This window comes from Sebastes fasciatus, chromosome 24 (genome assembly GCF_043250625.1).
Source record: "Sebastes fasciatus isolate fSebFas1 chromosome 24, fSebFas1.pri, whole genome shotgun sequence".
NCBI classification, from domain to species: domain Eukaryota; kingdom Metazoa; phylum Chordata; class Actinopteri; order Perciformes; family Sebastidae; genus Sebastes; species Sebastes fasciatus.
Window position 1 is genome coordinate 17,866,353 of NC_133818.1, and position 287,500 is coordinate 18,153,852.

The window sequence follows — 287,500 nt, forward strand, 5'->3', positions numbered from 1 at the left end:
TATAAAGGGTGATGTTGTAAAGGGTGATGTTGTAAAGGTTGATGTTATAAAGGGTGATGTTATAAAGGGTGATGATATAAAGGGTGATGTTCTAAAGGGAGTCAAAGTCATGTCCTCTCTGTTCCAGTGTGCAGCAGTGAGAAAGTCACCTTGACTCCCTGCAGTAGCAGCACCCAGGGGTCCAGTCCTGTCACAGCGTGGCCCCTGCTGGCCCCCATCAGACGCCCTTGTTCCCAACCCCCCTCCCAAAATAAGCTTGGCGACATCCAGGCAGCGGAGCCTCATCTGCTGTGATGTGATTGTGGCTGACATCGCTCCACAGACATATAACAGATAATTCCATTTCATGAGTCCGGATCTAATTTATTATCACGTTGTGAAGCTGAGGTTACACTGACACGGTAACCCTGCTTTTCTCAGGCTCCACTCCAAAACACAAGAAGATGCTCGAGAAGCGTCAGGAGCAGCTTTTATTCTCTCTCTTTAACAGGGGAATGCATCGTGTCTGATTCACAGCATTTCATCCGTTAAAAAAGTGAAAGAAAAGCTCCAGAACAATGAATCAGTAAGCCAGACTTCATGTTCAGTAGGTAAATCCTCAAACTGCTTTGATTCAGGTGGACCGACGGCTCCTATTAGTCCACACGGTGACAACATCACCACATTGCTCTCAACTGCACTCGTTTGTTGTCAGAACTGATTAGACCTTCAGTCTGCAGCGGTTGCGTAAGCAGCTTGTGGCAGTGTCCCGAGTTAACCTCGTCCTCGCTGCGCTATCGGACTCCAGCATCACCATCTGCAGCCCTTTAAATCCACCTGCAGGCTCTCACTGCTATCACAGTGGAGCAGGCCCAGGATCAGGGGACCAATCAGGGATTCTTTGCTTGACGTCTGACAACCTCACGATGATGCAGACGGATTCATCTCAAAATACATAAGATCCACCGACGCCACGGGACGCTGTGACCTCAGTGATGGTGAAAGAGGCAGAATTGAACTGAAGCGACCGACTGTCTGCTGAACACAAGAACACGACACAAACTACTGCAGACTGCTGGTCAATGGAAGATCAATACTAACTCACCATTTAACACCAGCTGTTATTAAAAGGACTTCTTTCAGATCAGACCCATTAGACTATTTCACACGGCGCCACACAACTTTAGAATTTCTTCTTACATCCAGCCGGCTAATGATTCTTTTATTTTTTTCCCTAGTCTGTTATTTTAATAATCATTTAATTTTCTAACAGCACGGAGAAATCAGAGCGGAAAAGTTGACTTTATGTACGACAACATTTATTCCCGGAGTCTGTTTCTTTTTTTTTTTTAGATCAATATTATATTTTATATCATACACTACGGCTACATATGAGGAAAATATGCGATAACATTGTTGGATATCGAGATAATATTACTGGCGATAAATAAACCGATATTAAAGTCTACTCAGTTCTGCTGCTTAAAAAAATGAAAAGAAATTTCAACACTCTTTTCTTGAACAAATTGAATACTGAACACAAAACACAATGATAGTTGATAATAATAATAATAATAATAATAATAATAATAAGTTACATTTTAAAGTGCAGTTTTCTACTGATACTCTCTTTTAACTAACTCAAAAATCCCTGAGAGCAACATCACTGTTTTTTGCGATGTGTTTATCGCACAAATTGACATTGTGATGACGATAAAAAAAACAATATATTGTAGGGGTGTAACGATTCATCTACTACATCGATATATCGATTTATTTTCCTACGATCCAACTAAATCGATGGGTACTCGGTGAAGTTGTCCTTCACGGGAGTCGTATATCGATATAAAATCGATTGTATGGATACTAAGGATTTGCACCTTTAATTTAAGGACGACGAACGTTATATGAAAGTGTTTTTTAGCACTTTTATTAGTAAAGAAATGTTTAACGTTACTCCGGTTCACTCCCCAGACATGCACCAGCTTGCCAGCTGCGCCCTCTGTAGCGCGAGCACGCATCCATGGCGTGCATGCAGACGAACGGCGCACTGGACTCCTTGCTCTCCCACGTGACAGGTAGAGGCGTGGAAGGAGACGGCGCTGCGGTGCCGAGGAGCCGGTCGGCAGAGTTTCAGACACTATCAATCCACTTGACAAGGGCGGCTTCACCCACAGGAGCTTTCCCCGTGCGCTGTCGTTTTTTCATTCAGAGAAAATGACTTTCCTTTCCCCGCCATGATATCTACGTGAACGCAGCATCAGCCTCACATATCCAGCCGGAGAGCAGACGGTCCGCGAGGCAAATTATCACGAGTAAAGTAAAAAACAAGGTGTATGTATTTGCCATTAATCATTGTTTACTTGTTTATATCCATAATTAATTTATCCCTGATTCCCTCACAAGAAAAACTTTGAGGAATCCTGACCTGCTCTGTCCAGGATCAGATATTTATTTCCAAGTCACACTGACTGAATTTTTGGCAAAAAAAGTTACTGTTTCGATTTCAAATCATTGTATCGTATCGTACAGTATCGTACCGTATCGTATCGTATCGTATCGCTCTAGATGAGCCAAATATTGTCCTTGAATCGTATCGGAACCATGGAAATCGTATCATATCGTAAAAACGTATCGTTACACCCCCTAATATATTGTGCATTCCTACTATACACAAGCGATGAGGTCACGGCAGTTTGACGCGGCGGCGCTACGGCGATCAGCTGAGAATCCCGCCTACACTGAGGGGGTACTATCTGCAGAGGAAAGGACCAGGTAGCAAAAGTGAACCGAGTCAAGTCGAACCATGCAGTGGAAATGCGGCAAAAGTGAGCTTTGAAAGCATCAAATCTCATCAAGTAATGGTCCAGTCACTGGTATTGATCTACAATTCCCAGCAGATATATTCTGATATTATAATCATTTTCTGCAGTGAGGGAGTAAACGTGTGCTTTTATTGGTCAGTCAGTGTTTCGGCTTTAGGACTCTCAGCAGCCTCCCGATCACTACTGAGGAGGTGTTTACACTTCAACAGTGATTCATGGCGTGCAGCTGAAGGTAGCGCTCGGCTGGCTTTGTGTTGTATTGTAGCTAATGAAATCATCAACACCTCCAAATATCTCACCACAGATCATAAAGTGTCGATGCAGCGCGGCGCTGCTATTACATGCTCACTTTACATCTGCTGCAGTCTGCACACTAACTCTCTCCGACACACATAACTGAGGTAAACTGCGAGCGTGCAGCCCGTCTTGGTGTATCTGCGGTAAGCCGGCGCCTGAATGCATTAAAGTGCAGGTGACTGATAAATGATGGTGCATCTAAGCACCGACTCCCATTAATGAGGGCCGGCGTTCTCTCTGCTTCATCAAAGTGGCGACCTATGAAATATTAAAGTGAGCTTGACAGCACCACAACGCGGAGCAACAGAGGGCTGGGCCTGACCTCCCACAACAAGAGAGAGAGAGGAAGGAATGAAGAGGGAGAGGGGAGAAGCAGCAGTGCTGACTGGAGGAAGGATTCTGGGAATACGCACATCAGCGTCTCAGAAACTGAGGCAGCAAAACGAGTATCGACACAAACGGCTGCAAAGACGGAGACGAGGAGAGGAGTCTGATAGATTTAGAGATATGGATCAACACGTTCAACGATGTCACTGAGCACTGAGCATTTCATATTACACATCAACACCCTCACGATGAACTCTAAGAACTTTGGTGATCCTTTACATGAGTTTACATTTAGCGCCATCATCAGGTCAACATCTTCATTTCTGCAATCCTCTGCTTTAAGACCCAATACCTGCAGAACTACTGACATCTACTAGTAGTACCGGGAAGGGCAGGAGCGCGTGGCGGCTGCGTTACCTGTTGTTTTTTATTTCGGCGTCCTTGTTAACAGGTTAGAGCAGCTACACTGCCCGCGTCCCACGGGCAACAACAGACAGTGAAGGTGATCTATTAACTGCATATTGACATCATATCAGCAACATTACTACACTTTCAATATCTGTATCTGTAGAATATGTTACGGAGATGAAAAAAGTAAAAAAAACTTTTTTTAAATCAACACTTCCTGCTTTCATTTCAAAATAAAAGCCCTCAAGCGTTTTTTCTGTTGACAGAATTCCTTCATTTGTTAACACGAAGCTTTTATTCTGAAATATGTGCCGGACAGTGTTGTAGAACATGCAGTGGCTTGCAGAGCTCCATGAATGAATAAAGTACGGAGTTTTAATGGTGGATTATTACTATAATTTATAATTACCACATGTTTCTTAACCTTTCTCGGTCTAAAATAAATATGAATTACATTTATAATGAAATGAAATGGCCATTATGAAAGGCAAACTATGTAGAAAGAAAGGGCTGACAGCAGCAGAAACGCAGCTGGTGTGAACACCCGATGCGTGAATAAGGAGCCGCGACACGCCGCAGTCGTTCCCAGTGTGGACGAAGTGTTATAGAAGATCAATATCTATCACTTTATTCCCATCTCTCCTTATCTTCTTAGAATAATCACACAGCCTCAGTCCCAGTCTCCAGGGGTCTCTAGCCTCCAACATCTCCTCTCCTGCTGCTGATGCATCCGTTCACAGTGGCTCAACAGCACATTCCCACCTGTGACGGTGTGATTTTAAGCCATCTGCCGTGCCGTCAGCACCCTGCTCCTCCCTCTGACTTACAGCGCAGATCTAATATTAGCTCCGACTCTAAGCAGGGCTCTATCACTCTGCTGTATGATGAGGAAAATAATGAGGTCTGGAGGACTGATGGAGTCGGATCATAATGAATGATGAACAAATACAAACACTATGCCTCATTCCTGTAGAGTGTTCTCTCTGCAGTAACCAGTCTACCTGGCAGTCACCTCGCTGCACTTTGATCATGAACGCCCTTCAGGATCACAGACACATCTCTAACCTCTTGTCCTCCGTCTAGGCCACTCAGAGATAAGGACACTTCGTCTTTGTCCAGGCGTGGCCCCGGGACGAGGCTGTCTTTAAGATAAAAGAGGAGTGCTTCCTCGACACTCTGCTCTCACAGTGTGTCGGGTTCAAAGGTGCATTGTTGAGGCGGAGAGGGAAATAGTTTGGTTAAGGATGGCGGGGGTGTTGGACAGGGAACAAGAGCAGAGGTGGATTCAAGCCCATATTTTAGTACTTGTTCTTAATGTCTCAATTACTGTTAGACTAGAAAGCAGTGAAGAAGTCACGGTCCACACGTCAACCAGCTTCACTCCCATTCGCTTTATCTCCATCTGCTGATTTAAACCCAACACAATGTCCAACCCTTCAACTTGATTTCAGCCTTTCACAATGAGTTCAACTGACGCTTCAAACTCATTACAGCAAGATGTACAGTTAGAGCTTAAATCAACATGACAGCATTGATTAACTAGAAGGGCCCTCATATCAACATGACAGCATTGATTAACTAGAAGGGCCCTCATAGAGCACAGACCTCCGCCAAGACCAACCCGCTCCAACATGTAATAGGTTCCTCCTTGGCCCACGCTACACCACCAATACCATGACCTCAGTGGTGGAGGTGATAATTAAGTTGATCCACAAGATCCCGACCCAGTCACACTAGACCTTCAGTCCAATTTGGTCCACAACCCACCAGTTGGGAACCACTGCCTTTAACCATTATGTGATAAAACACACTGGGCTACACTGGGCTACACTGGGCTACAGTTACACTGGGCTATAAAGCATCATGTCATTAAGCGCTGCCTGAATGTCTCACAGTGGGATTCAAAAGGACATCAGTGAAGAGTCACAGTGAATGTTGTCAAGCCTGACATCAGCAGACAGTCCCTGATGTAGATTTGTCTGTGAGGTTGCTCCCTCTTCAGTCCACGTCCTCATGAATCTGTCTGAGTCATGTAAGACACAGGGTTAAGCTGAAGGAACATTAATTGTCTAAAAGAGGATTCAGCCGTCTAGGAAGTGGTCCGACCACCCAGTCTGCCCCGCTAATCCCCGGGAGTGGAGCCGCTCGGCCGGGATTCAGTCCAACATAACACAGAGAGACTACCAGTAGAGAGTGACGTCCAGAGACAAAACTTAAATCACTTTCTATCCCTGTTCTACCTCCAGTACACTCACTGAGTGGAAATACCACAAGGACAGATTCATCACAATGACCATCACCAGTAGAGGCAGCCCTCCGTTGTTATGTAGAGGGTGCAATCTACCTTTAAGCACAGACCCAGGGTCAGTAGATAAATGAATACACCAGATGAATATTGTAAAAGGATTAGTGTAAGCAGACGTACATCAGAACACCACGGACCTCCTGCTGGTAGTGTTCCTCTATAAACTACACAAAGGACACAGCAATGGATCCAATATGAACTTCATTTCTACGGGTTCTAGTGTCTCTCTTCCACAGCTCCTGTCTCAGCCTGATGAAGACACTCAGTGTTACAGTCTGCCTTTAAGGACAGAAGTAGGAGCTGGGAGAATAAAGGTTCACACCTCTTCTTCTTTCACACCTCCACACACTTGACCAATCACTGCGTGATGCACAGAATTAAAAAAGAAAAAAAATTCTGATAATCAACTCTGACAGTGAAAAGAAGAGACGGTTCAGATGCTGTTTCAGACCAGCGCTGCCATTGAATCAGACTTCAACATTTAGAAGCAGCTGTGTGTTGGACCCTGGGTGGACCTCAGACCCTCTAGGGGGATCTGGGTCAAGCTTTCTGTCCATTTTAAAGTTGAATGCATCAATCTGGTTCACTAGTGCTAGATCTATGGAGAACTATGGGCTTTAATTAGGGATGCACTGATACCGATACCAGTATCAGGTATCGGGTCCGATACTGTGCTCATGTACTCCTACTCGCAAAACGGCTCCGATACAACGGCACCGATACCACTTTACGGCAGCGTGACGTTAACCTCTCGTCAGCATCTTTCAGGTCCTATCGCACGGGCTCACGCTCCACCTCTCGGACGGTGCGGGCGAGACGTGCCGGTGGTTCCCACCTCAGCCTGCGTGCGCCGGCCCTCAATTTCATTGCGCTACAGAGTTTTGCTTGCACCCTGACTCGCGCGTGCGTTAGACTCCTTGGTCCGTGTTTCATGACGAGTCGGGTGGGTTGCAGACATCGCCGCAGACCCCTGGTGCCTTTTACGTGGGCCGAGCCCCGACCTGGGGGCACGACGTGGTTGGCTGTCGACAGTCGCACCGGGAGCCCCGTCCCTCCCTGGCGGGGAGAGAGGGCGCAGTGGGCACTTCAGCCACGGCCCCGGGAAGCAACTTCGCCCCGAGCCTTTCCAAGCCGACCTAGAGCCGGTGGCGGCGCACCGCCTCGTATGCGGGACTCCCCAGCCTGTCGTATGTCGCTCACACCCTCCAGCTGGCTGTTAACGAGGGTCTTTTGGCACAGAGAAGTACTCGTATCGGTACTCTGTATCGGAGAGTACCCAAATCTAAGTATTTGTACTCGGTCTGAAAAAAAAGTGGTATCGGTGCATCCCTAGTAGTGAACAATTTATTCATAAACACATTATCTGTATAGATATGAACGGTGATGACACGGCGTGGTGAACGCGACAGGCTCCGTGTCTCAAGACGGGTGGGGGGGTCGGGGGTTGCCGACATCGCCGCAGACCCCTGACGCCCTGAGGACAGTCTGCCCCAATGGCCCCATCCATCCCCACAGGGAGAGAGGACACAGCAAGTCCACGGCCCCGGGAAGCGACGTGGCCCCGGGCGAGGGGGTGCTAGACTTGGCCCGCCACAGTCTAGGTCAGGGGTCTGCAGCTTCGGAGCCACATGCAGCTCTTTAGTCCCTCTCCAGTGGCTCCACATGGATTTTTTTTTTTTAAATAATGGAAATGAAAAAGGGTTATTTTTTGTATCATTCTTGTAGGTGATTCTTACATTCTCCAGCTGTAAAAATCTGTAGCCTATACACCGATATTTTTTTTTTTTTATCATTTCAGTCAACCAAAATGTGCGTCATCCACGGCCTGGCGCCTTATCCTCTAATTTTGCCGAACCTCAATAGCTCAATAGGCTAGTTATGGATTCTAAATCCCCAAAAAGAAAAGTCTCGGAGGAAAATAAAGAATATAATAGTTCGTGGACAGATTCGACAACAAAAAAAGTAATTGAAAGACATTTCCAGAACTAGCACACTGGATTTGCTGAAAAACCAGCAGCAGCAGCTTCCAGCCACATGTCCTGAGATGTTTCTTGCCTCTCATTTGCACCTGGGTCCTCACTGCATTAGACTTAACAGGCTGTGTTACCTTCATCACAATGCTGAAATGTTTTGCGGCTCCAGGCAGATATTTTTTTTTGACCTAAAATGGCTCTTTTGAGAGTAAAGGTTGCTGACCCCTGGTCTAGGTAATTAACACTAGAACCTCAACCACAATGTGTTTGTAGCACTGAGCAGCTAAACTGTCCAGAAGTCAAAGCGGACAGTTTTAGACTGTACTTGTTGTTGAACGGCTGCATTTGAGATCTTCTCAGAGATATCCACCAACATATTTCAATATGTTCAATATTTCAAACGAAGCATTGGAAGGACCCCTGATTTGTCTTTGTGTTCAACTCTTGTTATGCATGTTAGTGCCCTAGATGATAGGGTGTATTGTTCTAGACTTCTAACAATTTATCATTATTTTTTTTTTTTATTTCTTTATTTTTTTTATTTATTATTTTTTTATTATAATTTTTTTTAACTATGACTATTTTATTTTATTTGTATAGTTGTGTGTATTTATTTAGTTTTTATGTATTTAGTTTGTAGTTGAGTGCCCTCTGGGTATTGTCAGTCCAAACATGTTTGTGCAGTGGATTGTCAAGGTTGTATTAACAAAATTCAGAAATAAACTCTGTTAAAAAAAAGAGATATCCACCACCAGACTGTGTTGCTTGTTGTACCGGCACTAGCGTTCTTATGCTGGATTTGTAGTAAACACAACGAGATGCCCACTGATTGAGTCACACTGCACCAACTCTCAACACACATGCATGGAAGTGAACATGCATTCTGTCATCCGCCTTTTTAGTTCTATTTTAGTACATGTAGGCTAAGTGGAAGACAAGAGCAGAAAAACAGCCTGGGGCGAGCTGAGCCGAGCCACGCGGAGGCCAGAAGTAATCGCAGCACAAATGAATTTGCCAAATAGGCGTTCTGTTGCAGCCGAAGGCAGTTCCCCCCCCTCACAGGGGAACAACACGGGATGATCCGTCTTCATACAGTCTAACTTAATGTGTGATGCATAATTGATGCCTGTTTCCAAGGAAATGGATGTTTAACACACCCATTCTTAAAGATACCAGGCGTGAATTTACAACTTTAATGTTGAATCACAGCGACGGGGCTTTTATTTAACGTTGGCTCTCTCTGCATCCGTAAAACGGGGAAAACATGTCTGCATTAGGTCGGATCTGAAACGATGACAACCTCCTAAATGACTAATATCATGTTGATTTTAAACACTCATTATCCATTAGGATCACAGGCTACCACAGCTTGTCATTAGGGCCAGCAGCACGGCGCTGAGGATGCACACAGATGAACAACATGTGGGCTGTGACATCCCCACCAGAACCAGGAAGCAGAGGACAGAGCCGGGAACCTGTGATAATAGATAAATGATGGTGTGGAACGACGAGGTGGGAGATCAGGGTACCCTGGAGGCCTGTTTAAAGGGGGTTAAGGCCCGATCGTGGTTCAGTCCAGCTGGGAACTGTGTTGTATCTTCCCAATGGGTCTGATCTAGAGGAGGCAGTAAATGTTGCTTCTATAAAATTCTACTTTCATGAACGTTTCTCCTTTAATCCAACACAGACACACGGCCTGTGTTCCTGATAGAGTAATTTACTGTAAGGCTCGGTAGGCTATGAGCACACCTCATCCTGGTCCACAACAGTTTCTGAAAGTTTTTATAATTTCCTGTCAGCTAGTTTTGATTAAATGTTGAGCTTTTCATAGACTTTAGTGTGATAAAGGATAGAATACAGACATTTGGTTTTATAGGCTGGAATATGACGCGTCTTGTGTGACAGTTTTCTAATAATATAATATAATTTATCATTCTTCAAATATTGCGATATACAGTAGGTTATATATTTGTTTGTGCTTTCCCTCATCAACAGAAAGACGCGCCAAACTTAATAGAATAAGCCATTGATTTACGGAAAACTTGATAATCGGCCCAATCGTATGTGACATAAATGAAGTGAAGAGCCTGTGTTCTTCAGTCGGACTGACCCTTCGATTCGGCGTACAGATACAACACACTGCAGCAGCGGATCCAATAATACAACCGTTTTTCCTGTTTGCATCACCTGTTTAATTCCGCCTGATTCACCGGGCTGCGCTGCGGTAAGTCGACCTCTTAACGAGGTTGTAATTTCATACAGATAACTGCTTCTCACCTCACACACATGCCGAGTTAATCAGAGAGATGTGTGTGTTTCAATAACACTGTCTGGTGTTCCGTGAGCCGTCTGCTCGCGACGTTACGGTGAAGAAGGCTTAAATTGACTCATTTTGCAACGGAGTTTTGAACTGGTGAAGATGGACATCGCTATACGTGTGGAAAGCAAAGAAGATAGGACGTGAGAGCGAGCCGTTAACGGGGAACTTACGGTGTAAAGGAGGTTCCGGTCAGAGGGGGGTGGAGGTCTAGGTACAGGTGGCACAGCTCCAGCTCCAGCTCCAGCTCCTGGTCCAGCTCCTGGTCCTGGTCCTGGTCCTGATGGAGTGGAGGAGGAATCACTGGGCGAGGTGTTTCCTGGCTGCTCCACGAGCTGCCTCTTCTCATTGGACAGGAGCGGAGAGGTGGGCGCACACTAATGAGGCCACATGGGCGCATCCAGTGTGTCCTCATTTATAGAATAAATCCCGGAGACCAGACACACATCTCCTACATACACATTTCATAAGACTAATATGTTATGATGTATTATTAGGGGAGATTCTACAGGTGAGTTGAGTCCAAACTAGGACACTTCCCCAGCTGATTACTGACAATAAGACAGTTCTTTTTTTGTATTACAAGTTTTTCTGAAATGTTATGTTTAAATATGCAAATGAGGCAATATCTTATTAAATATGTGCTAATTTGCATACATTTCCAGAACAGATTGTCTTTGCATCACTCCATAAATCCGAAAATTGCCTGCTGCCCACAGCCATAAAAAAATTAATTCTCAATTTTTAGGGATGAAATGTATTAATCAGGCTCTGAATTATTATTATTATATATATATATTGTGTAGAAACCTTCAGGAATGAAACTGGAGAGTTTGGTGGATGGAAGTGCTGCTGAAGATTTCTGGCTCAGAGTCTGTAAGAAAAGGGCCAATAAACATATGGATTATACACCGATCAGCCGTAACATTATGACATATAGTGGAGCGGCTAACATCCATTTTTCAGTCAAATCGTGCAAATAGTGATACAAGCACCAAATTTGGCACGATGATTCCCGAGGGGTCACTTAGCAAATATAAACGATCAGCCACTTGAAAATCCAAGACGGCGGCCATTTTTCAAGATGGCCGCCAAATTGACCTGCCGTTAATGGTTTCTCTCATAGAAATTCATCTACTTGGTCAATTTGAGTGATCTTGGTGTCAAATTATGTGATTTCTAGCATGCTGGATCTTATTTTGATAGTTTTAATAATTTTTAACTGCAATATGGCGGACATTTTTAAGATGGCTGTCAAATTTACTCGCAGAGAATGTTTTTCTTAAAGAAATGCATGTACTTGGTCAACTTGAATGATTGTGATGTAGAATTATATGTTTTCTGGTATGCTATCTAATTTTACAGCTTTAACATCCTCCGATACGTTTTTTTTTTACTTTTGGCTGTCCGGTGAGTCTTTGCTTTGTGGTGTTTGCATGGCTCAATTGGCTTGTAGGTCTACTGTTGTAGATATCAATAGCTGCTGTTGCCATAGGTGTAGGGGCTTAGTGGTAGGGGTAGTACCTTTGTTTCAGAAGTCAGCCACATCCTCCAGGATGGACTACTGGCACTGGTCCTCACTACTTGCCCAACTCTCACCTGTGGCTCCATGAAGTTGCTAGTGCACGGCAATGACCACACCCCGGGACACCATGTTGGCTCACGGGCTGAACTAGGTGAGGGTAGCACACAGAGAGTATCTCTGTGATGGAGTATGTCTAGCTCTAAATGTCAAAGTGCATAGAGTCAACGAACCAGCCATCTTTATCCATGAGGTTCCAACCCAACTGCCAGAATTGGAAAAACGCAAAGAACTGTAAAGGAGTGATTGTCGGGCACTACCAGGGCACACTGGTGACAATCGCTGCTGTGTAACTCAGAATGGGGTTTAACGTCAGCTAAGTAGGATTCAGCATTATACTTAGTGTCCAAAATGCTGCTTACTACCAACCCCTGATCAGTTTAAGGCAGCAAAACCTGAATCGACAGGATGTGCAAGCGCGGGAGAGCCGAGCCAAGGATAATGGGGTTTCAGTTATCCAGATAGTGTACAGATTGCGTAAAATAATGCATGAACCTAGCTGTATCCCATGCAAGCAAGTGCCCGTTCAGTGATGGAAAGCTCCTTCCCAATCTGAGTGCTGGAGATGTCAGCCTGCTTGCTTGGCTGCTCTGTACAAACGAGAATGAGCCTATCTGAATGCCCAACAGCTGCAGAAGAAAGAAGAGCTGTCCCAGAAGAAGGAAGCAAATATGGAGAAGCAGTCCACCTGGCAAAGGCTGCTCAGATGATACGTCGTGACATGTTTCAGCATAAATCAGAATTCGACAGCACGTCTCATGATGGGTACCTTGAAGATACCGTCCCACCATCACTGCTTCAGTTTGTATGTATGATTGAACATGGGGCTGATATCAAGTCACAACTCCAAAATGGCACATCAAAATCTGACCTTGCAACTGTTACAGTAGAGCTGTTTTGCCAAATACAGGGAAGGATCGCAGGTCCACAGGCACTCCAAGGACAGGAAGACACCTTTTGCTATGTATGTTGGCCTGTCTGTGTTTTCCAAGACCAGAAAGAGGCAACTGATAGATATGTTGGTGTGGGAACCTCATGGATAAAGATGGCTGGTTCGTTGACTCTATGCACTTTGAAATTTGGAGCTAGAAATACTCCATCACACAGAGACTCTCTGTGTTTTACCCTCACCTAGTTCAGCCCATGAGCCAACATGGTGTCCGAGGTGTGGTCATTGCCGTGCACTGGCAACTTCATGGAGCCATAGATGAGAGTTGGGCAAGTAGTGTGAACCAGTGCGAGTAGTCCATCCTGGAGGATGTGGCTGACTTCTGAAACAAAGGTGCTACCTCTACCACTAAGCCCCTACACCTATGGCAACAGCAGCTATTGATATCTACAACAGTAGGCCTACAAGCCAATTGAGCCTTGCAAACACCACAAAGCAAAGACTCACCGGACAGCCAAAAGTAAAAAAAAAACGTATCGGAGGATGTTAAAGCTGTAAAATTAGATAGCATACCAGAAAACATATAATTCTACATCACAATCATTCAAGTTCATCAAAATCATGCATTTTTTTAAGAAAAACATTCTCCGCGACTAAATTTATATTGAAGTTAAAAATTATTTAACTATCAAAATAAGATCCAGCATGCTAGAAATCACATACTTTGACACCAAGATCACTCAAATTGACCAAGTAGATGAATTTCTATGAGAGAAACCATTAACGGCAGGTCAATTTGGCGGCCATCTTGAAAAATGGCCGCCGTCTTGGATTTTCAAGTGGCCGATCGTTTATATTTGCTAAGTGACCCCTCGGGAATCATCATGCCAAATTTGGTGCTTGTATCACTATTTGCACGATTTTTCCACTATCCGCTCCACTAATATGGACATTTTCAGACTTTTTTCTGACATTTTCTTGGAAAATTTTCCAGACTTTTTTTTTCTACCTTTTTCAAACTTTTTTCTGACATTTTTTTTCGACATTTTTCCGCCTTTTTTTCGAATATTTTTTAGACTTTTTTTCGAAATCTTTTTAGACTTTTTTTTGTCAGACTTTTTTTCGCACATTTTTTTGAAAATTTTGAAGACTTTTTTTCTGACATTTTTCTGACTTGTTTTTTGACATTTTTCGAACTTTGTTTTCCACTTTTTTCAGACATTTTCTGACTTTTTTCTTTTACATTTTTCCGACTTTTTTCTGACTTTTTTTTCCAAACATCGATCAGCCATAACATTATGACCACCTGTCTAATATTGAGTAGGTCCCCCTCTTGACCCGTGGAGGCATGGACTCCACTAGACCTCTGAAGGTCTGCTGTGGTATCTGGCACCAAGCTGTGAGCAGCAGATCCTTTAAGTCCTGGAAGTTGCGAGGTGGGGCCTCCGTGGATCGGACTTGTTTGTCCAGCACATCCCACAGGTGTTCCACAGCCTTCGCTCCCCACGTGCATCAATGAGCCTCGGGTCTGACCCTGTCGCCGGTTCACCGGTTTTCCTTCCTTGGACCACTTTTGGTGGGTCCTGACCGCTGCAGACCGGGAACATCCCACAAGAGCTGCAGTTCTGGAGATGCTCTGACCCGGTCGTCTAGACAGCACTATCTGGCCCATTTTCATCATGAAACTTCCCCATGATTACTTATGAAAAAACGCTTGGTGGACAAAACAATACAATATGATGATGGTCGGGTTCCACTGTGTGTGTGATGATGCTCATTTCAGTCTGGTTGGTTATTCTAGTTGTTTATTTCTATCATCACATTTTGACTAGTCACAATTTAAACTTCAGATATCTGTAATTACATTCTGACCAGTAAGAATGAAGCGTTGATTTGTGAGGAGAATGTTATCAGATGTATTACTAGTCTGAATCCAACAGTATGTGAAACTAGAGTTATACTATAGTATAGTCGATAGTAAACAGGTGATCATTTCATTGTGCACGGAGAGGATATTCATGTATTTTATTAAGCATCACAGTGTGTTTTACATCCTCGTTATGTTACAGCATCCACTCCTCATGTGTCTGTGTTCACTATCAGGCAGTGATGGCTCACATATCATCTAGTGTCACTTTATCACATCTGATGACAAACTAACACTCTTATATTTCCTCTGAATTATCCAGGAAACAGCAGTTGAATGAACTTACTTGTTAAACTACAAACCAAACAGCAATCAGAGGTTGTGATTTACTGTACGTTGTCGTGCTGGGAGAGCGTTGCCCCGTGAAAACTGTGAACCAACACATCTCTCTCTCCACATCTGGATTTACTAGCTCTTATTAACATTCCTCCGTCTCCTGGAGCCGTCGATTTGGACCTTTGAGGAAACTCGTTAGAATTTAAGTTTCAGACGTTCCACATTAACATCATTTAGGAGGGCTGAGGTTGTGATAATCAGAGCTACACATGACACCCCCGTCACCTTCTCGCCTCTTATCTTTAACAACAGCTAGGACTTTTATTAATATTAATATGAATGGGATTAATACACAAAAGCTGTAAATGAAGCGCATCATAAATCTTTTAAACTCCAAGTTTCACAGCGATGGAGGAAAGAATAAACTATTCAAAATGTAACTGAATGTGGTTAACATCTGTGCTTATTGTGTCATATTTCAGCACCGAGGCACCCTTTAGCGTCCGTATGAGACACACCGGGCTTTCAACTAACTCCAGTGTAAACCCATCTACAGCAGGGAGGACGGGGTGGACGGACGGGTCAAACAAACACAGGACTGTCACCCAAGAGACCGCTGTTCATGTCCCGTGTGATACCAACAGTCAACGCTGACTTATTTTCAGTTACCTACGTTAAAGTACTGAAGTTACGTACGTTAAAGTACTGAAGTTACGTACGTTAAAGTACTGAGGTCACGTACGTTAAAGTACTGAACTTACGTACGTTAAAGTACTGAACTTACGTAAAGTACTGAAGTTACGTATTTACGTAAAGTACTGAATTTTCACACTTACGTAAAGTACTGAAGTTACGTACGTTAAAGTACCGAACTTACGTACGTTAAAGTACCGAACTTACGTACGTTAAAGTACTGAACTTATATGTTAAAGTAATTGACTTACGTACGTTAAAGTACTGAACTTACATACGTTAAAGTACTGAACTTACGTACGTTAAAGTACTTGACTTACGTACGTTAAAGTACTGAATTTACGAACGTTAAAATACTTACGTACGTTAAAGTACCGAACTTACGTACGTTAAAGTACTTAACTTACGTACGTTAAAGTACCGAACTTACGTACGTTAAAGTACTTGACTTACGTACGTTAAAGTACTGAACTTATGTATGTTAAAGTACTTGACTTACGTACGTTAAAGTACTGAACTTACGTACGTTAAGGTACTGAACTTACGTACGTTAAAGTACTTGACTTACGTACGTTAAAGTACTGAACTTATGTATGTTAAAGTACTTGACTTACGTACGTTAAAGTACTGAACTTACGTATGTTAAAGTACTTGACTTACGTACGTTAAAGTACTGAACTTACGAACGTTAAAGTACTGAACTTACGTACGTTAAAGTACTTAACTTGCCGGGCCATACAGCAATGAGAGCAATATAGCAAGATATATACAGTACATATATATTTTATGGCATGTCGTTTAGGAAATTATTATATATATAATGTGAAATTTGAGAATATTGCATGAAATCCTGAATATATGGAATGAAATGTGAGAATATGGAAGGAAATCCTGAATATATAGAATGAACCCTGAGAATATGGAATGAAATCCTGAATGAATATATATATATATATACATGCTGTAACACGCTTTGGGGCTGAATACGTCCCAGACTGATAGAACACAGAAGCAGCTGCTGAACTATTTCTGAGTATACCTGTGGAACATGTGGGACCTTTACTCCGCTTCCTGTCAGATGTTACCTCTACTGGGACGTGCTCAGGTTCATTCTGGTTCCCAGTGACTCATTTACTGTGCACGGTGTGTGTTTTAAAGGAGGCAGCAGGCGAGAGAGAGAGAAAAAGAGAGAGAGAGAGACAGGAAGCCCTGCAGCAAACTTTCATCTGCTTAATCAACAGCAGCACTCAGCAGGCCTGGGATCAGTACCTATCATCAGGAATGTTCCATTATTCACCCAGCAGGTGTTGATCTGAGGATAGAGTCCCAGCATTGTTGGTTTTGTTCCCAGCATCCCGCAGCACATAGCAATGAGTCATATTATGAATGAGAAATATGTGACTGAGCTGATCTGGAGTCAGACAACAAGTGTACACAGCGGAGGAAGAAACACACTGAGGTGGTCCTTCACTCCACTCCTGCTCCTCTGCAGCAGCTCAAAGGGACATTTAATAAATACTAGTCATGTCCTCGGAAGGGTGACCAGAGGGGCCAGCACAGAAAAACAACTCATCATAGTACGCTCCATTTACAACAGGAAAATATTCATTTTAGTCAGACATGTTGTCTTCAAAATAACAGACAGAAAGCTGTGAACGGTCATCATTTAGAAACGATATGATTCCTTTCTTAAATATGATACATTACTACTGAACTCTATCCAGTAACGCTATAATCTATAATCTAACTCCATGTACTCCCACCCACAGTCGCGATAACATTGCATTAAAGAGCGGCTAGTTCAGCTCAGACTGTCCTTGCTGTGACAGCTGTCACTGTTTATTTAGGATGTGTTCACACTGTAGTGCACGTGCAGCTGATAGCAGCCAAACAACGTCTGTGAATCTATTATCTTGTTGATCCTAACAAGTTTAGTGTATGCATTAAATAATGTGGATTAATCCGCCGCTGAAAATAGTCCCCAATAAACGCACTAATTCCTCCCGTTTGCTGTTTAATGTCGGATGAAACCACAGCTGTTTTTAAATAATGAAAGTGTATATTTGTGAGGTCTTCAGTCGGAACCAATGAGCTGAGAGCCTCAGAGAGAGGAGGGAAGTATTGCGGGACGGACCAACACATTAGTGGTTAATAGTTTTTAGTGTTTTAGTGACGAGAACAAATACTAGAGAATAACAGCAGCTTCATCCTATATTAATATTCATTATGTGAGTTTATAATGTGCTCACGTGGTGCGAGTGCAACATGAATAAATTATATTAATTATGATTTCTTCCCACTGATTCTCACAGCTCAGTGAGATGAACTAAAAGCAGCGTGGAAGAGGGAATCTTATGTCAAAACTCGGAGGAGATGAAAGCATGTATAATAATGTATAAAGCTGCTCCAGCAGCCTCATTAGACACTAAACAAGGTGTGGATCCACAGGGGAGGGGGTGGGGGGGAGGCAGGTCTTCATCAGGTCCTGTTTGATCTGACAGAGACCCCCCACGTGGACTGAAACACTGTTTGATGCTCTAATAAATGTGCTGCTGCAGGTTGTAATAAATAGGGGGAAAGATATGTCAATTTAAATGTATACGTTGAGAAATAAAACCCTATAACAGAAATATTCAGATTCATAGTTTGCGACTGGTGAATACTCAATAATATAATGTTTGTGTTATTAAATGTAGTCCAGCAGATGGATTCAGGGTGTCTCAGTCACCCAGTACAGACTCCCAGTCCTCCAGTCTCTGTCATCAACGCTGGCACTGGAACCATTGATCCGATAACAAACACAGATCCATCATTTACAGCGACCAAAAACGCCTTTTTGTATAAATCCGTTGAAGACGCTGTTAGCGTTGGAGCTATCTGAGCAACTCACACATTGACTTAGCTCTGTTCGTCACTCATTACCTCCGCCAAGGCCTAGGAAGGAGGTTATGTTTTCACCGGTGTTGGTTTGTTTGTTGGTTGGTTTGTTTGTCCGTTAGCAGGATTACTCCAAAAGTCCGAGAGGGTGGCGATCCGGATCATGATTTGGATTCATGAATTTTTTTAGGGATTCCGATCAGCCAGAACATTAAGACCTCTGGGTATAACACATGCGCAGTTTAACTGATGACGCGTTGATGACCGTTGATGACCGTTGATGACGCGTTGATGACGCGTTGATGACCGTTGACGACCGTCGATGACCGTTGATGACCATTAATGACCGTTAATGACCGTTGATGATGCGTTGATGACCGTTGATGACCATTAATGACAGTTGATGACCGTTGATGACCGTTGATGACCATTAATGACCGGTGATGACCGTTAATGACCGTTGATGATGCGTTGATGACCGTTGATGACCATTAATGACCGTTGATGACAGTTGATGACCATTAATGACCGTTGATGACCGTCGATGACCGTAGATGACCGTTAATGACCGTTGATGACCGTTGATGATGCGTTGACGATGCGTTGATGACCGTTGATGATCGTTGATGACGCGTTGATGACGCGTTGATGAACGTTGATGACCGTTGATGACAGTTAATGACCGTAGATGACCGTTGATGACGCGTGACCCCGCCTCTTTCCTTCCGAGAGATTGACAGAGAGAGAGTGGGGGGGGGGGACAACAACTGTTGATTCTGCGTTTTTTCACATTAAACTCGGTGAAATTACAATTGAGTTGGACCAAAGCACACTTGGTGATTGTTGGAAAGAGTAACGACGACGGTTTAAGTGAGTTTTATTTTGTTCCTATCCAGTTTGAATGGAGTGTTTTATGCTGCTCCGCTACGTACAGCTGATGTCAACATAAACAAAAATACACATGGATGATGGCACAAGCTGCACGGAGAGGAGGGGGAGAATTGTACTCGGCCACCTTGGAGGAGGTCTGCGCTCTCCGTGTGCCATTCTAGTATTGTGTTATGGTTTGCGTGTAGCCAGCGATAGACAGATATTTTGGGAAAAGTGTCAACCAGTAAAGTCTATTATAGCCTTTTTCTTAACAAAAGTGCCTTTAATTGTATTTAGTGTGACTGTTCCTGTCTGTAACCTGCTAAATCAGTATTCATTTAGAACAGGGGTCAGCAACCTTTACTATCAAAAGAGCCATTTTAAACAAAAAAAATATAAAAAATCTGTCTAGAGCCGCAAAACATTTGAGCATTGTGATGAAGGTAACACAGTTTATAGTCTAAGTATATGGTCTATAAGTCTAATGCAGTGAGGGACAAAGAGACAATGTACAATGGAGTATTAGGACCACATTGAGGGGAAAAACATCTGAGATTTACAGAATAAAGTCAGATTATTAAGAGAATAACGTCATAACTTTAGGAGAAAAAAAGTCGTAATATTACGAGAATAAAGTCGTAACTTAAAGGGACTGTTTGTAACTTTTTAAGCGTATAAATGTACCGGGTCGGGACCAATGCGCGCTCGCATATGCGTGTTCGCGTGTGGCCGCTGCCTCTCCTCCTCTGCCTGTTTGCCTTCACTCAGACAGCGCGCGCGTCCTCGCTGTCTCGCTCCACCTCTAGACGTGAACGCGCGCTCACTCCACACTGCAGAAGAGTTAGTTTAGCTCTGAGAATTTTTAGTGAATGCACAGTGGACATTTTGGAAGAAATAAATGCTGCAGCTCCTCCAGACCAACAGAGGTTTCCCGTGTCTTGTGAAGTGACGGAGCTCATCAGCGAGTAATGTTACCGTCTCGTTACCTACCGGGTGCCGGTGTCTCCTCTGCTCTCTCCGGCTGCGGGCGGAGAGAGCAGGGAGACACGCTGCAGAGCCCTGCTGCATCAGCCTGCGCTGAGGCAGGAAAAGCCAACACTAAGATCAGATCTAAATCATGTTCATGGAGAGACCTTCGTCTGGTCAGCTAACATTACTGCCAAGCAGCTGAAATATAGAGTGATATTGTGGGTTTTAGCTGACGTGTGTCGCTTCACTGTTTTGAGCGATGCTCGTTCAGGTGTATTTAGAGTGAGCAAGCGCTCGTTGACTTTCGTTGATTTCACGGCCACAGGTGTCGCTGTTAATAAGCAATTCTGAAAGTTACAAATAGTCCCTTTAATGAGAAAAAAAGTCGTAATATTACGAGAATAAAGTCATTACTTAACGAGAAAAAAAAGTCGCAACCTGACGAGAATAAAGTCATAATTTTACGAGAATTAAAGTCGTAATATTACGAGAATAAAGTCATAACTTTACGAGAAAAAAATTCATAATATTATGAGGCCCTAATACTCTGTTGTACCGTTGTACCATAGACCTACAACGATGACAAATAAAAATGAAAATGGAAACAAAAAACAGTTATTCATTTCCATTTTTATAAATCCACAGGGAGCCACTGGAGAGGAGCTGAAGAGACGCAGGTTGCTGACCCCTGGGTTAGGCAAAAAGGTTTATTAAAATATAAGTAAAAAATACAACCTAAATAGTGCATTAAAACAAATCAGTAAGTAAAAGAATGTAAAAGAAAGGGGAAAACCAGCTACATACTGTATCTTTTAACAGTAAATTAACTGTAAAATACTGTGAAATTTAACAAAAAGTGTATTTTTCATTAACAGTACAAAGCTGTAAATTGTAGTGACGGTATAATAATGTTAATTTTACAGTAACAGTGAAAACCCTGCTGCCTGGGACATTCTTAACAATCTACCTCATTCATGGGAGATTAGCTTTAATATCTAACTTACTGTTTTGTAATTCACCAACAATGTGTACGTTCTTTGTACGTGTTATTTTAGTTTTAAGTGCAGAAGAATGTGTTGATATAAAGACGATATCTCTGGTTCTGCTGCATCAGTTTGGTCCTTTTTAATAACGTTCCATCGTGAGTCTGACGATGAGAAAGACAACAAGAGAAAAACATTTCCCCGTCGATGGACTTCCCACAACCTTGTTCAAATGTTGTTATTTCTGTTGACAAATGTTCCTGTAATCCATTTAAAGCTGACATATTTAGTGATGTCATGTGGTGGACCTGTGCAGCTGTCCACGATTATGATTTCTATGTTTGGAATTCTTTGTCAGATGTTGAGAGTTCCAGCAGAGAGACTTGTTGCAGCCTGGTCCTTTAATCCTCTTCCTTCCTTCCTGTCTGCGTCTGCTGTTGACTTAAGGTCGTCCTCAGCTGTTGACGAGACACGCGCAGTGTCTCTGTCATGTCTCTGTCCAACGCCAGCTTCTGTCTGGCAGAGCAGGAATGTAGGACGGCCGACATGTCCGTTAACACACTCAGAATACGTCTGCACCTGTCTGAGAGACAGTCTGAGGACGACCTAAACCTTGTCCACTGCTCCATATACTTAGTATACACCAACGAGCTCTGATTACGTCTCATTTGACACTGTGCTCTGCTCATAGTCTCCATTATTAATGAGTCCTAATGGCAGCACTGAAGCCGCCGGTATTGATTAGGTTTTTCTTACCTCTGATCTAATCATAGCCAAGGCTTCGTCTCTTCCACACCTTCTTCTATCCACGGAGCAGCTTCATCTCTTCCACATCTTCTTCTACCCACGGAGCAGCTTCATCTCTTCCACATCTTCTTCTATCCACGGAGCAGCTTCGTCTCTTCCACACCTTCTTCTATCCACGGAGCAGCTTCATCTCTTCCACATCTTCTTCTATCCATGGAGCAGCTTCGTCTCTTCCACATCTTCTTCTATCCATGGAGCAGCTTCGTCTCTTCCACATCTTCTATCCATGGAGCAGCTTCGTCTCTTCCACATCTTCTATCCACGGAGCAGCTTCGTCTCTTCCACGTCTTCTACAATCCACGCATCAGCTTAGTCTGTTCCACATCTTCTTCTATCCACGGAGCAGCTTCGTCTCTTCCACATCTTCTTCTATCCAAGGAGCAGCTTCGTCTCTTCCACGTCTTCTATCCACGGAGCAGCTTAGTCTCTTCCACACCTTCTTCTATCCATGGAGCAGCTTCGTCTCTTCCACATCTTCTTCTATCCATGGAGCAGCTTCGTCTGTTCCACATCTTCTATCCATGGAGCAGCTTCGTCTCTTCCACATCTTCTATCCACGGAGCAGCTTCGTCTCTTCCACATCTTCTACAATCCACGGAGCAGCTTAGTCTCTTCCACAACTTCTTCTATCCACGGAGCAGCTTAGTCTCTTCCACATCTTCTTCTATCCACGGAGCAGCTTCGTCTCTTCCACATTTTCTTCTATCCACGGAGCAGCTTAGTCTCTTCCACATCTTCTTCTATCCAAGGAGCAGCTTCGTCTCTTCCACATCTTCTACAATCCACGCAGCAGCTTAGGCTCTTCCACATCTTCTTCTATCCACGGAGCAGCTTCGTCTCTTCCACATCTTCTTCTATCCACGCAGCAACTTCGTCTCTTCCACACCTTCTTCTATCCACGGAGCAACTTCGTCTCTTCCACATCTTCTATCCACGGAGCAGCTTTGTCTCTTCCACATCTTCTTCTATCCGCAGAGCAGCTTCGTCTCTTCCACATCTTCTACAATCCACGCAGGAGCTCAGTCTCTTCCACATCTACTTCTATCCATGGAGCAGCTTTGTCTCTTCCACATCTTCTTCCATCCATAGAGCAGCTTAGTCTCTTCCACATCTTCTTCTATCCACGAAGCAGCTTCGTCTCTTCCACATCTTCTTCTATCCACGGAGCAGCTTAGTCTCTTCCACAACTTCTTCTATCCACGGAGCAGCTTAGTCTCTTCCACATCTTCTTCTATCCACGGAGCAGCTTCGTCTCTTCCACATTTTCTTCTATCCACGGAGCAGCTTCGTCTCTTCCACATCTTCTATCCACGGAGCAACTTCGTCTCTTCCACATCTTCTTCTATCCGCAGAGCAGCTTCGTCTCTTCCACATCTTCTACAATCCACGCAGTAGCTTAGTCTCTTCCACATCTTCTTCTATCCATGGAGCAGCTTTGTCTCTTCCACATCTTCTTCCATCCATAGAGCAGCTTAGTCTCTTCCACATCTTTTTCTATCCACGGAGCAGCTTCGTCTCTTCCACATCTTCTTCTATGAACGGAGCAGACGGGTTCACGAGACCAGATCAACTGGATAACTTCATATTCTAGTCACTGAACATGTCGCTTTTATTTACACCTCCAATAATGACTCTACTGTACTTAAGTACTTTTACTCCACTACATTTCAGAGAGAAATATTCTACTTTTTACGCTATATTTAATAACACACAGTAATTTTGGTATTGATACTTTAAGTACATTTTCCGAATAATACTTACATACCTTTACATAAGCAGGACATTTACTTATAATGGAATATTTTTACAGCACGGCATTACTACTTTCACTTACAGTAATACTATGAGAAACTTCATAATTAAGTATCTCATAATTATAAGACATGATTACACAATTGTGAGACACTATTATGAAATTCAGAACATAATGAGAACGTTTATAGTATTATGAGAAAAGTCAAAGTGTGAGATAATGTCTTCTGTACCAACAGATATTGAACTATATGAAAATAGTCCATAACATGTTGATGTGCTGACTGACGAGAGTTTGACAATATTTTCATTCAGCTGGTGGATCAGCGGCGCCCCGACAAGATGTTCATTTACATGGATCAGTGCCGTTGCTATGGTTATTACTGCTGATGAGTCACGGCGTGTTGGAGCTGATCTTATTCTCAGTGCAGCACGACGAGAAGATCCTGAAAATAGACGAGTGGGGATGATGGTGGAGGTGTCGATAGAAACGAGGCACCAGTTGATTCTTATCACGTTATGAGCCGCAGTGGAAATGCAACATAAAGAAAATACACATAGAAGCTTTGTGTTATTCCATGATTTATCCCTATTTGAGTTATGGTAATATTGTTTGGGACATACTCCTCCAATCTTTATAAACATTATTTGTTGTAAAAACAATTTGTAAGATCAGCGACTGTGTCAAACTCTAAGGAGGCCTCTGCTCCACTTCTTTCAGTTTATGACATACATATGTGTGTTTATATCTAAATATATGTTCTTGCCTTCTTCTCTACCATCATCGTTTAGCAACTTCTTTAAATCTAATTCTCAAATTCATTCACATAATACTAAACAGGTTAATCATCTTCACCAAAACATGGCCGGTACTCTCTCAGATATCGGGGTGTATGAATATGGAACACATAAATACACGTTATCAAGAGCTTGTTATCCTTAGAACATTATCATCATAATTCATGATGTCTAATTATCTTTTGATGTGTTTTATTTAATTTTTTTCTCTGTACTGTTTTTTAATGTATTTCAGTGTTTTTATTGGATTGTTTTCCACTGGTTGGTTAGTTTTTCTGCTCATTTTGTGTGCTTCTTGTTGTTTTAAATGATGTGTTAGTATTAATTTACTTTTATTTTATTTGTGTTTTATTTATTTATTTTGCTTTTGCTCAATTACATTATTTATATATTTATACATATATATATATTTTTAAATCTTATTACTTAATTTTGAGCCATCATTCCCTGTGTAGATATGTTATTCTATGTTATTTTGTCTAGGCAGTGGGTGGGTGGGAGAAAAGTGAAAATGCTCTGTGTTAAATATCTGTGAATAATATTCTTTTCCTTAAATAAAAATATTACCAAAAAAAAGATACTGCTTTTGTATGTGTATGTATGTTTTATTTTATTAATTTAATGTTATTATCTATTTGATTAATTTTGTGTTTGCTGGCTTTTTTTTAATCTTTTATTTATTTAGTTTTAGTTTATCTTTGTTTTATTTATTTACTTAGCTTTTGGTTATTTACATAATTTTTTATTTAATTATTTTTTTTTAATTATTACTTAATTTTGAGCCATCATTCCCTGTGTAGATATGTTATTCTATGTTATTTTGTCTAGGCAGTGGGTGGGTGGGAGAAAAGTGAAAATGCTCTGTGTTAAATATCTGTGAATAATATTATTTTTCTTAAATAAAAATATTACCAATATTATTATCCTTTGTAAAAGCCTCTGGCTTCTGACCTCTCCTGACACATTTCTCGTTTGTTTTTTTCATTGACTGGATTTGGGCTGTTTTATGTGTGCAAATAAATGAAAGTGAAACTTTAGCTGATGGTTAAATGTTCTGTCATTTATTAGTGAGGAGGAGACATGGATAGTAAAACTGAGAGGAAACTGTTACAGTCAGTGGTTGAGAAGAGTGACGGGTACCGGGTATGTTCCCGGGTTGGGTTGACCGGGACGTCTGAGGAAGAGTTGAGCTGCTGCTGTTAGCTGGGACCTTGCTCTTCTTCCTGCCTCATCCTCTTCCTCAGCTGCTCACCGATATCAACCAGAGGGTTCATTTTAGCTGAGAGGGTCTTTACTGCGTCGCTGAACCGGCTGCTCTCTGTTTCCCTACGATAAGGACAAAACACACACGTTTGTGAAGGAGAGGCTGATACATGTAATATGAACAATAATAATACTATTCTTATAATAATATGAGAAGCAGCTTACAGGAGTTTGCGTTTCTGTGACTGTTTCATCTGACTGAAATCTGTCGGCTCGGGCCTCTTCACCGGCCTGGAGGGACGAGACAGAGACAAAGACGGGGACATTGTTAACATGCAGGACTAGGACATAATAATAGGACGTTCCATGGGAACCCTAACCCAACCTACAGGGATGGAGCTGGTCAGTGATGAGCTGTTGGACCCTATAAACATGATTTAATCTGTTTCCATAAACACTGGCCTCGTAACATGCTCCGAATGTTTGGTCAAATAAGAAATAATCCTGTGAACTAACTATATTTTATTATATTATATTCAATATTTATATTAAAATGCAATCATTTATTTCCTAATCATTTGAATTTTGTGTTTTTTTGTTGTTGCAAATAACAACTATAGATGACAATAACAAAGTGAAATGGTAATATTTAGAATATTTGTGATGGTATGAAACAGCTGGAGGCTCATCAGTCCGGCTGCTGTATGCGCTGCTCTAGGATCAGATTCACTCCTCTCAAGGACAGAAGAAACGGGATAATTACGGAGGACAACACTTGATGCCTACCAGAGGTCACCTCGGCACTTACACTTTGTTCTTCCTGCTCTTGCGGCGAGCGGCGGGGGCTGTGGCGGCGGCGGGGGCGACGAGCTGGCAGAGCTCCGGCAGGGCGTCGGCCAGCGGCCTCATGTCCCCCACCACGGGCGTGGCCTGCCTCCGCGCCTCGGCCGCCTGCTGCTCCTTGGCCTGTTTAATGGAGCTGATCTCTGAGGAGGCAGATTGGGGGGTGTCAGTCTGAAGCAATGACAGCCTGATGCTAGAGTTCATACAAAGCTGCTAAAACCATATTACTAATACAGTCTATATTCTAATGGACACTAATATGTACAGAATGCAGAGCTCATGGACGGACTAGTCTGAGACAGGAATGGTTAAGTTACTGCTTTTGTATGTGTATTCTGTATGCATGTTTTATTTTATTAATTTAATTTAATTATTTATGTTATTAATTATGTGTTTGCTTTTATTCATTTACTTTTATTTTATCTTTGTTTTATTTATTTATTTATTTTGCTTTCGGTTATTTAAATGATTTTTTATTTTATTTTATTAATTTAATTCTAGTATTTATTTTATAAATTATGTGTTTACTGGCTTTTTTTAATCTTTTATTTATTTACTTTTGTTTTATTTATTTATTTTGCTTTTGGTTATTTACATTATTTTCTATTTTTATTTATTTTTTATTTATTTATCTTAATTTTGAGCCATCATTCCCTGTCTAGATATGTTATTCTATGTTATTTTTTCTAGGCAGTGGGGGGTGGGAGAAAAGTGAAAATACTCTGTGTTAAATATCTGTGAATAATATAATTTTTCTTAAATAAAAATATTACCAAAATAAAAAAGTAACTGCTTTTGTATGTGTATTCTGTATGTATGTTTTATTTTATTAATTTAATTTAATTATTTATGTTATTAATTATGTGTTTGCTTTTATTCATTTACTTTTATTTTATTTTTGTTTTATTTATTTAGCTTTTGGTTATTTACATTATTTTATTTATTTTATTAATTATGTGTTTACTGGCTTTTTTAAAATCTTTTATTTATTTACTTTTGTTTTATCTTTGTTTTATTTATTTATTTTACTTTTGGTTATTTACATAATTTTTTATTTTATTTTATTAATTTAATTCTAGTATTTATTTTATTAAGTTTAAATAATGATGTGTTTGCTGGCTTTTTATCTTTTATTTATTTATTTTTGTGTTATTTATTTATTTTGCTTTTGGTTATTTACATTATTTTCTATTTTTATCTATCTCTGTTAAAGATCTGTGAATAATATTATTTTTCTTAAATAAAAATATTACCAAAATAAAAAAAGTTACTCCTTTTGTATGTGTATTCTGTATGTATGTTTTATTTTATTAATTACATTTTATTATTTATTTTATTCATTTTCATTAATTATGTGTTTAATCTTTTATTTATTTACTTTTATTTTATCTTTGTTTTATTTATTTAGCTTTTGGTTATTTACATTATTGTTTATTTTATTTTTTATTTATTGATCTTTTCTTTTTTTTTAATCTTATTACTTAATTTTGAACCATCATTCCCTGTGTAGTCATGTTATTCTATGTTATTTTGTCTAAGCAGTGTGGGGTGGGAGAAAAGTGAAAATGCTCTGTGTTATAATATTCTCTTTCTTAAATAAAAAACTGCTTTTGTCATCCTCTAATAAATTAGAAAACACTCGGTGGTATTCACTAATGGAGTAAACAAATAAGTAATATCTCAAAACTCAAACATTTCTTTGCTTTACTTGTTGAAATTCTCATTACATCCTGACAGCAATCAATAAATCAAATGCTATGACAATAACTACAATGACAAGACGTTGTAGAGCAACTATGTACCATCACATGACCTTTGATTACTGCTATTAGGCTGTAACCCCCCCCCCCCGGTCAAACTCTACCGTCCATCATCTGAAAACAGGTCAGATTTCTTTCTAATTTTTCTCTAATTCCTGAAAACTGTCGTCCGTGGAGCCGCTCTTGGGTTTCACACAGCCATTAGCACCTAATTATACGCCTGAACAGGATACGTGTTGTGTTACCCGGGAATTGATTGGCTCAGCAGCGGGGTACGGTTACAGGCCCGGTCGCAATTATGGGAGATGATGGCGGCGCGATGCTGCTGGTAGTCGACTTCTAATTACAGAGTGACCCAAAGATGGACCTTCAGCCAAAAAGCCCCAAACTCAAAGACCATTCTTCGTTTTCTTTATTTCGTTTCAGAGAAGATTTCAACCACAGACTGAAACTAAGGCTGCACAATTAATCAAATATTAATCGCAATCACGATTTTGGCTTCCCACACTTAAATGAACCTGATCACCTGCGATATCGACGATTAAAATGCGCGTTCTGCTCATAGAAAACGGTAGTTTTTGGTGAGGAACTTGAATAAATCCAGTCGTTTGAAGGAGATGTTTTCACAGCAATATGAAATAGATATTAGAGAGGGAATTATGACCTGTTTAACTTCCTAACAACAACCAGTATGACAACGGAGTGGATGTTGGGGTTTATTGCTCTACTTTTGGTTTTAACCGTGGTGTTGAATTTTTATGGAGAATGGTGGAATTTCACTGGTTTGTGGTATATGGGGACATCTCTACATCCAGTACATTCCTCCTAAAAGGTTGATATAAACTCACTGTTGAGCCATCTGTCCCTCCTCTCCTTCATCTTCTCTTTCTTTGACTGGACTTTCTTCTCTTCTGGGCCTGGGAAAAGAGAGAGAGAGAGAAAGAGAGAGAGCAAATTCATAAAAGTGTTAAGGACACATGAAAGCTGTGTGCTCAGCAGCCTTCTACTGGACTTTACTGCTCCTTAAGCCGGGGCCACACAGCGCGCATCATGCTCGCGTGACGGCAACGTCGCGTGTTGTTTTTTATTTCGGCGTCCATGTTAACAGGTTAGAGTGGACACACTGCCCGCATGAGACGCACGTCAGACGCGCGTCAGACGCACGTCAGACGTGCGTCTATTTTATAGAATAGAAGGCTCGCCTATTTTTCACGCTTGCCGCTTACCTCTCGGCTGCGTCTCCCAGCAGCAACAGACAGTGAAGGTGATCTATTGACAGTATATGAGCAAGATTACTACAGTTTCCATGTCTAGACATCTGTAGAATATGTCACTGACCATCAATATTTTACACTTCCTATCTAGATTTCAAAATAAAAGTCCTCTAGCGTTTTTAGTGCACAGAATCATTCATTCATTAACACAATGCTTTTATTCTGAAATACTCTAAATAAAGCAGTTGTCTGCTTGCAGGTTTCCATCAAGTTAATATAGTACAGGCTTTTAATTATGTAAACACTGTAGTAGTCATAGCAGAAACCCTACATATGCTATACATATAATAGACTGGGTTAATAGGTTATAAGAACATCAGGTGATGGGCAGTATTTTTCCGATGCGCTCTCTCTCGCTCTCTCTCTCTCTCTCTCTCAACAAACACCACGTAACTTTATTGTTCTTTCTTTTAGAGGTGTTATTTAATTTTTTTAAAGATATTTAATAATAATTTTCGTTTTCTAAAGGTTAACAAATAACGAAACTGTTTATTTTGCTTTGTTTTATAATAATAAAAAAAAACCACTTTACTTATATTTATCATTCTGAAATACTTCAGGTGTTTTTCTCCATCAAGGCGCAGTTCAGCAACAAGGTGGTGAAAAGCTCCAAGTTGCCTGAGATGTCGGAACATCAGCATTTATAATGTAAATTGCTGTCCCGCCCCAGATGTAAATTAAGTCGTTTTCGATAAAAGCCGCAACCTGGAATGCTGTAGAACAGGAACCCGAAACCCCCTGGAAATGTTGTTTAAAACTGTGCCAGTCAAAGTGAAGAGGGATTGCTGTAGGCTCTCTCTTACTACTAATGTATTTATTTATTTTTTTGTATTAATATATAGCCCACAGAAATCCCTCTTCACTGTCAATGAAGAGGGATTTATATATATATATATATATATATATATATAGCCCATAGAAATCCCTCCTCATTGTATATATATAAATCCCTCTTCACTGACAGAAAAGAGGGATTTATATGGGCTATATATTAATATTTATGTATGAATTTATTTGCTTGTTTTTAATAATATTTACAAATTACCACACAGTTCTTACCCTTTTTTGTCTTAAATAAATATAAATCACATTTATTATGAAGTTAAATGGCCATTAAAAGGCAAACTCTATGTAGAAAGAAAGGGCTGTCAGCAACAGCAAAAACACAGCTGACAGGTAGCTCCGGGACGCTCCCGAGACGTGGGTAACTCGCGTCTAGTGTGAACACCCTAGGTGGGCATGACGCGGCCACGACGTGACGCTGCCGTCACGCGAGCATGATGCGCGCTGTGTGGCCCCGGCGTTATTGTCCCACGAGCATGACATCACATTCGTTGGATTTTCCCGGAAAAGAACGGCCTGCATTCTTCAAATCAAAAGCAGTCTACAGGCTGAGAGAGGAAACCCAGAAAGCTGCGGGAGGTCTCATTTTTTAGATTAGGTTACAACCTGTTCACACTTTGGCAACAAAAAACACTTATATGTATAAAAATGTACATACAGTCCCTTTAAGGGAACCTGGAGTTGACCACCGATGTTGACTTGATGATGGTGCTAGACCAGGGGTCAGCAAGCTTTACTATCAAAAGAGCTATTTTAGGCAAAAAAAATAAAAAATCTGTCTGGAGCCGCAAAACATTTGATCATTGTGATGAAGGTAACACAGCTTATAGTCTAAGAATATAGTATATAAATCTAATGCAGTGAGGGCCAAAGAGACAATGTACTACAGAGTATTAGGGCCACATTGAGGGGAAAAACATCTGAGATTTACAGAATAAAGTCAGAATATTACGAGAATATAGTCATAACTTAACAAGAAAAAGTCGTAATATTACGAGAATAAAGCCATAACTTTACGAGGAAAAAAAAATAATATTACGGGAATAAAGTCATAACTTTACGAGAAAAAAAAAATATTACAAGAATAAAGTCATAACTTTACGAGAAACAAAGTCGTAATATTACGAGAATAAAGTCATAACTTTCCGAGAAAAAAAAAATAATATTACGAGAATAAAGTCATAACTTTACGAGAAACAAAGTCGTAATATTACGAGAATAAAGTCATAACTTAACGAGAAAAAAAGTAGTGATATTACGAGATAAAGTCAGAACTTAACGAGAAAAAAAGTCGTAATATTATGAGAATAAAGTCATAATATTATGTGACACGTAAAATTACTACTTTATAATATTATGACTTTATTCTCTAAATCTCAGATTTATTTTTTTTTCCTCAATGTGGCCCTAATACTCCGTCGTATCGTCGTACCATAGACCTACAACAATGATAAATAAAAATGAAAATGTAAACAAAAACAGTTATTCATTTCCATTTTGAAGAATCCACAGGGAGCCACTGGAGAGGAGCTACAGAGACACAGGTTGCTGACCTCTGGACTAGATGAAGAGTCGGAGGATCAGCAGATATTACACTTCACCATGAAGGTAGCATGAACATCTGTTGCCAGAGGAAAAGTCAGAGGATCATTTAACTCAGCAGGATTCATCCTCTGGGAAACATGAACGTCTGTACAACATTTCATAGAAATCCATCCAGTATTTGTTGAGATATTTCAGCCGCTGCCTTCTCTAGAGCCATACTCCTAGCATGGATACAAGAGTTAAACACATTCAGGGATGAACTAAGTTTCGTCTTGTTTTTAGAGCTTGTAGAGGTAAATGAGAATTGAGTTTTCCTTTAATGAGCTTCATCTTCCATGGTATAGATGCTGTGTGATTACAGTCCTCCCACTGAGACCGGTGTGTTCAGACAGGCCCGTTATCTACCGTTAGATCCTGGCAGGCCTTTATCTGCCACCGCAGCGCACTGCTTCTGCTGCTGTTTGCACTAAGAGAACAGGCAAAGATAGGCATCTGCTGCTGACTACAATGTGGGTAGAGGTGGGGAAATTGAGGGGGTGGGGGGTGCTTTACCACCACTCCGCTCCCACTGGGAGCATCGTCTTCCCGCTGTTAGATGAAATGGATAGCTGTGATTACGACTGACTGGCTGGAGGCCAACACCCCACACTGTACACCCTGATCAGACTCCTTCTGGGAGGGGGGGGCACACACAGTAGTGACACTTTAGAGAGGAGTAGGTAGGTAGTAGTTGCATAGCGCAAGTGTGGGTTAGCAGATGACGGAGAAGAGGGAAGAAGAAACCTACTGCAGGGCTTTAGGTTCCATTTATTGTTATTGTTTGAAATAAATAATATTAATGCATCTCTTTTGTAAACACTAGTCCAGGGGTTCATCAACCTTTACTATGAAAAGAGCCCAACATCTGTCTGGAGCCGCAACACATTTCAGCATAGTGATGAAGTCACATAATGTTATGACTTTATTCTCGTAATATTAAGACTTTTTTCTCGTTAAGTTATGACTTTATTCTGTAAATCTCAGATTTTTTCCCCTCAATCTGACCCTAATACTCCGTAGTACATTTGCACTTTGCAATTCAATATTACGATTTATTGTGATTTTTGTTAACTTCACTAAACCATGGGAAAAAGTTGAATCATACACTTCTAGGGACTTTTACTTTGGAAAACCTCTAAATGAGTCCAGTAAAAATGTTTGATTTTCAGCATGTATATAGTCAGAGACATCGTGAAGTCAAATAAATCAGTCATTATTTAAAACACTACATGAAAGCCAGGCTAAATAGATGAGTTTTTAGTTTATTCATATTTTCAGCAGCTCCTCTCAGATCCTCTGTGTCATAATGCAGGAATAAGGTGTAATGTGTTGACAGTGAAATATGACTGCAGAGGCCTCTTTTCCCACTGAGGCGTGAATGTCATGACTTATTTCAAGGAGGCGTGAAGTCATCCCACCGCTAGCCAATAACAAGCCTTCTGTCCTCGCGGTCAAATGAACACTTTAGCGAGCGCCAACAACACAGACAACATGACCGTTGGAGTTCATGCATACGCAGTTCAGCCCATGATACAGATCAATACATGATACAGATCAATACATGTGCATGGAATCAGTCTGACCTTTATAATCCTGGATTGATCAAACTAATGTGCTGTTACACTTCTGATGAGAACAACAGAAAAGGACGCGTTACTGTCACATTAGAAGGGTTCTCTGTAGCATCATACTCAACCGACACATGGTACCAGACATATTCTGTGCATTAAATATAGATATATGGCTATACTAATAAACCAGAGGTCAGCAACCTGTGTCTCTGTAGCTCCTCTCCAGTGGCTCCCTGTGGATTCTTCAAAATGGAAATGAATAACTGGTTTTTGTTTACATTTTCATTGTTATTCATCATTGTTGTAGGTCTATGGTACGACGGTACGACGGAGTATTAGGGTCACATTGAGGGAAATAAATAAATCTGAGATTTAGAAAATAAACTCATAATATTACGAGAAGAGTTATGACTTCATTCTTGTAATATTCCGACTTTTTCTCGTAAAGTTATTACTTTATTCTCATAATATTACAACTTTTTTTCTCGTAAAGTTATGACTTTATTCTCATAATATTATGACTTTATTCTCCTAAAGTTATGACTTTATTCTCATAATATTATGACTTTATTCTCCTAAAGTTATGACTTTATTCTCCTAAAGTTATGAGTTTATTCTCGTAATATTATGACTTTTTCCCTCGTAGTTATGACTTTATTCTCGCAATATTACGACTTGTTTTTCTTGTAAAGTAAGGACTTTATTCTCGTAATATTAGGACTTTTTTCCTCGTAAAGTTATGACTTTTTTCTCGTAATATTGTGACTTTATTCTGTAAATCTCAGATGTTTTTTCCCTCAATGTGGCCCTAATACTCTGTAGTACACTGTCTCTTTGGCCCTCACTGCATTAGACTTATATACTATATACTTAGACTATAAACTGTGTTACCTTCATCACAATACTCAAATGTTTTGCGGTTCCAGACAGATTATTTTTTATTTTATTTTGATAGGTTGCTGACCTTTCGGATAGACTCTTTTGATAATCACTCTGGGATGTTTCCTCGGGTTTGACGGCGTTTTTTTTAAACCAAAGAATGATCTTGTTTTCATCTCTACAGCATCACTGGAGTTCCACATGCACATAGCCGTTACTTCCATCGCACGCTCTGATGCTCGGACGCATGCGGCCGCGCTGTAATGATGCAAGTGAACGTGACAGTTGTGAACGGGGAGAACTGGCCCATCAGCCTTCACCAGTACCAAACAGTAGATGAGGAGAAACACTGAGAACATGGGTAAAATGACACAATCCAGTTGAAATGATGGAGATTTTTCTGTGTTAGGAGAGGAGAGAAGGAGAAAGAGGTGGAGGGTAGAGGAAGAGGAAGAGGAAGAGGAGGTCTGTAGGGAGCTGACCTCAGAATAAAGAGGAGCCGGGGTCTTCCCTCCAGGGTCCGCTAGTGATCCGATACCTCAAATTAGACTGCAGACAGAGCGCTTTGTCAAGAGGCCGTGGGGGGCTGTCTGATCAGCTTCCCCAGTCAGGACTATACTCGACAGGCTCAGGACAACAGACACGGACCTTTTATTCTAGACGTCATCATACACTTGGATGACTTAGTTTTCATCACTGGCCGTCTATGAGACCACCGAGCAAAGACACGTCCAAAAGACATCAATTTAACGTCTCAGTCGACCGTCCAAAAGACGTCCACTGAGGAGCCAGAATGAACGTTTTTGTCTTCTTTTTTTTTTTAAACGTCTTTTTAACGTTCAACTATTGATGTCAACCTGAGTTACACGTCCAAAGACGTCCAAAAGTGTGTCTGGACTGACGGAGCTGAACGTCTTCCTGACGTCACACGTTTGCTGGGAGAAACTGAGAGGTGGAACGGGGTTTTACATTTTCATTTTGATTTATCATTGTTGTAGGTCTATGGTACGACGGTACCACGGAGTATTAGGGCCACATTGAGGAAAAAAATAAATCGAATGTCGTAATATTACAAAATAAAGTCATAATATTACAAAATAAAGTCATAATATTACGAGAATAAAGTCATAATATTACAAAATAAAGTCATAATATTACGAGAATAAAGTCATAATATTACAAAATAAAGTCATAATATTATAAAGTAGTAATTTTAATTTCCTTTTTTCTCATAAAGTTATGACTTTATTCTCGTAATATTACGACTTGTTTTTCTTGTTAAGTTATGACTTTATTCTCGTAATATTATGACTATATTCTCGTAATATTATGACTTTATTCTCGTAATATTATGACTATATTCTCGTAATATTATGACTTTATTCTCGTAATATTATGACTATATTCTCGTATTATTATGACATTATTCTGTAAATCTCAGATGTTCTTTCCATCAATGTGGCCCTAATACTCCGTAGTACATTGTCTCCGTAGTACATTGTCTCTTTGGCCCTGCATTAGACTTATATACTATATACTTAGACTAGAAGCTGTGTTACCTTCATCACAATGCTCAAATGTTTTACTGCTCCAGACAGATAATTTTATTTTTTTTGCCTAAAATGGCTTAATTCATTCTCTCATACATCCTGTTGGTTCGGCTCTCATCAGAGTCAGAGCGTCCTTAAAGTGACACAGCAGCAGCATCAGTGTCTTCCACTTGAAGCCAGGGAACACTGATGCAGCTAAACCTTGATTTCATGCATGAGCTAAATTTATACGGTGCCTGGTCTATAAATAGCAGCGTGTGAGTCTGGTGAGGCTTCATGCAGCATGGCGTGCTTAGCAACTAGGCCCACATCCATCAGTCACAGAGAGATGCTGCTGTACCACTCTCCTCCTCCTCCTCTTTGATTATCTTATGGGTTTTCTTCCATTTCTGTGGCAGCCTTTTAAAGCTGCTGATCTAAAAGCAGGAAGGAAGGAGACGTTCCAGCAGCCTTAATTAGTGCCACAGGAACCCCAGAAAGCCTCTCCTGTAGAGAGCTGCGGTGCTGCTGCAGCACGACGACGACAAGCGTGAGTCTTATCCGCCATCTAGTGGCCAGAGAATGCATCGCTACAACACAGAGTCCCACTCTACATAGTCACTGGAAGCACAACTTCAGGATGTATGATCAGCACACGTATCGCATCATTTCCTGTGAGTACAAGTACAACAAAACAAAAAAGTGGTACACTTTGATTGGTCAACTCTTCAATACCACTTTGTTAATAACCTTTGACCCACTGCAAGTCCGGTCTTCACAGCGTCTCTGCAGCCGGGGACTCACTGTGTGCGTGTCGACTACAGAGTTTAGCGTCACTTCTATCGGTGACTGTGTAGTTGTGACATCACAGCGTTACAGAAGTGACGGTTCATTTAAAGGCTCAGTTTGTGTGCATTTCTACGTAGATTGAGCGTTTTGATACTTTCACAGTATTTATATAGAACCTTTATAATAAAAAGTCTCACTTTCTACAATATGGGACCTTTAAAGTCACAAGATCTCAATATTCAGAAACTATATAACACCAAAGCTCAGCTCATAAATGAGAAGATATGACAGATACTATGAAGATATACAGGACTTTGTGTCCTTCATCCGGGTTACTCTCAACTAGGGATCGGCCCATACAATAACCGATAACTGCTCAAACTGATAAGACATTTAATTTATCCTACTTTATTTTCATACAGATGTCAACAACATAAAGTAAATAGATTGTATTTAGGATCAAATATACCCTTGTTTAGTCTAGAAAACGGTAGATATGATCATTAGCTTGTATGTATGTATATATATATATATATATATATATATATATATATATTTTTACCCCTATCAGGAGCCATAGCCCCATAATTGATTATATCTCCAACTGTGCAATACTGATTTAACAGTACAATAAATTGGTGCAATAATCCAGCTGTGCAATAATCTGGTTTACTCCGGCTTTAACACTGCATGTATTTATATAGAACATTTAAACTAATATTCTTATTTTACACTATCCTTGCATTTTTATAAATACATGCATTTATATTATTATTTTTCAGCAGCATTATTTGTCGTTATATTTATATTTCTTATTTATATTTTTCTTTATGTTTTCTCTATTTTTATTTATATTCTAGAACCGGAGCAAAACAAAAAAATGATTTCCTTGCTGGAGAGAGGGAAGGCTGGCTTGTAACAGAAAGGCTGAAGGTGTGGAGCAGGGGTCAGCAACCTTTACTATCAAAAGAGACATTTTAGGCAAAAAAAAAAAAAAATCTGTCTGGAGCCGCAAAACATTTGATCATTGTGATGAAGGTAACACAGCTTATAGTCTAAGTATATAGTATATAAGTCTAATGTAGTGAGGGCCAAAGAGACAATGTACTACTGAGTATTAGGGCCACATTGAGGGAAAAAACATCTGAGATTTATAGAATAAAGTCAAAATATTACTAGAATAAAGTCATCACTTCACAAGAAAAAAAGAAAATAACACGTAAAATTACTGCTTTATAATATTATGACTTCATTCTCGTAATATTCTGACTTTATTCTCTAAATCTCAGATTGATTTATTTTTCCTCAATGTGTCCCTAATACTCCGTTGTACCGTCGTACCATAGTCCTACAACAATGATAAATAAAAATTAAAATATAACCAAAAAACAGTTATTAATTTCCATTTTTAAAAATCCACAGGGAGCCACTGGAGAGGGGCTACAGAGACGCAGGTTGCTGACCGCTGGTGTGGAGGATTAGAGACCCTGACCAGGCAGGTGGGGGGGAACCAAACACTATACTGGTTCTGTTATGGGAAATATAACATCCGGGGTTTTTGGAGCTCCACTTGACAAACTAAGGACTTCAAATCAGCATATGTTGATCATTGTCCAGTCTGTCTCTTGTGAGTACTTAGCAATACTACATTCCCAGAGTACCCCTTTAACTGTTGTATTATTGCATACCTGTACTGTACACTAACATACAGACTGACGTCACTCTGACAGTCTTACCTTTGTTAGCAGGTACCGTCAGGGTTCCGGGTCCATCCGGAGGTTCCTCTAGCTTCAGAGTCTGGACCAGGACTTCTGGGCTTATCTTAGTACCAGCAAAGATCCCAGAGGGGAGGCAGCTCACTGCCTGCGGAGCCTGACCCGGGTTAGAACAGAATGGACTTGGTAAATGGACTTACATTTATATACTTGCTTTTCTAGTCTTCTGACCACTCTTTACACTACATTCACCCAATCACATTCACACACTGATGTAGAGGCTGCTAAGGTGCCAACTTTGCCCATCAGGATCTGATCTAAATACTCATTCACACACCGATGCCTTCGGGAGCAATTTGGGGTTAAGTGTCTTGCTCAAGGACACATCGACATGTGACCCGGAGCAGCCACAGCCGGGGATCGAACCACCGACCTTCAGATTGGTGGACAACCTGCTCAATCCTCTGAGACACAGCAGCCCCAGAAGGAGGTAAGTCTACTAAAGCAACGACGCACCCTAGAAATAAGGGAGTAGTTATTACCTAAAATGTGTGAAAAAGACGGCTTTTGCTGGATCTATTTATTTGTTGACTACATTGATTGATGTGTAATTGCATTGTGAGCTTCACTGTGTCGTTGTTCAGTGATCAGACCTGTGTGCGGTGTCTGGAGGAGTCCCTGTTGTTGTTGTTGTTGTTCTCCAGCAGTGGGGGGCTAGTTGTTGGCTTGTCTAAGCCCGGGGGAGAGAGCACCGAGCCGGCGGGCCCGTCCAGCTTCACCGCCTCCTGGTGGAGCTTCTGACGGACATGTCTGATCTTTCCAACCATGTTGCCTTCAGCTCCAACTCGGTCCGAGCATGGGTCCGAGGTGATGGGTCCGAGGTGATGGGTCCGAGGTGTTCCACACGAGCAGTAATAACCGGTAGTAACCGGTAGTACCGCTGCTCCCTCCCCGGTGCCGTCCACGGCGTGGGACGTCGTCAAGTATGCGACACTACCACCAGAAGTCAATCTGTTTCACCTTCAAATTAAAATGTCAAAGCTCACTTTCACCGCTGTTTTTGGGCTTTAGCGACGGTCAAAGGTTTAATATATATATATATATATATTAATATACACATTAATATACACATTAATATATATATATATTAATATTAATATATATATATATATATTAATATACACATTAATATATATATTGATGTATATATTGATATATATATTAATATATATATTAATATACACATTAATATATATATTGATATATATATTAATATGTATATTAATATATATATATGAATATGTTCACACGACAGAAGTCACACAACGTTGTTTAGTGTTTTTTTCTTTGCTGACGTTAGCTATGCGGTTAGCTATATGGCTAGCTAACATTAGCTATATGGCTAGCTAATATGACTAGCTAACGATGAATATGACATTTGTGAGATTTGTGCTTAGTAATTTATTTGAAACATGTAATGATAATAATAATAATATAATAATAATTATTATCAAACATATCCAGTAGCACTCATGTCCCCGAGTTCCTCTCAGTTAGTTTCTTAAATCACATGAACACAACACATGAATGTCTTAATAAAGGTTTTAGTCTGAAAGTATATGCCGGAAGTAGAGCTCTTCTACTCCGGGTAGCTTGGTATTGTTGACATGACAAGCGTGACTGGTGTTCCGGGTTAGTGGATCGGTGGAAAACGGCGCCGAGAGAATAGTTCCGCATGCTATTAATCGCCTTATGATTCCTCTGTCCAACTAACTGAACATTGGATTCATTTACTATTATAAGATATATTATTTACCCACGGATAGGAATGTTAGGGAAAACTAAGGCAGTAATCAATGAGAAGAGCAGTGTCTTCAATACAGTATGAAAGATGAAATAGTACTACTAAATGCATCATTAAAATCCTATTTATTTGCAGGTAGATGTGGCAAATGAATACGAGGTCTTTTACAATAAAAAACAAGCCAATAAACACTACAGTGTGCTGTGCTGTACAGTACATATGAATGTTTCCATGGATACAAAAATAGACATATCAAAACACATTTACACAAATATACCACAAAAATAACATCAGCTGACACTCATGAGAACTACGTTGTGATGTCTTTAGCTTAACATTTATAATCATGTTATTGGAGCCACGTCACGTTTCTCTAAAACGACGACAAGAGCGGGAAAGCAGCGACAGGATGTGACTGGGAACACTGGGAGGGGTCATCATGCCCTGACCTTCAACCTCCAGTTGCTCCACTGCAGCTGCTCCGTGGACAGCAGAGAGCTGTGGTTGTGACGTTTTTATCTATTTGAATAGATCCCAATCAAAAAATAAATCCTCACTGACAGTGTTCTGTTAGTGGTGAGACGACAGGTTCTACTGGTTCAGCCGTTCCATGCTGTGAATGAACACTATAAGCTAAAGGACTATTAGATAGTAACCATGTTTGTAAATCAAAGGTGTGCATGTTGGCCCGGGTGAAAGCTGAGGACTGTAGCGGTCAGACAGAGTCCATGAAGTGCTGTTCATTAAAGGAAAATACTGACAGAATATATATATAGATCCTGATCTAAACACATTGGTGGCACATTCTTCTCTACAACACATAATATTTGTGCTACAGTACACCAAACACGAGCAGCGAAGTTCAAGTGGATCACAGGAACAAGTTTCACACGCTACAGTTAAAACATGCGTATCTCAGAACCACTAGAAGATTTGGCGTAGTATTTCTTCACATCAAATAAGAATAATATTCATAGGAGCTATATGTGTTTTCTATTGGAAGGAATAAGTAAATAATGTGCCGAGGATGCTCCGGTGTTGATGAAGGCTTATTCCAGCTCTGTGATCCTGATGTGTACGAATAAGGAGGAGGGAGGAATACTGGTTCCATCTTTGGATAAAAGGTGAATGTGACGATAACCTGAGAACACAAAACAAAACCACAGGGGTTAGGACATGGGTCAGCAACCTTTACTGTCAAAAGAGCCATTTTAGGCAAAAAATAATAATCTGTCTGGAGCCGCAAAATATTTGAGCATTGTGATGAAGGTAACACAGTTTATAGTCTAAGTATATAGTATATAAGTCTAATGCAGTGAGGGCCAAAGAGACAATGTACTAAGGAGTATTAGGGCCACATTGAGGGAAAAAACATCTGAGATTTACAGAATAAAGTCAGAATATACAAGAAAAAAGTCATAACTTTACGAGAAAAAAAAGACGTAATATTACGAAAAAAAGGCGTACGATTACAAGAATAAAGTCATAACTTTACGAGAAAAAAGTCATAATATTACGAGAATAAAGTCATAACTTTACGAGAAAAAAGTCATAATATTACGAGAATAAAGTCATAACTTTATGAGAAAGAAGTCGTAATATTACGAGAATAAAGCCATAATATTACGAGAAAAAAAGTCGTAATATTACGAGAATAAAGTCATAACTTTACGAGAGACAAAGAAAATAGCACATAACACTTTATAATATTATGACTTTATTCTCATAATATTACAACTTTTTTTCTTGTAAACCTTTATTATTTTTTTTTCCTCAATGTGGCCCTAATGCTCCGTCGTACCGTCGTACCATAGACCTACAACAATGCTAAATGAAAAATGAAAAATGTAAACGAAAAACAGTTATTCATTTCCATTTTTATAAATCCACAGGGAGCCACTGGAGAGGAGCTACAGAGACACAGGTTGCTGACCTCTGGGTTAGGAGAATAACACGCTGTCTTCATTTACAAGTTAAATGGAGTGTGTCACCTCTGCATCCTGAGGTAACGCTACAGTGCATAAAGTCAGACTTAGCCTGGTTCCAACATGATCATTAGACCTTCCAACTGCCAGGAGGAACTGTTAACTGAACCAACTGACAGAGCTAACATTAGCATGCTAATATCTGACATGTCCACACCTGTGTGTGTCGTTTGTCTGCGGTTTGTCTCACACTGCTTTCCGTTTATATTGTTAAGCGTCTTTGAGTTCCTGAAAAGTGCTATATAAGTCAAATTTATTATTATTATTATTATTATTATTATTATTATTATTATAGCAATCTCCTACAAAATGACCCTCCCATACACTAAACTGCATTCTCCATCCCGCTTCAAGAGAAACAGATTTTCTCCCAGATCACAGTCACAGATTTAATTCATGGTTTGGCTTAATAAATCTGTTTAAGTTATGGACATCAATTCAAATAAGTGACCGTAGTGTTTGGGTTTCATACGGGACACGGACAGCGGTCTCCTGCGTCAAAGTCCTGTGTCATGGTCCAAGCATGAGTAATGGACCATTAATGACATTATGCTGAGATCACAACAACTTTGTGATGCCTCTGTGGTTGCCGTAGAATGCAACAGCACTGTCAGAGCAAGAGAAAACTCCCAAACCTATCAGACACTTGCAATGCATTCTGGATGTTGGAGGCTATTCTTTATGGGGAAAGGTATACCTCTGCCTTTCATAACAGATTTCTCTCTGTAAGGTTCCAGCATAGGGAGTTTAGAAGACGTCTCTGCTCTTAACTAGTTGGACATTTGGACATTTTAAAGATTACTACAAGGAACCGCCGCTGCTTTATGTCGTAAAGATCTGCAGCTACCAGAGTCCCTTTAAAAAACCTCTCATTTTACTGCAGCAGGGTCTGAGAGTCTAACCCGAGCAGTCCTGGTTCTGGTTCTACCGTGCCTCCCTTCCCTCCAGCGGGCCAAGTAATACGGCCTGGGCCTCCAGCAGCGCGGTGTCTCTGCTCCTGGCCGGAGGAGGAGGAGCTGTTGCTGCTACCGGGCACAGAGCTCTCCACCTCCCGCTGGAGCTCCAACTGCAGGTCGAAGCCTGTTCTGGGTCAGTCCGGTTCCTGCTGGAGGCCCCGCTGGAGGAGCTGAAGGAGTTTCTGCATGCTGTAAATCGTGTCGTCTGATGACATGAGGAATCAGACCCGATGATGAGCATTAAGAATAAGTGTATAGAAATCTTCTTGTGTCCTACTGTAGGTCATATAGAGGCTTCAGTATTCAGAACCAGGTCAAAGTTCCTCACAGTGACTTTAAGCTATCTGACAGCAAATGTCGTGTGTATTAAAGCAGCCTTACCCTGCTGCATGCAGCTCAGAGGGAGCGTGTACTGCCCCACAAAGTCATTTTTAGAGGTCTTGTCGTAGTCTTCCACTATGAAGCGCACCATGGCCAGCTCAGGAGTGTGGAGGGTGAAGCGCAGAGTGTCGTACCACACGGGGTTAAACCCTGCAGAGAGGACAGATCGGTCAATGTCAGCGCCCATGATGCACACAGACTATCCTCATTCTTACCCATTCATCATCCATCCATCCATCCATCCATCCATCCATCCATCCATCCACCCACCCATCCATCCATCCATCATCCACCCACCCATCCATCCATCCATCCATCCATCCATCCATCATCCATCCATCCATCCACCCATCATCCATCCATCCATCCACCCATCCACCCATCCATCAATCCATCATCCATCCATCCATCCACCCATCAATCCACCGACCCATCATCCATCCATCCATCATCCATCCATCCATTCATCCATCCATCCATCCATCCACCCACCCACCCACCCAACCACCCATCCATCAATCCACCCACCCATCATCCATCCATCCATCCATCCATCCATCCATCCATCCATCCATCCATCCATCCATCCATCCATCCATCCATCCATCCATCCATCCTCTGGTGTACCGTTGTTCTCGATGTATCTGGTCTCCTGCTTGGCCTGGTCCATAGGAACCCCATGGATCTCCACTCTGACCAGAGGGTCCACTATAGAGTCCTCTTTGATGTTGACTTTGGGCAGCTGCTGACCACTGATCACCTGAAACCCATCAACACACTGTTGAAGTAGCTCATTAAGTGCAGGGATACATGTTGTCTTCCTGTCTCTGTGGCTCCTACCTGTATGGTGAGGACCACGGGTTGGTAGACGTCCCGTTTTTGGGGTGTCTCGGGGTCAAATTTTTTCTCGGCCTCTCTCATGAAAGCGGGCTTCAGGACGTAGCCACAGCCGCCGTTCTGACTAAACAGGCCGTCGTTCAGATCCATCCCCTCCCCGGCCGTCTGGAAATTCAACGCAACTGAACGAGAAGGAAAGGAAACCAGGTTTACTCTTTGGACTGGTGCTGTACTCGCCATGACATTTAGATTCACAACACACTATATTATTCAGGCGATGAATGAGAAGAGATATGTTATTAAAGCTGCACACTGATTTTGACTTCAATATAAAACAGTTGTTCTTGGTGTTGTAGACCGAACCATACCGGAGGGAACAGAGACACAAAGGTGCTACATTACATTCATTTGTCTTTTATCCAAAGCGACTAACCCAGCGGTCAGCAACCTGTAGCTCCTCTCCAGTGGCTCCCTGTGGATTCTTCAAAATGGAAACTGTTTTTTGTTTAAATTTTCATTTTTATTTATCATTGTTGTAGGTCTATGGTACAACGGTACGACGGAGTATTAGGGCCACATTGAGGAAAAAAAAATAATCTGATATTTAGAGAATAAAGTCATAATATTATAAAGGAGTAATTTTATGTGTTATTTTCTTTTTTTCTCTTAAAGTTATGACTTTATTCTTGTAATATTAAGACTTTTTTTCTCATCAAGTTATGACCTTATTCTCGTAATATTATGACTTTTTTTCTCGTTAAGTTATGACCTTATTCTCGTATTATTACGACTTTTTTTTCTCGTAAATTTATGACTTTATTCTCGTAAAATTACGACTTTTTGTTCTCGTTAAGTTATGACTTTATTCTCGTAATATTACGACTTTTTTCTCGTAAAGTTATGACTTTATTCTCGTTAAGTTATGACTTTATTTTCGTAATATTACGACTTTTTTCTCGTAAAGTTATGACTTCATTCTCGTATTATTAAAAACATTTTTCTCGTAAAATTATAACTTTATTATCATAATATTACGACTTTTTCTCGTAATATTCTGACTTTATACTGTAAATCTCAGATGTTTTTTCCCTCAATGTGGCCCTAATACTCCGTAGTACATTGTCTCTTTGGCCCTCACTGCATTAGACTTATATACTATAAACTTAGACTATAAACTGTGTTACCTTCATCACAATGATCAAATGTTTTGCGGCTCCAGACAGATTTCTTTTTTGCCTAAAATGGCTCTTTTGATAGTAAAGGTTGCTGACCCCTGGGTTAGGCAGTTTATTAGTTGTTATCTGGCTGTAGGTTTTAAGAGGGGGTACACTCATTAACCATGAACTTATGCCTTGTTATTACTGTCTTAGTTTGTGCCCATGTTATAATATATGCTACCTAGTGCTGTAGTGAGGTCCTATGAGTCCCTTTCTGGCATCCAAACATTTCCAAGGAACAGTGGGACATTTTGGGAACTCTAAAATGTATTGCCCTTTTCTGTGAAAGCAAACCTGCCTCTTTCCCCTTTATGCAAACTGTAGCCCAAATGCAGCATTCATATTAAAAACAATAAATAATTAAAGAAAGGAGCTTTTAGCCTGCTCGAGATCATGTCAATCACCGATTTGGCACCCAGCGTTCCACATTTCCTGAGGACTGAAGTTGGAGGAGTCGGTTCGGAAGCCGCTGGGATAAACCCTGGTCAGCTGCCGGGAGTTATGGTGCACAAACTCCGTCCCTGAAATGGAGATAATATCAGGAGTTTAGTGAAAGACTGAAGCCCCTGATACGTGCTGTAGTGTGTCGATCATAAACAACATTATTACAAGTAGTAATCGCTTCACCTTGACACAAAATGTATAACTGCTACTGAAAACTGCTGTCGTAGAACTAAAACCCCAGATTATAAATATGACTCACCAGCGTCTCTCAGGTGTTTGCGGGCCTTGGACTCGGTGAAAGAGGCCACCTCGTAGAACTTTGAGTGGATGCGGGAGTGTTTGAAGTTACTGAAGTGGACGCTCTTACAGTAAACCACACAGTCCGACAGCTCCTTGGACAGACGCTGCTTTGACCTCTATGAACATAAGAAGAGAGAGAGGTAAGGAAGGTCATAGATGTTCTTCACTGTTCTACAGTACGGAGCAAACCAAAACAGCTCCAGTCTTTCAGAGCTCAGCTATGAAACCAAAAGACGCTGGCAGAGCCGCTCCACTCTGGTTTTAGTATCATATGCACTCAATTCTTACTGATATATGCCACTGCTGTAGTAACGTATGCCTCATACACCACATACCATTTATGCTCCACTGACATATTGTCGCTGTTGGACGTTCATAAATAAGTGCTATCGTTTACATCCGTCTGTTGGTTTTACAAAGATTTATCAATGTGAAGGATTAAAAAGAGCTTGAGACTATCGGATCCTCAAACTGTCGGCAGAAGTTTCATAATGAACCCAAAATATTTGTACACTTCTCAACAGTCAACAACGTTCTCGTTGAATGTAGAACATGAGTGACATATCAGCCCGGTCTCACCAGATGGCGAATGAATGACACAGCCATTTTGCCATTTCATGAGTCATTCTGCATGCAGACGACGCCGTCATTTCCCGCCATGAAGTCTGTACTGACTGCAATGTAAACGCATCCGTGTGAAGAAGTTACGCTCAGTCTGAATTGGCAAACGACTCCAGACACAGTAGGGCAGGATTATGGGAGCAGGTAAGGAATAGGATACAACTGACTGGAGTAACCACACAAGTATATAATGTGGGGTTGTTGGGTTAAAGGAGGGGTCGCTGTGCAGAGATGAGCATTGTCAGGTGACCGGACACTTTATGAGGGCGACTGGTGGACAACAAGGTCTGGAAAGACCCTTCAAGATGTTTCATCACAGCAGTTCTGCTCACAACCCGACGAACACACGAGGCCTTTAAAACACCTCTGGGTCGTGAACACGTTGAAGTCACATGAGGCCCGTTGAGGTCTGACTCCCTACCACATGATAGGGTAAACCCTGGTGATGCAAAGGAATCCTGTCATGGATGGAGGAAACCTTGAGACAACTCCCCTGTTGAATTGTGTAAGTGATACTCGACCACGATGCCAAGCAGAAGCAGGTGTGCTGCCTGCCAGGGTAGCGAGATCAGAGGTGTGGCAGGCCCAGCAGCACAATGCACCTCTGCATGCACGCCTGCCTGCTTCCACATGAAAGCTGATCTGGCTGGTCTACCCCCCCTCACCTTCACCCGTCTACCAGACAGCAAAGACAGCCATCTCTCCAGACACCTACACCATCTGCAGGGGCACCGCCGAGCTCACATCTCTGCCAAACCCGCCGCTGGCCTCACCTCTGATGACCGTGTTGACAACAGTCCCAGTGTGGCGTTTCGTGCTTCTCAGATGCTTATCAATATACATGACTCTAAGTGGCCAATGATTCCTTTAGCACACTCAGTTAGCCGGGCACATCGATGCACATTATCCTCTAAAGCCCTAAACCAGGGGGTCAGCAACCTTTACTATCAAAAATAAATAATAATAAAAAATCTGTCTGGAGCCGCAAAACATTTGATCATTGTGATGAAGGTAACATAGTTTATAGTCTAAGTTTATAGTATATAAGTCTAATGCAGTGAGGGCCAAAGAGACAATGTACTACGGAGTATTAGGGCCACATTGAGGGAAAAACATCTGAGATTTACAGAATAAAGTCATAATATTACGAGAAAAAAAGTCATAATATTACGAGAATAAAGTCATAATTTAACGAGAAAAAAAGTCGCAATATTACAAGAATAAAGTCATAACTTTATGAGAAAAAAAGTCACAATATTACGGGAATAAAGTCATAACTTAACGAGAAAAATTCGCAATATTACAAGAATAAAGTCATAACTTTACGAGAAAAAAAGTCGCAATATTACAAGAATAAAGTCATAACTTTATGAGAAGAAAAGTCACAATATTACGGTAATAAAGTCATAACTTCACGAGAATAAAGTCATAACTTAATGAGAAAAAAATCGTAATATTACGACAATAAAGTCATAACTAAACGAGGAAAAAAAGTCTGAATATTACGAGAATAAAGTCATAACTTTACAAGAAAAAAAGTCACAATATTACAAGAATAAAGTCATAACTTTATGAGAAAAAAAGTCGCAATATTACGGGAATAAAGTCATAACTTTACGAGAAAAAAGAAAATAACACGTAAAATTACTACTTTATAATATTATAACTTTATTATCATAATATTACGACTTTATTCTCTAAATCTCAGATTAATTTTCTTTCCTCAATGTGGCCATAATACTCCGTCGTACCGTCGTACCATAGACCTACAACAATGATAAATAAAAATGAAATTTTTTTTATAAATCCACAGGGAGCCACTGGAGAGGAGCTAAAGAGACGCAGGTTTCTCACCCATGGTCTAAAGCCTGTACCATCAATACCACTCTTGAGTTCTCCCCAACTCTTTCAGAAGAGTTTCAAGATGAACTTTTAAATTAAAACCTAACTGACTGACTAAATACTGCTTAAATGATGACAGTATGCAACTTAAAACCCAGCCCAGTGTTACCAACTCTTCTCCGATGACATCAGCCAGCAGCACTAGCTCCAGACGTCCCTAAATCTAGAAAGAAAGTCGCCAAGTCGGCAACACTAATGGTACGTGTCCACAGGATCCGTCCTTTCCACGCCTCCCATTCCCACGTAATGCATTCTGGTAGCGTGGGGGCGCGATTCGAGACACGGAGTGTCACGACAGCCGTTCTTCATTTGCATAAAGTTAAGGTCTAGGCTACTTTATGTAAATCACGGGTGTCCGACGCGACTCGCCGCCTCTTGAAACTTCCGAGAAACTTTTAAAATAAACGATCCAAAATAAAGACAGATTCAGAAACTGCAGGATTATTTCTCAAATGTTTTCAGAAACACATTTCGGTGAACTATTTTCGTACTTTCATAGAGTCCCTTTAATGTGTCTTTTAAGTTGTATTTGAAAGTTTGATTTTGAATTTGTCTGCAGTATCAAACTACTAGGTCAAATGATTACATGCTTCGTATTAGTTATTAGTATTTTATTTATCATAGGAACTCCTGTTTAAGTTGAACTTCCCATTGAAATATTTGCAGAAGATGATGTTACATCCTAGCCCGACTTACACCTCCTTTTACCAACAGACGTGATTACTGACTGCAATTAGTGCTGTTCAGAGTATCAAATAACCCGTTTCAGAGGAGACTGTACAACCTTCACCTTGCTGAACTGAGCCCATGGTTTGGCCTAGCCTGGCATGGCATGGCTCGGTCTGGTTTGACAGCAACCACGAGATCCTCTTCTCCGTCCTTCTTCTCCATCTGTCTCGTCTACGTGTACATTTTGACATGCACGGTGTAAGAGTTTTAACAGTGGGTTTGACTAAGTTCCCTTCAGATGTGGATGGCTATGGGTAGAAGACACCAGTGTCTCTGTCTCTGACCCTGTCCCTGTGTCTTTCTATCAGACACACGGTGTAAACAGATCACCTTATCTAACACCCAGTGTCTGCTCCCTGCCCTTCAATCCTCTGGATTTTTCATGAGGGATGACAGAGGTTTATGCAATCCTTTTCCGCCAGATTTCTGGGTGTCTCTGAGCGGCTCACTAGAGAACACCGGCAAGGAGACACACGTCTTTGTCTTTTAGTTTAGTCTAAACCAGGGGTCAGCAACCTGTGTCTCTTCAGCTCCTCTCCAGTGGCTCCCTGTGGATTTTTTACAATGGAAATGAATAACTGTTTTTTGTTACATTTTCATTTTTATGTATCATTGTTGTAGGTCTATGGTACGACGGAACGACGGAGTATTAGGGCCACATTGAGGAAAAAAATAAATCAGAGATTTAGAGAATAAAGTCATAATATTACGAGAATGAAGTCATAATATTATAAGAATAAAGTCATAGGTTTATGAGAAAAAAAGTCGTAATATTATGAGACTAAAGTCATAGGTTTATGAGAAAAAAAGTTTTAATAATATGATAATAAAGTCATAACTTACCGAGAAAAAAAGTTGTAATATTAAGAGAATAAAGTCATAACTTAACGAGAAAAACAAGTCATAACTAAACAAGAAAAAAAAAGTCATAACTAAACGAGAAAAAAAGTCGTAATATTAAGAAAATAAAGTCATAACTTTACGAGAAAAAAGTCGTAATATTAAGAAAATAAAGTCATAACTTTACGAGAAAAAAGTCGTAATATTACTAGAAGATTGTTGTAGTATTATGAGAATAGATTCATAATATTATAAAGTAGTAATTTTACGTGTTATTTTCTTTTTTTCTCGTTAAGTTATGACTTTATTCTCGTAATATTACAATTTTTTTCTCGTTAAGTTCTGACTTTATTCTTGTGAAATTACGACTTTTTTTCTCGTGAAGTTATGACTTTATATCGTGATATTACAAAGTTTTTTCTCGTAAAGGTATGACTTTACTCTCGTAACATTACGACTTTTTTTCTCGTTAAACTATGACTTTATTCTCGTAATATTCTGACTTTATTCTGTAAATCTCAGATGTTTTTTCCCTCAATGTGGCCCTAATACTCCGTAGTACATTGTCTCTTTGGCCCTCACTGCATTAGACTTACAGTATATACTATATACCCAGACTATAAGCTGTGTTACCTTCATCACAATGCTCAAATGTTTTGCGGCTCCAGACAGATTTTATATTTGATTTATTTTGCCTAAAATGGCTCTTTTGATAGTAAAGGTTGCTGACCCCTGGTCTAGAGCGATGTGCTGTAAAACAAAGTCCTGAAGTAAATGCGTACTGTATGTTACAGCAAAACAAAAGTAACGTCAGACGGTCGTGTCAGACTGCTGCAGAGATTCAAACAGGTCCAGTCCATCCCACAGCTGTCTAAAGAGTTCAGTAAATAACCTGGACTGGAACTACCGACTGTGATTAACAAGATGCACTCAATCATTTAAACCTTCAGCTTAATCTATTAAGTGTTCCATTCATCATCATCCTAAAAAAGGACTGAACTAGAGCATCCTGCTTCTATATCTGGCCGGCTCATCAGACTGTGTGTAACAGGCTGTCTGCACCGACCCGACCTACCTTCACCCTGTGACAGACGCTCTCGCGGTGGAGGTTATCCTCGTTGATTTCAGCGACCTCGTCTTCGTCGCTGACCTCTCCGCTCTGAGAGTCCTCCACCATCCCGTTGAAACTCTCCTCCAGACCGCCGATTTTCTTCGCCTTCAGCAGAATCTTCCCCTTGAGGTCCTGACAGGAAATAAAACCCAGGGTTAGACCTCACATCCAGACGGTAGTTGTAGGAGTTATAAAAACTCTCTATTTCAGAGGGGGGCGGGGGGGAAAGCCTGTTATAGTGTCCAACAGTGCAAGAGGGGAAACATATTGTGGTGTTGAATAATTCAGGGTGCCGGTGTTGCATGTAGACACAGATCATATGGCCCAGGAGGCTCTGACAGGCTTTGGGGTGAAAGGGAAGGTGCTCTCTATCAGGCTGACTAACACCACCGCCATGCTGAGATCACTTCACTGTTGGTTTTATGACAGAACACTGATGGGACTTTAGACTGCTTTGTCATCACACCTCCACCAGGTAGTCTCTTTAAACAGATGTCTGCACATGAACATAGAATCTGGAGGCAACACGACAAGATGTTGCTATCTGAAGTTTCCGTTTGTAGTCCGAGTAGTAAAAAATAGGAGGAAAAAATAAATAAATCAGGGATTTCGAGAATAAAGTCGAAGGTTTACAAGAAAAAAAAAAAGTCGTAATACTACAAGAATAAAGTCATAACTTTACGAGAAAAAAGGTTGTAATATTATGATAATAAAGTCATAACTTTACGAGAAAAAAAGTTGTAATATTATGAAAATAAAGTCATAACTTTATGAGAAAAAAAGTTGTAATATTATGATAATAAAGTCATAACTTTACGAGAAAAAAAAGGTGTAATATTATGATAATAAAGTCATAACTTTATGAGAAAAAAAGTTGTAATATTATGATAATAAAGTCATAACTTTACAAGAAAAAAAAGTTGTAATACTATGGTAATAAAGTGATAACTTTATGAGAAAAAAAGGCTTAATATTAAGAGAATAAAGTCATAACTTTACGAGAAAAAAAGTTGTAATATTATGATAATAAAGTGATAACTTTACAAGAAAGAAAAGTTGTAATATTATGATAATAAAGTCATAACTTTATGAGGAAAAAAAGGCTTAATACTACAAGAATAAATTCATAACTTTACGAGAAAAAAAGTTGTAATATTACGAGAATAAAGTCATAACTTTACGAGAAAAAAAGAAAATAATACGTACAATTATTACTTTATGATATTATGACTTTATTCTCATAATACTACGACCTTATGCTTGTAATTTTACAACTTTTTTCTCGTAATATTATGACTTTATTCTATAAATCTCAGATGTGTTTCCCCTCAATGTGGCCCTAATACTCCGTAGTACATTGTCTCTTTGGCCCTCACTGCATTAGACCTATATTCTATATACTTAGACTATAAACTGTGTTACCTTCATCAAAATGATCAGATGTTTTGCAGCTCCAGACAGATTGTTTTTTTTGTTTTTTTGCCTGAAATGGCTCTTTTGACAGTAAAGGTTGCTAACCTCTGAATTAGATAAACAAGTGCAACATAACAGTGCATCACACAGTAAATCAGACTAAATGGATCTGTATAGATGCACCACGGGTGTGTAAGTTTACTGAAGTAGAGAGCTCAACTCAGACAGAGTGCGTTTCAGCCTTTTCTACTGGTTTCAATGAGTGAAGCGTTTTGTGTTGCTGAGCACCTCACGTTTTTACAGGAGCACTGAGCGCCAGTTCATGGTTTGTGTTAAGCTAGCACTCATGTGGTGGTTGCCTAGCAACATCATCAACAACAACAACAAAAGACGCAGCAAACTGCAAAAAACGCTCTGTCTGGGCATCTTCAACAGAAACAGGCGGCACGTAGAGCGGCGTGGGGTTCAGACCACGGACTCACTGCTCACCTCAGGAGATGGCAGTCCGACGGGGGCCTTGCCGTCCAGTGTGCTTTTCAGCAGCTTGTCGCCGAGGATGTGGTTGAGGTGTTGGGCCATGACTCTCTGTTGCTCCACGCTGCAGTGGTTCTCCACGGACAGGATGACTGGATATTCTGATACCTGGGTGGGGGGAGAGGAGGAGACGGAGGGAGGGAGTTTGTAATCTAACACTGGAGAGCATTATCATAGGGGAAAGCTAATACGCCCGCTGCCATATACCCGTGGGTTGTGGCTGGCTGGTTGGGAGACCAGCAGACGGATGGACGAGGGGTCACGAGGACACAACATTCAGCTGATGCAACTTCAACAGATGCTCAGGCTCTGTCATGCATGTTCACTCTGTGGCAGATCCCTGGCTAGATGACTTTATGGGGCTTTCACATTATGTCTTGGATATCCGTGCACGGTTGTTCTCCCTCTCATAAATGTACAATGAGATGCTGATACAGTTTTACTACGCAATAAAAGTAAAAAAAACAAGTGCAACGCACAGCATGAGGGGTTACAACAACATGCTTGGTCTACTTCAGGGGTTTGCAACCTCTTTAGCCGATCTCCAGTTACATTTTCATTTTTATTTATCATTGTTGTAGGTCTATGGTACGACGGTACGACGGAGTATTAGGGGAAATTGAGGAAAAAAAAAAAAACTTAGATTACGAGAATAAAATCAGAAGTTTACGAGAAAAAAAGTAATATTATAAAGTTGTAACTTGACGTGTTATTTTCTTTTTTTCTCGTAATATTATGACTTTATTCTCGTAATATTAAGCCTTTTTCTTTCATAAAGTTATGACTTTATTATCATAATATTACAACTTTTTTTCTCGTAAAGTTATGAATTTATTATCATTATATTACACCTTTTTTTCTTGTAAACCTTTGACTTTATTCTTGAAATCTCAGATTTATTAATTTTTTCATACTATTTTTTACTACTCGAACTACAAACGGAAACCAACGCTTCAGATAGCAACATCTTGTCGTGTTGCCTCCAGATTCTATATTATATAGAATATTCTATATTCTATATAATATTACAACTTTTTTTCTCGTAACGTTATGACTTTATTCTCGTAATATTAAACCTTTTTTTCTCGTTAAGTTATGACTTTTTTCTCGTAATATTCTGACTTTATTCTGTAAATCTCAGATGTTTTTTCCCTCAATGTGGCCCTAATACTCCGTAGTACATTGTCTCTTTGGCCCTCGCTGCATTAGACTTATATACTATATACTTAAGACTATAAACTGTGTTACCTTCATCACAATACTCAAATGTTTTGCCTAAAATGTCTCTTTTGATAGTAAAGGTTGCTGACCCCTGATCTACTTGAAAAGACACATTTGGACCAATGTGATCATGAGTGTGTGACCTGTGCAACGTAAAACTAATAGAGAACGTTGCTCCAAACACTACTGTCTTCAGAAACACATGAACAAGAAGTACATCGGAGAGTCACCGCACTCATTGTTTTTTAGTATAAAACTTACGACTAGTTGTTTTGCTCCGGCAAGGATAGATTAAAAAATTGAAAAGACTGATTCACTTCTACAAGCAGACAGGGGATGCTACCTTGAAGGCATAGTTGCCCACTGCATTGACCACGTCCTTGAAGAGGATCTTGGAGGTGAAGGTGTGTCCGTGATAGACGATGGGCTCTCCGTTGGCACCATCCCAGCAGTCCACCTCCACACAGCGACAGCCACGACTCAGAGCCCTGAGCACAACAACAACTTCATTCATCTTTTGGCTCAGGGTCACAGGAGGGTGATGAAATAGAACGAATCACTACAAAAGAATTTGACACACTTCATTCTATTAATGAATGTAAAACTAATGAGTGATGGAAGATTTATGCAGGTCACAGTGAAGCTCGATGGAGCATAGTTGAGAGCCCATTAGGTAAGGGATTTGTGCTGATGGACATCCTGACATCTATAAAATGGTTGGGAAGTGGATTTGGAAATGGTTACGTGATGTGTTGCAGTGGCGATCCCGGATGTGTGTCATAGGCAAACCTTAGTTGTCATTTAATCATTTATAATCCTAATTTTTTCTATGATTTCCCTGCAGATTTATGGACGTTCCTGTGTGACACCAAAGATACCAATAACAGGACTGTGTGTTCTAATTTGACTAGTTATGAATCTGAGAAGAAGGAGCGCTCGGGGTAACCTGACATGCCAGAACCATCTGAGCAGGTGATTGGATGAACCATCTGTCAATCAAACTCTTGCCGAAGCCAGTCGGGAGAAGAGCGGAAACATGTTTTCCATCTAGAAAACTAGAGATGCATCGATACCACTTTTTTTCAGACCTTACATTTGGGTACTTGCCGATACCGAGTACCAATACGAGTACTTCTCTGTGCCAAAAGACCCTCATTAACAGCCAGCTGGAGGGTGTGAGCGACACACGGCAGGTTGGGGAGTCCCGCATACGAGGCGGTGCGCCGCCACCGGCTCTAGGTCGGCTTGGAAAGGCTCAGGGCGAAGGTGCTTCCCGGGGCCATGGCCAAGGTGTCACCGGGGCGGACTGTCCTTACTGTGCCCCAACTGCGTCGTGCCCCCAGAGCGGGGCTCGGCCAACGTAAAAGGCGCCAGGGGTCTGCAGCGTTGTCGGCAACCCACTCGACCCGTCTTGAAGCACTGACCAAGGAGTCTAACGTGCGCGCCAGCTGAGCGGCCCTGCAGAATCGGGCGCACCACCAGGTGGAGCGTGAGAGCGTGCGATAGGACCCGAACAATTTTGATGAGAGGTTAACTTCAAGCCGCCGTAAAGTGGTATCGGTGCCGTTGTATCGGAGCCGTTTTGCGAGTACCAGTACAAGTACGTGAGCACAATATCGGACCCAAGACCCAATACTGGTATCGGTATCGGTGCATCCCTAATTTGAACATCACAAATACATTTCTAACCATAGAGAGTTACCCCAGCAGCATTACCTAATGTATCCCTCCACGCTGCTCTGTCCACGGAGCTGGTCCTCCATCAGGTAGGTGTTGTGGGAGGAGGAGATGAAGTAATGGCACAGCGGCTGGCTCATGTCCTGGAAGACGCACCGCCACCGTGGGTTGAAGATGGATCCCTCAGCCGAGCCCAGGTACATCAAGAAGCCGTCAAATGTCATAGCGTTCAGCAGCTTGGCTGGAAATACAGCAGGGTGGTATCAGAACCTTCTCACCCAACCTTTAATAGTACAACATCCAGTACCAAACACCAAGATATACAGTATACAGGATCCCATCCATGTACCTGTGTCAGAGGGCTCGTAGCGCTCAATGAGCTGCTTGGCTTGCTGCTGGATGTCAACCCCCTCCAGCTGCTCCTCTCTCAGGAAGTCCTCCAAGTCACTTTGGGATAACTTCTGGCCGTCACCGGAGTACTCCTGGAACACCCTGAGCACATCCTCCCGCTGCGTCAACATCTTGTAGAAGAGCACAAACTCGTCGTCCTCCAGCGTACCCGACTGTGACTTATCAGCCATCTGATGGAGGAGAAAGGAACATGCTTTAGCTCGGTGGATAGATGCATCACAACCCATGAGGTCTTACAGCAGCCATGGAAACCAAACACTCTATGTTGAATGTTTAAGAATGACCATAGTTTATGTCTTCCTCACTGTGAAGAGACGATGAGCGTGGTGCTCGTTCATGTCCACGTTCATCATCTTCAGTAAATCTTGCACCTCCTTGAAGTTCATCCTGCCGTCGTTGTTCTTGTCCGCCTTCTTGAACCAGTCACCAATCCATCTGGGTACGCCCCTTAAGGAGAGCGTCACATTCAATAGAGTCTCGTTGAGCCTCAGAAGAGATTGAGGACTGGTCAGGTGCACTGCACAATAAACTTCACTTCTAAAACTGGCACATTTCAACGTGCACGGTAAAGCTCTGACTGCTTTTTTTTTATGTTTTGCGGCTCCAGACAGATTATTTTTCTTTGCCTAAAATGGCCCTTTTGATAGTAAAGGTTGCTGACCCCTGCTTTAAACCAATCACAGTCGTCTTGGGCGGCGCTAAGCACAGGACGCAGCGACGGTGACCTCGCAAAACAGATAGTGGAAGGGGAGGAGAATGCTCCGGTGAGTCAGACCCCATCCCATCCTCTAGCACCACGGAGAAGTCAAAGTTTACCTTGACCTTTTGTCCTTGACCATAACTGATGTATTTCCATTGAATTTGCTGTGAATATTTCTGGTCCCCATTGGATGAATTATTCACTCTGGACACTTGAATAACCCTCTTGGGCCAGACTGTCAGATGATATTAAAATTGGATGGCTTTCCATTGAATTTTTCCGTGGATGTTATTCATGGTCCCCAGAGGAGGAATACTAATGGTTTGGTGACTCCCTCATGTTTCCTGTAGTGACACCATCAGGGCAAATGTCAACTTGTGGCCCATATAAGAAGTATTAAAACCTATGACCAGACAAACTCCAGGTTACATTTTTTTTTTTCTTACGTCCGTTGCTAAAGGTGCACCCCAAACCAGAAGCAACTTTCTAATCTAAATGTAAAACTTTGCTGTTCTATTGTGCAGTTGATGGATTAGTTTCTCTACTTCACTTTTATTTTCTTTGTTGCATTTGGGGCAACTTACACCTGCACTATTCTATTCTATTTGTATTTTAATTCATTTTCAAAATTTGATTTCATTTCATCAAATCTTTTAAATCTCATTTAATTTCATGTTAATTGTTGGTGTTTGACTGGAGGTGAGTACACTACACACCCATCCACCACCCTGACCCACAGAAGCCGTCTTTGGAAACTATTTGGAAAAGGGCAGGCACTTTAAAAAAAAAATAATACTTGGCACGTGATTGGATGAACCACCTGTCAATCAAACTCTTTCCGAAGCCAAACGGGAGAAGAGCGGAAACATGTTTTAAACCACGCTCGTAGCTGCCAGCACAGGATGCTGATTGGTCCAAGCTCTGGCTTGCTGGACGATGCATTACAGCCTGACATGTGGGATACGTGATCCTGCAATTTCCACGTGATCTTTTGACGTTGTGAGAATCCATCTGCCGTGCAAAGTAACTGAACATTGGACATAAATTATGAGGTGCAGAATCTTCCAATATGGACACATTTCTGAGGATATTACTGGGGTATCAATCCTGCCTGAAATCCTTCATACTGCCATAGGGATAAAATCTTTGATTTTAATGGTCTCACCATCCAACCATTCACCTTTAGTTATGCTAGATGATGGGATTTAATCATAAAGCACAACTCAAACCAAAGAGACATGAGAAATGAAAACGTGTAGCGTTTGGTTGGACTGCAAACAGCAAACATTGGACTGCAAACACTGAGTGAAGGATACTGGTCCAGTTTCTCCCTCTCCCCCATGTTCTCCAGGTTCTCTATCAGCTTCCTCGTGCCTCTGATCCAGGACTGTGCTTCCTCGGCCGACTCGGCCACCAGGTCCAGGTTGCCCCTGCGACCGCGGAAGACCAGCGTGAAGCATCGGTCGGCCGGGAACTCGTCGGCGATGCTGAGCAGCACCTCGGACTGGTGGCCCTCTCGTATCGCCTCCACATCGCTCACTGAAACTGGGCACGGGATGGAAAACTGATCAACTTCTGTCATATACAGTAAAAAAACTATCTGTGATGATCAGTTATTAATCAAAAACCTAGGTGACTGTATGATCTCTAGGTGGTCATCCACGATTAATTATGCAAAACTCTGAGGAACACTGCCATAATCAGCTTCTAAGAAAGAAAAATGCAAAAAAAAGCCTTGCCAGAATGAAAATAGCAAAATTAGGGAGCCCCCCTAGACCCCTAGGAGAACATTTTTATTAACCCGTTCCCTCCAGTTAGTATCTTGTTCTCTCAAGTTAGGTAACTCGTTCCCTCGAGTTTGTAACTCGTTCCCTCGAGTTAGGTATCTCGTTCCCTCGAGTAAGGTAATTCGTTCCTTCGAGTTAGTAACTCGTTCCCTTGAGTTAGTAACTCGTTCTCTCGAGTTAGTAACTCACTCCCTCGAGTTAGGTAACTTGTTTCCTCGAGTTAGGTAACTCGTTCCCTCAAGTTAGGTAACTCGTTCCCTCGAGTTAGTAACTCGTTCCTTTGAGTTAGGTATCTCGTTCCCTCAAGTAAGGTAACTCGTTCCCTCGAGTTAGTATCTCGTTCCTTCGAGTTAGTAACTCGTTCTTTCGAGTTAGGAACTCGTTCCATCGAGTTAGTAACTCGTTCCTTTGAGTTAGTAACTCGTTCCCTCGAGTAAGGTAACTCGTTCCCTCGAGTTAGGTATCTCCTTCCCTCGAGTTAGTAACTCGTTCCCTCGAGTTAGGTAAATCATTCCCTCGAGTTAGGTAACTCGTTCCCTCTAGTTAGTAACTCGTTCCCTCGAGTTAGTAACTCATTCCCTCGAGTTAGAAACTCGTTCCCTCGAGTTAGGTAAATCGTTCCCTCGAGTTAGGTAACTCGTTCCCTCGAGTTAGGTAACTCGTTCCCTCCAGTTAGGTAAATCGTTCCCTCGAGTTAGGTAACTCGTTCCCTCGAGTTAGGTAACTCGTTCCCTCCAGTTAGGTAAATCGTTCCCTCGAGTTAGGTAACTCGTTCCCTTTAGTTAGGTAACTCGTTCCCTCGAGTTAGAAACTCGTTCCCTCGAGTTAGGTAAATCGTTCCCTCGAGTTAGGTAAATCGTTCCCTCGAGTTAGGTAACTCGTTCCCTCCAGTTAGGTAACTCGTTCCCTCGAGTTAGAAACTCGTTCCCTCGAGTTAGGTAAATCGTTCCCTCGAGTTAGGTAAATCGTTCCCTCGAGTTAGTAACTCGTTCCCTCGAGTTAGGTAAATCGTTCCCTCGAGTTAGGTAACTCGTTCCCTCGAGTTAGGTAACTCGTTCCCTCCAGTTAGGTAAATCGTTCCCTCGAGTTAGGTAACTCGTTCCCTCGAGTTAGGTAACTCGTTCCCTCCAGTTAGGTAAATCGTTCCCTCCAGTTAGGTAAATCGTTCCCTCGAGTTAGGTAACTCGTTCCCTTTAGTTAGGTAACTCGTTCCCTCGAGTTAGAAACTCGTTCCCTCGAGTTAGGTAAATCGTTCCCTCGAGTTAGGTAAATCGTTCCCTCGAGTTAGGTAACTCGTTCCCTCCAGTTAGGTAACTCGTTCCCTCGAGTTAGAAACTCGTTCCCTCGAGTTAGGTAAATCGTTCCCTCGAGTTAGGTAAATCGTTCCCTCGAGTTAGTAACTCGTTCCCTCGAGTTAGGTAACTCGTTCCCTCCAGTTAGGTAAATCGTTCCCTCGAGTTAGGTAACTCGAGGGAACGATTTAATAAAAATGTTCTCCTAGGGGTCTAGGGGGGCTCCGTACAAAATAAAGAACTGTACATAAGTGAATCTTTGCAACAGGAAGACAAACTCGACCCTCGGTTTTCACACCATGGATGTATACTGTATATCAGATAGCAGAGTTCTACTATAATGAACGTGGTGACGTCTTGTGTCAGCTACATCACCACTGGGTTACCATCATGGTCATGTTGAGGACCTTCTCATCTGTGAATCATGTGTTCTTACATGTGGAGTGGGTGTTGCCAGCCTTCTTGGACTTGTACCAGATGGTCATGCAGTCATCCTGCAGTTTGAAGTAGCGCTGCTTCTTCCAGGTACGAGACTTGATTTTCCTCATTACCGTCCCCACCAGCATGGACTGGAGGTTGTCGTCCCCCTGGATGCCTGAGAAGAGAAGGACAGTTATACTGATAAAGACTATCATTACATGGTACTTTAGCTCTAATGAGAATAAAGTCATAATATTATAAAGAAGTAATTTCTCGTAATATTATGACGTTATTCTCGTAATATTACGACTTTCTTTCTCGTAAAGTTATGACTTTATTCTCATATTACAAAAAAAATTCTCATAAAGTTATGACTTTATTCTCGTAATATTACAACTTTTTTTCTCGTGAAGTTATGACTTTATTCTCGTAATATTATGACTTTTTTCTCGTTTAGTTATGACTTTATTCTCATAATATCACGACTTTTTTCTCGTTAAGTTATGACTTTATTCTCGTAATATTAAGACTTTTTCTCGTAAAGTTATGACTTTATTCTCATAATATTACAAAACAATTTCTCATAAAGTTATGACTTTATTCTCGTAATATTACAATTATTTTCTCGTAAAGTTATGACTTTATTCTCGTAATATAACAACTTTTTTCTCGTGAAGTTATGACTTTATTCTCGTAATATTATGACTTTTTTCTCGTTTAGTTATGACTTTATTCTCATAATATTACGACTTTTTTTCTCGTAAAGATATGACTTTATTCTCGTATTATTACGACTTTTTTCTCGTTTAGTTATGACTTTATTCTTGTAATATTACGACTTTTTTTCTCCTTAAGTTATGACTTTATTCTTGTAATATTACGACATATTTTTTTCGTAAAGTTATGACTTTATTCTCGTAATATTACAACTGTTTTTCTCGTAAAGTTATGAAATTTTTCTCGTAATATTATGACTTTATTCTCTAAATCTCAGATGTTTTTTCCCTCAATGTGGCCCTAAACATTGTCTCTTTGGCCCTCACTGCATTATAATTATATACTATATACTTAGACTATAAGCTGTGTTCATCACAATGCTCAAATGTTTTGCGGCTCCAGACAGATTTTTTTGCCTAAAAAGGCTCTTTTGATAGTAAAGGTTGCTGACCCCTGGCTTAAACTCACGTGTGTAATATGAAGATAAGATGTCTACTTTACCAGCTCTATAAATCATATACTATAATTAGTTAATTCAAGTTGTGACTCAATCTTTGAGCCAATATTAAAAGTCTTAATTAGCATGTTTTGTATGCTGGGATGCCCAGACTAGAGTAAGCTCTGCACAGAGGGAGACTCGATTTAAAGTGTTAACCAGCTGGCCAGTATCACTCAGGTATTGTTCTAACACAAATGTACATCCACACTATTCTATATGAATTCAGTGAACTAGTGACACATGTTGTCCTCATGCTAATATTCTGAAAAGTAAACCATAATCTCAGACTTACGGAGGCCACTCGCTGTGGAAGCCATTCCTTGTTGTCTCACACGTTGGCCATCTATACAAAAGAAGTCAGTTACTGATGTTCACAGTTCATGATGGGGATTTCATAAGCAAAACTAATTCATATTCATTTGTATTTGACAGTCCACAATAGAAAAAGTAAATAATTACTGCATGTGTTCCTTATTTAGATGATAAGCTACGTTCATAAATTCTTAAATAAAGCTTAGTATATCCCTACAGAACCTTTTGCTGCACCTTATAGAGGCTACAGGTCCATTTCCTCTATTTTCACGCTGTTCTACATCCACGGTAGGAATGAGTGAAGCGTTGAAGCAGCAGTAGGAACCACAGACAGACCCCTGCAGGGTGGAGCTGCATTAGGATGTGTGCTCCACATGGCACCAGCAACCTTCACCCAGCCCCGGTGCTGTTCACAGCTCACTAAGCTGATCTGGATGTTCTTTTGCTGCTGCTCGGTGATGTTTTCACTGCATTCTCTGCCGTCATGCACTTTTTGTTCTGTCTCTGTTGTCGCGCTCGCTAAGCCAACTAATCTCCCCAAATCCCCCGTAATGGTCCCAGCATTCCTTTCACTTATGGCCTGAACTAGGTCTCGCCGCTGATCTCAACTCATGCTCAAAACACACAATTTAGCTCATGAACGACGTACAGAATCTGGGCTTTAAACGCATTTCATCAAAACCACCTTTTTGTCAGGCTGCAGTGATGCTGTCAGGATCGGCTCACTGACTTCAAATAAAGACATTAAATACAATAATACATGACAAAGAGAAATACTTTTATATTGATTAAACAACAGAACAAAAAACACAAGATAAAATGGATCAGAAAGTCAAGGGAGTTTTGAATTGAAGTAATGGCTCATTGTAAAGGGACAACATCTCATATGCTGCTGAAACTGGAGAGCCTTATCTCTTTAAATGTCTCTTTAAAACATAGAATAAAGGAAGTGGTCACAGCCCTTTAAAAGTAAAGTAAAAGCAGCCAGAGGAAGAAGAAGAAGAAGAAGCAGTAGGGACAGAAAGGTGAGTCTGACCTGTTGCAGGATCATCCCTGAGTCCCGGTCTGTGCTGCTGGAACAGATCACACGGCCCGGGAGCTGCTGCTGCTGCTGTCCTACTGCATGCCACGCTGCAGTGATGAATGCCAGAGTCCCCTCTCTGTGACGCTCACCTGGCCCTCCTCTTCCTCCTCCTCCTCTCTCTCTCTCTGTCCTGACGCCTGGTCACCTGTTTGGCATTTCGTAAACTCTTCTGAGAGTTGGATCCCTGGATGAGGAGAGTAGTGCATGTCATGTAAACACACTGATGATGATGATGATGATGATGAGAGGGACTGCTGTGTGGGCTGTTTAGAGATAACCGAAGTATATGACACGACATGCAGACTACTAATCGTTGTGCTACGTAGCTGCAGCCTTCGAGCATCTATCACAGAGCCGTCATGGCCGTCATGTTTGCCGCTCTACACTGGTGTTTCCCTGTCTGCTGTCAGAGGATTACAATCAGCCCAGACCTGGTCCTGGACCACCTCCTGTATCCCACCATGCCAGCAGCAGGTGGAGGAGGACCAGCAGAGCTCCACCACAGAGATCCGCAGTGTTTTCTGTCCCGTGTCCTGTTACTAAGCCGCGCTCATCAAACTTTGATCAGGTTAGTTTAGCTGCAGGCCACGAGGACGAGGAGAGATTCCCCATCACCATCACCATCACCGTCACCGTCACCGTCACCATCAATCTAACAAACTGGCCCCAGATCACCTCTGAGGTCATCACATCACTACGCACCTCATAGCTCACACACACATACTGTACGTCTGGGAGTTTTGAATATTAATATTCTCTCCGTGCTCTTCTTGTGTGTTCCCTGCTCAGGTTCTGAGGCATTAATAATCCACAGCTTCAGATCAGATTCCCAGCTCAGATTACACAGACTGAGCCAGGACTAAAATGGAGGGGCTCCCTCACAATGACCTCCTGTCAGGAGAGAGAAGAACTACAGTACCCAGCAGCAGCGGCGGCTACAATAGGTGACGTTAAGTCATTTATACCAGACTTCACAGTGGGTTGCTTGTGGAACAGTTGATGTACTGGTCCAGAACAAAGACAAACTGAATACTGAAAGAACTGACAGAGAGCACATAAAGTCAGAACTTTATGAGAAAAAAAGTCGTAATATTACGAGAATAAAGTCATAACTTTACAAGAAAAAAAGTCGTAATATTACGAGAATAAAGTCCTAACTTTACGAGAAAACAAAAGTCGTAATATCACGAGAATAAAGTCATAACTTTACAGGAAAAAAAGTCGTGATATTACGAGAATAAAGTCATAACTCTAAGAGAAAAAAAGTTGTAATATTACGAGAATAAAGTCATAACTTTACGAGAAAAAGGTTGTAATATTATGAGAATAAAGTCGTAATATTACGAGAATAAAGTCATAACTTTACGAGAAAAAAGGTGTAATATTATGAGAAAAAAATTCATAATATTATGAGAATAAAGTCATAAATTAACGAGAAAAAAAAATTTAATATTACGAGAATGAAGTCATAAGTTTACAAAAAATGTCTTTTTAATATTACGAGAATAAAGTCACAAGTTTACGAGAAAAAAAGTCATTATATTACGAGAATAAAGTCATAACTTTACGAGAAAAAAAGTCGCAATATTACGAGAATAAAGTCATAACTTTACGAAAAAAAAAGTCGTAATATGGTTCCGATGGATTGATCTCCTCTGGAGCTGTCGGGCGTCCTCGAGTCCGCTCACCCCGACTGGGCTGAAGTGAAGCCGCCCAGTTTCTGTGGTTCCTGCATCTGAAACAGCCTGTTAAACCGGCTTCCTATTGGTACTATATACAGTATATCAGTTAATGGACACTGTAAACTCAGTTGCTTTTGTCCCAGTGCCGTGTGTGACGTCCTGGAATGCAGGCTATTGACCCTAGAAAGGGGCTCGGTACCAGAAATGGACCAGTCGTCCATCAGTGTCCTCCTCGAGTCTTTGCAGGACGTTTTCCTGACGCACTGTTCTCTGTGAGAATGGTACTGAATACGCTATCAAGTTGCATTATGGGAAATGTAGGATCCATTTCCACCTCGTACCAAGTAATAAAAGTAATTTAATGAATATCATTCTCCAGTCACTCATATCAAACATGTGGGACTAAACTACAGCGATAAGGTACATTTATATTTCCTGTCAGAGAAAATAAAGCATTTATTAACTATTAATCTGTCTGACAGCTTTAATAATAACACGCAGGCTTCTCGGACAAGTACACATATTACGATCAGGGAGGTGTTGTAGTGCTTTGGCTCCACCACATTCAAATAGAAGGAAAGCTACATAAAGCTTCATCACTAGCCTTACAATTCTGAAACCGACATGTTAAATGAGATACGTGGAATAAAGTGATTGATGGAATATCACTATTTGAAGCTTCCTGACAGAAGCGTTCGTCACACGATTCATTCAAGGACCATCGGAAATTTGTAAATCCAACGATATATCTATATACTGTAAGTCTAATGCAGTGAGGGCCAAAATGCAAATGTACTACGGAGTATTAGGGCCACATTGAGAGAAAAAACATCTGAGATTTACAACTTTTTTTCTCGTAAAGTTATGACTTTATTCTCGTTATATTACGTTTTTTCCCGTAAAGGTATGACTTTGTTCTCGTAATATTATGGCATTATTCTGATACTAAGACTTTTTTTTCTCATACACATGACTTTATTCCCGTAATATTATGACTTTATTCTTGTAATATTATGACTTTATTCTGATAATATTACGACTTTTTTTCTCATTAAGTTATGACTTTATTCTCGTTATATTACAACGTTTTTTCTCGTACACTTATGACTTTATTCTTGATATATTCTGACTTTATTCTGTAAATCTCAATGTTTTTTCCCTCAATGTAGCCCTAATAATCTGTAGTACATTTGCTCTTTGGCCCTCACTGCATTAGACCTACAGTATATACTATATACTTAGACTATAAGCTGTGTTACCTTCATCACAATGCTCAAATGTTTTGCGGCTCCAGACAGATTTTTTATTTTTTGATAGTAAAGGTTGCTGACCCCTGGATTAAACTAAACAATAAATTTAATTATTCATTACAAACTATTGCAGCAATAAACATCATTCACTTGCAGCTATGATTGTTATTTTTCAATATGATAGATAAGCTAATGTACCCAGTATGATAACCAGAATTTTTAATTTGGCGGTATAACGCAGCATAAGGAACATGGTCCCCTTTTGATTTGTCCCACATAAGGCTTCTTCTGCTGGAAGATGTGCTGCCGTTTCCCTCACACAGGAGTGAGAGATGGAGTGATCTTTCCAGTGATGACGTACCTGGAGTTGTCAGACAGGCGTAAGTAACAGCGTACTACATGCTTCAGCAGGCGGGCTGACGGCTCTTTGGACAGCTGGAGAACCATTTTGCCCTGAAACAGATGAGACGATGAGGCCAAAAAGAACACCAATAATGACATTTTAATCACTTCACTTTTGATCACTTCCTGCTCATCAGTTTTCACCAGAGCACCTGGACAGAGTTGACACGAGAAAGCAGTGAGACGAAACGTTGAACAGAACCATCATGTAATTTCTATATATAGATGTCATAATAATGTGTGTTTTTTGTTTACATTTTCATTTTTATTTATCATTGTTGTAGGTCTATGGTAAGTATTAGGGCCATATGAGGAAAATAAATAAATCTGAGATTTCGAGAATAAAGCCATAAAATTACGAGAATAAAGTCATAAGTATACGAGAAAACAAAGTCGTAATATTATGAGAATAAAGTCATAAGTATACGAGAAAACAAAGTCGTAATATTATGAGAATAAAGTCATAAGTTTACGAGAAAACAAAGTCGTAATATTATGAGAATAAAGTCATAAAATTACGAGAATAAAGTCATAATATTACGAGTATAAAGTCAGAACTTAACGAGAAAAAAGTTGTAATATTACGAGAATAAAGTCATAAGTTTACGAGAAAACAAAGTCGTAATATCATGGAAATAAAGTTGTAATATTGTTAAGTTGTATGTTGTAAGTTGTTGTTGTATCGTTAAGTTATGACTTTATTCTCGTAATACTACGACTTTTTTCTCGTAAAGTTATGACTTTATTCTCGTAATATTACAACTTTTTTCGTTAAGTTATGACTTTATTCTCGTAATATTACAACTTTTTTTCTCGTTAAGGTATGACTTTATTCTTGTAATATTACGACTTTTTTCATTAAGTTATGACTTTATTCTTGTAATATTACGACTTTTTTCATTAAGTTATGACTTTATTCTCGTAATATTACGACTTTTTTCATTAAGTTATGACTTTATTCTTGTAATATTACGACTTTTTTCATTAAGTTATGACTTTATTCTCGTAATATTACGACTTTTTTCTCGTTAAGTTATGACTTTATTCTCTTAATATTACAACTTTTTTTCTCGTTAAGTTATGACTTTATTCTCGTAATGTTACAACTTTTTTTCTCGTAGTTATGACTTTATTGTCATGGACTTGGTAAATGGACTTGGACTTATATAGCGCTTTTCTAGAATTCCGACCACTCAACCGACACAACACGCTTTGAGTCGCGCTCGCCGCACATCACGGCATGCAGCGCCCGAGTTGGGGCTTTGCTGGACGCAGTCAATGAAACTGGTGCAGCGAAAAGCCGTCGTGGCGTGGCGCAAACCGTTGGAAATAACGGGTTTCAGAGCGCAGTGGTGGCGTTGTTGCGTTGTGTCTGAAAGGACCTTCAGTGAGTGAGAGATGGGGAGAACTAAGAGAGAGAAATACTCTCTAGGAGCAAAGAATTAATAAAAACTGATGAATATTAGCCTCGTTTATACCACAAGTTCACACCAGAGGGGGGAATTATTCAGTGGGTCAATAAACTGGCCCCCTGGGAGGACCCCAGACACCCCCACTTTGGTTTTGAAACAATCCCTTTTTTTGAGGTCTCAAGGTTGACAAGTATGATCCTCCCTGGCCTGACTCCAGCACACCTGTGGAGAACACCGGCCCCAGACTCACCTGCAGCAGAAGTGCTACAGCATGGGGGCCAGGTCCGCCACGGACTCCCTCTTCTTGCTGAGCTCCAGCAGGGCATTCTCCCTCTCTCTCTGGACTGGACGGCTCGTTGATCCACTGGTAGATCTTCTCTCGGTCCACCTGGGCCAGTGCGGTGGTTAAGATGAGATAAGATGAACCTTTATTAATCCCCGGATGGAAAATCCAGGTGTCAAAGCAGCAACATCAGCAAACAGAGTGAAACACAGGAGAGGTAAAGGTATACACAAATGATGAAAACAATAACAGAGATATAAAAAATACAGAGTGAATGGGTGAACTTAGTGTGTGCAGTCCGTCAATAAATAAATGTAGTATGTGCAATAAATAAATGTAATATGTACATATGTGCAGTCTATAAAGTGGTATATATAGGATGTATAGTGTAAAGTAAGTTGTCTTCCCGTCGACCATGCAACTTTTATCTTCCCAGGTCAAAATTGACCCAATCCGGTTTGACTGTTTATAAATCATACACTATAAATTATCACCCAATTCTGTGTTACACCTTTTTGTCCGACTTCATTCCAACTCATTACCACAAGTTTTACACTTTTTGGGGGGGAATTTAAGGTTAATAAACCTCATTTTGGTGAAATTCTACCTAATTTTTTATTTTAAAAAAGCAGAAATTATGAATTATTTTAACTATCGGAGGAACATATTGTTGATGGATTATCACAGATGGGTAGATGTAAAAGTTTAGTTCGAATATTGTTTTGAAACCATTTTTTTAATGACACCTGTGGTCCTCAAAAATTGTCCACAGATGCTATCAATTAAAATAAAACACCCAGAATTCAACGAAAGTAGGGGTCATTAATTGTTTTTGCAAAGAACATATAGTAGGGAACCACCCATGTTATTTTGGGGCAATTAGATGAAAGAAATCCATATTTATGATATATTGAATTATGAAAACGGGTCAGATTTGACCTGAGGACAACAGGAAGGTTAAACCCACCTGTAGTCGGGGTGATGGACAAGGCCTATAGAAGGAGGCTGGGCACGCGTCATCAACACGTCATACCACCGGGGGGAAGCACATGCGCAGTAGAATCTGGTCTGCACTCGTTGAAATTGAGCCGATCGCAACGCAGGACCGCAGCTTGAGTTACACTGCGCATGAGTCATACACCGAACCCGTGTCCTAGCCTCCTTCTATAGGCCTTGAGCCTTGCTCACAACAGCAACCGTTAGCTTACGTTAGCGTTACGTTAGCGTTAGCTCACGTTGTAGGCTAACAGCGGTGTGTACTTACTGCTCTTGTAGCCAACATGCTGCACAGCGGTGGTATTCTATTCACTAATAAACCCTATTATATATATAACCAGCGAACAACCGAACACAGATGCTAGGCTACATTAGCCTCCATGTTCCGCTAGCTAGCATAGCCACAACACTTCCGGTTTAATGTCAAAGTAAAAGCACGATTAATGCAGTTAGTACCATGAACATTATTATGTTTATTAACATCTCTGTTTCTTCGGTTGTTGATGGTCCAATTAATAATAATAATAAGCCATTTGAGATGTAAAATATTATATTAATAAATATCTGAAATTAGACTAATATTGTGTGAACTCTGTGCACACAGTGTTTGAGTGATCTATTTGACTTCACTTAAAGGTCCCATATTGTAAAAAAGTGAGATTTTCATGTCTTTTACATTATAAAGCAAGTTTAAGTGCTATATAAATACTGTTAAACTATGAAAACGCTCAATATACGGAGAAATACACACGACCCGTATGCAGAAATTTTGCGTTTGAAACAAGCCGTTAGGATTTCTGTCCATTTGTGATGTCACAAATATACAATATTTAGACCATTAGAAGGTTTTAAACATTCTAAATGTGTCCCAGTTTATTTCCTGTATGCAGTGTATGTAAATAACATCAGCTGACAGGAAGTAAACATGGACCCAAGCTGTTGCCTAGCAATGCAATTCCGTTGCAATTCCATTTAAAATGCACTAAAACGGAGCGTTTCAGACAGAGGGTAAATACAGGTATATTTACTCAGACAGTATGAGGAGAACAATGTGTTTTTTGAACATCACAGCATGTAAACATGTTAGGATTGAAACACAAATTACAAGTATGAACCTGAAAATGAGCACGATATGGGACCTTTAAAAATTTCCATTAGATGAGTTGCTAGGTAACAGCTTGGGTCCATGTGTACTTCCTGTCAGCTGATGTTATTTACATACACTGCAACGAGAAATAAACTGGGACACATTTAGAATGTATAAAACCGTGTAATGGTGTAAATATTGTATATTTGTGACATCACAAATGGACAGAAATCCTAACGGCTTGTTTCAAACGCACAATTTCTGATTACGGGCTGTGTGTATTTCTCTATATATTGAGCGTTTTTGATAATTTAACAGTATTTACAAAGCACTTAAACCTGCTTTATAGTATAAAAGACATGAAAATCTCACTTTCTACACTATGGGACCGTTAATGAGTGATGGTGTGGTTGTACTGGTTGTACTGGTTGTACTGATTGTACTGGTTGTACTGGTTGTACTGGCGGCCCAGCAGAGGGCGCCAGAGCTCCATCAGTACCACAATCAGGTTCACTGCCAAGAAGGATTCCACATAGAAGGAATTTGCTTTGGTGTATTGGTTTATAGACATAAAAATATAAAATATAAAATACAATAAAAATATTTTTAAAATAATTCAGAGCCTGTAGGGTCAGTCACAGGTTTGTCACAAAGGTAAAATTGACAATTGCAAAGCTATAATTATAGTTCTCTGAACTCTAAAAAATGTTTTTCATCATTTTGTTCTGATGGAGTTCAACACATCAAACCACATACAGCATTTTATATTCTATAGATGTAAAGGTAGCAGCGCATGGCCGAGTAGTAATACTTCACAAGACTTCAATTTACTGTAACTACTGTTCTGTAATTCAGGCAAATAACACCTGGTTTACACTGTGTGCATTCAACAGGAAATGAATCCCATTAATCCAGTTTGTGAGGGGAACATTTTATTACAGCCAATGAATGATTTGCACAGAGAAAACTGCTGCTGGTATATGAAAGACTTGCATCTCATTACACATTCAAACATGTATGCTTGAATGTGTAATACAATGCACATCTTTCATAACATTGTGATTTCTGGGTATGAATACAGTATACACAGATACAACATCTGAAGATTATACTAAATAGATGTCACCTTTAAAAAAAAATTGTAAAGTCAACTTTGACTTTTTCTTTACATTCAGCACCAAACTGTATTAAAGGTCCCATATTGTAAAAAGTGACATTTTCATGGCTTTTATGTTATAAAGCAGGTTTAAGTGCTATATAAATACTGTGAAAGTATTGAAATGCTTAATCCACAGAGAAATACACACAGCCCATATTCAGAAACTGAGCGTTTGAAACAAGCTGTCAGGATTTCTGGCCATTTGTGATGTCACAAATCTACAATATTTAGACCATTTCAAAGTTTTAAACGTAAACATACTAAATGGGTCCCAGTTTATTTCCTGTTGCAGTGTATGTGAATGTCATCAGCTTACAGGAAGTACATGGACCCAAGCTGTTGCCTAGCAACGCAATTCCGTTGCAATTCAATTGAAATGCACTAAAACGGAGCATTTCAGACAGAGAGTGAATACAGGTATATTCAGGCAGACAGCATAAAGAAAATAACAGGTTTTTAAACATTAAAGCATGTAAACATGTTCTAGTAGAAACACAAAATACAAATATGAACCTGAAAATGAGCATGATATGGGACCTTTAAAGAACAACAAGTTGTGCTGAGTGGAGCTGTGACATCTGATGATTCCTTATGAGGTTCCTGAGATGAAAGAGACAGATGGTAAAAATAATAATAATCTTATGATATTTAACATTTTATGGAAGCTGGATTTTAATAGTAGTAAAATAAAAAATAAAAAAACTAATTGGATTTCTTTGTGCAAGATGCAGAGAATAGCTAAATGATCACAGATACAGCATCCACAGTGAAAATAGAATCAATCACATAACACACCATCCACACCTACGGGCCATTAGAGTCTTTATTCATCAATTAAAGATAAAGTAATTGCTCTGCCTCTGTCTGCATTATTATTATTATTATTATTATTATTATTAGTCTACAGCACGGGTGTCAAACATAGGGGGCCAGAACTGGCCCGACAAAGGGTCCCATCCGGCCGACTGGATGACTTTGCACAGTGTAAAAATTGCAGAGAAGTATGAGATTTTCATTTTTTAAGCTTCACTTTTGAGATACTTTGTCAAAATTTGAATAAAAAAAAAAATCTAAATTTTGACGTAATAAGTCATAGTTATTGATAATGAGTCAAATCTCTGACGTTTTAAGTCAGAATAATGACCTTTCAGATATTTTGTCACATTTAGGACTTTCTATAGGAGTTAAGTACAGATTTAGAAGTTAAAAAAGTCAAAATTTTGACATAGTAAGCCACCCCTGTTCTACAGTATTGGCGGCTCGCTGCTGCCCTCTTGTGGATCCTTCAGGAAGCTCTTATCTGCCTGCAGTATGGAAGATGTGCATGTTTTGATCACTCATTATTGTGCATGTGGGTTATGTTTACTAAGGTTTACCTCAGTTCTCCTGGAGGAGAGAGGCCTTCCTCCCTGGACCTCCATGTTCGCCTACGGTCCGGAGGTCTCTACCAAGTCGCCAACCTGCACACAGTCACAGTTTCACCATTTCACCTGTCATTGAAAGATTTCTTTTTATTTTATTGTACTTATTGCCCGACTGATCTGTACCACGTAAGAGTATTAGGGCCACATTGAGGGAAAAAAAATCTGAGATTTCAAGAATAAAGTCATAATATTACGAGAATTAAGTCATAATTTTACAAGAAAAAAAGTCGTATTATTACGAGAATAAAGTCAGAACTTTATGAGAAAAAAGTCGTAATATTACGAGAATAAAGTCATAACTTTACGAGAAAAAAAGTCGGAATATTACGAGAATAAAGTCAGAACTTTATGAGAAAAAAGTCATAATGTTACGAGAATAAAGTCATAACTTTACGAGAAAAAAAGTCGGAATATTACGAGAATAAAGTCAGAACTTTATGAGAAAAAAGTCATAATGTTACGAGAATAAAGTCATAACTTTACGAGAAAAAAAATCATAATATTACAAGAATAAAGTCATAACTTTACGAGAAAAAAAGTCGTAATATTACGAGAATAAAGTTGTAATTTTACGAGAAAAAAGTTGTATTATTACGAGAATAAAGTCATAACTTTACGAGAAAAAAAGTCGTAATATTACGAGAATAAAGTCATAAGTTTTACGTGTTATTTTAGAGGGGAAATAGTGTGAAAATGAGGAACGTGGAGCAGCTTGTGAAGTTCTACTTTAGTATAGTTTTTACAAATAACCAAATATTTCATCTTTTGGCTCATCAGCAGCACATTATCATCAGTATCAGGACCTGGAAGAGATTGTGAAAGAAACTGAGTTGTCCTCTCGCCCGTTTTGTTGGTTGCTGGTAATATGTTTTCCTAATATTACGACTTTTTTTCTCGTAGAGTAACGACTTTATTCTCATAATATTATGACTTTATTCTCAATTTTTTTTCCTCAATGTGGCCCTAATACTCCGTCGTAGATCTGAGTCCATAGGATCAGGTCAGACTTATTTAAACCTCCTTTATGAAAGAGACTTTACTGAAAATAAGACTTAATCAGGCTTTATGAAGCACCTTAATGGAAGCCCTGAGATGCACAACCTGTGTTTACAGGTGGGAAAAATAAGTTCTGACAAGATCATTTTTCTAAGTAACTGTGAAAAGATTTTGGCAGGTGAATTGTTTTTTTGTTTGTTTGTTGTTGTAATACTCATTTCAGCCACAAGAGGCTGAAGTGTATGGAGGACAGAACCTGCCAAAAATAATTAATTGATAAAATGTGACATAAATTGATATTTCTTTTTTAATTTGCTTCTTTATTTATTTGTTTGTCTTTGTATTAATTCACTTATTTATTTCTTTACTCTTCTGTATCATTTTCCTTTTTATTTATTTATTTCTTTCTATTAATTTATTTTTAAATTTATTTTATATTTATTTTTAAATGCATTTATTTATTTCTGCACAATTTTTCCTTTGCATTTCACCCCTTATTTATTTCCCCAAACTTATTTATTTCTGTATTCTTTTCTTTTTACATTTCTTTATGTATTTCTGCCTCATTACGCAAATGAGGGGGCCGTCACTCAACATGTGTCATCATGGGGTCAGAGCGCATACTAGATCGACTATATGCTAGCCAGCTAGCTGCACTCCATCGTCCTGCTGCTGCTGCCTCGTACCGGTACCGGTGTGCAGATCAACTCTTGAAGCTGAACGGTTTCGCGGACCCACCGTCAGTCTCCTTCCTGAGGTTTAGCTCGTTCAGAGTGGGAACCTCAAGGCCGATACCGCCGGGAAACGCGCCGCGCCTCTCTGCTCACCTGACGGAGACTCTGCTCGAGCCCGGATCGGTGGCACACGCCGGTTCGCTGGGCATCGCTCTGCACGGCAGCGAGTCCTACGATGGAGGGAACGGGCTCAGCGGCGTGTCCCATTTGAGGTTCCCACTCTGAACGAGCTCAACTTCGGGGAGGAGACTGGATGTGAGTTTCACCTGTTTTAACAAATGAAAAAACAAATTTAGAAAAATGATCTTGGCAAAACTTTCCCCAGCTGATAACACCTGAGAGAAAACAATACAGACGAGCCTCTCAGGGCCTCCATACAGCTCTCTGGTATTAAAGGTATAATCCAAAGGAAATCAAAGGGCTCAGTTCAATATAAAGCAGATTGCCCTGCATATTATACAGTATGTCACTGTGAAAATAATAGCATCTGGTTCTATTGTTCAATGTATGAGAAAGGAAAAAGGAGTAACCGGTAGAAAGGGTTCTTGAGGTCCAGGACGTTGCCAGATCTGAAGCCTGATTGCTCGACTGTGGCGGTGATGTGGATGTCATAGCTCTGCCTGTGAATGTGGAAAATGTTCATGATTTATTTCTTACACTCACAAGTTATAGACAGAAAACAAGCTTTCTGATTGATCTTGTCCCAGTCAAGGATTTCAGAGGAGACACAGTTGTACCTGTTGTTAGCGGCCAGCAGGACAGTCCCAGACAGAGTTTGTCCCAGCTTGGCGAAGAGCGGCGTCTGAAGCAAACATCTGACCTGATACCAGCGGGTCAGAGGCTCCGTGGGAGCTGTGGAGAGCCACACCGTTGACCTGCAGAGGCAGACAGAGACATTACAGCGTTCTCACACCGACTCCAAGTGAGATACATCAATTAATACCCCACTGGTGAATTTTGAAGCCTTTATGTGTGTTAAAGGTCCCATATCGTGCTCATTTTCAGGTTCATATTTGTATTTTGTGTTTCTACTAGAACATGTTTACATGCTTTAATGTTTAAAAACCTGTTATTTTCCTCATGCTGTCTGCCTGAATATGTCTGTATTCACTCTCTGTCTGAAATGCTCCGTTTTAGTGCATTTTAATTGAATTGCAACGGAATTGCGTTGCTAGGCAACAGCTTGGGTCCATGTACTTCCTGTCAGCTGATGTCATTCACATCTACTGCAACAGGAAACAAACTGGGACACATTTAGAATATTTACGTTTAAAACTGTGGAATGGTATAAATATTGTAGATTTGTGTAGATCACAAATGGACAGGCTTGTTTCAAAAGCTCAGTTTCTGAATACGGGGCTGTGTGTATTTCCCTGTGGATTAAGCGTTTCGATACTTTCACAGTATTTATATAGGACTTAAACCTGCTTTATAATATAAAAGCCATGAAAATGTCACTTTCTACAATATGGGACCTTTAAAAAAGGCGGTTTCTAACAATTGGCTGAGTGAGACTGCTAAACGTCATCACGCTGACTCATCCTCCTTTACAGCCTCGTTGAGTATATGTATTGTATATAGTATAACGTTGCATTCACACTTAAAAAATCATAAAGTGGTGTTTATTAATGGAGATTATCTTGATGAACAAAACGTGTAAATATCATAAACATGTGTTTGCCACAGAGCTTATTTTCTGGAACAATCCCATTGGCTGTTAGTGGAGGGAACCAGGGCGATGATCACTTCCTGATTGGCCTACAGAAATCCCTGCAGCGCTATATATGTCAAACTGTTTCAGGCTATTTCTTACTTGGATCCCAGATAGGCCACGTCGAACCAGAAGGCGAGTCCATGGACCAGACCAGACTGCAGCAGTGTGAACACAAAGGGTATCTCCATTCTGGAGGAACACAAACACAAGTTGGATCCTTAGTCTCGGGAAAGTTTTCTGCATTTTGTTGAATTATTTCCAACATGTATGTAAGCATTTAAATCACTGGTTGCATCAGTAAGACCAATCATTTCATACATTCTTTGTTTTTCTTTGCGGTGTCTTTTTACACCAGGGATCGTCGAGCTACATCCTCCAATCTTTGGTGTTCTGACTTCAAATACTGTAACGGCAGTAAGGCCATGTCCTTTTCTCTCCATGTGCTGCTGATTAATTCCTATTTATAGTGGTATAGGTTCCTAGTACAAGGATCTAAAGGTGCTTTGACATCACAGGCCCCGATCCGAGTACCCTTGTCCCCAAAGTCCAATTCGTTTGATAAGTGTGAACGCTCCACGGTTCGTCGATCCATACCCGGGTCCATTTGAAAAGGTGGTGTGGAGTATGGTTCATGTGGACTCGGGTACGGTTCGCATCAGGTGTGAAAGCCAACCGTACCAAAACACGGAATTGGACCGCTATTTAACGTGAGTTACGTTAGCAGTCAGCGAGTAGTTTTGAAAGGGCAGGCTGTTTTCAACGCCGATGGTCTCCCCCAAAATCTGTATAAAACTGATCTCAACATAAACGCAAGTGTACTCGGGTACGGACCAACTTTACTAATGTGAAGGCTGAATGGAGAGGGGGGAGCAATCGTTCTCGGGCACGATACGGATCAATCGTACCTAATGTAAAAACGCCCTTAAAGCTCCCTTCAACAACAACAACAAACAGGAAGTGTAGAAGTCAACTTTACTTTAACCCATAATGCATTTAGTTTTGGATTATGATGGTGGTGATTGGCTTTTTTTTTAGACCTTATATCTGCATTATAGTGTTTATTAAATGTTTATATAGCCTACTGCTTGTACAGTAAATGCACTCCTTAAAGGTCCCATATTATAAAAAAGTGTGATTTTCATGTTTTTTTATTATAAAGCAGACTTAGTAAGTGCTATATAAATACTGTGAAAGTATCGAAACACTCAATCCACAGGGAAAATTCACACAGCCTGTATTCAGAAACTCTGCATTTGAAACAAGCTGTCAGGACTTCTGTCCATTTCTGATGTTACAAATATACAATATTTACGCCCTTTACACAGATTTAAACGTAAACATTCTAAATGTGTCCCAGTTTATTCCTGGTTGCAGTGTATGTGAATGTCATCAGCTGACAGGAAGTACACATGGACCCAAACTGTTGCCTAGCAACGCAATTCTGTTGCAATTTCGTTGCAATTCTGTCGAAATGCGCTAAAACGGAGCGTTTCAGACAGAGTATATTCAGGCCGACAGTATGAGGAAAATAAAGGTTTTTTTGAACGTTACAGCATGTAAACATGTTCTAGTAGAAACACAAAATACAAGTATGATCCTGAAAATGAGCACGATATGGGACCTTTAAAGTACAGTTCTACCAGTGAAGCCTCAGTAATCAGCCTCGATGATGATGATGTTGATGATCTAACCTGTGTAAATCTTCTTCTTTAGCCTCCATGAAGTTGATGCGGTGCTTGACAGACCTGGCCATCAGGATCTGCACCTCAAATGTGTCCTGAAGAAGAAAAATAAATATATTAAAAATAGAATCTATGTATAATCTATAATTGTTTATTTTGGGCATTTTTTCTTCAGGGCAGATAAAGCCACAGGTCACGTATGTTGGAGAAGAGCTGGAATAATTGACCTGATAGAACTGATATTATTTTGTGTAACTAATATTGAATAGGGTTTTTGATCCCTGAGTAACAGCTGACAGGCAGCAGTGTTCTATGGCTTCCAATCACCAGTATGCGTCTTTCTGCAATCAGCCAATCAGCACTTGTGACTGCAACCAAATCCAACAGAGTGTTCTGGAAGTATTTGAGATGCCCTTTGCATTATTTTACACACATATGTTGTGTCTTTACAAACGTTGAGATCTCCACTAGAATATGAAATCATTAATGCAGGTTATTGTTCTGACACATACTTGTAGTGAATGGAGTTATGGTCCACGTACCACTATGGGCTGCCTGTAAAACTCATCTACTGCAGCACCGTGAAGAGCACTCAGGTTAACGCCGTGGAATCCTCTCTGCTGCCTGCAGAGAGAAAAGTGAACAGTGAAGTCATGTTTCCGTTATTCCACTAATTATGACATCATTCTGTTGTTCTTTGTTGTTCTTGTGGATACTGTTGCGTGCTGGGTGGATTTATTGAGGGAGGAAGTACCGAGTTGCCTCTTGTGCACAATTAACCAATCCTAAATCCCGCCCCCGCACCCTTAGTTACTGTTGCTAGGTCAGACAAGCTTGACAAAAAGAAACATGGCGACGCCGGCTGCTGCGGTGTGTACTAAACCGACAGCCGTCAGCAAGGACTACAGTCTGCGATGGAAGGATATATTCACGATGGGAGGCTAGTAGGGGTGTAACCATACGTTTTTACGATACGATACGATTTCTAGCGGACCGTCTGTTCTCCGTCTGGATACCTGAGGCTGATGCTGCGTGCACATACATATCATGCCGGGGAAAGGAAAGTCATTTTCTCTGAATGAAACAACGACAGTGCACGAGGAAAGCTCCTGTGGGTGAAGCGTTTTGCTAACATTAGCTACCTTAAGATGTGACTATAGCCTGTAATGTGTGTAATGTGACTTCCATAGTAATGTTACCTTTGAACAGACGTAGCACATTTAAGTAGAACAGGAAAGGTGTCCGAGGTTCTGACGGGAATGCTCGACTCTTATTGGAGCACAGAGCGAAAAAGGGGCGGGACCTAGGAAGGGGTCAATTGTGATATATCTTTTTATTGTAATGAAATCCTTTGATTTTGGGGCTCCTGCCTGAAATGAACTATGAAACAAGAAATTAGTCAAATATTTCATGATAGTTTCATATCAGAGGTAGAACTGTGAAGGGCATGTACTATTGGATTAAAAGGCGTAACGCCTCAGAACCTTATAGCGCACAGCTGTTGTTAGTAGACCTATAAAGTCTTTCTCACAGTGTCACTGCTAAAATATTATCAGTTTATAGTTAACCTTCATTCCTCAAGGCTGACTGAGCCTGACGTTCACATCTCTATGTGCAGCTGTGAAGGTATCAGTTATAGGGGTTGCATGTCTATCCCATCTGATAAACTTGTTTATGTTGGCTGCATCACTATAACCAGGTGTAGCACCTGCCTGTAATACTGATATACACTTTTACGCAGATGACACCATCTTGTGTTGTTAATCGGGTCCAGTAACAAATGAGTGAACTCTGCAAAATACTGTAAACATGAGTTTACGTTTTCCCAAAAACAGGAACAATCCTCTTTATTGTTGTCCCTATTTCAACAAAAATATTATTATCTTGAGAAGATTAGAACTTGTTTTTCTTATTTTAGAGACCGGTTTGTGATGCGTTCCTATGTTGATAGATTATGACAACATCCTGTATACCTGAAGATTCATAAATGGTCGTCCATTAAACATACATCTTTGTGATTTGTATGCTGCGGTTGGATGGTTAGCTTGCTAACTGCACACATCTGTCTGATCTTTACTTCTAAGGTCATTGTGTGAATATTGGTTTGTTCTGAGCTCTCAGCAGCTCTTTTTCCTGAACCCCAAAGTCAAACTGAAATAATGCCGCTGCTATCTATGTCGACGATTTCATACTAATATAACAGGAAAGTGATGATTTTTCTGTCATTTTCTGAGTCAATATTGCCATGTAGATGTCCTCAGGCATGGACTCTTATGAAGTATGTCAGGTTTGGGACAGATTGGACCATGTACAACAGTTTGTCTTTCAATGGCGAATCATGTAAATTCGAAGTCGATCAGGTTAAATCTGTAGGAGGAGTTAGTTAAAGTATAGTGCCTGGAAATGGCAAAAAAAGCCCTAAAGTTTTTTGTACATCTCAACATACCTGCCAAATTTCATACTTCTAGGTGAAACCACAATGAGGGGCTCAATTTAAGCGATATTTTAGGGCGCGCTATCCGAGCAAGAGGCCCAGAAAATATCTAAATTTTCACCAGTCCTGATACATGTGCCAAATTTTGGTCAGTTTCTGAGCACTTTTAGCCCCTCAAAAATGTGATTCATTTGCGTAAATAATAATAATAAACAAAGCAATTTCGATAGGGCCTCGCCGACCCCTGGTCAGTGCTCGGCCTCTAATAAAATAAAATATTATATAGTTGGGCAGAAAGGTTTTTGGAATCCTCCTGAAACTTATCTCAGCTGTTTTTTACCTCGTCTAAAAAAAACATCGTCCCACTGGCAGCTCAAAATAAAACATTCACTTTCACTACATATTAATTGTACATTTATTAAAAAATGTGTGGTTGTCAGTCTGAAAATAAGTCTATTTTAATAAACAAGGAGCCAGTGACAGTATACTTTTTATAATATGTATTGTCCCTTCTATGTTTGACCAATTATTTTACTGGGTTACTAAATTTAACTCTAATGTCCCGTCATGGACCAAATCCTCTTCAAAACATTGAATTCCCTGACAGGAAATGTTAAATATATTAACTTTTAGTAGGAAATACAACTTATCGGCCTAGAAAAGCTCATATCAGTCTGTATGAGTCAGGACTGGACTGAACCCGAGCGTTTTACACTCAACAGGAAACATGGCTGACTGAGGTCAAGCTCCAGGAACACACAGAGCCTGTGTGTTTGAGTCCTCATGCATGGATTTATGCCTGTGCATGCTTGTGTGTGTGTGTGTGTATGTGTGTGTGTGAGACCAGAAACTAGCTCGTGCGTAGTGTTCGAAGTAGAGCTGCTCGTCACTGAAGGGAGCCAGATGAATATCACCATAGGAGGGAAACATCAGACCTGGAGAGAGACAGACAGAGACAGACACAGAGACAGAGACAAAGACAGAGAGAGACAGTAAACATGAGAGATAGACATAAAGTCAGAGACATAAGCGGACATTTAGGCTGACAAGGTAAATGGCAGGACTAATCCCTTGGGGGGGGGGGATGAGCTGTCCCATGTCTCGAAAGGTAAGTCCCAAGTCAATACCAACATGTCCCATGTCTCGAAAGGTAAGTCCCAAGTCAATACCAACATGTCCCAAGTCAATACCAACATGTCCCATGTCTCGAAAAGGTAAGTCCCAAGTCAATACCAACATGTCCCAAGTCAATACCAACATGTCCCATGTCTCGAAAAGGTAAGTCCCAAGTCAATACCAACATGTCCCAAGTCAATACCAACATGTCCGATGTCTCGAAAGGTAGGTCCCAGGTCAATACCAACATGTCCCAAGTCAATACCAACATGTCCAATGTCTAGAAAGGTAAGTCTCAAGCCAATACCAACATGTCCCAAGTCAATACCAACATGTCCCATGTCTAGAAAGGTAAGCCCCAAGTCAATACCAACATGTCTAAAGTCAAGAAAGGTAAGTCCCAAGTCAATACCAACATGTCCCAAGTCTAGAAAGGTAAGTCCCAAGTCAATACCAACATGTCCCATGTCTAGAAAGGTAAGTCCCAAGTCAATACCAACATGTCTCATGTCTCGAAAGGTAAGTCCCAAGTCAATACCAACATGTCTCATGTCTCGAAAGGTAAGTCCCAAGTCAATACCAACATGTTGCCTGATTGGCTAATATTCCAAAATAAAAGAGAAGAATAAAACAATAAAATAAATTTCAGGGAAGATTTTGGAGGAGCTGGTATGAAGTAAATAATTATATGTAGTGATGGAATACCTTACATCAGCACTAACATATCAAATATCAGAGATTTGTCCTGGTTTGAGTTTTATTTACTGCATTATCAACACATTTTCTGAGGTCCTCCTCTGATGTTCTCTCTACTCCTACCATTGGGTTTGAGCCATTTTTTGGCACGCAAGAAGCTCTCCATGAGTCTCCCGTTAAGCAGCATGTATCCCATCGGCTCAGAGACGATGACGTCGACCATGTCAGGACAGCTGACCTCCTCCACCTCCCCTTCCAGGACCCTGATCCGCTCAGACAGACCGTTACTCTGGACCAGGATCTGCACAGGAGACACAAACACGTGCTGCATTAGATCATTAGATCATTTTCAGTTGCTGTTATTTGTGCCAAACACAAGAATGCATTTTTAAAGGGTAGTTTGGATTCACCAAGACCAGAAACTACCTTCTGAGAGGTAAAATGACTGTTTTAGTCAATGGAGTCTGGTGGCTTTAAAGAGAGCACAGATAACGGCTTCAGTTCCACGTCACAAAGGGCTGTCTGACGGCGAGGCAAAGCGGTAAAAATATTCCAAATATAATGTACACTTAAACTGATATAGATGTTTTTAGGTGTCTAAAATGTGGAGGTCCTTTATGATCGAAACATGGCATGACCGTCTGATTCAAAGCTCAAATCATCAGTTGTATGACAGGTTGTAAACGCTCTTTCTGATGAACATCTATGTTTGAGTTGAGTCAAAGAAGAAGATGCACCACTGCTCCTTCTGTTGGTGCTGCTGCTGCTATAGAGTTCTTTCAATGATATCCTCAATGGTAACAAACACTGATAATGTAGCACTCCTGTTCGTTTATACTGGGGCCACCGATTGTAATGATTTAAACTATACATTTCTTCTTCCTCTTGACCTTTGTCAAGAGTATGATGAGTATTGACGAAGGTCCAGGTCAGGCGTCAGCAACCTTTACTATCAAAAGAGCCATTTTAGGCAACAAAAAAAAAAGCATTGTGATGAAGGTAACACAGTTTATAGTCTAAGTATATATTATATACTGTATATAGTATATACTGTAAGTCTAATGCCCAAGTGCAAATGTACTACGGAGTATTAGGGCCACATTGAGGGAAAAAACATCTGAGATTTACAGAATAAAGTCGTAATATTACGCGAATAAAGTCATAACTTAATGAGAAAAAAAGTCGTAATATTACGAGAATAAAGTCATAACTTTACGAGAAAAAAAGTCGTAATATTGCGAGAATAAAGTCATATTATTATAAGAAAAAAGTCGTAACATTACTATACAAAAGTCATAACTTTACGAGAAAAAAGTCGTAACATTACTAGACAAGAGTCATAACTTTATGAGAAAATAAAGTCGTAATATTACGAGAATAAAGTCATAACTTTACGAGATAAAAAGTCGTAATATTACGAGAATAAAGTCATAACTTTATGAGAAAAAAAGTCTTAATATTACGAGAATAAAGGCATAACTTTACGAGAAAAAAAGAAAGTAACATGTAAAATTATTACTTTATAATATTATGACTTTATTCTCTAAATCGCAGATTTATTTTTTTCTTCAATGTTGCCCTAATACTCCGTCGTACCGTCGAACCATAGACCTACAACAATAATAAATAGAAATGAAAATGTAAACAAAGAACAATTATTCATTTCCATTTTGAAGAATCCACAGGGAGCCACTGGAGAGGAGCTACAGAGACGCAGGTTGCTGACCTCTGGACTAGAGGGATGGAAACATATGATGCTCCTGAGCAGGATCTTCTTTTCTCAAGACTCAGTCGATACGTTCCAACGCAGCTGAATCTGGGATAGTTGGTCTGTTGTTTTTAATGGGACTGTTTCTGCAGAAAGACTGTCCAATAAAAACTGGGGACAGTTCTGTTGATTATCCAGAATAACAGATTTTGGAACTGCTTTTGGAAAAAGACAAATATAACTAGAAGTATCAAATCTATAATACACCATCTCTTTGGACTTCCTTGTGATGAGCTGCTGTGGAGCAGGTAAACCTGACTCCATGCTTTAAGAGAAGCCAGATATAATCCCCAGATATCGGTGTGTAACCCAGCATCTCTCTGCAGCCCCTATCCTTCTGAACTCTGGGCCAGATGTTGCCGCAACCCATTAACTCCCCAGAATGCCACGCTCTGCATGTGATGTATGTACTCCGTGTGTGTGAGCGTGCTATCTAGTGCGTTGCTGTGGTTTCTCTTTAGGCTCTATCTAGGCCAACACACACAGAACATTACTCTCCAAACTCTTAGGTTGGTTCCAGAGACTCACTCTTTTCTGCAGAGAATAGGAGCAGTTTGAAAGAATCAGAGCTCACACATCCTAAAGACAGAGATGGACTGACCTGTGTAAACTTGGCCATAGGGCTGGACTCAACAGCATACACTCTGCTGGCTCCTGCCTGGACTGCAAAGAAAGACAGAATACCAGAACCGCAACACACATCCAGAACCACCTACAGAGACAGGAAGAGAAAGGGAGAGCTTGTTAGTCTGGGTCGTGACTACATGGTAACCCACAAATTGCAAAAACTTGCAAAAACTCTAGCGAGACTCGCTGCCTGACAGCCTATCCTTACCTTAACCATTCAATGCCGAACCTGAACCATGTTGCAGGAGTTACCATTTAGACACGACCGTCAGGCTGGTGTGAGCTTCTAATGACAATTAGAAACTTTTTAAATACATACATACACTCCTAGATTATATTATAATATCCTTAACTCCCAAACGTTCAGCTCACAGTTGACTTTTATATATGATCTTTATATCAAATGTGTGCCTTCTTTTCTTTTTTAAAGGTCCCATATCGTGCTCATTTTCAGGTTCATGCTTGTATTTTGGGTTTCTACTAGAACATGTTTACATGCTTTAATGTAAAAAAAAAGTCATTATTTTCCTCATACTGTCTGCTTGAATAAACCTGTATTTACCTTCTGTCTGAAACACTCCGTTTTAGTGCATTCTCCGTATATTGAGCATTTTGATAGTTTCACAGAATTTATAAAGCGCTTAAATGGGATAAGTGGTTGCAGATGATGATGATGGACAACATTGTTATATATCCAACAGGACAAGAAACACAAGCATTCATACAATCAGATGAAAACATGTTTCTACTTCAATGTAGATCATCTGTCCTTAAACAAAGCACTTTGATTTGTCTTGCAGTAGAAGCGTTTATTTGCTAATAACACAAGCTTCCTCTCTGGTTCCAATTTAACTGAAGTGTTTTTTCTCATTTTAATGGCAAAACTATAATAATATCTACCAATAAGTTGGTGGTTTGATCTATCTTATATCTATATCTATAGTATGCTGAACCCCAAATGACTCCCAATGTGTGCAGGGATAAAAGAAAGTAGCTTTGGACCACAGACTGTATGTAAGAAGTGGACGTAGTCACCGTGACATCACCACCCCCTGTTTTGAAGCCTTGAGTCTGGCATTTTTGGCTGTCGCCATCTTTTTTTTTTTTTTTTTGGAACCAGAAGTGGCCGCATTTGGACGAGAGGGTGGAGCTGGTGAAGAGCGAGGCCAAACAAACACAACGAACGCTAAGTTAGCAGCTAATGTTAGCTAGCTTGGTTATCAAGGTGCATCCGTAATTCACGTTAACTGTGATATTAATTGGGATGCTAATTTTGGTTCACGAAAAACAGGCTTGTTTGTAATACCGGAAAAAATTAACAGCTGACTCCTAGATTGTCTTTTAGTACAACCGAACGCTGAACAACGCTGTGGTAGCAACGTCGTGGTAGCGAGGCCGTGGTAATGACGCTGTGGTAGCGAGGTCATGGTAGCAACGGCGTGGTAGCGGCGCCATGGTAGCAACGCTGTGGTAGGCGAGGCTGTGGTAGCGATGCCGTGGTAGCGAGGTCGTGGTAGCGACGCCGTGGTAGCGAGGTCGTGGTTGCGACGCCGTGGTAGCGAGGCCGTGGTAGCGACGCCGTGGTAAGCGAGGCCGTGGTAGCGATGCCGTGGTAGCGAGGTTGTGGTAGCGACGCCGTGGTAGCGAGGTCGTGGTTGCGACGCCGTGGTAGCGAGGCCGTGGAAGCAACGCTGTGGTAGAACAAGGGAAACAAACGGGCCGTAGCATTCCTATATGTGAACTGATGGAAATAGATGTGTGTCGAGGGGAGCTTTGTCACCTTGTCTCTGAAGTCACTCTCGTTGAATAAAATGGCTCTCTGGTAGGTGGCGATCCTCAGGTAGTCCTGGAGCAGGCTCTGCTGCTGGGACAGACAGCTGTGGAACTACACACACAAACACAGAGACCATAGAAATAACAGGGCTGAATTTAGAAGATGGTCCTAGTTCCTCTTTAAGTTCTTTTTCAGGCATTTCTCTTCATCCCTGCACCTGTGAAGTCAGACTTATTGACTGTACCTGGAAGCCCTGTATAGGACCAGTTTCAGTCCTCGTTTCAAAGACAGCGGGACGTCTGCTAACAGGAGTCTGGCCACTCTCTGCATCCTTGTTTCCTCTCTCTGCATCCTTGTTTCCTCTCTCTGCCTCCTTGTTTCCTCTCTCATCTCCCTCTGTACAACCGGTCCTCGTCTCTCCATCATCCCCTCTCTTCAGTAACTGCTGGAAGTTCTTCATATCTGGAGAGTCAGAGAGAGGACAGGATGCTAAGATAACACTAAGCTAACCCCAGCATGATGATGAGCAGTATGAACTTTAAGTTCTTATACTGGACCAACCAGTTGGAGTTTTGAACTGCAGCAGAAGACTCAGCTTGCCGACGGTGACTAGGAAGGACTGTCCTCCGACCTGGCAGCAGTCCATCTCCGTGGAAACAGTGAAGTTGAAGACTGGGGCTCTGTTGGCTGAAAACATCTGGGATTAAATGACACAGGCTCAGACACCCTGAATGGGCTTCAGCTTGTTTCTGTGTGTGTGTGTGTGTTTGAGTGTGTGTGTGTGTGTGTGTGTGTGTGTGTGTGTGTGTGTGTGTGTGCGTGCTCACCATCGTGCACAGTGAGCTGCTGAGTCTCCAGTCCCGTGGTGAGGAGCACAGTGAGCTCCTGCTCTGCTCCCTGTCTGCACACACTGACCTGCTGCTCCCTGCTCACCTCCTGCTGCACTTGCTGCTCCCTGCTCACCTCCTGCTGGACCTGCTGCTCCCTGCTCACCTGCTCCTGGACCTCCTTCAGAGCACAACACACTGATCACATCACTGCACACCAGATCAGACCAGACTACACCACATCAGACCAGACTACACCACATCAGACCAGACTACACCGGATCAGACCAGACTACACCACATCAGACCAGACTACACCGGATCAGACCAGACTACACCGGATCAGACCAGACTACACCAGATCAGACCAGACTACACCAGATCAGACCAGACTACAGCAGATCAGACCAGACTACAGCAGATCAGACCAGACTACAGCAGATCAGACCCGACTACACCAGATCAGACCAGACTATAGCAGATCAGACCAGACTACAGCAGATCAGACCAGACTACAGCAGATCAGACCAGACTACACCAGATCAGACCAGACTAAACCGGATCAGACCAGACTACACCAGATCAGACTACACCAGATCAGATCAGACTACACCAGATCAGACCAGACTACACCAGATCAGACCAGACTACACCCGATCTGACTACACCAGATCAGACCAGACTACAGCAGATCAGATGTTATGAAAGTATTAACCCTGCAGACCATCTGAATGAGGAGGAAGCCTGAGGTATGATACTGAGGTAGGAGACTGTGATAGGCTGATGGTACGTGTCCATCGGGGTGCGAGGGGAGGCGCTGTTTCCCAGCATTGGACGCTTGGTGAGCTGCCACTAGACACAACACACTCGGCAACTGATTGGACGAACGCTTTCCCTCCGTGGGCTGCTGCTCCCAGCTTTCAAACCAGAAACAACATGGCGGCTTGTTTTGAAACTTACTCTTGATTACTTACTTAATTACTTAATTAGAAACTCTTAATTCATGAAAATAGTTAACACCGAGATGTGTTTCTGAGAACATTTGAAGAGAGAAATAAGCCATGCAGTTGATCTGTCTTTATTTTGGATCAACAATGTTTATTTTAAAAGATTCTCGGGAGTTTCGAGAGGTGGCAAGTCGCGTCGGATTTGCATAAAGTAGACTAGTCAAGTCTACCTCGGGGTCCTGTTTGTGAGTGAGGGGACAATGGAACGTGAGATTGGCCGGAGAATCGGATCAGCGGAGGGGGGGGGGGGGGCGGTATTGCATTCGCTTTACCGCACTGTTGTGACGAAAAGAAAGCAGAGCTGGAAGGCAAAGCTCTCGATCTACCGGTCAGTCTTCGTTCCTACTCTCACCTATGGTCATGAGGGCTGGGTCAGGACCCAGAGCTCTCGATCTACCGGTCAGTCTCCGTTCCTACTCTCACCTATGGTCATGAGGGCTGGGTCATGACCCAAAGAACTAGATCTACCGGTCAGTCTTCGTTCCTACTCTCACCTATGGTCATGAGGGCTGGGTCATGACCCAAAGAACTAGATCTACCGGTCAGTCTTCGTACCTACTCTCACCTATGGTCATGAGGACTGGGTCATGACCCAAAGCTCTCGATCTACCGGTCAGTCTCCGTTCCTACTCTCACCTATGGTCATGAGGGCTGGGTCATGACCCAAAGAACTAGATCTACCAGTCAGTCTTCGTTCCTACTCTCACCTATGGTCATGAGGACTGGGTCATGACCCAAAGAACTAGATCTACCGGTCAGTCTTCGTTCCTACTCTCACTTATGGTCATGAGGGCTGGGTCATGACCCAAAGAACGAGATCTACCGGTCAGTCTTCGTTCCTACTCTCACCTATGGTCATGAGGGCTGGGTCATGACCCAAAGAACTAGATCGCGGGTACAAGTGGCCAAAATGGGTTTCCTCAGGAGGGTGTCTGGCGTCTCCCTTAGAGATAGGGTGAGAAGCTCAGTCATCAGTGAGGGACTCGGAGTAGAGCCGCTATTCCTTTGCGTTGAAAGGAGCCAGCTGAGGTGGTTCGGGCATCTGGTAAGGATGCCCCCTGGGCGCCTCCCTAGGGAGGTGTTCCAGGCACGTCCAGCTGGGAGGAGACCACGGGGAAGACCCAAGACTAGGTGGAGAGATTATATCTCCACACTGGCCTGGGAACACCTCGGGATCCCCCAGTCAGAGCTGGTTAATGTGGCCCGGGAAAGGGAAGTTTGGGGTCCCCTGCTGGAGCTGTTGCCCCCACGACCCGACCCCGGATAAGCGGTTGAAGATGAGTCAGTGAGACTAGATCTCAACTTTATGCAAATGAGGAACGGCCGTCGTGATGCTCCGTCTCTCGGATTGCGCCGCCGCGCTACCAGAATGCATTGCACGGCTGCTTACATAGACAATGAATGGAAAGCGTGGAAAGGACTGTGGACATGTACCTTCAGACACCTGTCAGTCAAGCAAATCAACACGCTCAGACACGCCTCATTTTAAGCCTAAATATGATTAAACAACACTTTTACAAATCAGCACCAAATCAAACAATGGTGAAAGTAACTGGAATGGGTGCAATGGAAGTGTAAACCAGGTTTAGCTTCAGATCACAGCAGTATATATGAGTGCGCCCTGTGCAGCCTCCACTGTTACCTCCTCATGCGTCTCCATATGCTCCTCCTCAGGCCTCACCTCCTCCTGCAGAGTGAAGACCCGGACAGAGAAAGCCACTGACTCCTCGCTCCTCTCCTCCATTCTTCACTGTGAAAGGAAGAAAGAAGAGGAGGAGAGGAGAGCAGAGAGGGTGGAGGAGGAGGAAGAAAAGGGGAGGAGAGATGGATGGAGGAAGGGTTAGAGAGGAAAAGAGGGAGAAAAGTGGGGAGCAGAAGTTAACATGGGAAGAAAACCTTAAATATATATTCCGGGACTCTTACTGGAACCAACAAGTACTGTTGTTATTTTACATCTACAGCGTTACTTTAATGGAAGTTTCTTTGGGATGTGTTCAGATGATGCATCTACTTTATAAATGCCTTTAAAGCTATCAATCATACCCAACAGATCGTCAGGTATAATGTTTACATCATGTTAGCATGCTTGCATTTGTTAATCAGGAATAAACCTTCAGCTAAGGCTGATGGTTTTGCTGGTTGGACCTTTGAGCTGATAATGGCGCTAGATGAAAGTCATCAAGGATCACCAAAGTTATTAAGATTTATCCTTTAGCAGAGGTCAGCAACCTGTGTCTCTGTAGCTCCTCTCCAGTGGCTCCCTGTGGATTTTTAAAAATGGAAATGTATAACTGTTTTTTGTTTACATTTTCATTTTTATTTATCATTGTTGTAGGTATATGGTACGACGGAACGGCGGAGTATTAGGGCCACATTGAGGGAAAAAAATTAATCTGAGATTTAGAGAATAAAGTCATAATATTATAAAGTAGTAATTTTCCATGTTATTTTCTTTTTTTCTCGTAAAGTTATTACTTTATTCTCGTAATATTACGATTTTTTTCTCGTAAAGTTATGACTTTATCCTCATAATATTATGAATTGTTTTCTCGTAAAGTTATGACTTTATTCTCGTAATATTACAACTTTTTTTTCTAGTTAAGTTATGACCTTATTTTCATAATATTATGAATGTTTTTCTCGTAAAGTTATGAATTTATTCTCGTAATATTCCGACTTCTTTTCTCGTAGAGTTATGACTTTATTCTTGTAATATTACAATTTTTTTTCTCGTAGTTATAACTTTATTCTCGTAATATTACAACTTTTTTTTCTAGTTAAGTTATGACTTTATTCTCATATTATTATGAATTTTTTTCTCGTAAAGTTATGACTTTATTCTCGTAATATTATGACTTTTTTTTCTTGTAAAGTTATGACTTTATTCTCGTAATATTACAACTTTTTTTCTTGTAAAGTTATAACTTTATTCTCGTAATATTGTGACTTTTTTTCTTGGCCCTCACTGCATTAGACTTATATACTATATACTTAGACTATAAACTGTGTTACCTTCATCACAATGATCAAATGTTTTGCGGCTCCAGACAGATGTTTTTTTTTTGTTTAAAATGTCTCTTTTGATAGTAACGGTTGCTGACCCCTGGTCTAGACACACACACGAAGGGTTATGCCTTCGCTATATATGATTTGAAATATGGCAGCCAGGACGTGCAGGGTTGCCTCTATAAGTCAGGTGACGTGGTATAAAGAGCACCAAGGAGGTCGGGGTGGATGGACGGGTCAAACAAACACAGGACTTTCACCCTGATGCTGGACAATCATAGGACAACGCACAAAAACGAGAAATAACTTTTCATAAGATATCATATGAACCGTTGTATGAGGGTATGTTGTAATAAACACTTACATATAATAAAGGCTGGAACATTGAAGTGGTTTGGGGCAGATATGGAGATAGTTGATCCGGACAGGTTCCCTGCATATAGTTGGATAGAACGGTTAGCTCGCCATACAGCAGTGTCACCAAATGGACTACTAGTGAATGTGTTGTTACGTGATGTTGCTTAATTTATTCATACACAGCTGTATAAGAATATTTAGATTTATCTTCAGTTCACAAATAAAATCCAGATTGTCTAAAATTCAATCAGCTTCAATCAGCTTCACTGTGAATATACCTTTAATTGATATGGTCAACAAACACTGACATGACCATTAACATAATTCAGATCAGATAACATGAATCATATCAGCAGATGATTTATGAATATGTTTGACCTTTCCCCTCATGATTGTCCACCAGTGGTTCCAAATGCCACCATTGAGCTAAAGGTGGAGATAAAGCAGTGACACCTGTGTAATCTCAGAGTCTATTGGAATATGAACCGTACCGTGCCACAGTGTGATGGAGCCCATATGTGACGGTGACTAAGACAGTCATTTAGTCATTTAAACACACGTGTTCAATGGAACATGTTGACATTGAGTGGTGAGATATGTGTTTAAAGGAGAACATGTTGACATTGTGAAGAAGTACTGAAACATGACTACCATCTAGTGGTTACTAACGTCTAGTACACCAGCAGTGGTAGAGGGACCTGCTGTCTGCCTATTCAGGCAACGTTCATTTTCATTGAATGCATTAATACTTGTTATATCAAAATGAATGTGCTTTGCTTTCAGTATGGGTCAATATAGGGCTGAGTTCATGTCTTTTGTGTTATTATCCTTACGTATGAATTTACAGTATCACATTTTACATGTTAATCACATGTACTATACTTACATACTTTTACTAAAGTAACATTTTCAATGCAAGGCTTTCACTTGTAACAGAGTATTTTTACGGTGTGGTATTAGTACATTTATTTAGGATCTGAATACTTCCTCCAACACTGCACAGTTGTCAACTCAATACGTTTTTATTAATAATCACAAACTTGCTTTGTAAGTAACCTGAGGTAGTTTGTAACAACAAAAGTATGATTTTAGCTGTCATTCATATGATATTACATTAGTGGTTTACTTCATAAATCAAAGATATTCCGTGTTTAAAGTAATCAGCTTGTTTAAGGTGAGACAGCTCAGTCTGTGTTCAACTTTAATGGTAGATTTAGTTGTAACAGTTTGACTCTGATGAATAGATGTCAGGTTGTCCTGTATAATGTTAATAATGAATATCAGTGAGGTGTTTCTTCAGCTGATAATCATAATTCAGATTGATACTTGGAGCAGTTGCTTCATGGTGTGAATAGTTGACCTCATATCAGTCACACTGATGTGAATACAGACAGTAGAAAGTGGTTTATCAAGAAAATCACATTGAACAAATGTTAAATCTAATGTGTGTTGGTTCACTTTCCTCTGTGACAGGACTACATATCTGTAGAGACTGTGATCAGTACAGGTTGTAATATTCATATTTTACACTAGTGGCCAGTTTGGTCAGGATTTGCACAATTCTTTTTTAAATGTTTGACTGATTTAATTTGAGGTGTTTAAACTGTGTTTTCTTGTCAGCAGCTCAGATGTGGAGGAAGAGGAGCTGCAGGTGGAAACACTCGAGGCTGTTCTTATCAGACAGTTTTCACTAACATAGTTCCTTTTTGAATGAGATATAAACATTTCAACTTTTAAATTTATATATATATATATATAAATATTACTCATTAACGATAAGCTTCTATTAATTCTGAAATACTGACATGTGAAATTCAATAAATTAGTAACTTAAACATTTGACTAGAAGATAATTTGGGATTCATTTCTAAATCCAGGTTGCTGGATATTACTTATGTCCTTTCTCTTTTTGTAAAAATAAAAAAAAGCTGAAACATGAAATAGTGGAAGAAACATACAAATATAACTAATAAGATAATAATATAATACATTTCAAAATGTAGGTTCTTGTTGTACTAATTGAGCAAGGAAGATGTGTCATTTCTGGCTACTTTGTTTAGATCATGAAAAAGACTTGCAACTCCGAAATGTTTTTATGGTGCAACAGAAATTATATTTTTTTTCCACATGTTCAGAAAAATCTTAATTACATAATTCTGAAAAACAAACTATAAAAGCACATTAGTATTTAACTAAACTGATTTATTGACATGATTTAAACATAAAAAAGAGATAACATTGGACCAAAACTCATTTTAATTCAACCTGTTCAAGCCAAAAGAGATTCTCATAAACACACCGTGTTAAAAAGCTGATGTGTGTGAGCAACACACACAAACACTCGTAGATAAACTCTGAGGTCAAAGATTTCCTGTAAATAGAGAAATGTAGAATTGTTTTAACCAGCTGCCCTTACTGACGACCTGCAGCACCGTTTAGTGTTCATCACGGAACACACTCCGATGTCAGTTCCGTGTGACTACCGGTACAAACATTTACTGTAAACTGCTCAAACTGATAGACATTTCATTTATTCTACTGTATCGTCATACAAACGTCAACAACATAACATAAATAGATTGTATTTAGGATCAAATATACCCTTGTTTAGTCTAGAATATATATATATACAACATATATTTATATTGTTTACCCTATCAGGAGTTATAACCCCATCATTTATTATATCTTCAACTGTACAATACTGACTTAACAGTACAATAATTTAGTGCATTCATCCAGCTGTGCAGTAATCTGGTTTACTCCGGCATTAACACTGTATTTATCTATACAGAACATTTAAACTAATATTCTTATTTTAAATTATTCTTGAATTTTTATAAATGCGTGCAGTTATATCATTTGCATTGATCCTATTTTTCTGCATTATTATTTGCACTGCTGTTATATATGTTTCTTATTTATATTTTCTCTTTTATCTATATTTCTCTATTTTTATATATTTATATTCTAGAACAGGAGCAAAACGGACCTCAATCCTGTTATTTCACTGTTAAAGTCTCTGAGTCAGTTTCCTCCCTGTGGACTGTAGAGGAGAGAAATGTTAGAATGAACTCAACAGTTTGATTCATCTGTGAACACAAAGTCGTGACTGGCTGAATAATCCTCATTAAACCTGCTGTAAGCCAAGAAAACAAGCAGAGAGTTAAAGAGAACTGACCAGGTGGAGTGCTGGCTGCTCTTATTATACTGTATACTGTGTGTGTGTGTGTGTGTGTTTGTGTGTTTGTGTGTTTGTGTGTGTGTGCGTGTGTGCGTGTCCGTGCGCGCGCGCGCGTGTGTGTGTGTGTGTGTGTGTGTGTGTGTGTGTGTGTGTGAGATAGAGAGAGAGAGGTTGTGTGTTACTTCCTGTTCTCTCAGTCTGTGACTCTTGTACAAACTTGTTTCCTGTACATGTTCACAGACAGTGTTAATGTTTAACCTCTCAGACTGACTTCAGATCAGAAGATGATTGACTGTGTGGAGGAAGAGGAGGACAGAGCAGCACCTCCATGGTTCAGTAATGAACCTGGACCCTCTGAGTCAAAGTAAGAGAGCTGCTACTAACTCATTTATAGGACTCATTTTTAGTTTCCTCTGACAATACCATGTTTTCTGTTGATTTTGTGTTTGTAGATTCACATTTCTACACTAATGTATTTGCCAATTACAATTTAACAGACTTCGTCAAATGAACTCTTCCTCTTAATATCAGTGACAGCTGTCAGTCAGCTAGAAAAGATGTAATCTAATCTAACAGAACGGCTACAAACTTTTAAACCTCGTTATTGTTGACAGTAGCAGTAGTTTTACCTTAATGACCTACAAAAGAGAGTTTATCAAGGATTCATGTGATGTGAATCAAATCATCTTGGTGTTTGCAGAGTTCAGTTCAGACAGAGAGCAGAGTCTCCAGTACCCAGCTGTCTGTCTATGAAGAGTGACTGGTCCATGTGGAAACCTCCGAACTTCAGTAATGAACCTGGACCCTCAGACACAAAGTAAGAGACTGTTTCTACTGTGCACTGACCTGATGGATGATGATGCATTGAGGATGAAGACTAAATGTTCTGCTAACAGATTTATATTCCTGATGCAGAACTATTAGTGCAGATACTGTTTCAAACTAAGATGGATCTTAGTCTGGGTTTTAGAGCCACAAACTACTGATTGTATTTCTGTAACAAAACACCTGAGAACCTCCATTTCACAATTTACACTTCAAGAAAATATTCATATTTCTGCCTGAATGTTGAAGTCGCTGTAAAGATTTACAACTATTCAAAATGTGAAAGAATGTGCTTCAGATGTGTAATTCATTTTCTCACATTTGTCCTCAAAATACTGTGTTGGTTTGACTTCCCCTAAAATCAGCTGTTATGACAGCTTCTTTGAAGTGGGGTTGTACGTATACTCCCGTGTTCTGGGAAGAGAAATTAATGCTTTTGTGAATGGAGTCTGGTGGCTTTGAAGAGAGCGATATAACGGCTTCAGTTCCCGTCAGAAAGGGCTGTCTGATGGAGAGGTAAAGCAGCTGTGGACGGCAGCAGCAGAAAAACATATTTTAGCCACCTAAAAATAAAAATAATTTCTTTAAGTGTTCGCTATATTTAGAATATTTTCTCTGCTTTACCTCTCCATCAGACAGCCCTCTCTGACGGGAACTGAAGCCGTTATATCGCTCTATTCAAAGCTACCAGACTCCATTCACAAAACCAGTCATTCTCCCTCTCAGAACACAGGAGTTGCTGGTCTACTGCTGCATCCATCAGTTAGTTAGTTTGTGTTATTGTGTGACCTTCTAATCTGAACTAACGTGGCGTCCACAGCAGTACATCGCTTAGCTTCCTGCCGGTACTCCTGTCTGCTTCTCCTGACTGGGAGCACGCTGACCACCATCTAAGTTACTGTATTAATACACTGACTATAAGGATGTATATATACTGTACATGTAGCAGTGTCATCATGTAGAAACCTACGTCAGGTCACGTGGTAGAAAGTCTTTAGAAGGGCTTGAAGGGAAAAAACAACATTTTGATGCTAAAACATACGTACGTAGAGTTCAGATTTGAATACATAAGGAACACCACTGGGAAGATACAGAATGATATGAAAACAAAATTATGCCATGCCAATGCCATGATTTAGTTGATTGTGTGTTTGTATATTAGATTTCTACTAAAATGTATTTACTAAGTGAAGGTTAACACACTGTTTGAATTAGTGTATTCTTCCTCTTCGTATCTGTGACAGCTGTCAGTCACCCAGAACAGCTGTAATCTAAGAGGACCAATACAAACTTTAAACCACATTATTGACAGTAGCAGTAGTTGGTGTATGTAGAGCTACTGAAATGTCTTTGTCATCAGAGAATTTATCAAGGATTCATGTGATGTGAATCAAATCATCTTGGTGTTTGCAGAGTTCAGTTCAGACAGAGAGCAGAGTCTCCAGTACCCAGCTGTCTGTCTATGAAGAGTGACTGGTCCATGTGGAAACCTCCATACTTCAGTAATGAACCTGGACCCTCAGACACAAAGTAAGAGACTGTTTCTACTGTGCACTGACCTGATGGATGATGATGCATTGAGGATGAAGACTAAATGTTCTTCTAACAGATTTATATTCCTGATGCAGAACTATTAGTGCAGATACTGTTTCAAACTAAGCTGGATCTTAGTCTGGGTTTTAGAGCCACAAACTACTGATTGTATTTCTGTAACAAAACACCTGAGAACCTCCATTTCACAATTTACACGTCAAGAAAATATTCATATAAGTCGCTGTAGACGCCGGTTCAACAGAATCTCATTGCTAGACAGCTTAGGGTCCATGTTTACTTCTTGTCAGCTGATGTCATTCAGATCCACTGCAACAGGAAATAAATGGGGACACATCTGGAATGTTTACTTTTACAGCTGTGAAATGGTCTAAAGATCTGCGACTATTCAAAATCTGGAAGAATGTGCTTCAAATGTCTAAATAATTTTCTCATATTTGTCCTCAAAATATTTGATTCCTCCTAGAATCATCTGTTATGACCTACTGGGTGTCATCTTGAATCAGTGCACATCATAACTGTGCAACATGTGGTGAAAAAGCATTTGTAGAAACTATTTGCTCAACATGATTCTATGTGTTGATGGTTTGAGTTTGTTCTTTTACTACATATGTAAAATATAGTGAAGGACAAATCTGCTCAAAGGTCCACTTACTATTGATTCAGAGCTTTCAGTTGAAAGTTCTGGACTATTTGTCAGTGGACCTTTGAGCTTAGATTCTCTGCACCACATCTTGTTTCTGAAGGTCAAGAACAAACATCTCTGGTGTTAAACTATCTGCTGACAAAACAAAGTGCATGAAATGGTCAAATGTAGATTTGTACCACTTCTGTTTTTTACAATATTTGAATTCATGCCTTCATTTGATAGTTGAAACTAGAAGATGCAGAAAACATATTGACATTAAAAAAGGAACACCAGGACACCAGTGTTACATGATGTGTGTCTTAGACCGCTGGTCTACCTCAATATTTAGACCACTTCTAACCTCAGTTCAAACCTAACTAACTCAAGCTAAGCTGCCCAAAGTGACTGTGAATCAGTAAAGGACATAATCAGCTCTCTTTAATGGAGGACTTTTACTGTGAAGTAGCTGCAGAAAATGATGAGTTTTTATTAAAGAGGACGTTTTTAAAACATTGATATTATTCTGGAGGCTATATATCATGATGGAAAAAATACTGCAACTTGCTCATGTACGCTCATATTGAGAGGACGCGCCAGGAAACCACAAGGTGGCAGCGTCATCACTGTAAACAGTAACTGCCTGTCAGTGGTGATATGAATGTCACTTCCTGAATGTATTTTATGTGTTAACAATAAACACTTCTAAGACAGGGAAACTGTGTCAGACCTTTCTGACTTCTTTAGTTTTCCAGTAGTTCTAGTTTATGCAGGTGCTGTCCACTGGAACGGAGTAATCCATTTAAGATCTTCTCCATCATACATATCATTTTAGTTCTAAAGTAATGTCTCCACAGAGAGAAGAAGACGAGTCCTGCTTCTGTGGACGAGCTGATGTCCAGATCCACAACAAGACCTGGACCTCAGACAGCCAGTCAGACCAGAATAAGACCTGGACCTCAGACAGCCAGTCAGACCAGCACTGTACAAAGTAAGACTGTAGATGTGTCTGCTGATGTCTTCATGTCTGGAAACAGGACTTGTTGTCTTAATACACTGACTATTGTTGTGACAACGTTTAAGATCTTCTCCATCAGACATATCTGCTCTGCATCACTTCCTTTGTTCTCCTTTGAGAGAAAATCTGAACCCAGAAGGAATACATTTATATTTTTATGATAGCACTCCGTCTTTGCATTAACCAATCAGAATGATGTTTGTTCTCCATCTGCATAGATGAGGATGGAGAACTATTAAACTCTGTGAAGCAACAACATCACTGTTCTATCACAGACAGACAGTCACACTGATGAAAGGGGACTTTTTTCTTGTCATTGTCGTATAACAATGCATGCTCATGCTCTTGTTGGGTCTCTAAATTATAGAGTACGGTCTAGACCTGCTCTATATGAAAAGCGTCTTAAGATAACTTCTGTTATGATTTGACACTATAAAAATGAATTGAATTGAACTGAACAGGAGCCAGAGACTTTGAACAACAGCCCACATTAGCTTTCCTGCTACAGTCTCCTTCTCTAACTTACAAACACACGTCTGGTCCTGCAGAGCGACACGCTGAAAAACTAATAAAAATAAATGTAAGAATCACTTTGATGTTATTTTTCACTTCAAGAAAGGATGATGACTTTATAACCTTTACTTCTTTATAGGTTGTTATGTTGATCATTTTCATATTGACAATGAAAATAATAAGTTTCTGTGTTTTGTCTCAAACTTGTCTCTCTCTTTCAGCAGATAGAGGTCTGCAGGAGGTTGTAGATGAACATAAGATCAGTCTGAAGGAGAGATGTGAATGTGTGACTGAAGGAACTGATGAAACAGGAAGTGGAACCCTCCTCAACAGGATCTACACTGAGCTCTACATCACAGAGGGACAGAGTGAAGAGGTTAATACCCAACATGAGGTGAGGCAGCTTGAGACAGCTTCCAAGAAGAAGACCCTCCATGACGCTCCAATCAAGTGCCAGGACATATTTAAAGCCTTACCTGACCAACGGGGCCATATCAGAGTCGTTCTGACGAACGGCGTCGCTGGCGTAGGAAAAACCTTCTCAGTGCAGAAGTTCACTCTGGACTGGGCAGAGGGCTTGGAAAACCAAGATGTCAGTCTGGTGGTTCTGCTTTCATTCAGGGAGCTGAACTTGATCAGAGATGAGCAGTACAGTCTTCTCAAGCTGCTCCATGATTTCCATCCAACATTACAGAAGGTCACAGCAGAGAAGCTGGCTGTCTGTAAAGTTCTGTTCATCTTTGACGGCCTGGATGAAAGCAGACTTTCACTGGATTTCAAGAACAACGAGGTTGTGTCTGATGTCACCCAGAAGTCATCAGTCAACGTGCTGTTGACAAACCTCATCCAGGGGAATCTGCTTCCCTCAGTTCTCGTCTGGATAACTTCCCGACCTGCAGCATCCAATCAGATCCCTCCTGCATGTGTTGACAGGGTAACAGAAGTACGAGGCTTCACTGACGCCCAGAAGGAGGAGTACTTCAGGAGGAGAGTCAGTGATGAAGAGCTGTCCAGCAGAATCATCTCACACATCAAGACATCCAGGAGCCTCCACATCATGTGTCTAATCCCAGTCTTCTGCTGGATCACTGCTACAGTTCTGGACCACATGTTAACTACAGACCAGAGAGGAGAGCTGCCCAAGACCCTGACTGACATGTACTCACACTTCCTGTTGGTTCAGACAAAGAGGAAGAAGCAGAAGTACGGTGAGGGACGTGAGACGAGTCCACAGGAGCTGACGGAGGCTGACAGGGAAGTTCTTCTGAAGCTGGGGAGGCTGGTGTTTGAACATCTGGAGAAAGGAAACATCATGTTCTACCAAGAAGACCTGGAGCGGTGTGGTCTGGATGTCACAGAGGCCTCGGTGTACTCAGGAGTTTGTACAGAGATCTTCAAAAGAGAGTGTGTGATCTTCCAGAAAACAGTCTACTGCTTTGTTCACCTGAGCATTCAGGAGTTTCTGGCTGCAGTCTACATGTTCCACTGTTACACAAACAGCAACACAGAGGTACTGAAGGACTTCCTGGGAAAAAAATATCTTCATTCAACCCTGGATGTATTCCTGAAGAGAGCCAGGGAGAAATCCCTTGAAAGTAAAAATGGCCACCTGGATCTGTTTGTTCGCTTCCTTCATGGCCTCTCTCTGGAGTCCAACCAGAGACTCTTAGGAGGTCTGCTGGGTCAGACAGACAACAGTCCAGAAATCATCCAGGGAGCCATCAACAACCTGAAGAAGATGAATATGTATGATACCGAAACCTCTCCTGACAGAAGCATCAACATCTTCCACTGTCTGACGGAGATGAACGATCACTCGGTACATCAGGAGATCCAAGAGTTCCTGAAGTCAGAGAACAGATCAGAGAAGAAACTCTCACAGATCCACTGCTCAGCTCTGGCCTACATGCTGCAGATGTCAGAGGAGGTTCTGGATGAGTTGAACCTGAAGAAGTACAACGCATCAAAGGAGGGACGACTGAGACTGTTTCCAGCTGTGAGGAACTGCAGAAAAGCTGTGTAAGTCCAGATGTGATTAACTTTATAGGTCAGTGTAGATTACTAGTTTAGTTCTTCAAATATACACACTATAAATTATTCTTAAAATATAATATTCTTATAAGTGTTCCACGTGTTTATTACATAAATATGTCAGTTGTATTTTGTCACAGATGTTCTTGAGCTGTTTCAAATGTTGAGTTCAAAATGTTTCAGTAGGTTGTGTTTCTAGCTGTCAAGTTAATGAACACTTATTCTATTTATTTCTAATAATTGTTACATTTTACAGTTTTTTCTTATTTATCTTTTGGGGTGATGGAGACGACATGTGAACCTGGTAAAACAAATGAAAAGAACAAAAGATCAGCTGTCTGGTGGAGTGCTGGGTCTAACCGGTGTAACTGCAGCAACAGAACGTTTGCTGATCCGGCGGGGAGTCGGGGCGGTCCTGGGATCAGAGTCCTGGTGCTTGGGTTTGCTTTCAATAGGCCTTGCACCACATTACACCTTTCCTCGGTTGTTTTTGGGTTCATCTCTTTCGTTGGCTTCAAATCCAAACTGTTGCCATGTTGCTGCAGTTTTAGTTTTCTTTGAGACCAGCTCTGCCATGTCTCGTCTCGTCACCCCAAAAAACACATGAACTTCCTAGTAAACAAACCTCTTCTTGTTTATACACCAACATAATATCATAATATTACGTTAATCACGTTGTCATATTGCTTATTAATAATGCAATACAGGCTGGATTTAGCATAATGACAAATGTAGGGTCTGCCGGTTATCATAAAATCAAACCGGTTTAAGCTCGTACACAGGACTGGACCGAAACGGACCGGCAAAACCAACTCTAGCATTAGCCACCGTGAACTACTGGTCATACGAGACAAAGCTTGTCGTTGTAAAACCCCTGAGTGTGTTGAATCGAGCAATGGTGCATTTTATTGCTAATGAATTCAAGTTGTGTTTCATCATCTTGTTTTGAAGTCTTTCCTTTTATTCTGTTACTCACAGAAGGAAACTCTGGTGTTTCTCTCTCTTGTTTCTGTAGAGAAGAGTAGTAACAGGAAATACACAGCTTCCACCAATAACAGCAGTCTGATGAATATATAACAGCAGAATGGTAGAATTCAGACTTTTTATATATATATATATATACTTTATTTTTTGTTGTTTTATAACAAAAAAACAAACCAACAATACAGACAACATAAGACAGACAGGGTCATCCTGAGTGAGGTGAAATGCCTAAAGGGACTGTTTGTAACTTCTTCCATGTATAAATTATTGCTGGTCAGTGTCTCATGAGCGCTCACATGTGGCTACGCTGTTCAGACTCAGACTCCAACACAAACTACACGGAAGCACCAAAACCTCTTGGTTGTATCTAGTGAAGCCCGTCTGTTAAACAGTGTTGGCCGCGGTCGGAGGACGGGGGGGAGACCGTAGCTTTGGTTTCGAGGGCCGGAGTCTCTGCTCCTCTGCTCCTCTGCCTGCCTTCACTCACACATCGTGCTCCTTCTCTCTCTCTCTCTCCACCTCTCACGTGCATGCTGCTCACTCCACACTGCAGAAGAGTTAGTTTAGCTCTGAGCATATCTAGTGAATGTTCAGTGGACGTTTGTGCAGAAATAACTGCTGCAGCTCCTCCAGACCAACAGAGGTTTCCCGTGTCTTGTGAAGTGACGGGGCTCCGCAGAGAGAAACGTTATCGTCTCCGACCAAATCTCCGGTGTCTCCCCAGTTCCCTCCGGCCGCGGTCGGGAGGCTGAGGCAGGAAAAGCCAACACTAGGATCAGCATTGATTCATAGAGAGACCTTCGTCTGGTCAGCTAACATTACTGCCAAGCAGCTGAAATATAGAGTGATATTGTGCTTTTAGCTGACGTGTGTCTCCTCACTGTTTTGAGCGATGCTCCTTCATGTCTATGTAGAGCGAGCACAAGCACGAGCAACAGGACATGACTTTAGTTGACTTAACGGCCACAGGTGTCGCTGTTAACAAGACATTTCTGATTCTTACAAACAGTCCCTCTAAATGTACTCATTGAATGAATGTTTTCCTGTGGTATATAGTTATAGGTGAGGGTTTGAGTGTTATGTAGTTTTAATTTATAGCCAGAATATAACCAACTATTTGAAGCATGGACAGTAATTTCTGTAAACTTCTATTAGGGTTGGCTCGTCTTCTGTTATCTCCTTGGTTAGTGTTTTATTCAGTTCTGTTCCAATAGATGGTAAATCTAAACATGTTAAAAAGTTTGACACATCCGTTAGATCAGCTGTCTGTGGTTGATCCTATAACTTTGTGTAGTATTTTTCAAAGGAATTTTGTATGTCGTCCAGTTTATGACATAACGTATTAGTGTCGGGGTCTTTCACTTTAGGTATAAATCTTTCAGTCTGTAGTTTTCGTATTCTCCATGCAAGTAGTTTTTTGGATTTCGGGCCGTTCTCATAGAAATTTTGTTTGATGAATTTAGCTTTCTTCTCTCCCTGTTTTTCATCTAGGTTGTTTAGAGTTTGTTTAGTTTCCTGGATCTGGTTTAAGATATTAGTGTCGTTATGTGCCATGTGTTAACTCTCCAAAGATTTGAACTTTTCAGTCAAATCCCTAATTTGTTTTTCTTTGTCCTTTTTCTTCTGAGTTGACCGTCTAATAAGCTTACCTCTAAGGACAGCCTTTGCAGCGCCCTCAGAGTGCTGGGAGACACAGTTCCATTATCATTATAGGTCATGTAATCTTTAAATTCTTTCTCCATGTATTTTTGGCAATTGTAATCATTTAAAAGGCTGGTGTTCAGTCTCCATAGAGTTTCTTTTGGTTTATTGTCTAAGTGTAATGACAAATACACCCCTGCATGGTCAGAAATGTCTCTAACACCTATTTCAATCAGGAAAGAATTGTATGAATTGAATGATGATTTATTACAAAGTGCACGAATTATGAATAGTAACAGTCTTTGGCGATTTAGACCCGATGTGAAATAGTGAAGGGGAAGTGAAGCTGTAGTAGGATGTAGAAATATTCCCCCCGGGTCTAGACACTGGTGGTGGTGGTGGTGAAGACTGATGCAGATCCGATGAATGAAGTGGAGCAGGATTACTCTGATGTGATGAATCTGGAGGTGATGGGGTGGTGGAGGGTCGCGTCCGTTAGTGCTGAATGCTGACACTGAAAACTCATAGAGGAGAATGTTTTTTTTAAACTTTTGACAGCAGCATGTTATTGGTTGAGGGAGATATGGCAAGCTCTGATTGGTCACTGAAAAGAGAGACGCCCATAATCAGCTGACATATTAATAGCCCAGAGAGAGAGAGAACCAGAATGAATGAGAATGAATGAGCTTGCACCCCTAGTCTTCCTGTCTGAATTTACGCTTAAGCTTCATATCACATTTTAAAATCCTGTGTCTATCTAAATTAAACATAAAAAATAATCAATTCTCGAATACACACCTTGAGGGTAGGAGAAAAAAGTAAAGTGCTTATCATGTGGGTATAAATCCCTCCATATGTCAATCATGCCTGTTTCTTTGAGCATTTTTTTACATATAAGGCTTCCGGTTGCATCTTTTTTTTTCTATTTGAGGAGTCAAACGGGACCGGTGTCTAAAAACACTCTGAGTTTCGCTGGGTGTAGAGTTTGAAACCGGAGCCCTTTTGCCTTTAGCACCTTTCTGATGGAGGAGTAAGCCTTTGTCTTTGTCATTATTTCAGTCGGATAGTCTTGCTCAGAGAACACTCTTTTTACATCGTGGTGGATCTCTCTTTTCTTCCAGGCGGCGCGAAGAACCAGTTCCTTAGTTTAATATTCCAAAAAATAGACGACAATCGACCTTGTGTTTGAACCTGGTGGTGGTTTGACTCTGAGGGACCTGTGGCAGCGTTGTATACGGAGGGGGGAGTCGGGGAGCTGCAGCTCTGTTTTAATAAAGTTTTCAAGGAAGTCCTGAATGTTTTCTCCCTCGGCCCCTTCGGGGATATGTTGTTTCTGTGTTAACGCGCCTCCAGGTCCGTTAACTTGCCTTGAAAGTCCTCATGGAGCTCCAACGTGTGGGAAAGCAACTCTGTAGTTTCGGCACTCCATTCTTCCACATCAACCAGTCTCTGCTCCGTCTCCTCCACTCTGTCTGTTATTTCTTTTAGATCAGTAAAAATGACGTTTAACTTCTGGTTCATTTCCCCTCTGAAATCGGCTAGTTCCCTCTTAAGTTGTCCGATAGTTTCAATAAACTCTTTCTTCACGTCCCAACGGACCGCCTGTATTTCTGCAATAATGTTAGCTTGAATAGCCTCCATTTCCTCGTGCTCAGCTTTGCAGCTAGCGCCGTTGCCCGTGTCCTCACTTTCGCTCGGTAATTTATCGTTTGTCTCCACGTTTTGCTGCGGTTTTCCTCTAGTCTTTAGATTGTTTCCCCCTTTCATGCTACTTTAAAGAACTTTTTGTCTGTAAAAAGAGGTATTTGTAAAGGGGGAAGTAAGACCACCTGAGAGCACCGGGTTTATGCTGCTGCTTGCTTCTGCACCATACTGGAAGTCCCGAATTCAGACTTTTGAAGAGATCTTAAACACACCAAAGATCAATATTCTGTTTTAAATGCTGATACACTGATATCATCTTTCTGATGACATTATGTTGAAAATAATGCAACCTCATTGGTTCATTAATTGTGTTTGTGAGCTGAATACGTTTGATGCTCAGAAAAGAGTGTTAATGACAAAACGCCATGCAGTCATCAACATATCTAATTATATGAATGTTTAATTATTTATACAGGTCTAATATTATTACGAGATTTGTTTCATTTCTCTACCGTTTGGCAGCAGTCACTGAATTTTCCCATTTATGGACGTGAACCTGACAGCAGCAGATAGCTAGCAAAGAGAGGTCAACTTTCTCAACTGTATTATTATTACTTCTTCACTGAGTTTTAAAAATGCTTTTCTAATCAAGAAGGCCTCATGCTAACTTTGTGGAGACAGACCTGGGATCAGATCTCACTGACAGACTGGACATTAGGGAAGCCTCAATGTAACTACATGTTCTCTCTCTTCATCTGCAAGATTAAAGAAAAACAAAGATTAAAAGTCTGCAGGTTTGAGAGAAAGGGATGAGAATTATTGTTTCATGTCAACCAGTGAGATAAGATTAGCTGAACCACTGATGTGAGGAGCAAATGTTAATCAGAGAAGTTTATATCAAACTGTTTAGTCATCTAATGCATGAAATAAATATAAACTGTCCTCTTTCATAATAATGTATTTTGTAATTTTTTGTCATGGCAGACTTTCTGACTGTCTGATCTCAGATACTCACTGTGAAGTTGTGGCCTCAGCTCTGAAGTCCAACCCCTCCCATCTCAGAGAGCTGGACCTGAGTAACAAGAACTACCTGGAGGATTCAGGAGTGAAGCTGCTTTCTGCTGGACTGGAGAGTCCAAACTGTAGACTGGAGACTCTGAGGTCAGTTCACTGACTGTAGCTTATGTAGTTTGTACACAAACTCTCTACACACTGGCTCTGCTCCAGATGCCTCTAGAGACGGACATTCACGTTTTAACGTCGACCACCTTAGCTCTCCAACACGCTTGGCACACAGGAGAGGCTTCAGTTGGTTGTAATCTCCTCACCTCACCGCTAGATACCTCCAGATCCTCCACACTGGACCTTTAACTACAGACCTTATTTCAGGCACCTAACTAAAAACCCATTGACTTCCAGACGAGGGAACAGGAAGTGCTAAAATGCTGACTCATTTCTGGGTTTTAGGACTCATTCCTGCAGCTCTCTAGTTGAACATGTCTAAAGGTGCAGCGCTCTTCAACAAACAGGTATTGCACCAACTTAAAGGCACATAAGTGATGATTATGAACCACACCATCTAACCAGAGGTTTCTATGGTTCTAAGTTATTCCCACATTCTTTTTGACAGCAGATCTAACTGTGCTCTGTTTTCATGTCAGCATTGTCTAATTATTTGAAGCAAAAACCAAATAAATATTCTGCATCAGAAACATCTTTGCAGGTTCATATTTGTTTCAAGTCTATCTTTAATACAATACTCACATGTTCATATGTACATTCAAAGAGTTATTGATGTCTGTCATCATTCCTTCTGTCTGTGAAGCAACCCCCGTATAACCTGAGTGTTACGAGATGAGGACTAAATCCACAGTCTTGTTCTGTGTAAAATGACCTGTGAAGTTGATCTTAAACTAATCGGAGGCTTCAGCAGTCTGAGTTAGATGTATTAGGGCTGGGTGACTTGGACAAAATCAAATATCATGATATTTATTTGTGTAAATGACCAATAATAGAACAGCTCGAACAGTCTGGTAAGCTCAGAGAATGACATCACTTTACATTAATGTAGCTTTTAAAACCAGGAAGAGATGACACTTACAACACAACACGACATTACTAGGGCTGTCAATCCATTCAAATATTTAATCACGATTAATCGCAAATTATTCACATTTTTTTATCTGTTCTAAATGTACCTTAAAGGGAGATTTGTCAAATATTTAACATTCTTATCAACATGGGAGTGGACAAATATGATTTATGTAAATGTATGTATATATTTATTATTGTAAATCAATTAACAACACAAAACAATGACAGATATTGATCCAGAAACCCTCACAGGTACTGCATTTAGCATAAAACAATATGCTCCAATCAGAACATGGCAAACTGCAGCCCAACAGGCAACAACAGCTGTCAGTGTGTCAGTGTGCTGACTTGACTATGACTTGCCCCAAACTGCATGTGATTATCACAAAGTGGGCATGTCTGTAAAGGGGAGACTCGTGGGTACCCATAGAATCCATTTACATTCACACATCTGGAGGTCAGAGGTCAAGGGACCCCTTTGAAGATGGCCATGCCAGTTTTTCCTCACAAAAATGTAGTGCAAGATTGGAGCGTTATTTAACCTCCTTCCCGATGAGCTCGTATGACATGTTGGTACCGATGGATTCATCAGGTTTTCCAGTTTCCTATGATACCATTATCTTCACTCTAGCTTTAAAACTGAGCCGCTATAACCTCCGGAAGATCGATTGCATTAATGTGTTAAAGAAAATAGTGGCGTTAAAACGATTAACTTTGACAACCCTAGATATTAGGATATCCAAAATTTAAGACGATATCTAGTCTCATATCAAGATATGGATATAATATGTATATATTGCGCAGCCTTAGTATGTATCCAGTCAGTATGTTGTGTTTGACAGTTTCCTTGTTGAGCTGCAAGAGGAATAGTAACTCAAAGAGGGAATTTGGTACTAAACAGTCTGTAACTTTGATTTGTCGGACTCAGATTGCTGAATCTACATATTAGTGTCAGTTGAACTTGTGAAGTCATTTCTTACAGTGTAGTTGTGTTATGAAGGGACCACATCACTGGAGGAATGATTACTGCCATCAATAACTCTTTTGATGTACATATGACATGTGGCTGTTGTTTACAGACACACTTGAACAAATGTGGACCTTTCCTGTAAATGACATAAACCTGCTAAGCTCCCAGATACAGTGAGAAGAAGGCCATGTAATAAATGAAGTAATGAAGTCCAACAAGTCTGATTTAATATTGATCCTCTAATTCCAGACTTGACAGAGATCAGCAGCATGTTATTGATGTGTGTTGACATGAACAGCTGTATGAATGTTGTGGTGACATCTGGATGATGTCTGTAGAAGCTGACATTATGATGATCCACAATAACACAATGCCAAAGTCATTCTACTCATTTTAGGGTAAAGATCATTGATTAGGACATAGTAATGTTGAGCTACACATTTAAAACCTGAACACATCTGATTGCATTATAAAGTGATTTTTATCTTCATCATTTACTCTTTATTCAGGTTGAGGGGCTACAGCTTGTCAGAGATCGACTATGCTCCTCTGGTCTCAGTTCTGAAGTCCAACCCCTCCCATCTGAGAGAGCTGGATCTGAGAGACAACGACCTGAAGGATTCAGGAGTGAAGCTTCTGTGTGGTTTTCTGGAGAGTCCACACTGTAGATTGGAGACTCTGAGGTCAGTTCACTGACTCTCTGTTAGTGTTCGAGATCTTATATGTTTAATTAACAATTGAACCTGATTTATGTACAAACATAACTTACATCCATAAAGTTGTTGATGTCCTTTTTTCATATTTTCATGTTTCTTGAACTAAATTTAGTCTGCAGTCACAAAAGACTTGTGTTTCTTAAAGAAAGTGTAGAAAATGTCCACTGTTAGTTGTTAAAGTAAATGAATGTTTATCATTGTTGGTAAATGGTCACATCTGGATACAGAAGATCCTCTGAACTAATATTCAGGGTTCCTACGCAGTATGGAGAAGTATGGAATTTGATTTGAGTCATTTCCAGGTCTGGATGAGTATGGAAAAAAGAAAAGAGAGAATGGAAAACCATGTCTGTTTCCAGACTGTTGCCCCTATTCTGCTTTCTAAGATATAAAATTCTGAATTTCTAAAAATAAATAGATCGTACAAGCAGAGTGTTTTTCACGGTGTTTGGAGCAGCCGGTGCAGCCACAATGTTAACTACTGTGTGAGAGAGCGCGGGCCAGAGAGAGCTTGATGTCGTTGAAAGCAACACAGGAAGTAGACTCTGACTGAACACACACTCCTACAGAGCTGCCTCTACGCCTGTACGTCACAGCCAGGGCCGGCGCCTCCATAGAGGCCAACTAGGCAACTGCCTAGGGCGGCACTTTGGCAGCCAGATGTGGGCCAACTATTCATCATCAGCAACATAACAATAATAATATAATAATAAAAAGCAACCGGTAACTGCAGGCAGACTGCACAGAGCAGAACGCTGCCTGTCAGACTGGGACAATCTAATACTTTACATATTGAGGGGGGGGGGACTAGCGGCCCCTCCTAATTTGGACTGGTCCTCGTTTTGTCTGAAATCCTATTGGCTCAGTCATTTACATCATGAACGTGATGAACTGTGACCAGTGCTCCAGCTGGCCGGTCTGGTTTTGATTCAGTGGTGACGTGCTGATACAAACTGAGGAGGTGTCATCCATGATGAAGAGTCTTGAAGGTCTTCATCATCATCATCACATTATCTTTATACCACTAAAACTCTATTAGTGATAAAATTACTGCCCACAATGTTTCGTCTCGCGCTCTCCGGCCGCTCCCATAAGACACCTTTCCGTCTCAAAGTCCTGGGATGGGTTTGTGTCCCAGTCTGTCCCTGGTGCTAATAGAGGGGCGGCATCATTGTGATTCACCTAGAGCAGGATGTTTGACAGCGGAACGTCGTCCAGCTTTCTGTGTAGGACTGTAGACTGAACGACCACGATGAGTAAAGTTTTCTGAGGGCTGGCTTGATGATACCAAACACAGAGCCTGGTTGGTTAACAATTCCAAATGGAAAAGAGAGCTGGATGCAAACTTTGAGGAAAATCGTTTGACATCCCAACCATGGTGGGGGGGTGGGGTGGGGGGGGGGGGGGGGGGGGGGTAACTGCAGTCTTGTCACAGCGTCCTCTGAACCCCGAGTCATAAAGTCAAATATGGTCTGATAAATCTACAGAGAAGTCTGGAAATTTGAGTCAGGAAAAGTCTGGAATGTAAAATGTGTAGGAACCCTGAATATTTGTTCTAAATTGATCAAGTTTACTTCATGAAGTAGAAATATTTCTCTGGTTTCTGATTGTTTCAACATATTCCACAAATAATGTCAGATCATTGATATTGATCCTTCAGCACACACACATAGATGAACACAGAGATCAGCAGCATGTTATTGTTATCTTCATCATTTATTCTTTATTCAGATTGAGGGGCTGCAGGTTGTCAGAGATCAGCTGTGCTTCTCTGGCCTCAGCTCTGAAGTCCAACCCCTCCCATCTGAGATTGCTGGATCTGAGGAACAACAGCCTGAAGGATTCAGATGTGAAGCAGCTGTCTGATCTGGTGAAGAGTCCACACTGTAGACTGGAGACTCTGAGGTCAGTAGAGGGTCTGAGTCGGTCCATGCTGGTTTCAGCAGTATTGTTGTGATGTGTTTCCTCCGTTAAGCTGTGAGAGGAGAACGGTGACACACAGAGAGAGAGAGAACAGTCAGCCAATGAGATCAGCCAGAAGCTCATCATGTGATCATGTGTTAGAGTTGATGTGAAGAAGATGTTGTTGTTGTGTTCATGTCTCCAGGAAATAAAGCTGGATTACAGCTGACAGCATCACATCATGTATAGAGACAGTGGTCCTCATCCATCAAACTGTCGTACCATCAACTCTGATCAGAAAGTGTGTGTTCTCTCATTGAGAGATAGAACCATCATAGAACCATGGTTACATTTAGTAACCTTGTGGTCTCTATACAGACCAGAACCTCTGCTGAAGTCCAGTAATCACAGCTGAGGTTTTACTGTTCAGACTCTAGAGTGAAGATACTGGTATCATATGAAACTAGAAAACCTGATGAATCCATTGGTGTCATACTAGCTGGTAGTGAAGGAGGTTAAATAACGCTCCAAACTTACTCTACATGTTGGCGAGGAAAAACTGTCATGAGCATCTTCAAAGGGGTCCCTTGACCTCTGACCTCTGACTGCATAATCACACGCTTCGGAGCTTTTACTGGCGCAGGGTCACATCACTTTTTCGCTTTAAAAACCGATCCATTTTGTCTCACTGCATCCGAGAACGTTAGCTAGCTAACAGTGGCAAACACGTTGTCTCTACCTGATGATGTTTGGTGTTTTACACAAGGCCTATTGAAGGAGGTTGGGTCACACTTAATCAACGCGCCTTCGGGGTACCGCACATGCGCAGTAATATCTGCTCTGCACTCGCCGAAATTGAGCCGACCGCAACGCACGACCGCAGCTCCAGTTACACTGCGCATGTGTTATACCCAATACAAGACCCGTGTCCACCCGTGTCTCAGCCTCCTTCAATAGGCTTTGGTTTTACGACAGCTGGCATCTTACCTCCTTTAGGTTTTACCTGTTCACTTTGCTAAATAATAATAAAAAAATAATCTAGTACCACTGCCTCCGCGGCACACTAGATGGCGCTCTGAGGCCCACCGGTGGGCCGCGGCCCACTGGTTGAGAATGGCTGGTCTAGAGCACCAGAGATCTGACTAGACTTACTTTGTGTACTCTGCTGAGTTAATGTGATCACATGTATTGTTATGACCTGTATGACAATAATGTAGCCTTCTTCTCTCAGCTGCAAACCCAGCGGTGTGAAACGGACATAAATGACATTTATATAACCACAATAACACAAAATCAGTTCATCATCTCTTATCATATATTCCTATATGATATTCATATAGTCCCTCATCTGAATAAGCTTCTTGAGCCGTATGTTGCTGTGAGACACGTCAGAGTCGTGCTCCTACAGTCCCTCACACTGAATGCGTTGCCTTGGTTACCAGTATTGCTACCAATACTTGTATGTATGCTGTGGGTGATTAGAAGATGTGAAAGTAAGCCTGCTTACCGCTATGAATTCTGTTTATAGATTTATTTTTTACTTTCTCCCAAGTCTGTTTCACACCGCCGGGGTTGGAGCTGAAAGAATAAGACTAAAGTATTGTAATTCCTCCAGGAGATGAAGAAAGTATCTTCTATTCTATTCTATAAGAACACATCTAATCAACACATTCATTTAATGGAACACACGTGTAATTAGTTCTAGTCAGATCTATCGTGATATTAAAAGTCTGTTCATTTACACATTCACACAGTCAGCTGTCCTTCCTGCATCTGGCAGTTTAAACTGTGTTCATTTTAGTCTGGATTATGCGTTTTAGGAGTCTCTGTAAACACTGATTGATGACTTCTGTTGTCTTCTTCTTCTCTCATCAGATTGAAGCAGTGATCTCTAACCACCATCATCCCTGTGTGTTCCTCTGGACCTGACAGAGTATCATCAGTGTATCTGGACTCTGTCCTTCTGCACAGTCTCTGCAGACACACTGAGACTCCTCCACTCCTTCTGCTCCACACTCAACCACCTCCTCCACCTGGACCTGGGTTTCACTTTGTCTTCATTCATTCATATATTGTGAACCCAAAGTGCCTCTGCAGATTAGTTCTGTTTATGACAAAAGAACTGTAGATTAACACCTTTAAATAGATGTTTCTGCTTTGCTTTCTGTTGCAGCTCCACCCTGTGGAATGATGGAGTTTCCACATATTACTAAATATATAAATACCATTTACCATATACAATGTATATACCAATACCAGCCGTTTTTCATATTATAACAGATTTGCTTGTAACAAACAGAAAGAAGTAGATCAAACCTGAACCTGAGGCTTCACTTTCTCAACTGACTACAAACAGATTATGTCTGGATTTTGGTGGAAGGTCAGCTCCTTAATATTGTCTTTTGTATGTGATGTTTGATGTTTGAAAAAATCTTGACTATCTGGGTTTTTGCTGCAAAACAAATCCTATTTGTTAGTTTATTACAGATGTACGTGTCACCCTGCTAGTTTTCACATTACGTGGCTCAACACAGACACATGAAGTCAACCTGTGGAGCTTTTCCCCTCAGAAATCAATGTTGAGTCGCCGTTATCACCACCGTTCATGTTCTGGAGCTCCTGGTGTGTAATCATAATGTAATCATAATTTACTTTATTTAAAATGATGAAAAATGCAATCTATAGAGTGACTGAAGAGAGGGAGCGTCGTTAGTGAGAGCAAAGCAGTGAATCAGAGAAATGAAGCGTTATTTTTGTGATTGTTTCACGGCGGTTACGTTCTAAAGCACAAATAAACACGCCTCCACACAACCCGTCTGGAAGGTGTCTTACTGCCGGATTTTTAACGGATGCAGCCGAAGGTCAGGCTTTATCTTGTCCTCTCTGCTCGGCATGTGCCTCGCGTTATTTTTTTCCCAGTGTTGGGCCTCGTCCCGCCCTACTGGTTCCATCCCCGGCTCCTACAGACCGCATGTCCAAGTGTCCTTGAGCGAGACACTAAACCCTGAGTTGCTCCCTGGGCGCTTGCAGCAGACCACTGCTCCTAAAATACTTAGGATGGGTTAAATGCTGAGGTCACATTTCATGTATGTACCTGTATGTATATGACAAATAAAGGGCTCTTCTTCTTCTATTCTTTCTTCTCAGAATGTTTTATTTGAATAGAGGGAACTGATCCAGATATTCACAAGAGAAAAGATGAATGAAAATGTGTAAAAGTAGACATAGAGTATCAGAAATGTGTCCTCCAAATGAGACATTCTCTGATATAATGCCATTGAATATGATATGATATGATGCTACTTGTTAAGGTTTGGTTAGGTTAGGGTTCTGGAAAGATGAAGTCTGCATGGAGAGATAGCACAAGAGGGTGTTCTAGTCAGAGGGATGATGACAGGTTTCTCTCTCTCCTTGCTCATCACCTGTGATCCCCCTCAGCTGGTGATAGTCAGCCTGGCTGGGAGGCTGTAGAAGCAGGTTGGCTGCTCAGTTGGTTGTGTGTCTGCAGAGGGTCAACACCTTCAGATGGCTCTCTGGGTTTATTCTGTGGGGTTTGGATCTTGAGTGTGCACATCTTTAACCAGCCTCTACTTCTCTTGTGTGCCTCTTTATTCTCGTAATATTATAAATTCTTTCTCGTAAAGTTATGACTTTATTCTAGTAATATTACGAGTTTTTTTCTTGTTAAGTTATGACCTTATTTTCATAATATTATGAATCTTTTTCTCGTAAAGTTATGACTTTATTCTCCTAATATTACGACTTTTTTTCTCGTTAAGTTATGACTTTATTCTCGTAATATTATGATATTTTTTCTCGTAAAGTTATGACTTTATTATCGTAATATTAAGATTTTTTCTTGTAAAGTTATGACTTTATTCTCGTAATATTGCAACTTTTTTTCTTGGCCCTCACTGCATTAACCTTATATACTATATATTTAGACTATAAACCGTGTTACCTTCATCACAATGCTCAAATGTTTTGCGGCTCCAGACAGATGTTTTTTTTTGGTCTAAAATGTCTCTTTTGATAGTAAAGGTTGCTGACCCCTGGTCTAGACACACACACACGAAGGGTCATGCCTTCGCTATATATGATTTGAAATATGGCAGCCAGGACGTGCAGGGCTGCCTCTATAAGTCAGGTGACGTGGTATAAAGAGCACCGAGGAGGTCGGGGTGGATGGACGGGTCAAACAAACACAGGATTTTCACCCTGATGCTGGACAATCATAGGACAACGCACAAAAATGAGAAATAACTTTTCATAAGATATTATATGAATCGCTGTATGAGGGTATGTTGTAATAAACACTTACATATAATAAAGGCTGGAACATTGAAGTGGTTTGGGGCAGATATGGAGAAAGTTGATCCAGACAGGTTCCCTGCATATAGTTGGATAGAACGGTTAGCTCTCCATACAGCAGTGTCACCAAATGGACTACTAGTGAATGTGTTGTTACGTGATGTTGCTTCATTTATTCATACACAGCTGTATAACAATATTTAGATTTATGTTCAGTTCACAAATAAAATCCAGATTGTCTAAAATTCAATCAGCTTCAATCAGCTTCACTGTGAATATACCTTTAATCAACAAACACTGACATGACCATTAACATAATTCAGATCAGATAACATGAATAATATCAGCAGATGATTTATGAATATGTTTGACCTTTCCCCTCATCATTGTCCACCAGTGGTTCCAAATGCCACCATTGAGCTAAAGGTGGAGATAAAGCAGTGACACCTGTGTAATCTCAGAGTCTATTGGAATATGAACCGTACCGTGCTACAGTGTGATGGAGCCCATCTGTGACGCTGAGTAAGACAGACTGCCTGTGTGAGTATACATTGTTGTAAAAAAGTCATATTTAATACATGATTCATAACTGGCTCCCCCTGTATAGATGATCTGAACAGATTTTGCATTAATTAGCACATTAATGAGGAAAAAGGAATGAAATATCTGCAGTGGCTCAGTCGGTGTTAATATAAACATGAAAACAAGCATATTGACATAGAAATGTGTGCTAAATGATGCATCACGCAGCTTATTAAATGACTCCATATTTCTGTATTTAACAGAATGTGGGACAAAAGGCAGCTGACGTCTCCTTTGTTTTAAACATGGGTGTCTCGTTGGTGTGTGAGCCCTGAGCTGACTGCTGGATGTCATCGACTCTGCAGCCTCAGATACTGCACCTTAAAGGGCCTATATCTTCTAAAGTCATCCCTGTTATTCCTGTGGTCTAAGACAGTCCACAAATACTAGTAAACATGAACTGGAGCGCTAAAACTCCAACTGGTGATGTCAGAGGGTATAAAGTGTGGAGCTGCTCCATAGACAATGAATGGGAGAGATGTTCTAGATGACTCTGAGAGCACCCAGAGCAACGTTCTGAGTATATGGGAACATTTTCTGTTTCACAACCGAGAACACTACAATAGAATAAAGAGAAAGAAAAGCACCATTCTGTGGGTCCATCCATCCTTCAGCTCGTGTTCACACACACTGATTGAACATATAAGGGCCATGGACACAACAGATTGGAGTTCTTCATTTAACTTCACTGCTTTTTTAGTCTCTTCTTCACCAATTTGAGTCATTTAAACACACGTGTTCAATGGAACATGTTGACATTGAGTGGTGAGATATGTGTTTAAAGGAGAACATGTTGACATTGTGAAGAAGTACTGAAACATGACTGCCATCTAGTGGTTACTAACGTCTAGTACAGCAGCAGTGGTAGAGGAATACGGAGAGAGATGGTCATTACCCGTCTGAGAATACAGGATTAAACCAAACACTCTGCTGATTTGATGGTCTAACGTTACACAGTTACAGTGTTAGAAAGTACATTTACTCAACTACTTCACAGATTTGAAGTACTTGAGTATTTTCCTTTCATGCCACTTTATACTTCTACTCCAGTACATTTCAGAGGTACAAGTTGTACCTTTTACTCCATTTATCTGCATTTACGCTTTACATTTATCTGACAGCTTTAGTTACTAGTTACTTTACAAACATATGGAAATGTACAGCTGAAACTATGAGTCGATTAACTTATTAATCGATTGACTGAAATTAATTGTCAACTATTTCTGATTGTCATTTTTTAAACAAAATCATTTCATGGTTCCAGCTTCTCAAATGTGACGATTTGCTGCTTTTCCTTTTTAATTATTTTATTATATATAAATCTATCTAATGATATAATATGTCACATCTTTCTCTTGATACTTAAAGTACATTTTCCTGTTTATACTTACATACTTTTACTAAAGTAACATTTTCAATGCAAGACTTTTACTTGTAACAGAGAATTTTTACGGTGTGGTATTAGTACATTTATTTAGGATCTGAATACTTCCTCCAACACTGCACAGTTGTCAACTCAATACGTTTTTATTAATAATCACAAACTTGCTTTGTAAGTAACCTGAGGTAGTGTGTAACAAAAAAAGGATGATTTTAGCTGTCATTCATATGATATTACATTAGTGGTTTACTTCATAAATCAAAGATATTCCGTGTTTAAAGTAATCAGCTTGTTTAAGGTGAGACAGCTCAGTCTGTGTTCAACTTTAATGGTAGATTTAGTTGTAACACTTTGACTCTGATCAATAAATGTCAGGTTGTCCTGTATAATGTTAATAATGAATATCAGTGAGGTGTTTCTTCAGCTGATAATCATAATTCAGATTGATACTTGGAGCAGTTGCTTCATGGTGTGAATAGTTGACCTCATATCAGTCACACTGATGTGAATACAGACAGTAGAAAGTGGTTTATCAAGAAAATCACATTGAACAAATGTTAAATCTAATGTGTGTTGGTTCACTTTCCTCTGTGACAGGACTACATATCTGTAGAGACTGTGATCAGTACAGGTTGTAATATTCATATTTTACACTAGTGGCCAGTTTGTTCAGGATTTGCAATTACAAATATAACTAATAAGATAATAATATAATACATTTCAAAATGTAGGTTCTTGTTGTACTAATTGAGCAAGGAAGATGTGTCATTTCTGGCTACTATGTTTAGATCATGAAAAAGACTTGCAACTCAGAAATGTTTTTATGGTGCAACAGAAATTATATTTTTCCTTCCAGATGTTCAGAAAAATCTTAATCATATAATTTTGAAAAAAAACAAACTATAAAAGCACATTAGTATTTAACTAAACTCATTTTTAATTCAACCTGTTCAAGCCAATTTCGGCGAGTGCAGGCCAGATGTTACTGCGCATGTGTTACACCCCCAAAGATATGACGCTTTGAAGACAGGTGACCCAGCCTCCTTTCTATAGGCCTTGATGAGAACAGGGAGGGAACGCTGAAAGTGAAAGAGTTCAGACTCCATTTTGTGTTAACGGCACAGAGAGGTGACAACTGAAGACTGAAGCAGGGTGAGTGTTAATCCAACATTTGATTATTTCACTGTTAAAGTCTCGGAGTCAGTTTCCTCCCTGTGGACTGTAGAGGAGAGAAATGTTAGAATGAACTCAACAGTTTGATTCTTCTGTGAACACAAAGTCGTGACTGGCTGAATAATCCTCATTAAACCTGCTGTAAGCCAAGAAAACAAGCAGAGTTAAAGAGAACTGACCAGGTGGAGTGCTGGCTGCTTTTATTATACTGTATACTGTGTGTGTGTGTGTGTGTGTGTGTGTGTGTGTGTGTGTGTGTGAGATAGAGAGAGAGGATGTGTGTTACTTCCTGTTCTCTCAGTCTGTGACTCTTGTGCAAACTTGTTTCCTGTACATCAGGGGTATTCAACTAAAATTTAAAGAGGTCCAGTTAGAGAAAATTTCTTGAAGCAAAGGTCCGGAAGATCATAATGTCTAACTATTTAGTGTGATATATATTTAAGTAGCCTAGTAGTTGTATCAACATCTGCATGTAAGCAATATCTGACTGTCAAATCAAATGAATTCAGTACGACTCAAAAACTTTTTGACAATGTTTATTATCACGTAACATAGAACTGAATATATACGTATGACTGAAGATATGTATAATGTTCTCTCATTAACTAAATAAAAGTAGGGCTGCATTTCAAAATAAGAGAAAGTAAATAAAATGTGAAAATTGTGCATGTTCAAATAAAGTGCTTAACTTCAGAAAAATTAAATAAAGGGAGGAAAAGCTTGAATTTCCCCTTTTCTGTTTCACATCTTGACTCAACAGTCTCAACCAATTTTACAGTCTCAACAATCTTTACAATCTCAACAATTGAACAGTTTTAGAGTATCACTTTCTTCCCCTCTTATATCCCACTCCCCCACGTTTTTTGCTCAGTGAGAGAATTGAGCTCTAGCTTGTCCTGCCAGGATTTTAAACCTGGGCTTGAATGGAGTCAGGGCCATTCTCATACATATGTGGAGGTGCTCATTGGTGAGCCTGGAACAATATTTAGTTTTGATTATGTTCATTGTGGAGAAAGCTGCCTCGCAGTTGTATGTGGAGCCAAACATGGTCAAGATGTACAGGGCTACTTTCCTCAGACCTGGGAAAGCTGTCTCAGGGACCATGTGGAGCCAGAAAGTGGAAGGGTCAGTTCTTACAAACTGCTCTTTCAGGGCCACATCTGCTTGGAGATCAACCAATTGCATCTGGAGAGGCCCAGCATTTACCCATTTAAAGTGCTGTGTGACTTCCTTTGAGAACCCCCAGACATCTGTGATGAGAAAAGGGTTCTGAATGAACATGGTGAGCTGCTGTCTGAAGCTGAAGCTGTCAAAACGGTTGCTGAAGTTTACAATCAGCTTATCAATAAAGTCAACAAAAGAAGACACATCTCTCCGTCCCTGAACCTGTTCCTGTTCCTGCACTGCTGGGATGTGTGCACAGTCTCCCTGCAGGTCTTCCTTGAACACCCCGAGTTTCTTCTGAAAGGAGCGGACAGCTGTCATCAGTTCACAAATTGAATTGTCCTTGCCCTGTAGCCTCAAATTCAGTTCCTTCAGATGTGAAGTGATATCAACCAAAAAGGCCACATTATCCATCTGTTTCTCATTTTCTAAAAGAGAGAAAACTGGGTTGCCTTCTGACTTCTTAGCTCTGCCAAAAAAAGATGCTACTTCCCTCCTGATGGACCAAAAGCGCGCTAACACCCTGCCTTTGCTGAGCCATCTCACACTGTTGTGCAGCAAAAGATCATCAGCATTGGCATCAACTTCTCTGAGGAATTCCCTAAGCATGCGATGCTGGTAGGAAGAGGATGCCCTGAGAAAATTGATCATTTTCATCATTGTATTCATCACCTCAGCATGCTCATCTGACAGGGAGGCACAGAGGACAGATTGATGAATGATGCAATGGTAAGCTATGAGCTCAGGATTGTCCTCTTTCAGTCTTGCTACAGCTCCTTTCTCTCTCCCTATAATAGCAGGGGCTCCATCTGTGGTTATTGAAACCACTTGTTTTGGCTCTATTCCTCTCTTTAACATCTCCTTAATGGCCAGGTAGATGTCTTCTCCTCTTGTACTGGTCTGAAGGGGAGTGACACCTAACAGGTCTTCACAGAATGCTTTCTGGTCTGTGTTGAAAAACCTGACATACACTAACAGCTGAGCATTGTCACACATGTCAGTGGACTCATCCACAGCTAAGCCTACACATGGTGCCTTATGCATGGCTTCATCTAGCTGGGTTAGCACGTCCTGAGTTCATATTTCACTTTTCTTTGCAGCAGATGATGCTGACATGGGTATTTGCTTTATTTGATCACAAAGCTCTTGTTTTTGTTTTCCCTCTCAAGTAGTGTTTCAGCTACTGCTGTTAAATCGGACAAGGCAATCTGCTCTTGACTATTACTTTGCTGGGAGGATAGGGTAATCACCGTGGGACATCAGTAAAAATGCTCTTGAGATGGATTTGTCTTCAGTGGACTTTATTATAAACTTCACGCACTGTGCACATATACACTTCAGACAGGAAGTATAGTGTCCTTTTGGGTGTGTGTGTGGTTCTGTAACCAAAGAAATAAAGACTTAAATGAATATCAATTATATGTGAAGCATTACACACAACACTGAAGCACTACTCCACAGAATACAGAATTATGTATATAATTTCACCATATAACTAACATTACTAACATATATATAATAATAATAAACTGTAATCCTTAATACTCTTACACAGTGCTATCAATTAACAGGATAAACAACTTTATAGCTAATAAAATAACATTCAATAATATGCACTATCTCTTATGAACACATGGCTATATTAGGCTTCTAAACATCACCATTTCACTCCATAACAGTACATACAGCATCGCTACACATTGCATGAAACATAAACACCGTCGATACAGAGCTAACTCTGCTAACGAGCATGGCTAACAATTATGCATCCCTTATTTGGCAACTTAAGACATATACCCAAACAGAGAAAGGAAACTTACTTCTCAATGGACGCACACAGGCTCTCACTGTCCAAAATGTCCAAACTGTGCCATACTAATTACGTAGCTCAACTACTGTAACAGCTCACTTGACACGCAACTCTCTGGAGCAACAGAAAAAGGAGACGATTTACCTCTGCTACGGAGGATTGATTGACAGGCTACTCAGCCAATAGAAATGCGCCGTAGGCGGGACTTAGCAAAAAGATAGGTAATGATATAAACCAAGGCATAGATATTCAAGCAACATAAACTGAGGTGGATAATACATGAAAGGATATGAAATCTTCTTTACAACTGCACTCATGCATTCTTTGACAACCCCTCCATCAGTAAGTGTTTTTTTGTGTTGACCCAAAATCCGAGCAACTCTGAGGGAACACTCATGAGCACGTTGTTGGGCAGTGAATGTGTGGCTGTGGATCCTGGTGGACTGGTCTTATTGGGCTCTGAGACTACTTCTTTTCTGTGATCTCACTTCAGATTTCAGTGGGTGTTTGTTTTGTCTCATAATGGCGTTTCACATTGGCACTTTTAATAAGTGCCACGGTTTCTGAGACACACTGGTTTAGTGCTCCAAGTGGGAAGTATGAACAGAAATGAGTCTGTCCATTCCGGATTAAATGCTCTATTTTCGCTGTCCACTTTTCTTTTTTTGGAGAGCGCCATTAGTTCCTTATTTTTCTCTCCCTTTCTCCATCTCACTTGTCTTTTTCTCTCCCTTTCCCCGTCTCACTCGTCCTTTTCTCTCCCTTTCTCCATCTCACTTGTCTTTTTCTCTCCCTTTCTCCGTCTCACTTGTCTTTTTCTCTCCCTTTCTCCGTCTCACTCGTCCCTTTCTCTCCCTTTCTCCGTCTCAGTCGTCTTTTTCTCTCCCTTTCTCCGTCTCACTCGTCTTTTTCTCTCCCTTTCTCCGTCTCACTCGTCCTTTTCTCTCCCTTTCTCCGTCTCACTCGTCTGTTTCTCTCCCTTTCTCCGTCTCACTTGTCTTTTTTCTCAACTTTCTCCGCCTCACTCGTCTGTTTCTCTCCCTTTCTCCGTCTCACTCGTCTTTTTCTCTCCCTTTCTCCGTCTCACTCGTCTTTTTTCAAGATTCAAGATTCAAGATGTTTATTGTCACGCCGGTTGTACAGGTACAAACGTGTGAAATACTTTTCGCTAGGAAGCTCCATTAAATAATAAATTATATTACATTTACATTACAATTATAAAAGGAAATACTTTATACAAGGGCATATTAAGAACATATGTATTAACAATATATACAGTATAAGAAATATTTTTGTGTAAGAATGTGTCAAATTAATTATAGATTTAAAAGTCTGATGGCCTGGGGGAAAAAACTGTTCCTCAGTCTGCTGGTGAGAGTCCTGGGGGTCCTGTATCTTCTACCAGAGGGCAGGAGGGAGAACAGGCTGTTGTGGGGGTGTGTCGTGTCCTTAATGACCCTCAGGGACTTCCTGAGGCACCGCTGGGTGTAAAGCTCCTGCAGGCTGGGCAGCTCGCACCCGGTGATGTGTTGGGCCGAGCGCACCACCCTTTCCAGCGCCTTACGGTCCACGTTGGTGCAGCTGCCGAACCAGGTGGTGAAGCAGCCTGTCAGGAGGCTCTCTATGGTGCCCCGGTAGAAGTCCCTGAGGATTTGCGGTTTCAGTCTGAAAGTCTTGAGTCGCCTCAGAGCGTACAGTCTCTGCTGGGTCTTCCTGACTACAGCGGTGGTGTGGGTGGCCCATGTCAAGTCCTTATGGATGTTGACACCCATTTATTTAAAGGTGTCCACCCTCTCTACCGCTGTGCCGTTGATGGTGACTGGGGGGTGAGTGCAACCCCCCCTCCTGTAATCCACGATGACCTCCTTGGTCTTTGAGATGTTCAGGGAGAGGTGGTTGTTCTGACACCACTGTTCCAGGGTGGTCACCTCCTCCCTGTAAGCCATCTCGTCGCCATGGGAGATCAACCCCACAACTGCTGTGTCGTCCGCAAACTTCACGATGGTGTTTGAAGCTCTTGTTGCCACACAGTCGTGGGTGTAGAGGGAGTACAGGAGGGGGCTGAGAACACAGCCCTGAGGCGCTCCTGTGCTTAGAGTCAGTGAAGTCGAGGTGAGGTTGTTGATTCTCACCACCTGGGGGCGTCCCGTCAGAAAGTCCAGGATCCAGTCACACAGTGGTGTGTTCAGGCCCAGATCCTTGAGCTTACTGACGAGCCTGGAGGGCACTATGGTGTTGAACGCTGAGCTGTAATCCACGAACAGCATCCTCACATAGGTGTCCCTTCCTTCCAGGTGGGAGAGGGCGGTGTGTAGTACATGGGCGATGGCGTCCTCTGTGCCTCTGTTTGGGCGGTATGGGGTCGAGTGTGGGGGGAAGCATGGGGCAGATTAGGGATTTAACCAGTTTCTCAAAACACTTGCTGATTATGGGGGTGAGGGCTATGGGGCGCCAGTCGTTTAAGCTGGTTACTTTTTGTTGTTTGGGGATGGGGATGATGGTGGTGGATTTGAAGCAGGTGGGGACAGTCCGGAGAGATAGTGACAGGTTGAAAATTGTTGTGAAAACCCCCGCCAACTGGTGTGCGCAGGACTTCAGGACGCGTCCAGGAATGCCGTCTGGTCCGGCCGCTTTGCGTGGGTTGATACGCAGGAGGGTCCGGCGAACATCAGCCTCTGTGATAGAGAGGGGACGGTCCTGTTCTGTAACAGTCATGGGGGAGGGGTGTGGAGGTGGTGGGCAATCCAGGTTTTCAGCTGAGGTGGGGGTAGAGGGAAGGGGGTTGTCAGTGTTGGATGGTAGTGGTTGTAAGGGGGGGTTCTGATTGTCTGCAGGGGTGGGGGTGGGGCAGGACATGACACAGGGTCTGACAGAGGAGTCAAACCTGGCATAAAAATGATTGAGTTTGTCTGGGAGGTTGGGTGCTGTGTCTGTGATCTGTTGTCTGGGTCCTTTAAAGTCTGTCATGGTTTGGAGTGCTTGCCACAAGTGCCTTGGGTTGTTGGAAGTGAGTTTGGACTCCACCCGTTGTCTGTAGTCTCTCTTTGCCTGTTTGATTACTGTCCTTAAAGAGTAACGTGAATGTTTGTAGTCGTCTGGTGAGCCTGAGGTAAAGGCTGTGTTCCGTGCATTGAGGGCTGCACGGACATCACAGTTTATCCAGGGCTTTTGATTTGTCTTTGTCTTTATGGTTTTTGTGGGGACTACTTCCTCCGTGCATGTCCTGATGAAGCTGGTGACTGTGTCTGTGAAGCCACTGATGCTGTCGTTTGCAGTCCTGAACATCTCCCAGTCCACGTGATCAAAACAATCCTGAAGGATGGCGTCTGATTGGTCTGACCAACAGTGAACGGTCCTGTAGGCGGGGGCTTCACGTTTCAGTCTCTGCCTATAGGCGGGGAGAAGGAGGATGGAGGAGTGATCCGATTTGCCGAAAGGTGGGCGGAGGAGGGCTTTATAGCCGTTGCGGAAGGGTGTGTAGCAGTGGTCCAGTGTGTTGTCCCCCCGTGTGTTGAAGTGAATGTGTTGGTACAGTTTTGGGGAAATGTTCTTCAGATTGGCCCGGTTGAAGTCCCCCGCAACAATGAGTGCGGTCCTCGGGTGCGCGGTCTCCTGCACGTTAACTGCCCTGTGTAACTCCCGGAGCGCTCTGATATAAACACCGGCGATGGTAACCGACGTAAACTCCCTTGGGAGCCAAAAAGGCCGACACTGCAGCATGAGGTACTCCAAGTCAGGGGAGCAGAAGGTGCCGATGGTCCTGATGTTCTGTTGGACACACCAAGTCCGGTTAACCATCAGACATACCCCTCCGCCCCTTGTTTTCCCGGAGAGCTCCTGGTCTCTGTCCGTCCGATGGACGGTGAAACCCGGGGGCTCGATGGCGTGGTCCGGTACCTCAGCTGATAGCCAGGTCTCCGTGAGGCAGATAATGTTACAGTTTCTGATGTCCGGCTGGAAACATATCCGCGCCCGCAGCTCGCACAGTTTGTTGTCGAGCGACTGCACATTTGCCAGTAACATAGTGGGGAGTGGGGGGCGATGAGCGCGCCGTCTCAGTCGAACCAGGACCCCGGCTCGCCGGCCTCTCCTTCTCTGTTGGGACCCGGACTTCGGTCGGACCCCGGCTCGCCTGTCTGTCCTCCTCAGTTCAGGAAAGAGAGTTAGATCCGGAGTGAGAAGGTCCCGGCTGTGGTGAATGCTCCTCTCTCTGATGTTCAGAAGAGTCTCTCTGTTGTAACTGATCCTGGGGGCTTTGTTATTGTTGTTGTTATTGTCGCCGTCGTCCATTCTTTGAAGTTGCTTTACTTAACTGATACTATAGAGCCTGAAACTATCACGAGACATAAAACTAGCAAAACTTAACAAAATAACAAAACTGGCCTAATAATAAAAATTAATCTTTAAAAAAAACACTAAAATAACCTTAACATGTACGGAGCTCCTGGCATGTCGCCCTGTCTCTACGGCGCCATGGACTCGTCTTTTTCTCTCCCTTTCTCCGTCTCACTCGTCTTTTTCTCTCCCTTTCTCCGTCTGTCATCTGTTTCTCTCCCTTTCTCCGTCTCACTTGTCTTTTTTCTCAACTTTCTCCGTCTCACTCGTCTTTTTCTCTCCCTTTCTCCGTCTCACTCGTCTTTTTCTCAACTTTCTCCGTCTCACTCGTCTTTTTCTCTCCCTTTCTCCGTCTCACTTGTCTTTTTCTCTCCCTTTCTCCGTCTCACTCGTCTTTCTCTCTCCCTTTCTCCGTCTCACTCGTCTTTTTCTCTCCCTTTCTCCGTCTCACTCGTCTTTCTCTCTCCCTTTCTCCGTCTCACTCGTCTTTTTCTCTCCCTTTCTCCGTCTCACTCGTCTTTCTCTCTCCCTTTCTCCGTCTCACTCGTCTTTTTCTCTCCCTTTCTCCGTCTCACTCGTCTTTTTCTCTCCCTTTCTCCGTCTGTCGTCTGTTTCTCTGACCTATGATATACATGTTCACAGTCAGTGTTCCTGTTTCACCTCTTAGACTGACTTCAGATCAGAAGATGATTGACTGTGTGGAGGAAGAGGAGGACAGAGCAGAGTCTCCAGTCTCTGGCTGTCTGTCTATGAAGAGTGACCGGTCTAAAGGTGATCCTCCATGGTTCAGTAATGAACCTGGACCCTCAGAGTCAAAGTAAGAGAGCTGCTACTAACTCATTTATAGGACTCATTTTTAGTTTCCTCTGACAATACCATGTTTTCTGTTGATTTTGTGTTTGTAGATTCACATTTCTACACTAATGTATTTGCCAACTACAATTTAACAGACTTCATCAAATAATCTCTTCCTCTTAATATCAGTGACAGCTGTCAGTCAGCTAGAAAATCTAGTCTAACAGAACGGCTACAAACTGTTAAACCTCGTTATTGTTGACAGTAGCAGTAGTTTTACCTTAATGACCTACAAAAGAGAGTTTATCAAGGATTCATGTGATGTGAATCAAATCATCTTGGTGTTTGCAGAGTTCAGTTCAGACAGAGAGCAGAGTCTCCAGTACCCAGCTGTCTGTCTATGAAGAGTGACCGGTCCATGTTGAATCCTCCAGTCTTCAGTAATGAACCTGGACCCTCAGACACAAAGTAAGACACTGTTTCTACTGTGCACTGACCTGATGGATGATGATGCATTGAGGATGAAGACTAAATGTTCTGCTAACAGATTTATATTCCTGATGCAGAACTATTAGTGCAGATACTGTTTCAAACTAAGATGGATCTTAGTCTGGGTTTTAGAGCCACAAACTACTGATTGTATTTCTGTAACAAAACACCTGAGAACCTCCATTTAACAATTTACACGTCAAGAAAATATTCATATTTCTGCCTGAACGTTGAAGTCACTGTAAAGATTTACAACTATTCAAAATGTGAAAGAATGTGCTTCAGATGTGTAATTCATTTTCTCACATTTGTCCTCAAAATAATATGTTGGTTAGACTCCTAAAATCAGCTGTTATGACAGCTTCTTTGAAGTGGGGTTGTACGTATACTCCCGTGTTCTGGGAAGTCAAATGACTGCTTTTGTGAATGGAGTCTGGTGGGTTTGAAGAGAGCGATATAACAGCTTCAGTTCCCGTCAGAAAGGGCTGTCTGATGGAGAGGTAAAGCAGCTGTGGACGGGAGCAGCAGAAAAACATATTTTAGCCACCTAAAAATAAAAAATATTCATTTAGGTGTACGCTATATTTAGAATATTTTCTCTGCTTTACCTCTCCATCAGACAGCCCTTTCTGACGGGAACTGAAGCCGTTATATGACTGTCTTCAAAGCCACCAGACTCCATTCACAAAACCAGTCATTTTCCCTCTCAGAACACAGGAGTTGCTGGTCTACTGCTGCATCCATCAGTTAGTTAGTTTGTGTTATTGTGTGACTTTCTGATCTGAACTAACGTGGCGTCCACAGCAGTACATCACTTAGCTTCCTGATGGTTTTCCTGTCTGCTTCTCCTGACTGGGAGCACGCTGACCGCCATCTAAGTTACTGTATTAATACACTGACTATAATGATGTATATATACTGTATTAATACACTGACTATAAGGATGTATATATACTGTATTAATACACTGACTATAAGGATGTATATATACTGTATTAATACACTGATTATAAGGATGTATATACACTGTATTAATACACTGACTATAAGGACGTATATATACTGTACATGTAGCAGTGTCATCATGTAGAAACCTACGTCAGGTCACGTGGGAGAAAGTTTTTAGAAGGGTTTGAAGGGAAAACAACATTTTGATGCTAAAACATTTGTACGTAGAGTTCAGATTTGAATACATCAGGAACACCACTGGGAAGATACAGAATGATATGAAAACAAAGTGATGCCATGCCAATGCCATGATTTAGTTGATTGTGTGTTTGTATATTAAATTTCTACTAAAATGTATTTACTAAGTGAAGTTTAACACACAAAGGTGACACAAAGAGAATGAATTAGTGCATTCTTCCTCTTCGTATCTGTGACAGCTGTCAGTCATTCGAACAGCTGTAATCTAAGAGGACTAATACAAACTTTAAACCACATTATTGACAGTAGCAGTAGTTTGTGGGTTTAGAGCTACTGAAATGTCTTTGTCATCAGAGAATTTATCAAGGATTCATGTGATAATAAAATCATCTTGGTGTTTGCAGAGTTCAGTACAGACAGAGAGCAGAGTCTCCAGTACCCAGCTGTCTGTCTATGAAGAGTGACTGGTCCATAGGGAATCCTCCATTCTTCAGTAATGAACCTGGACCCTCAGACACAAAGTAAGAGACTGTTTCTACTGTGCACTGACCTGATGGATGATGATGCATTGAGGATGAAGACTAAATGTTCTGCTAACAGATTTATATTCCTGATGCAGAACTATTAGTGCAGATACTGTTTCAAACTAAGATGGATCTTAGTCTGGGTTTTATAGCCACAAACTACTGATTGTATTTCTGTAACAAAACACCTGAGAACCTCCATTTCACAATTTACACTTCAAGAAAATATTCATATTTCTGCCTGAACGTTGAAGTCGCTGTAAAGATTTACAACTATTCAAAATGTGAAAGAATGTGCTTCAGATGTGTAATTCATTTTCTCACATTTGTCCTCAAAATACTGTGTTGGTTTGACTTCTCCTAAAATCAGCTGTTATGACAGCTTCTTTGAAGTGGGGTTGTACGTATACTCCCGTGTTCTGGGAAGTCAAATGACTGCTTTTGTGAATGGAGTCTGGTGGCTTTGAAGAGAGCGATATAACAGTCTTCAAAGCCACCAGACTCCATTCGCAAAACCAGTCATTTTCCCTCTCAGAACACAGGAGTTGCTGCTCTACTGCTGCTTCTATCGGTTAGTTAGTTTGTGTTATTGTGTGACTTTCTGATCCAAACTAACGCGTGTTGACGGTTTGAGTTTGTTCTTTAACTAACTACTGATGTAAAATATGGTGAAGGGAGTTTAAGCTCACTTACTAAAGATTCAGAGCTTCCAGTTGAACGTTTTGGATCATTAGTAAGTGGACCTTTGACCTTAGATTTTCTCCACCATATGTTGTTCCTTAAGGTCAAGAACAAACCTCCCTGGGCAGTAGTGATGTTAAAGTTATCTGCTCATATAAAAAGGGGCAGTAATGTAAATTTGGACCACTTCTCTTTTTAGAATATTTGAATTCATTCATGCCTTCATTTGATAGTTGACTGTAGAAAGTGACAGAAAACAGAATGACATAAACATAACTAAACATCTGGATTAGAGCCAGAGATACCACTGTTACATACTGTGTGTCTTAGACTGCTGGTCTACCACACTATTTAGACCACTTCTAACCTCAGTTCAAACCTAACTAACTCAAGCTGAGCTGCCCAAAGTGACCGTGAGACTGTTAAAGCTGCAGTAGGCAGTATATTTTTGGCAAAAATCCCATAATAACCTTTCAGCATATTGTAATTCAAGTGTTCTGAGAGATAACTAGACTTCTGCTCCTCCTCATGGCTCTGTTTTCAGGCTTTAGAACATCCCCATTTACATTCTCTGATCTGGAGGTCAGAGCGTTCTTCCAGACAAGCTAGCATGACATGGTTGGTAACGATGGATTCTTTAGGATTTGTATAGTTTCATATGTTACCAGTATCTTCACTCTAGCTTTAAAACTGAGTCGCTACAACCTCTGAAAGACAGAATATCGTCCGTCGGATTGTTAAGAGGTTAATAAGACAGCAGATAGTAAAATTCAGCTCATTAGTGTTTATGAAAGCAGGAGAGTTGAAATAAAGGAACACTGTCATCACAGACTGAATGCTGAGTCCAAACAGGAAATTAACAACACTTTAACTGTTCCCTGTGACCATCTGAGCTTTGAGACAGTGTCGGCCAATCAACAAAGCCTTTTAGTTATAAAGACATGTCTTCACAGGAAGAGGAAGAGGAGTGATGTCTCTGTGGAGGAGCAGCTGTCCTGCTGTGCTTTGTGTCAGGACGTCCTGAAGGATCCAGTCTCTACCAGCTGTGGACACTGGTTCTGCAGACAGTGCATCACCTCATACTGGGACCAGTCTGCGTCGTCAGGAGACTCCTCCTGTCCCCAGTGTGGACAAAGATCCAGAACCAGAGCTGGACTGCAGCCAGCCGGTCAGACCAGCACTGTACAAAGTAAGACTCTACATCTGTCTGACGTCTCCATGTCTGAAAACATGACTTGTTGTTTTAATACATAAAAAGTCATAAAAGTCTCACCAGGTCCTGAGAGGACACTAGAGGACGCCCTGCTCCACTCAACTGGCCGTTCAAGCCATAGACATATATACATACGCCAACGTTGACGTACGGTCCAGAGGTCAATGCGGCGTCTATGTATTTATGTCTACGGGTCAAGCGGTGACGTGGAATGCACCTGATTGGTTCCTGGTTTTCTGCTCGCCGTTTCAAACAGGAAACAACATGGCGGCCTGCTCGTAAACTTTTTGTTATTCCGTCTAAACAATCCACCAAAATCTACTTCTGAAAACATTTGAAGTGAGATATAGGCGATGCCTCTGCTGAATCTGGTTTCAGTTCAGAACTAGATCTCCTAGTTTGACAGCTTGACAGTTTAGTGAGCTGACGCGTCGCGCTGGACGGGCTCATGTGATTAAAGGACTGTTCTCCGTCTTTTCATTTTGAAAGAGCAACGGCCAATGAGGAAACTCCGACACTCGGCCGACCAATCGTGTAACTTCATCACTCATTCAGTGACAGACTTTTACGGTTGTAGGGCTGCTGGCCCTCTGCGGTCCAGCCTTAAAGACAGAGACAACAAGAGAGACAGCACGAGCGAGAGGACGATCAGCAGAAGAGAGACAGAGAGACGTAGCGTGACGGTGTAGTGAATGAGAGAAAGAAATGTTATTTTCTGATTGTTTCACGGCGTTAACGTTCTAAAGCAGAAATAAATAACCCTCAAATACTCAACATGATTTACTGTGGAGACGGACGCTTTTAGTTTCACTTTCCTCCACTGCATTTCATTCATTACATCCAACGTTCATCAGTAAATGTCTTCACAGTGAGATAAAACATAATGTTTATATTTCAGTGTGTTTTCTAGAGTAAACAGGCGACACACTGAACGGCAGACTGCAGAGTGTGTTTACTGCTGTGACCACCAACAGCCCTCGTCACATGTCATGTTGCTTTTTCTTACATCAGAGGACTAATTTGATGAATCTTCACAGGTCTTTAGACCGTAGTGGAAACACAGACAACAGTGGACTGAAGGAACCTTTTAGTTCCTTAAAAGAAGTAGGACTAAAAAGTCCCAGGAACTTTTGGTGGAACCCGGCTTTTGTTATTGGTGCTGTTGAATAAAAACAGGTCTACAAAACGAGATATGAAGATATTCTACATTATTTGATGAGTGGATAAGTTTTAAATATTACAGTGAGGAAGGAACAGCCACAGTGAGCTGTTTAGATGAAGAGCTGCAGACAGACAGCTGAGGCTCCGCCTCCTCTGCTGTCAATCAAACATGTACACCGACTGAGAGAGAAAGGAGCATTTCTGATGCTTCCATTAAAACTGGACTGTTTAACCTTTACTGCTTTTTTTATTTACTTTATATTGATCACTTCAATATTGGCAATGAACATAATAAGCAGATTGTCACATTTTCTTTATTTTTCACTTTTGTCCTTCTCTTTCAGCAGATAGAGGTCTGCAGGAGGTTGTAGATGAACATAAGATCAGTCTGAAGAAGAGATGTGAATGTGTGACTGAAGGAACTGATGAAACAGGAAGTGGAACCCTCCTCAACAGGATCTACACTGAGCTCTACATCACAGAGGGACAGAGTGAAGAGGTTAATACCCAACATGAGGTGAGGCAGCTTGAGACAGCTTCCACAAAGAAGACCCTCCATGACGCTCCAATCAAGTGCCAGGACATCTTTAAAGCCTTACCTGACCAACAGGGACACATCAGAGTCGTTCTGACGAACGGCGTCGCTGGCGTTGGAAAAACCTTCTCAGTGCAGAAGTTCACTCTGGACTGGGCAGAGGGCTTGGAGAACCAAGATGTCAGTCTGGTGGTTCTGCTTTCGTTCAGGGAGCTGAACTTGATCAGAGATGAGCAGTACAGTCTTCTCATGCTGCTCCATGTTTTCCATCCAACATTACAGAAGGTCACAGCAGAGAAGCTCGCTGTCTGTAAAGTTCTGTTCATCTTTGACGGCCTGGATGAAAGCAGACTTTCACTGGATTTCAAGAACAAGAAGGTTGTGTCTGATGTCACCCAGAAGTCATCAGTCAACGTGCTGTTGACAAACCTCATCCAGGGGAATCTGCTTCCCTCAGCTCTCGTCTGGATAACTTCCCGACCTGCAGCATCCAATCAGATCCCTCCTGCATGTGTTGACAGGGTAACAGAAGTACGAGGCTTCACTGACGCCCAGAAGGAGGAGTACTTCAGGAGGAGAGTCAGTGATGAAGAGCTGTCCAGCAGAATCATCTCACACATCAAGACATCCAGGAGCCTCCACATCATGTGTCTAATCCCAGTCTTCTGCTGGATCACTGCTACAGTTCTGGACCACATGTTGACTACAGACCAGAGAGGAGAGCTGCCCAAGACCCTGACTGACATGTACTCACACTTCCTGTTGGTTCAGACAAAGAGGAAGAAGCAGAAGTACGGTGAGGGACGTGAGACGAGTCCACAGGAGCTGACGGAGGCTGACAGGGAAGTTCTTCTGAAGCTGGGGAGGCTGGCGTTTGAACATCTGGAGAAAGTAAACATCATGTTCTACCAAGAAGACCTGGAGCGGTGTGGTCTGGATGTCACAGAGGCCTCGGTGTACTCAGGAGTTTGTACAGAGATCTTCAAAAGAGAGTGTGTGATCTTCCAGAAAACAGTCTACTGCTTTGTTCACCTGAGCATTCAGGAGTTTCTGGCTGCAGTCTACATGTTCCACTGTTACACAGACAGCAACACAGAGGTACTGAAGGACTTCCTGGGAGAAGAATATGTTCATTCCACCCTGGATGACTTCCTGATGGGAGCCATGGAGAAATCCCTTGAAAGTAAAAATGGCCACCTGGACCTGTTTGTTCGCTTCCTTCATGGCCTCTCTCTGAAGTCCAACCAGAAGCTCTTAGGAGGTCTGCTGGGTCAGACAGACAACAGTCCAGAAATCATCCAGAGAGCCATCAACAACCTGAAGGAGATGAACAGCTATGATACCTCTCCTGACAGAAGCATCAACATCTTCCACTGTCTGACGGAGATGAACGACCACTCGGTACATCAGGAGATCCAAGAGTTCCTGAAGTCAGAGAACAGATCAGAGAAGGAACTCTCTGTGATCCACTGCTCTGCTCTGGCCTACATGCTGCAGATGTCAGAGGAGGTTCTGGATGAGTTGGACCTGGAGAAGTACAACACAACACTAGAGGGACGACAGAGACTGCTTCCAGCTGTGAGGAACTGCAGAAAAGCTCTGTAAGTCCAGATGTGATTAACTTTATAGATCAGTGTAGATTACTAGTTTAGTTCTTCAAATATACACACTATAAATTATTCTTAAAATATAATATTCTTATAAGTGTTCCACGTGTTTATTACATAAATATGTCAGTTGTATTTTGTCACAGATGTTCTTGAGCTGTTTCAAATGTTGAGTTCAAAATGTTTCAGTAGGTTGTGCTTCTAGCTGTCAAGTTAATGAACACTTATTCTATTTATTTATAATGATGTTACATTTTACAATTTTTTCTTATTTATCTTTCTGGGTGATGGAGACGACATGTGAACCTGGTAAAACAAATGAAAAAAACAAAAGATCAGCTGTCTGGTGGAGCGCTGGGTCTAACCGGTGTAACGGCAGCAACAGAACGTTTGCTGATCCGGCGGGGAGTCGGGGCGGTCCTGGGATCAGAGTCCTGGTGCTGGGGTTTGCTTTCAATAGGCCTTGCACCACATTACACCTTACCTCGTGTGTTTTTGGGCTCATCTCTTTCGTTGGCTTCAAATCCAAACTGTTGCCATGTTGCTGCAGTTTTAGTTTTCTTTGAGACCAGCTCTGCCATGTCTCGTCTCATCACCCCAAAAAACACATGAACTTCCTAGTAAACAAACCTCTTCTTGTTTATACACCAACATAATATCATAATATTACGTTAATCACGTTGTCATATTGGTTATTAGTAATGCAATACAGGCTGGATTTAGCATAATGACAAATGTAGGGTCTGCCGGTTATCATAAAATCAAACCGGTTTAAGCTCGTACACCGGACCGGACCGGACCGGACCGGACCGTACCGGCAAAACCGAAAATCGTCCCAACTCTATCATTAGCCACCGTGAACTACTGGTCATACGAGACAAAGCTTGTCGTTGTAAAACCCCTGAGTGTGTTGAATCGAGCAATGGTGCATTTTATTGCTCATGAATTCAAGTTGTGTTCCATCATCTTGTTTTGAAGTCTTTCCTTTTATTCTGTTACTCACAGAAGGAAACTCTGGTGTTTCTCTCTCTTGTTGCTGTAGAGAAGAGTAGTAACAGGAAATACACAGCTTCCACCAATAACAGCAGTTTGATGAATATATAACAGCAGAATGGTAGAATCTGAAGCTGGAGCAGGAGGCTGAGGCAGGAAAAGCCAACACTAGGATCAGCATTGATTCATGGAGAGACCTTCGTCTGGTCAGCTAACATTACTGCCAAGCAGCTGAAATATAGAGTGATATTGTGCTTTTAGCTGACGTGTGTCTCCTCACTGTTACAAACAGTCCCTTTAAATGTTCTCATTCTATGAATGTTTTCCTGTGCTATATAGTTATAGGTGAGGGTTTGAGTGTTATGTAGGTTTAATTTATAGCCAGAATATGAACCAACTATTTTATCAATAAGGCCTCATGCTAACTTTGTGGAGACAGACCTGGGATCAGATCACACTGACAGACTGGACATTAGGGAAGCCTCAATGTAACTACATGTTCTCTCTCTTCATCTGCAAGATTAAAGAAAAACAAAGATTAAAAGTCTGCAGGTTTGAGAGAGAGGGATGAGAATTATTGTTTCATGTCAACCAGTGAGATAAGATTTGCTGAACCACTGATGTGAGGAGCAAATGTTAATCAAAGAAGTAAATATCAAACTGTTTAGTCATCTAATGCATGAAATAAATATAAACTGTCCTCTTTCATAATAACATATTTTGTAATTTTTGTGTCATGACAGACTTTCTACCTGTGAACTCTCAGCTACTCACTGTGACGTTGTGGCCTCAGCTCTGAAGTCCAACCCCTCCCATCTCAGAGAGCTGGAGCTGAGTAACACCTACCTGGAGGATTCAGAAGTGAAGCTGCTTTTCGCTGGACTGGAGAGTCCAAACTGTAGACTGGAGACTCTGAGGTCAGTTCACTGACTGTAGTTTATGTAGTTAGTACACACACTCTCTACACACTGGCTCTGCTCCAGATGCCTCTAGAGACGGACATTCACTTTTTAACGTCGGCCACCTTAGCTCTCCAACACGCTTGGCACACAGGAGAGGCTTCAGTTGGTTGTAATATCCTCACCTCACCACTAGATACCTCCAGATCCTCCACACTGGACCTTTAACACAGACCTTATTTCAGGCACCTAACTAAAAACCCATTGACTTTCAGACGAGGGAACAGGAAGTGCTAAAATGCTAACTCATTTCTGGGTTTTAGGACTCATTCCTGTAGCGCTCTATTTGAACATGTCTAAAGGTGCAGCACTCTTCAACAAACACGTATTGCACCAACTTAAAGGCACACGAGTGATGATTATGAACGACACCATCTAATCAGAGGTTTCTATGGTTCTAAGTTATTCCCACGTTCTTTTTGACAGCAGATCTAACTGTGATCTGTTTTCATGTCAGCATTGTCTAATTATTTGAAGCAAAAACCAAATCAATATTCTGCATCAGAAACATCTTTGCAGATTCATATTTTGTTCAAGTCTATCTGAATACAATACTCACATGTTCATATGTACATTCAAAGAGTTATTGATGTCTGTCATCATTCCTTCTGTCTGTGAAGCAATCCCCGTATAACCTGAGTGTTACGAGATGAGGACTAAATCCACAGTCTTGTTCTGTATAAAATGATCTGTGAAGTTGATCTTAAACTAATCGGAGGCTTCAGCAGTCTGAGTTAGATGTATTAGGGCTGGGTGACTTGGAGAAAATCAAATATCATGATATTTTTTTGTGTAAATGAGCAATAATAGAACAGCTACAACAGTCTGGTAAGTTCAGAGAATGACATCACTTTACAGTAATGTAGCCTTTAAAACCAGGAAGAGATGACACTTACAACACAACACGACATTACTAGGGCTGTCAATCCATTCAAATATTTAATCACGATTAATCACAAATTATTCACAATTTTTTTATCTGTTCTAAATGTACCTTAAAGGGAGATTTGTCAAGTATTTAATATTCTTATCAACATGGGAGTGGACAAATATGATTTATGTAAATGTATGTATATATTTATTATTGTAAATCAATGAACAACACAAAACAATGACAGATATTGATCCAGAAACCCTCACAGGTACTGCATTTAGCATTAAACAATATGCTCCAATCATAACATGGCAAACTGCAGCCCAACAGGCAACAACAGCTGTCAGTGTGTCAGTGTGCTGACTTGACTATGACTTGCCCCAAACTGCATGTGATTATCATAAAGGGGGCATGTCTGTAAAGGGGAGACTCGTTGGTACCCATAGAACCCATTTACATTCACACATCTGGAGGTCAGAGGTATAGGGACCCCTTTGAAGATGGCCATGCCAGTTTTTCCTCACCAAAATGTAGTGCAAGATTGGAGCATTATTTAACCTCCTTCCCGATGAGCTAGTATGACATGTTGGTACCGATGGATTCATCAGGTTTTCCAGTTTCCTATGATACCAGTATCTTCACTCTAGCTTTAAAACTGAGCCGCTATAACCTCCGGAAGATCGATTGCATTAATGCGTTAAAGAAAATAATGGCGTTAAAACCATTAACTTTGACAACCCTAGATATTAGGATATCCAAAATTTAAGACGATATCTAGTCTCATATCAAGATATGGATTTAATATGGATATATTGCCCAGCCTTAGTATGTATCCAGTCAGTATGTTGTGTTTGACAGTTTCCTAATTGAGCTGCAGGAGGAATAGTAACTCAAAGAGGGAATTTGGTACTAAACAGTCTGTAACTTTGATTTGTCGGACTCAGGCTGCTGAATCTTCATATTAGTTTCAGTTGAACTTGTGAAGTCATTTCTTACAGTGTAGTTGTGTTATGAAGGGACCACTTCACTGGAGGAATTATTACTGCCACCAATAACTCTTTTAATGTACATATGACATGTGGCTGTTGTTTGCAGACACACTTGAACAAATGTGGACCTTTCCTGTAATGACATAAACCTGCTAAGCTCCCAGATACAGTGAGAAGAAGGCCATGTAATAAATGAAGTAATGAAGTCCAACAAGTCTGATTTAATATTGATCCTCTAATTCCAGACTTGACTGAGATCAGCAGCATGTTATTGATGTGTGTTGACATGAACAGGTGTATGAATGTTGTGGTGACATCTGGATGATGTCTGTAGAAGGCTGACATTATGATGATCCACAATAACACAATGACAAAGTCACTCTACTCATTTTAGGGGAAAAATCATTTATTGGGACATAGTGATGTTGAGCTACACATTTAAAACCTGAACACATCTGATTGGATTATAAAGTGATTTTTATCTTCATCATTTATTCTTTATTCAGATTGAGGAACAGCAGGTTGTCAGAGATCGACTATGCTCCTCTGGCCTCAGCTCTGAAGTCCAACCCCTCCCATCTGAGAGAGCTGGATCTGAGTCACAACAACCTGCAGGATTCAGGAGTGAAGCTCCTGTGTGGTTTTCTGGAGAGTCCACACTGTAGACTGGAGATTCTGGGGTCAGTTCACTGACTCTCTGTTACTGTTAGAGATCTTATATGTTTAATTAACAATTGAACCTGATTTATGTAGAAACATAACTTACATCCATAAAGTTGTTGATGTCCTTTTCTTCATATTTTCATGTTTCTTGAACTAAATTTAGTCTGCAGTCACAAAAGACTTGTGTTTCTTAAAGAAAGTGTAGAAAATGTCCACTGTTAGTTGTTAAAGTAAATTAATGTTTATCATTGTTGGTAAATGGTCACATCTGGATACAGAAGATCCTCTGAACTAATATTCAGGGTTCCTATGCAATATGGAGAAGTATGGAATTTGATTTTAGTCATTTCCAGGTCTGGATGAGTATGGAAAAAAGAAAAGAGAGAATGGAAAACCATTTCTGTTTCCAGACTGTTGCCCCTATTCTGCTTTCTAAGATATAAAATTCATAATTCCTAAAATAAATAGATCCTACAAGCAGAGTGTTTTTCACGGTGTTTGGAGCAGCCGGTGCAGCCACAATGTTTACTACTGTGTGAGAGAGCGCGGGCCAGAGAGAGCTTGATGTCGTTGAAAGCAACACAGGAAGTAGGCTCTGACTGAACACACACTCCTACAGAGCTGCCTCTACGCCTGTACGTCACAGCCAGGGCCGGCGCCTCCATAGAGGCCGACTAGTCAACTGGCAGCCAGATGTGGGCCAACTATTCATCATCAGCAACATAACAATAATAATATAATAATAAAAAGTAACCGGTAACTGCAGGCAGACGGCACAGAGCAGATCGCTGCCTGTCAGACTGGGACAATCTAATACTTTACATATTGAGGGGGGGGACGAGCGGCCCCTCCTAATTTGGACTGGTCCTCGTTTTGTCTGAAATCTGATTGGCTCAGTCATTTACATCATGAACGTGATGAACTGTGACCAGTGCTCCAGCTGGCCGGTCTGGTTTTGATTCAGTGGTGACGTGCAGATACAAACTGAGGAGGTGTCATCCGCGATGAAGAGTCTTGAAGGTCTTCATCCTCATCATCACATTCTCTTTATACCACTAAAACTCTATTAGTAGTAAAATTACTGCCCACAATGTTTCATCTCGCGCCCTCCGGCCGCTCACATAAGACACCTCTCCGTCTCAAAGTCCTGGGATGGGTTTGTGTCCCAGTCTGTCCCTGGTGCTAATAGAGGGACGGCATCATTGTGATTCACCTAGAGCAGGATGTTTGACAGCAGAACGTCGTCCAGCTTTCTGTGTAGGACTGTAGACTGAACGACCACGATGAGTAAAGTTTTCTGAGGGCTGGTTTGATGATACCAAACACAGAGCCTGGTTGGTTAACAATTCCAAATGGAAAAGAGAGCTGGATGCAAACTTTGAGGAGAATCGTTTGACATCCCAACCATGGTGGTGGTGGGGGGGGTAACTGCAGTCTTGTCACAGCGTCCTCTGAACCCCGAGTCACAAAGTCAAATATGGTCTGATAAATCTACAGAGAAGTCTGGAATGTAAAATGTGTAGGAACCCTGAATATTTGTTCTAAATTGATCAAGTTTACTTCATGAAGTAGAAATATTTCTCTCGTTTCTGATTGTTTCAACGTATTCCACAAATAATGTCTGATCATTGATATTGATCCTTCAGCACACACACATGGATGAACACAGAGATCAGCAGCATGTTATTGATGTGTGTTGACATGAACAGCTGTATGAATGTTGTGGTGACATCTGGATGATGTCTGTAGAAGGCTGACATTATGATGATCCACAATAAAACAATGACAAAGTCACTCTACTCATTTTAAGGAAACGATCATTGATTAGGACATAGTGATGTTGAGCTACACATTTAAAACCTTAACAAATCTGACTGGATTATAAAGTGATTGTTATCTTCATCATTTATTCTCTATTCAGATTGAGAAACTGCTTATTGTCAGAGATCAGTTGTGCTTCTCTGGCCTCAGCTCTGAAGTCCAACCCCTCCCATCTGAGAGAGCTGGATCTGAGTGGAAACTACCTGATGGATTCAGATGTGAAGCAGCTGTCTGATCTGGTGGAGAGTCCACACTGTAGACTGGAGACTCTGAGGTCAGTAGAGGGTCGGAGTCGGTCCATGCTGGTTTCAGCAGTATTGTTGTGATGTGTTTCCTCAGTTAAGCTGTGAGAGGAGAACGGTGACACACAGAGAGAGAGAGAACAGTCAGCCAATCAGATCAGCCAGAAGCTCATCATGTGATCATGTTAGAGTTGATGTGAAGAAGATGTTGTTGTTGTGTTCATGTCTCCAGGAAATAAAGCTGGATTACAGCTGACAGCATCACATCATGTATAGAGACAGTGGTCCTCATCCATCAAACTGTCGTACCATCAACTCTGATCAGAAAGTGTGTGTTCTCTCATTGAGAGATAGAACCATCATAGAACCTTTATACAGACCAGAACCTCTGCTGAAGTCCAGTAATCCCAGCTGATGTTTTACTGTTCAGTCTGTGTATGAACATGTGGGACCTTTAAAGAGGACCTATCAGGCTGATGTTCAGCTTCATACTTGTATTTTAGGTTTCTACTAGAACATGCTTGCATGTACAGTATCTTCTATTTTATTCTATAAGAACACATCTAATCAACTCATTCATTTAATGGAACACACGTGTAATTAGTTCTAGTCAGATCCATCGTGATATTAAAAGTCTGTTCATTTACACATTCACACAGTCAGCTGTCCTTCCTGCATCTGGCAGTTTAAACTGTGTTCATTTTAGTCTGGATTATGTGTTTTAGGAGTCTCTGTAAACACTGATGGATGACTTCTGTTGTCTTCTTCTTCTCTCATCAGATGGAAGCAGTGATCTCTAACCACCATCATCCCTGTGTGTTCCTCTGGACCTGACAGAGTATCATCAGTGTATCTGGACTCTGTCCTTCTGCACAGTCTCTGCAGACACACTGAGACTCCTCCACTCCTTCTGCTCCACACTCAACCACCTCCTCCACCTGGACCTGGGTTTCACTTTGTCTTCATTCATTCATATATTGTGAACCCAAAGTGCCTCTGCAGATTAGTTCTGTTTATGACAACAGAACTGTAGATTAACACCTTTAAATAGATGTTTCTGCTTTGCTTTCTGTTGCAGCTCCACCCTGTGGAATGATGGAGTTTCCACATACTACTAAATATATAAATACCATATACCATATACAATATATATACAATACCTGCTGATTTTCACATTATAACAGATTTGCTTGTAACAAACAGAAAGAAGTAGATCAAACCTGAACCTGAGGCTTCACTTTCTCAACTAACTACAAACAGATTATGTCTGGATGTTGGTGGAAGGTCAGCTCCTTAATATTGTCTTTTGTATGTGATGTTTGATGTTTGAAAAAATCTTGACTATCTGGGTTTTTGCTGCAAAACAAATCCTATTTGTTAGTTTATTACAGATGTACGTGTCACCCTGCTAGTTTTCACATTACGTGGCTCAACACAGACACATGAAGTCAACCTGTGGAGCTTTTCCCCTCAGAAATCAATGTTGAATCGTCGTTATCACCACCGTTCATGTTCTGGAGCTCCTGGTGTGTAATCATAATTTACTTTATTTAAATTATTTGAAAAATGCAATCTATAGAGTGAATGAAGAGAGGGAGCGTCGTTAGTGAGAGCAAAGCAGTGAATCAGAGAAATGAAACGTTATTTTCTGATTGTTTCACGGCGGTTACGTTCCAAAGCAGAAATAAACACACCTTCACACAACCCGTCGGGAAGGTGCCTTACTGCCGGATTTTTAATGGATGCAGCCGAAGGTCAGGTTTCATCTTGTCCTCTCTGCTCGGCGTGTGCTTGCGTTATTTTTTTTCCCAGTGTTGGGCCTCGTCCCGCCCTACTGGTTCCATCCCTGGCTCCTACAGACCGCATGTCCAAGTGTCCTTGAGCGAGACACTAAACCCTGAGTTGCTCCCCGGGCGCTTGCAGCAGCCCACTGCATTCAGAGAATGACATCACTTTACAGTAATGTAGCCTTTAAAACCAGGAAGAGATGACACTTACAACACAACACGACATTACTAGGGCTGTCAATCCATTCAAATATTTAATCACGATTAATCACAAATTATTCACAATTTTTGTATGTGTTCTAAATGTTCCTTAAAGGGAAATTTGTCAAGTATTTAATATTCTTATCAACATGGGAGTGGACAAATATGATTTATGTAAATGTATGTATATATTTATTATTGTAAATAAATGAACAACACAAAACAATGACAGATATTGTCCAGAAACCCTCACAGGTACTGCATTTAGCATTAAACAATATGCTCCAATCATAACATGGCAAACTGCAGCCCAACAGGCAACAACAGCTGTCAGTGTGTCAGTGTGCTGACTTGACTATGACTTGCCCCAAACTGCATGTGATTATCATAAAGGGGGCATGTCTGTAAAGGGGAGACTCGTTGGTACCCATAGAACCCATTTACATTCACACATCTGGAGGTCAGAGGTCAAGGGACCCCTTTGAAGATGGCCATGCCAGTTTTTCCTCACCAAAATGTAGTGCAAGATTGGAGCGTTATTTAACCTCCTTCCCGATGAGCTAGTATGACATGTTGGTACCGATGGATTCATCAGGTTTTCCAGTTTCCTATGATACCAGTATCTTCACTCTAGCTTTAAAACTGAGCCGCTATAACCTCCGGAAGATCGTTTGCATTAATGCGTTAAAGAAAATAATGGCGTTAAAACCATTAACTTTGACAACCCTAGATATTAGGATATCCAAAATTTAAGACGATATCTAGTCTCATATCAAGATATGGATTTAATATGGATATATTGCCCAGCCTTAGTATGTATCCAGTCAGTATGTTGTGTTTGACAGTTTCCTAATTGAGCTGCAGGAGGAATAGTAACTCAAAGAGGGAATTTGGTACTAAACAGTCTGTAACTTTGATTTCAGTCAGGACCACTTTAGTCGAAGACACTTATTACATTGCAGTAATATATACATTATATTTGGCGGTATGGCTCTGCTCTGGGACCTCCCTGCCCATCCATGCGCATACGTGAAACCACGAGCCTACGTGGTAGCATGAGGCAAGGAGAGCACTCCTCCTTGCCCTTCCATGTGCACACATGGAAAGCCAAAGGCAGGGAGAGCAGCAGCAAAGACCCCCTGGGGGCAGAACAGAGCCAGAATCAATCAATGTCAATTCTGTTGTCATTAAGTCATAAACAGTTAGGGGTGGGCGACACATCGAATATAGTCGATGTATCGCGGCTTGTCCCCCTGCGGTACAGAAAACGATATCGCGAACATCGAACACAAATTGTCATGTAATGTTTCCAAGCCAACCCTTTTTGTATGAAAGATTAAAATTGTTCCAAAGAACCACTAATGAATATCAAGAGATTTTAATGCAGACATATGCTGCAGGGACTACAAGATCATAATATTGGTGTGATTGTATGCATCAAAGGGTTAAATTGAGCATTTATGAAGTGCTTAGAGGATATTTGAAAATATTGCGATATATCGTGTATTGCGATATAGCCTAAAATATCGCGATATTATCCTAGGCCATACCGCCCAGCCCTATAAACAGTATTAAAAGGAGGTGGTGGGGTGGAGGTGGGTTGCGAGCGGCTTGTAGAGGAAGCAGCAACGGTAGGCCGGCTGAAGCAGCTTAAATAAGGTGCCCTGTATGAAATTGACCAATGAATGCATAGAGGAATCAGCTGATCTGTCAGCTGATGCATCAGCTGATTGGGCTGGCTTAAGATCAGCTGATCGCCATCATATGAGCAGAGCTTGACATCATGGCCTGCATGAACTAATGCTACGCTCGATTTCAGTCAGGACCACTTTAGTCAAAGACACTTATTACATTGCAGTAATATATACATTATATTTGGCGGTATGGCTCTGCTCTGGGACCTCCCTGCCCATCCACGCGCATACGTGGAACCACGAGCCTACGTGGTAGCATGAGGCAAGGAGAGCACTCCTTGCCCTTCCATGTGCACACATGGAAAGCCAAAGGCAGGGAGAGCAGCAGCAAAGACCCCCAAAACAACCATACCAGTAAACCTCCTTGGCCTTCCATGCGCTTACATGGAAGAGCCACAGGAGGAGCTAGCTGAGCACCCAGTGAAAACCTGTACACTGGTTAAACGAATGTCACTTTGCAGAAGTGACAGAACATTAATATTACCCCTCCTGCCACACTACAATATTGACCAAGAATTGGTTTACACACAAGATGCATAAAACAATTACAGTTTAATATACATGTATGTTATAAACTCAAAATATACTTACCAGAAAATGGACATTATATATGTGGATTACCTTGTAATATATAGTCATTCTGAACAGCCTTTACTGGCGTAAAATACAGTATCTCACAGATCACATGGTTAAGATCATATCTGCCTGTTTTACAATCTTTGACCACCAGGTGGTTTCGTGCACATGATGCATCCAGATATTAACCCTTTCTGAACCAATATGCTGGAAAGCTTTGATGCTTCATGAAGCTTCAGCTCGCCTGCATCTACACAGGTTGCACCCTTCCACGTGCATACGTGGTTCCACGCGCATACGTGGAAAGCATGAGGCAAGGAGAGCACACCTCCTTGCCCTTCCATGTGCAAACATGGAAAGCTAAAAGCAGGGAGCGCAGGGAGCCCCAAAAATGACCACTCCAAGAAAACCTCCCTGGCCTTCCATGCGCCTACATGGAAGAGCCAGCAGGAGGGGCCAGCAGTACGACTTAATGGAAAGCTAATTAGACTAAAACATATACCTCAAAACTGAACTTAAGTATAGTACTTGAGTAAATGTTCTTTGCAGAACTGGTAGTACTGACAGATCAGCAGGGTTAATTTAAGGCTGTAACATGGAAAACGTGATCATCTACAGACCAATGTGTTCCTCTCTGAACATACGAGTCAGCAGAGCTGTTTATAATCTTTTACACGGTTGAAGAATTCCCTCCCTCATGGAAACTGAACCCGAGTCTGATGCAGCTCCCAACATCTTCCAGCTTCCTGCATCCTTCTTCTTGAGCTTCCTCTGTCAGCGTGGAGCAGGAGCTGCAGAAACAGCAGCAACATGAAGCAGCAGCCGCATGGAGCCGCAGCAGTAGCAGCAGCAACATGAAGCAGCGTGGAGCAGCAGCATGGAGCTGCAGCAACAGCAGCAGCACTGAGCTGCAGCAGCAGAAGCAACATGAAGCAGCAGCAGCAACAGTGTGGAGCAGCAGCATGGAGCAGCATTAGAAGCAGCAGCAGCATGAAGCAGCAGCAATGTGGAGCAACAGCAGCGTGGAGCAGCAGCAGCAATGTGGAGCAGCAGCAGTGTGGAGCAGCAGCAGCGTGAAGCAGCAGCAGCAGTAGTGTGGAGCAGCAGCAGCGTGAAGCAGCAGCAGCGTTGAGCAGCAGCAGTAGTGTGGAGCTGTAGCAGCGTGGAGCAGCAGCAGCAGTAGTGTGGAGCTGCAGCAGCGTGGAGCAGCAGCAGGTTGAAGCATAGAGTAGCAACTTGGAGCAACAGCAGCGTAGAGCAACAGCAGCGTAGAGCAGCATCAGCATAAACTTAATGAAAAGCTAATTAGACTAAAACATATACAGTGAAGCCTTTTGATTCTTCACCGGTTGCAAGCTGAGGCATATGGCTAGAAAGTCAAATGATAGAGTCAAGCAGATATGCCGTAACATTTACTATATATAGCTAGCAAGTTACTGAGCACTCATAGCTTTTGAGCTTCGAGGATGTCTTGAGCCTCCGGCCGGAGATAACGCTCATAAGCGGTTGATGACCATCGGCCCCAAGCCTCGAGTGTGGAGACAAGAGCTGTTAATGCTGCTGTTGTTGCTGCTTCTATGCGGAGAGAATGCGCAGTGCAGCGTTCTGGTGGCAGTTCGCATGATTGGCAGAGGAGGCGAAGGTGTGAGGCAAACCAAGCTTGGGACATGGGCTTCCCCTCCTCTGTGACAAAGAATGACTCTCAATACTGAGTGTTTAATGGTTACGTCAGCTATAGTGAGATCATGCGAAGGATCGAACATTTGGTGCGTGTAGTGAACTTGCCACCTTTAAGAAACCTGAAAATGCTGTGAGGAAAACAGTTTCTAATAAGGTCTGTGTAAGCACCAAAGCACCCTTTAAGAAGGATGGCTGCAAGGATTTGGCTTCTCAGATTGTGCGAAATTGCAGCAGCAGGTGGAAATAATGGACCCTGGTGGAGATTTGGACTGCAATTCCCAGAAATCTCCGCGGGACTATGACGTCATCAAAGCTCGATGGAATGACGTCATCGATCTGCGGCGCGCGTAGAGGTGACGGCCCTTCCGTGTTTTGAAAGAAGCCGGCTTGCTGGAGATGCCGACACGGACTCAAAGCTTGGATCTGGAGTCATACTGGAGATGCCGACATGGACTCAAAGCTTGGATCTGGAGTCATACTGGCGAGTGACGACTGGATGCTGGATAGAGCTGTCATGACAGGGTTGTCCTCCTTCTCCAGGGAGCCGGCTGCCGGGGCTGGAGCTCGGGCCGCTGGAGCTCGGACTGCTGGGCTCGGACCGGGCCTTGGACCGGGCCTCGGACCGGGCTTGGACCGGGCCTCGGACCGGGCCTCGGACCGCTGGATCTCGTGCTCTTTTGGAAGGCGGCTCAGCGGCCGTAGCTGGGACTGCAGCGGAGTTTCGGGCACTTTCTTTCCTTTTTTCAGCGGCTTTCCTGGGAGCGCAGGATTTGAGAAGATCTGCTGGTGGAGTTTTGCCATGGGCGCTTTCCAAAAACATTACAAAAGCTCTTCATGAGGAGACCCGACTGGAGCCGTGATGTGGTAGGACTTGTAGGAGCCTGGACACTGGCCATTAGGAAATGCTGGGAGCAGAACTTGAATGTCTACTTATCAGATGCGAGCTCCGGCGGATAGGGAACGGGCTCTCTTTGCCGATGGCTTCCTCTGCCTCGGATGCTGTTGTTGTGACTCCATAGCCCAGTCATCATGGATGGAAATCAACATGACCAGCAGCAGGGTAAGTTGAAACTTGTACGTGGAAAATCTGGTTGTTCTCATGTTGCGAGCGGCTTGTAGAGGAAGCAGCAACGGTAGGCCGGCTGAAGCAGCTTAAATAAGGTGCCCTGTATGAAATTGACCAATGAATGCATAGAGAGGAATCAGCTGATCTGTCAGCTGATGCATCAGCTGATTGGGCTGGCTTAAGATCAGCTGTTATCAGCTGATCGCCATCGTATGAGCAGAGCTTGACATCATGGCCTGCATTAACTAATGCTACGCTCGATTTGTCGGACTCAGACTGCTGAATCTTCATATTAGTTTCAGTTGAACTTGTGAAGTCATTTCTTACAGTGTAGTTGTGTTATGAAGGGACCACTTCACTGGAGGAATGATTACTGCCACCAATAACTCTTTTAATGTACATATGACATGTGGCTGTTGTTTACAGACACACTTGAACAAATGTGGACCTTTCCTGTAAATGACATAAACCTGCTAAGCTCCCAGATACAGTGAGAAGAAGGCCATGTAATAAATTAAGCAATGAAGTCCAACAAGTCTGATTTAATATTGATCCTCTAATTCCAGACTTGACTGAGATCAGCAGCATGTTATTGATGTGTGTTGACATGAACAGCTGTATGAATGTTGTGGTGACATCTGGATGATGTCTGTAGAAGGCTGACATTATGATGATCCACAATAACACAATGACAAAGTCACTCTACTCATTTTAGGGAAAAGATCATTGATTAGGACATAGTGATGTTGAGCTACACATTTAAAACCTGAACACATCTGATTGGATTATAAAGTGATTTTTATCTTCATCATTTATTCTTTATTCAGATTGAGTGACAGCAGGTTGTCAGAGATCAGATGTGCTTCTCTGGCCTCAGCTCTGAAGTCCAACCCCTCCCATCTGAGAGAGCTGGATCTGAGAGACAACATCTACCTGAAGGATTCAGATGTGAAGCTTCTGTGTGGTTTTCTGGAGAGTCCACACTGTAGACTGGAGACTCTGAGGTCAGTTCACTGACTCTCTGTTACTGTTAGAGATCTTATATGTTTAATTAACAATTGAACCTGATTTATGTACAAACATAACTTACATCCATAAAGTTGTTAATGTCCTTTTTTCATATTTTCATGTTTCTTGAACTAAATTTAGTCTGCAGTCACAAAAGACTTGTGTTTCTTAAAGAAAATGTAGAAAATGTCCACTGTTAGTTGTTAAAGTAAATGAATGTTTAACATTGTTGGTAAATGGTCACGTCTGGATACAGAAGATCCTCTGAACTAATATTCAGGGTTCCTATGCAGTATGGAGAAGTATGGAATTTGATTTTAGTCATTTCCAGGTCTGGATGAGTATGGAAAAAAGAAAAGAGAATGGAAAAACATGTCTGTTTCCAGACTGTTGCCCCTATTCTGCTTTCTAAGATATCAAATTCTGAATTTCTAAAATAAATAGATCATACAAGCAGAGTGTTTTTCACGGTGTTTGGAGCAGCCGGTGCAGCCACAATGTTTACTACTGTGTGAGAGAGCGCGGGCCAGAGAGAGCTTGATGTCGTTGAAAGCAACACAGGAAGTAGGCTCTGACTGAACACACACTCCTACAGAGCTGCCTCTACGCCTGTACGTCACAGCCAGGGCCGGCGCCTCCATAGAGGCCGACTAGTCAACTGGCAGCCAGATGTGGGCCAACTATTCATCAGGGGGGGGTGTAACTGCAGTCTTGTCACAGCGTCCTCTGAACCCCGAGTCAGAAAGTCAAATATGGTCTGATAAATCTACAGAGAAGTCTGGAGATTTGAGTCAGGAAACGTCTGGAATGTAAAATGTGTAGGAACCCTGAATATTTGTTCTAAATTGATCAAGTTTACTTCATGAAGTAGAAATATTTCTCTGGTTTCTGTTTGTTTCAACGTGTTCTACAAATAATGTCTGATCATTGATATTGATCCTTCAGCACACACACATAGATGAACACAGAGATCGGCAGCATGTTATTGATGTGTGTTGACATGAACAGCTGTATGAGACTGGCGTTTGAACAGCTGGAGAAAGGAAACATCATGTTCTACCAAGAAGACCTGGAGCGGTGTGGTCTGGATGTCACAGAGGCCTCGGTGTACTCAGGAGTTTGTACAGAGATCTTCAAAAGAGAGTGTGTGATCTTCCAGAAAACAGTCTACTGCTTTGTTCACCTGAGCATTCAGGAGTTTCTGGCTGCAGTCTACATGTTCCACTGTTACACAAACGGGAACACAGAGGTACTGAAGGACTTCCTGAGAGAAGACTACAAGCACAGAGAGTCAGACCCAGAGTCTTTTCTAAAGAAAATCTCTAAGCATTTTGGAAACAATGCTACATCTCTGGATGTCTTCCTGAAAAGAGCCATGGAGAAATCCCTTGAAAGTAAAAATGGCCACCTGGACCTGTTTGTTCGCTTCCTTCATGGCCTCTCTCTGAAGTCCAACCAGAGACTCTTAGGAGTTCTGCTGGGTCGGACAAAGAGCAGTTCAGGAAGCATCCAGAGAGCCATCAACAACCTGAAGGAGATGAACATGTATAATACCTCTCCTGACAGAAGCATCAACATCTTCCACTGTCTGACGGAGATGAACGATCACTCGGTACATCAGGAGATCCAAAAGTTCCTGAAATCAGAGAACAGATCAAAGAAGAAACTCTCTTTGATCCACTGCTCAGCTCTGGCCTACATGCTGCAGATGTCAGAGGAGGTTCTGGATGAGTTTGACCTGAAGAAGTACAACGCTTCAAAGGAGGGACGACTGAGACTGATGCCAGCTGTGAGGAACTGCAGAAAAGCTGTGTAAGTCCAGATGTGATTAACTTTATAGATCAGTGTAGATTACTAGTTTAGTTCTTCAAATATACACACTATAAAATTATTCTTAAAATATAATATTCTTATAAGTGTTCCACGTGTTTATTACATAATTATGTCAGTTGTATTTAGTCACAGATGTTCTTGAGCTGTTTCAAATGTTGAGTTCAAATTGTTCCAGTAGGTCGTGTGTCTAGCTGTCAAGTTAATGAACACTTATTCTATTTATTAATAATAATTGTTACATTTTACAGTTTTTTCTTATTTATCTTTTGGGGTGATGGAGACGACATGTGAACCTGGTAAAACAAATGAAAAGAACAAAAGATCAGCTGACTGGTGGAGCGCTGGGTCCAACCGGTGTAACGGCAGCAACAGAACGTTAGCTGATCCGGCGGGGAGTCGGGGCGGTCCTGGGATCAGAGTCCTGATGCTGGGGTTTGCTTTCAATAGGCCTTGCACCACATTACACCTTACCTCGTGTGTTTTTGGCCTCATCTCTTTCGTTGGCTTCAAATCCAAACTGTTGCCATGTTGCTGCAGTTTTAGTTTTCTTTGAGACCACCTCTGCCATGTCTCGTCTCGTCACCCCAAAAAACACATGAACTTCCTAGTAAACAAACCTCTTCTTGTTTATACACCAACATAATATCATAATATTACGTTAATCACGTTGTCATATTGCTTATTAGTAATGCAATACAGGCTGGATTTAGCATAATGACATGCTGGAACAGTCCGGACCGGCAAAAACGAAAAATCATCCCAACTCTAGCATTAGCCACTCTGAACTACTGGTCATACGAGACAAAGCTTGTCGTTGTAAAACCCCTGAGTGTGTTGAATCGAGCAATGGTGCATTTTATTGCTCATGAATTCAAGTTTTGTTCCATCATCTTGTTTTGAAGTCTTTCCTTTTATTCTGTTACTCACAGAAGGAAACTCTGGTGTTTCTCTCTCTTGTTGCTGTAGAGAAGAGTAGTAACAGGAAATACACACCAATAACAGCAGTCTGATGAATATATAACAGCAGAATGGTAGAATTCAGACTTTTTATATATATATATATATACTTTATTTTTTGTTGTTACAAAAAACAAACCAACAATCCAGACAACACAAGACAGACAGGGTCCTCCTGAGTGAGGTGAAATGCTTAAAGGGACTGTTTGTAACTTCTTCCACGTATAAATTATTGCTGGTTGGTGTCCCATGCACGCTCACCTGTGGCTACACTGTTCAGACTCAGACTCCAACACAAACTACAGTGAAGCACCAAAACCTCTTGGTTGTATCTAGTGAAGCCCGTCTGTTAAACAGTGTTGGCCGCGGTCGGAGGACGCGGTGGAGACCGTAGCTTTGGTCTCCAGGACCGGAGTCTCTGCTGTACTCTGCTTGCCTTCACTCACACACCGCGCTCGTTCTCGCTATTTCACTCCACGTGCATGCTGCTCACTCCACACTGCAGAAGAGTTAGTTTAGCTCTGAGAATATTTAGTGAATGTACAGTGGACGTTTGTGCAGAAATAACTGCTGCAGCTCCTCCAGACCAACAGAGGTTTCCCGTGTCTTGTGAAGTGACGGGGCTCCGCAGAGAGAAACGTTATCGTCTCTGACCAAAACTCCGGTGTCTCCCCTGTTCCCTCCGGCCGCGGTCGGGAGGCTGAGGCGGGAAAAGCCAACACTAGGATCAGCATTGATTCATGGAGAGACCTTCGTCTGGTCAGCTAACATTACTGCCAAGCAGCTGAAATATAGAGTGATATTGTGCTTTTAGCTGACATGTGTCGCCTCACTGTTTTAAGCGATGCTCCTTCATGTCTATGTAGAGCGAGCACAAGCGCAAGCAACAGGATGTGACTTTTGTTGACTTAACGGCCACAGGTGAAGCTGTTATAAAGCATTTCTGATTCTTACAAACAGTCCCTTTAAATGTTCTCATTCTATGAATGTTTTCCTGTGGTATATTGTAGCACACAGCTCCTGTCACTATAATTATACTGGACTAGAATCAGAAGATACCAAACTCGAACAGGAGGCAGAAATAGTTATTTGCAATATCAAATGACCACACTAGACAAAAAGCTATGAACTGGTACCTTGTATTTTAAAAAATAACAAACAAAATAATATGAATACCCATGAGTTCAGTATACAGATAAATTGCACAAAGATGCTTCAGTTTCAACTCAGCAACGAAATATTTCTATTGTCACACTCTGGGTTTGAACCACTGAGTTATTACCAACTATTTTTTTCTGACTGGGTGCACCCAAATATCAATAACTCAAAATCTCAAATCTCAATATTTGGATCCAACATTCAATGAGTAACAATATTAAAACAATAACCTGGTTCAATATTATCACTTCTCAACTCGTTTCAACCTTACAATAATTCAATATTAACTGTTTCAGTAATAGACATTATTACCAAGGCATCACAATACACCATATGAATAATATGAATATTCAGTCCATTCACTTTAACCAGTGTGATGGTTAACACTCAGTCTTTCACCGGCACAGGGAATGTGTTTCAGGGAGCACGAAGAGGGTAAATGTTTTCAAGTCAAGTAAAAAAAGGATTAAGTCAGAGTCTGGGGTTTGAGGTTGTGCACGATGCTGGGAGTTGAGTGTAAAGGGTGGTGTAGCCGTGTACAGTTTGTGATGTTTACCCTACCGTCGTGGCAGAAGAGGGGCAAGGTTGACAGTTCTTGGCTCTGGGATCTTCAATCCAGGATCTAGAGGTCTCGTCTGGGTTAGCTCGCCATCAACTTTGAATCACTCCAAACAACCTGACCAATTCGGGAGTTTCTCTGTGTCGCTCAGCAGCTTTCAGTGAGCAGGGCCTCTCTCATGGTACGTGTCCACAGGGGCGTTTTTTATCGCGAGGGGACGCGACGCTTCCTAACATTGGACACTTGGTGTGCTGTCCCTAGAAACAAGGCACTCGGCTCCTGATTGGACGAACGCTTTCCCGCCGTTGGCTGCTGCTCCCAGCTTTCAAACCGGAACCAGTATGGAGGCTCGTTTGGAAACTTTCTTCTCTTATTTCACTTAAATAGTTCACTGAAATGTGTTTCTGAAAACATTTGAGGCGAGAAATAACCCATGCAGTTGTTGAATCTGTCTTTATTTTGGCTCGACAACGTTTAGTTTAAAAGATTATCGGGAGTTTCGAGAGGCGGCGAGTCGCGTCGGACGCCCGTGATTTGCATAAAGTAGCCAGGACCTCAACTTTATGCAAATAAGGAGCGGGCGTCGTGACGCCTAGTCCCTCGAATCGCGACGCCACGCTACCGGAATGCATTGCGCGGCTGCTTGCATAGACAATGAATGGGGAGCGTGGAAAGCACGGAGCCTGTGGACACGTACCTTCACACACACATCTATGAGCGTTCAGCAGCAGCTCCTCTCCCGACAGTGTCCCTCTAGCGTTTGAGTAGCGCAAACTGTCTAGCCTGCCTGGGGTGCGGTAAACCTGCGCTCTGATTGGCTAAAGCCCGGGCCACATAGCGCGCATCATGCTCGCGTGACGGCAACGTCGCGTGTTGTTTTTTATTTCGGCGTCCATGTTAACAGGTTAGAGTGGACACACTGCCCGCATGAGACGCACGTCAGACGCGCGTCAGACGCACGTCAGACGTGCGTCTATTTTATAGAATAGAAGGCTCGCCTATTTTTCACGCTTGCCGCTTACCTCTCGGCTGCGTCTCCCAGCAGCAACAGACAGTGAAGGTGATCTATTGACAGTATATGAGCAAGATTACTACAGTTTCCATGCCTAGACATCTGTAGAATATGTCACTGACCATCAATATTTTACACTTCCTATCTAGATTTCAAAATAAAAGTCCTCTAGCGTTTTTAGTGCACAGAATCATTCATTCATTAACACAATGCTTTTATTCTGAAATACTCTAAATAAAGCAGTTGTCTGCTTGCAGGTTTCCATCAAGTTAATATAGTACAGGCTTTTAATTATGTAAACACTGTAGTAGTCATAGCAGAAACCCTACATATGCTATACATATAATAGACTGGGTTAATAGGTTATAAGAACATCAGGTGATAGTTGGCAGTATTTTTCCGATGCGCTCTCTCTCTCGCTCTCTCTCTCTCTCTCTCTCTCTCTCTCTCTCTCTCTCTCTCTCTCTCTCTCAACAAACACCACGTAACTTTATTGTTCTTTCTTTTAGAGGTGTTATTTAATTTTTTTAAAGATATTTAATAATAATTTTCGTTTTCTAAAGGTTAACAAATAACGAAACTGTTTATTTTGCTTTGTTTTATAATAATAAAAAAAAAACACTTTACTTATATTTATCATTCTGAAATACTTCAGGTGTTTTTCTCCATCAAGGCGCAGTTCAGCAACAAGGTGGTGAAAAGCTCCAAGTTGCCTGAGATGTCGGAACATCAGCATTTATAATGTAAATTGCTGTCCCGCCCCAGATGTAAATTAAGTCGTTTTCGATAAAAGCCGCAACCTGGAATGCTGTAGAACAGGAACCCGAAACCCCCTGGAAATGTTGTTTAAAACTGTGCCAGTCAAAGTGAAGAGGGATTGCTGTAGGCTCTCTCTTACTACTAATGTATTTATTTATTTTTTTGTATTAATATATAGCCCACAGAAATCCCTCTTCACTGTCAATGAAGAGGGATTTATATATATATATATATATATAGCCCATATAAATCCCTCTTCACTGTCAATGAAGAGGGATTTATATATATATATATATATATATATATATATATATATATATATATAGCCCATAGAAATCCCTCCTCACTGTCAGTGAAGAGGGATTTATATATAAATCCCTCTTCACTGACAGTGAGGAGGGATTTCTATGGGCTATATATTAATATTTATGTATGAATTTATTTGCTTGTTTTTAATAATATTTACAAATTACCACACAGTTCTTACCCTTTTTTGTCTTAAATAAATATAAATCACATTTATTATGAAGTTAAATGGCCATTAAAAGGCAAACTCTATGTAGAAAGAAAGGGCTGTCAGCAACAGCAAAAACACAGCTGACAGGTAGCTCCGGGACGCTCCCGAGACGTGGGTAAGTCGCGTCTAGTGTGAACACCCTAGGTGGGCATGACGCGGCCACGACGTGACGCTGCCGTCTCGCGAGCATGATGCGCGCTGTGTGGCCCCGGCGTAAGGCACCTCCGTGTGTTAACTCTTTGTGACCTGGGTTACAATATAGTTATAGGTGAGGGTTTGAGTGTTATGTAGGTTTAATTTATAGCCAGAATATAACCAACCATTTGAAGCATGGACAGTAATTTCTGTAAACTTCTATTAGGGTTGGCTCTTCTTCTGTTATCTCCTTGGTTAGTGTTTTATTCTGTTCTGTTCCAATAGATGGTAAATCTAAACATGTTAAAAAGTTTGACACATCCGTTAGATCAGCTGTCTGTGGTTGATCGTAGAACTTTGTGTAGTATTTTTCAAAGGAATTTTGTATGTCGTCCAGTTAATGACATAACGTATTAGTGTCGGGGTCTTTCACTTTAGGTATAAATCTTTCAGTCTGTTGTTTTCGTATTCTCCATGCAAGTAGCTTTTTGGATTTCGGGCCGTTCTCATAGAAATTCTGTTTGATGAATTAAGCTTTCTTCTCTCCCTGTTTTTCATCTAGGTTGTTTAGAGTTTGTTTAGTTTCCTGGATCTGGTTTAAGATATTAGTGTCGTTATGTGCCATGTGTTAACTCTCCAAAGATTTGAACTTTTCAGTCAAATCCCTAATTTGTTTTTCTTTGTCCCTTTTCTTCTGAGTTGACCTTCTAATAAGCTTACCTCTAAGGACAGCCTTTGCAGCGCCCCACAGAGTGCTGGGAGACACAGTTCCATTATCATTATAGGTCATGTAATCTTTCAATTCCTTCTCCATGTATTTTTGGCAATTCTGATCATTTAAAAGGCTGGTGTTCAGTCTCCAGAGTTTCTTTTGGTTTCTTGTCTAAGTGTAATGACAAATATACCCCTGCATGGTCAGAAATGTCTCTAACACCTATATCACATTTTAAAATCCTGTGACTATCTAAATTAAACATAAAAAAATAATCATTCTCGAATACACACCTTGAGGGTAGGAGAAAAAAGTAAAGTGCTTATGATGTGGGTATAAATCCCTCCATATGTCATCAGCCTGTTTATTTGAGTGTTGTTTTTACATATAAGGCTTCCGGCTGCATCTTTTTTGTTCTATTTGAGGAGTCAAACGGGACCGGTGTCTAAAAACACTCTGAGTTTCGCTGGGTGTAGAGTTTGAAACCGGAGCCCCTTTTCCTTTAGCGCCTTTCTGATGGCGGAGTAAGCCTTTGTCTTTGTCATTATTTCGGTCGGATAGTCTTGCTCAGAGAACACTCTTTTTACATCGTGGTGGATCTCTCTTTTCTTCCAGGGGGTGCAAAGAACCAGTTCCTTAGTTTAATATTCCAAAAAATAGAAAACAATCAACCTTGTGTTTGAACCTGGTGGTGGTTTGACTCCGAGGGACCTGTAGCAGCGTTGTATACGGAGGGGGGAGTCGGGGAGCTGCAGCTCCGTTTTAATAAAGTTTTCAAGGAAGTCCTGAATATTTTCTCGCTCGGCCCCTTCGGGGATATGTTGTTTCTGCGTGAACGCGCCTCCAGGTCCATTAACTTGGCTTGAAAGTCCTCATGGAGCTCCAACGTGTTGGAAAGCAACTCTTTAGTTTCGGCACTCCATTCTTCCACATCAGCCAGTCTTTGCTCCGTCTCCTCCACTCTGTCTGTTATTTCTTTTAGATCAGTAAAAATGACGTTTAACTTCTGGTTCATTTCCCCTCTGAAATCGGCTAGTTCCCTCTTGAGTTGTCCGATAGTTTCAATAAACTCTTTCTTCTTTTCCAAACGGACCGCCTGTATTTCGGCAATAATGTTAGCTTGAATAGCCTCCATTTCCTCGTGCTCAGCTTTGCAGCTAGCGCCGTTGCCCGTGTCCTCACTTTCGCTCGGTAATTTATCGTTTGTCTGTAAAAAGAGGTATTTGTAAAGGGGGAAGTAAGACCACCTGAGAGCACTGGGTTTATGCTGCTGCTTGCTTCTGCGCCATACTGGAAGTCCAGAATTCAGACTTTTTAAGAGATCTTAAACACACCAAAGATCAATGTTCTGTTTTTAATGCTGATACACTGATATCATCTTTCTGATGACATTATGTTGAAAATAATGCAACCTCATTGGTTCATTAATTGTGTTTGTGAGCTGAATACGTTTGATGCTCAGAAAAGAGTGTTAATGACAAAACACCATGCAGTCATCAACATATCTAATTATATGAATGTTTAATTATTTATACGGGTCTAATATTATTACAAGATTTGTTTCATTTCTCAACCGTTTGGCAGCAGTCACTGAATTTTCCCATTTATGGACGTGAACCTGACAGCAGCAGGTAGCTAGTAAAGAGAGGTCAACTTTCTCAATTGTATTATTATTACTTATTCACTGAGTTTTAAAAATGCTTTTCTAATCAAGAAGGCCTCATGCTAACTTTGTGGAGACAGACCTGGGATCAGAGCACATTGACAGACTGGACATGCCTCAACGTAACTACATGTTCTCTCTCTTCATCTGCAAGATTAAAGAAAAACAAAGATTAAAAGTCTGCAGGTTTGAGAGAGAGGGATGAGAATTATTGTTTCATGTCAACCAGTGAGATAAGATTAGCTGAACCACTGATGTGAGGAGCAAATGTTAATCAAAGAAGTTTATATCAAACTGTTTAGTCATGAAATGCATGAAGTAAATATAAACTGTCCTCTTTCATAATAATGTATTTTGTAATTTTTTTGTCATGACAGACTTTCTGGCTGTCGGACCTCAGATACTCACTGTGAAGTTGTGGCCTCAGCTCTGAAGTCCAACCCCTCCCATCTGAGAGAGCTGGACCTGAGTGACACCTACCTGCAAGATTCAGGAGTGAAACCGCTATTCGCTGGACTGGAGGGTCCAAACTGTAGACTGGAGACTCTGAGGTCAGTTCACTGACTGTAGCTTATGTAGTTTGTACACACACTCTCTACACACTGGCCCTTCTCCAGATGGCTCTAGAGAGGGACTTTCACGTTTTCACGTCGGCCACCGTAGCTCTCCAACACGCTTGGCACACAGGAGAGGCTTCAGTTGGTTGTAATCTCCTCACCTCACCGCTAGATACCGCCAGATCCTCCACATTGGACCTTTAACCACAGACCTTATTTCAGGCACCTAACTAAAAACCCATTGACTTCCAGACAAACAGGAAGTGCTAAAATGCTGACTCATTTCTGGGTTTTAGGACTCATTCCTGTAGCGCTGTATTTGAACATGTCTAAAGGTGCAGCACTCTTCAACAAACACGTATTGCACCAACTTAAAGGCACACAAGTGATGATTATGAATGACACCATCTAATCAGAGGTTTCTATGGTTCTAAGTTATTCCCACGTTCTTTTTGACAGCAGATCTAACTGTGCTCTGTTTTCATGTCAGCATTGTCTAATTATTTGAAGCAAAAACCAAATAAATATTCTGCATCAGAAACATCTTTGCAGGTTCATATTTGTTTCAAGTCTATCTGAATACAATACTCACATGTTCATATGTACATTCAAAGAGTTATTGATGTCTGTCATCATTCCTTCTGTCTGTGAAGCAACCCCCGTATAACCTGAGTGTTACGAGATGAGGACTAAATCCACAGTCTTGTTCTGTGTAAAATGACCTGTGAAGTTGATTTTAAACTAATCGGAGGCTTCAGCAGTCTTGAGTTAGATGTATTAGGGCTGGGTGACTTGGAGGAAATCAAATATCATGATATTTTTTTGTGTAAATGAGCAATAATAGAACAGCTACAACAGTCTGGTAAGTTCAGAGAATGACATCACTTTACAGTAATGTAGCCTTTAAAACCAGGAAGAGATGACACTTACAACACAACACGACATTACTAGGGCTGTCAATCCATGAAAATATTTAATCAAGATTAATCGCAAATTATTCACATTTTTGTATCTGTTCTAAATTAACCTTAAAGGGAGATTTATCAAGTATTTAATATTCTTATCAACATGGGAGTGGACAAATATGATTTATGTAAATGTATGTATATATTTATTATTGTAAATCAATTAAGAACACAAAACAATGACAGATATTGTCCAGAAACCCTCACAGGTACTGCATTTAGCATTAAACAATATGCTCCAATCATAACTTGGCAAACTGCAGCCCAACAGGCAACAACAGCTGTCAGTGTGTCAGTGTGCTGACTTGACTATGACTTGCCCCAAACTGCATGTGATTATCATAAAGTGGGCATGTCTGTAAAGGGGAGACTCGTGGGTACCCATAGAACCCATTTAAATTCACATATCTGGAGGTCAGAGGCCAAGGGACCCCTTTGAAGATGGCCATGACAGTTTTTCCTCAAAAAAATGTAGTGCAAGATTGGAGCGTTATTTAACCTCCTTCCCGATGAGCTAGTATGACATGTTGGTACCGATGGATTCATCAGGTTTTCCAGTTTCCTATGATACCAGTATCTTCACTCTAGCTTTAAAACTGAGCCGCTATAACCTCCTGAAGATCGATTGCATTAATGCGTTAAAGAAAATAGTGGCGTTAAAACGATTAACTTTGACAACCCTAGATATTAGGATATCCAAAATTTAAGACGATATCTAGTCTCATATCAAGATATGGATTTAATATGGATATATTGCCCAGCCTTAGTATGTATCCAGTCAGTATGTTGTGTTTGACAGTTTCCTTGTTGAGCTGCAGGAGGAATAGTAACTCAAAGAGGGAATTTGGTACTAAACAGTCTGTAACTTTGATTTGTCGGACTCAGACTGCTGAATCTTCATATTAGTTTCAGTTGAACGTCTGAAGTCATTTCTTACAGAGTAGTTGTGTTATGAAGGGACCACTTCACTGGAGGAATGATTACTGCCACCAATAACTCTTTTAATGTACATATGACATGTGGCTGTTGTTTACAGACATACTTGAACAAATGTGGACCTTTCCTGTAAATGACATAAACCTGCTAAGCTCCCAGATACAGTGAGAAGAAGAACATGTAATAAATGAAGTAATGAAGTCCAACATTCTGATTTAATATTGATCCTCTAATTCCAGACTTGACAGAGATCAGCAGCATGTTATTGATGTGTGTTGACATGAACAGCTGTATGAATGTTGTGGTGACATCTGGATGATGTCTGTAGAAGGCTGACATTATGATGATCCACAATAACACAATGACAAAGTCACTCTACTCATTTTAGGGTAAAGATCATTGATTAGGACATAGTAATGTTGAGCTACACATTTAAAACCTGAACACATCTGATTGGATTATAAAGTGATTTTTATCTTCATCATTTATTCTTTATTCAGATTGAGGAACAGCAGGTTGTCAGAGATCGACTATGCTTCTCTGGTCTCAGCTCTGAAGTCCAACCACTCCCATCTGAGAGAGCTGGATCTGAGTCACAACTACCTGAAGGAATCAGGAGTGAAGCTTCTGTGTGGTTTTCTGGAGAGTCCACACTGTAGACTGGAGACTCTGAGGTCAGTTCACTGACTCTCTGTTACTATTCGAGATCTTATATGTTTAATTAACAATTGAACCTGATTTATGTACAAACATAACTTACATCCATAAAGTTGTTGATGTCCTTTTTCATATTTTCATGTTCCTTGAACTAAATTTAGTCTGCAGTCACAAAAGACTTGTGTTTCTTAAAGAAAGTGTAGAAAATGTCCACTGTTAGTTGTTAAAGTAAATGAATGTTTATCATTGTTGGTAAATGGTCACGTCTGGATACAGAAGATCCTCTGAACTAATATTCAGGGTTCCTATGCAGTATGGAGAAGTATGGAATTAGATTTTAGTCATTTCCAGGTCTGGATGAGTATGGAAAAAAGAAAAGAGAATGGAAAACCATTTCTGTTTCCAGACTGTTGCCCCTATTCTGCTTTCTAAGATATAAAATCCTGAATTTCTAGAATAAATAGATCGTACAAGCAGAGTGTTTTTCACGGTGTTTGGAGCAGCCGGTGCAGCAACAATGTTTACTACTGTGTGAGAGAGCGCGGGCCAGAGAGAGCTTGATGTCGTTGAAAGCAACACAGGAAGTAGACTCTGACTGAACACACACTCCTACAGAGCTGCCTCTACGCCTGTACGTCACAGCCAGGGCCGGCGCCTCCATAGAGGCCGACTAGGCAACTGCCTAGGGCGGCACTTTGGCAGCCAGATGTGGGCCAACTATTCATCATGAGCAACACAACAATAATAATATAATAATAAAAAGTAACTGGTAACTGCAGGCAGACTGCACAGAGCAGATCGCTGCCTGTCAGACTGGAACAATCTAATACTTTACATATTAAGGGGGGGGGGGAGACGAGCGGCCCCTCCTAATTTGGACTGTTCCTCGTTTTGTCTGAAATCTGATTGGCTCAGTCATTTACATCATGAACGTGATGAACTTTGACCAGTGCTCCAGCTGGCCGGTCTGGTTTTGATTCAGTGGTGACGTGCTGATACAAACTGAGGAGGTGTCATCCACGATGAAGAGTCTTGAAGGTCTTCATCATCATCATCACATTCTCTTTATACCACTAAAACTCTATTAGTGGTAGAATTACTGCCCACAATGTTTCGTCTTGCGCCCTCCGGCCGCTCACATAAGACACCTCTCCGTCTCAAAGTCCTGGGATGGGTTTGTGTCCCAGTCTGTCCCTGGTGCTAATAGAGGGGCGGCATCATTGAGATTTACCTAGAGCAGGATGTTTGACAGCAGAACGTCGTCCAGCTTTCTGTGTAGGACTGTAGACTGAACGACCACGATGAGTAAAGTTTTCTGAGGGCTGGCTTGATGATCCCAAACACAAAGCCTGGTTGGTTAACAATTCCAAATGGAAAAGAGAGCTGGATGCAAACTTTGAGGAAAATCGTTTGACATCTCAACCATGGGGGGGATAACTGCAGTCTTGTCACAGCGTCCTCTGAACCCCGAGTCACAAAGTCAAATATGGTCTGATAAATCTACAGAGAAGTCTGGAGATTTGAGTTAGGAAAAGGCTGGAATGTAAAATGTGTAGGAACCCTGAATATTTGTTCTAAATTGATCAAGTTTACTTCATGAAGTAGAACTATTTCTCTGGTTTCTGATTGTTTCAACATATTCCACAAATAATGTCTGATCATTGATATCACATCACCCCCATCCTCATCCAGCTGCACTGGCTCCCTGTTAAATCCCGGATTGACTACAAAAACCTCCTGCTCACCTACAAAGCCCTCCATAACCTCGCCCCCACCTACCTCACAGACCTCCTCCAGGAGTACGCCCCCTCCCGTTCCCTCCGCTCATCATCAGCCGGACTTCTGACTACCCCCACCTCACGCCTCAGCACCATGGGAGCCAGGGCATTCAGCTGCTCTGCTCCCAGGCTCTGGAACTCACTCCCCCCACACATCCGGCAGTCTGAAAATATCACATCATTCAAATCCCTCCTCAAAACCCACCTGTTTAAACTGGCATACTCTCTCTAGCACTCATCATCACCCATCCTATGTGTCTGTACAAATATGTCTCTGTCATGTCCTGTTGTTTTTATATTGTTTTATCTGTCTATGTTTTAATTAATTATTGTAGGGTGTCCTTGGGTGTCCAGAAAGGCGCCACCAAATAAAATGTATTATTATTATTATTATTATTGATCCTTCAGCACACACACATAGATGAACACAGAGATCAGCAGCATGTTATTGTTTTTATCTTTATCATTTATTCTTTATTCAGATTGAGGTACTGCATTTTGTCAGAGATCAGCTGTGCTTCTCTGGCCTCAGCTCTGAAGTCCAACCCCTCCCATCTGAGAGAGCTGGATCTGAGGAACAACTACCTGAAGGATTCAGATGTGAAGCAGCTGTCTGATCTGGTGAAGAGTCCACACTGTAGACTGGAGACTCTGAGGTCAGTAGAGGGTCGGAGTCGGTCCATGCTGGTTTCAGCAGTATTGTTGTGATGTGTTTCCTCAGTTAAGCTGTGAGAGGAGAACGGTGACACACAGAGAGAGAGAGAACAGTCAGCCAATCAGATCAGCCAGAAGCTCATCATGTGATCATGTGTTAGAGTTGATGTGAAGAAGATGTTGTTGTTGTGTTCATGTCTCCAGGAAATAAAGCTGGATTACAGCTGACAGCATCACATCATGTATAGAGACAGTGGTCCTCATCCATCAAACTGTCGTACCATCAACTCTGATCGGAAAGTGTGTGTTCTCTCATTGAGAGATAGAACCATCATAGAACCATGGTTACATTTAGTAACCATGTGGTCTTTATACAGACCAGAACCTCTGCTGAAGTCCAGTAATCCCAGCTGATGTTTTACTGTTCAGTCTGTGTATGAACATGTGGGACCTTTAAAGAGGACCTATCAGGCTGATGTTCAGCTTCATACTTGTATTTTAGGTTTCTACTAGAACATGTTTACATGTACAGTATCTTCTATTCTATTCTATAAGAACACATCTAATCAACTCATTCATTTAATGGAATACACGTGTAATTAGTTCTAGTCAGATCTATGGTGATATTAAAAGTCTGTTCATTTACACATTCACACAGTCAGCTGTCCTTCCTGCATCTGGCAGTTTAAACTGTTCATTTTAGTCTGGATTATGTGTTTTAGGAGTCTCTGTAAACACTGATGGATGACTTCTGTTGTCTTCTTCTTCTCTCATCAGATGGGAGTACAGTAGTGATCTCTAACCACCATCATCCCTGTGTGTTCCTCTGGACCTGACAGAGTATCATCAGTGTATCTGGACTCTGTCCTTCTGCACAGTCTCTGCAGACACACTGAGACTCCTCCACTCCTTCTGCTCCACACTCAACCACCTCCTCCACCTGGACCTGGGTTTCACTTTGTCTTCATTCATTCATATATTGTGAACCCAAAGTGCCTCTGCAGATTAGTTCTGTTTATGACAACAGAACTGTAGATTAACACATCTAAATAGATGTTTCTGCTTTGCTTTCTGTTGCAGCTCCACCCTGTGGAATGATGGAGTTTCCACATATTACTAAATATATAAATACCATACACCATATACAATATATATACCAATACCAGCCGTTTTTCATATTATAACAGATTTGCTTGTAACAAACAGAAAGAAGTAGATCAAACCTGAACCTGAGGCTTCACTTTCTCAACTGACTACAAACAGATTATGTCTGGATTTTGGTGGAAGGTCAGCTCCTTAATATTGTCTTTTGTATGTGATGTTTGATGTTTGAAAAAATCTTGACTATCTGGGTATTTGCTGCAAAACAAATCCTATTTGTTAGTTTATTACAGATGTACGTGTCACCCTGCTAGTTTTCACATTACGTGGATCAACACAGACACATCAAATCAAATCAAATCAATTTATTTTTGTATAGCGTCAAATCACAACAGAAGTTATCTCAAGATGCTTTATATATAGAGCAGGTCTATGACCGTACACCATAGTTTAGAGACCCAACAGGATCCACCAAGCGCACTGTGGCCAGGAAAAACTCCCCGATTACTGGGAAGAAACCTGGAGCAGAACCGGGCGCAGGGCGGGCGGCCATCTGCCGAGACCGGCTGGGGGGATAGATAGATAGAGAGAGAGTGAGAGAGAGAGAGAGAGAGAGAGAGAGAGATAGTGAAGCAGCCACAATAGCAGTCTAGCAGCTGTAATAGCTAATACAAGTAGGACTGATAACACAAAACCAATAGTGGTGGATGGAAAGAGTGATAATACAACTATCGGAAAGCCAGCACTGTCCAGCATCTCTCCTCAGTACGTCCATGTGTATTGGTGTGGGACGTCCCTGCGATCGATGCCCGTGCGTTGGTTCCTGCAGCATCAGCATGCTTGCTGGGAGCTCTTGATGTCTTTGGCAGTGATTGAGAAGTGTTATTCTCCAGGCTGCCACATTGTCACTAGGTGTTGGAAATCCCTCGTTAGCATTGGTAGTCCCTCGTACAGACGTAGTTAATTAGGGATGGTAGCAGTTGGTGTCAAGCAGGCACCGACGCGGCAGCAGATGCAGCCACAATACCGGAGACCACCAAGATCCAAGTGAAACCCTGCTCCAAGTGTACCCATGCTCCAGGTATAACCTCGCTCCCGGTGTGATCCCGCTCCAGGTATGACCTCGCTCCAGGTGTGACCCCGCTCCACGATTAGCTGCGAGACAAGGAGGCACAAGGACTCCCGGGAAGGAATGAAGTTAGTAACAACATGGACATGGGACATGAGTATAGACAGAAGGAGAGGGGAGCTCAGTGTGTCATAGGAAGTTCCTTATGACAGTGTGTCATAGGAAGTCCCCCGGCAGTCTAGGCCTATAGCAGCTTAAGTATAAGCGTTACATGAAGTCAACCTGTGGAGCTTTTCCCCTCAGAAATCAATGTTGAGTCGCCGTTATCACCACCGTTCATGTTCTGGAGCTCCTGGTGTGTAATCATAATGTAATCAGAATTTACTTTATTTAAAATGATGAAAAATGCAATCTATAGAGTGAATGAAGAGAGGGAGCATCGTTAGTGAGAGCAAAGCAGTGAATCGGAGAAATAAAACGGTATTTTCTGTTTGTTTCACGACAGTTATGTTCTAAAGCACAAATAAACACACCTCCACACAACCTGTCAGGAAGGTGCCTTACTGCCGGATTTTTAACGGATGCAGCCGATGGTCAGGCTTCATCTTGTCCTCTCTGCGTGTGCCTCGCGTTGTTTTTTTTCCCAGTGTTGGGCCTCGTCCCGCCCTACTGGTTCCATCCCCGGCTCCTACAGACCGCATGTCCAAGTGTCCTTGAGCGAGACACTAAACCCTGAGTTGCTCCCCAGGCGCTTGCAGCGGCCCACTGCTCCTAAAATACTTAGGATGGGTTAAATGCTGAGGTCACATTTCATGTATGTACCTGTATGTAAATGACAAATAAAGGGCTCTTCTTCTTCTATTCTTTCTTCTCAGAATGTTTTATTTGAATAGAGGGAACTGATCCAGATATTCACAAGAGAAAAGATGAATGAAAATGTGTAAAAGTAGACATAGAGTATCAGAAATGTGTCCTCCAAATGAGACATTCTCTGATATAATGCCATTAAATATGATGTGATATGGTGCTACTTGTAAAGGTTTGGTTAGGTTAGGGTTCTAGAAAGATGAAGTCTGCATGGAGAGATAGCACAAGAGGGTGTTCTAGTCAGAGGGATGATGACAGGTTTCTCTCTCTCCTTGCTCATCACCTGTTATCCCCCTCAGCTGGTGATAGTCAGTCTGGCTGGGAGGCTGTAGAAGCAGGTTGGCTGCTCAGTTGGTTGTGTGTCTGCAGAGGGTCAACACCTTCAGTTGGCTCTCTGGGTTTATTCTGTGGAGTTTGGATCTTGAGTGTGCACATCTTTAGCCAGCCTCTACTTCTCTTGTGTGCCTCTTTATTCTCGTAATATTATTAATTTTTTTCTCGTTAAGTTATGACTTTATTCTCGTAATATTATTACGTTTTTTCTCGTTAAGTTATGACTTTATTCTCGTAATATTATAAATTCTTTCTCGTTAAGTTATGACTTTATTCTCGTAATATTATAAATTCTTTCTCGTAAAGTTATGACTTTATTCTAGTAATATTACGAGTTTTTTTCTTGTTAAGTTATGACCTTATTTTCATAATATTATGAATCTTTTTCTCGTTAAGTTATGACTTTATTCTCGTAATATTATATTTTTTCTCGTAAAGTTATGACTTTATTATCGTAATATTACGATTTTTTCTTGTAAAGTTATGACTTTATTCTCGTAATATTACAACTTTTTTTCTTGTAAAGTTATGACTTTATTCTCGTAATATTGCGACTTTTTTTCTTGGCCCTCACTGCATTAGACTTATATACTATATATTTAGACTATAAACCGTGTTACCTTCATCACAATGCTCAAATGTTTTGCGGCTCCAGACAGATGTTTTTTTTTTTGTCTAAAATGTCTCTTTTGATAGTAAAGGTTGCTGACCCCTGGTCTAGACACACACACGAAGGGTCATGCCTTCGCTATATATGATTTGAAATATGGCAGCCAGGACGTGCAGGGCTGCCTCTATAAGTCAGGTGACGTGGTATAAAGAGCACCAAGGAGGTCGGGGTGGATGGACGGGTCAAACAAACACAGGACTTTCACCCTGATGCTGGACAATCATAGGACAACGCACAAAAATGAGAAATAACTTTTCATAAGATATCATATGAACCGTTGCATGAGGGTATGTTGTAATAAACACTTACATATAATAAAGGCTGGAACATTTAAGTGGTTTGGGGCAGATATGGAGATAGTTGATCCGGACAGGTTCCCTGCATATAGTTGGATAGAACGGTTAGCTCGCCATACAGCAGTGTCACCAAATGGACTACTAGTGAATGTGTTGTTACGTGATGTTGCTTCATTTATTCATACACAGTATGTATAACAATATTTTGAATTATGTTCAGGTCACAAATAAAATCCAGATTGCCTAAATTCAATCAGCTTCAATCAGCTTCACTGTGAATATACCTTTAATTGATATGATCAACAAACACTGACATGACCATTAACATAATTCAGATCAGATAACATGAATAATATCAGCAGATGATTTATGAATATGATTGACCTTTCCCCTCATGATTGTCCACCAGTGGTTTCAAATGCCACCATTGAGCTAAAGGTGGAGATAAAGCAGTGACACCTGTGTAATCTCAGAGTCTATTGGAATATGAACCGTACCGTGCCACAGTGTGATGGAGCCCATATGTGACGGTGACTAAGACAGTCATTTAGTCATTTAAACACACGTGTTCAATGGAACATGTTGACATTGAGTGGTGAGATATGTGTTTAAAGGAGAACATGTTGACATTGTGAAGAAGTACTGAAACATGACTACCATCTAGTGGTTACTAACGTCTAGTACAGCAGCAGTGGTAGAGGAATACGGAGAGAGATGGTCATTACCCGTCTGAGAATACAGGATTAAACCAAACACTCTGCTGATTTGATGGTCTAACGTTACATAGTTACAGTGTTAGAAAGTACATTTACTCAACTACTTCACAGATTTGAAGTACTTGAGTATTTTCCTTTCATGCCACTTTATACTTCTACTCCAGTACATTTCAGAGGGACAAGTTGTACTTTTTACTCCATTTATCTGCATTTACGCTCTACATTTATTTGACAGCCTTAGTTACGGATATGGAAATATGGACGTTTCCTATATGGAAATGTACAGCTGAAACTATGAGTCGATTAACTTATTAATCAATTGACTGAAATTAATTGGCAACTATTTCTGATTGTCATTTTTTAAGCAAAATAATTTCATGGTTCCAGCTTCTCAAATGTGACGATTTGCTGCTTTTCCTTTTTAATTATTTTATTATATATAAATCTATCTAATGATATAATATGTTACATCTTTCTCTTGATACTTAAAGTACATTTTCCTTATTATACTTACATACTTTTACTAAAGTAACATTTTCAATGCAAGACTTTTACTTGTAACAGAGTATTTTTACGGTGTGGTATTAGTACATTTATTTAGGATCTGAATACTTCCTCCAACACTGCACAGTTGTCAACTCAATACCTTTTTATTAATAATCACAAACTTGCTTTGTAAGTAACCTGAGGTAGTTTGTAACAAAAAAAGTATGATTTTAGCTGTCATTCATATGATATTACATTAGTGGTTTACTTCATAAATCAAAGATATTCCGTGTTTAAAGTAATCAGCTTGTTTAAGGTGAGACAGCTCAGTCTGTGTTCAACTTTAATGGTAGATTTAGTTGTAACAGTTTGACTCTGATCAATAAATGTCAGGTTGTCCTGTATAATGTTAATAATGAATATCAGTGAGGTGTTTCTTCAGCTGATAATCATAATTCAGATTGATACTTGGAGCAGTTGCTTCATGGTGTGAATAGTTGACCTCATATCAGTCACACTGATGTGAATACAGACAGTAGAAAGTGGTTTATCAAGAAAATCACATTGAACAAATGTTAAATCTAATGTGTGTTGGTTCACTTTCCTCTGTGACAGGACTACATATATGTAGAGACAGTGATCAGTACAGGTTGAAATATTCAGATTTTGCACTAGTGGCCAGTTTGTTCAGGATTTGCAATTACAAATATAACTAATAAGATAATAATATAATACATTTCAAAATGTAGGTTCTTGTTGTACTAATTGAGCAAGGAAGATGTGTCATTTCTGGCTACTTTGTTTAGATCATGAAAAAGACTTGCAACTCAGAAATGTTTTTATGGTGCAACAGAAATGATATTTTTTCTACCAGATGTTTAGAAAAATCTTAATCATATAATTCTGAAAAAAACCCAACTATAAAAGCACATTAGTATTTAACTAAACTCATTTTAATTCAACCTGTTCAAGCCAATTTCCACAAGTGCAGGCCAGATTTTACTGCACATGTGTTATACCCCCAAAGGTATGACGCTTTGATGACACGTGACCCAGCCTCCTTTCTATAGGTCTTGATGAGAACAGGGAGGGAACCCTGAAAGTTGTTCCAGACTCATTTTGTGTTAACGGCACAGAGAGGTGACGACTGAAGACTGAAGCAGGGTGAGTGTTAATCCAACATTTGATTATTTCACTGTTAAAGTCTCTGAGTCAGTTTCCTCTCTGTGGACTGTAGAGGAGAGAAATGTTAGAATGAACTCAACAGTTTGATTCATCTGTGAACACAAAGTCATGACTGGCTGAATAATCCTCATTAAACCTGCTGTAAGACAAGAAAACAAGCAGAGACTTAAAGAGAACTGACCAGGTGGAGTGCTGGCTGCTTTTATTATACTGTATACTGTATACTGTGTGTGTGTGTGTGTGTGTGTGTGTGTGTGTGTGTGATAGAGAGAGAGGTTGTGTGTTACTTCCTGTTCTCAGTCTGTAACTCTTGTGCACACGTGTTTCCTGTACATGTTCACTGTCAGTGTTAATGTTTCACCGCTCAGACTGACTTCAGATCAGAAGATGATTGACTGTGTGGAGGAAGAGGAGGACAGAGCAGAGTCTCTAGTCTCTGGCTGTCTGTCTATGAAGAGTGACTGGTCTAAAGGTGAACCTCCAGACTTCAGTAATGAACCTGGACCCTCAGAGTCAAAGTAAGAGAGCTGCTACTAACTCATTTATAGGACTCATTTTCACTTTCCTCTACCAATACCATGTTTTCTGTTGATTTGGGGTTTGTGTTTTAAAGTTTCTACTAAAATGTATTTGCTAACTGAAGTTGAAGAAACTTTTCTTGACACAAAGAGAATAAAAGCCCCCCCCCCATCCCCCGCCAGTTTTACTTCCTGTGTTTTGGTTAACGTTCTTTCTCAAACAGAGAATGGAGGATAGGTTAATAGTCAGACGTAATTCATCACCACGGCAACCAGATAGCATCGTTTTTCAACCCAGTTTAGATGAATTTACTGTTTATTAGCCCATAAATGAGACAATAATTGGCTCAACACAACGTCTCTCTCACTCGCTCTCTTCTTTACCGTCTGGGAAGATACAGAATGATATAAAAACAAAGTTATGCCATGCCAATGCCATGATTTAGTTGATTGTGTGTTTGTATATTAAATTTCTACTCAAATGTATTTACTAAGTGAAGTTTAACACACTGTTGGTGACACAAAGAGAATGAATTAGTGCATTCTTCCTCTTCGTATCTGTGACAGCTGTCAGTCACCCAGAACAGCTGTAATCTAAGAGGACTAATACAAACTTTAAACCACATTATTGACAGTAGCAGTAGTTTGTGTATGTAGAGCTACTGAAATGTCTTTGTCATCAGAGAGTTTATCAAGGATTCATGTGATGTGAATCAAATCATCTTGGTGTTTGCAGAGTTCAGTTCAGACAGAGAGCAGAGTCTCCAGTACCCAGCTGTCTGTCTATGAAGAGTGACCGGTCTAAAGGGAATCCTCCAGACTTCAGTAATGAACCTGGACCCTCAGACACAAAGTAAGAGACTGTTTCTACTGTAAGCTGACCTGATGGATGATGATGCATTCAAGATTCAAGATTCAAGATTCAAGATTCACTTTATTGTCATTTCACTGAGTATTTGCATACACAGAAGGAAACAAAATATTGTTTCTCCCAGCTCCCATCAGTGCATTAAAAAGGATAGAATAAATAAGTATTAAAATTAACATACCTAAAAATAACAATAAAAGAATAAAATAAGTAAACGTTTCAGACACAATGTCATACAATTTGCAGTCATACACCCAATTTGCAGTCGTGTTTAGCAGCAAAGAAAAGTGCATTTATGTCCATAGTAAAGTGCTGTTATGCATTACTGTTCCAAAAATAGTCTTTGACATGTGACTAGCTTTAAAAAACTGTTTCTGTGTTGATGCTGGGGGGTTGGATGTGGGGTTGGATGTGAGTGTGTGTGTGTGTGTGTGTGTGGGGAGCCTAACCACTTGTGGGAAGAAGCTGTTCAGCATCCTGCTGGACCTGCAGCAGATGATCCTGTACCTCTTCCCAGGCGGCATGAGGGAGAACAGGCTGTGAGAAGGGTGGTGAGGGTCCTTGATGATGGAGGAAGCCCTGCGAATGCAGCGCTGCTGGTAGAGCTCCATCAGGGAATGGAGAGGGGCACCGATGATTCCGCTGGCTGTCTTCACTATCCTGTTTAGCTGCCGTTGTTCGTATGCCCTGCAGCTCCCAAACTAGGAAGTGAAGCTGTATGTCAGAATGCTTTCAATGGTGCCCCTGTAGAAGGTGGTGAGGTGAGGAGTGGGGAGACCTGCCTTTCTGAGTCTCCGGAGGGGGTGGAGCTGCTGCTGGGCTTTTTTGATGACTGTTGTGGTGTTGATGGAGGAGGACGGGTCATCAGCTAAGTGGACTCCCAGGAACTTAGTGTTGCTGACCCTCTCCACAGCAGCCCCATCAATGTTTAGCGGTGTGTGAATGTGTTTGCCAGTCCTCCTAAAATCAATCACCATCTCCTTGGTTTTGTCCACATTGAGGGCGAGGCCTCAAAACGTGCATAAAAGTCATTTAGTTCATCAGGTAGAGAGGGGTCATTTTGGCATGTCCGCATGGGGGGGGTTTGTAGTCGGTGATGATCTGGAGTCCCTGCCACAAGCGGCGTGAGTGTTTGTCGTTCATGAGGTGGCTGTTTGGTTTTTGTGTATACAGCCTCTTCGCCTCCATGATCCCCCGGGATAGGTTTTTCCTTGCCACTCTGTATGCGCCTGTATCCTCAGATTTAAATGCAGCATTACGGGCTCTCAACAGTGAACAGACTTCCCCAGTTAGCCACGGTTTCTGGTTGGCAGGCCTCCTGATGGTTTTGACCACTGTCACGTCATCAATGCATTTATTAATGTAGCCAATGACGGACTCTGTATATTCCTGTAGGTCAGTAACACTGTCATATGTTGCTGCCTCTCTGAAAATGTCCCACTGTGTTGTTTCAAAATAGTCTTGCAGTGCTGAAGTAGCTTCCTGTGGCCACGTTCTGACTTCTCTGACCAGTGGCTTGTCCTGTTTCACCTTTGGTCTGTATGCTGGTGTGAGCATAACAGCCAGGTGGTCAGAATTGCCAATATGCGGGAGGGGGGCTGCTCGATACGAGTCTGTGATGTTTGTATACACCAGGTCTAGTGTGTTTTTTCCCCTAGTTCCAATATTCACATGCTGGTAGAATTTGGGCAAAACAGATTTGAGACTTGCCTGGTTGAAATCTCCAGCTGCTATGAAGAAGGCATCGGGATGATCCATCTGCTGCTCGCTGATGTTGTTGTAGAGCTCTGTCATAGCCTCCTTCTTGTTGGTGCTCGGTGGTGCATAGACAGCCGTCATAATGACTGCCGTCAGCTCCCGCGGCATGTAGAACGGTCAGCACTTTACAGTCATTAGCTCTACGTGTGGTGAGCAGTGAGTAGAAACCACCACGGCATCCTGGCACCACGATTTGTTAATGTATACGGCTAGGCCACCTCCTCTTAGCTTGCCGGTTATCAAAGCTACTCTGTCCGCTCTGTGTAGCGTTAGCCCCTCCAGCTGAATCGCGGCGTCCGTGATGTTCTCACGGAGCAGGGTATTGAGGATGAAGACTAAATGTTCTGCTAACAGATTTATATTCCTGATGCAGAACTATTAGTGCAGATACTGTTTCAAACTAAGATGGATCTTAGTCTGGGTTTTATAGCCACAAACTACTGATTGTATTTCTCTAACAAAACACCTGAGAACCTCCATTTCACAATTTACACTTCAAGAAAATATTCATATAAGTGGCTGTAGAGGCCGGTTCAACAGAATCTCATTGCTAGACAGCTTAGGGTCCATGTTTACTTCCTGTCAGCTGATGTCATTCAGATCCACTGCAACAGGAATTAAACGGGGACACATCTGGAATGTTTACTTTTACAGCTGCGAAATGGTCTAAAGATCTGCGACTATTCAAAATCTGGAAGAATGTGCTTCAAATGTGTCATTAATTTTTTCATATTTGTCCTCACAATATTTTGTTTATTAGACTTCTCCTAGAATCAGCTGTTATGACCTACTGGGTGTCATCTTGAATCAGTGCACATCATAAATGTGCAACATGTGGTGAAAAAGCATTTGTAGAAACTATTTGCTCACCTTGATTCTATGTGTTGATGGTTTGAGTTTGTTCTTTCACTACATATGTAAAATATAGTGAAGGAAAAATCTGCTCAAAGGTCCACTTACTATTGATTCAGAGCTTTCACTTGAAAGCTTTGGACTATTTGTCAGTGGACCTTTGAGCTTAGATTCTCTGCACCACATCTTGTTTCTGAAGGTCAAGAACAAACATCTCTGGTGTTAAACTGTCTGCTGACAAAACAAAGTGCATGAAATGGTCAAATGTAGATTTGTACCACTTCTGTTTTTTACAATATTTGAATTAATGTCTTCATTTGATAGTTGACAGTAAAAAGTGGCAGAAAACATATTGACATTAAAAAAGGAACACCAGGACACCAGTGTTACATGATGTGCGTCTTAGACTGCTGGTCTACCTCAATATTTAGACCACTTCTAACCTCAGTTCAAACCTAACTAACTCAAGCTAAGCTGCCCAAAGTGACTGTGAATCAGTAAAGGACATAATCAGCTCTCTTTAATGGAGGACTTTTACTGTGAAGTAGCTGCAGAAAATGATGAGTTTGTATTAAAGAGGACGTTTTTAAAACATTGATATTATTCTGGAGGCTATATATCATGATGGAAAAAATACTGCAACTTGCTCATGTACGCTCATATTGAGAGGACGCGCCAGGAAACCACAAGGTGTCAGCGTCATCACTGTAAACAGTAACTGCCTGTCAGTGGTGATATGAATGTCACTTCCTGAATGTATTTTATTTGTTAACAATAAACACTTCTAAGACAGGGAAACTGTGTCAGACCTTTCTGACTTCTTTAGTTTTCCAGTAGTTCTAGTTTATGCAGGTGCTGTCCACTGGAACGGAGTAATCCATTTAAGATCTTCTCCATCATACATATCATTTTAGTTCTAAAGTAATGTCTCCACAGAGAGAAGAAGAGGAGTCCTGCTTCTGTGGATGAGCTGATGTCCAGATCCATAACAAGACCTGGACCTCAGACAGCCAGTCAGACCAGAACAAGTCCTGGACCTCAGACAGCCAGTCAGACCAGCACTGTACAAAGTAAGACTGTAGATGTGTCTGCTGATGTCTTCATGTCTGGAAACAGGACTTGTTGTCTTAATACACTGACTATTGTTGTGACAATGTTTAAGATCTTCTCCATCAGACATATCTTCTCTGCATCACTTCCTTTGTTCTCCTTTGAGAGAAAATCTGAACCCGGAAGGAATACATTTATATTTTTATGATAGCACTCCGTCTTTGCATTAACCAATCAGAATCCTGTTTGTTTTCCATCTGCATAGATGAAGATGGAGAACTCTTAAACTCTGTGAAGCAACAACATCACTGTTCTATCACAGACAGACAGTCACACTGATGAAAGGGGACTTTTTTCTTGCCATTGTCGTATAACAATGCATGCTCATGCTCTTGTTGGGTCTCTAAATTATAGAGTACGGTCTAGACCTGTTCTATATGAAAAGCGTCTTAAAATAACTTCTGTTATGATTTGACGCTATATAAAAATGAATTGAATTGAACTGAACAGGAGCCAGAGACTTTGAACAACAGCCCACATTAGCTTTCCTGCTACAGTCTCCTTCTCTAACTTACAAACACACGTCTGGTCCTGCAGAGCGACACGTTGAAAAACTAATAAAATAAATGTAAGAATCACTTTGATGTTATTTTTGACTTCAAGAAGGGATGATGACTTTATAACCTTTACTTCTTTATTGGTTGTTATGTTGATCATTTTCATATTGACAATGAAAATAATAAGTTTCTGTGTTTTGTCTCAAACTTGTCTCTCTCTTTCAGCAGATAGAGGTCTGCAGGAGGGTGTAGATGAACATAAGATCAGTCTGAGGAGGAGATGTGAATGTGTGACTGAAGGAACTGATGAAACAGGAAGTGGAACCCTCCTCAACAGGATCTACACTGAGCTCTACATCACAGAGGGACAGAGTGAAGAGGTTAATACCCAACATGAGGTGAGGCAGCTTGAGACAGCTTCCAAGAAGAACACCCTCCATGACGCTCCAATCAAGTGCCAGGACATCTTTAAAGCCTTACCTGACCAACGGGGACACATCAGAGTCGTTCTGACGAACGGCGTCGCTGGCGTTGGAAAAACCTTCTCAGTGCAGAAGTTCACTCTGGACTGGGCAGAGGGCTTGGAGAACCAAGATGTCAGTCTGGTGGTTCTGCTTTCATTCAGGGAGCTGAACTTGATCAGAGATGAGCAGTACAGTCTTCTCATGCTGCTCCATGTTTTCCATCCAACATTACAGAAGGTCACAGCAGAGAAGCTCGCTGTCTGTAAAGTTCTGTTCATCTTTGACGGCCTGGATGAAAGCAGACTTTCACTGGATTTCAAGAACAAGAAGGTTGTGTCTGATGTCACCCAGAAGTCATCAGTCAACGTGCTGTTGACAAACCTCATCCAGGGGAATCTGCTTCCCTCAGCTCTCGTCTGGATAACTTCCCGACCTGCAGCGGCCAATCAGATCCCTCCTGCATGTGTTGACAGGGTAACAGAAGTACGAGGCTTCACTGACGCCCAGAAGGAGGAGTACTTCAGGAGGAGAGTCAGTGATGAAGAGCTGTCCAGCAGAATCATCTCACACATCAAGACATCCAGGAGCCTCCACATCATGTGTCTAATCCCAGTCTTCTGCTGGATCACTGCTACAGTTCTGGACCACATGTTGACTACAGACCAGAGAGGAGAGCTGCCCAAGACCCTGACTGACATGTACTCACACTTCCTGTTGGTTCAGACAAAGAGGAAGAAGCAGAAGTACGGTGAGGGACATGAGACGAGTCCACAGGAGCTGACGGAGGCTGACAGGAAAGTTCTTCTGAAGCTGGGGAGGCTGGCGTTTGAACATCTGGAGAAAGGAAACATCATGTTCTACCAAGAAGACCTGGAGCGGTGTGGTCTGGATGTCTCAGAGGCCTCAGTGTACTCAGGAGTTTGTACAGAGATCTTCAAAAGAGAGTGTGTGATCTTCCAGAAAACAGTCTACTGCTTTGTTCACCTGAGCATTCAGGAGTTTCTGGCTGCAGTCTACATGTTCCACTGTTACACAGACAGCAACACAGAGGTACTGGAGGCCTTCCTGGGAAAAACATATGTTCATTCAACCCTGGATGTCTTCCTGATGGGAGCTGTGGAGAAATCCCTTGATAGTAGAAATGGCCACCTGGACCTGTTTGTTCGTTTCCTTCATGGCCTCTCTCTGAAGTCCAACCAGAAGCTCTTAGGAGGTCTGCTGGGTCAGACAGACAACAGTACAGAAATCATCCAGAGAATCATCAAAAACCTGAAGGACAAGAAGACCCAAATTTTTCCTGACAGAAGCATCAACATCTTCCACTGTCTGACGGAGATGAACGACCACTCGGTACATCAGGAGATCCAAGAGTTCCTGAAGTCAGAGAACAGATCAGAGAAGGAACTCTCTGTGATCCACTGCTCAGCTCTGGCCTACATGCTGCAGATGTCAGAGGAGGTTCTGGATGAGTTTGACCTGGAGAAGTACAACACAACAAAGGAGGGACGACTGAGACTGATGCCAGCTGTGAGGAACTGCAGAAAAGCTGTGTAAGTCCAGATGTGATTAACTTTATAGATCAGTGTAGATTACTAGTTTAGTTCTTCAAATATACACACTATAAATTATTCTTAAAATATAATATTCTTATAAGTGTCCCACGTGTTTATTACATAATTATGTCAGTTGTATTTAGTCACAGATGTTCTTGAGCTGTTTCAAATGTTGAGTTCAAATTGTTCCAGTAGGTCGTGTTTCTAGCTGTCAAGTTAATGAACACTTCTTCTATTTATTTCTAATAATTGTTACATTTTACAGTTTTTTCTTATTTATCTTTCTGGGTGATGGAGACGACATGTGAACCTGGTAAAACAAATGAAAAAATCAAAAGATCAGCTGTCTGGTGGAGCGCTGGGTCTAACTGGTGTAACGGCAGCAACAGAACGTTTGCTGATCTGGCGGGGAGTCAGGATCAGAGCCCATGTGCTGGGGTTTGCTTTCAATAAGCACACACATTACACCTTACCTCGTGTGTTTTTGGGCTCATCTCTTTCTTTGGCTTCAAATCCAAACTGTTGCCATGTTGCTGCAGTTTTAGTTTTCTTTGAGACCAGCTCTGCCATGTCTCATCTCATCACACCAAAAAACACATGAACTTCCTAGTAAACAAACCTCTTCTTGTTTATACACCAACATAATATCATAATATTACAACATAATATCATAATATTACGTTTATCACGTTGACATATTACTTATTAGTGATGCAATACAGTCTGTATTTAGCACTGTGACTCTGTTGGCACAAGTTGTTGATGTCGGCTACTTTTTAATTTGCCAGAACGTGTCATAATGACAAATGTCGCTTCCGTCGGTTGGCTTAAAATCAAACCGGTTCAAGCTCGTATACCGGACTGGACCAGACCGGACCGGACCGGCAAAACCAACTCTAGCATTAGCCACCGTGAACTACTGGTCATACGAGACGAAGACTGTCGTTGTAAAACCCCTGAGTGTGTTGAATCGAGCAATGGTGCATTTTATTGCTCATTAATTCAAGTTGTGTTCCATCATCTTGTTTTGAAGTCTTTCCTTTTATTCTGTTACTCACAGAAGGAAACTCTGGTGTTTCTCTCTCTTGTTGGTGTAGAGAAGAGGAGTAGCAGGAAATACACAGCTTCCACCAATAACAGCCATCTGATGAATATATAACAGCAGAATGGTAGAATTCAGACTCTTTTTTATACTTTTTTTTGTTTTGTTTTATAACAAACAAAAAAACAAACAAACAATCCAGACAACATAAGACAGACAGGGTCATCCTGAGTGAGGTGAAATGCTTAACATCATATGCCATTGTATACATTTATAAAAGAAGAAAAAAGAAGAAAAGAAAAAGAAAAGAAGCTATGTTACATAGCAGTATGCAAGTCCGTGGTTCCTTAGAGACCCAGAATATCCTTTAAAGTCTTAGAGGTCCCCTTAGTCCAACATCATTCATGGGAGAAGGAAGCAAAGTTTTCCACAATAAAATACATTTACAATAAAGTCACTTCTCATCTCAATTCACTTCAGGTTTGAGTTAGATTTCCAGTTCTTCCTGTATTTTTCACCTTTTTTGGTGAAATGTCTGAGAGAAAGTCAGTTGTTCCATCCTTTAAACTTCCTGAACTATTTCTTTCCATTCAAGGACTGTTGGAGATTCCTTATTCAACCATTTCCTGGTTATTGCTTTTCTACTAGCAGTTAAAAGTATCTGTAGTAAATATATGTACTGCTTTTGCAGCCCAGTTGGGTTAAAATCAAGTTAAAATCAAGCTCTGAGCTAATTATTGATCTGATCGCGGAGACGACGTCTACCCAGTAAGAAGAAATATTAGGGCATTCCCAAAAGATGTGAAAATGACCAGCAGACATATTATTACCACACAATCTCCAACACTGACCAAGCTCAGGTTTGTTACTCTGTGACTCTTTGATTTTTGGAGCTATAAAAAATCTTAAAATGTTTCTCCAGGTAAATTCCCTCCATAGATTTGAGCTGGAGGGGGTGGATTGTGTCCTACATAAGTTTATCCAGTCGTCTTCGGTTATCTTTATGTTAGCATCTTTCTCCCATCTTAATTTGACTTACATGGTGGAAAGACCCGTAATATTCTTACATTTCTTTCAAATTTCTGATCTTTAAATTCTTTATGCCAGAATCCAGTTACGCCTACCAATCCAGTTGGTAGGCGTATCTAAATATTTCTTAAGGAGAGTTTTGTCCCCCAGTATAGATTGGAGAGGTATGTTCATTTAATTTTTTTCCAAGTTTTTCCATTTTGCATCACACTTAGGGTCACACCAGCAAACCAGAAAGAGCAGTTGTGCTGCTCTGTAATAAGCCTCCAGGCAGAGCAAAGCCAATCCACCTTTGTCCTTAGGTAGTTGTAATGTCTGGAACCTAACCCCCTTTGTCCTTAGGTAGTTGTAATGTCTGGAACCTAACCCCCTTTGTCCTTAGGTAGTTGTAATGTCTGGAAACTAACCCCCCTTGTCTTTAGGTAGTTGTAATGTCTGGAACCTAACCCCCTTTGCCCTTAGGTAGTTGTAATGTCTGGAACCTAACCCCCTTTGTCCTTAGGTAGTTGTAATGTGTGCAACATAACCCCCTTTGTCCTAAGGTAGTTGCAACATCTGGAACCTAACCCCCTTTGTCCTTAGGTAGTTGCAACATCTGGAACCTAACCCCCTTTTGTCCTTAGGTAGTTGCAACATCTGGAACCCAACCCTTGGTCGTTTCTTATCCCAAATGAAATTTGAGATTAATCTATTCCATTCTTTAAATTGCTTGGGAGGTACTTCCACAGGTAAAGACTGAAACAGGAAAAGCATCCTGGGTAGTATATTCATCTTAATGATATCTATCCGATTGTACATGTTCAATGGCAGTAATGACCATCGATTTAGATCTGTTTTAATATATGCTGTTAAAGGACTATAGTTATGATCGTAGATTGCAGATAAATCTTTAGGAATCTGTACTCCTAGATATTTAATTACATTGCCATTCCATTTAAATTTAATCATTCTATGAATATTTTCCGGTGGTATATAGTTATAGGTGAGGGTTTGAGTTTTATGTAGTTTTAATTTATAGCCAGAATATGAACCAAATATTTTAAGCATAGACAGTCATTTCTCTAAACTTCTATTAGGGTTGGTAAGGGTTAGCAAAATGTTGTCCGCATAAGCGCATATCTTATATTGTGTATCTCCAATCAACACACCTGTTATATCTTTATGTACTCTGACTGCCTGTATCAGTGGCTCAATAAAGAGTGCAAAGAGTGTGGGACTAAGGGGACATCCCTGTCCACAACCTCTATTAAGTAGAACGTTTTTGATAAATTCCCGTTTATTAGGGCCCGAGCACGAAAGTGCCAGGACCCCAACGGAGTCCTGACACGAAAGTGCAAGGAAACCTATTGTTTTTCTAAGGATTATTATTATTTTTCCGCTGGAATATCGCCTTTTTGGGACCTTTCCCATCCCCCAAAACTCATGAAAAGTGGAATATGCATCAGAACTGGTGGGAAATTCAATGTTCTGGAGTGACTGGGCTCGGGTGTCACCAGCGGGCGAGAAAGCGCCCCCTAATGTAGGCAGTTTTTCAGAGAAAGTTTCTTCGATCTTCACGAAATTCAAGTATTTCATTGCATACATTTTGAAGTTTGTGTTAAATATTTTTGAGATTTTTTCGGCCAACAGGAAGTCAGCCATGGTGGACTTCCTGCGTGTTTTTTAAAATTTACGAATACATGTTTGAGGACTTTAGGATGCACAAAAACTCATGAAACTTTACAGGCACATCCAAACTAGTAATAACTTTGATTTAGTGGTAAAATTTTGCTTGGGCGTGGCATGTTGGCTCTCTAGCGCCCCCTTATGTCTTTTAGATTTTGAACATACCTTGAGGTACTCGAAAACTCATGAAAGTTGGCAAAATGATGGACACCTGTGAAAGTTATGTAAATGTACAGCCATTGGGTTCAGTGTGTTTAGTGGGCTCTCTAGTGCCCCCTAACGCGTGGAAGGCCATAGTTTGGTCAAAGTTGATCCTATATTCATGAAATTTGGTATGCATATCCCACTCATTATTCCAGACATATTCCTCATTGGGTTTCATTAGCTCGGCCATCTTGGATTTTGTGTTTTTCATGTAATTTATGTAATTTATGCATACTTTTACGAACTCCTCCTAGAGATTTAACCCGATCAACTTCAAATTTTGTCAGTAGTATCTTAAGACCTTTGTGATGAAAAGTTATCCAAAGATCAAAAAGTTATCGAACTATGTTGCTGTGGCGTGGCGGCGAAAAAGCGCCTTTCGCCAAAACCCAGGAAGTTGTTGTAACTTTGGCGTAAAGTAACCAATCTCCAAATTTCTCATACGAGATAAAAGTCCCTGTGTGACGACATCCACATGCATATTTTGGCTCGCAGTCATAGCGCCACCTAGTGGTAACAGGAAATATCATGTTTTACACGTTGATGTACTCTGCCTCAGAAATGAATCACATCTACCTCAAATTATGTCAGAAAAGCCTTAAGACCTCGATGATGCTTCCTTTAGAAAATCGTGAGTTTCTATCGAACGGCAGCGCCGTGGTGGCATGGCGAATTTTGATGAGTCGCCATGAAACAGGAGGCTGTTGTTACTTGCCTTTACCAAGTCCCATCTGCCCCAAACTTCTCAAGCTGGATAAGAGTCCAGGCCTGAAGACAAATACGTGCCACGACAGCGGGTACTCCGACGTGCGTGTTCCCCAGACGTGCCCGCGGGGGCGAGGGCCCATTCATCGCTGCTTGCAGCTTTAATTTTAATTCTAGCTGTAGGAGAGCAATATAGAGACTTCAGACATCCAATTACCTGATTATCAAAGCTGAAACGTTTAAGAACTAAATACAAACATTCCCATCGAACTGAGTCAAAGGCCTTTTCAGCATCGAGACTAAGAACTGCAGATTTCTTATTACTGTTTCTCATGTGATCAATGAGGTGGAGAGCACGCCTCACGTTATCCTGGGTTTGCCTATTTTTCACGAAACCTGTCTGATCAGGGTCAATTAGATCTGGGATCATATTTTCTAAATGTTTTGCTAGTATTGATGTATATAATCTATAATCCATGTTTAAGACGGCTATAGGTCTATAAGAACTACATTCCGTCTTATCTTTATCTGTTTAAGGAATTACTGAAATTACGGCTTGTCTCCAGGATAATGGTGTCGCCCCCCCCCCCGTCAGGATACTGAGGTCTCTTATCTTTATCTGTTTAAGGAATTACTGAAATTACGGCTTGTCTCCAGGATAATGGTGTCGCCCCCCCCCCCGTCAGGATACTGAGGTCTCTCCCCCCCTCAGGATACTGGGGTGTAATGACAAATACACCCCTGCATGGTCATAAATGTCTCTAACACCTATATAACATTTTAAAATCCTGTGACTATCTAAATTAAACATAAACAAATAATCAATTCTCGAATACACACCGTGAGGGTAGGAGAAAAAAGTAAAGTGCTTATGATGTGGGTATAAATCCCTCCATATGTCATCATGCCTGTTTCTTTGAGCATTTTTTTTTTACATATAAGGTTTCCGGCTGCATCTTTTTTGTTCTATTTGAAGAGTCAAACAGAACCGGTGTCTAAAAACACTCTGAGTTTCGTTGGGTGTAGAGTTTGAAACCGGAGCCCCTTTTCCTTTAGCACCTTTCTGATGGCGGAGTAAGCCTTTCTCTTTGTGATTTCCATCATGGCGGATCTCTCTTTTCTTCCAGGCGGTGCGTCGAACCAGTTCCTTAGTTTAAAAATAGACAACAATCGACCTTGGGTTTGAACCTGGTGGTGGTTTGACTCCGAGGGACCTGTGGCAGCGTTGTATACGGAGGGGGGAGTCGGGGAGCTGCAGCTCCATTTTAATAAAGTTTTCAAGGAAGTCCTGAATGTTTTCTCCCTCGGCCCCTTCGGGGATATGTTGTTTCTGCGTGAACGCGCCTCCAGGTCCGTTAACTTGGCTTGAAAGTCCTCATGGAGCTCCAACATGTGGGAAAGCAACTCTTTAGTTTCGGCACTCCATTCTTCCACATCAGCCAGTCTCTGCTCCGTCTCCTCGACTCTGTCTGTTATTCCTTTTAGATCAGTAAAAATGACGTTTAACTTCTGGTTCATTTCCCCTCTGAAATCAGCTAGTTCCCTCTTGAGTTGTCCGATAGTTTCAATAAAATCTTTCTTCTTTTCCGAATGGACCGCCTGTATTTCGGCAATAATGTTAGCTTGAATAGCCTCCATTTCCTCGTGCTCAGCTTTGCAGCTAGCGCCGTTGCCCGTGTCCTCACTTTCGCTCGGTAATTTATCGTTTGTCTCCACGTTTTGCTGCGGTTTTCCTCTAGTCTTTAGTTTGTTTCCCCCTTTCATGCTACTTTAAAGAACCTTTTGTCTGTAAAAAGAGGTATTTGTAAAGGGGGAAGTAAGACCACCTGAGAGCACCGGGTTTATGCTGCTACTTGCTTCTGAGTCATACTGGAAGTCCAGAATTCAGATTTTTTAAGAGATCTTAAACACACCAAAGATCAATGTTCTGTTTTTAATGCTGATACACTGATATCATCTTTCTGATGACATTATGTTGAAAATAATGCAACCTCATTGGTTCATTAATTGTGTTTGTGAGCTGAATACGTTTGATGCTCAGAAAAGAGTGTTAATGACAAAACACCATGCAGTCATCAACATATCTAATTATATGAATGTTTAATTATTTATACGGGTCTAATATTATTACAAGATTTGTTTCATTTCTCAACCGTTTGGCAGCAGTCACTGAATTTTCCCATTTATGGACGTGAACCTGACAGCAGCAGGTAGCTAGTAAAGAGAGGTCAACTTTCTCAATTGTATTATTATTACTTATTCACTGAGTTTTAAAAATGCTTTTCTAATCAAGAAGGCCTCATGCTAACTTTGTGGAGACAGACCTGGGATCAGAGCACATTGACAGACTGGACATGCCTCAACGTAACTACATGTTCTCTCTCTTCATCTGCAAGATTAAAGAAAAACAAAGATTAAAAGTCTGCAGGTTTGAGAGAGAGGGATGAGAATTATTGTTTCATGTCAACCAGTGAGATAAGATTAGCTGAACCACTGATGTGAGGAGTAAATGTTGATTAAAGAAGTATATATCAAACTGTTTAGTCATGAAATGCATGAAGTAAATATAAACTGTCCTCTTTCATAATAATGTATTTTGTAATTTTTTTGTCATGACAGACTTTCTGGCTGTCGGACCTCAGATACTCTCTGTGCAGTTGTGGCCTCAGCTCTGAAGTCCAACCCCTCCCATCTGAGAGAGCTGGACCTGAGTGACACCTACCTGCAAGATTCAGGAGTGAAACCGCTATTCGCTGGACTGGAGGGTCCAAACTGTAGACTGGAGACTCTGAGGTCAGTTCACTGACTGTAGCTTATGTAGTTTGTACACACACTCTCTACACACTGGCCCTTCTCCAGATGGCTCTAGAGAGGGACTTTCACGTTTTCACGTCGGCCACCGTAGCTCTTCAACACGCTTGGCACACAGGAGAGGCTTCAGTTGGTTGTAATCTCCTCACCTCACCGCTAGATACCGCCAGATCCTCCACACTGGACCTTTAACCACAGACCTTATTTCAGGCACCTAACTAAAAACCCATTGACTTCCAGACAAACAGGAAGTGCTAAAATGCTGACTCATTTCTGGGTTTTAGGACTCATTCCTGTAGCGCTGTATTTGAACATGTCTAAAGGTGCAGCACTCTTCAACAAACACGTATTGCACCAACTTAGAGGCACATAAGTGATGATTATGAACCAGACCATCTAATCAGAGGTTTCTATGGTTCTAAGTTATTCCCACGTTCTTTTTGACAGCAGATCTAACTGTGATCTGTTTTCATGTCAGCATTGTCTAATTATTTGAAGCAAAAACCAAATAAATATTCTGCATCAGAAACATCTTTGCAGATTCATATTTGTTTCAAGTCTATCTGAATACAATACTCACATGTTCATATGTACATTCAAAGAGTTATTGATGTCTGTCATCATTCCTTCTGTCTGTGAAGCAATCCCCGTATAGCCTGAGTGTTACGAGATGAGGACTAAATCCACAGTCTTGTTCTGTGTAAAATGACCTGGAAAGTTGATCTTAAACTAATCGGAGGATTCAGCAGTCTGAGTTAGATGTATTAGGGCTGGGTGACTTGGAGAAAATCAAATATCATGATATTTTTTGTGTAAATGAGCAATAATAGAACAGCTACAACAGTCTGGTAAGTTCAGAGAATGACATCACTTTACTGTAATGTAGCCTTTAAAACCAGGAAGAGATGACACTTACAACACAACACGACATTACTAGGGCTGTCAATCCATGAAAATATTTAATCACGATTAATCGCAAAATATTCACAATTTTTTTATCTGTTCTAAATATACCTTAAAGGGAGATTTGTCAAGTATTTAACATTCTTATCAACATGGGAGTGGACAAATATGATTTATGTATGTATATATTTATTATTGTAAATCAATTAACAACACAATACAGTGACAGATATTGTCCAGAAACCCTCACAGGTACTGTATTTAGCATAAAACAATATGCTCAAATCATAACATGGCAAACAGCCGTCAGTGTGTCAGTGTGCTGACTTGACTATGACTTGCCCCAAACTGCATGTGATTATCATAAAGTGGGCATGTCTGTAAAGGGCAGACTCGTGGGTACCCATAGAACCCATTTACATTCACATATCTGGAGGTCAGAGGCCAAGGGACCCCTTTGAAGATGCCCATGACAGTTTTTCCTTGCCAACATTTAGAGTAAGTTTCCTATGATACCAATATCTTCGCTCTAGCTTTAAAACTGAGCCAGCCACAACCTCCGGAAGATCGACTGCGTTAATGCGTTAAAGAAATGAGTCTGTAACTTTGGTAAACACTCACTTGATTTGTCTGACTCAGACTGCTGAATCTTCATATTAGTTTCACTTGAACTTCTGAAGTCATTTCTTACAGTGTAGTTGTGTTATGAAGGGACCACTTCACTGGAGGAATGATTACAGCCACCAATAACTCTTTTAATGTACATATGACATGTGGCTGTTGTTTACAGACACACTTGAACAAATGTGGACCTTTCCTGTAAATGACATAAACCTGCTAAGCTCCCAGATACAGTGAGAAGAAGGGCATGTAATAAATGAAGTAATGAAGTCCAACAAGTCTGATTTAATATTGATCCTCTAATTCCAGACTTGACTGAGATCAGCAGCATGTTATTGATGTGTGTTGACATGAACAGCTGTATGAATGTTGTGGTGACATCTGGATGATGTCTGTAGAAGGCTGACATTATGATGATCCACAATAACATAATGACAAAGTCAATCTAGTCATTTTAGGGAAAAGATCATTGATTAGGACATAGCAATGTTGAGCTACACATTTAAAACCTGAACACATCTGATTGGATTATAAAGTGATTTTTATCTTCATCATTTATTCTTTATTCAGATTGAGGGGCTGCAGGTTGTCAGAGATCAGCTGTGCTTCTCTGATCTCAGCTCTGAAGTCCAACCCCTCCCATCTGAGAGAGCTGGATCTGAGAGACAACAACCTGAAGGATTCAGATGTGAAGCAGCTGTCTGATCTTGTGAAGAGTCCACACTGTAGACTGGAGACTCTGAGGTCAGTAGAGGGTCGGAGTCGGTCCATGCTGGTTTCAGCAGTATTGTTGTGATGTGTTTCCTCCGTTAAGCTGTGAGAGGAGAACGGTGACACACAGAGAGAGAGAGAACAGTCAGCCAATCAGATCAGCCAGAAGCTCATCATGTGATCATGTGTTAGAGTTGAAGTGAAGACGATGTTGTTGTTGTGTTCATGTCTCCAGGAAATAAAGCTGCATTACAGCTGACAGCATCACATCATGTATAGAGACAGTGGTCCTCATCCATCAAACTGTCGTACCATCAACTCTGATCAGAAAGTGTTTGTTCTCTCATTGAGAGATAGAACCATCATAGAACCATGGTTACATTTAGTAACCATGTGGTCTTTATACAGACCAGAACCTCTGCTGAAGTCCAGTAATCACAGCTGAGGTTTTACTGTTCAGTCTGTGTATGAACATGTGGGAGCTTTAAAGAGGACCTATCAGGCTGATGTTCAGCTTCATACTTGTATTTTAGGTTTCTACTAGAACATGTTTACATGTACAGTATCTTCTATTCTATTCTATAAGAACACATCTAATCAACTCATTCATTTAATGGAACACACGAGTTCTAGTCAGATCTATGGTGATATTAAAAGTCTGTTCATTTACACATTCACACAGTCAGCTGTCCTTCCTGCATCTGGTAGTTTAAACTGTGTTCATTTTAGTCTGGATTATGTGTTTTAGGAGTCTCTGTAAACACTGATGGATGACTTCTGTTGTCTTCTTCTTCTCTCATCAGATGGAAGGAGTAGTGATCTCTAACCACCATCATCCCTGTGTGTTCCTCTGGACCTGACAGAGTATCATCAGTGTATCTGGACTCTGTCCTTCTGCACAGTCTCTGCAGACACACTGAGACTCCTCCACTCCTTCTGCTCCACACTCAACCACCACCTCCACCTGGACCTGGGTTTCACTTTGTCTTCATTCATTCATATATTGTGAACCCAAAGTGCCTCTGCAGGTTAGTTCTGTTTATGACAACAGAACTGTAGATTAACACCTTTAAATAGATGTTTCTGCTTTGCTTTCTGTTGCAGCTCCACCCTGTGGAATGATGGAGTTTCCACATACTACTAAATATATAAATACCATATACCATATACAATATATATACCAATACCAGGTGATTTTCATATTATAACAGATTTGCTTGTAACAAACAGAAAGAAGTAGATCAAACCTGAACCTGAGGCTTCACTTTCTCAACTGACTACAAACAGATTATGTCTGGATTTTGGTGGAAGGTCAGCTTCTTAATATTGTCTTTTGTATGTGATGTTTGATGTAAAACAAAATAAATCTTGGCTATCTTGGTTTTTGCTGCAAAACAAATTCTATTTGTTAGTTTATTACAGATGTACGTGTCACCCTGCTAGTTTTCACAGTACGTGGCTCAACACAGACACATGAAGTCAACCTGTGGAGCTTTTCCCCTCAGAAATCAATGTTGAGTCGCCGTTATCACCACCGTTCATGTTCTGGAGCTCCTGGTGTGTAATCATAATGTAATCATCATTTACTTTATTTAAAATGATGGAAAATGCAATCTATAGAGTGAATGAAGAGAGGGAGCGTCGTTAGTGAGAGCAAAGCAGTGAATCAGAGAAATAAGACGTTATTTTTTTTTCCAGTGTTGGGCCTCGTCCCGCCCTACTGGTTCCATCCCCGGCTCCTACAGACCGCATGTCCAAGTGTCCTTGAGCGAGACACTAAACCCTGAGTTGCTCCCCGGGCGCTTGCAGCAGCCCACTGCTCCTAAAATACTTAGGATGGGTTAAATGCTGAGGTCACATTTCATGTATGTACCTGTATGTATATGACAAATAAAGGGCTCTTCTTCTTCTATTCTTTCTTCTCAGAATGTTTTATTTGAATAGAGGGAACTGATCCAGATATTCACAAGAGAAAAGATGAATGAAAATGTGTAAAAGTAGACATAGAGTATCAGAAATGTGTCCTCCAAATGAGACATTCTCTGATATAATGCCATTGAATATGATATGATATGATGCTACTTGTTAAGGTTTGGTTAGGTTAGGGTTCTGGAAAGATGAAGTCTGCATGGAGAGATAGCACAAGAGGGTGTTCTAGTCAGAGGGAAGATGACAGGTTTCTCTCTCTCCTTGCTCATCACCTGTGATCCCCCTCAGCTGGTGATAGTCAGCCTGGCTGGGAGGCTGTAGAAGCAGGTTGGCTGCTCAGTTGGTTATGTGTCTACAGAGGGTCAACACCTTCAGTTGGCTCTCTGGGTTTATTCTGTGGGGTTTGGATCTTGAGTGTGCACATCTTTAGCCAGCCTCTACTTCTCTTGTGCCCCCCCCCACCACCACCTCAGTGACTCCCAACTTCCATCTCATTTGGGTCCGATACCTTCTTTGTTGGTCTATCATCATTTCTGGTAGATTTAGTGGGCGGCTGTGAGGAGTTCTCTTCCCTCAGTCTCCTTTTAGAACCCAAGAGACCCTTTTATTATTATTTCTGTGTGCAGTTTATTTTAGTTAGTTTCCCATAGCGACCCCCGTCATTCAGGGTTTTGTGTTTTTGGAGAACGTAACAAGGATAATAACGAAATGTGTCTACAATGGAGTAGAAGTGCTGAAATGACTTTATTCTCGTAATATTACGATTTTTTTCTAGTTAAGTTATGACTTTATTCTCATAATATTATGAATTTTGTTCTCATAAAGTTATGACTTTATTCTTGTAATATTACAATTTTTTTCTCATAAAGTTATGACTTTATTCTCGTAATATTTCAACTTTTTTCTAGTTAAGTTATGACTTTATTCTTGTAATATTAAGATTTTTTTTCTCATAAAGTTATGACTTTATTCTCATAATATTATGAATTTTGTTCTCATAAAGTTATGACTTTATTCTTGTAATATTAAAAAAAAATTCTCATAAAGTTATGACTTTATTCTCGTAATATTATAACTTTTTTTTCTAGTTAAGTTATGACTATATTCTCGTAATATTTCAACTTTTTTCTAGTTAAGTTATGACTTTATTCTCGTAATATTACAACTTTTTTTTCTCGTAAAGTTATGACTTTATTATCGTAATATTACGACTTTTTTTTTCTCGTTAAGTTATGACTTTATTCTTGTAATATTACGACTTTTTCTTCTGGTAAAGTTATGACTTTATTCTCGTAATATTATGACTTTTTTTCTTGGCCCTCACTGCATTAGACTTATATACTATATACTTAGACTATAAACTGTGTTACCTTCATCACAATGATCAAATGTTTTGCGGCTCCAGACAGATGTTTTTTTTCTGTCTAAAATGTCTCTTTTGATAGTAAAGGTTGCTGACCCCTGGTCTAGACACACACACGAAGGGTCATGCCTTCGCTATATATGATTTGAAATATGGCAGCCAGGACGTACAGGGCTGCCTCTATAAGTCAGGTGACGTGGTATAAAGAGCACCAAGGAGGTCGGGGTGGATGGACGGGTCAAACAAACACAGGACTTTCACCCTGATGCTGGACAATCATAGGACAACGCACAAAAATGAGAAATAACTTTTCATAAGATATCATATGAACCGTTGTATGAGGGTATGTTGTAATAAACACTTACATATGATAAAGGCTGGAACATTTAAGTGGTTTGGGGCAGATATGGAGATAGTTGATCCGGACAGGTTCCCTGCATATAGTTGGATAGAACGGTTAGCTCGCCATACAGCAGTGTCACCAAATGGACTACTAGTGAATGTGTTGTTACGTGATGTTGCTTAATTTATTCATACACAGCTGTATAACAATATTTAGATTTATGTTCAGTTCACAAATAAAATCCAGATTGTCTAAAATTCAATCAGCTTCAATCAGCTTCACTGTGAATATACCTTTAATTGATATGGTCAACAAACACTGACATGACCATTAACATAATTCAGATCAGATAACATGAATCGTATCAGCAGATGATTTATGAATATGTTTGACCTTTCCCCTCATGATTGTCCACCAGTGGTTCCAAATGCCACCATTGAGCTAAAGGTGGAGATAAAGCAGTGACACCTGTGTAATCTCAGAGTCTATTGGAATATGAACCGTACCGTGCCACAGTGTGATGGAGCCCATATGTGACGGTGACTAAGACAGTCATTTAGTCATTTAAACACACGTGTTCAATGGAACATGTTGACATTGAGTGGTGAGATATGTGTTTAAAGGAGAACATGTTGACATTGTGAAGAAGTACTGAAACATGACTACCATCTAGTGGTTACTAACGTCTAGTACACCAGCAGTGGTAGAGGGACCTGCTGTCTGCCTATTCAGGCAACGTTCATTTTCATTGAATGCATTAATACTTGTTATATCAAAATTAATGTGCTTTGCTTTCAGTATGGGTCAATATAGGGCTGAGTTCATGTCTTTTGTGTTATTATCCTTACGTATGAATTTACAGTATCACATTTTACATGTTAATCACATGTACTATACTTACATACTTTTACTAAAGTAACATTTTCAATGCAAGGCTTTCACTTGTAACAGAGTATTTTTACGGTGTGGTATTAGTACATTTATTTAGGATCTGAATACTTCCTCCAACACTGCACAGTTGTCAACTCAATACGTTTTTATTAATAATCACAAACTTGCTTTGTAAGTAACCTGAGGTAGTTTGTAACAACAAAAGGATGATTTTAGCTGTCATTCATATGATATTACATTAGTGGTTTACTTCATAAATCAAAGATATTCCGTGTTTAAAGTGATTACCTTAAACAAGCTGATTTTGTTTAAGGTGAGACAGCTCAGTCTGTGTTCAACTTTAATGGTAGATTTAGTTGTAACAGTTTGACTCTGATCAATAAATGTCAGGTTGTCCTGTATAATGTTAATAATGAATATCAGTGAGGTGTTTCTTCAGCTGATAATCATAATTCAGATTGATACTTGGAACAGTTGCTTCATGGTGTGAACAGTTGACCTCATATCAGTCACGCTGATGTGAATACAGACAGTAGAAACTGGTTTATCAAGATAATCATGTTGAACAAATGTTAAATCTAATGTGTGTTGGTTCACTTTCCTCTGTGACAGGACTACATATCTGTAGAGACTGTGATCAGTACAGGTTGTAATATTCATATTTTACACTAGTGGCCAGTTGGTTCAGGATTTGCACAATTCTTTTTTATATGTTTGACTGATTTAATTTGAGGTGTTACTCATTAACGATAAGCTTCTACTAATTCTGAAATACTGACAGGTGAAATTCCATAAACTAGAAATGTAAACATTTGACTAGAAGATAATTTGGGATTATATTTCTAAATCCAGGTTGCTGGATATTACTTATGTCTTTTCTCTTTTTGTAAAAATTAAAAAAAGCTGAAACATGAAATAGTGGAAGAAACATACAAATATAACTAATAAGATAATAATATAATACATTTCAAAATGTAGGTTCTTGTTGTAGTAATTGAGCAAGGAAGATGTGTCATTTCTGGCTACTTTGTTTAGATCATGAGAAAGACTTGCAACTCACAAATGTTTTTATGGTGCAACAAAAATGGTCAAAGGTCAAAGATTTCCTGTAAATGGAGAGAGGAGGAGCCACACTGATCCAGGTGATTCAGGCTCATGAGAACAGGGAAGAGTTCAGTTAGTTATTCCAGACTCATTTTGTGTTAACGTCACAGAGAGGTGACGACTGAACACTGAAGCAGGGTGAGTGTTAATCCAACATTTGATTATTTCACTGTTAAAGTCTCTGAGTCAGTTTCCTCTCTGTGGACTGTAGAGGAGAGGAATGTTAGAATGAACTCAACAGTTTGATTCATCTGAGAACACAAAGTCGTGACTGGCTGAATAATCCTCATTAAACCTGCTGTAAGTAAAAAAAACAAGCAGAGACTTAAAGAGAAGTGACCAGGTGGAATGCTGGCTGCTTTTATTGTACTGTACACTGTATACTGTATACTGTGTGTGTGTGTGTGTGTGTGTGTGTGTGTGTCTGTGTGTGTGTGTGTGTGTGTGTGTGTGAGATAGAGAGAGAGGTTGTGTGTTACTTCCTGTCCTCTCAGTCTTGCCTGTGTCCTTTACATGTTCACAGTCAGTGTTCTTGTTTCACCTCTCAGACTGACTTCAGATCAGAAGATGATTGACTGTGTGGAGGAAGAGGAGGACAGAGCAGAGTCTCCAGTCTCTGGCTGTCTGTCTATGAAGAGTGACTGGTCTAAAGGTGATCCTCCATGGTTCAGTAATGAACCTGGACCCTCAGAGTCAAAGTAAGAGAGCTGCTACTAACTCATTTATAGGACTCAGTTTTAGTTTCCTCTACCAATACCATGTTTTCTGTTGATTTTGTGTTTCTGTTTTAAAATTTCTACTAAAATGTATTTGCTAACTGAAGTTGAAAAAACTTTTCTTGACCCAAAGGGAATTAAAGCCCTCCAGCCAGTTTTACTTCCTGTATTTTGGTTAACGTTCTTCCTCAAACAGAGAATGGAGGAGTGGTTAATAGTCAGACGTGATTCATCACCACGGCAACCAGATAGTATCGTTTTTCAACCCAGTTTAGATGAATTTACTGTTTATCAGCCAACAAATGAGACAAGAATTAGCTCAACACACCGTCTCTCTCACTCGCTCTCTTCTTCACCGTCTGGGAAGATACAGAATGATATAAAACTAAATGATGACATGATTTTGTTGATTGTGTGTTTGTATATTAAATTTCTACTAAAATGTATTTACTAACTGAAGTTTAACACACTGTTGGTGACACAAAGAGAATGAATTAGTGCATTCTTCCTCTTCGTATCTGTGACAGCTGTCAGTCACCCAGAAAAGCTGTAATCTAAGAGGACTAATACAAACTTTAAACCACATTATTGACAGTAGCAGTAGTTTGTGTATGTAGAGCTACTGAAATGTCTTTGTCATCAGAGAATTTATCAAGGATTCATGTGATGTGAATCAAATCATCTTGGTGTTTGCAGAGTTCAGTTCAGACAGAGAGCAGAGTCTCCAGTACCCAGCTGTCTGTCTGTGAAGAGTGACTGGTCCATGTGGACTCCTCCATACTTCAGTAATGAACCTGGACCCTCAGACACAAAGTAAGAGACTGTTTCTACTGTAAGCTGACCTGATGGATGATGATGCATTGAGGATGAAGACTAAATGTTCTGCTAACAGATTTATATTCCTGATGAAGAACTATTAGTGCAGATACTGTTTCAAACTAAGATGGATCTTAGTCCGGGTTTTATAGCCACAAACTACTGCTTGTATTTCTGTAACAAAACACCTGAGAACCTCCATTTCACAATTTACACTTCAATATATATATATATATATATATATATATATTTATATATATATATATATTCATAGAAGTCGCTGTAGAGGAACATATGGAATGTTTACTTTTACGGCTGTGAAATGGTCTAAAGATCTCTAATTATTCAAAATCTGGAAGAATGTGCTTCAAATCCTCCTAAAAGTCATCTCTAAAAATCTCCTGAATCTCCTAAAATCAGCTGTTATGACCTACTGGGTGTCATCTTGAATCAGTGCACATCATAATTGTGCAACATGAGGTGAAAAAGCATTTGTAGAAACTATTTGCTCACCTTGATTATATGTGTTGATGGTTTGAGTTTGTTCTTTCACTACATATGTAAAATATAGTGATGGAAAAATCTGCTCAAAGGTCTACTTACTAATGACTCTTCACTTCTGTTTTTTAGAATATTTGAATTCATGTCTTCATTTGATAGTTGACAGTAGAAAGTGGCAGAAAACATATTGACATTAAAAAACACCAGGACACCAGTGTTACATGATGTGTGTCTGAGACCGCTGGTCTACCTCAATATTTAGACCACTTCTAACCTGGATTACTCCGTTCCAGTGGACAGCACCTGCATAAACTATAACTACTGGAAAACTAAAGAAGTCAGAAAGGTCTGACACAGTTTCCCTGTCTAAGAAGTGTTTATTGTTAACACATAAAATACATTCAGGAAGTGGCAGCATGTTTATTTATATTGCAAATGTTGAAATTCTATACCCCATTCATATAATCACTAACAGGAAGTTACTGTTTACAGTGATGACGCTGCCACCTTGTGGTTTCCTGGCGGGTCCTCTCAATACGAGCGTACATGAGCAAGTTGCAGTATTTTTTCCATCATGATATATAGCCTCCAGAATAATATCAATGTTTTAAAAATGTCCTCTTTAATACAAACTCATCATTTTCTGCAGCTACTTCACAGTAAAAGTCCTCCATTAAAGAGAGCTGATTATGTACTTTACTGATTCACAGTCACTTTGGGCAGCTTAGCTTGAGTTAGTTAGGATTGAACTGAGGTTAGAAGTGGTCTAAATATTGAGGTAGACCAGCGGTCTAAGACACACATCATGTAACACTGGTGTCCTGGTGTTCCTTGTTAGAATAGAATAATATCAATGTTTTAAAAATGGCCGTTGTTCCCCTTAATAAACAAATTCAGCCAGATCACTAAATGTTTTAGTAAGATAGGAAAAGCAGCTAATTCTTGTTTATTAAAGCAGGAGATTTAAAATAAAGGAATGTTTTCATTACAGACTGAATGCTGACTTCAGTACCAACTAGGGGTGGAACTGTTCACAAAATTCACGGTTCCCTTCATATCACAGTTTTGGGGTCATGGTTTTCGGTTCTGTTCGGTACATTTATGTTCCAGCGAGGAGGTCATGTTCTGATTTCAACATGTTTTTCATTTATTTGGCAAAAATAAGTTAACAGATGTTTGCCTTAACAAAAGTATGTCTTGCATAAAGAACATAAACACTTCTTCATTGTCAAATCTTAACTGAAAGAATAAGTCTTCTACAGTCATTAGTGCAAACAAAAAATGCAGCTTTGCTATTTTCATATAAATATGATGTAATTATAGACTAAGGACATCACCATAAAAGCATAAGCTCAGCCAGAACTATACTAAAAAAAAAAAGAACAGTATAACATATGTCTCAATTCCCTGATTATCAGCTCTTAATTGAAAGATTAGTTTTTCCACTCACAAAGTGCAGTATTTGGAGGAATACGGTTGGATTTCTGTGCCACTGAGTTATTTAAAAATAATTAATAAATATAAAACCCATTACAGGGATTGTGCTGCTGGAATTACTGTGTTGCTTAAGTGTCGGCGAGAGGGAATATTATAGCGCAGCTCAAGTAAAGTTACGTTAATCATATGCTGAAATCCAGCGTCCTCCATGACTGCATAAGTCTGCATATCTTTCACTATAAACCTCCCCGGTGCTGTAGTTATGTTTTTACCCTGTCTGAGTCTGCATGTAGAGGCTGTTTAAATACTGCGGGGAGGAGCTGCTCTTTCCTACCCGAAGTGTTGCCGCTAGCATAAACCACACGTGTTGCACAGTGCTCACACAGTCGCCGTTTTATCCACCACTTTTTTCCGTCATTTTCATGGTAACACTAAATCCGTAATGCTCCCATACAGCAGAGCCAAACGATGCTGGTGGATCCTCTAACTCAGTGGTTCTCAACCTTTTGTAATTTGAGGCCCATTTCTGATTGTTAAAAAATTTCCGAGGAACACCTTCCCAAATAAATGACAAACTGGGATATAAATATGCCATCGTCCGCTGTAATGACCCACATAAATATTCAGCTTATACCCTCACCCATCACTGCGTTCATCATTATGAATCCAAACTATTCAGGGTCATATCTCCTCACCGCACGCTTTGAGCTTTTACTGGAGCAGGGTTCAGTCTCCAAAACGACTTCTTTGTTTAAAAAAAATGCTCCATTTTGTGTCACTGCATCCGAGAACGTTAGCTATGTCTGTAAAGGGGAGACTCGTGGGTATACCACAGAACCCATTTTCAAGGGACCCCTTAAAATGGCAACGCCAGCTTTTCCTCGCCAAAAGTTAGCGTTATGTCTATCTGGAGGGTTATTTAGTGCTCTTCCCGACGAGCTAGCATGACACAGGACCAATGTATTCCTTAGTTGTGGGAATGCTGATTCACCATTCCCAGTATTGTTCTTCTAAGGTTTATTCAACTTCTTCAATCATTTCTTCCGTACGTTTTTTGGCCTTTAACTAGTCCTGCATACTTTCAGCTACAGAAACCGTTCAACTATCAAAATATTCAGCTCTTTAAGGACATTAGTGCTATGACTTGTCTTGTTTCAACTATTTATACTTTTTAAAATATTAAGCTTTTTCCAATTTTTTTTTACAATGTAACTCAATGGAGAAAATCTTCAAATCCTCTTAAACCTACTCCACTTTGAAATGCTACTGCTTCCGCATACTTTCAGCTACAGACTTCATTTAAACTTTAAACGGGTTACAAGTCTTTGAACTATTAAGCTATGATTCAGCTTTTTGATAACTTTTACAGTTTTTCAATTATCACAGTTTACGTTTTATGAAATTTTCAGACCATTTCAGATTTTATAATGGGTGTGTATTGCATAGATCGTTAAGGGCTAGAGCACCTGACATCATCGCTAGAGTGGAGCAGAGCTTACAAATATTTTGAAATTTATCCGAACAAATTGCTCCTTAGCCCACAACTTCCACTCCTCATACACAATTAATACATCAAAACGTAGGTATTTTTATGCTGGTCACAGTCATGTAGCTATGGAATCAGTCGGACTTACACATTTGGTGATACATGCCTGGAAGTGAGAGCAACTCCCAGCTACCTTCCCAAAGGGGCCCATATTAAATTTCACACAATTTTTGGGATCAGAGAAAAAATTTACTACTTTTCGAAGCTGCCGCCGAGGTCACATTTTTTACACTACACACACAAATTTCACACCATCTGTTCATCAGAGAGTCCAAACTCGTCTCATAAACAATCTTGGCGATAGTAGTCACGGTTTTTGCCTGAGAAGCACTTTTATGGCATGTACGTCTCTGGTTAACTCCTGTTATAAACTGTCTCACTGAGGGTGCTTAGCAGTGACCATCACCACGGCAACGTTTGATTGCTGATAGACAGACAGCTGATTCACATTAGCCAATCAGAGCAGGCTGACTAACACACACACACACACACACACACACACACACACACTACTACTGCTCCTGCTCCTTCTGCTACTACTACTACTATTACTACAACTACTACTGCTACTTTCCACCCAAATACCACTTTCTGTGTAACAACTTATATATTTTAAAGGTTCATTCAGTGAAAATACTATTTCTGTCCAAGCACTTATAGTTTTAAAGGTTTGTTTCACCCAAATACTACTCTCTCTCTCTCTCTCTCTCTCTCTCTCTCTCTCTCTCTGTCTCTGTTTGTGTTTAGCAATGCAGTTCATCTGTCTGATAGACATATAAAGCATTTCTTCTTTCCGCCTATTCAGGAAAATTCAAATTTACCACTTTTGACAGTATTACAGTTTAGCTTCCAGCTTTTCTAGCAATGTATGTATTTCAGCTCTTAGCTTCTTTAGCTAATGCAGTTCAGCTTCCAACTCTGCCAGTTGTACATTTCATCTTCTTTTTTTTGTGATCAATTTTTTATTGGTATTTAAGCAAAATTACATAGGGTGGGGTTACAAATTGATAGATCACCAATAGAGTAAAAAAAAATATATATATATATAATCACAAATGTCCATGTACTAATCAATACAGAATTGGCAAGCAGCTACAGAAAAAAGAAAATGAAAAAACAAAAACAAAAAAACAAACAAACAGGAAGAAGGAAAATAACAACAAACAACAACAAAAAGTCATTTAAATAAAAACGTCTGCGCCCCCCTCCCTCCACCCCCGAATCCCTCCCTTTTGGTTCCCTCCCATCCCACCCACCCTAGACCTTTGGGACACGGAGAACAATTATATGAAGGATTTAATTGTAGTGATTGCTTGTTTCCAATGTGATATATTTTCCCTTTTTGCCAAATGCATGTTTGCAGCCCAGTGTTCCATACCTGCTATATCTAAGAAGTCAAGAAGCCATCTTTGTATATTGACAGAATGTGGAGCTTTCCATTTGCAAGCTATTAGTCGTTTTGCAGCTGTAAGGCCAGCTAACCAGAGACGTCTCTGCTTAACACAGAGTTCCAGGTTGGAGCTGTCATTAAGTAACAGGACTTCAGGTGAATAAGGAATTGTATTTGACAATATGTTTGATAGCATCTCTGCAACCTTTTTCCAGAACTCTGCAACCCTTGGACACCCCCAAACCATATGGAAAAAAGTACCTAATGCATTTTGATTGCATAAGGTGCAGTTTGGTGATGGTAAAGCTTTAAATTTATGCAATATGTGGGGGGTGAAATATGTTCTGTGTATGAAATTGAAATGTATAACTTGATGGTTGGGGTTCCTGGAAGATAGTTGGATGTTCTGCCAGATTAGTTTCCAATTTATGTTGGAGTTATTTGGAGAGAGGTCCGTCTTCCACAGTCTGTCAATAGTTAGTGGCTTACAGGAGGCCTTATGTAAGATAGAGTATATTTTCGAGACCAGTCCACTAGGGCTGGTAAGAGCTGTGTGAAATGCATGTATGGGAAGAGATATGTTCCAAGGCACACCATAAGTGCGCATCGCTGTGCGGAGTTGAAGATAGAAAAAGAATGATGAACCAGGTAAATTAAAATGTTTCTGGATGTCTTGGAATGCTTGTAGGCCATGAGGACCATAGATGTCACCAAAAGTGTGCACCCCTTTACTGCTCCATTGAGAAAACGAAATTGGTTGGCTACCCAAACGGAGGTCAACATTATTAAAAATGGGAGAGTGAAGATACCAGTTAGACAAAATTTTACAGTGCTTTTCGGCAAGACGCCAGGTAGAGATTACTTCGGTTATAATTGAGCCAAATTTCTCTTTTGATTATTTGAGTGGAATGTTGGAGTATATCAGGTCTTGTAACCTGTGAGGGTGCACCATGTTCTCTTCCATTGGCCTCCAAGACACCCGAGAAGCAGGATTTAACCATTTGGAGACAGGATGCAGTACGAACGACCAATGATACCACTGGAAGTTAGGTACACCGAGGCCCCCTTCATCTTTTGGCCTTTGGAGAGTTAATAGTTTCAGTCTTGACTTTTTATTCCCCCATATAAACCTCAACATTAAAGAATTAATTTTTTTCCAGTGGTCTTTAGGTGGTTGTAAAGGTACCATTGAGCTGAGAAAGTTGCTTCTTGGGAGGACATTCATTTTAATAGTGGAGATGCGAGAATGGAATGATAATGGGAGGGTTTTCCATCTTTTTAAATCTGCTTCAATCTCTGTCACAAGTACGTTGTAGTTGTTTTTTATAATGTTTGCAATTGAAGGGAAGATTGACACTCCTAAGTATTTGATGTTCTGAACCACCGGAATATTGGATATAGAGGTCAACTGTCTTGCTGAAGCATTGAGTGGGAGTAAAGCAGATTTAGCCCAGTTAACTTTATATCCCGAGATCTGGCTAAAACTATTGAATATATTTAGCAGATGGGTAAGAGACCGAGAGACATCCTGAATAAATAGTAATATATCATCGGCATATAGGGAAATAAAGTGCTTGGTTTTATGCATATTGATAGGTTCATGGCTAACTGATTGTCGGACAGCCTGGGCCACAGGTTCCAGAGAGAGGGCAAATAACAAAGGAGAAAGAAGGCAGCCCTGGCGGGAGCTACGAGATACAAGGAATTGTTTAGAAAAGATGTTCCCCGTCAATACCATAGCAGTGGGATTTGAGTAAAGAACTTGAATCATAGTAATAAAATGATTACCAAAGCCCATGCGGCGTAACACTGACCATAGAAAATGCCACTCAAGGCGATCAAAAGCCTTCTCCGCATCGAGAGAAAGGATAGCTGTTGAACAGTCAGTGTTATTAGAAAACTCAATGATATGAAGAAGACGGCGTAGATTGTCTGAGGCAAGGCGGTTTTTGATAAAGCCTGTCTGATCCTCATGAATGAGATAATTCATATGCGGTTCCAATCGAGAGGCTAGTGCTTTGGCATATAGCTTGATATCAGTATTCAGTAGTGATAGTGGTCGATAATTTGAGCAATCCTGTGGATCCTTGCCTTTTTTAAAAAGTAAAGAGATAATGGCTATGTTATTATTTTTGCAAAATGAACCCTTAGAAATTGCAGAAAGAATCATATCCCATAAGAGAGGTCCTACTTGGGGCCAGAAGGCTAAATAGAATTCTGGAGGTAACCCGTCTAAGCCTGGTGACTTGCCTTTGTTCATTGACAGGAGAGCTTTATGGAGTTCAGGTAAAGATAAAGGGGCATCAAGAACAACACGATCCTCCTGAGAAAACTGCGGAAGCTGCAGTGGGTTTAAAAAGCTAGCGCAGGATCGACTGTCGTAATTTATCTCTGATGTATATAGAGATGAGTAGAAGGCCTTAAAGTTATCATTGATTTCTATTGGGTCTGTACACAATTTACCAGTGGCGGATTTAATAGAAGTTATATTTGCTAGTCTTTCGCTGGTTTTAAGTTTTAGTGCCAGTAAGTGACTTGGTTGTGCACCGTTTAAATAATAATTTTGTCTTGTTCTATGCATGAGGAAGTCTGCTCTATGTGTAAGTAAATGATTGAGGTCTTTACGGAGTAGCTCCCTCTTAAGTACCAACTCTGGTGTAACATTCAAGGTCATCATATTTTCTACTTCAGAGATGTCTTTTTCTAATTTCTGAATATGCTGCAGTCTAGATTTGTTTAGATTGGAAGCAAACCCAATTGTTTTATCCCTGATGCATCCCTTCAATGCCTCCCACAGAATGCCAGGATCATTCACTGACGGTTTATTAATTGCAATAAATTCATCTAAATGTTCTTTCATTTCATTTTGGAAGATTTCATTCTGCAGTAGAGTGGAGTTAAAACGCCAACGTGCTGCACGTTTTGGGATAGAGAGAATGGTTATTCTACCTGTCACCGCTCTGTGATCTGAGAGAGACATGGGAAGTAATTCAAGATCTGAAATCTTATCATACAGCTGTGTAGAGACAAAAATGTAGTCAATACGGGAAAAGGATTGATGTCGTGAAGAAAAACAGGTAAATTCTCTCACTGAGGGGTGCGACATTCGCCAAGCATCTACAACCGAATAATCTATAGCCCATTTCCTTAATGCACTAGATGCCAGACGTTGTTCTCTTGACTCAGTAATCCCAGTTCTGTCCAAAGAGTGTAGCCAAACTGCATTAAAGTCACCCCCTATTATTAGAGAAAATTCTGATAATTCGAGTATTGTATTAGTTAAGTAGTTGTAGAACTCAGCATCAAATACATTCGGTGCATATACAGAAATAAATGCTATTTTGAACCCATTAATTAATGTTTTTATATAAGCAACTCTCCCTTCAGTATCTCTCCCAGATCCCAGATCTGTATATTGAAAGGTGCATTTGGCGAGGATTATTACACCTCTATTCTTTTTTGTGTTTGAAGAAGATGCAATAACATGGTAGAATCTATTCTGCATTCTGGCAACATCTTTTTCCAATAAGTGTGTTTCTTGTAAAAAGGCCACCTCTATTTTTTTCCTTTTTAATAAATCCATAATGCTTATTCTTTTTTGAGGGATATTTAAGCCTCGCCCATTCCAAGATAGTAGTGTAATGTTAGTCATGAATATGTAAAGAAAACAGCAGTGCTACCAAAGTATGCTCAATAAAGAAAATACAGCTGTTTAATAAAGATAAATAAGGTTGTTTCATCAGGTCCAGTCCCATATTCACGTCTACCGTGCCCCCCGGTCTCCTCTTGTTCCCAACCCTGTACTCCTCTGAGAAAAGAGAAGTGTCCCTACAAAAAACAGAACCCCTACCCACCCACCCCAAAAATAATTGTGACTGTGAAAAAGACAGTCTGGAAATATAGGGGCTAAAGAACCCACCTTACCGCCTCCCCTTAAGCTGATCCCTTATCTGAGTGGAATATAGCTTAACAAAAACAAACAGGGACAAAATTGCCCATCTTCAAACAGAAATATTTTGCTATTAATATTTATACTCAGATAAAGTCTGGCAAGAAAAACCTAAGTACTGAATATCCAACATCCAACATAAATTGATATCATTTTCCCCATTAGAAAATAATTAACCAAATAGCAGAGATGGCAGAGTTTTAAGTGTTTGCAGGAAAGTCTTGCAGTATGAGTTCGAGAGTCATACAACGTCATCTCCGTCATGCAACGTCACTCGTCACTTGACGCGGAGGTAAACAAACCAGCATGGTACAGTGGTGGCGTAGAGTTGATGTGGAGCGCTCAGATTTTGAGCCTTACCGGTTACGAACTATTCTTCGTGGGTTCGAGGGAATTGAGGAACGTCTCTGCCTCTGCCGGTTCGTTGAAAAGATGTTGCTCAGCGCCGTGGACCAGTTTGATGACGGCGGGGTACAGCAGGAAAGCCTCGTAGCCCAGACCGCGAGCCCGGTTCATGAGCGGATAGCAGGGACGTCTCCGCCTGGCAGTGCAGTCACTGTAGTCCGGTGCGAATCGAACAGTGTGGCCGGCGACTTCCACAGGTGTTCTCCTCGACTCGTTCAGGATGCGATCTCTGTCTGTGAAGCGCAGACATTTCACTATCATGACTCTTGGAGCAGCCGATGAGTGACGCGGCGGTCCGATGCGATGAGCCCGCATTAGCTCCGGTGGATTGCCGGTGAGCCGCGGGAACCACTTGTGGATGTTGGACATCAGGTAAGCCAGTGCGTTTCCCTTCTCCTCTCCCTCTTTCAGGAAGATGAGGCGCAGGTTGTCTCGTCTGCTTCTGTCCTCCAGAGCTACGAATTTGTTCTCAAGCTGGTTCAGTATTTGGCTGTGTTGCGATGTGGTGTCTTCAGCGTTCTTGACCCGTGTCTGCAGCGTTGCAGTGATTGTACGCTGGGCCTTGATATCCTCAGCATGTTTGGATAGTGTCTCTTGTATGGTTCCCAGTTGAGTTTCTAGACGTTCGAATCTTCCTTTGGAGTTTTTCTCAGCCTGATTGAAGAACTTTTCCAAAGTAGCTTCCAGATAGGCCACTGTCAGCTGGCCTGCGGCGGCGGTCTCATCGCCATCCATTGTTTGTTGTTTGTCAGCTGTCTCTTTGGGCTTGGAATTGCGAAGTCGCGTCGGCATTATAATAGGCGAGGCAGGCAGATATTAATCTGCTTGTTTGCAAGTTTGACTGACTAAAACGAGGTCTGATTAAAGGTTTTATAGCAGAAAAGTTTGGGGAGTTTGGGCAGCGGGAGAACAACTCCGCCATCTTGATCACGTCACCGCGTACATTTCATCTTCTAGGGTTTTCAGCAGTGCAGTGCAATGCATTTGAGCTTTAACATTTTTAGGCATGCAAATGCATTTTCTAGTTTTTTTTAGTGTAGCGCGAGTTTGTAGCGTTATTTAACCTCCTTCATGACAAGCTAGTATGACATGGTTCTAGTTTTGTATGATACCAGTATCTCTACTATACCTTTAAAACTGAGCCCGCTACAACCTCTGAAACACAGAATCGCGGCTGTCGGAGTTTTAAGTTAATCTGACCATTTGGCAGTACCTCCGCAGCCCACTAGATGGCGCTCTGAGGCCCACCAGTGGGTCCCGGCCAGGGGGGTGAGAATAGCTGCTCTAACTGGACTTTATCGTGTCCACTCGCCATTTCCTTAACTGACTGACAACCACACTCTGCACTTCATCCGTGAAGGGGGCTGGGTCACGCTTCATCAACACCTGCGCAGTAAAATCTGCTCTGCACTCGCCGAAATTGAGCCAATAGCAACGCACAACCGCAGCTTCAGTTACACTGCGCATGTGTTATACCGCATACCTAAAGACCCATGTCCACCAGTGTCCCAGCCTCCTTCAATAGGCCTTGATTTGTAGGGTGCATCCCAAAGCTCTTATTTGTCATTTCCTCGCTCCTCGCTCCTCGTTTGAACCGGAAGTTGTTCTGGTGCGCCATCTTGAAGACCGTCCCAAAGCTCTTATTTCTGCACGGAGGAGCTAGGATCGAGGATCAAGGATCGAGGAGCGAGGATCGAGGAGGGATCTCAGAGGAGCGAGGATCGAGGAGGGATCTCAGAGGAGCGATGAGCGAGGATACACGAGAGCAGCCTTCACGGAAGTCTTTTACCGACCGACACGCCCCCTTATTGGATATCAGTTACTGATTGGTCGCTGCTGCTGATCGGACTGATCTGATAACTTTACCTCTCAACATCGCTGGAGTTTCATACCGGAGTGAAGACAGATCACAGATTAAACGTTTTATATTTTAGTTGTCTTCTGATTCACCATCTAGTTAAAATCTGTGTTAACTGAAGCTCTGAACAGCAGCAGAAGGACCTGCAGTAGCTCTGCTTCACACACCGCCAGTGAAGCAGCCTGACAGTGACAGGGGTTTATAAAACCTGACAAACGGGTCTAAAACATTTTTCTGCATTTATTACAAAGAGTTTTCTTTTCATGATCTGTTATTTCCTCCGTTAACTTTTATTAATGATACTATTAAAGTCAGAGAGAGAAGGAGAGTCTGTCTGTCAGCAACAAACACCTTTTACATCATTTATCCTCATTTCCATTCAGTCACATGAGGCTGATAATTCCTGAACGTCGGGTTTGATATGAGTTACAACAATTATATTTTACCTTTAGCCTAATAAATAATGTCCAGTGCTCAAAAGACACCATAGTCATATTCTGGGTTATTAAATAATGAACTCACAATCAGAATATCAAAAATTACAGACGCTAATAATGAATAAATAATATAAAGATATTGTGCCAGTAGAGATGTTTCCTGGTCCTCTAAGCAGGACTCAGTCCACAGTAGAAATACAGAGTGCAGCTTGAACCCGTCTTTATTAGTATTAGATCAGTTCAGACATAAACAGCTGTTAAAGTCGACTGACAGCTGATCCAGATGTGATCACCTACTGCTGTCATCAGAAACGGACGTCGCTTCACGTGACACTTCAGAGGAAACGACCGTCTCATTTCTCTTAAAACTTTTTTCCTTGTTTCCTCTCTCCTCGCATGGTTTCTTTGCGTCTGTCCATGCTTCCCTGGTGGGAGGGACTAAGACGCAAGGAAAGACGCAAGTAAGGGAAACGGGGATTCAATTAAGAGCTTTGGGATGCACCTGTAGTGTGACAATAAACGGGAGCCAAACTCTACATGATAAAAACACACAATCGTCCTCATAACTTATTTCAAATTAACCGAACAATTCATACACGACCCGAACCGTGACTAGCGAACCGAACGGTTCGGATTTTTTACCTGAACCGATCCATCCCTAGTACCAACACTTTTACTCTTCCCTGTGACCGGGAAACAGAAATTGATCTGCCACTTTTGAAATCTATGTGCTAAATGAAGGAATAACATTTTTAGATCTGATGTCATTCGATGTTCAATATATTTTACATAATAAACATTATATACATGGTAAATTCCAGTGTTAGAATTACACCGTAGCTTCCGGGGGAGCCCTATTTTTCGGGGCAGGGAGGGTGCTGTACACAGTACTGTACTGTACTTTGTTATTGTCATCTATAGTGGTTATTTGCATAAAAAAACACAATTCAAATGATTATGATTTTTTAAATATTTGCTTTGATTAAAAAAAATCTTTGTAATTTGTTTAGAGTTAGGTAGTTAAACAGATCATAATTCTCTCTATTATCTATTTTATATTGATGTGAAAACATCTCCTTCTAACAACTGGATTTATTCAAGTTTCTCACCAAAAACTACATTTTACGAGATTACATTTGAACACATCATGATAACGTTGTAATTTACCTTCACCCAATAGTCATTTTTGCTGAGCAGACCGTGAACGTCTCATAATAATAACTCAATGGCACCTCCGTTAACGATAGCAGCTCTATTATTTAACCAAACAGGACTGTGCTGCTAACAGCTGCTAACAGCTGCTAACAGCTGCTAACAGCTGCTAACGTTACTAACTCTCCTCCTGCTGATTTCAACTCAAATTTGTTGTTCACAGTTTTTCTCTCCGCCGTGTCTCCGGTCCCAAACAAACTGAAACATGATTCGGCGTGCGTATGCGTCATTGTGCAGCGTAACTGTCGGTAAGCATCAATAAGAGGAATCGATAGTCACAGAGAGACATGAGATGCCAAGAAAGTTGACAACTACAGTTCTCTATTCCATCAATAGAGTTTTCCCTGCCTGCCAAAGTGGCGGATGTCTTGATGATTTCACCACTGCCAACAATTTACCACCATTTGGCGGGTGGTGGGTGCTAATTTCAGACCCTGCCTGTGACCATCTGAGCCTCAAGACATTATCGGCCAAATCTTGATATTTTTCAACAACAATGAACAAATCATTTTAGTTCTAAAGTAATTTCTCCACAGAGAGAAGAAGAGGAGTCATGCTTCTGTGGAGGAGCTGATGTCCAGATCCAGAACAAGACCTGGACCTCAGACAGCCAGTCAGACCCTCAGTGTACAAAGTAAGACTGTAGATGTGTCTGCTGATGTCTTCATGTCTGGAAACAGGACTTGTTGTTTTAATACACTGACTATTGTTGTGACAACATTTAAGATCTTCTCCATCATACATATCTGCTCTGCATCACTTCCTTTGTTCTCCTTTGAGAGAAAATCTGAACCCAGAAGGAATAAATTCATATTTTTATGATAGCACTCCGTCTTTGCATTAACCAATCAGAATGATGTTTGTTTTCTATCTGCAAAGATGAAGATGGAGAACTATTAAACTCTGTGAAGCAAGCATCTTAAGATAACGTCTGTTATGATTTGACGCTATATAAAAATGTATTAATTGAATTGAACTGAACAGGAGCCAGAGACTTTGAACAACAGCCCACATTAGCTTTCCTGCTACAGTCTCCTTCTCTAACTTACAAACACACATCTGGTCCTGCAGAGCAACACGCTGAAAAACTAATACAAATAAATGTAAGAATCACTTTGATGTTATTTTTGACTTCAAGAAGGGATGATGACTTTATAACCTTTACTTCTTTATAGGTTGTTATGTTGATCTTTTTCATATTGACAATGAAAATAATAAGTTTCTTTGTTTTGTCTCAAACTTGTCTCTCTCTTTCAGCAGATAGAGGTCTGCAGGAGGTTGTAGATGAACATAAGATCAGTCTGAGGAGGAGATGTGAATGTGTGACTGAAGGAACTGATGAAACAGGAAGTGGAACCCTCCTCAACAGGATCTACACTGAGCTCTACATCACAGAGGGACAGAGTGAAGAGGTTAATACCCAACATGAGGTGAGGCAGCTTGAGACAGCTTCCAAGAAGTCTACATGTTCCACTGTTACACAGACAGCAACACAGAGGTACTGAAGGACTTCCTGGGAAAAACATATGTTCATTCAACCCTGGATGACTTCCTGATGGGAGCCGTGGAGAAATCCCTTGATAGTAGAAATGGCCACCTGGACCTGTTTGTTCGTTTCCTTCATGGCCTCTCTCTGAAGTCCAACCAGAAGCTCTTAGGAGGTCTGCTGGGTCAGACAGACAACAGTCCAGAAATCATCCAGAGAATCATCAAAAACCTGAAGGACAAGAAGACCCAAATTTTTCCTGACAGAAGCATCAACATCTTCCACTGTCTGACGGAGATGAACGATCACTCGGTACATCAGGAGATCCAAGAGTTCCTGAAGTCAGAGAACAGATCGGAGAAGGAACTCTCAGAGATCCACTGCTCAGCTCTGGCCTACATGCTGCAGATGTCAGAGGAGGTTCTGGATGAGTTTGACCTGAAGAAGTTCAACACAACAAAGGAGGGACGACTGAGACTGATGCCAGCTGTGAGGAACTGCAGAAAAGCTGTGTAAGTCCAGATGTGATTAACTTTATAGATCAGTGTAGATTACTAGTTTAGTTCTTCAAATATACACACTATAAATTATTCTTAAAATATAATATTCTTATAAGTGTTCCACGTGTTTATTACATAATTATGTCAGTTGTATTTAGTCACAGATGTTCTTGAGCTGTTTCAAATGTTGAGTTCAAATTGTTCCAGTAGGTCGTGTGTCTAGCTGTCAAGTTAATGAACACTTATTCTATTTATTTCTAATAATTGTTACATTTTACAGTTTTTTCTTATTTATCTTTCTGGGTGATGGAGACGACATGTGAACCTGGTAAAACAAATGAAAAAAACCAAAAGATCAACTGTCTGGTGGAGCGCTGGGTCTAACCGGTGTAACGGCAGCAACAGAACGTTTGCTGATCTGGCGGGGAGTCGGGATCAGAGCCCATGTGCTGGGGTTTGCTTTCAATAAGCACACACATTACACCTTACCTCGTGTGTTTTTGGGCTCATCTCTTTCTTTGGCTTCAAATCCAAACTGTTGCCATGTTGCTGCAGTTTTAGTGTTCTTTGAGACCAGCTCTGCCATGTCTCGTCTCATCACACCAAAAAACACATGAACTTCCTAGTAAACAAACCTCTTCTTGTTTATACACCAACATAATATCATAATATTACAACATAATATCATAATATTACATTTATCACGTTGACATATTACTTATTAGTGATGCAATACAGTCTGGATTTAGCACTGTGACTCTGTTGGCACAAGTTGTTGATGTCGGCTACTTTTTAATTTGCCAGAACGTGTCATAATGACAAATGTCGCTTCCGTCGGTTGGCTTAAAATCAAACCGGTTCAAGCTCGTATACCGGACTGGACCAGACCGGACCGGACCGGCAAAACCAACTCTAGCATTAGCCACCGTGAACTACTGGTCATACGAGACAAATATTGTCGTTGTAAAACCCCTGAGTGTGATGAATCGAGCAATGGTGCATTTTATTGCTCATTAATTCAAGTTGTGTTCCATCATCTTGTTTTGAAGTCATTCCTTTTATTCTGTTACTCACAGAAGGAAACTGGTGTTTCTCTCTCTTGTTGGCGTAGAGAAGAGTAGTAACAGGAAATACACAGCTTCCACCAATAACAGCCGTCTGATGAATATATAACAGCAGAATGGTAGAATTCAGACTTTTTTTAATACTTTTTTTTGTTTTGTTTTATAACAAACAAAAAAACAAACAAACAATCCAGACAACATAAGACAGACAGGGTCATCCTGAGTGAGGTGAAATGCTTTTTAAAAGAAGAAAAAAGAAGAAAAGAAAAAGAAAAGAAGCTATGTTACATAGCAGTATGCAAGTCCGTGGTTCCTTAGAGACCCAGAATATCCTTTAAAGTCTTAGAGGTCCCCTTAGTCCAACATCATTCATGGGAGAAGGAAGCAAAGTTTTCCACAATAAAATACATTTACAATAAAGTCACTTCTCATCTCAATTCACTTCAGGTTTGAGTTAGATTTCCAGTTCTTCCTGTATTTTTCACCCTTTTTGGTGAAATGTCTGAGAGAAAGTCAGTTGTTCCATCCTTTAAACTTCCTGAACTATTTCTTTCCATTCAAGGACTGTTGGAGATTCCTTATTCAAACATTTCCTGGTTATTGCTTTTCTACTAGCAGTTAAAAGTATCTGTAGTAAATATATGTACTGCTTTTTCAGCCCAGTTGGGTTAAAATCAAGTTAAAATCAAGCTCTGAGCTAATTATTGATCTGATCGCGGAGACGACGTCTACCCAGTAAGAAGAAATATTAGGGCATTCCCAAAAGATGTGAAAATGACCAGCAGACATATTATTACCACACAATCTCCAACACTGACCAAGCTCAGGTTTGTTACTCTGTGACTCTTTGATTTTTGGAGCTATAAAAAATCTTAAAATGTTTCTCCAGGTAAATTCCCTCCATAGATTTGAGCTGGAGGGGGTGGATTGTGTCCTACATAAGTTTATCCAGTCGTCTTCGGTTATCTTTATGTTAGCATCTTTCTCCCATCTTAATTTGACTTACATGGTGGAAAGACCCGTAATATTCTTACATTTCTTTCAAATTTCTGATCTTTAAATTCTTTATGCCAGAATCCAGTTACGCCTACCAATCCAGTTGGTAGGCGTATCTAAATATTTCTTAAGGAGAGTTTTGTCCCCCAGTATAGATTGGAGAGGTATGTTCATTTAATTTTTTTCCAAGTTTTTCCATTTTGCATCACACTTAGGGTCACACCAGCAAACCAGAAAGAGCAGTTGTGCTGCTCTGTAATAAGCCTCCAGGCAGAGCAAAGCCAATCCACCTTTGTCCTTAGGTAGTTGTAATGTCTGGAACCTAACCCCCTTTGTCCTCAAGTAGTTGTAATGTCTGGAACCTAACCCCCTTTGTCCTTAGGTAGTTGTAATGTCTGGAAACTAACCCCCCTTGTCCTTAGGTAGTTGTAATGTCTGGAACCTAACCCCCTTTGCCCTTAGGTAGTTGTAATGTCTGGAACCTAACCCCCTTTGTCCTTAGGTAGTTGTAATGTATGCAACATAACCCCCTTTGTCCTAAGGTAGTTGCAACATCTGGAACCTAACCCCCTTTGTCCTTAGGTAGTTGCAACATCTGGAACCTAACCCCCTTTTGTCCTTAGGTAGTTGCAACATCTGGAACCCAACCCTTGGTCGTTTCTTATCCCAAATGAAATTTGAGATTAATCTATTCCATTCTTTAAATTGCTTGGGAGGTACTTCCACAGGTAAAGACTGAAACAGGAAAAGCATCCTGGGTAGTATATTCATCTTAATGATATCTATCCGATTGTACATGTTCAATGGCAGTAATGACCATCGATTTAGATCTGTTTTAATATATGCTGTTAAAGGACTATAGTTATGATCGTAGATTGCAGATAAATCTTTAGGAATCTGTACTCCTAGATATTTAATTACATTGCCATTCCATTTAAATTTAATCATTCTATGAATGTTTTCCGGTGGTATATAGTTATAGGTGAGGGTTTGAGTTTTATGTAGTTTTAATTTATAGCCAGAATATGAACCAAATATTTTAAGCATAGACAGTCATTTCTCTAAACTTCTATTAGGGTTGGTAAGGGTTAGCAAAATGTTGTCCGCATAAGCGCATATCTTATATTGTGTATCTCCAATCAACACACCTGTTATATCTTTATCTACTCTGACTGCTCAGTGGCTCAATAAAGAGTGCAAAGAGTGTGGGACTAAGGGGACATCCCTGTCCACAACCTCTATTAAGTAGAACGTTTTTGATAAATTCCCGTTTATTAGGGCCCGAGCACGAAAGTGCCAGGGCCCCAACAGAGTCCTGACACGAAAGTGCAAGGAAACCTATTGTTTTTCTAAGGATTATTATTATTTTTCCGCTGGAATATCGCCTTTTTGGGACCTTTCCCATCCCCCAAAACTCATGAAAAGTGGAATATGCATCAGAACTGGTGGGAAATTCAATGTTCTGGAGTGACTGGGCTCGGGTGTCACCAGCGGGCGAGAAAGCGCCCCCTAATGTAGGCAGTTTTTCAGAGAAAGTTTCTTCGATCTTCACGAAATTCAAGTATTTCATTGCATACATTTTGAAGTTCGTGTTAAATATTTTTGAGATTTTTTCGGCCAACAGGAAGTCAGCCATGGTGGACTTCCTGCGTGTTTTTTTAAATTTACGAACACATGTTTGAGGACTTTATGATGCACAAAAACTCATGAAACTTTACAGGCACATCCAAACTAGTAATAACTTTGATTTAGTGGTGAAATTTTGCTTGGGCGTGGCATGTTGGCTCTCTAGCGCCCCCTTATGTCTTTTAGATTTTGAACATACCTTGAGGTACTCGAAAACTCATGAAAGTTGGCAAAATGATGGACACCTGTGAACGTTATGTAAATGTACAGCCATTGGGTTCAGTGTGTTTAGTGGGCTCTCTAGTGCCCCCTAACGCGTGGAAGGCCATAGTTTGGTCAAAGTTGATCCTATATTCATGAAATTTGGTATGCATATCCCACTCATTATTCCAGACATATTCCTCATTGGGTTTCATTAGCTCCGCCCATCCGGAAGTCGGCCATCTTGGATTTTGTGTTTTTCATGTAATTTATGTAATTTATGCATACTTTTACGAACTCCTCCTAGAGATTTAACCCGATCAACTTCAAATTTTGTCAGTAGTATCTTAAGACCTTTGTGATGAAAAGTTATCCAAAGATCAAAAAGTTATCGAACTATGTTGCCGTGGCGTGGCGGCGAAAAAGCGCCTTTCGCCAAAACCCAGGAAGTTGTTGTAACTTTGGCGTAAAGTAACCAATCTCCAAATTTCTCATACGAGATAAAAGTCCCTGTGTGATCCACATGCATATTTTGGCTTGCAGTCATAGCGCCACCTGGTGGTAACAGGAAATATCATGTTTTACACGTTGATGTACTCTGCCTCAGAAATGAATCACATCTACCTCAAATTATGTCAGAAAAGCCTTAAGACCTCGATGATGCTTCCTTTAGAAAATCGTGAGTTTCTATCGAACGGCAGCGCCGTGGTGGCATGGCGAATTTTGATGAGTCGCCACGAAACAGGAGGCTGTTGTTACTTGCCTTTACCAAGTCCCATCTGCCCCAAACTTCTCAAGCTGGATAAGAGTCCAGGCCTGAAGACAAATACGTGCCACGACAGCGGGTACTCCGACGTGCGTGTTCCCCAGACGTGCCCGCGGGGGCGAGGGCCCGTTCATCGCTGCTTGCAGCTTTAATTTTAATTCTAGCTGTAGGAGAGCAATATAGAGACTTCAGACATCCAATTACCTGATTATCAAAGCTGAAACATTTAAGAACTAAATACAAACATTCCCATCGAACTGAGTCAAAGGCCTTTTCAGCATCGAGACTAAGAACTGCAGATTTCTTATTACTGTTTCTCATGTGATCAATGAGGTGGAGAGCACACCTCACGTTATCCTGGGTTTGCCTATTTTTCACGAAACCTGTCTGATCAGGGTCAATTAGATCTGGGATCATATTTTCTAAACGTTTTGCTAGTATTGATGTATATAATCTATAATCCATGTTTAAGACGGCTATAGGTCTATAAGAACTACATTCCGTCTTATCTTTATCTGTTTAAGGAATTACTGAAATTACGGCTTGTCTCCAGGATAATGGTGTCTCCCCCCCCCCTGTCAGGATACTGGGGTCTCTCCCCCCCTCAGGATACTGGGGTGTAATGACAAATACACCCCTGCATGGTCATAAATGTCTCTAACACCTATATAACATTTTAAAATCCTGTGACTATCTAAATTAAACATAAACAAATAATCAATTCTCGAATACACACCGTGAGGGTAGGAGAAAAAAGTAAAGTACTTATCATGTGGGTATAAATCCCTCCATATGTCATCATGCCTGTTTCTTTGAGCATTTTTTTTACATATAAGGCTTCCGGCTGCATCTTTTTTGTTCTATTTGAGGAGTCAAACGGGACCGGTGTCTAAAAACACTGAGTTTCGCTGGGTGTAGAGTTTGAAACCGGAGCCCCTTTTCCTTTAGCATCTTTCTGATGGCGGAGTAAGCCTTTCTCTTTGTGATTTCCATCATGGCGGATCTCTCTTTTCTTCCAGACGGTGCGTCGAACCAGTTCCTTAGTTTAATATTCCAAAAAATAGACGACAATCGACCTTGGGTGTGAACCTGGTGGTGGTTTGACTCCGACGGACCTGTGGCAGCGTTGTATACGGAGGGGGGAGTCGGGGAGCTGCAGCTCTGTTTTAATAAAGTTTTCAAGGAAGTCCTGAATGTTTTCTCGCTCGGCCCCTTCGGGGATATGTTGTTTCTGCGTGAATGCGCCTCCAGGTCCGTTAACTTGGCTTGAAAGTCCTCATGGAGCTCCAACGTGTTGGAAAGCAACTCTGCAGTTTCGGCACTCCATTCTTCCACATCAGCCAGTCTCTGCTCCTTCTCCTCGACTCTGTCTGTTATTTCTTTGAGATCAGTAAAAATGACGTTTAACTTCTGGTTCATTTCCCCTCTGAAATCGGCTAGTTCCCTCTTGAGTTGTCCGATAGTTTCAATAAACTCTTTCTTCTTTTCCGAACGGACCGCCTGTATTTCTGCAATAATGTTAGCTTGAATAGCCTCCATTTCCTCGTGCTCAGCTTTGCAGCTAGCGCCGTTGCCCTCACTTTCGCTCGGTAATTTATCGTTTGTCTCCACGTTTTGCTGCAGTTTTCCTCTAGTCTTTAGATTGTTTCCCCCTTTCATGCTACTTTAAAGAACTTTTTGTCTGTAAAAAGAGGTATTTGTAAAGGGGGAAGTAAGACCACCTGAGAGCACCGGGTTTATGCTGCTGCTTGCTTCTGCACCAAACTGGAAGTCCAGAATTCAGACTTTTTAAGAGATCTTAAACACACCAAAGATCAATATTCTGTTTTAAATGCTGATACACTGATATCATCTTTCTGATGACATTATGTTGAAAATAATGCAACCTCATTGGTTCATTAATTGTGTTTGTGAGCTGAATACGTTTGATGCTCAGAAAAGAGTGTTAATGACAAAACGCCATGCAGTCATCAAAATATCTAATTATATGAATATTTAATTATTTATACTGGTCTAATATTATTACAAGATTTGTTTCATTTCTCAACCGTTTGGCAGCAGTCACTGAATTTTCCCATTTATGGACGTGAACCTGACAGCAGCAGGTAGCTAGCAAAGAGAGGTCAACTTTCTCAACTGTATTATTATTACTTCTTCACTGAGTTTTAAAAATGCTTTTCTAATCAAGAAGGCCTCATGCTAACTTTGTGGAGACAGACCTGGGATCAGATCACACTGACAGACTGGACATTAGGGAAGCCTCAATGTAACTACATGTTCTCTCTCTTCATCTGCAAGATTAAAGAAAAACAAAGATTAAAAGTCTACAGGTTTAAGAGAAAGTGATGAGAATTATTGTTTCATGTCAACCAGTGAGATAAGATTAGCTGAACCACTGATGTGAGGAGCAAATGTTAATCAAAGAAGTTTATATCAAACTGTTTAGTCATCCAATGCATTAAGTAAATATAAACTGTCCTCTTTCATAATAACATATTTTGTAATTTTTTGTCATGACAGACTTTCTGGCTGTCGGACCTCAGATACTCTCTGTGCAGTTGTGGTCTCAACTCTGAAGTCCAACCCCTCCCATCTGAGAGAGCTGGACCTGAGTGACACCTACCTGGAGGATTCAGGAGTGAAACCGCTATTCGCTGGACTGGAGAGTCCAAACTGTAGACTGGAGACTCTGAGGTCAGTTCACTGACTGTAGCTTATGTAGTTAGTACACACACTCTCTACACACTGGCTCTGCTCCAGATGGCTCTAGAGAGGGACATTCACGTTTTCACGTCGGCCACCGTAGCTCTCCAACACGCTTGGCACACAGGAGAGGCTTCAGTTGGTTGTAATCTCCTCACCTCACCGCTAGATACCGCCAGATCCTACACACTGGACCTTTAACCACAGACCTTATTTCAGGCACCTAACTAAAAACCCATTGACTTCCAGACAAACAGGAAGTGCTAAAATGCTAACTCATTTCTGGGTTTTAGGACTCATTCCTGTAGCTCTCTATCTGAACATGTCTAAAGGTGCAGCACTCTTCAACAAACACGTATTGCACCAACTTAAAGGCACATAAGTGATGATTATGAACGACACCATCTAATCAGAGGTTTCTATGGTTCTAAGTTATTCCCACGTTCTTTTTGACAGCAGATCTAACTGTGTTCTGTTTTCATGTCAGCTTTGTCTAATTATTTGAAGCAAAAACCAAATAAATATTCTGCATCAGAAACATCTTTGCAGATTCATATTTATTTCAAGTCTATCTGAATACAATACTCACATGTTCATATGTACATTCAAAGAGTTATTGATGTCTGTCATCATTCCTTCTGTCTGTGAAGCAATCCCCGTATAGCCTGAGTGTTACGAGATGAGGACTAAATCCACAGTCTTGTTCTCTGTAAAATGACCTGGAAAGTTGATCTTAAACTAATCGGAGGCTTCAGCAGTCTGAGTTAGATGTATTAGGGCTAGGTGACGTGGAGAAAATCAAATATCATGATATTGTTTTGTGTAAATGACCAATAATAGAACAGCTACAACAGTCTGGTAAGTTCAGAGAATGACATCACTTTACTGTAATGTAGCCTTTAAAACCAGGAAGAGATGACACTTACAACACAACACGACATTACTAGGGCTATCAATCCATTAAAATATTTAATCACGATTAATCGCAAATTATTCACAATTTTTTTATCTGTTCTAAATCACTTAAAGGGAGATTTGTCAAGTATTTAATACTCTTATCAACATGGAAGTGGACAAATATGATTTATGTAAATGTATGTATATATTTATTATTGTAAATCAATTAACAACACAAAACAATGACAGATATTATCCAGAAACCCTCACAGGTACTGCATTTAGCATAAAACAATATGCTCAAATCATAACATGGCAAACTGTAGCCCAACAGGCAACAACAGCTGTCAGTGTGTCAGTGTGCTGACTTGACTATGACTTGCCCCAAACTGCATGTGATTATCATAAAGTGGGCATGTCTGTAAAGGGGAGACTTGTGGGTACCCATAGAACCCATTTACATTCACATATCTGGAGGTCAGAGGCCAAGGGACCCCTTTGAAGATGCCCATGACAGTTTTTCCTCGCCAACATTTAGAGTAAGTTTCCTATGATACCAATATCTTCGCTCTAGCTTTAAAACTCAGCCAGCCACAACCTCCGGAAGATCGATTGCGTTAATGCGTTAAAGAAATGAGTCTGTAACTTTGGTAAACACTCACTTGATTTGTCTGACTCAGACTGCTGAATCTTCATATTAGTTTCACTTGAACTTCTGAAGTCATTTCTTACAGTGTAGTTGTGTTATGAAGGGACCACTTCACTGGAGGAATGATTACAGCCACCAATAACTCTTTTAATGTACATATGACATGTGGCTGTTGTTTACAGACACACTTGAACAAATGTGGACCTTTCCTGTAAATGACATAAACCTGCTAAGCTCCCAGATACAGTGAGAAGAAGGGCATGTAATAAATGAAGTAATGAAATCCAACAAGTCTGATTTAATATTGATCCTCTAATTCCAGACTTGACTGAGATCAGCAGCATGTTATTGATGTGTGTTGACATGAACAGCTGTATGAATGTTGTGGTGACATCTGGATGATGTCTGTAGAAGGCTGACATTATGATGATCCACAATAACACAATGACAAAGTCACTCTACTCATTTTAGGGAAAAGATCATTGATTAGGACATAGTAATGTTGAGCTACACATTTAAAACCTGAACACATCTGATTGGATTATAAAGTGATGTTTATCTTCATCATTCATTCTTTATTCAGATTGTGGGACTGCAGGTTGTCAGAGATCAGCTGTGCTTCTCTGGCCTCAGCTCTGAAGTCCAACCCCTCCCGTCTGAGAGAGCTGGAGCTGAGCCTCAACAACCTGAAGGATTCAGGAGTGAAGCCGCTGTGTGGTTTTCTGGAGAGTCCACATTGTAGACTGGAGACTCTGAGGTCAGACACCATTTTTTACTTGTGTACTGAGATTAATATGATGTGAAAGTTGTGGTGGCACTAAACTGCAGACATAAGGCTGATATTATACTGATCCACACTGAGTATCTTAATGCTAAAGAACATTTTCTTCTTCAGTGGTTTAGTCCATTGACTGTGGAAGAGCAATGTTGAGCTACACATTTAAAACCTTCATATATCACAACACTTGTCTTTCATCGTGTTTGTTTTTTCCAAGAAATTATAATTAAAATACATAAATATGAAGAATAAATAAATAATCTCTTTCAGCTATCAGACAATAATAAATATATTCAGTATTTGCTTTTTCGAGAAAAAACCCCCAATATGAAGCTATATGATGCTTATACTGACTGAAGAGTTTAAACTGAAGATGCTTTGATTTTATGACTCCATTATTCCTAAAATATATATTTTAGATGTCTTATCTTAAATATCTTTTTTTCACATTTCCCCAAAATCCATCCTGACATATTTGACATCATTAGAAACTTTGAGATCTTGAGTTGAATCTTGATTCAGTTTCTGTGTTTTTTTATTTGTGTTTGGCTGCTCAACATCAGTTTGTATCGATGGATCCACTGGTGGAGCTGTCAGAGTTTAAGAGGTGAAGCCGATAGTTGTATTATAACTCTTTTATTTAACTACTATTGGTTTTGTGTTATTAGTCCTACTTGTATTAGTTATTACAGCTGCTGGGCTATTATTGTGGCTGCTTCCCTCTCTCTCTCTCTCTCTCTCTCTCTCTCTCTCTCTCTCTATATCTATCTCTCTCTCTCTCTCTCTCTCTCTCTCTCTCTCTCTCTCTCTCTCTCTCTCTCTCTCTCTCTCTCTATCTATCTATCTATCCCCCCAGCCGGTCTCGGCAGATGGCCGCCCACCCTGAGCCCGGTTCTGCTCCAGGTTTCTTCCCACTAATCGGGGAGTTTTTCCTGGCCACAGCGCGCTTGGTGGATCTTGTTGGGTTTCTAAACTATGGTGTACGGTCTAAGACCTGCTCTATATATAAAGCGTCTTGAGATAACTTCTGTTGTGATTTGACGCTATTCAAAAATAAATTGAATTGAATTGAATTGAAGTCACTACGTCTTTATTGAAGTTGGCTTCAGATGTTTGGAGTTTACATTTTCTAAACTTCTACGTTCTAAACCTTCTTCAGCTCTGAACACATTATTAAACATTGAATGATTTCAAGCAGGAACGTTGTCTTCTAAACTTACATCATTTATCCTTTATTCAGATTGAGGGGCTGCAGTTTGTCAGAGATCAGCAGTGCTTCTCTGGCCTCAGCTGTGAAGTCCAACCCCTCCCATCTGAGAGAGCTGTTTCTGAGTAACAGCAACGTGCAGGATTCAGGGGTGAAGCTCCTGTGTGGTTTTCTGGAGAGTCCACACTGTAGACTGGAGACTCTGAGGTCAGTTCACTGACTCTCTGTTACTGTTATAGATCTTATATGTTTAATTAACAACAACAACTTACATCCATAAAGTTGTTGATGTCCTTTTCTTCATATTTTCATGTTTTTTTAACTTAATTTCGTCTGCAGTAACAAAAGACTTGTGTTTCTTAAAGAAAGTGTATAAAATCTCCACTGTTAGTTTCTTAAAATAAATGAATGTTTATCATTGTTGGTAAATGGTCACATCTGGATACAGAAGATCCTCTGAACTAATATTCAGGGTTCCTATGCAGTATGGAGAAGTATGGAATTTGATTTTAGTCATTTCCAGGTCTGGATGAGTATGGAAAAAAGAAAAGAGAGAATGGAAAACCATGTCTGTTTCCAGACTGTTGCCCCTATTCTGCTTTCTAAGATATAAAATCCTGAATTTCTAAAATAAATAGATCATACAAGCAGAGTGTTTTTCACGGTGTTTGGAGCAGCCGGTGCAGCCACAATGTTTACTACTGTGTGAGAGAGCGCGGGCCAGAGAGAGCTTGATGTCGTTGAAAGCAACACAGGAAGTAGGCTCTGACTGAACACACACTCCTACAGAGCTGCCTCTACGCCTGTACGTCACAGCCAGGGCCGACGCCTCCATAGAGGCCAACTAGGCAACTGCCTAGGGCGGCACTTTGGCAGCCAGATGTGGGCCAACTATTCATCATCAGCAACATAACAATAATAATAATATAATAATAAAAAGTAACCGGTAACTGCAGGCAGATGGCACAGAGCAGAACGCTGCCTGTCAGACTGGGACAATCTAATACTTTACAACTGCAGTCTTGTCACAGCGTCCTCTGAACCCCGAGTCACAAAGTCAAATATGGTCTGATAAATCTACAGAGAAGTCTGGAGATTTGAGTCAGGAAAAGTCTGTAATGTAAAATGTGTAGGAACCCTGAATATTTGTTCTAAATTGATCAAGTTTACTTCATGAAGTAGAAATATTTCTCTGGTTTCTGATTGTTTCAACATATTCCAAAAATAATGTCTGATCATTGATATTAATCCTTCAGCAAACACACATAGATGAACACAGAGATCAGCAGCATGTTATTGATGTGTGTTGACATGAACAGGTGTATGAATGTTGTGGTGACATCTGGATGATGTCTGTAGAAGGCTGACATTATGATGATCCACAATAACACAATGACAAAGTCACTCTACTCATTTTAGGGAAAATATCATTGACTAGGACATAGTAATGTTGACCTACACATTTAAAACCTGAACACATCTGATTGGATTATAAAGTGATTTTTATCTTCATCATTTATTCTTTATTCAGATTGAAGAGCTGCGGTTTGTCAGAGATCAGCTGTGCTTCTCTAGTCTCAGCTCTGAAGTCCAACCCATCCCATCTGAGAGAGCTGGATCTGAGGAACAACAACCTGAAGGATTCAAATGTGAAGCAGCTGTCTGATCTGGTGAAGAGTCCACACTGTAGACTGGAGACTCTGAGGTCAGTAGAGGGTCGGAGTCGGTCCATGCTGGTTTCAGCAGTATTGTTGTGATGTGTTTCCTCCGTTAAGCTGTGAGAGGAGAACGGTGACACACAGAGAGAGAGAGAACAGTCAGCCAATCAGATCAGCCAGAAGCTCATCATGTGATCATGTTAGAGTTGATGTGAAGAAGATGTTGTTGTTGTGTTCATGTCTCCAGGAAATAAAGCTGGATTACAGCTGACAGCATCACATCATGTATAGAGACAGTGGTCCTCATCCATCAAACTGTCGTACCATCAACTCTGATCAGAAAGTGTGTGTTCTCTCATTGAGAGATAGAACCATCATAGAACCATGGTTACCTTTAGTAACCATGTGGTCTTTATACAGACCAGAACCTCTGCTGAAGTCCAGTAATCACAGCTGACGTTTTACTGTTCAGTCTGTGTATGAACATGTGGGACCTTTAAAGAGGACCTATCAGGCTGATGTTCAGCTTCATACTTGTATTTTAGGTTTCTACTAGAACATGTTTACATGTACAGTATCTTCTATTCTATTCTATAAGAACACATCTAATCAACTCATTCATTTAATGGAATACACGTGTAATTAGTTCTAGTCAGATCTATGGTGATATTAAAAGTCTGTTCATTTACACATTCACACAGTCAGCTGTCCTTCCTGCATCTGGCAGTTTAAACTGTGTTCATTTTAGTCTGGATTATGTGTTTTAGGAGTCTCTGTAAACACTGATGGATGACTTCTGTTGTCTTCTTCTTCTCTTATCAGATGGAAGGAGTAGTGATCTCTAACCACCATCATCCCTGTGTGTTCCTCTGGACCTGACAGAGTATCATCAGTGTATCTGGACTCTGTCCTTCTGCACAGTCTCTGCAGACACACTGAGACTCCTCCACTCCTTCTGCTCCACACTCAACCACCTCCTCCACCTGGACCTGGGTTTCACTTTGTCTTCATTCATTCATATATTGTGAACCCAAAGTGCCTCTGCAGATTAGTTCTGTTTATGACAACAGAACTGTAGATTAACACCTTTAAATAGATGTTTCTGCTTTGCTTTCTGCTGCAGCTTCACCCTGTGGAATGATGGAGTTCTGCAGTTAATTTCCTCATACTACTAAATATATATATTATATATTCCAATACCAGCCGTTTTTCATATTATAACAGATTTGCTTGTAACAAACAGAAAGAAGTAGATCAAACCTGAACCTGAGGCTTCACTTTCTCAACTGACTACAAACAGATTATGTCTGGATTTTGGTGGAAGGTCAGCTCCTTAATATTGTCTTTTGTATGTGATGTTTGATGTAAAACTAAAAAAATCTTGACTATCTGGGTTTTTGCTGCAAAACAAATCCTATTTGTTAGTTTATTACAGATGTACGTGTCACCCTGCTAGTTTTCACATTACGTGGCTCAACACAGACACATGAAGTCACTGCTCATCGCTCCTCCGGCAAGCCTCCTCGCTCCTCGATCCTCGAGATGCATTTTAAGAATTGGGATGTCCTTCAAGATGGAGCGCTGAGATCGATTTCCGGGTCACAGTCGGAGGAACGAGGAGACGAGGAGGCAAAAAAATCGGGAAATGAGAAGCACCTCTTATTTCTGCATGGAGGAGCGAGGATCGAGGATCGAGGAGGGATCTCTGAGGAGCGATGAGCGAGGATACAGGAGAGCAGCCTTCACGGAAGTCTTTTACCGACCGACACGCCCCCTTATTGGATATCAGTTACTGATTGGACGCTGCTGCTGATAGACACGCCCCTTTATTGGACATCAGTTACTGTTTGGACGCTGCTGCCGACCGGACTGATCTGATAAGTTTACCTCTCAACATCACTGGAGTTTCAGAATGGAGTGAAGACAGATCACAGATCAAACGTTTCATATTTTATCTAGTTATAATCTATGTTAACTGTAGGTGTTCCAGCAGCAGAAGGACCTGCAGTATCTCTGCTTCACACACCGTCAGTGAAGCAGCCTGATACTGAAAGGGCTTTATAAAACCTGACAAATGGATTTAAAATAACTTTCTTCATTTATTAGAATGTTTTATCTTTTCATGATCTGTTATTTCCCCCGTTAACTTTTATTAATAATACTATTAAAGTCAGAGAGAGAAGAGAGTCTGTCTGTCAGCAACAAACACCTTTTACATCATTTATCCTCATTTCCATTCAGTCACATGAGGCTGATAATTCCTGAACGTCGGGTTTGATATGAGTTACATCATTTACATTTTCCCTTTAGCCTAATAAATAATGTCCAGTGTTCAAAAGACACCATAGTCATATTCTGGGTTATTAAATAATTAATTCACAATCAGAATATCAATAACTACAGACGCTAATAATGAATAAATAATATAAAGATATTGTTCCAGTAGAGATGGTTCCTGGTCCTCTAAGCAGGACTCAGTCCACAGTAGAAATACAGACTGCAGCTGTTATTCATGTGCAGGTGTTTGTTCAACAGGTAAGAGGCTACAGAGAGAAAACACTGCTGCTCTACCACTGATAATAACTGAGTGTCTTTATTAGTATTAGATCAGTTCAGACATAAACAGCTGTTAAAGCCGACTGACAGCTGATCCAGCTGTGATCAGCTGCTGCTGTCATCAGAAATGGACGTTGCTTCATGTGACGATTGAGAGGAAACAACTCTAAAAACATATTTTTCTCTTTTCCTCTCTCCACGTGTCTTTTCTTCGCCTCCTCCGCTCGCATCTCCCCTGGGCGGGACTAAGACGCGAGGAGAGGAGTCAAACGAGAGGAGTCGAGGAGAGGAATCGAGCCGTATAAAATCAGAAATGGGGAAGGCCCAGCAGCCTTGTTTTGTCCTCGGCCTCCAAACCTTTGTGTTAAAGCTGTGATCTACAGGTGAATCAGTAGCCTTAGAGCCCTCGTTGGCTTCGTCATCGTGTTACTTGTTGTAGGTTTCCTTTGTCGCTAAAGATAGACTTCAGTGGTAAATGATAAATGGACTTGCATTTTTTATAGCGCTTTAGCATGAATGAAGTGTTCGGGGTGAGTTACTACCTCTTACAGACATGCTACAGAGTTGTGACTGTTTCAAATGAGCCAAAGTGATTGAGAAGGACTTTAATAGCAGGTGTGAATGTAATCAGGGTAAATCATGTCTCCATAGAATCTGGATACGACAAACACATTTTAATGTTAGATGTAAAGGAGGTCATTTATCTAATTGTATACAGTTTATGGTTCTGCAGTCGCCTCCAGAGGGCAGTCCTCCTCTACAGTCGCCTCCAGAAGGCAGTCCTCCTCTACAGTCGCCTCCAGAGGGCAGTCCTCCTCTACAGTCGCCTCCAGAGGGCAGTCCTCCTCTACAGTCGCCTCCAGAGGGCAGTCCTGTTCTACAATCGCCTCCAGAGGGCAGTCCTCCTCTACAGTCGCCTCCAGAGGGCAGTCCGCCTCTACAGATGGCCTCCAGAGGGCAGTCCTCCTCTACAGTTGCCTCCAGAGGGCAGTCCTCCTCTACACATGGCCTCCAGAGGGCAGTCCTCCTCTACAGTCGCCTCCAGAGGGCAGTCCTCCTCTACAGATGGCCTCCAGAGGGCAGTCCTCCTCTACAGTCGCCTCCAGAGGGCAGTCCTGCTCTACAGTAGCCTCCAGAGGGCAGTCCTCCTCTACAGTCGCCTCAAGAGGGCAGTCCTCCTCTACAGTCGCCTCCAGAGGGCAGTCCTCCTCTACAGATGGCCTCCAGAGGGCAGTCCTCCTCTACAGTTGCCTCCAGAAGGCAGGCCTCCTATACAGTCGCCTCCAGAGGGCAGTCCTCCTCTACAGTCGCCTCCAGAGGGCAGTCCTCCTCTATAGTCGCCTCCAGAGGGCAGTCCTCCTCTACAGTCACTTCCAGAGGCCATTCCTCCTCTACAGTCACCTCCAGAGGTCAGTCCTCCTCTACCATCGCCTCCAGAGGGCAGTCCTCCTCTACAGTCACCTCCAGAGGGCAGTCCTCTACAGTCGCCTCCAGAGGGCAGTCCTCCTCTACAGTCACGTCCAGAGGGCAGTCCTCCTCTACAGTCGCCTCCAGAGGGCAGTCCTCCTCTACAGATGGCCTCCAGAGGGCAGTCCTCCTCTACAGTTGCCTCCAGAAGGCAGTCCTCCTCTACAGTCATGTCCAGAGGGCAGTCCTCCTCTACAGTCGCCTCCAGAGGGCTGTCCTCCTCTGCAGATGGCCTCCAGAGGGCAGTCCTCCTCTACAGTTGCCTCCAGAAGGCAGTCCTCCTCTACAGTCGCGTCAAGAGGGCAGTCCTCCTCTACAGTCGCGTCAAGAGGGCAGTCCTCCTCTACAGTCGCCTCCAGAGGGCAGTCCTCCTCTACAGATGGCCTCCAGAGGGCAGTCCTCCTCTACAGTCGCCTCCAGAGGGCAGTCCTCCTCTACAGTCGCCTCCAGAAGGCAGTCCTCATCTACAGTCACCTCCAGAGGGCAGTCCTCCTCTACAGTCGCCTCCAGAGGGCAGTCCTGCTCTACAGTTGCCTCCAGAAGGCAGTCCTCCTCTACAGTTGCCTCCAGAAGGCAGGCCTCCTATACAGTCGCCTCCAGAGGGCAGTCCTCCTCTACAGTTGCCTCCAGAAGGCAGGCCTCCTATACAGTCGCCTCCAGAGGGCAGTCCTCCTCTACAGTTGCCTCCAGAAGGCAGGCCTCCTATACAGTCGCCTCCAGAGGGCTGTCCTCCTCTACAGATGGCCTCCAGAGGGCAGTCCTCCTCTATAGTTGCCTCCAGAAGGCAGTCCTCCTCTACAGTCGCCTCAAGAGGGCAGTCCTCCTCTACAGTCGCCTCCAGAGGGCAGTCCTCCTCTACAGATGGCCTCCAGAGGGCAGTCCTCCTCTACAGTCGCCTCCAGAGGGCAGTCCTCCTCTACAGTTGCCTCCAGAAGGCAGGCCTCCTATACAGTCGCCTCCAGAGGGCAGTCCTCCTCTACAGTCACCTCCAGAGGGCAGTCCTCCTCTACAGTCGCCTCCAGAGGGCAGTCCTCCTCTACAGTCACCTCCAGAGGTCAGTCCTCCTCTACAGTCACATCCAGAGGGCAGTCCTCCTCTACAGTCGCCTCCAGAGGGCAGTCCTCCTCTACAGTCACCTCCAGAGGTCAGTCCTCCTCTACAGTCGCCTCCAGAGGGCAGTCCTCCTCTACAGTTGCCTCCAGAAGGCAGTCCTCCTCTACAGTCATGTCCAGAGGGCAGTCCTCCGCTACAGTCGCCTCCAGAGGGCAGTCCTCCTCTACAGTCGCCTCCAGAGGGCAGTCCTCCTCTACAGATGGCCTCAGTGCAGCAGCACACATGCAGACAACATAGTTGGTCCTTTTGAAGCAGCTCCATGCACATTACATGGAGCTGTTCTTAGTGTATTTATTCGTTCTTAAATATACTCCATCTTGCATTTCAAAATAAAGTCTTGCTTCTCTTCCGGAGCCTCTTAAACCTGAAATCAATCTATCTTAATCTTCCAATATGACCAGTAGTTTTGCTTACAGAATTTATTGGGATTTCATTAAAAAATGAAAGAACAAAATAAAATAAAAAATAAAAACAACATGAATCCTGATGCGACGGACTGGTGATGCATCTGTGACGACGATGATAATAAAGGTATTTTACAGATATCTCAACAAATAGAATTACTGACTCACTGGGTTGTGGCTGATGAGCACTATATCAGTATAATTTCCCATACGTTATATATCATGGAGCAATGCAGTAGTTTTGACCATGTATTGAAAGGAAACACCTTTTTGGAGTCACATAAATACAGTTTATTATTGTTAATAATATTTATTCAATTTATTATTTGAGTGTTATATTTTCCAGGTAATGTTGACATACAATATTTATCTGTCATTAGTATGTCAACAAACACTATATGTGGTTTTAAGTTATTATTATTATTCAGCATTCCTATGTCTTTATTAGACATAGATTCATTACTTTGTGAAACATGATATGATGAATGTATTCATTTCTATTTTTTTTTAAATAATTAAATAAAATGAAAATAATTTAATTTAATTTTTTTTTTATAATTGTTAAGGATTGCCATTATAAGTAAAGGTGGCCTAACTGAATAATAACATCTTATATGAAATATTAAAATGGATCATGTTTGTGAAACTGTAATAGAAAGTCAGAGCAGCAGTAGAAACATCAACTGAAACATTAAATGAAACCTTTGTCCCTCATTTTGTTTGGTTTGATTTTAATTTTAACGTTTTTCTTGTTTGTTTAAATAAATCATAAATAAATAATAATTATTATTATTAAATGTCTCAACGATATGTACTGACACATATAAAAGTATATATAATATAAATATATATATATGTAATTTTATTTTATTTTTAATTGTAATGATTTTCTTGTTTGTTTAAATAAATAATAAATACATTATTATTATTATTATTATTATTATTATTAAATGTGTCAACATTATATACTGACACATATAAAAGTATATAAATATATACGACGATAAGACATATATATATATATATATATATATATATATAATTTTATTTTTATTTTTATTTTATTTTTAATTTAAATGTTTTTCTTGTTTGTTTAAATTAAAAAATATAAATTATTATTATTAAATGTCTCAACGATATGTACTGACACATATAAAAGTATATGTGTAAAAATTAAAATTAAATTATATATATATATATATAATTTAATTTTTATTTTTATTTAAATGTTTTTCTTGTTTGTTTATAAATAATAAATACATTATTATTATTATTATTATTATTATTAAATGTCTCAACAATATGTACTGACCAAAGCTATGCCATTACAGTACTTCCATATACTTGTATATATACTTGTACATATACAAGAGTTCTTCAGGAATAATTATTCTTAGAAGTATAACATTTATTTCTTTATGTTTGTTCTTGTTTTGTGGGTTTTCGCTATGTCTTGTCTTAATTGTAGGTTTTTGTATTGTATTACTTCACTACTGTTGAAAATTAAAAGGAAATATTGAAAATAAAAAAAATAACTATAACAATAAAATACAGAGCCTAGGGTGGTCCTTGTACTTTTAATACATGATACATAATACATAATACATAATACATAATACATAATACATAATACAAAATAAATAATATATAAAGGCACAAACCCAAAGAAAACCACTGCTTCTTTGTGTTAAATGTGTCCTGTAATAGGAGGCAGGTCAGACAACTACTACTAACTCATACTGTGTCTCATCCCAAAGTTTGTCTTTTATTTTGGAGAAATGGGAATAAAATGAGGCACTTCATGAGTCTTTCTTAAAGAGGAAAACATAGTTCTTAAAATATACTGTACTAAGGCAAGGCAGCTTTATTTGTAGAGCAGATTTCAACAACAATTCAAAGTGCTTCACACAAACATTCAAGAACATTGGGTGCAAAAGAAGACATAATTAAAGCAGTCATAAAAACGCGGAGGTACTGCCAAATGGTCAGATTAACTTAAAACTTCGACGGCCGCGATTCTGTCTTTTAAAGGTTGTAGCGGGCACAGTTTTAAAGCTACAGTAGAGATACTGGTATTATATGAAACTAGAAAAACCCGATGAATCCGTTGGTACCAACTATGTCATACTAGCTTGTCATGAAGGGGGTTAAATAACGCTACAAACTCGCACTTCACTAAAAAAAAAATAAGGAATACATTGGTCCTGTGTCACGCTAGCTCGTCGGGAAGAGCACTAAATAACGCTCCAGAGAGACATAACGCTAACTTTTGGCGAGGAAAAACTGGCGTGGCCATTTTAAGGGGTCCCTTGAAAATGGGTTCTGTGGTATACCCATGAGTCTCCCCTTTACAGACATAGCTAACGATCTCGGATGCAGTGACACAAAATGGAGCATTTTTTTTAAACGAAGAAGTCCTTTTTGAGTCTGAACCCTGCTCCAGTAAAAGCTCAAAGCGTGCGATGAAGAGATATGGATTCATAATGATGAACGCAGTGATGGGTGAGGGTATAAGCTGAATATTTATGTGGGTCATTACAGCGGACGTTGGCATATTTATATCCCGGTTTTTCATTTATTTGGGAAGGTGGTCCTCAGAAATTTTTTGACAATCAAAAATGGGCCTCAAGTTATAAAAGGTTGAGAACCGCTGCTGTAGACCACATACACACCAAAAAACTGACAATAAGTGACACTATACTGTACTGTACTGTACTGTACTGTACTGTACTTATCTTATGTATCTAGAACTTTTAAGAAAAAAGTCGTAATATTATGAGAATAAAGTCATAACTTTACGAGAAAAAAAGTCGTAATATTACGAGAATAAAGTCATAACTTTAAGAGAAAAAAAGTTGTAACTTTACGAGAAGAAAAGTCGTGATATTATGAGAATAAAGTCATGACTTTACGAGAAATAAAGTTGTAACTTTACGAGAAGAAAAGTCGTAATATTACGAGAATAAAGTCCTAATATTGCGCGGAAAAAAATCTTTCACAGACATATAAACAGATAAACACAATGAGAAAGTAATACACTTTAATCATGTGTACCGTACACACATATACAACTACAACAATAATCATTTCTTCTACAGTAAAAACAATAATAGATTAATTTTAATAATGTTATTTCAATGACTCTTTCAATGATAATCTGACATGTGGGGTTAAAAAGAGATGATGGAAATAAAAGGATGGAGGGCTGAGTGACGGAGAGGAAGAGGAGAGCACCCATGGGAGAGAGAGGAAGAAGGTCAGAGACGAGGATGAAGAGGAGAGAAAACGGGGGAAAAAGAGAAAATAGAAAGAGAGGAAGAGAGTGTGTGGAAAGAGAGAGCTGGAGGTGTGTGTGAGTGTGTGTGTGTGTGTGTGTGTGTGTGTGTGTGTGTGTGTGTGTGTGTGTGTGTGTGTGTGTGTGTGAGAGAGAGAAAGAGAGTGATTTGTTTTCAGTGAAAGGTGAGGCCACTTAGCCGAGGCGTAGAGCTACAGCGGAATCTATTACCATGTGTCAAAGGAAACACGAGAAGGGCACGACCTGACTGTGTGTGCGTGTGTGTGTGTGTGTGTGTGTGTGTGTGTGTGTGTGTGTGTATGTGTGTGAGTGACAGAGAGACAGAATAAGATCAAGTGTGGGTTGATTTTGCAGTTGCATGGGTGTGTTTTATATGACAGTGTGTGTGAGAGAGAGAGAATGTGAATGTGCTATGATTAAAACGAAAAATACACTGCGTGTGTGTGTGTGTGTATGTGTGTATCTTAATGTGACTGGTGTTATGGCTGTGTTGCATTGTGTTAGATAAAAGCATTTGGATTGATGGTAGGTGAAGAGTAGCCTGTAGAGAAGCCGTGGGGCAGGATGAAAGGATTTAAATTGGTTTAATTCATAGTCCGACTAGCCCAGCGCTCAGCAGCTTTTACTATCAAAAGAGCCATTTTAGGCAAAAAAATAAATAAAAAATCTGTCTGAAGCCGCAAATCATTTGAGCATTGTGATGAAGGTAACACAGCTTATAGTCTAAATATATAGTATATACTGTAAGTCTAATGCAGTGAGAGCCAAAGAGCAGATGTACTACGGAGTATTAGGGCCACATTGAGGGAAAAAACATCTGAGAATTACAGAATTAAGTCATAACTTCACGAGAAAAAAAGTCATAACCTTACGAGAATAACGTCATAACTGTACGAAAAAAAAGCCATAATATTATGAGAATAAAGTCATAACTTTACGAGAAAAAAAGTTGTAATATTATGAGAATAAAGTCATAACTTAATGAGAAAAAAAAGTCATAATATTACGAGAATAAAGTTATAACTTTACGAGAAAAAAAGTTGTAATATTACGAGAATAAAGTCATTACTTAAAGAGAAAAAAAGAAAATAACACGTAAAATGACTACTTTATAATATTATGACTTATTCTCATAATATTACAACTTTTTTTCTTGTAAACCTTTATTATTTTTTTCCCTCAATGTGGTCCTACCGTCGTACCGTCGTACCGTCGTACATTTTTATTTATCATTGTTGTAGGTCTATGGACCTACAACAATGATAAATAAAAATGAAAATGTAAACAAAAAACAGTTATTCATTTCCATTTTTAAAAATTCACAGGGAGCCACTGGAGAGGAGCTGAAGAGATGCAGGTTGCTGACCCCTGGACTAGTCTGACTCACCAGACGTATATGGCGGCTGTTAGGCGTGATTTATGCTTCCGCGGATTGGCGGAAAAAATGAAGAACTTTGAGGAGCTTTGAGCATATATGTTTACCACAAGGAGAAACCCACATGGAGAATAAAAGATTTATCGCTTCCCTCAACACGATTCCACGTCAGCTCAAGTCCGTACGGCCGTCCTTGGTGAAATAACCGAAGTTTAAGTCTCACGCAGCATTCTCCTCCCCTTCCCGCGCTATATCTGTGCTATTTTGCAATGGCATTGAAAGTATTTGAGGGAAAACTTTGCAGATTTTCAGCCAGCTCTGAGTCGCTGTGAGCGGGGGAAGCTCCGTGCAATGCAGGTGCCGTTCATCTGCATCAGGGTCTCCACCAGTGTACTGAAAACCTGATGGCCCGCTGGCCCTATAGGTTGACTCCCCACCGGGCCTAAGCATCAGGGAATTATGTATTTTTAGGATGTTTTTTTAACTAAAATGTCTTCTACAAGTAGCGAACTCCTTTAAGGAAGAATTCAGTGCGTAGGTTGTGTGCTTAACGTTAGTCATTGGGCGGTCGATCGAGAGAGATGCTAAATGCTCCAACTCCTCAAGACTGGAGCCAGGTCCCCGTGTCTTGCTTACCACTTGCTGATAAAGTGAAGGGGGTTAGCACCGAAGTTAGCAACAATCAATCGCTTAGTTTGTTTGTATTATTGTTTGACTTTGGTTAGTTTGGATTCACCAACGTCACACAATAACACAAACTTACCGATGGAGGCAGCGGTAGACCAGCAACCCCCCCGTGTTCTGTGAGGTAAAATAACAGTTCTTTTCAATGGAGTCTGGTGGCTTTGGCAAAAGCAGAGATGATTCAACGGCTTCAGTTCCCCGTCAGAAAGGGCTGTCTGACAGTGAGGTAAAGTGGTGAACATATTCTAAATATAGAGTACACTGATATAGATTTTTTTAGGTGTCTAAAAGGCGTTTTTTGCTGCCCCCCCATCCACAGCTGCACATTACTTTAGCTAATGAGAAAGATGTCAGACTAAACAACTGGAAAGGTCACCAAATGACCCAACAGATGTCTGGCTATGTTTGCATTAGTATGTATTTGACAGTGTGTGTGTGAGAGGAAACACTTGTAGGTGTGTACATATGAGTTTATGAGAGAGAGAGAGAATGAGACACTACGGGGATGAGAGAGAGAGAGAGAGAGAGAGAGAGAGAGAGAGAGAGAGAGAGAGAGATTGTCACTCTACACCTCATGGATTATGTGGCTCACCAGAGGCCAGTGTGGTTCACTGGCGGCTGAAACACTCTAACCACACTGTGTGTGTGTGTGTGTGTGTGTGTGTATGTGCATGTGTGTATGTGCATGTGTGTGTGTGTGTGTGTGTGTGTGTGTGCCAAAGCCACAGGCCGCCGGCCGTCCTCTGTGTGTATAACAATATTTTTTTGCGCCTGCACACAAGTTGAGGCGAACCGATCGCCACTTCCCAGATGTTTGAAACACAGTCGAAGTCCACATACACGAACCATAGACTGTGTGAAGCCAAACATCTGGATTGCCCCCTGCTGGCTGGCTGCAGTACAGCTCATAAGTCCTGCCTCCTCCATGTTAGTGGACGGGCCTAAAACTAAAAAGTTAAAGTCAATTAAATGTTTCCCAAAGATGGTTTCTTTTATTTTAGGTAGTTCTTATCACGCTGATGTTTGTTCAAGTGCAGAAACAAAGTCTCTGAAACTGAGCTTAATTTTTGTCGGACGCCCTGTTCCTGTTTTTTTCTGTTGAGAGAGCCGCAACATGGACGATGAAGGGCTGAATAGTTTAGATAAAATGACCCGCCGGCAGCAGGAAAAAAACGGGTCAGTTGTCCTGGATGTAATCAATGATATTAAAGGTCCCATAGTGTAAAATGTGAGATTTTCACATTTTCTATATTATAAAGCAGGTTTATAAATACTGTTAAACTATCAAAACTCTCAATAAACGGAGAAATACACACAGCCCGTTTCAAACAAGCCGTTAGGATTTCTGTCCATTTGTGATGTCAAATCTACAATATTTAGACCATTACACGGTTTTAAATATTCTAAATGTGTCCCAGTTTATTTCCCGTTGCAGTGTATATAAATAACATCAGCTGACAGGATGTACACATGGACCCAGACTGTTGCCTAGCAACGCAATTCCGTTGCAATTCCGTTGAAATGTACTAAAACGGAGCGTTTCAGACAGAGGGTAAACTGTATATTCAGACAGACAGTATGAGGAAAATAACATTGTTTTTTTTAACATTACAGCATGTAAACATGTTCTAATAGAAACACAAAATACAAGTATGAGCCTGAAAATGAGCACGATATGGGACCTTTAACTTAATAATGGCCATATTGAGCAGCACAGTTCGGTGTGTAGCGTCCACCAGAGAAACATTATTCCATCACTAATGATTTAAAAAAAAAACACAAACACACTGCACAAAGAGATGACTATGGAAACTCTGGTAAATATGAGCCGTCACTACAATATTTCAGTAAGAAGCCTCGTTTTGATCCGCTCCCGTTAAACGTCTGTGTGTTTTTAATGTAGCTCAGTAGAAAAAACTGAGAAAGTTGGGCTACAAATCAGGTGAATTAAAACACGAGAGGACCAAGAGAGTAAGAAAAATCTCCTGTGCTCCTCTTACATCTGACTTCTTCTACCTGTTTGGATTATTTTGTTCAGTATTGTTGAGTACACAACGGACTAATGTTACACTATACAGCTGGCTGAGCAACAACTGGTGAGTGAAACATCCACATTTAGTCTTTATTAACTTAAATTGTAGTTATAAAGTAATTAGTAATGTTAGATTAATGTATTGTTTAACTCCCTATTTACTGTCTCTCTGCACCTGTCTGTGTCACTGCCTGCGGTGTCGTCCTATCTTTTCCCGGGCACGAGCAAGATGCACGGCGGGCCTGAGGAGTTATTGGTACAATACCTCCTCATTAACATAAAGACATAAATAAGGTGTCAGCTGGCTGGAGAAGATCGCTAGATAACAACTTACTTGATGTTGGCTAAATCGAATGTTATTTCCAGTAAATATCACAATATAAAACTTGTGTTTTCTGTTTGAAAAGTACAAACGTAGGAAGATAGTGAGTACCACTAACTCATGTTTTCAGTGGTTACGTCTCCATGCTGATGTTTAGCAGGTTCAGTGTTTAGCATGTTAGTGTGTCTTCAGTTCTGCAGGTATTTGTTCATAAATCAAAGCATTGTTAGATGAAAAGTCTGAGGATCACCAAAGTTATTACAGTTCATCCTGAGGGGATCATGAACGATGAACCACATCTCATCAATAGCAGAGATATGTCACTCAACACCACGACCTGATGGTGGCGTCAGTAGGATTCATTCTCTGGGTACCATGAATGTCCTGAACGTACATGGACATGAGTTACAGTAAATCTACTAGAACTAGTTGTGTGTCTGATGCTCCATCCAGATAGAAGTGAAACAATAATTAGTCATTGTCCTGTGAGTTAAATGCTGCCTTGTTAGTGACTTTGTCCCGGAGAACCTGAGCCGTACTACTAATATGTGGAGAAGCTGTGTCAGCATTTGGTCCCCCGGTCAACACTCCATCGAGTTTGGAACAAAACAAGCAAAAAAGAGAGGGAGGGAGGGGAGTGGAGGAGGTGGAGGAGGAGGCGATGGGTAGATGGATGTGAAAACAAGTGAGCGGACTGACAGTCAGGGCAGCCATTGATCCTCCTCTCCGCTCCCTCCATCCCATCCCATCCCCGCTCTCCATCGGCAGAAGACAGATAGTGTTGAGGTGGCCTGTATTGGATTTATGAGTTAATGGCCTTGCCAGGATGAGACAGATGGAGAAATAAGGAAGAGGAGAAAGACGGAGGGAGGGGAGGGAGAGGAGAAGAGCAAGAGATTATCTGTGGGGAGGGAGAGGAAAGAGTACAGGGGAGGGGACAAAGAAGGGCACAAGAAGAAGAAGAAAAGTTGTTTTATTTGTCTTGGTGTCCCAGCTTGAGGTGAAGGGTTGGTGGGTTTTATTTAGTTTATGTGTTCATGTGTTCAGTTGTACTTTCAATGGCTGCCACAAAGTCAATATTCAATAAAGTGAAGTTGTGAAACACCAGGTCCAAATAACACAGGTGAAAACACCAGTGTTCAAATGAAAATCTAGATCCATGTTTCTAGCCATATATGAAGAATACTGTGTAATATTCAGATTGTATGGATGTTGTGAAAAGCATTTATCTCCAGCAGACACTTACAAAAACTTAATGCCCGAGGAAGACCATGTGATGTAGTTGAAAGCTCCGCAACAAGAGAGTAAATGGACGTTAACACCAGTTTGAATTTCTCCTTGTGATAAAGATGCTGTTAACGTTTTACTAAAATAATGAGGAACCACACTAGAATAACAGAAACTCTTCTTGGCTGTTATCATATATGAACAAATGTGCAGTCATGCAGAACAACTCAATCACAGCAACCTTTGGTCCACTGATAACACAAGTGATTACAAATGAGGACAATTTTATGATAACACACCATCAATATCAGGACGCTCGGATAAAAATGAGGCCATTTTTCTCATTTATCCGAGCTTACAGGAGTGTTCTAGAGCGTCCCGTAGCGTTAAAATCAGGTCCGACCAAAATATAGCCTTAGACAAAATCTCAACAGATGGACGTATTTGTAGAAACACGGCTTGGAAATACGTTGATTCCCAGGTCTCTAGGACCTTGGGGAAGGCACATCCCCATTAGTCACGTTTTTTTCAAAAGTCCTGATATTGTCTATACACACGCATGTGTGTGTGTGTGTGTGTGTGTGCAAACTTGTTTTCATAAGAAATGAGGACAATTCTATAATAACACACGGCAATATCAGGACGCTCGGAAATATTTTGACATCTTTTGGCGTCCTCGTTTGTCCGAGCTCACCACAGTGTTCTAGAGCATCCGTAGCATGTATGTGTGAGTGTGTGTGTGTGTGTGTGATAACACTACAAACTTTTAATTGTCCAACTAACGGCTAAAGAACACATGCTAATGAACTTCAGGCGAGGGCAGACTGGCTGTCACACCCATGATGGAAGCTAATGCTAATGCTAATGCTAATGCTAATGCTAATGCAGAGAGCTGAGACTATCCAAACGTGTTTTTGTTCATTTGAGAGTGTGTTCTCCCCACACATTATATATATATATATATATATATATATATATACAGTATATATTAGGGCTGTCAAAGTTAACGTGATAACGCAAATTCGTTTTAACAGCACTAATTTAACACATTAATGCAACTTGCTATTGTTTGGGCTGTACCGGCTTAGTTTTAAAGCTAGAGAGACGATACGGTATCACATGAAACTACAAAACCTGATGAATCCATCGGTACCAACCATGTCAAACTAGCTCGTCATGAAGGAGGTTAAATAACGCTCCAAACTGGCATGTCCATTTTCAAAGGGGTCCCTTGACCTCTGACCTCCAGCTCAGTGAATGTAAATGGGTTCTATGGGTACCCGCGAGTCTCCCCTTTACAGACATGCCCACTTTATGATAATCACATGCAGTTTGGGGCAAGTCATACTCAAGTCAGCACAATGACACACTGACAGCTGTTGTTGCCTGTTGGGCTGCAGTTTGCCATGTTATGATTGGAGCATATTTTTTATGCTAAATGCAGTACCTGTGAGGGTTTCTGGACAATATCTGTCATTGTTTTGTGTTGTTAATTCATTTAAATATATACATACATACATAAAGCAGCATATTTGTCGACTCCCATGTTGATAAGAGTCTACATTATATAGGTTCTTGTTTGCTGTTCGGAAGTTTGCATTCAAACCAGGTGGTTCCTATTGGCTGTTTATATCGCCACATTGAACACAAAGGATTCCAGTTGGTTATTCCACAGAATAAACAAGAAGCAGACTGTAGGTTGTTGCTTTGCTTTCATTGGTTTAACTGGATTTTATTGTACAGGTTTCAGTTTTTTCCTTTATAGCGCGTTACACTCAATATACAACAATATCTTTCTTATCATTATTATCAGGTACAATAAGATTTGAAGCACACAACCTTTATTAAACACAGGCCTAGCACACTTAAACAAGTAGACAAAAGCAGGAGGTACAGACAAGGAGCGAAGAAGAAGAGGTTAAGAGGATGCAAGAGCAGAACTGGAGAGACATTCAGCTCCTTAATGACATTTGGTCCAAGGTCGTGACTCTTATTCTGCAGGGAGTGACGAGTGTTGTCATCTATATCACTTACTGAGGCTGCTGCCTCCACTTGTATATGTGCTTGTGTGTATTCATGCAGCATGTGTGTGTTTGTTAGGGGTTGGGGGTTAGAGTGGCCACGGACTGTAATGATAATACATATGATTATTAATAAGATTAAAGTGAGAGAGATGATGCACTGCAGACTTGTCCTCCACAGATCAGCCCACAGCCATCTGTCTGTCAAACCAGCACCGGCTCCCCCTGCTTCACTCCAACACACAATGCATGAAAGCATGGAGGAGACCCAAACCAGAGAACACACAAGTATCATACACATGCTCATATATGCAACATGTTTATCAGGCACCGCACCCTTTAGCGCCTGTATAAATGCAACAGACTTTCCATTAATTACATTTTAAACCCATCAGCGGCAATAGTAGACACTCAGAGAAAGTGCTGTGGGAGGGGAGGTGGATGGGTCCAACAAACACAGGGCTTTCATCCAGGAGACCACTGTTACGCCCGGGACACAGGGAACGTCAGGAGCGTGTGGTGGCTTCGTGGCTTGATTCACGCGTCGGGTGTTCACACCAGCTGTGTTTCAGCTGTGTGTCTGCTGGTTTCTGCTGCTGTGGCTGTCAGCCCTTTCTTTCTACATAGAGTTTGCCTTTTAATGGCCATTTAATTTCATTATAAATATCATTTATATTTATTTTAGACAGAGAAAGGTTAAGAAACGTGTGGTAATTTGTAATAATAGTAATAATCCACCATTAAAAAAAAACGTACTATATTCATTCATGGAGCTCTCCAAGTCACTGCATGTTCTACAATACTGTCTGGCATATATTTCATAATAAAAGCCTTGTGTTAACAAATGAAGGAATTCTGTCCACAGAAAAAACGCTTGAGGGTTTTTATTTCGAAATGAAAGCAGGAAGTGTTGATTTAAACACCATACATTATCAATACATGGAGCTCTCTAAGTCACTGCATGTGTCACAGCACTGACTGCTCATATTTCAGAATAAAAGCCTTGTGTTAACAAATGAAGGAATTCTGTCCATAGAAAAAACGCTTGAGGGCTTTTATTTTAAAATTAAAGCAGGAAGTGTTGATTTAAAATACATATAATATACAGTCAATAGATCACCTTCACTGTCCGTGACATAGTCCACATAGTGGAGCGGATAGTGGAGAAATCATGCAAATAGTGATACAAGCACCAAATTTGGCATGATGATTCCCGAGGGGTCACTTAGCAAATATAAACGATCGGCCACTTGAAAATCCAAGACGGCGGCCATTTTTCAAGATGGCCGCCAAATTGACCTGCCGTTAATGGTTTCTCTCATAGAAATTCATCTACTTGGTCAACTTGAGTGATCTTGGTGTCAAATTATGTGTTTTCTAGCATGCTGGATCTTATTTTGATAGTTTTAACAATTTTTAACTTCAATTTGGCGGCCATTTTTCAAGATGGCTGTCAAATTTACTCGCGGAGAATGTTTTTCTTAAAGAAATGCATGTACTTGGTCAACTTGAATGATTGTGATGTAGAATTATATGTTTTCTGGTATGCTATCTAAACTAATAAGTTTTACAGCTTTAACATCCTCCAATAAGTTTTTTTCTACTTTTTGGCTGTCCGGTGAGTCTTTGCTTTGTGGTGTTTGCATGGCTCAATTGGCTTGTAGGCCTACTGTTGTAGATATCAATAGCTGCTGTTGCCATAGGTGTAGGGGCTTAGTGGTAGAGGTAGCACCTTTGTTTCAGAAGTCAGACTCATTCTCCAGGATGGACTACTGGCACTGGTCCTCACTACTTGCCCAACTCTCACCTGTGGCTCCATGAAGTTGCTAGTGCACGGCAATGACCACACCCCGGGACACCATGTTGGCTCACGGGCTGAACTAGGTGAGGGTAGCACACAGAGAGTCTCTCTGTGATGGAGTATGTCTAGCTCCAAATTTCAAAGTGCATAGAGTCAACGAACCAGCCATCTTTATCCATGAGGTTCCCACACCAACATATCTATCAGTTGCCTCTTTCTGGTCTTGGCAAACACAGACAGGCCAACATACATAGCAAAAGGTGTCTTCCTGTCCTTGGAGTGCCTGTGGACCTGCGATCCTTCCCTGTATTTGGCAAAACAGCTCTACTGTAACAGTTGCAAGGTCAGATTTTGATGCGCCATTCTGCAGTTGTGACTTGATATCAGCCCCATGTTCAATCATACATACAAACTGAAGCAGGGATGGTGTGACGGTATCTTCAAGGTACCCATCATGAGACGTGCTGTTGAATTCTGATTTATGCAGGTGGACTGCTTCTCCATATTTGTTTCCTTCTTCTGGGCCAGGTCTTCTTTCTTCTGCAGCTGTTGGGCATTCAGATAGGCTCGTTCTCGTTTGTACAGAGCAGCCAAGCAAGCAGGATGACATCTCCAGCACTCAGATTGGGAAGGAGCTTTCCATCACTGAAGGATTTTGCACATTCATTTGGTCTTTCATTCAGTTTCATGGTCATTGCTTATCTTAAGTTGCCCCCTTCTTCCTCGCACAGAAAGCATTTGGGGGATAGAGTATCTCTGACCCTCCGTGGTATTTTGTAACAGCTGCTCTCATCTGTAACAGTTGAAGGGGTTGATCTCTTTTCAGCTCTTTGTAACTTGGTGTTATTTTTCATCAAGGTTTCCTCTATCCCACTACCGTCGTCTAGTCTTGCTGGGTCACGCTTGACTGGTAGCTGACTGACTGCATGGAATCTGGGAATTTTCCTCGCCAAGAGGCTGTACCCATCACCTAGTCTTTTGTTGGGATTTATATGTGGAGAAGTAAGGCCCTCATTCTTGTCCATTTGACAAAGGCAACACTTGGCCCAGTCAGTGTGCCAACATTTTTCAGTTGATTTTTGGTTTAAAGCCATTGTAATGTTTAGGGTCGAAGGTTTATCCTTTTACCACCCTGTATCACGGGCACTTTCTTGTATGGGATACAGCTAGGCTCATGCATTATTTTACGCAATCTGTACACTATCTGGATAACTGAAACCCCATTATCCTTGGCTCGGCTCTCCCTGGCTTGCACATCCTGTCGATTCAGGTGTGGCTGCTTAAAACTGATCAGGGGTTTGTAGTAAGCAGCATTTGGGACACTAAGTATAATGCTGAATCCTACTTAGCTGATGTTAAACCCCATTCTGAGTTACACAGCAGCGATTGTCACCAGTGTGCCCTGGTAATGCCCAACAATCACTCCTTTACAGTTCTCTGCTGTTGTGACAATTCTGGCAGTTGGGTTGGAACCTTATGGATAAAGATGGCTGGTTCGTTGACTCTATGCACTTTGACATTTGGAGCTAGACATACTCCATCACAGAGAGACTCTCTGTGTGCTACCCTCACCTAGTTCAGCCCGTGAGCCAACATGGTGTCCCGGGGTGTGGTCATTGCCGTGCACTAGCAACTTCATGGAGCCACAGGTGAGAGTTGGGCAAGTAGTGAGGACCAGTGCCAGTAGTCCATCCTGGAGAATGTGGCTGACTTCTGAAACAAAGGTGCTACCTCTACCACTAAGCCCCTACACCTATGGCAACAGCAGCTATTGATATCTACAACAGTAGGCCTACAAGCCAATTGAGCCATGCAAACACCACAAAGCAAAGACTCACTGGACAGCCAAAAAGTAGAAAAACACTTATTGGAGGATGTTAAAGCTGTAAAACGTATTAGATTAGATAGCATACCAGAAAACATATAATTATACACAATCATTCAAGTTGACCAAGTACATGCATTTCTTTAAGAAAAACATTCTCCGCGAGTAAATTTGACAGCCATCTTGAAAATGGCCGCCAAATTGCAGTTCAAAATTATTAAAACTATCAAAATAAGATCCAGCATGCTAGAAAACACATAATTTGACACCAAGATCACTCAAATTGACCAAGTAGATGAATTTCTATGAGAGAAACCATTAACGGCAGGTCAATTTGGCGGCCATCTTGAAAAATGGCCGCCGTCTTGGATTTTCAAGTGGCCGATCGTTTATATTTGCTAAGTGACCCCTCGGGAATCATCATGCCAAATTTGGTGCTTGTATCACTATTTGCACGATTTGACTGAAAAATGGATGTTAGCCGCTCCACTAACAGATGTCTAGACATTGAAACTGTAGTAATGTTGCTGATATGATGTTAATATGCAGTCAATAGATCACTTTCACTGTCTGTTGTTGCTGTGAACCACGAACCTCACGTCAAAAATAGGCGAGACCTCTATTCTCAAGAGATGCAGCTGAGACATGCATCTCACGCGGGCAGTGTGGCTGCTCTAACCTGCTAACATGGACGCCGAAATAAAAACAAACAGGTAACGCAGACGCCACTCGCTCCTGATGTTCCAAGTGTGTCCCGGGCATTAGTGTCCCGTGCGTCATGTTACAATCAGCTGTTCGTTCCTGTCCCTTGCTCAAAAGGTTCAGTTTATTTTCACAGACGTCGTAGTTTTGACCCCGACCATGTAATGTTTTCTGAAACTATGGCTGTTGTGTTGCCTAAACCTAAAGTGATGCAAACATGCCAACGTGTTGATGCAGCTGTCTGCAGCGGCTCCGTGTATCTAAAGTACAGTTCACTGTCAGAATTGATAGTCCTGCTGTGTGTCCATTTACGTTAGCTGTATTAGCCCCGTTAGCTATTAGCTCTGTTAGCCAAACACTCTCTGACTCTGATGCCCACTGGCTGCTAACAGCTAACTAGCTCTCCTCCCACTGACATAAGAAGATGCGCTCCATTGTAGGTATGACTCGGTTCAGTTTGTCATTTACTAAGTGATAGTTATACATACATACTGTCACGGTCTAACTGTCTGTCATAAGGATGGGCTATTACAATTGGCTGCTGAGGCTTAGTGGCGGGCCTAGTTGGTGAGCAGGAAGTGATTTGAGCAACTCGCTAGAGAGCAAGAGGAACGCCATACAGAGAGGCCACACAGGAACGCCGGAGAGACCGACCTGAACGCCACAAGGGAGGACTTTGGCGTGGTGTGTTCTGTCGTGAGAGTTGAATGCCAACCCTGAGAAGACCGACGACGTGACACCATGACTGAACAATGTCCCCGTAAATGTTTGCGCCATCAAGTTTGTTAACAGTTCGTTTTATGTCTCGTCTATGTCTCATCTCAACGAGACCTTAATGAACTATGAGGCCGACCGTCGGCCCACCGCTGCTTGGGCTCTTCCCAGAGCCGCCCAGACGCACTGGCGACGGTGGGGCCGAGCAACTCGGAACAGCGAGCGGTAGCGAGCGGAGACCGGGTATGCCAGCCCACACTACACACCCCTATAGCAGGTATGCTAACGAATAGCCCACTCTTTCTTCATATGCTCATGGCTGACTAGCTTTGTAGTTAACCCTAGAGAGCCGTGTGAATATCGATAGACCATTATTGAGTCAAAGCTGGTTTGACCGTGACAATACATACATGCAAATTTCTTACCTAGGCGTGCAAATAAAGAGAGGGACAACTCCTAATCCATAGTGGAAAGAAGAGGTTGAACTGAAGCAGTTGTTTATCACTTGGACTGGACGGTTAGGAGGAGTCAATAAAACTGTCAATAAAATATGTTGTCAATAAAATGTTTTAAAAAAGTGTGAATCAACGCAACCATGAGAGGTCCATACAGTCATAAATGAGCACAATGAATATTGGGCTGATGGGCCTGGCAGTATGAGAGATTAGATATAGACAGACAGACACAGAGATGCACACACATGACCCAATAATAATCCCCTGGCGGAGATAATACTTAGGGCCCGTAGTAGTGTTTCTTCTTTTTCTTTTTCTCTCAAATGAATCGCCTTTTTGAGGCCTTAGAATGCTCAAAAAGTTGTTAAACTTGGCACATTATCAGACACGGTGAAAAATGTGATATCTTAAGGGTCTCGGGCTTGGGTGTTGCAAAATGGCTCGCTAGCGCCCCCTAGAAAGTTGGAAAAAATTGAGCCCCTCGCTCCGGTTTCACTTACATGTATGAAATTTGGCAGACAGATGTGGAGGCGCACAAAAAAGCCTCTTGGAGGTATGCCCAAAACTCAACAGGAAGTCAGCCATTTGGAATTTAATGTGAGATTTTTGCCCAGTTTTAGCGTTTTATAGGCCGTGTACTTTAACAAACTCCTCCTACAGATTTAATCAAATTGACTTGAAATTTGGTCAAGACCATCTTAAGACCTTAAGGATGAAAATGTATTCAAATACTGAGTTTTCACTGAACGACCTGACCGTAGCGTGGCGGCCATTTTGAGCCATTCGCCATGAAACAGGAAGTTGTTGTAACTCCACTGTACATAGTCCGATCTACCCCAAATTTCTCAGGCATGATAAGGGTAAAAAATACACTCATAGCCCCGCCCCAAGACGTTAGCCACGCCCCCTTTCATAACTCATGAACCGTTTGTCATAGAGTCTTGTGGCAGGCGTCATTGCGCTCATCAGAGTTCCGGTTTCATCATGCTTGGTTTCATCGTGCTTGGCCACGTGGATCAGCGTCTCGCCAGTACCCCCGACGCGCGGGAAGGTGCGAGGGCCCGTTCATCGCTGCTCGCAGCTTTAATTACAGATGTGTTTAGAGTGTAGCGTGTTACGAGGACATTACACATACAGTAAAAGATCCATCTTCCATCGACCTTAAAGTGCCACTTCCTCTGGGCGACGCCACCCATGAGCTTCCATGTCTTTTATTGGGATAAACAGGGTTAATACTGAGACCATTCTCACCATAGAAACAACACATCTGGTCAGCATTAAAAGAGTGTCCTAACCGGGGAAGTCAGGAAGAAGTTGACAGCCATGTTTCCCCGATGTTAACTGAGTAGTAGTTGTGAGTAAAGAGAGGGCGGCTGCTGCACAGCTATTGGCTTCCGCCATCTGAGTTGATGATGCTTCAACTTTTTTAACTTGTCATCGCGGCAACCGCAGAAACGACAGCGGGGGAAACGATACAGGAGCTGATTTTACTGTTTACTGGACCAATGAACACACCAGCAGCTGTAGACAAACCGTTGTAAATGTGGACACTTTAAGAATGAACTGACAGTGATAGTTGGCTGGAGGGTCTATGGACTCTAGTGGACAGATGAATGGTAGTGAATGGGGCTAAAAGATGAAACTAAACCATCAGTGTGGGCCAATGTTTAGATATGCTGTCCATACTGCCGTGCCTCTGCCCCCCCCCCTTCCCACCCACCTGACCTCCGTTGACCCCCACCCCCTAGTCTCTATATTCATCCACATCTAGAATTCTCCTCTCATTCCTCCATTGCTCCATCCTGTGCTCACGTCTTTTCTGTCATCCGCGGAGGAAAATTAAAAATGTAGATCTAATCGGAGGGGGGTCGTAATGTGATCAGGATGACAGGGGATCAATGGAGACTGTCACACACACACACACACATACATACACAACCACTGATGCATGTTGTGGAAGGGAAGTATGGATGGATGGAAGGAAGAGAAGGAGAGGAGGACATTGACCACTCTCACTTTATCAGTGCTCTTTCTTTCTTTCTTGGCTTCAATTTTAAAACGGAGTATGAGGGCCACATTGAGGGAAAAAAAGAAATCTGAGATTTCGAGAGTAAATTCAGAAGTATAAGAGAAAAAAGTGGTAGTATCATGAGAATAAAGTGATAATGTTATAAAGTAGTAATTGTACGTGTTATTTTAGAGGGGAAGTAGTGTGAAAATGAGGAACGTGGAGCAGCTTGTGAAGTTCTACTTTAGTTTAGGTTTCACTAATAACCAAATCCTTCATCTTTTGGCTCATCAGCAGCACATTATCATCAGTATCAGGACCTGGAAAAGATTGTGAAAGAAACTGAGTTTATTCTGAAGAAAGAACCACACAGACCTGATGGAGGAACTGACTCTTTAGAGGAGGAGGAGATGACTTTTATTCTCCTAAAGTTATGACTTTATTCTCCTAATATTACGACTTTATTTATCCTAAAGTTATGACTTTATTCTCCTAATATTACGACTTTATTTATCCTAAAGTTATGACTTTATTCTCATAACATTACGACTTTTTTTCTCCTGAAGTTATGGCTTTATTCTCGTAATATTACAACTTTTTTCTCCTAAAGTTATGACTTTATTCTCGTAATATTACAACTATTTTCTCCTAAAGTTATGACTTTATTCTTGTAATAATACAACTATTTTCTCCTAAAGTTATGAATTTATTCTCGTAATATTACAACTATTTTCTCCTGAAGTTATGACTTTATTCTCGTAATATTAAAACTATTTTCTCCTAAAGTTATAACTTTATTCTCGTGATATTATGACTTTTTTTCTCATAAAGTTATGACTTTATTCTCGTAATATTACAACTTTTTCTCCTAAAGTTATGACTTTTTTTCTGGTAAAGTTATGACTTTATTCTCGTAATATTAAGACTTTTTTCTCCTAAAGTTATTACTTTTTTTCTGGTAAAGTTATGACGTTATTCTCGTGATATTACGACTCTTTTTTTCTCATAAAGTTATGACTTTATTCTCGTAATATTACGACTTTTTTCTCCTAAAGTTCTGACTTTTTTTCTGGTAAAGTTATGACTTTATTCTCGTGATATTACGACTTTTTTTCTGTTGAAGTTATGACTTTATTCTCGTAATATTAGAACTTTTTTCTCTTAAAGTTATGACTTTATTCTCGTAATATTACAACTATTTTCTCCTAAAGTTATAACTTTATTCTAATACATTTAACCTGCATTCCAATAGTTTATTTAGCGCAAGAAGTAGAACATTTTTTCTCAAAACTCCCCCCAAGGAACATCTAGAGATGGACATGGTTTTCTTACCGCAACAACAACTGGGTATACTGGGTGTGAATACTTGGTGAACTGGTCAGGATTTATGGTGTAGATAATTTAGTGGTGCTGAAACCATGTCAGACTTTAAACTTTGAACTCCAACCTAATGCACATCCACAGTGTTCCTGATCCAAATCTAATCACACTTTAATCATTAACTGGCCTCTTATCACACACACACACACACACACACGCACACACACACACGCACACACACACACACACACACACACACACACACACCTGCATGACTACATACACACAGTACACTCACATTACACAGTGATTGTGTAAACGGAGGATAAATGAAATATTGACTGGGAGGATTCATGCATACTCAACAGTTTATGTGAGCGATGTATGAATTAGATATGCTAATGACGCTGCGCAGACTGCCAATAAGAGATATGATGATGATGATGATGATATAGAGGAAGGGAATCAAGCTGTTTGACACTCCTGAACTTCACCACATGAAATCCAGTTTAACAGAGCATCACCAATATTATTCTCGTAATATTATGACTTTTTTTCTCGTAAAGTTATGACTTTATTCTCCTAATATTATGACTTTTTTTCTCATAAAGTTATGACTTTATTCTCCTAATATTATGACTTTTTTCTCGTAAAGTTATGACTTTATTCTCGTAATATTACGACTGTTTTTCTCCTAAAGTTTGTGCTGCAAAAACAGTTTACAGAACACATTAAAATTAAACTGATTTGTACTTCTAGATGATTTTAAGTCCATGATTACAAACTACTAAATGTTTTCAACACCATTCTGTCGTCGTCTGGCTGAATGCTTCTCGTAATCTGTCAATTATTGTGTATTTAATCTGATTTATTGTTCTCTAGACATCATTGAACATGAGGACATTAATGATTCCCCCAGGTTTAAATAAAGGTTGAATGAATGAGCAGCAGTTGTGAAGTATTAGGATACTTGACCTTATAAATAATTATAAACTGCTTTATAATGTGTTATGATTATTAATATAAAGCATTATGAATATTTATTTGCTACCTAAACATCTTCTTTGTGTCATTTTACACAATCAGCATGGGTTTGCCATAATTAATATCATCATTAATTTAGCCTTCGACTCCTTCTTCTGTGCACAGCTGGATGTAAAAGGATCATCAGTGAGCTCTGGGTCCTGACTACTTACTCAAGAATCAGCTTTAAGAAAAGAAAAAGTAGAAAAAGCAAAAGGTAATTAATTTTTTTCAGACTTTATTTTTATTCCCTTTTTTTAGGTTGTTTTCATATATGCCATTTACAGTTCGTAATTACAATAGTTTATAATCCAATGTTTTAAGTAGTTGAGCTTGGAGACGAACACAATTAATACATTAGAGAAAACAACTTCAGCATTCAAAATTGAAATAAAATTAAGAAAATAAAAAATAAAAATAATAATAATAATAAAAATAATAAAAAGAAAGAATAGAATAAAAAAATATATAAAAAAATATATAATATTAATACAAAGAAAAGTGTAAAGGGGGAGCGCAGAGCTATAGCAATATCATTTACATGGGCACGCACATGTGTCCGCCTTCACATGCCAGGTCACCTACAGGCATGTGTATATGTGCATGCGTATTAACCCATGTAGCTATATTTTTCATTCTCAAAAACATCCTCCGTATTCCTTTTTTTGTGAGTTCCCTTTTCCATAACTTTTACTTATTGAATTAAACGTTTCCATTTTATATTTTTATTTAAATACAGAGGTTTTTTGAAAATGTCTTCTACAAACTTAAACATTTCTAACCAAAACAAATTCAATAGACTACATGAGTAGAACCACAGTTTCACAAGGTAATTACAGTACAAACAATAAGTAGCACATTCAACTCAACACAATAAATAAATAATTAAAATATAAAACACCCTCAGTATAGTCAATAAATAAACTAAACTACACTCTTCATAGGCACGTTACCCCCAGAATACAAATTTATTTATATACAGTATATATGCACCATGACCATATTAAAAAAATTGTAGCTCTCATAAAAATATTAAATATATATATATATATATATAAACATATATATATATATATATATATATTTCAGAGGATTATACAGTGGAAGGCATTTTTTTTTTTAAATGAGCAAATAAGTAGTCTTCTATTTTCCATCCATTTTTCCCCTTCCACCCCTGACAATAAAGATAATATACTGTAACACTAATAGTTATAAGACCTGAGGCGGCAATGACACCAAAATTAGAAACACACTAGACTAAAATTAATAAAATAATATATATTTTTTTTACTGTTATCAAGCTTCATAAGAGGTTGTTGTTCAGCCAGATGAATAAAAAATCGAATAATAAATATAAATAATGATTAATATTATTATTCAATACATCTATTTTACTTCAGACTAAAAAAAAAAAAACACGAGATTGTCTGAGGACTGTAAAGGGATGTCCTGCAGGTACGATACCTTGACCTGGAATCACAACACAGACATCCGTGTGTGTGTGTGTGTGTGTGTGTGTGTGTGTGTGTGTGTGTGCGCGCGCTTGCGTGCGTGCGCTGCTGGTGAATTTTTGTGGGTTGTATAAATTGTCCACTGACTGACCACTGTGGTCAGACGCAGTGGTCAGCTTAAGTGGACACACACTCCACGCACGCACTGGACACACACTCCATACACGCACACATCTTCATTAACAGAGAAACATTTCTATTGATCTGGTCTACAGCTCACGTTACAGCTAAGAAATATGTATGGGGAGCACTAAATGGGTTACACACACACACACACACACACACACACACACACACATTCACTTACACTGAGAAGGAAAACATGCAAACACGTTTGCCTCTCTCACTTCCACACACACACACACACACACACACACACACACACACACACACACACACACACACACACACACACACACATACAGACACACAGAGTGAGTGGTCAGTGCTAAGCGGGTTAGGGTTAGTGGATTAGTATTGACCATCTCCTTGCAGCATTATCTGTGGCTACAGCTTCACCACTGGTGTCACAACTAAAGCTAACACGTGTGTGTGTATGTGTGTGTGTGTGTGTGTTTGTGTACGAAAAATAAAATATGATCTCCATAATCCATAGTTTTATTTTTTTTAATTTGAATTCCACCTTTAATAGAGTTTAAAGTATGTGTGTGTGTGTGTGTCAGAGAGAGAGCTCCTTTAGCATCATAACTGTCAGAGGAGGTTCTCCACAGACCTAATGCAGCCATCACTCATACACACTGGCATGGAGCGTCATCTGTGTGTGTGTCTGTGTGTGTGTGTGTGTGTGTGTGTGTGTGTGTGTGTGTGTGTGTGTGTGTTTTTATAAGGAGGATTAATCTCAGTTTGGCTGGAACGCAGACTTCCTCACAGCGATAGAGAGAGAGAGAGAGATGAGTGATGTGGAGCCAGACTCAGTGGTGGTCCTGTTGTATTCAGGGACCGGGACAAGATCACAAAGAAAGGGCCGTGCTTCTGAAAACCATGGGATGTGTTGAATGTCGCCGTTTCTGAACCACAAATGTGTTTCGTATTTACACCGATCAGCCATAACATTAAGACCTCTTAGAGGTGAAGTGAATAACATTGATTATCTGGTTACAATGGCACCTGGCAGTGGTTGGGATCAGGGCTGGACTTGGACAAAAACTTGTCCCTGGCATTTTTGCCCAGACCGGCCCCATCACCGGCCGTTTGCGCTGTGTGTACCACGTTTTGTTGAAGGCTCTGTTCGGGGAAATACCTTCAAATGTGGTTGTTTTGCATACTTGCCAACCTTGAGACCTCAAACATAGGGAGGATTTCAAAGCCAAAGCGGGGGGTCTGAATTTGAGTTTCAGAGACTTTGTTTCCTGAATTCTGGTGACTTTAAAACAATGAACCCACGCGGCGCGAATACACTGATGTTGCGCCGTTATGTATCACCATTATGAATCTCCCAGAGAAGCTGATATGGAGAGGGCAGAGGAGAGTACCGGCAGCTTGTGAGAAGCTCTGGTACGCATGAAAAAGTCACCGTACGCCAAGGAGTAAAATGAGCAAAACACTGCGTACCGCTACGTACCGGCCCACTCATCTCTCATGATATATGTTGAGCCAGGCAGCCCAGAACTGCTTACCTCTACACTCCCTCCCTCATCTCTCTCGCTCTCCTCTTCACTGTGGCCACCCGGCACAGAACGATTGGGCCAGCCCAATGTCAATTAAGGAAAAGAAATGGGCCGATTTACCTGTTTTATGGGCCAAAAAAAAAAGGAAAAAAAGACATATGTCGGTCCAAAAGAACGTTGGCCCAGCGGGAAAATGCCTGTTATGCAAGATGGCCAATCCAGCCCTGGGAGGGATATATTAGACAGCAAGTGAACATTTAGAATTTTGTGTTGGAAGCAGCAAAGATGGGCCAGCGTAAGGATGTGAGCGTCTTTGACGAGGGCCAGATAGTGCTGGCTAGACGCCCGGGTCAGATCTCCAGAACTGCAGCTCTTGTGGGATGTTCCCGGTCTGCAGTGGTCAGGACCTACCAAAAGTGGTCCAAGGAAGGAAAACCGATGAACTGGCGACAGGGTCAGACCCGAGGCTCATTGATGCACGTGGGGAGCGAAGGCTGGCCCGTGTTGTCCGATCCAGTAGAAGAGCTACTGGAGCACTAACTGATGAAAAAGATCATGCTGGTTCTGATAGAAAGGTGTCAGAACACACAGTTTCTATCTACTATACTGTCAACTTTCAATAACGGTCGCTTGACATACGTGCCCTGCGCATCGCTCCTTGTACTATTGCTCTGACTGAATGCAGAAACGTTGACATTAAGCGGATCTGTGGTCTGCAGAAAGGTACAATCCCAACATGTTCTCCTGGCGACTGGGCTGCCAATGTAAAAAACTGATATTGTGGGGCATTGTCTCCACAAGATTCTGTCAGATTGTTTCATGTATGTACCTGTAGTATGTATAAAATGAAGACGTTCTATTGAAGAGTCCCAGTAAACCATGACAGTGTGACAGCGAACCAGCATGAATAACAACAGGACCCTAGAACTGAAGCAGCTAAATGGAATTCAGCCATTATTTATTTGAAATGTCAAAATGTCTGCCAGGAAAAAAAGCTTCTTCCAATGGTGGGGAAATGTAGGGAGAGAGGGTTTCTGATGCTCTTTGACCCCCCAACAAGCTCTTCTGACCCCTGAAGAGCAAAGGACATAGTGTTGTTTAAAAGTCTGCTCACCTGAGGAGATCACTACTCAGATTGTTCCAACTCTTAATCCAGCTTACTCTGCGGCCACACTCCTTCTTGATCGCATTAGCTTAATGTCTGAAATGTGAAATGTAACATGAGACAGCGAGTATACAGCACATCTCTATATGACAGATAGGCAGCAGTGGACTGCAGACATCAGTCAGAGCTGGCACTGCTTCAAAACCTCAAACCATGACGCATGTCAACCACAATCACACACACCATCCACCCCTCTACACGGAGTCCGGCCCGGCTCTACGTCCAGAGCAATAATACATCAGATCTACCTTCATTGGAGCAGAGCTAAAATCAAACCAGCCCCCCCGCCCACCCACCTCACCCCGTCAGCCACAGCCAAATCCAATCACAGCTCGATACTCGCCGTGATTGATTGGCTTCCAATCCAATTGAATCTCTCTCAGATGGAGGTGGGAGGGGGAGGGGGGGGGGCAGCTGCCTTGCTCAAAGCCATTAGGCATTGGCATTGGCAGGAGGGTGAGGTGGTGGTGGTGGTGGTGGTGGGGGGGGGGGGGGGGGGGGGGGGGGAGAAAGAAGAGAGAAAAGAGAAGAGATGGCAGGAGAAGAGAAGTAATTGAGAGAGATTGAGGGTGTGTGAGATAGAAGATGACTGCGAAAGAGAGAGAGAGAGAGACAGAGAGAGAGAGAGAGACTGAGAGAGAGAGAGAGAGAGAGACAGAGAGAGAGAGACAGAGAGACAGAGAGAGAGAGAGATGTCCATATGTTTGCCAACCCGCATTTAAAACAAGACTGTGTGTGTGTGTGTGTGTGTGTGTGTCTTCCAGCTCCTCTTTTAATTGCCTTGTTAGAACTTGACTGTAACTGTAAACTGCAGAAGTGCTCGGAGACATCAGAGACACCAGGGACGAACTATAACATGTCTCCTGTTTCTGTCTGTAAAGTAGCAGCCAGAAAATATGAAGACATTAAGACATGTAGACATGAAGACATGTAGACATGAAGACATTAGACATGAAGACATGTAGACATGTAGACATCTAGACATGTAGACAGGAAGACATCTAGACATGTAGACAGGAAGACATGAAGACATGAATACATGAATACATGAAGACATGTAGACATCTAGACATGTAGACAGGAAGACATAATAATAATAATAATAATATCTTGGATTTATATAGCGCCTTTCATGAAACCCAAGGACGCTTAACAAAGACATAACTAAATACAACAAATGTAACAGTAGCTAGAGGCCATAGGCCTTGGTGAAGAGGTGGGTTTTGAGGAGTCTTTTGAAGGTGTCCAGAGATGGTGCGTTGCGGAGCTCTATGGGGAGAGAGTTCCAAAGTGTGGGGGCTGTCACACTGAAGGCTCTGTCCCCAAAAGTTCTCATTCTTGTGTGAGGGACGGAGAGCTGACCCGTGCCTGAGGATCTAAGGTTCCGGGGCTGTGTGTAAGGGTGGAGGAGGTCAGATAGGTACTGAGGAGCCAGGGCGTTGAGGGATTTGTAGGTGAGGAGGAGGATTTTGTAGGTGATGCGGGACTTGACCGGGAGCCAGTGGAGGTGGATGAGGGTGGGGGTGATGTGCTGCCAGGGCTTGGTGCGGGTGAGAACCCTGGCAGCCGAGTTTTGCACATACTGGAGCCTGTCCAGGGCTTTGCTGGGAACCCCGGACAGAACTCCATTGCAGTAGTCCAAACGGGAGGTGACGAAAGCGTGGATGAGGGTTTCTGCCACAGAGTCAGAGAGTGATTGCCGGAGACGTGAGATGTTTTTGAGGTGGAAGAAGGCGGATTTGGTGATGAACCTGATATGAGATTGGAATGATAGTGTTGGATCCAGGATGACACCCAGGTTGCGGACTTCCGAGGATGGGGAGAAGGAACAGCCATCAACATCCAGGTGGAGATCTTCAACCTTCCGGAGCAGGGCCTTGGGAGCCACAACCATGAGCTCGGTTTTGTTGCTGTTGAGTTTTAAGAAGTTAGATGACATCCAGATTTTTATTGCATGTAGGCAGTTTACAAGTGACTGTGGGGGTAGCTGGGTGGATGGTTTGGTGCTGAGATATAGTTGTGTGTCGTCAGCATATGAATGAAAGCTGAGATCGTGGTGGCGGATGATCTGACCAAGGGGGAGCATGTAGATGGTGAAGAGGAGGGGTCCCAGCACAGAGCCTTGAGGTACGCCATGGTTGACTGGGGCCGGGGTGGAACTGGAGTCTCTGATGGTGACAAACTGTTTTCTGTTTGTGAGGTAGGACTGAAACCAAGAGAGAGCTGAACCGGTGAGGCCAAGGTAGTCAGATAGGCGGGTGAGGAGGATGGTGTGGGAGACTGTGTCGAAGGCAGCTGAGAGGTCCAGGAGGATGAGGATGCTGATGTGACCAGAATCTGCAGCGATGAGGAGGTCATTTGTGATTTTGATGAGGGTGGTCTCTGTGCTGTGGTGTGGTCTGAAGCCAGATTGAAACGTTTCGTAGAGCTCATGGTTGGCCATATGTTGATGGAGTTGGGCGGCCACTGCTCTTTCCAGAATTTTGCTCAGGAAAGGAAGGACATGAAGACATGAAGACATGTAGACATGTAGACATAAAGACATGAAGACATAGAAGACATTAGACATGAAGACATGATGACATGAAGACATGAAGACATGAAGACATAGAAGACATAGAAGACATTAGACATGAAGACATGACGACATGAAGACATGAAGACACACATATCCACTCACGTATCTCTCTGCTCTCAGAAGGAGGCGGGGTCACGCGTCATCAACGCGTCATCAGTTACACTGTGCATGTGTTCTACCCTGTGGTCTTAATGCTCAGGCTGCTCTAATGGATTGTTCATTGTGCCACACCCCACCCCTCCAAAAAATTTCATTCAAATCCATGGCGGACTTTTGGAGTAATCCTGCTAACAGACAAACAGAAACACTTCAGGTTTAGGCAACAAAACCACTATAGTTTGGTTTAGGAAAGAACTCCATGATCGGACTTAAAACTACTACGTTTGAACAGTGAAAATGACACTGAACGTTGTGAACCCGGGACAAGAACCAACAGTTCAGTACCGCCGCACGAGGCACCGCTTAGCGCCGCTTAGCGCCGCTTAGCGCCGCTTAGCGCCGCTTAACGCCGCTTAACGCCGCTTAACGCCGCTTAGCGCAGCATGAAATAGCAAGAAACCCTTTAGGATCGCAGAAGAGCTACAGAATATCTCGCCTCGCGCTGTGGATATGTGCCGAGAGTTACTGGGTCTCACTGAGGCTCAGCAGGATCTGTATTTGGTCATTACAGCTGACAGTGGAATAACACATATTTACAGCCCAGGTTATTGTTTTGATGTTGTGATTTTTTTTCATATTTATTTGGGAAGGTGGCCCTTTAACAATCAGAAGTGGGCCTTAATTACAAAAGGTTGAGAACCTCTGATCTACATTTACCGAAACGGGCTTTCATCCAAGCTGTGTGCAAGCGGTTACGCAGGAGAGCTTTAACGGGCAACTTCCGTATTTTTCAAACACCGAGGCTTGGTCATGGCCGTGGGCGTTCATTACCTCCCCAAGCCCAACCATGTTCTTTCCTAAACCTAACTACAGTGGTTTTGATGCCTAAAATAAAGTAACACCATGGGGCGTGACAAAGCAGCGGCATGTGACAAGTTGGGATGAGAACGTGTTGGAAAAACAGACCCAGTGTCAGAATTAAACCCGTGGGCGAACGTTTGATGTCCGTGAGCGGCCCGATGTCAACATAATAGGAGGTGCCAGTCCATGTGCGTATTGATCAGGCTGATTATACAATTATAAGCACATCCTCCCTATCCATAGTGACATAATAACATGCCATAAACATTGAGGCTTACCTGGACCTCTGTAGGGAGGTCTAGGTACAATTCTAGACATTCTTTTTGATAATCAAGCTGATGTTTTAGTACTTAATCATTGAAAAAATGACCTCAAAAACCATTGTGTCCTTTCCAGCTTAAATATGAATTGTGATATAAATTTTTTTTACCATTCTTCCTCTATTGTTTGGCTGTAGTCTACCGAGTAGTTTACAGCTTCGAAGCTTCATTCGTAACGTTGACATTCTAACCATTATAGCATTTTCCTTTTGTTTCAATTTACAACGTTGACAAAAAACTGCGAACGTAACCGGGGAGAAAATATGTTTCCCTGGAAATGTAACTGAGAAAGCAGTTATGTATGGGAACGACAGGGTTGGTGGATTTGACTGCAGTAAAAGTCTGGAGACTAGAACCAATATTAAAACACGTGTAAAGTCTGACTGTGGGTCCTGGAGGCTTTTAAAAGAAGAATGTTCTCGGCTTTACAACCTGTAAATTAGACAGATTGTGTGCAAAGTTAATATTTAGTTGTGAGTGAGAATCTCATCGTAATACTTTCAATGTTTGTCTGAAGACATGATGTGTGTGTGCGTGTGCGTGTGTGTGTGTGTGTGTGTGTGTGTGTGTGTGTGTGTGTGTGTGTGTGTGTGTGTGTGTGTGAGACAGATACACTATGAGATGAAAAGAGGGTTTATGTTGATAATGAGGCAGATTTGACATTACCCTCATCGGGATGTGGTGTGGTGTTTATTTCTCTGCCTCTTCCTCCCACAATTCCCTCTGACCACAACTCCCTGTGTCCTGACAAACCAAGAGAGAGAGACGGAGACAGAAAGAAACGGAGAGGTGAAGAAAGAGAGAGCAACCCACAGACCACATAATGGTTGTGGCATCAGTTATATGGCTAATACAGAGAGGGGGGGGGGTGTTTGGCTCGTCGTCAGCCAACTTTCCATCTGTATTATTTTCATAACCATACAAAACAGTATGATATATATATATATATATATATATTTATGCAATATTCCAAAAGAAAGTAGTAACACTGTTAAAGAAAAATAATATAATAACTAATAGGTTGAATCTAAAATTATAATACATCAACCAAACTAATGATGATGACAATTATATATTCATAATGTTTACAACCCTTAAACAGCATAAGAATAAGATTAAGCACTGTAGTAAAAAAAGATTACGTACATTGCTTATGGTTTCACACAGGACACGAACACCAGTCTCCTGGATGATAGTCCTGAGTTTGACCCATCCATCCACTCATCCATCCATCCATACACCAACCCACCCACCCATCCATAAACCCACCCACCCACCCATCCATCCATCCATACACCAACCCGCCCACCCACCCATCCATCCATCCATCCATACACCCATCCATCCATACACTAACCCATCCATCCACCCATCCACCCATCCACCCATCCACCCATCCACCCATCCATCCATACACGATACACCCATCCACCCATCCACCCATCCATCCGTCCATCCATCCATCCATCCATCCATCCACCCATACACCCATCCATCCACCCATCCATCCATCCATCCATCCACCCATACACCCATCCTGTTGCCGCAGATAGGTTTATATTGTAGTTAATGGAACGCCCAATGAGTCTCATACTGGCACTAACGGTGTGCCTTGTGCGGAGGTATTGAACGCCGATGGCCGTGACAAAGCCTCTGTATTTGACACTCTGGGAATGAAAACGGGCTGGTTAACCTGAGGGGGAACCGGAGGGTGGTCACAAGGCTTCCATAACGACGACGTGGGTCGGGATGGCGTTATCTGCTGTAACCACCTCATGAGTGCAGTGCAGAGCGGCGGCCATCAGCTAGCAAGCGGGTCACAACAGAGAGACTCGCATGCACTAAAAGACCCACGTAGCCGGCCCGGCTACATAAACAAAACACAGAGAAGCTCTGATTCCAACACACACCCACCCGGTCTCAGTCCCACAGCGCTCCTCTGCATTGATTGATCCTCCACTATATTCCTGATTACAGGCTTTACAAGTGCAACCCGAATCTACAACCAATTTTCAGATCTTTGGCTTTGACTCCCATTGATTTAATGGATTCATCGGGGCATTAGCACTGTGTGCAATATATTTCTGTTTACAGCCATGACGTGGAGAACAGCTTCCATACACAGAATGAAATGTTGAAGGCCACCCTTCTGGTATGTGCAGAGAGTGGACATGTGTTGGTACTATGAGCAGTTGAGTGAAGATAAAGATGGTGGATATCTCTCAGCTCTTACAACACCTCCTGGTATCTCTGTTTCCGTCTCCACTCGGGCATCGACCATAAAGATTAGACACTTCTCTCCAAAGTCCACGGCTGTGACTAAAGTCCAGAGTTTACTTCAACCTGGTTAACAAGACTCACCTGTGAGACCGACACTCATTCCTCTCCGACACCTCACACACTCAGCAGACCAACGCATGGAGGTGAGTCTCTATTTTACATCAATGACCACAGGTAGCTTTAAAAATATTTATAAGAAATACATACATAGAAAATACACTAAAACTGTAAAATAAGTGTACATTTTAGTGCATGATTTTGTACCAAGACAGCTTCTAACAAATTAAAAAAAAACTAATTTATATTTATATTTCTGCTAACAATTTTCTATCCAATCTACAATAACTTAACATATTCCAGCATTTAAAGCTGTATCTGACTTACATATTCAAACTCCAATATAATATAGAGCAGTATAAGAGGGGACACTTTTACTTAACCCTTAATGTCTTTAGAGGACAGAGCTGTCCGTGTCAAAAAAACTGCCATCAAATTATATATTAATATTATTTTCCACTTTCACTGAGTTAAATCTTTTAAGAAAAAAATCAGTCCTGATCATAACTAACAAATATTCATACATTTTCAGAATTTTAACCCTTTAAAAAACACTTTGTTTACATAATAACTGTGTTTTTTATGGAGACTCAAGAACACAAACAGAAATATTATTTTCTTTATACCAAATGATGGAATAGACAACATTGATTTTGATGCATTGCATCCAAAACTGCATTGACTCAAAAATCCAATGTTGAAGCTCTAGATTAAAGCCTGATATAACAGGACGCATGATTTGATGCTGTAATGTCCGTGGGATCATAAATGGTGTTTTTAATGGGTTTCAATGGGGACATTATTGTCCTTAAGAGTGTCTGTATTTTGACTAGACACTTTATTATAAACTTATTATAGGAGCTGAGGTTGAACAAGAAATTCAAAAAACAACTCAGACCCTTGCCAAAATGCCTTTTACTAAATTATGTGCACTATAAAATAATAAGTTGGTAAAAACAGAAATTTGTGGTAGTTTTATGTTAAGACAGCAAAAGAAAAATTGTGTACAGCAAAGCTCTGCAACTTTTGTTGTAACGATGTGTTTATAATTATGTAAAGTGAACACAAATAACTACTTGTCATATGAACATAAACACTTTGAGTACATATTTGTACAACATATTTTTTAGTTCATTCAACTATCCAATTAGATGCTAAGTGCACAATGTATGTGTTGTTAAATGGCCCTGAATTAATTAGATTATATTGGTTTATTACATTTTAGTTAGATAAACTCAAAAATCCCAAAATTTTGATTTAACATAAAACAATAATGTTAAGCTCACAAGGGATGAGTGTTTGTGTCACGTGAACATAACGTTTTTATGTCATGTTGACAGTCTTGAACATTTGTTTAGACTTAACAATAAAATGTTGTGTCATGGATGGATTGATTGTGCATGGTTTATAGTGCTACAGGGCTGGTCAACAGCCCAGTAGTGATACAGTGATACAGTCGTGTGTTTTACTGTGTACAGATGTTACCAGGTGTTAATGCAGTCAACTTGATCTCAATCCAATAGTGTGCTAAAAGGCACGATGCTAGCCCACACGCTCACACTGTAATCTCCCTGCAATTAACAGGCCTCCATCTTGACAACTGGATACACACCGAGAGGAGGAGGAGATGAAGAAGAGAGGAGAGAGAGAGACCCAACATTTGTTCTCTTCATTGATTCTTCAGAAGAATTACAATTCAAGTTTGGTGCATTTTAAAGATTGTGTGTTAGGTACAGAGCTGGGGTCAAGCTGTGGTTAGCTTAGCTTAGCATAAAGACTTGAAGCAGGGGGAAACAGCTAGCCTGGCTCTGTCTACTTCTCTTATTACGTTCTTTGTTTAATCAACACCACTTTATGGTTTTAGGGGGAGTTACAAGCTGGAACTATTTCTTGTTGAACAACAGCGTATCCATCTGCCCCGAACATCTCTGTTAACCCCTATATACCTCTTCTCTCTGTCTTCCTTCCTTCATATCTTATTCTTTCTTTCCATCTCTCAATTCTTCTTTAACGATTAATTTATCCATCACGTCACCTCCACCTTTATCTTTATTGACACTTATTCTCTACTTTATGCCTTTCCATAAATCAAGTTTTTCTTTCACTTCTGTTTATCTTTTCTTTATATAGTTATCTTTTTTTCTATCTTTCTGGTCTTTCCATCACATCTCTCCACTCCTCTTCTGTTGTCTTCTCGACCCTCCTCCTCGCCCCCTCTCTCTGTCTTTACCTCCGTCCCTGCTCTCTCTCTCTCTCTATCTCTATCTATCTTCAGGTGTTGACTGTCCGTTTTAAGCGGAGGGCAATTAGGCCGTCAGTCTCATTAATAAAACATCGTCGAGCTCGTTAATTATTTACCTTAATTGCTGATTTAAGTTTCCCTTCCCTTGACACACACACACACACACACACACACAGGTCACTCGCTCTCAAAGGTGACGGATGGATCAAGTTTCTCCTGCTCTCTTTCTGATCTCTTCCTCTCTTTTTTATCCCTTTGTTTTAGTGTGTGTGTGTGTGTGTGTGTGTGTGTGTGTGTGTGTGTAGATGGTGAATCTTGGTTCTCAGATCAATACAGTTGATTGAGTGTAAATGAAAAGAGTGCAGCAGCTACTAAAACTAAGTGTCACCATGTTAATGAGGCTGCAGCCAACAGGGAATACTAATGTTTTTATTAGAGAAGGGAGCTTCAGGATGAGCTGATTTATCAATCAGGAAACTGTTAGAAAGTCTAAATAGTAAAACATTTCTAGTTTAGTGGTACAAACATGCTAAGATTTTTTTTTCATTTGGCAAGCTGAAAAGCTCTGTTTTTGGTCTCCACCAACTAGCTGCTAAATGCTCCACTATGTTCACCAGCTAGTCTCTATCTGTGTCAGGTAGTGAACTGTGGCTCTCTCAGAGCTTCTTCACTGAGAACTGCTGCTGGACACAGAGGACAGTCTGTAGGTCAGAAAACCAAAACAATGCTGAGCTAAAAGAGGCTTAAAATTCAAATTAATAATTAAAGTCAGGTGACGTAGTATAAAGAGAGACAAAGTCCTCATAGGTAGGATGTCGGGGTGGATTGACGGGTCCAACAAACACAGGACTTTCACCCAGGAGACCTCTGTTCATGTGAAAGCAAAAGTCAACATTGGTTTATTTTACCTGACTTTAGTTACGTAATTTATGCACTTAACTAACCAATACGTAACAAACGTAGTTATTTTATCTTGTCCTACACCTAAACAGTAGTTTTGTTGCCTAAACTATTTTGCTACAGTAGCAGGTTATCGATGCAATGTACAGAAACAGTACAAAAAATGTGCATGTCAACACAAAAGAAATATATCCAAGAATCCAAATATAAGAATACTGGAATAAACTATAAATATACCTGACTACTACAGCTAGAGTGAACAATTTAAATAAGATCTAGATTAAATTAAAAATTAAAATCCAAATTATAAACATAGAATAACCCTCTATATACATTAGCAAGTGATGCTGGACATTCGCAACAGAACACATGAAAAATTAGATTTTTCAGAGATATCATTCCAACGATTTTATGAAGATACATTGTGATATTACTGTATATGTTATTCATATATATAATATTGATTAGTGTAGCTTTAGTGTAGTTTGTCATTATAAAATGATCATTTTTAAAACATGCCAAGTTATCAAGAATGAAACTTTGGGCATTTCTCCTGATTTTAAGGGTTCAATCAGGGTAGTTCAATATTTCTGGAAATATACGTATTAGTTTCCTTGCAGAAAGTTGAGAGATAAGAGGGTGTATATACCACTCTCATGTCTGGTAGCACTACCACCAGAAAGTAGTTTGTTTAATATTACTAATTTAATGTCTGAAGATCCACTGAGCTAAATGTTTCTGACTGACAATCTCTTGTTTTGGTGGCAGTTTACAGAAAGCCTCTTATTTATTTTTACGCACTGAAAAGGTTTCAGTTGTGTTCTGACTCTAAAGGCTACGTACTTATCTAGAGAAACCTTTGGACGTAACCTCGACCTTCAGACCAGGAGATCCAGGAGTCTTTATCAGTAACACACTTGAGATAGTACAGTATATGTTGCCCCCATTATTTCAGTATTGTTCTCTTCCTCTGTGTCTTTTTTGCACTTTTTACCTCTGCCAAGGCCGAAGGCCTAGGAAAGAGGTTATGTTTTCACCGGCGTTGGTTTGTTGGTTTGTTTGTTTGTTTGTGTGTCTGTTAGCAGGATTACTCCAAAAGTTCACAATGGATTTGAATGACATTTTTTGGAGTGGTGGGGTGTGGCACAATGAACAATCCATTAGATTTTGGTAGCGATCCGGATCATGATCCAGATTCAGGAATATTTTTAAGGATTCCGCTCAGCCTGAGCATTAAGACCACAGGGTATAACACATGCGCAGTGTAGCTGATGACGCATTGATGATGCTTGATCCCGCCTCCTTCTGAGAGCAGAGAGATACATGTGTGGATGTGTGTGCGGGAGCTGCTGTCCGTCCGCGGTGAGAAAGAACAAAGCGGTAGCTGACGGGATGAGAAACAACGTAGTGTAACGGTATACAGACATAACAAGGCCGCTGAATGAGAGAGGCATCCGCCGATACGTTACATGGAAACACACCGTGTTAATAATAAGCAGACCACCTCACGGTACCGCCAGCTGGGAGCTGGGATCTGTTTTTAAAGTCACGCGTTGGCGGAGGTCTGCGCTCTCCGAGTGCCATTGTAGTTTCTCTTTATTTCAATATCTTTTCTTGATTTTTCCTCTTCCTCCTCTTTTTCACTTCCTTCTGCCTTTTCTCTGTTTTTGACTGGGCGGATGGACAGACGGACAGACGGACAGACAGACGGACAGACTGTTATTGTAGACGTCAGTGACGCGTCGCCATCAGTAACAAGGATTCATCCTGTTGTGATGCTGTAGACTGACAGGAAATCCCTGTTACTGGGGGCGAGTGTCATACAAACACACTCTCTGTTACTGTTAACTGTCTTCCTCATGTTTTGTGAAGTCATTTAATCATAAATGAAATGAATAACAAAAATGTAAGATCTTTCTTTAGCTGATAGCGGATCAGCCTGACTGTACAATATCAGATTGAATTTAGCAGCACCAGGGGACTGGATGATGTTGTTTCACTTTTGTATGAAGATGAGGAATAAAGTTTGAAAACTGTTACACTAAACTGTGAAGTTTTTAGTAAAGACACTACACACACATGTCCAAGTCACTGAATGACGGACTGGACTCTAATTATCTGCTATTATCCTGAACGTTCTCCTCTCAGAGTCTGTAGCTCACATCACAACTAAATCTACCAACACTCCCTCCCTCCCTGTTAGCCCACACTGGTTTGGTTTCACCCGGCTAGTTCGTAGACAGGGCCTGGTGTGTGTGTGTGTGTGTTTATTTACCTGCCACAGTACTGTTACTGCACTGAGCCTTCACTCTGACCCTGGGGAACCTGTACACCAACACACACACACACACACTCGCCTGCAGGCATACACGCATGTGTGCACAAAATTAAATACTGACAAAACTTGTGCCTACCCACACACAATAAAACCTCACACACTCACACACACACACACGTGCACTCACAGACCCCCGTGAGGCCTCCCGTTAGTTCTCGGTTAGACGTTTGGTCGTGACACGCCGGAGGAGAGGCGGCCCAGCGGAACCGACTACGGCAAACACAAACAAATAACAGCAGCCAGATGCCAAAACAGCAAGAGGAAGAGCTGAGCGGCCGCACACTACACGCACGCACTAACCCCCATACACTACACGCACGCACTAACCCTCATACACTACACGCACGCACTAACCCCCATACACTACACGCACGCACTAACCCTCATACACTACACCCACGCACTAACCCCCATACACTACACGCACGCACTAACCCCCATACACTACACGCACGCACTAACCCCCATACACTACACGCACGCACTAACCCCCATACACTACACGCACGCACTAACCCTCATACACTACACGCACGCACTAACCCTCATACACTACACGCACGCACTAACTCTCATACACTACACGCACGCACTAACCCACATACACTACACGCACGCACTAACCCCCATACACTACACGCACGCACTAACCCTCATACACTACACGCACGCACTAACCCTCATACACTACACGCACGCACTAAACCTCATACACTACACGCACGCACTAACCCACATGCACTACACGCACGCACTAACACTCATGCACTACACGCACGCACTAACCCTCATACACTACACGCACGCACTTACCCCCATACACTACACGCACGCACTAACCCACATACACTACACGCACGCACTTACCCCCATACACTACACGCACGCACTAACCCCCATACACTACACGCACGCACTTACCCCCATACACTACACGCACGCACTAACCCCCATACACTACACGCACGCACTTACCCCCATACACTACACGCACGCACTAACCCCCATACACTACATGCACGCACTAAACCACATACACTACATGCACGCACTAAACCACATACACTACTCACACGCACTAACCCCCATACACTAGACGCACGCACTAACCCTCACACCGCTGCTGAAGTGAGTGAGAGCAAATCAGAATAAACAGAGCTGGGTAGTGATAGCGATAGAGATCAAATCTAAAAACTTGGGGATGCAAAATGTTCCAGAAACATGTTGTATTTGGTGGTTTTCTGTGTTTGTGTGATGCACCTTTTCTCCTTCAGCTATAAGTCGGTAACATTCAATACTGACTGACCATCGGAGAATATCTTTTACTTCTAATAAAATAACCCATGATTAAACATTTTACTTCAGTAAAAGGACAGAAAATGTACTCAAAACATTAACATAATAACTTATGCAGAACAATGGACCTTGTGGTTGTTACATTGCTGTATTAATGATATATTATTTCATGATTATTATTATTACATATGGTTGGTGGACCCATGTTATACACTCTCTGGTATTTTAATATAAATAAATAATAAACACATGTTATAACAGGGGACAGCATGTGAAACTAAAAATGATATATATATGTATATATATATATATATATACATATATATATATATATATTTTTTTTTAAGTAATTACTAAATTAAAGATATAGAAGGAGAGGGTGAAAAGAAAATGGAGGGAGAGAAATAAAGAAGTAAAAATACAGTTAGTGTGATGTTGGGTTTGGGTGCATGTCAGGTGAACTTTGCAGGATGTATTTGGTTTAATATTAGTGTACTATGGTTTGAATATTAGAATATTAAATTATATTTCAAGAATCTAGTGGAAACAACTGAACAGTTCTATTTAATGTGTGTATGCTACTAGTGTTGTTAATGTGACATTAAAACGGATCTAATGTATGTAGATATTTACACTATAATAGGATATAAGCTAAAACATTTAAGATAAAATATTATTATAATATGATTGTTTGAAGTTATGGTAATGCTATTTTTACAGTGATATCTTTTATAATGATTCATATTCATATCATGATTGGGTGAATCAATGTCAGCAGGTTGGATGTTATTAAATATCAAATATAAAGACTTACATCTTTCTTAAATATCAGTATTGGCGTCCAGAAGAACACCCTTAGATTGTGATGCTCACCGGGGATGGATGGATGGATAGATGGATGGATGGATGGATGGATGGATGGATGGATGGGTGGGTGGATGGATGGATGGATGGATGGATGGATGGATGGATGGATGGATGGATGGATGGATGGATGAATGGATGGATGGGTGGGTGGATGGATGAAGGGATGGATGGATGAATGGATGGATGGATGATGGATGATGGATGATGGATGATGGATGATGGATGGATGGATGGATGGATGGATGGATGGATGGATGGATGCTGAGTGGAGCAGAGCGTCGTGTATCTCGGCCGTCCACATCCAGAGACGGTTGAGAAGCAGCCCAGCAGATCTATGTGGACCCTCTCTGTCTCTTAATGATTTCTGCTCAAATAACCAGAGTGATATTCTCATCCAGCAGTCGCTGCTCCCCACGGAGTCCTTTCCCTTAAACAACCCCCAGTAACAGTAAAGTTACAGGTCTAAAAGGATGAACCTGCTTCCCAAAAACACACATACAGTAAGCAAGAGTCAATAAATGTTAAATAAGCACCTTTTTATTATGATGGTTAGTATCTTGTGTGATGTTGTTAATGTGTTGTGTCACAGGGTGGAGGAGCTGAGGGACCCTTTATCCCCCCAAAATTAAACTACAGTGTTTCTCTAGAATGTCAAAAAGCCTCTGAAACAACATTAACAGAAAAGAACAGGCCGAGCAGAATGAAGCTTATAACATTATGAAATGTTCCAATCTAGAAATTGCCCATTAAAGTCCCTACGTCTAAAACCTTCATGTCATTATAATAATAATAATAATAATAATATCTTGGATTTATATAGCGCCTTTCATGAAACCCAAGGACGCTTAACAAAGACATAACTAAATACAACAAATGTAACAGTAGCTAGAGGCCATAGGCCTTGGTGAAGAGGTGGGTTTTGAGGAGTCTTTTGAAGGTGTCCAGAGATGGTGCGTTGCGGAGGTCTATGGGGAGAGAGTTCCAAAGTGTGGGGGCTGTCACACTGAAGGCTCTGTCCCCAAAAGTTCTCATTCTTGTGTGAGGGACGGAGAGCTGACCCGTGCCTGAGGATCTAAGGTTCCGGGGCTGTGTGTAAGGGTGGAGGAGGTCAGATAGGTACTGAGGAGCCAGGGCGTTGAGGGATTTGTAGGTGAGGAGGAGGATTTTGTAGGTGATGCGGGACTTGACCGGGAGCCAGTGGAGGTGGATGAGGGTGGGGGTGATGTGCTGCCAGGGCTTGGTGCGGGTGAGAACCCTGGCAGCCGAGTTTTGCACATACTGGAGCCTGTCCAGGGCTTTGCTGGGAACCCTGGACAGAACTCCATTGCAGTAGTCCAAACGGGAGGTGACGAAAGCGTGGATGAGGGTTTCTGCCACAGAGTCAGAGAGTGATTGCCGGAGACGTGAGATGTTTTTGAGGTGGAAGAAGGCGGATTTGGTGATGAACCTGATATGAGATTGGAATGATAGTGTTGGGTCCAGGATGACACCCAGGTTGCGGACATCCGAGGATGGGGAGAAGGAACAGCCATCAACATCCAGGTGGAGATCTCCAACCTTCCGGAGCAGGGCCTTGGGAGCCACAACCATGAGCTCGGTTTTGTTGCTGTTGAGTTTTAAGAAGTTAGATGACATCCAGATTTTTATTGCATGTAGGCAGTTTACAAGTGACTGTGGGGGTAGCTGGGTGGATGGTTATAGCATCTTTCAAAAGATTATAAAAGATCTGTTGGGTGGGGGGGTGCAGAGAGCGTTCCCTGGCAGAGACAGGCTTAATCAGCATTGTGTGAACCCGCTGTGCAACATGTCTGAGTAACAGGTAGAAGTTTAGATGGAATAAGAGATGATATTTAGAGTAACAGGTAGAAGTTTAGATGGAATAAGAGGTGATATTTAGAGTAACAGGTAGGAGTTTAGATGGAATAAGAGGTGATATTTAAAGTAACAGGTAGCAGTTTAGATGAATTAATAGATGATATTTAGAGTAACAGGTAGGAGTTTAGATGGAATAAGAGGTGATATTTAGAGTAACAGGTAGCAGTTTAGATGAATTAATAGATGATATTTAGAGTAACAGAAGTTTAGATGGAATAAGAGGTGATATTTAGAGTAACAGGTAGCAGTCTGAGCTACATGGTAGGAGTTTAGATGAATTAATAGATGATATTTTGAGTAACATGTATCAGTAACTGGAACAATGCAGAGTAATCATATTTCCAGTATGTTTCTTAGATAAAGGCTTACTGTAAGTTCTAATTGTATAAAAGATGTTTGGAGACTGGAGGACTCTCTCTCTCTTTCTGTCTCTCTCTCTCTCTCTCTCTGTCCTCTCTGTCCTTCACTTTCTTCTTCTTCATTCCACTACACACACACACACACACAGGCTTCCCCCTCTGTGTGTGTGTGTGTGTGTGTGTGTGTGTGTGTATGTGCAGTCTTGATCTCTTTACAGTGATATTAAAGTAGAGCAGCGTCTCCTCTCTCTCCTCGGACTGACTGGGACTTTAAGTGTATTGTTGTCTAACAGAAAGCCCGGGGGGGGGGGGGGGGGGGACTCTCACACACACACACACACACACACACACACTGAAGACACTGTGGTGACACTCAGAGTGGATCATACAGCCGCTACGAGCACATTATGAGTGAATTATAAGCTCAATGTGGACAAAAGCAAGTGATGGGAAGCATGGTCGGATTAAACCATGAATTTATCTACCCCCTGCTATCTACCCCGGCTGTGTGGTATGTCAATAAATTATATTTAAGAATATAATATGCACCACTTTTTACATGATATTGTGATTTCATGCTGCATATTCCCAAACAAACCTGCACTTACTGAAGCCAGATTACAATAAAACAACTGACACCTGGAGCTCCTGGTAAATAAAATCATAACGAAGCTCCTGTAAAACTACACATTAACTGAGATCTAAGATACTAAATAAATATGATTAGTCTGCCGGGAGCCCACTGAGTAAAGTACGTACAGTACATATACTACAGTATAACATGCTGTTTAATAGAGCGGTGCTGAGAGTCATGTAATTAGAGCCTGTTCATCAATCTGCCTTCCTCAGGTGAAACCAGACCATGTGATCAGCCCGGTCTCGGGTAGGGGGAGACGATACTTCCTGGCTATCATATCGCCGTGGTGACCCGCTATAATTAGACCTATCAGAGGAAGCCTTTGCCAGACCAGATCTATAATCCCAACTCTACAGATTAGTCATTTTAAAGGCAGAGTCAGCAGCCCGGGACAGCCAATAGAATCAAGCTCCCCTCTGGAGAGGACGTCACAGTGACTGGATGCTTTATTACTGTCTCACATTGTTCTTTACCAAAACACATCTTCTGCTTTACCAAAACACATCTTCTTCATTTTTAAATAACTTCTCTCTCACTTCTCGTATAACTCTGGAAAACACTTCCCTCTTCCTTTTAGCTGCAGATTTACTTGCAAATGTGACCAAGATAAAGTGCAGCTGAAAGGCTGCACTAATGTCTCCTAATTCCTGCTTCATGTCAGATGATGATGTTAGATGTCCTCTGATAAAACAGGCGTGGCTTCCTGCCCTAAACCTTCCACTAGAGCAGGGGTCAGCAAGCTTTACTATCAAAAGAGACATTTTAGGCAAAAAAATAAATACAAAATCTGTCTGGAGCCGCAAAACATTTGATCATTGTGATGAAGGTAACACAGTTTACAGTCTAAGTATATAGTATATAAGTCTAATGCAGTGAGGGCCAACGAGACAATGTACTACGGAGTATTAGGACCACATTGAGGGAAACAAATCTGAGATTTACAGAATAAAGTCATAACTTTAGGAGAAAAAAATTTGTAATATTACGAGAATAAAGTCACAACTTTACTTTCATCCTTCGGGATTAACTTTGAGATTCCCCGTTCCCCTGACACAACCCACACGTAGACATTATCTTGATAGTTCCAATGAACTCACCTGTTGTCTTTGGTGTCACGTGTCTCCCAGTTAAAGCTTCTTTCAAACTGTTTTTATAAATCACTTTTTTAAATTAAGAGAATTAGATGTAAGTAAATCTATAAATACGAGAGGAGAAGAGGAGGAGAGGGAAAAGTCTGATAAAGAAACAACACAAAAGCAGAGGAAGAGTCATAGAAGGGGGGAAGAAGAGAAGAAGAAAGAGGGGGAAAGGGAGGAAGGAAAAATGAAAAAAGGGGGAGAGAGGGAGGTGAACTCACCCTCAGGTCTTGTCACCAGACACCAGAGTGGACGGCAGTGAACTGGACTTTAATTACAGCAGAGAAATGACACTGGATCCACTGAGATCAGGTCACATCAGAGAGAGAGAGAGAGGAGAGGGGAGAAACAAAGGATGAGGAAAAGATGTAGGAGAGGTGGCAAAAGGAGGTAAGAGAGGAGGAGAACAAACGAAAAGATTGTGGTCAGAAATAAGATGACAGAAAAAAGGACACAGAGAGAGAGAGAAAGAGAGGTGGAGAGTGAGGAGAAAGAGGAGCAGAGAGGGAGTATAAGAAGATGAAGAAGGATGTGAAGATGTGATAAGTGGAGGAGAGGGCAAAAAGAAAGAGACATTGGGACTGCTGCGATGAGGAAGAATGTAAGTGGAGGAGTGAGATAATGAGGTGAAGAAGAGGGGGATGGAGGACGGAGGAAGAGATGAGGACAGAGTTATAAATCTGGGTAAATCTGTCGTATCAACGTTGGTGAACTTTGACTCATGAATTCACCATCTTGTTCACCAGCATTGTTAGCAGATGATAGTGTATATGTTTGTTGTTCCGGTGTCAGTCAGTGAAGTCGGACCCACATTAGAAAAATAGGTAGTGATTTTAGTTATTTTATTTGTGAGAGGATGTTGTAAACAGAAAGATTATATATATATATATATAGTATTATAGTATAGTTAGCTCAGTGAAAGAGTTAAAGAGTGTATGCTTTTGTTGAGTCTGGAAATCTCAAGCCTTGGGCCAGGAACGGCAGAGATCCCAGCTCAATATTCTTCAGGTTCAATTTTAATGGAGTCAGAAAGTCAACACAGGTTACTCAAATGAATCACATAATGCTGTACAAGTATTTTGCAAAAAGCAGAGTTTTCATCGTGTTTAATATCAACAGACACAAACACAACCAAAACCCGAGCAGGTCCGGACACGTCTGTCCGGACACGTCTGTCCGGACGCAACTGCCCACGGTCTTTAGATCATAACCTTATATACTTGGAACAAAGAACTCACCTCCTATTTTCCTGTCATCGTAAATTGTGGTATTCCTCAATTCTACTGGTCTCTGTCTTACTAATCAGCATATGACCTCTGCCATACATATGATCTTGGTACCTCCTCTGCCAGATTCCCTGTTTTGGGCCCCCTGCAGCTGCAAGGTTGCTTGGATCAGCATTACATCACTAGAGCTGTGAGTTACAGTGGCCAGTGTGAGTATTACAGCACTGGGATCAATACAGCAGCACTATGATTGTATGCTGTTTCAGTAGTAAAAACAGTGTTATAGGATTAATACTTTTATCATTGTTTATCACATTTTTATATAGTTTAAAAGGGATTGCTTCCTCATTCCTCCCTTTGGGACTATAAAGTCCCACATAATAAAATACTACGTGTAAGTGTAAGCATGCAACATCATACATCAATTGGGTTAAAAACACAACTGAGGATACTTAGCACCTTGCCAAGGTTTATGTAGTTACTCTAAGGAAAATATATAAATCATACATTGAATATAAGAATATATCGTATAAGAATAAAATGTGAATAATTATCTAAGTTACTCAAAAAGTCCATTGTGAAAGGGATGTTGCTCGTGAAAAGCAAACATTGACACACACATGATGACAGTGTAGTTGGTAGAAAGTCTCTTGATCAGCGAGGAGGACATTTACGTTTATGTCTCCATCGCCTCCTCTTCTTTTTGGAGGGGTTACTTTAGTGTCCTGTACAGCTTGTGTCAACGACAAACTGCGGAATTTGGGGATCATCCAGAGATCTAGAGTCCATGATGGGCCGAATGAGTTCACGTGCCAGGGCTGTTCCCGACAAGTAGTGTCTGGGGGTGGGGGCCTCCGTAATGCCATTTTCATCTAATACTATAGCAACCATGTATGGAGACAAAGGGAATGAGTTAATTTAGGTCTGGGGCATTATTTTCCAGGGGCAGGGCTGTCAACAGATGCAGTGCGGGTAACTGGCACTGGTGTAGACATGCTTTGGGACAGGAATATGACTGACGTATGGTAATTGTGTCAAGATAAACTACTTCCTGAGTCATAAGGCCATGTACGGTGTTTACAGTAACTTATTTCTATCATAAGGAGTCCGGGGATCAAATGGAACAATTTTCTTTGGCTTAAAATTTGACCTGGTGCGGGTACATTTTACTTCTATTATCATATAAAAGGGGTTCCAAATCAGTGGCGGGAAGTCTAAGAGTTCAGTCTGAACTGTCGACTACTTACAGTAACTCCCACTCATTTCCTATAACCTATGAGCATTAGCTCCTGACATGGTGTATCTCAGGCGTCGGTAATGTGTCAACACTGTCTCTGTTCTGAATACTTCTGCTTTTAACTGAGCTATCTCTACTGTTGACTCAGCTATGGTAGTCTCCTGGGTCTGAATCTGCCTGCGGAGTACGCTATTGACAGTTTCCTGAAACTTAACGGTGTCGGTGAGGACTCTGTTGTCAGTCGTCAGTTTCATAACCTCAAAGGTCAAGTTAGTCATTCGTTGGTATTTTCTTATTCTAGCGTATCTACTCTTGTCGTACTTCATCTGTCTAGCGCGTAGGGTGTGCACTATACCTCGTAATGGGTATTTCAGCTGGTATTTCAGCCTTCTGTATTTGTTAACGGGCAAGTTGCATAGGGCAATTTGGAGCGTTTTGCGGGTAATAGTTTGGGGTCAGGCTTCATCAACGTCAAGAGCCTCAAGAAGCTTGATGATGTCCTCAGATGCAAAGGGTGATTCCTCTGGAGGCGGGGTCGGCACGTCCCTCTCTCGGTTGTCGGTTGGACGAGCTGATGACACCGGCTGAGAAGTTGACGGCTGCGGTTCAGCTGGGCTGTGGTCCTCGTCCTCGTCGCCTTCAGATGAGAAGCCGTGCACTGACACCGTGTCCAGCGGCCAGCACTCATAGCTTGAGTTGTCCGAGCTCCCCGACTGGACAGAATATGTGGGATTCTGACCAGGCGGTCTGTTTGGAGGAGTTGAGCATTCCTGGGCCTCTAGGTACTGCCAGGATGGTTCTCCGTCAACTGTGACTGCTGTGGGTGACGTCATGAGGACCACTTTAACGTATACCGGATCTCTCTTTCCTTTTTCTTCTCCTTTTCCTTCTCATCCTCCTGTAATGATTCAACCTGAGCATAGATACTCCTTTGCACATTAGTCATTTGTTTCATGTAGAATTACATATTTATCATAAAAACATCCCATGAGGGGCCTTTGGCATGTATGTTATACAGGCGTAAGCATGGGTCGACCCGTAAGCAGTTTATGCAGCGTAAGCTTGAGGTCTTATGCGCAGATCCTCTGTTTGCCATTAGTGCAAGCGTTAGTGTAGCTTCCCAATTTAACTCCGTGCACATGCATATTGTTAGTGGCTTGCTTTTCAGCACATCATTCGTTCTCTTCAACCATTCCATCAACCATTCCTTGACTTTGGAGGTAACTTAATCTTCGTTTTACTCCAAGTTTTTTGTAACATTGTTTTTTACTGTTCCCGTTGTCTGAGCTGATTTATACCAAATCTAGGAATTATCTCTACACAAGAACTTTGTTACAGTGTCGGCATCTTTATCTGGCTGGTATTGCTTCTACCCATCTACTGAACCTGTCTTTCACCACTGACATGCATCTATTGCCTCCTACAGGTTTGAATATATCTACAAAAATACTCTGTCAGGTGTTGGAATGATCCTTTAGGAGTGGGTATGTGTCCTGCTGGAGTGGTAATACCTCATCTCATGTTACTCTTTAAAGCATATTTTGCATCAGCTGATGGCTGCATCGACAATTTGGAGAAATTTAGAGCCCAGCAATTTAGAGCCCAGAAATTTTATTTAATTCTATTTCGATTTTTTCCTCATTACGATTTTCCTCATTACTTCCCCCTTGTCACATGGGCAAACCCATGTGCATCCTGAATCATAAGGTGCAAGAGAATAAAGGGCTCTAATAGGAGGCCTTCATGATTTCTACACAGGTCTTTCACATTAGTTGACGCCCCCCTTGACACCCAAAGATCCCTTTCGGTTGGTGAGACAGTGTTTTGTAGGTCGCGTAGATCAGTTTCCGTGACCTTGTCTTCAAGGCAGCATTCAAACACGGGATACTTTTTCCTGGTGCCGATGTTATTTAGGATTAGAATAGATGTGGGGAAGGCCAAAGCCGCTACTTGGGCAGTTACATCGGTTTTGTTAATACATTTCGTAATAAATGATTAGTCTTTTCTGTGTTTTTTTTACGATTACAATTTGTTACGATTTCATCATGGCCAGTAAAAGGAACTGGATTTGTGTATGGTGTTGAATAGGCGAGCCATCTGTTTTAATGAACTCACAACTTTTCCCACACTGCTCTAAACAAATAGCATACTCCATGGGCGTATGCCGAATCAGTGTATATATCAACTTCTTTACCTGCCGCAAGGGTGTAGGCTTGAGTTAGAGCTTTTAGTTTTGCTAGCTGAGCTAAGCATGGTCGATCACATGGGGCGCCTTCTAGCATATGGCAATTGTCTGACGTCATTTGAACTATAGAGTAGTGTCCTGTCCATCTCTGTAACAGGATCCATCTACAAACAAAACCATATCAGGTGATTATAATGGGGTAGACTGTAGGTCCTGTCTTAGTTTGTGTCACCTCTGTGTATCCACAAACGTTTTTCAGCATCTGTTACCCTATCTTGAGCTAATATTAGGGAATTAAGAGTGGTTAGGGGTGCACAGTCATCTGCTATGAGTACCGGGGCTATTTGCAGCCCAGTGCTGCCTGTTTAGCAGCTTCATCTGCCAAATGATTTCCTTTAGCTATCAAAGAGTTGGTCTTTTGATGTGCGGGACATTTGATTATTGCTAGAGCAGTTGGGAGATGCAATACTTCCAAGAGATGAGAAATGGCTTCTCCATGCGTTAACGGAGTGCTGTCTGCTCTGAAGAATCCTCACTGTTTCCAAATGTTAGCATGAACATTACAAACTCCGTAAGCGTAGGCAGAGTCTGTATAAACATTAAGACGTTTACCAGCGGTCAAGGTACAGGCGGCTGCAAGAGCTTTGATTTCAGCTAATTGAGCAGAGCAGGGCTGATCAACTTGGCGGGACTGCAATGTGGTAAAGGTACCATCTTGGTCATTCAATTACTCTACACCGCACCCTGCGCGGGTTCCGGTCGCGTCACGAAAATATGAGCCATCTACAAACAATGTGAGATCGGCTGGGATCGGCTGATTGTGAAGGTCTTTTCGTGCTCGGATAAATGTCTCTGTTGTTTGTACACAATCGTGTGGTGTACCATCTACTGGCAAAACCATCTTTGTTGCGGGGTTTACTGTGTAACATCGTTGGATGATGAGCTCTGGGACGGAGAGCAATATCTCATATCCGGTGCGTCTAGCTTGCGTCAAAACAAATCGAGGACTTGTGAGTAGTGCATGTAATTGATGTGACGTATACAGAACCACTGCGTGTCCCATAGTGAGTGACGAAGCTTTTTGGTACGCAAATGCAGCTGCTGCCAGTCCCTGGTAGCAGGGTGGCAAACCAGTTTCAATGTTATCAAGTTTAGTACTGTAGTACGCTAATGGCTGTTTGCCTGTTGGTGTATTTTGCATTAGTACAGCACATGCGTATCCAGCTCTCTCTGTTACGTATAGATGGAACGGCTTTGTATAATCTGGGTTTCCCAGTGCCGGTGCCGTTTGCATGTCATTTTTCAACGCTTGAAAGGCACCCAGAGCCTCTTCCGTCCATGTGAGATGGGCAGAGTTATTTATTTGGCCAGCTGCTTTTATTAAAGCTCTTAAAGGTGTAGTTTTTATCGCATAGTCACATATCCAGGGCCTGCTAAACCCAGTCATTCCCAAAAAGGACAACATTTGTCCTACAGTGTTAGGTTGTGGAGCTTGTGTTATAGTTTCCACTTGTGATGGCGAAATGTGCCTTTTTTCCCCACTTAGTTGTCTGCCAAGATATTCTACCGTCTGCTGGCAGAACTGAAGTTTATCCCTACTTACTTTATGTCCCCCTTCTGCCAGTGTAGTTAGCACTGCGATGGAGTCAGTCTCACATTGAGCTTTTGAGGGGCTGCATATTAACAAATCATCAGCGTATTGTAAGATGGTACTTGGGACATCTAGATTTTGAAGGTCCTGCATCAACACGCAGTTGAACAATGTGGGGCTTTCACAGAAACCTTGTGGTAATCTTGTGTACGTGTATTGTTGTCCTTCGTACGTGAAGGCAAACAGGTGCCTTGAGTCTGGGTGTACTGGTACGCTGAAAAAAGCAGAGCAGAGGTCAATTACAGTATACCATCTTGCTTCAGGTGGGATGTTAGAGAGCAGAGTGTGTGGATCGGGAACAATAGGTACTTCAGCATTTATAGTAGCATTAATTGCTCTTAGATCATGTACCAATCGGTAATCTTTGGAATGTGTTTTTTTATAGGAAAAATTGGGGTATTGCACAGACTATTGGTTCTAACCAATACTCCTGCTTTTACCAACCCCTCAATGGTAGGTCGTATTCCTGCAATGGCATGTGGTAAAAGTGGATACTGCTTTTGGCAGGGCAACTTGGCCCCTGTTTTTATCTTAAATTTAGCTGGTGCTGCTGATTTACAAAACCCACGTCAGTTTTGTGTTGCGACCATAGGTGCGCTGAAACTTGATCCAACAAATGTTCTTATTCTGTTGTTACTGACATCTGTGTTTTAGGTTTGTCTTCCCACAGGACTTTCCTGTTTCTTCTCTTCATCTGCGCTGGAAAGCGTGTAGAAATGTGGTTGGACATTGTTCATCTCCCAGTGTTTCTCCTTCCAGTTTGGACATTTCCATTTTCTCAGCGTATTGGCTTCTTAGTTGCTCCCATAACTTTGTTCGGAATCCATCGAATCCCACTTTGTCCGCCGTATGTCCTGTCACAGCTCTAGTCAGTCCTGCACCGTTGAGTACTTCATCTGTGATGGTTCTTACAGACACGTGCATCAGCAGAGCCTTGAGGTCTCCTAGGGCTAGTCGTATTCCAACCGTACTTTCTTCCACAGCTGTTATCCACTTGTTAGCTCCTCCAGTGAGATCTGGCAGTCTATTGGCCAAGCCAATCATGTCCATAAAAGACCAGAGCACGTACACTTCGCCACCTGTTTTGTCCAGTATTGGGCATATTCTCACCTGTGCCTGTTCCTCTTGTCCTTCTTGAAGCCAGCGTAGTGGAATCGATCTTGCGACTGTGTTAGTGGGTCGCGAGGATATGATTGGTTTCGGGTTCGTAGAGCGTGTTGTTCTTGGCGTTCTCTATCACGAGCCGCACGCTTTCCGTCCTCGTATGTTTTCATCATGTCATTGATCTCTGCTGTTGTGCGGTCCATCTGATTATTGATGTCCTCTATTCTGTTGCTTCTGTCTCTTCCCAATCTCTGATATCGTAGGCGGGCGGCCTCTGCCTCCTCCAGGTAGACATGGCCTGTAATAGCCCTGGGGAAGGGCTCAGTCCGCCCGTCTGGGGACCTGGGGGCGGGACATGAAGATTCTTTGGGTCGTGTGGCAGCTTCTTCGTCACGGAGGGAGCCTGCGTCGTGTTCACGTAGTGCCCTGGGCACATTGGGGGTGCTGTGTGATCGTCGCTCCTGTCTTTTAGTCTTTTCGTAGAGGGACTCGTCTTCATTATCTTCGTAGCTTTTTCCCATCACACGTCGGCGGGAAGTTTCCAGGTACTTTGCTTCTCGTCGTGACTGTTCAAGGAGTTGGCGGCGCTCTGCGCTTTTGTTGTCTCTTGATGATCTGCGGGATCTGGTTTTCTGCTGCCTAAGTGATTTATAGTGCTGTCTGTCACTTTTTTGGAACTGGTCCAAGCCTGATGTATCTTCATCAGTAGTGGGTTCTGATTCTGACTCAGTGGTATCTTCTCTAGTCGCCTCCCTTTCTATGCTTCTGCTGGTTCTAGGGGATGGTCTGCCATCGCTTCCATCGTTGTCATCATTCTTTCATAGTTTAAGTTTCATGGTGAATTTTCCGGACATGTTTCCTGCCATATTCATCTCCCCTACTGTGTCACTGTCTTCGCAATCTGGGTTCGGTGTCCTCACGGGGTACAGTCCTTTTACTTGACGTTTTTTTTTTTTTTTTTTTTTTTGTAAGGAGGAGGATGCTCGGGCAAGGGCGGTGCTGTGGGGGTCACTTTTGTTCTTCCTCTTTGTCTTTTATTTTAGCGTCATTTATCTTTTGTAGCTTTCTTGTTTAAACCAGCTTAGCACCTGCCTCTCTTTCGTCCGTTAGTTCTTTTGTTTTTCTTTTTTCTTATTATCTTGGGTCTCTTTGTTTCTAATTTGTGTTTCCACCTCTTCACAACGTGCCATTTCGAAACTTCCTTCCTTAGGCCAGCGGGAGTTACCTGCTGTCCTCCTATACCACTTAGTCATGCACTGGTGAATACACCGTTTGTGACTCGGATGACGTGATATAATCGGTTCTACCGGATTTTTTCTGAGCTATATGGTTTTCCCTGCTCGGTCCCCATGAAGCCTTGTGTATCCTGTGATGCCAGGGCTTATGAAGGTATTTAAAAGGTTTTATTCAAAAGGGGGAAATGCCGAAAATAAATTCTTGCACTTCCCTTAATATATAGTTTATTAGTATCTGTTACTCTTTCTGGGAATGTGGGCTTTTATTAGCAGAGTTTAGTTAGATTTTATTTCAACTTTCTCTGAGAAAGGTCACCACGGTAACCGATCTTATTATTATATATGTATTTATCTTAGTATCTATTAGGGTTTTTTATTTATTATTATTATTATTATTATATATTTCTATTCTTTTCCGAGGGTCATACGGGTACTGCAGTTACACAACTCCACTTTATTTGTCCTGGTTTATAGTTATTTATCTTATGTGTATGCGTTTATCGTAACCAGGCTCATTTCAGTGGCTCATTGTTTCATTCTTTTTACTGTATCTCCCGGAAATCCCTCTTTTGCAGAGAAAACAAGCGTCCACTCCTACCGGCCGTGTCATCACGCCCAACGGCGTGAGTGACAACAGTGATCCAGAGAGGGTGCGCTTCGATCTCTGATCCAGAGAAATTCCCACAATCAACAGCTTATGTTTCCCCCACAGAATATACTACGCCCGCCGTGTAATTAGTTTTCTATTTCTGCAGTCACCGGGTGGATCAGTCTGCTCAATTTTTATTTCTTTAAATACTTTTTATTTATTATATAGTCAGTTTTATAAACGGTACTCTTATTTTATTTCTTTAAATACTTGTTTTATTTATTATCTAGTCAGTTTTATAAACAGTACTTTTATTTTATAATGTTATCTTATATTACTTTATTATCTTCCAATTTATTATTCTCTTTTCCTACTTTTAATGCTATTTTCTCAGTGTTTATTCTACTACACGAGTTATATTCCTCACACTCTATGTTTTACACAAGACAGAGAGGGTGAACAAATGGGAGAGGACATGAAGCAGGGAGTAGGATGAAAAAAAAAGGTGGGGGCTTGTACAAGAGGCGGAGGATTGCCCAGGGGGACAGAGGGTGGGGGCTTGTAAAGAAGCCCAAGGGGAGAGGAGGGTGCAGCAGGGAGGGCTGGAGTGAGAAAAAGACAAAGGGTGGGGGGGGCTATGAACAAAGGAAAGTTGATAAAAAAATGGTTTAAAGTATATTTGTACAGATTATTTACAGTGATCACGTTTTTTTTTTTTCTAGTAGTTATCTACCCGTTCAGTCCGTTGCTTGATCTGACAAAATCCTAGAAATGGCCAGAACTCATGCAGAAAAAAAAACGCGGTATCCGCAGAAACTATGCCGGCTTATTCACTTACTATTTTTAGGGAATCAACCTGTCCCTTTTAAATAAAAACTTTAGGGAATCAACCTGTCCCTTTTAAATCAAAAATCAAAACTCTAGGGAATCAACCTGTCCCTTTTAAATCAAAAATCAAAACTCTAGGGAATCAACCTGTCCCTTTTAAATAAAAACTTTAGGGAATCAACCTGTCCCTTTTAAATCAAAAATCAAAACTCTAGGGAATCAACCTGTCCCTTTTAAATCAAAACTCTATTTAAATACCATAAATGATATAACAACAACAATAACAACACAGCTGCAATATACAAGCCCTTCTTATCTTTAAACAACCTGTCAATATCCCTAATCTACTTATCTTTAACCTCACTCAACTTATTCTCTAATAGGCTCATTTACTTTCAACATTCATTCCTCCATACTTTCCTCACCATGGTAAATTATAAAAACACTAAGCGCATGCATTTGCAATGGACTTGTTTTAGCCAGTGAAATCAGTTTATACTTTAGACAATTTATGTGTGACTTGTTTATTTAAATATTAGCAATTTTAACTTAAATATGGTTAACTAGGTTCTTTTGGTAGGAGGCAGCAGAGGTACCTTAAACACCGGCGGATTGCCAGCTCCACACCGAAACACAGAGTCAATTTAGAAGAAAAAAGCTCTTCCTACCTTTTTTGTGGCCACAAAACTGGTGTGTTTCGGTGCGGGCGTGGTTTTCCCAGGTCCTCAGGTCCTCGGCAGCGCCGACACTCCTGGCTAGCTCGCCAAATGTTGAGTCTGGAAATCTCAAGCCTTGAGCCAGGAACGGCAGAGATCCCAGCTCAATATTCTTCAGGTTCAATTTTAATGGAGTCAGAAAGTCAACACAGGTTACTCAAATGAATCACATAATGCTGTACAAGTATTTTGCAAAAAGCAGAGTTTTCATCGTGTTTAATATCAACAGACACAAACACAACCAAAACCCGAGCAGGTCCGGACACGTCTGTCCGGACGCAACTGCCCGCGGTCTTTAGATCATAACCTTATATACTTGGAACAAAGAACTCACCTCCTATTTTCCTGTCATCGTAAATTGTGGTATTCCTCAATTCTACTGGTCTCTGTCTTACTAATCAGCATATGACCTCTGCCATATATATGATCTTGGTACCTCCTCTGCCAGATTCCCTGTTTTGGGCCCCCTGCAGCTGCAAGGTTGCTTGGATCAGCATTACATCACTAGAGCTGTGAGTTACAGTGGCCAGTGTGAGTATTACAGCACTGGGATCAATACAGCAGCACTATGATTGTATGCTGTTTCAGTAGTAAAAACAGTGTTATAGGATTAATACTTTTATCATTGTTTATCACATTTTTATATAGTTTAAAAGGGATTGCTTCCTCACTTTCCTCTGTACCAGATATATTCACAGTGCAGGCTGCTCTCATACACGCTTCCTAACTATACCTACAAACAGTAAAGCACTATAATCTGTGTATATCCCACAAAATGAATTCATAATTAATACACATACTTGTCAACCAGGAAATATAAAGAGCAGCGAACGCCGCGTAGGGAAGAGGTCGGGTTAAAAAATACCAGACTTTCACCAGGAGACTGGTGTTTGTGTCTCGTGTGAAACCAGAAGTCAACTTTGATTTATTTGTCACATAACAAGTAACGCCACTTCCAGAGTTAATTTAAGTCAAACCACCATCTTTTCCTAAACCTAACTAAGTCATTTTTTTGCCTAAACCTAACTAAGTCGATATTTTCCTAAACCTAACTAAGTAGTTTTGTTGCCTAAACCTAACTGAGTCGATCTCTTCCTAAACTTAACTAAAGTTTAGCCACCACCCCCCCTTCGGAGGACTAAATTTACTTATTCTTTTTCAAATGAATAGCCAATAAAGGAAAAGAAAAGTGATAATATTAATAATAATCATAATCTTAGTCAAATCATATTACTTAAAAAATAAAAATAATAATAATAAGATTAAAAAACAAAATGAAAAACAGTAGGGATAGGCTGGCTACCTTAACGACATATAAACCAATAAACAGACAACAGTGACAAAAAAAAACCATTCACAATTATGTAACCAGACAAATCTCAACAATGACAGAAAACAAGCAGCTGACAGACATAGAACTAGCATAAAATATGAGACATTTTTATTGAATTGCATGATTTGGTTACTCTGTTTGGCGGAGACTTGACATATGTTCTGAGAGAAGGTTCAACCATTGTTTTATAGAGAGGAATTGTCTGGATTTCACATTGAGGAGAATAGTTGGTTTATTTCACACTGAAAACTGATTAACTCATTTTAACTTTAATTGTATAATGACTTCTGTGGCTCTAGAGTAGCTTTGTTAAGCCTGAGGAAATAACCCTGATGATGTGATAGTGATCAGAAATGTGGCAAAAAGTGTCAGCACATTACGACAGAGTATTAGGGCCACATTGAGGGGGAAAAAAATCGGAGATTTGGAGAATAAAGTCATAATATTACAAGAATAAAGTCATAACTTTACGAGAAAAAAGTCGTAAAATTACGACTTTAATCTCGTAAAAAAAAATATCTGAGATTTGGAGAAAAAAAGTCGTAATATTATGAGAATAAAGTCGTACATTTACGAGAAAAAAAAGTTGTAATATTACGACAATAAAGTCTTAACTTTACGAGAAAAAAAGTCATAATATTAGGAAAACATATTACCAGCAACCAACAAAATGGGCGAGAGGACAACTCAGTTTCTTTCACAATCTTTTCCAGGTCCTGATACTGATGATAATGTGCTGCTGATGAGCCAAAAGATGAAGGATTTGATTATTAGTGAAACCTAAACTAAAGTAGAACTCCACAAGATGCTCCATGTTCCTCATTTTCACACTATTTCCCCTCTAAAATAACACGTAAAACGCATGACTCTATTCTCGTAATATTCCGATTTTTTTTTCTCGTAAAGTTATGACTTTATCTTCGTAATTATTACACCTTTTTTTCTCGTAAATTTATGACTTTATTCTCGTAATTTTACGACTTTTTTTTCTCGGAAATTTATGACTTTATTCTCGTAAAATTACAACTCTTTTCTCGTTATTTTACGACTTTTTTTCTTGTAAAGTTATGACTTTATTCTTGTAATATTACGACTTTATTCTCGTAATATTATGACTTTATTCTCAAAACCTCAGATTTTTTTTTTTCTCAATGTGGTCCTGATACTCCGTCGCAGCACATTAAAAAGTGTAAAATAAAGAACAATGTGAGGTGTAATGAATGCAGCCTCTGGGAGCTGCCTCATTAATGAAAGGACACTATTGGCCTCTAACCATTATAACAACGTGGTTTTCTATACATTAGAATATGAACATCCTGATCATAATGAAGCATCACAGAGAAACTGCCTCTGTTTCACCTCCACTCTCTCTTTCTCTCTCTCCCTCTCTATCATCCATCTCTATCTCTTTCTCTCCCTCTGTTTGTGTCCTTTGCCCACTGCGGTGGTCTCTGGTTTCCTTAATGGTTCCCAAGATGCATTGTGGCTTTGTGGGAGCGGTAAGGCGCAAGGGAATGTGTGTGTGTGCGTGAGAGAAAGTGTGTGTGTGGGCAGCGAGAGGTGATGCGGTCATTTCGACACATGAGAGGTTTTCCATCAGTAGCTAGAGGCTGAGCGCACACACAAACACACACACACTCACACACAAACACACACACACACACACTGAAGAAATTCTCACATTATGAACATTAGAGTTTATTAAAGTTACATCATATTAAATAAATAAATCCATCACACAGGAAGTCGTCTGCTTTCTGGTTTTCTGAAAGTTGAAAGTGTCCGTTGGACCCATCCACCTCACCTCCTGCCCGCCATAAGTGCTCTTTCTCGCCTTTTATTCTACTTGAATTTCATCCCAGATTAATTGATGACCTTAGCTGACCTTCGCCATGGACACCCAGCAGGCTCCGATTCTCCCAGAATGCAACACAAATCAGCTCACTGTCACTTTCTGTCGGACAAAACACGGCAGTTTTGCACCTTAAGTGTTTTGTGAATATTATACTGATTCAGCATTATTGCAATGCAGACATCATCGCAGTAGGACGTGTTACTTAGTGTGTGTGTGTATGTGTGTGTGTGTGTGTGTGACGCAGCTCGATATGTTTGCTCAAACTAATTAAAGGCGAGTCGGCGGCGGTGGCGTCGATGGATGTGTTTTTAATGATGTGAGCGGCGGCGAATATGCAAAACGCCGCCGGAGCGCTGTCTCATAGGGACAACTTGATTACCTCATTGATTTTCATCTATCAAATATGAATAAATATTCACATATTTGAGGGAGAGAACGTGTGATGCACGATGGAAGTCCAACAGATGCAAAGGTGTGAGCGATGATCCATGGGTTTATGGGGAGGTGTCATCTTTCTATCGCTGGGAGAACTTGGACAAGTTTTATACTTTCTGACTGAACACAGTGGCTCGGACAAGTTTCTTCATAAAACTTCATTAATCTGAGTCATATTTACCACTTTGGTGGCTGACTCGTGTTCCTTATAATCTGAATTCTGATGTAACTGAAGTAAATTCCCCAATATGATGAGGCTGGAATCAAACACATGCTTGTGTTGATGAGTTGTAGTGTAGTTGTAGTGACTTCTGTGACTGTTTTTTGTTTACATTTTCATTTTTATTCATCATTGTTGTAGGTCTATGATACGACGGTACGACGGAGTATTAGGGCCACATTGAGGGAAAAAAATTAGTTATGACTTTATTCTCGTAATATTATGACTTTTTTCCTCGTAAAGTTATGACTTTATTCTCGTAATATTATGACTTTATTCTGTAAATCTCAGATGTTTCTTCCCTCAATGTGACCCTAATACTCCGTAGTACATTGTCTCTTTGGCCCTCACTGCATTAGACTATATACTATATACTTAGACTATAAACTGTGTTACCTTCATCACAATGATCAAATGTTTTGCTGCTCCAGACAGATTTTTTTTTTGTCTAAAATGGCTCTTTTGATAGTAAAGGTTGCTGACCCCTGGTTTAGTTTAATTAAAAATAGGTTTGTTTTCAGTAAATCTCTTGTGTGCTCTCCCTCCTCGTTATGAATATGTTGATTGGCTGTTGCATGAATTAAAAAGTCAGATTAAACAGTTTGACATAAAGCTCAGTTGTACTTGTCATGGTTAGTCGTACCGATCCTCTGAAAGCAGTTGTATAATGTGTGTTGTGGCTCTGAGTCTGCGTTACAAACCTGGAATGTGGGGTTTGAATGGTGTGGACCATTTACCAGACAGAGGGGGGTCTGATGAAAAGATCTAGTTGCATTATAGGAGATGTAGAATGTAGTACTTTCGGAGCTGTATAACCGAAACACAGTCCACTATTCAGCGACAACTATTTACGTGACTCTTGTGGTCCTCCATAGTAGGGTTCTCAGTTTTAAAGCGAGAGTGAAGATGGTATTATATGAAACTAGAAAACCTGATGAATCCATCGGTACCAACCAGGTCATACTAGCTGGTAGTGAAGGAGGTTAAATAACGCTCCAAACTTACTCTAAATGTTGGCGAGGAAAAACTGTCAAGGGCATGTTCAAAGGGGTCCCTTGACTTCTAACCTCCAGATATATGAATGTAAATGGAAAAGAAAGTCTAAAAAATGTCTAAAAAATGCCTGAAAAATGTCCAAAATAAGACTGAAAAAAAGTCTGAAAAATGTCTGAAAAATGTGATAAAAAAAGTGATATTAATTTTCGATTAAAATATTTTAATCGATTGGGAGAAAACACAAATATAGCAACACAACCTAAAACAGAGAGGCAAAGAACTCACATGATGACATCTTTCACATATCTCAGTTACAGCCTTTAATTTAACGAACGTTGGACTAAATAATGTAGGATAACGTTCATATAATGCACCATCTAAAAACCTACAATATTCAACTGTATTTTGTCCATTTATTATTTTGCTATCCATATTAATTCTTTTTTTGTTTTTA

At 41.1% G+C, this 287,500-nt stretch overlaps 5 protein-coding genes across 8 annotated transcripts in view; 1 reads left to right on the forward strand and 4 right to left on the reverse strand.

Moving 5' to 3' along the window:
• The window catches only part of LOC141763223 (double-stranded RNA-specific editase 1-like), a 79,614-nt gene extending 68,810 nt beyond the window's left edge, over positions 1-10,804 (reverse strand). Inside the window, exon 1 of the mRNA XM_074627715.1 lies at positions 10,605-10,804. The gene's annotated coding sequence lies outside the window, so the exon portion shown is untranslated. The remainder of the gene's footprint in view (positions 1-10,604) is intronic.
• A 15,089-nt stretch (positions 10,805-25,893) lies between these two features.
• slx9 (SLX9 ribosome biogenesis factor) lies at positions 25,894-39,816 on the reverse strand. Its single transcript, XM_074627062.1, has 6 exons — positions 39,498-39,816; positions 38,866-39,001; positions 29,509-29,577; positions 26,866-27,043; positions 26,283-26,348; positions 25,894-26,180 (listed from the first exon to the last, which is right to left on the reverse strand). Exons 1-6 carry the CDS (start codon positions 39,669-39,671, stop codon positions 26,054-26,056), a joined length of 750 nt encoding a protein of 249 aa, XP_074483163.1. The 5' UTR covers positions 39,672-39,816; the 3' UTR covers positions 25,894-26,053.
• A 940-nt stretch (positions 39,817-40,756) lies between these two features.
• On the reverse strand, positions 40,757-64,121 carry plcd4a (phospholipase C, delta 4a). Its single transcript, XM_074627713.1, has 16 exons — positions 63,991-64,121; positions 62,935-62,985; positions 61,443-61,601; positions 59,244-59,472; positions 57,533-57,662; positions 57,166-57,397; positions 56,856-57,057; positions 55,483-55,627; positions 53,874-54,026; positions 51,936-52,103; positions 46,728-46,884; positions 46,429-46,545; positions 44,811-44,989; positions 44,598-44,730; positions 43,971-44,120; positions 40,757-41,789 (listed from the first exon to the last, which is right to left on the reverse strand). Exons 2-16 carry the CDS (start codon positions 62,957-62,959, stop codon positions 41,698-41,700), a joined length of 2,271 nt encoding a protein of 756 aa, XP_074483814.1. The 5' UTR covers positions 62,960-62,985; positions 63,991-64,121; the 3' UTR covers positions 40,757-41,697.
• Positions 64,122-72,722: 8,601 nt separating this feature from the next.
• Positions 72,723-90,852, reverse strand: LOC141762581 (histone-arginine methyltransferase CARM1-like). The gene is made up of 15 exons (XM_074626485.1): positions 90,751-90,852; positions 88,102-88,282; positions 87,836-87,961; positions 87,519-87,736; positions 87,281-87,385; positions 85,475-85,585; positions 83,229-83,406; positions 82,138-82,228; positions 79,402-79,483; positions 78,869-78,954; positions 77,277-77,366; positions 76,201-76,338; positions 75,994-76,083; positions 73,686-73,769; positions 72,723-72,909 (listed from the first exon to the last, which is right to left on the reverse strand). Exons 1-14 carry the CDS (start codon positions 90,850-90,852, stop codon positions 73,754-73,756), a joined length of 1,614 nt encoding a protein of 537 aa, XP_074482586.1. The 3' UTR covers positions 72,723-72,909; positions 73,686-73,753.
• A 4,921-nt stretch (positions 90,853-95,773) lies between these two features.
• On the forward strand, positions 95,774-225,149 carry LOC141763219 (NLR family CARD domain-containing protein 3-like). Of its 4 annotated transcripts, XM_074627706.1 has the most exons (21): positions 95,985-96,019; positions 96,356-96,472; positions 97,894-98,010; positions 127,593-127,742; positions 128,072-128,188; positions 129,760-129,876; positions 131,514-131,749; positions 133,279-135,070; positions 136,813-136,986; positions 139,398-139,571; positions 141,476-141,649; positions 149,449-149,625; positions 150,638-151,441; positions 159,312-159,485; positions 161,893-162,066; positions 164,310-164,483; positions 188,375-188,548; positions 219,884-220,057; positions 221,319-221,492; positions 222,817-222,990; positions 223,766-225,149. In XM_074627706.1, exons 2-21 carry the CDS (start codon positions 96,405-96,407, stop codon positions 223,776-223,778), a joined length of 5,331 nt encoding a protein of 1,776 aa, XP_074483807.1. In that variant the 5' UTR covers positions 95,985-96,019; positions 96,356-96,404; the 3' UTR covers positions 223,779-225,149. The 4 variants fall into 4 exon arrangements, with proteins under 4 accessions (XP_074483810.1, XP_074483807.1, XP_074483808.1 ...); XM_074627707.1 differs by lacking the exons at positions 131,514-131,749; positions 133,279-135,070; positions 136,813-136,986; ... (10 more) ...; positions 222,817-222,990; positions 223,766-225,149 and adding exons at positions 171,573-171,722; positions 172,459-172,575; positions 176,137-176,270; positions 177,033-178,825; XM_074627708.1 differs by lacking the exons at positions 136,813-136,986; positions 139,398-139,571; positions 141,476-141,649; ... (8 more) ...; positions 222,817-222,990; positions 223,766-225,149 and having other exon boundaries at positions 133,279-135,074.
• Positions 225,150-287,500: the final 62,351 nt, after the last annotated feature.

Coding starts and splice junctions, on each gene's coding strand:
- slx9 (XM_074627062.1), bottom strand. CDS start 39,671: ATGGTTGGAAAGATCAGACATGTCCGTCAGAAGCTCCACCAGGAGGCG. Junction 29,578..38,865: donor GACGGTACCTGCTAACAAAG/GTAAGACTGTCA, acceptor CTCTTTTCCCAG/GCCCAGAAGAGAAGAAAGTC. Junction 26,349..26,865: donor AAGAGCAGGAAGAACAAAGT/GTAAGTGCCGAG, acceptor TCGTCCCTCCAG/GCCGGTGAAGAGGCCCGAGC.
- plcd4a (XM_074627713.1), bottom strand. CDS start 62,959: ATGGCTTCCACAGCGAGTGGCCTCC. Junction 57,058..57,165: donor CTACGAGCCCTCTGACACAG/GTACATGGATGG, acceptor CTGTATTTCCAG/CCAAGCTGCTGAACGCTATG. Junction 44,121..44,597: donor CAGATACATCGAGAACAACG/GTACACCAGAGG, acceptor TCCTCTCTGCAG/GGTTTAACCCCGTGTGGTAC.
- LOC141762581 (XM_074626485.1), bottom strand. CDS start 90,852: ATGGAGGAGAGGAGCGAGGAGTCAGTGGCTTTCTCTGTCCGGGTCTTC. Junction 87,962..88,101: donor GCAGCTCACTGTGCACGATG/GTGAGCACGCAC, acceptor AGATGTTTTCAG/CCAACAGAGCCCCAGTCTTC. Junction 78,955..79,401: donor TTTACAGGCAGCCCATAGTG/GTACGTGGACCA, acceptor TTTCTTCTTCAG/GACACATTTGAGGTGCAGAT.
- LOC141763219 (XM_074627706.1), top strand. CDS start 96,405: ATGAAGAGTGACTGGTCCATGTGGAAACCTCCGAACTTCAGTAATGAA. Junction 141,650..149,448: donor TGTAGACTGGAGACTCTGAG/GTCAGTAGAGGG, acceptor TTCTTTATTCAG/ATTGAGTGACAGCAGGTTGT. Junction 151,442..159,311: donor AGGAACTGCAGAAAAGCTGT/GTAAGTCCAGAT, acceptor TTGTCATGACAG/ACTTTCTGGCTGTCGGACCT.